Below are 288358 nucleotides of genomic sequence, written 5' to 3' on the forward strand. Positions count from 1 at the left end.
GCAATGGCAGATAATGTAACATTTTGACAAAATGAGTGATGCTTATTTCAACATAGAAACATCAGAGTTTTCCTTCTTACAATTTGGCGTATGGATGAGTAGAGGTTTTGTCTTGCATTTCCACATGGTGACCATATACTGTACACTCATAGAATAATGTTTTTTTGGGGGTTCTACAGTGCATTCGTAAAGTATTTAGACCCCTTGACCAAGAACCAAATGGTCACTCTGTCAGAGCTCCAGAGTTCCTCTGTGGAGATGGGAGAACCTTCCAGAAGGGCAACCATTTCTGCAGCACTCCACCAATCAGGCCTTTATGGTAGAGTGGACAGATGGAAGCCATACTCTCAGTAAAAGGCACATGACAGCCCGCTTGGAGTTTACCAAAAGGCACCGAAGGGACTCTCAGAGCATGAGAAACAAGATTCTCTGGTCTGATGAAACCAAGATTTAATTATTTGGCTTTAATTCCAAGCGTCACGTCTGTGGAAAACCTGGCACCATCCCTACAGTGAAGCATGGTGGTGGTAGCATCATGCTGTGGGGATGTTTTTCAGCGGCAGGGACTGGGAGACTAGTCAGGATTAAAGGAAAGATGAACAGCGCAGAGAGATCCTTGATGAACACCTGCTCCAGGGTGCTCAGGACCTCAGACTCGGGAAAAGGTTCACCTTCCAACAGGACAACAACCCTAAGCACACAGCCAAGACAACGCAGGAGTGGCTTCGGGACAAGTCTCTGAATGTCCTTGAGTTGCCCAACCTGAGCCCGGACTTGAATCCGATCGAACATCTCTGGGGAGACCTGAAAATAGCTGTGCAGTGACGCTCTCCATCCAACCTGACAGGGCTTGAGAGGATCTGCATAAAAGAATAGGAGAAACTCCCCAAATACGGGTGTGCCAAGCTTGTAGCGTCATACCCAAGAAAACTCAAATCTGTATTCGCTGCCAAAGGTGCTTCAAAAAAGTACAAAGTAAAGGGTCTTAATAAATGTGATATTTCCATTTTTTTATTTTATACATTCGCAAAAATGTCAAAACCTGTTTTTGCTTTGTCAATCCATTTTAGACTAAGGCTGTAAAGTAACAAAATTAAATTTTGACCCCAAGAACAATTTATTGGAAAAAGCAATAGCAAATATCAACTTATTTCCTATCATAGACATTAATTAATTTTATCCCATTTTTTTCTTTACCAAAACAGACTGTGTTAGCAAAAATACAGTTAATTAGCTAAATATATATTTGTTTATATATAAGGTGCAGCTTTTTTTTCCAAAATACGATCTACATTATTACTAAAAAGCTCATTTACCATCATTTGATTATACTATCATTTATTTTTCAGAATTTTGAAGTAAATAGTTGTGTGATAAAACAATTGTCATTTAAAGAGAGTAAACACATTTTTTATATAAGTATAGACAAAAGGGGACTCAATTCAGTTCAAAAAGTGATCATGAGCGACATTGACCAAAAATATTGTTTTGTTTTCTTTATTTCCCCCTTAGCCAGAATAGAGCTCACCAGCTTGTACTCCTAAAAACCTGAAAGTAGTTAGCCATGGCTCGTTGGTCAAAGACTATGGGGAAATGAATCAGGGTCCGTCCCCCTGATGTTATGATGGAGGTCTATCATCACATAATATCCACAGTTACATTCCCAAAACGAGAGATCTCGTTAAATTAAATTAAGAAGGACAAAATAACAGAACCAGTGGGTAAAAGAGGTGCGTGCTTGTCAAGCTTGCGCCAGTGTAGCCTACACGCAGATGTCCGTAGGCATCCTTAGTAGAACGTGGATGTGCCACGAGTGGCGCTCTGAGAAGCAGCAAGTGAGACAAATGCTAGTAACACTTCAAATGAATGCAGAAAATGAAAGAAAATGATTTCACTGGAGCTACAAAGATACCAGCATAACTTGCTAACAATGGATATCATTTTGCAATTGTAGCCTAGGCCTACATACGTTAAAACCAGTAGAAAGGTTGACATATTAGAGCCTACAATTTAGGCTCAAGTGCAGGGGAGAGCAATGATTGAACTTGAGCATTCCTGTCGCCATCACACATTTCCTTTTTAAATGTAAGCTAATAATGTGAATCAAATTACCACAAAAAAATACTTTTCTCCGTGACAACTAAAACAGCCTATACACTGAGCTGTTCTCTCCAAAAAGCATTGCTTTGTATCTGTTCCAAGAATTACATGCTTGGAATACACCAGGTGGGTTTCACTCCATTGCATCAAACCTTGGACTTGCTCTTTTTAATGCAGAGTATAGGATCTCCTCCTAGGCCTACACCGGAAGGACACTTCCCACATCCATCTTTATATTAGCAGCTGCCAACTAGATAAAAACCCATCCTTGTACTAAATGACACTGCAGGTATTTCAGGCTAGGTTAAAGGGATACTTCGGGATTTTGGCAATGATTTTGGCCCTTTATACATGTCAGATCAACTCTTTGATACCATTTGTATGTCTCTGTGTCCAATGTGAAGGAAGTTAGAGGTAGTTTTGTGAGTCAACGCTAACTGGCGTTAGCGCAATGACTGGAAGTCTATGGGTATCTGTTAGCATGCTAAAGGGCCTCATTGCCAAAATCCTAAAGTATCCCTTTAAATACATAGTCCTTGCTCATAACAAGAATGTGGATGTGTGTGATGGATTGTATTGTTTCGGGTGGTGACATTTGGTAGATGAATAAGCCATTAGTGGTAAAGGGAGAGCTTTATGTGAAAGAATTAGATCACTTATATAAAGTTCCCAACATTGTTACTTTACTTGTACTTTTTGTATGTGTTTGCCTTTTTAAAGTCCAGATAATATGGAGCTAATATCTTGCCTTGATCAATCAAACTTAATCTGAAATGCAGGCCAATGCTGGAACCTGGTCCCAGAGTAAAACATTTTATATTTTACTAAAATCGTGCCACTCCATTTAGTACATGTTACTTTGTTAGTTTGCATAAAATTGGCCTACCAATGAAATAGCGGTCATACACTGACAGTACAAAACATTAAGAACACCTGCTCTTTCAATGACCTTGACGGACCAGGTGAATCCAGGTGAAGGCTATGATGCCTTATTGATGTCACTTGTTAAATAGATCGCATTTCATTTGTTTAGTATGATATATTACATTTTATTGCTTTAGTATGATACGCTACGTTAGGTTAGGGATTATGGTTAAGGTTAGAAGTTAGGTTAAAGGGTTAGGGGAAGGGTTAGCTAGCATGCTAGGTAGTAAGTAGTTGCAAAGTTGCTAGTTAGATAAAATGCTAAACTTGTCCGTGTTGAGATTCGAACATAAAACCTGTGGGTTACTAGACGTTCGCGTTATATATAACCTACTGCCCATAACAAACATAACATATCATACTACACTGAGCAAAAAGTCATACACACAAAAGGTTTCTCTCAAATTTTGTGCACAAATTTGTTTACATCCCTTGTCAGTGAGCATTTTACCAAAATAATCCATCCACCTGACAGGTGTGGCATATCAAGAAGCTGATTAAACAGCAAGATCATTACACAGGTGAACCTTGTGCTGGGGACAATAAAAGGCCACACTAAAATGTGCAGTTTTGTCACACAACCCAATGCCACAGATGTCTCAAGAGATTCCTGACTGCAGGAATGTCCAAATGTCCACCAGAGCTGTTGCCAGAGAATTGAATGTTAATCTCTTTACCATAAGCTGCCTCCAAAGTCATTTTCGAGAATTTGGCAGTACATCTAACCGGCCTCAAAACCGCAGACCACGCGTAACCACACCAACCCAGGAAATCAACATCTGGCTTCTTCACCTGGGGGATCATCTGAGACCAGTCACCTGTACAGTTGATGAAACTGTGGGTTTGCACAACATAAGAATTTCTCATCTGCGTGCTCGTTGTCCTCACCAGGGTCTTGACCTGACTGCAGTTTGGCGTCATAACCGACTTCAGTGGGCAAATGCTTACCTTTGATGGCCAGTGGCATGCTGAAGAAGTGTGCTATTCATGGATGAATCCCGATTTCAACTGTACAGGGCAGATAGCTGATGTCAACATTGTGAACCCATGGTGGCGATGGGGTTATGGTATGGGCAGGCTTTTACTACAGACACTGAACACAGTTGCATTTTATTGATGGCAATTTGAATGCATAGAGCTACCATGATGAGATTCTGAGGCCCATTTGTCGTGCCATTCGTCCGCCACCATTTACTAATGTTTAAGCATGATAATGCACAGTCCCATATTGCAAGGATCTGTACACAATTCCTGGAAGGCCTGCATACTAACCAGACATGTAGCCAATTGAGCATGTTTGGGATGCTCTGGATCGACGTGTACGACAGCGTGTTCCAGTTTCAGCCAATATCCAGCAACTTCGCACAGCCATTGAAGAGGAGTGGAACAACATTCCACCGACCACAATCAACAGCCTGATCAACTCTATTCGCTGCATAAGGCAAATGGGTGTGGTCACACCAGATATTGACTGGTTTTCTTATCCACGCCCCTACTTTTTTAAGGTATCTGTAACCAACAGATGCATATCTCTATTCCCAGTCATGTGAAATCCATAGATTAGGGCCTAATGAATTTATTTCATTTGACTGTAACTCAGTAAAATCTTTGAAATTGTTGCATGTTGCGTTTTTATATTTTTGTTCAGTGTAATTTGAGTGTTCCGTATTTACTATGTTACATCTAATCAATGTAATGTAACCTAACATCAAGTAACATACACTATACTAAATAGACCAGGCAGATATTATGCAGACATGGTTAACCAACCCACTGAAATTGTAATTTATAAATCCTCAAAACAATCACAAAAAAAGTAGGTTTATGCTGTCATATGTCATCAAGTGAGTTACAGTGATGTGAGTGTTGTTGATCATTCACACAGGAGACAGCTGTACTGAAAACTGAAAGGGTGCTCCTTCCTTGTGGGTCTCTTCAAATCCTCTACATAAAGTCACACAGCTGCATTCCGGAGTTCACTTGGGGGACTTAAAGGACTAAGCAAGAGTGGAGCTCAAAATCAGACTGCTGCTACTGGAAACATAGTTACAAGACATTTAGACTAAACTGCAAACTAGACCAACCAGAAGTGGTGGATTCTGAATGCACATTTTGCACATGCATTTTCTTTTCAAATTTGGCATAATTTAGATAAAAATCGGAGGTGATATAGACAGGTATAGGCAAAACGGGCAGGAGGACTTGAACTTGTTCATTGTTGGTTACGAATTGAATTTACAAGAGTTATCCGGTTTTTTTGGAACATGATAAAGTTTGTGGTTTGCATTGTCTTCGCCTCTGTGGTTCATGCGCGGTTACTTCGCAAGAGACAAACTCCGTGTCCGGAAGTCTGTGATGGCTCCCGCTGTCCTGTCGCACCTGAATCACGGTGTTACTACGGTGTAGTGAAGGACAGCTGCGGATGCTGCACAGTATGCGCGTCTGGAGAAGGTGACATTTGCGGGGAGCGCGGTATTGGCCTTTGTGGCGAGGGGATGACATGCGAATATCCAGCGGGAAAGCGCAGAGTTCGCGGTTCATGCGTTTGCACCCTTGCCGAGCCGGTGTGCGGAAGTGATGGAAGGACTTACCCCAGTATGTGCCGTTTGAGAGCCGAGAACAAAAGAGCAGAACTCAGTATAAATCCCCCAGTCATCTTGATTCAGAAAGGCCACTGTGATTCGGGTGAGTATCCTAGTGGTGGTTGAGGGCCAAAGGAAGAAAAGTTTCATAGCCTACATTTATAAATCTCCAGTCAACCATGCAAAGTAGCCTATTGTTATCAAGACACTAGTTTGTGTTTATTTATTTTCTTTATGCATTTTCTTCGTTGAATAACTGGATTGTACAATCCTAATTGTTGAATAACTGGATTGTACAATCCTAATTGTTGAATAACTGGATTGTACAATCCTAATTGTTGAATAACTGGATTGTACAATCCTAATTGTTGAATAACTGGATTGTACAATCCTAATTGTTGAATAACTGGATTGTACAATCCTAATTGTTGAATAACTGGATTGTACAATCCTAATTGTTGAATAACTGGATTGTACAATCCTAATTGTTGAATAACTGGATTGTACAATCCTAATTGTTGAATAACTGGATTGTACAGTCCTAATTGTTGAATAACTGGATTGTACAGTCCTAATTGTTGAATAACTGGATTGTACAGTCCTAATTGTTGAATAACTGGATTGTACAGTCCTAATTGTTGAATAACTGGATTGTACAGTCCTAACTACTTGTCAAGTTGACCCAACATGGGTATTTGTGCTCTACTGCAATGTGTAAGCCAGGCTGCATGTAGGGATTGTAATGAACCTATTAAGTAGGAAGGCTAAACTGCTGCTTCTCTCTAAGGTCAAGCCATCATCTTATTTTACAGCCTACTGAAGAATGATTCACCTTTCATTCTCTCTCTGATCCTATTATGTAAGGGAAAACTTGATTAAATTGTTTTCTCCAATAGAGAAAAAAACACCCTGGCCAGAGCCTTGGCAGAAGTACAACATTACTTCCAACCAAGCCCACCAATAAAACATTATTTCATTGAATAAAGGATCCCCAGATCAACTTTATTTGATAAAGGTTGGTCCTGTTAGCATGCCATCCGACGCTAAAATGAAAAGTGTGTTAGGGTAGATGTTGTTTACAATACAATCAGACAAACCCTGTTTATTTCTTTCCTCATCTAGCATGGATCCTGAGCATATTCAATCGATTTTTGGTCATAATCATAGGCCTACATGTTATGTTGGTCCATCCCAAATGGCACCTTATTCCCTATATAGTGCACTACTTTTGACCAGAGCCCTATGGGAACTATATAGGGAATACGGAGGCATTCAGGATGTAGGCTATTACTTTCTAGCACGGTTTGAGATGGTGAATTGTACACAGTCATAGTAGTCAAAGAGAGCAGAAGTGAATGATCTGGTATTGGGCCTCCGTACTTGCTCCATGATCAAGCTGTTGATATCTTGATGGATCTGAGACGATAACAAATGCCAGTTTACAGTCTGCTGTTCCATGTTGTGCCAGCCAGAAAGTGTTAGACATGGTAATGGTTTCATTATTATTGACAAAACTGTTGTTATGCCTAAACGGAAATGTGTCCATTGCAACACAATCTAGGCCTATTACTTATAGCAAGTGGTTACTTATTGTTGCTATACCCACAGTAGAATGTGTATGGAGAAAATAAGAAATTCATCATGCATTAGATCCCCTCCTGGTTTCTAAGAAAAGCAGGTGTGCAAACCACATGGCTTCCAATTACTGTGTGCTTTGGAGGGTGTCACATAATGTTTAACGGACTGGCACAAGAATGAGGTGATTGGACTGAGTAATCACCTGAATGAGAAGCAGCCTATAAAAGGCTTGGAGCATGCGGAGGGGTTAAGAGAGCAATCGTAGAGAGAACAGTACTTCAGATTTCACTGCATGACAGGATTCCTCCACATGTGAGCCAAAGTTGTGTACAAAACAGAGCTGCGTCGACTACCTTTGCAGCAACATTCAACACTTTACTGAGTTACAGAGCCTGTATTAATAAAGTGTGTCGGAGTAGTGATGAGAGTGCAGATCTAGGATCAGTCTTGCCTTTTAGATCACAATTAATAAAAATTACATTGACGGGGGACCTGATCCTTGATCAACATTCCTACTCTAAGAAACTTGATACATACGGCCTCAGATGTTCACTACAGGCAAGAAAGGTGTTAACACATTGTTTCATCACCTCTCTTTAGCCTTTCTTAGTAATAACACCAGCCTGAATAAGTAGCCACGCTGAATGTGTTGACAGCTTTTTCTTTGCTCATTGTATAAAATCTGTAGGCGGTGTGTTATTTATGCTTTATGTCTCTGTGGGTTTGTTACAGAGATTCTAGTTGATTCGTAGCCTAACATACAGGAGTATAACAGTCTAATATGGCTAGAAATATAGGTCTGGGGCCTTGTGATACGGTTTTATCACGATACTTAAGTGCCGATACAGTATGTATTGCGATTCTCACGATTCTTTATGTATCGATAATGTGATATTATTGCGATTCGATGTTCCAAACATATTGCTCACCATGTCTGCTGCAGAGGGACAACAGTGAGCCTGGAGAAAACTAGTTTTGATCAGTCATAGAAATAAAAGTGTTGAAAACAAATTGTCTCCATGTTTAAAAAGATGGAGTTAAGCTATGAAAAAAAAATACTGGAGTTTTGGTGCAGGTACAGCCAATTAGTGCAAAAAAATAATATTGCGATAGTCAAATACGATTGATTTTTGATAATATCGATTTTATTTCTTCCCCATCACTACTGACACAACACAGTGATGGAAGGCACGTTCACCAAAGTTATTCTGGTACAGTTATTTAATTGAATCACAATTTTAAATATAATTATATCTCAAAATGAGAAAATAAACAAGCTGAATCTTTTCCAAGTAATATCCAGAGGAATCCATTCAAAGTGCATGTTATCTGAAATACTACATTTGTGATGTGTGCAGTGCACCCAGTATTTTATATTGTTCAAGGCATTCCAAGCTCTGACCATCCATCAGAGTTTGGCAGTGGAGCCTAGGGAGTATCCATGAACAGATGCAGTGCACCCCATGGCCTCCCTCAAGTCAATCGCTCAGGCTGCGTCCCAAATGGTCAAAAGTAATGCACTATACTCCACATGACATAGACTATACAGGTGAAAGCTATGATCCCTTATTGATGTCACTTGTTAAATCCACTTCAATCAGTGTAGATGAAAGGGAGGGGACAGGGTAAAGAAGGATTTTTAAGCCTTGAGACAATTGAGACATGGATTGTGTATGTGTGCCATTCAGAGGGTGAATCGGCAAGACAAAATATTTAAGTGCCTTTGAACGGGGTATGGTACTAGGTGCCAGGCACACCGGTTTGACAAACGCTCAACAGTTTCCAGCGTGTATCAAGAATTTACCACCACCCAAAAGACATCCAGCCAACTTGACATAACTATGGGAAGCATTGGAGTTAACATGGGCCAGCATCCTTGTGGAACGCTTTAAACACCATGCCCCAACGAATTGAGGCTGTTCTGGAGGATGCAACTCAATATTAGTAAGGTGTTCCTAATGTTTGGTATACTCACTGTATAGGGAATAGGGCACCATGTTGGACACAACCTCAGTCTCCCAAAGGGCCCAGGCTTCTGACAGCACCAGGAGAATGCACCCAGTTCTGATAATCATCCTATGTAGAAAGTGTTAAACATTTAGATATGTTTGTAAAATGGCATAGATTTTTAAAGAGTGCACTAGTAGCTTATAAGAAGTTGTTTTTGGGGGCGGGGGGGGGGGTGAAGGCAAAAAATATTCGGTGTCCTGCCAAGGATATGTCTTGGCAAAAGGAGTACCTTTGTTTGCCATGCTTAAATTTGCATTCAAAGAAGTTTCCGCAGAGATTAGTTCATTGTGCTGCTATGCAAATATCAATCTCAAAACCGTGTGTCTGAATGCATTAAGGATAAGGTGTGGTGCACAGGAGCTTTAGGGAAAGTACATGTGGTAAACGTGTGTGTGAGAGCAACGTGCCGTAGCCTACATGAGAAGAAATGCCCTATAAAATGGGAAGAGGAGATACTGCAGGGGAATAGTTTTTTTTGGGGGGGGGCAAAGATTTCAAGTTCGCCTGAAGTAAGAGAGTCATAAATCAACTTTAAGTAGAAGAGGAGAGCTAGGTGGCCTATAAAGGTGCTCCACCTCCTGCCAGCCAATCAGGTGGGCTTACAGGCTGGGTGTTCGCTGCATTCAGACCTTGATTTGCCTTGTGGGCAAACAAGGCCATGAGCTCAGCAGGCACAAGCTTGCTGATATCAATTTGGTCCCTGGAAACCAACCTGACAAGCTATCCAAGCAAACAGGTAGCAGAATAGGGGCCGAAGGCTCAAGGGGTCTCTAGCATAGCTGCGGAAAGTAAGGGTGCTGAGGGTGCTGCAGCAACCCATGATAAATCTTTAAAAAATGTATAATACAAATAGAAAAAATAGCCGTCAGCAGCACAGGGAGATCAAATTCTGTCAGCACGTTTTGCATATAAGATACAGTGGCTTGCGAAAGTATTCACCCCCCTTGGTATTTTTCCTATTTTGATGCCTTACAACCTGGAATTAAGATATATATTTTTTGGGGGGGGGTAGAATTATTTGATTTACACAACATGCCTACCACTATGAAGACGCAAAATATTTTTTCTTGTGAAACAAACAAGAAATAAGACAAATATACTGAAAACTTGAGCATGCATAACTATTCACCCAAAGTCAATACTTTGTAGAGCCTCCTTTTGCAGCAATTACAGCTGCAAGTCTCTTGGGGTATGTCTCTATAAGCTTGGCACATCTAGCCACTGGGATTTTTGCCCATTCTTCAAGGCAAAACTGCTCCAGCTCCTTCAAGTTGGATGGGTTCCGCTGGTGTACATCAATCTTTAAGTCATACCACAAATTCTCAATTGGATTGAGGTCTGGGCTTTGACTAGGCCATTACAAGACATTTAAATGTTTCCCAATAAACCATTTGAGTGTTGCTTTAGTAGTATGCTTAGGATCATTGTCCTGCTGGAAGGTGAACCTCCGTCCCAGTCTCAAATCTCTGGAAGACTGAAACAGGTTTCCCTCAAGAATTTCCCTGTATTTAGCTCCATCCATCATTCCTTCAATTCTGACCAGTTTCCAAGTCCTTGCCGATGAAAAACACCCCCACAGCACGATGCTGCCACCACCATGCTTCACTGCGGGGATAATGTTCTCGGGGTGATGAGAGGTGTTAAGTTTGCGCCAGACATAGCGTTTTCCTTGATGGCCAAAAAGCTCCATTTTAGTCTCATCTGACCAGAGTACCTTCTTCCCCATGTTTGCGGATTCTCCCACATGCCTTTTGGCGAACACCAAATGTGTTTGCTTATTTTTTTCTTTAAGCAACTGCTTTTTTCTGGCCACTCTTCCATAAAGCCCAGCTCTGTGGAATGTACGGCTTAAAGTGGTCCTATGGACAGATAATCCCATCTCCGCTGTGGAGCTTTGCAGCTCCTTCTGGGTTATCTTTCGTCTCTTTGTTGCCTCTCTGATTAATGCCCTCCTTACCTGGTCTGTGAGTTTTGTTGGGCGGCCCTTTCTTGGCAGGTTTGTTGTGGTGACATATTCTTTCCATTTTCTAATAATGGATTTAATGGTGCTCCATGGGATGTTCAAGGTTTCGGATATTTTTTTATAACCCAACCCTGATCTGTAATTCTCCACAACTTTGTCCCTGACCTGTTTGGAGAGCTCATTGGTCTTCATGGTGCCGCTTGCTTGGTGGTGCCCCTTGCTTAGTGGTGTTGCAGACTCTGGGGCCTTTCAGAACGGGTGTATACTGTATATACTGAGGTCATGTGAAGATATATTAACTTCTGACTTCAACTGTACTAGGCACAATTGATCTCACACACCCAATTAGGAGACTTGAACTTGAAGCAGCGAATTCACAGTGTGTGTGAATAATGCAACAAAGATGTGATTTTAATAAATGTCTCTGTTTCCAAATAATCTGCGGGACAACTTAAATATTTTTATCCCAAAGTTGTCTGTCGGACCGACCGCTCCCAACCACAGCATGAAAAATGCAGACTGTGCTGCAATGATCTCTGTCAGGACCCGCAGGTCCTGTGGGCAATTCCCTACTGATCTAAGTTCCTTCAACTGTAATGAAAACATTTAAAAATGCCGAGATATGCTACTACTTGCCTTAAGTGCTTCCCTGTATCATACATGTGTGACTGTTTGAGGTTGTGGACAGGTGTATTTTATACTGATAACAAGTTCAAACAGGTGCCATTAATACAGGTAACGGGTGGAGGACAGAGGAGCCTCTTAAAGAAGAAGTTACAGGTCTGTGAGAGCCAGAAATCTTGCTTGTTTGTAGGTGACCAAATACTTATTTCCCACCATAATTTGCTAATAAATTCATAAAAAATGTGATTTTCAGGATTTTTTTTCTTTCATTTTGTCTGTCATAGTTGAAGTGTACCTATGATGAAAATTGCAGGCCTCTCTCATCTTTTTAAGTGGGAGAACTTGCACAATTGGTGGCTGACTAAATACTTTTTTGCCCCACTGTATTTGTCATTGTGTTCATAAGGAGACCATGCACCAAACCCAAAGTTCAGAATTTGCATACCCATATCAGGCTCAGAGAGGGCTTAAATCCTACCACTTTGCCCTCCCACTATTCTTTAACTGCTGTAAAAAGTCTATCAGATGTTATGCTTTTTATATTTTAAAAAATTCATATACTAGTATCCCAATAAATATGAAAATGTTTACAGCTCATGAACAACATATGAAACCTACTTCCAATATATGCATGAACTTTGTTTCACATGAATAAACCTTCCTTTCTGTATTTCTGTCTTTTGTCCCCTCAGGTTCCCTGGACCCAGGAAGTATCCGCTTCAAATTCAACTTCATTGCTGATGTGGTGGATAAGATAGCCCCTGCTGTGGTGCACCTAGAGCTTTTCAAGAGGTAGAAGCCGCAAGTACAGTATTGGAGCCTTTTAATCTTTCTGTCAGTAATGTGCCTCTCTCCCAATGCGTTCTGCAGCAACATATTGAAATAGGCGTCTAACAGAGTTGTGACCAATACTTCATTTTCAAGCTCTGCATTTTGTTGACTAGGTGTTTTTGGCAAACCCTTCATTGGAACTGATTCCATTATATTTTGGTATGACGATGAAAGCAACCTGATTGGTTGTTGTGTCTTTTCACTCAGGTTGGCATTTTCAAACCAGGAAGTCCCCGTCTCTAGTGGTTCGGGGTTCATCGTGTCAGAGGACGGCTGGATTGTCACCAACGCCCACGTTCTCACCAACAAGCAGAGAATCAAAGTGGAGATGAAGAACGGTGTCAAATTCGATGCCTCCGTCAAGGACGTGGACACAAAGCTAGACATTGCACTCATCAAAATTGAGTCGGATGTGAGTGCTCTTCCTTTTCCTCCTCCCTAAAATGAGGCTGTTCCAAGGGCCTTCTCTCATTCAACAGGTCCTTAAACAAAATGTTGCTTGGTGTTTTCCCCTGGCCGACTGGGTTGTCATCAGTGACTAACATAAAAAAAGGCGACCGAGGGCCTTTCGCCTGACCAAAATTGATTGCACTCCTTGACATGGTCAATTTGTCGCCAAGTTTTCCTCTAGGGGCTATTGTTCTGGTCTTACAAATTCACAGCTTCAGCCCTTTTTTTCTTCCAGTATTCGCAAGTGGTGCTGTTACTAAAACATTTGTCACCGCAACGACAGGAGCTTGGGTAAACAGCTACTTTGTGTGGCATTATCAGATCCCTGGCCAAAGCACAGTCCACTAAAACCCAATCTAGGCCAGGGCCAAACCATACAGGCAATACAACTGATCATTTTGACTCAGCTCACCACTACACAATATACTTCAGAAGACTAGAAACTTCCGTGGAGACTACAAACACAGTAGAAAGGGATTAGGTAGAATGAGTTGTGATGGTAGACAGTAAGCGGTCATTGGCTGCAACAGACCCCAAAAGTTGCCTGCAAAGTGTGGCTGTGATGGAACAAGGCTTTAGGCCCTAGAGGGGCTGGCAATGGAAATAAACTGTAATCGTCAGATTCCAGCAATACAAATACTTCAACCCACGACAAGAAAAGGCATGCGGATACATGCTTAGGCTGGGCGTGAAGGTTAGAGTGAGAGTGCCTTGTTGGCTTTACTGATGATTCAGTGCCATAGGGTCTTCTGTTGATAGGGACAATGTATAACAGAGCAGTTGGAAAGCCTCTCTCCCTTTTGGGGGGGGGGGGGGGGGGGGGGGTGATTTGTCTTCCCTTACTGCATATACCGTATCAGGAAGCAGCTCTGATGACTCAATGAACAGGGCTAGCAATGTGTCAGTCAGTAAGCCCACAGTTGCCTTTACAACACAGTCCATCTCTACAATGGCAGACCTGGGATTCAAACCCACGCCTTATTGACACAACATATTCCAGAAGCACCATCAATACTACTGTCCCAGAAAAGCTAACTAGCGTCCTGTTCAGGGGGTGTACCCAGGTACTTTACGGACACAGCTCGGACACAGCTTAAAGAAAAGCCCAAACATTTCTGGGTTCCAGGACAGTACTACAGGTCTCAGGAAGGCAGTAGCGATGCTAACTCACTTTCTTCACATAATTAAATAGAACACTAGAATGAACATTGATATCCCAGCAACATGAAACAGTGGATTTGACATTTATATGATCTCTATGTTTGCCTTGTTCTGTAGAGTCCACTGCCGGTGCTTCTGCTGGGCCACTCGTCTGACCTTCGGCCGGGGGAGTTTGTGGTGGCAGTGGGCAGTCCCTTCTCCCTGCAGGTAAAGGGAGGGAACATGCTCAACTGTTATCATCTTGCGTAAACACATGAAACGATGATTGGAACCACAAATACATCACAACAAACATGAAAAAGGCCAGCGCTCACTTGGATATTAGTTTTGAAGCTTTGTTTGAATTGTCTTCCCCCTGCAGAACACAGTCACCACAGGCATCATCAGCACGGCCCATAGGAATGGCCTGGAGCTGGGACTCAAAGACTCTGACATGGAGTACATCCAGACGGACGCCATCATCAACGTGAGTCATAGACTGTGACTCAAATGGCACCCTATTCCCTGTTTAGTGCACTACTTTTGACCAGAGCCCTATAGGCCCTGCATGTTCAAAAGTAGTTCACCATATAGGGAATAGGGTGCCATTTAGGATGCAAATGTGAAGCAGCAGTATTTTGAGAATGTTTTTTACTGCATGTGCATCACTTTACATATCATTACATACTGTATGTGTCCATCTTCTCTTCTTGTCTCTGTTTTGGATGAAACATTGCACTGCAATACAATTGTCATTACCTTTTGTTTATTGCTCTGTTCTTTTATAGTATGGCAACTCAGGGGGACCACTTGTTAACTTGGTAAGGGGATTTACTACTTGATATTGTATTTGAGAGGATTGTAATATGTAAATCAGCACATTTGAAATGCAGGCAGGCTATGTATCTTTCTTTTATTTTTTTTTAGGAAAGATTTGCAAGGTCATAATTCTGTTTTCTATATGTGGCTTACTGCTCAAGGTCCCCATTCTGTTTTACTGTGACATCTGTTGTTTTAAAATCCGCCACGGGAAACATTCTTTATCTGCAGACTCCTGTAATAGTGATGACTTATGTCTGCCTATTGATCTCAAAGCAGAAGAATTCTCCTAGAGTCGCCCTTGACGAAGCCTTACCTTCACCCGCTATATCATTTTTTCCATCTCAGTCCTTGTGGTGTATAACAGAAGGCTTTTGCACAACATTGCATTGGTGCAGTGCAATTACATAAAACATAATTGTGCATGCGTACACAATTACATAGGATATATCAAAGCAGTGGCCTCAAGCTTTATGTTGTAAAAAGATTGCTTTACTTTCAAATACACCAAAAGGTAACACATCTCATTCTGTTCCTTCACTCAGTGAGAATTACCATGCTTAGCATCACACATGGAAACAGAACATTCTTGGAACCACAGGAAAGAACAGAACATTACACAATGCTGACTGACATGTTCAAAGGAACTTTCTTTAATGAAAGTACATATTCCATGGATGTACAGTACCAGTCGAAAGTTTGGACACACCTACTCATTTAAGGGTAGAATAATAGTGAAGACATCAAAACTATTAATAACACATATGGAATCTGAAATAAGTTTTAAACAAATCAAAATAGGTTTTAGATTTTAGATTCTTCAAAGTAGCCACCCTTTGCCTTGATGACAGCTTTGCACACTCTTGGCATTCTCTCAGCCAGCTTCATGAGGAATGCTTTTCCTACAGTCTTGAAGGAGTTCCCACATATGCTGAGCACTTGTTGGCTGATTTTCCTTCACTCTGTGGCTCAACTCATCCCAAACCATCTCAATTGGATTGAGGTCAGTAATGATTGTGGAGGCCAGGTCATCTGATGCAGCACTCCATCAGTCTCCTTGGTCAAATAGCCCTTACACAGCCTGGAGGTGTGTTGGGTCATTATCCTGTTGAAAAACAAACGATAGTCCCACTAAGTGCAAACCAGATGGGATGGCGTATTGCTGCAGAATGCTGTGGTAGCCATGCTGGTTAAGGATAAATGTGCCCTTATATTCTAAATAAACCATTGACAGTGTCACCAGCAAAGCACGCCCACACCATCACACCTCCTCCTCCATGCTTCACGGTGGGAACCACACATGGAGATGTAATATGGACTTGGTATTTTACAAAATAGGGCTATCTTCTGTATACCACTTCTACCTTGTCACAACACAACTGATTAGCACAAACACATTAAGGGAAAAAAGTCCACAAATTAACTTTTAACAAGGCATTGAAATGCATTCCAGGTGACTACCTCATGAAGCTGGTTGAGAGAATGCCAAGAGTGTGCAAAGCTGTCATCAAGGCAAAGGGTGGCTACCTTGAAGAATCTCAAATATAAAATATATTTTGATTTGTTTAAAGCTTTTGGTTACTACATGATTCCATATGTGTTATTTCATAGTTTTGATTCCTTTACTATTATTCTACAATGTAGAAAATAGTCCAAATAAAGAAAAACCCTTGAATGAGTAGGTGTGTCCAAACTTTTGACTGGTACTGTATATCAAATGCATATTTTCATATTTTAATGCTACAGTTCTGTTTATATTCATCATTTGTTATGTTCAATTTGACTTGTTTCCAGGATGGGGATGTCATTGGCATAAATACTCTGAAGGTCACAGCAGGAATATCCTTTGCAATTCCTGCTGACAGAATACGGCAATTCCTTGCGGATTCCTACGACAGACAAATCAAGGGTTTGTATGACTAATTCTTCACTACCGATTTCACTAATATACCCCATGATTTACATGACAGCTTTTCTTGTTCAGATTGCGGATCATTTTTATTTGACTAGTCAAGTCAGTTAAGATCAAATTCTTATTTGGCACATTTCTATACAATTATTTGGTATTCTATAACCGTTCTTATTTTACTGCATTGTTATCAGGAAAGACACTGCCAAAAAAGAAATACATGGGTGTCCGGATGCTTCAACTCTCAACTCAGTGAGTAAAGATCTGCTTTTGGTCAAAAGGGATCACTTTTCCATGGCCAGGTCAAAAGTAGTGTAACTATATAGGGAATAGGGTGCCATTGGGGATGCAGGCCTTGCCATTATTACTGGCAGGTTTACTATGCACCATAAATGCTGATCCCGATTAAGCCACAATCTATATTAAGTTTACGGTCAAATTGTTGCCTTTCTCAAAATTCTGCTGGCTGAAATCTTGTGTGTGACCCTTTCCAAGTCTTGCCATACTGTGTGTAATATCCTCTGTTTCCTCCTCCCAGTTTGATCCGAGATCTGAGGGAGCGGGAGAGCAGCTTCCCAGATGTGAGCTCAGGAGTGTACGTTTATGAAGTGATCCCAGGAACAGCTGCCTCTAGGTAAGACTGAGTGTGCATCCCAAATTGCACCCTATCCTTATAAAGTGCACTACTTTTTATCAGAGTCCTATGGGTCCTGGTCAAAAGTAGTGCACTACCGTAAAACTTAAATTAATATCCCAGACATTTGCTCACTTAACACAACCGGTGCTTATTAGAGACGGGGATCTATTTCCTTAACGCACACAGCTTTTGCTTATTGTGACCAGTATAAACATTAGAATAACAAATCCATCGCAGATCAGACTTGTAAAGACTTGGCTGCCAATCACATAACCCCGATTTTGTGCTTTAGCACCATTCTCTCACGCACACCTCGTATCCCCTGTAGTTAAGCTGACCATGTCAAACCCGACTGCTGTCTCATCCATTTTTTTAACTAGGCAAGTCAGTTAATGAACAAATTCTTATTTTCAATGACAGCCTAGGAACAGTGGGTTTTGTACCTTGTCAGCTCGGGGATTTGAACTTGTAGCCTTCCGGTTACTAGTCCAACGCTCTAACCACTAGGCTACCCTGCCGCCCCATGGCAATGATATAGCTCTCCTTAATCTTATTTTGAACAATCTTTACGGTACTCACTGAAGTTCACTCGTAAACAATTCATTTAGACCCTGCGTTTATTTGCTGAAATGTGTGCCGATGCCAGACAGGGGACAGGCGGCTATTTTAGGACACACGCCGAGTCAAGTTTAGACTTCTTCTCATTATTGGCATATGGTGGGAACACCCACAGAAAGCCTTTGTGTATTTGAGTGGTATAGAGACCTAAATCTGACAATTACCTGTTACATTGAGCTTTTTGAATAGGAACGTTATAAAATTCATAATACCAAAGCAGTTTTAATGGAATATAAGAAGGATACAGTAGCACTACTCAATATTAAAAGGTTTTGGACACAACCTGAAACAATTCTGTATGATTTGTGCTGCGCAGTAGGATACTTGTCTGTTTATCCATTAGGTCTTGGTCAAATGGTTTAGCAGACAGTGCTGTGCACAAAGGGGTTTGGAGGCATCAGGATATTTTCAAAGGAACGGAATGACAGGCCTGTGGTTATCAAGGCTATTAGACTAGACTCTGGTCCAGATCTCTACTACACTGCAGCCAGCAGTCACCCACAGGCAGGCTTCTGATTACGTCCTCTTCCTGGCCATGCACCAAATGGTACCCTATACCCTTCATAGTGCACTACTTTTGAACAGAGCCCTATTACTTTCAACCACATCCCCTCTTACCCCATGCAAAAAAAGCTAGAACAGTTAGGAGCTCAAATCTGTCTCAATAGCTCTGTGTGCTATGTTGTCGTTGCAGGTAATAGCAGGAAGTAGCCCCCACAGCTATGGAACACAAACATGCATGCAGCAGCCCTCTCAAACAAATGCTTCTGAATCTGAATGCCAACCAAAATGGCTAATAGATGTTAGGTCCAATAATAAACCAGCCTGGCAAACACTACAAAACTATAGTGAATGGTACTGATTGGCCTATTTTCTGTTGGATTTGAATCCACCGGCATCTCTCTCTCTCAGATCAAGACACAGCATCTGCAACTTAGTCTAAAGGTCAATGCTTGTTCCTTTAGGGTATAAGATGAGAAGTCAGAGAAAGGTTGAGTTTCGTATAACAGCGAGGGTGCGTGAGCCTGAGTGCCAGTATTTGTGCTATCATGCCAAGTCCGTGTCACGCCAAACATTGGCTTGACGGCAATCAACAGAGTGGTCAAGAGCACAAACAGATCTGGGAGCAGGCTAGGTGTGTGTAGTGTTAATTGTTTTCTAATGCATGTTCCCCATGCAGTGCTGGCATGATTAACCATGATGTTATAATCAGCATCAACGGTCAACCCATCCAGACCACAGACGAGGTGAGTGACGCTGTCCAGTCAGGCAGTCCGCTGTCCGTGGTAGTGCGGCGAGCTAACGAAGACATCATGATTAACGTTGTCCCTGAGGAAATCGACTGAGTGGATGCCTGCCTCGCTCCACTCATTGTGTCCCCCGTACACACACGGAGGTTTTGACACAACTGTGATCCAAGTTTGTCTGCACCAAAATGTTTACACAACCATTGTGCCATGTTTCCATGACGATTGTGTTATTTTTGTATATAGATTTTTATTTTTTTTAACTCTGTTGTATCACAACGGTTGTGCCAAATGCATTGTACGTCGGTTGTGTATGGTGCCTGTGTGTCACAAGTGAATGTGGTTCATGCCATACATGCACGTGTTAGCGCTGACGTACTCCCATAGCAATATACGTAGTTACAATATGCAACATTGTGGTGATGGGAGTCCCTTATGAACTGTGCCGCACCCATTTCTCTGCCAGAACTATAGAATCCAATGTACTTAGGAGACATTCAGCTCCAGTCTGTATAGGCAGTTCTAAGAGACATGGTTTGTGTTTTTTTAAGTCATGATATGTACAATGTGTTACCTCTGGAAGTGGCGAATATGACATTTGTGGACACTTAATAAAGTCTTTATAGTGCTTGGCTCTAAAACCTGGTTTTCCTTTCCTCTAAATACATGTAACTGCCATAATAATGGAAAAACTTGAGTAAATGAGGGATACAACGTATATTGAAAGCCTGTGCTTCCACACAGGTGTGGTTCCGTAGTTAACTAAGCATTTAACATCTCATGCTTAGGGTCATGTATAAAAATGATGGGCAGGCCATTATTTTGGCTACCATGGCTTTGACCCCAAATGATGGCAAAGGCCCCCATCTACAGGGCACGAGTGGTCACTGAAATGGCTTGATGAGCATGAAAACGATATAAACCATATGCCATGGCCGTCTCAGTCACCAGATCTCAACACAATTGAATGCTTATGGGAGATTCTGGAACAACATTTTCCATCAACAAAACACCAAATTATGTAAATTGTCATGTAAGAATGTCGTCGCATCCCTGCGATAGAGTTCCAGACGCTTGTAAAAATCTATGCCTAGGTGCATTGAAGCTGTTCTGGCTCAATGCCCTATTAAGACACTATATGTTGGTGTTTCCTTTATTTTGGCAGTTACAGTGCCTTGCGAAAGTATTCGGCCCCCTTGAACTTTGCGACATTTTGCCATATTTCAGGCTTCAAACATAAAGATATAAAACTGTATTTTTTTCTGAAGAATCAACAACAAGTGGGACACAATCATGAAGTGGAACGACATTTATTGGATATTTCAAACTTTTTTAACAAATCAAAAACTGAAAAATTGGGCGTGCAAAATTAATCAGCCCCCTTAAGTTAATACTTTGTAGCGCCACCTTTGGCTGCGATTACAGCTGTAAGTCGCTTGGGGTATGTCTCTATCAGTTTTGCACATCGAGAGACTGAAGTTTTTTCCCATTCCTCCTTGCAAAACAGCTCGAGCTCAGTGAGGTTGGATGGAGAGCATTTGTGAACAGCAGTTTTCAGTTCTTTCCACAGATTCTCGATTGGAATCAGGTCTGGACTTTGATATGTTTATTTTGGAACCATTCCATTGTAGATTTTGCTTTATGTTTTGGATCATTGTCTTGTTGGAAGACAAATCTCCGTCCCAGTCTCAGGTCTTTTGCAGACTCCATCAGGTTTTCTTCCAGAATGGTCCTGTATTTGGCTCCATCCATCTTCCCATCAATTTTAACCATCTTCCCTGTCCCTGCTGAAGAAAAGCAGGCCCAAACCATGATGCTGCCACCACCATGTTTGACAGTGGGGATGGTGTGTTCAGGGTGATGAGCTGTGTTGCTTTTACGCCAAACATAACGTTTTGCATTGTTGCCAAAAAGTTCAATTTTGGTTTCATCTGACCAGAGCACCATCTTCCACATGTTTGGTGTGTCTCCCAGGTGGCTTGTGGCAAACTTTAAACGACACTTTTCATGGATATCTTTAAGAAATGGCTTTCTTCTTGCCACTCTTCCATAAAGGCCAGATTTGTGCAATATACGACTGATTGTTGTCCTATGGACAGAGTCTCCCACCTCAGCTGTAGATCTCTGCAGTTCATCCAGAGTCATCATGGGCCTCTTGGCTGCATCTCTGATCAGTCTTCTCCTTGTATGAGCTGACAGTTTAGAGGGACGGCCAGGTCTTGGTAGATTTGCAGTGGTCTGATACTCCTTCCATTTCAATATTATCGCTTGCACAGTGCTCCTTGGGATGTTTAAAGCTTTAAAACTTCTTCACAACAGTATCTCGTACCTGCCTGGTGTGTTCCTTGTTCTTCATGATGCTCTCTGCGCTTTTACCGGACCTCTGAGACTATCACAGTGCAGGTGCATTTATACGGAGACTTGATTACACACAGGTGGATTATATTTATCATCATTAGTCATTTAGGTCAACATTGGATCATTCAGAGATCCTCACTGAACTTCTGGAGAGAGTTTGCTGCACTGAAAGTAAAGGGGCTGAATAATTTTGCACGCCCAATTTTTCAGTTTTTGATTTGTTAAAAAAGTTTGAAATATCCAATAAATGTCGTTCCACTTCATGAATGTGTCCTACTTGTTGTTGATTCTTCACAAAAAAAATACAGTTTTATATCTTTATGTTTGAAGCCTGAAATGTGGCAAAAGGTCGCAAAGTTCAAGGGGGCCGAATACTTTCGCAAGGCACTGTACCTGTATGTCACAGTAAAAATATCTCTGTGCTTTGAACAAGCCTAAGTCATCAGGTGTACAGACACACAATGAATCGTGAAGTGCATGGATGGATGCATGCACAGAACAAAAGGACCCATCTCATACATTGTTCATTTTGAACAAATCATAGATTCAGAACAGGATACAAATAGAAATACTTAATCAAACAAACATTTTATTGAACCACAAACACTTGATGTGCAGGGATGGCAAACACAGTCTGCATTCTCTCTCTATTTCTAGAAGGCAGTCATTTTACTCAAGTATCCTATCACTTAAAAGACAATAAGGTAGTGCAAAAATATAAACACAACATATAAAATTGTTGGTCCCATGTTTCATGAACTGAAATTTTAAAAAATCCCAGAAAACTTCCATTAGTACAAAAACAAATTTTTTTACATCCCTGTTGGTGAGCATTTCTCCTTTTCCAAGATAATCCATCCACCTGACAGGTGTAACATATCAAGAAGCTGATTAAACAGCATGATCATTGCACAGGTGCACCTAGTGTTGGGGACAAAAGGCCACTAAAATGTGCAGTTGTCACACAACACAATGCCACAGATGTCTCAAGTTGAAGGAGTGTGCAATTAGCATGCTGACTGCAGGAATGTCCACCAGAGCTGTTGCCAGATAATTATGTTAATTTCTCTACCATAAGCTGCCTCCAACGTCGTTTTAGAGAATTTGGCAGTACGTCCAACCGGCCTAACAACCACATGTAACCATGCCAGCCCAGGACTTCGACATCCGGCCTCTTCACCTGCGGGATCGCCTGGGGGGGGGGTGCTGAGGAGTATTTCTGTCTGTAATAAAGCCCTTTTGAGGCTGGGCCTGGCTGCCAAGTGAGCCTTGGAGGCCCACCCATGGCTCCACCCCTGCCCAGTCATATGTAATCCATAGACTAGGACCTAATTAATTTATTTGATTTCTTCATTAACTCAGTAAAAATCTTTGAAATTGTTGCAAGTTGTTATATTTCTGTGCATAACAAAGGAATAGAAAACAATCATTGAATTATTAAGGGTAGATATGAACAGCATTACACATAGGGTCCGAATGTGTCTTTAACCTCTGGTTCATGTAGTTGTTTTCAAATGAACACAACAGAACTACATTTGGAATTACATGTATGCAATGTGAACAGTATCTGTAGGTGTGACCCCTGAAGGCTAATGCAACCAGCACTATGGAAGGGTGCAAATGCCAACATCCAATATTATGTACTTTTAGTATACATCAGATGTAAAGAAAAAGAAAAAAGGACTTCACTTTAAAATGTCAAAACAAAAACCAATGATTGTGAAGTTAAACAAACCATACAACTAGATGCACAAGGACTACTTTTAACAACTTCCACTGACAATTTTACAAAAACATTTATTTGAAGATAAGTGGCGGTGCAAAGTTCGATAACAGAAGGACAGTGTGTGCCGTTTGTGCAGTCATCCTGTTAAACTTTGCATCTGCACTGTTCTTCAAGTAAATGTGTTGTGAAATTGCCCTCGGACATCGTAGATGTTGTGTAGCTTGTGCACGCATACAATCGCATAAATGAAACATATAGATTTAAGCTTTCATATAGACAACATAGCAAACCATTTCCTTTGCTGGTCTAACCTTTAGACCCAAAGTCTTTCAAAACAAAGCAGAGAAATCTATAGCAACCTACTGAAGGCAAAAGGTTTGGAACATGCCAGCCACTCAACCATGCCCCTGGTCCAGACATCATTTGCTCATACTTCTCGTTTTCCCATGGTGAGAGAAAAGACTGACGAAATTACGTTAACGGTTGGTTACTATGGTGTGATTAATGGTCATCTGTTGCATGCGCAAAACAAAGTGATAGCATGTCAGGTGTCAAGATTCTCTAGGAGAATCGGAAAGAAAGGCATCCGACACGTGGTCAAAACTGCTCTTAACTGTAATTCACAAATAAGCAAAGGTAAATATTCGGCCGGCATCTCTGCAATGTAAACCCACCTTAAAAGGTCTTCAACCCATGCTCGCTGGTCTCAGTAGAAGGTGCACCAGTTGCTGCTGTCACTAGGCATCAGGCCTCCGGTGATGAGGTCCACGAGCCACCAGATGCCCAGGCCTCCTAGGTTCAGCAGCATGCCCATAGCTGTGCCTGTGTGCCCCAGGCAGAACCGGTCCACTCCAAAGCACCCCAGGAAGAAGGAATACAGCAGAATGGTGATGAAAGTGGCCAGCGTATCTGAAATCACAAGGGAGAGGTGTCAATAACATGAAGGAATGGCCAGGTGAGCTCATTAAAAGTGATGTAAAAGTTCTCCTAAATGGGCGCATTATTATGAACTTCCAATGCCATTCATATATTGGTTTGTAAATAATTCTCTCTAGTGGCGAAGCTACACCACATGACCAAAAGTATGTGGGCACCTGCTCGTCAAACATCTCATTCCAAAATCATGTGAATTAATATGGAGTTGGTCCCCCCCTTTGCTGCTGTAACAGCCTTCACTGATCTGGGAAGGCTTTCCACTAGATGTTGGAACATTGCAGCGGGGACTTGCTTCCATTCAGCCACAAGAGCTTTAGTGATGTTGGGCAATTATGCCTGGCTCGCAGTCGATGTTCCAATTCATAACCAAGGTGGTCAATGGAGTTAAGGTCAGGGCTCTGTGCAGGCCAGTCAAGTTCTTCCACACCGATCAACAAACCATTTCTGTATGGACCTCGCTTTATGCACAGGGCTCATGCTGAAACAGCATGACCCCCAAACTGTTGCCACAAAGTTGGAAGCACAGAATCATCCAGAATGTCATTGTATGCTGTAGCATTAAGATTTCCCAGATTTGTCCGTCAGACTGCCAGATGGTGTAGTGTGATTCATCACTCCAGAGAACGCGTTTCAACTGCTCCAGAGTTCAATGGCAGCGAGCTTTACACCACTCCAGCTGACGTTTGACATTGTGCATGGCGTTCTTAGGCTTGTGTGCGGCTGCTCAGCCATGGAAACTCATTCCATGAAGCTCCCGACGAACAATTATTGTGCCGACGTTGCTTCCAGAGGCAGTTTGGAACTCGTTAGTGAGCGTTGCAACCGAGGACAGATGATTTTTACGCAATGCACACTTCAGTGGTCCCGTTCTGTGAGATTGTGTGGCCTACCACTTTGCGGCTGAGCCGTTGTTGCTCCTAGATGTTTCCACTTCACAATCACAGTTGACCGGGGCAGTTATAGCAGGGCAGAAATTTGGCACACTGACTTGTTGGAAAGGTGGCATCCTATGACGGTGCCACGTTGAAAGTCACTGAGTCCAATCTCCATGTTTGTCTATGGAGATTGCATAGTTGTATGCTCGATTTTAAACACCTGTCCGCAACGGGTGTGGTCGGAAATAGCCTAATCCACTAATTTGAAGGGGTGTCCACATACTTTTGTATATATAGTGTATGTTAGCTTCTGAAACAACTTCCATTTCCAGGCCAAGTAAATGTACATATAACTGCCAAAATAAAGGAAACACCAGCATAAAGTATCTTAGTGTGTTGAGCCACCACGAGCTGCCAGAACAGTGTCAATGCTCCAAGTGTCTTAAACTCAGAGGGATGTGACACCCTTCTCCACGAGAAATTCTATAATTTGATATTTTGTTGATGGAAAACGCTGTCTCAGACGCCGGTCCAGAATCTCCCATAACGGGTTAAATTGGGTTGAGATCTGGTGATTGAGACAACCTTGGCATATGGTTTAGATCAGTGGTCACAAACCGTTCGACCAGTCGATCACGCTCTATCTCCAAGGCATTCCTAGTCGATCACCAAACATTTCTGTAAAAAAAAAAGCTAACCATTGCGTTCCTTAGCACCGGGAAGGATAGTGTTCCCAGTGTTTTGAACCATTTCATGTGTCTGAAGGTAGAATTGCGCCCATCCGTAGAGCAGGCCCGGAGAGCAAATCAAGTGCGCCTATAGGCATACCGATATTCCAAATACCTGTCTCGCAAGGTTATTGTTTTTCGTTTTTATGAGTGTTTGTTCTCATGTTGTATTTTTTGCTCTCATCTCCTTCGCTCCTCTGTGCTGTGTGGAACTCTCATTTACCACAGAATAATGAAGAGATGCACGTCTCGGCCCGAACAATGGGAGCCGTTGTCCCAAAGGCGGGAAGGCAGGCGACAAGCTCAGGTCCAAAATAAGCCCATAGAAACGCATTGGATTTATTTTGGACAGATTTTAGCGAGAGTAAAACCTCTATGGCTTTCACACACCAACCCATCGACCTGTCTCTCACACCAACCAAGTTGAGAGATCACGTCTTCCTCTCTGACAAGCGGTTTCAACTCATTATTTGCATTTGAGGTTTGGTCCAACAAAATCGGTCATATGGACACTGAAACACATTGAGACATTATTTTACTGTGATAACTTTTCTAACAATACCCTTTTTATGTCTCAACTCCTCAAATTGCATGCAGAGCAGACACTACTAAAACAAGAGTATCAATGAACATTGATTCTGGGAAATGAATGCTCAGTTTGTCCTTGGGGTACCACATACCACTAGCAGCATTTCAGCCAAAGACTGTTATACTAGCTATCTAGTCTTTTATCAATGTGCAATAAGCATAAAACAATTATTTTAGGAATTGGCAACTCCTTCTCATTCTGAGAAATAAGGTAGACCACTTGATTTCAACATCTGAACAAAGTGGACATGCTAACATGCTTTTCAAACAGAAGTGATGTGTGTTCATAACATTTCAACTGTTCAACGTTGTTAGCTAGCAATTATACAACAGGTGGTTCTAATCCTGAATGCTGATTGGTTAAAACCACATTCCAGCCAGTATCTATTCCACAAGTTACCACTGGCTAAGTCTATGTCGTTAAAATGCCTATTTACTCTGTACCATCTGACTGCGCAATCCACTGTCATCAGCCCAGCCAGGCAATTTATGAACTTGAGCTCCACTATAAAAAGCATCTAGACATTATCTCACATTTCTTTTAGACTAACATTTAGTTTACAATAGCAGAGATTTGATTTGTATAAACCCTACTGTGTCTCTCCAACATTGTTTCATTATTAAAATTAAATCTCCAGCTGTCCCATAGTAATCAACGTGTCGGGAGTCAGACAGACAGGAAGCGTTTCTCAGCCAGTCTAAATCATGAATCACCTGGCATTTTTATGGATATATACAAAGAAATGTCAATTAAAAAAAGGTCAAACAAAACAAAGTGCAGCAAGTTTGCAGTCTTTCCAGCTTCCGTTTGAAGTGATCTTTTTAGCTGTGTTGTTGTCTAGCTCCTCTGAACAACAGTGTCCTGATGAGTGAGCACATTTTCTATGCCAGGGTGAAATTGTGCCTCATTAGCTCATGCTTATGGATGTATCCAATTAAAATGTCACTAGGAAACAGCTTAAACAAATGCAGCTACTGTTGTTATTCTGGCTGCACTGTTTGACGTGACTAAGTTAGCCATAGTTGGCTAGCTAGTAAGCAAGGGATAAGAACGTTTCCAGCCTGTATGGCAATGGAACATTTACAACAAACGACTGGGTGGAAGGATGAAATGGTATGAATAAATTCATAAAAACAACTTCAATGAAAATAGGTCAATCATTATTTGGGGCGGCAAGTAGCCTAGTGGTTAGAACATTGGGCCAGGAACCGAAAGGTTGCTAGATCGAATCCCCGAGCTGACAATGTAAAAATCTGTCGTTCTGCCCCTGAACAAGGCAGTTAACCCACTGTTCCCCAGTAGGTGGTTCTTAACTGACTTGCCTAGTTAAATAAAAGGTTCAATTTAAAAGAAAATTGGTAACACGTTGTATAAAAGTGATAATGTCCGGGAAGCCGGTGTTTGGAGGATATATATTGGCATGGTTTGCCGCCCCGTGCCAATATAAGCTACAACACCGACTTCTCAGGCATTATCACTTCAATAGATCCAAGTTGGCTAAAATGTAAATATAAAGATTAACCACCTAATCACTAACTAATACATGGGCTTGAGAGATTGTTGATGAGAACTTAATTTAACTGCCCGCTACAAGAATTTAGTCATCATTAGTGTATGTGCGTTACGCATGGTTCTATTTAAATTTGTAACAAAAAAAATATATTTTCCATACAGAATTGAAAGTCAGATCAATGATTGTTGCAAAAAAATAAAAAGCATGTTAAACTATTTTGATACAATTTAAATATTAGTGGGTCTTATGGTTGTGGAAGGCTTAGATTTAGCCTAAGTATAACTGCATTCATTAGATTATTGCTGACTTGTTCAAATGCAGTGTATTTGACATTTAAATTGTACAGCAAAACTTATTTAGAGAGAAGAAAAAGCGATATCGTGAATCGCCCATCCCTACACTGCTCCCTCCACCTCAGACTGACCATCAGACGCAGGCATCAGTCCAGTAAACAAAATATGCAGTACCAGTCAAAAGTTTGGACACACCTACTCATTCAAGGGTTTTTCCTTGTTTACTATTTTCTACATTGTAGAATAATAGTGAAGACTTCAAAACTATTAAATAACACATATGGAATCATGTAGTAACCTCAAAAGTGTTATCAAAATATATTTTATATTTGAGATTCTTCAAAGCAGCTACCCTTTGCCTTGATGGCAGCTTTGCACTCAACCAGCTTCATTTGGAATGCTTTTTCAACAGTCTTGAAGGCGTTCCCACATATACTGAGCACTTGTTGGTTGCTTTTCCTTCACTCTGCAGTCCAACTCATCCCAAACCATCTCAATTGGGTTGAGTTCGGTTGATTGTGGAAGCCAATTCATCTGATGCAGCACTCCATCACTCTCCTTGGTCAAATAGCTCTTACACAGCCTGGAGGTGTGTTGGGTCATTATCCTGTTGAAAAACAAATAATAGTATCCCTAAGCGCAAACCAGATGGGATGGCGTATTGCTGCAGAATGCTGTGGTAGCCAAGCTGGTTAAGTGTGCCTTGAATTCTAAATAAATCAGTGTTACCAGCAATGCTTCACGGTGAGAACCACACATGCAGAGATCATCCGTTCACCTTATCCACGTCTCACAAAGACACAGCGGTTGGAACCAAAAATCTCACATTTGAACTCATCAGAACAAAGGACAGATTTCCACCGGTCTAATGTCCATTGATTGTGTTTCTGGGCCCAAGCAAGTCTCTTATTGGTGTCCTTAAGTAGTGGTTTCTTCGCAGCAATTCGACCATGAAGGCCTGATTCACCCAGTCTCCTATGAACAGTTGATGTTGAGATGTTTCTGTTACTTGAACTCTGAAGCATTTAGCAGATGTGCAAACTGGTGAGGGCCCAAAAAGGTGACACCTTAGGGGGAAATGCAGGTTAACTAATTAAACAACAAAGAATATGATCTATATGATCAGTCTCAGTGTGTAAAATACAATTTTTAAAAAGTGGTTAATGTCAGGAAAGCAATCCAATGTTATTTGTTGCCTAGACATTACTGCAAATGACACTCAAGTCTTGAGCAAAAACCATACACACATAGAACGCTTGTGACCCCACACAATCTAAATATTGCACTTGGGGAAAAAACATCTTAAAGTGGAAATAGAATTAAACAAAACAAGCATTCTATTTTTGCTGTATTATAGTGGCCACTATAGTAGACATCGATCAAGTGCACAAGCCTACATGTGTGCAAAAATTATTCACTGAATACATTTTTTTTTAAATCCCCCCTCACTCACATACGTTACTGTCAAATTCAACACAACAAAAGCAATATCTTTGGGCTACATTGCACGTTATTACATTGTATACGTTTTGCCTGTGGACATCTGTTCTGCAATGTGCCAGCAGGCACGAGACCCTTTGTTGGCATATTTGATCTCATTCAGGCAGACTATACCTGGCATACCCCTTTTTATCCACTGTATTGAAAAAGTGAGAAATAGGGAAAGTGTGTGGTGATCATTTCACCTCTATAGTGCCATCCAGCTTAAGCTAGGCCCAGCTCCAGCTACACTTGATTCCTGAATCCACTTGTTTAACAAATCAAAATATATTTGAGATTCTTCAAAGTAGCCACCCTTTGCCTTGATGACAACTTTGCACACTCTTGGCATTCTCTCAACCAGCTTCATGAGGTAGTCACCTGGAATGCTTTCAAATTAACAGGTGTGCCTTAAGTTAATTTGTGGAATTTCTTTCCTCCTTAATGCGTTTCAGCCTATTAGTTGTGTTGTGACAAGTTAGGGGTGGTATACAGAAGAGAGCCCTATTTGGTAAAAGACCAAGTCCATATTATGGCAAGAACAGTTCAAATAAGCAAAGAGAAATGACAGTCAATTACTTTAAGACATGAAGGAAGGTCAGTCAATCTGGAAAATGCCAATCATTTTGAAAGATTCTTTAAGTGCAGTTGCAAAAACCATCAAGCGCTATGATGAAACTGGCTCTCATGAAGACCGCCACAGGGAAGGAAGACCCAGGGTTACCTCTGCTGCAGAGGATAAGTTCATTAGTTACCAGCCTCAGAAATTGCAGCCCAAATAAATCAGGGATGCAAACTAGTCACCATTCGGCGAAATTCGCCGTTTTGAATCCAAAATAGATAACCTACGTGATTCGTGTAAATCCAATAAGAAAGTGGATCGATCACTCCTGGCTGTCAGCGAACAAGTGATGCGCGTTTGTGGCAATATTGGCTATATCTGAAGAGACAACCAACGTGCTAGTTACAGCATCAGCATGCGCTCTAGAAAGGCAGCGGAGAGTGAGTGGGCAGGCAGGTTGCCAGTTACAGCAGCGCGTCCCCAGAACGATAACGAAGAGGTAGGTGAGAAGCCTGACCACGGAAACAGGGGTAAGAAGGTGATGAACCATACTTCATGAGCTGTAACCGAAAGACGGGCTGGCGTTTGGAAAGTTTGAGGTGATGGAGCAAGTGTGTTGGAACAAGAATTGTTAGCTTTGTAAAGTATCTTTATCAAGAGACTGTACGCAACATTAGCCAACTTAACTGATCAAATAATTGAGTTTATGGTGTGAAAATTAGCTGGCTAATAAAGTCAGACAGCTAGCTAACGTTACAACATCAGATGATCTAACGTTAGTAACCTAACCAATTCGCTATAGTATTAAACACTTTCTGGTTACTACATGATTGTTATGATGTTATTTCATAGTTGTGATGTCTTCTTCACTATTATTCTACAATGTAGAAAATAGTATAAAAATAAAGAAAAACCCTTGAATGAGGAGGCGTCTAAACTTTTGACTTGTACTGTATATTATGTTCACTCAGCTGGGCCTCACAAGTAATACAACAGACACTTCAGGCGCCGACAGAGATGGCCACCTCGCTTCGCGTTCTTAGGAAACTATGTAGTATTTTGTTTTTTTATGTATTATTTCTTACACGGTTACCCCAGGAAATCTTAAGTCTCATTACACACAGCCGGGAGGAACTATTGGATATAAGAGTAACGTCAACTTACCAACATTATGACCAGGAATACGACCTTCCTGAAACGGATCCTCTGTTTGATCCACCACCCAGGACAATGGATCGGATCCCAGCAGGAGACCAAAAACAACGGCGCCGCAGAAGGGGCAGACGGAGCGGTTTTCTGGTCAGGCTCCATAGACGGGCACATCGCCCACCGCTCCAGAGTATACTACTCGCCAACGTACAGTCTCTTGACAACAGGTAGACAAAATCCGAGCAAGGGTTGCCTTCCAGAGAGACATCAGAGATGGTAACATCCTCTGTTTCAAGGAAACATGGCTCACTCGGGATACGTTATCGGAGTCGGTACAGCCACCTGGTTTCTTCACCCATCGCACCGACAGAAACAAACATCTCTCTGGTAAGAAGAAGGTCGGGGGTGTATGCCTTATGATTAACGAGTCGAACAACATTGATGTATACGCTGATTCAGGGAGCGAGTTTATTAGCAACTGCATCGGTGATGTTGTACGAACAGCAACTATTAAAACAGTCCAACCAGAAACCGTGGATTGGTGGCAGCATTCGCGCAAAACTGAAAGAGCGAAACACTGCTTTTAAATCAGGGCAAGGCAACCGGAAACATGACCGAATACAAACAGTGTAGCTATTCCCTCCACAAGGCAATCAAACAAGCTAAGCGTCAGTGTAGAGTCACAATTAAACGGCTCAGACACGAGAGGAATGTGGCAGGGTCAAATCACAGACTACAAAAAGAAAACCAGCCCCATCGCAGACCCCTATGTCCTGCTCCCAGAGCAAACTAAACAACCTTTTCGCTCGCTTTGAGGACAATACAGTGCCACCGATACGGCCCTCTACCAAAACCTGCAGACTCTCCTTCACCGCAGCCAATGTGAGTAAAACATTTAAACGTGTTAACCCTCGCAAGGCTGCCGGCCCAGACAGCATCCCTAGCCGCGTCAGAGCATGTGCAGACCAGCTAGCTGGTGTGTTTACGGACATATTCAATCAATCCCTATCCCAGTCTGCTGTTCCCACATGCTTCAAGAGGGCCACCATTGTTCCTGTTCCCAAGAAAGCTAAGGTAACGGAGCTAAACGACTATTGCCCCGCAGCACTCACTTCCGTCATCATGAAGTGCTTTGAGAGACTAGTCAAGGATCATATCATCGCCACCCTACCTGACACCCTAGACCCACTCCAATTTGCTTACCGCCCCAATAGGTCCACAGACGACGCAATCGCAACCACACTGCCCTAACCCATCTGTACAAGAGGAATACCTATGTGAGAATGCTGTTCATTGACTACAGTTCAGGCATTAACACCATAGTACCCTCCAAACTCCTCATTAAGCTCGAGACCCTGGATCTAAACTCCACCCTGTGCAACTGGGTCCTGGACTTTGACAGGCCGCACCCAGGTGGTGAGGGTAGGAAACAACATCTCCACCCCACTGCCCCTCAACACTGGGACCCCACAAGGGTGCGTCCTCAGCCCTTTCCTGTACTCCCTGTTCACCCATGACTGCGTGGCCATGCACGCCTCCAACTCAATCATCAAGTTTGCAGACGACACTACAGTGGTAGGCTTGATTACCAACAATGACGAGACGGCCTACAGGGAGGAGGTGAGGGCCCTCGGAGTGTGGTGTCAGGAAAACAACCTAACACTCAACGTCAACAAAACAAGAAGATGAGGACTTCAGGAAACAGCAGAGGGAGCACCCCCCTATCCACATCGACGGGACAGAAATGGAGAAGGTGGAAAGTTCATTTCCTCGGCATACACATCACAGACAAACTGAAATGGTCCACCCACACAGACAGTGTGGTGAAGAAGGCACAACAGTGTCTCTTTAACCTCAGGAGGCTGAAGAAATGTGGCTTGTCACCAAAAACAAACTTTTACAGATGCACAATCGAGAGCATCCTGTCGGGCTGTATCACCGACTGGTACAGAAACTGCTCTGCCCACAACCGCAAGGCTCTCCAGAGGGTAGTTAGGTCTGCACAACGCATCACCGGGGGCAAACTACCTGCCCTCCAAGACACCTACACCACCCGATGTCACAGGAAGGCCAAAAAGATCATCAAGGACAACAACCACCCGAGCCACTGCCTGTTCACCCCGCTATCATCCGCAAGGCGAGATCAGTACAGGTGCATCAAAGCTGGGACCGAGGGACTGAAAAACAACTTCTATCTCAAGGCCATCAGACTGTTAAACAGCCATTACTAACATTGAGTGGCTGCTGCCAACATACTGACTCAAATAACTAAAAATTGGATGTAATAAATGTATTACTAGTCACTTTAAACAATGCCACTTTATATAATGTTTACATACCCTACATTACTCATCTCACATGTATATACTGAACTCTATAACATCAACTGCATCTTGCCTATGCCGTTTGGCCATCGCTCATGCATATATTTATATGTACATATTCCTATTCATTCCTTATACACACACACACGTGTAAGGTAGTTGTTGTGAAATTATTAGATTACTTGTTAGATATTACTGCATTGTCGGAACTAGAAGCACAAGCATTTCGCTACACTCGCATTAACATCTGCTAACTATGTGTATGTGACCAACATTTTATTTGAAATTATCTATGACCAGTGTGATTTTATAACAACAACAAAAAAATTCTATACAATTTCTAAATAGTCTAAGAACAAATTTGTCCGGACAATTCAAGCATAGACAGTATGCAGAGATAATTTATTGGGCTTATAGCCTACTGCACAACCCTCATTACTACAGAATTGGTTAATGTTGCATAGGCTTACAAAAATAATGTACAAATCTGAGCAGTAGATCGGTTTGCCTTTTGACTCAAAGTGATCTTGAGAAAAAAGTTTGGTGACCATTGGTTTGGATCATTTTCATGCTTATCAAACCATTCAGTGACCACATCCTCTCCTAATAAGGGACTAATTCAGAACTGGGACACCAGGTGAGTGCAATTAACTACCAGGTAGACACCAAAACATATACAGTTGAAGTTTACACACTTAGGTTGGAGTCATTAAAACTCGTTTTTCAACAACTCCACAAATTACTTGTTAACAAACTATAGTTTTGGCAAGTCGGTTAGGACATCTACTTTGTGCATGACAAGTAATTTTTCCAACAATTGTTTACAGATTATTTCCCTTATAATTCACTGTAACACAATACCAGTGGGTCAGAAGTGTACATACACTAAGTTGACTGTGCCTTTAAATAGCTTGTAAAATTCAAGAACATTATGTCATGGCTTTAGAAGCTTCTGATAGGATAATTGACATAATTTGAGTCAATTGGAGGTGTACCTGTGGATGTATTTCAAGGCCTACCTTCAAACTCAGTACCTCTTTGCTTGACATCATTGGAAAATCAACAACAAAAATCAGCCAAGACCTCAGAAAAAGTCTGGTTCATCTTTGGGAGCAATTTCCAAACGCCTGAAGGTACCACGTTCAGCTGTACAAACAATGGTACACAAGTATAAACACCATGGGACCACGCAGCCATCATACCGCTCAGGAAGGAGACGCATTCTGTCTCCTAGAGGTGAATGTACTTTGGTGCAAATAAATCCCAGAAAAACAGTAAAGGACCTTGTGAAGATGCTGGAGGAAACAGGTACAAAAGTATCTATATCCACAGTAAAACAAGTCCTATATTGACATAACCTGAAAGGCCGCACAGCAAGGAAGAAGCCACTGCTCCAAAACCGCCATAAAAAGCCAGACTACAGTTTGCAACTGTACATGGGGACAAAGATCGTACTTTTTGGAGAAATGTGGTCTGATGAAACAAAAATAGAACTGTTGGCCATAATGACCATAGTTATGTTTGGAGGAAAAATGGGTAGGCTTGCAAGCCGAAGAACACCATCCCAACCGTAAAGCACAGGGGTGGCAGCATCATGTTGTGGGGGTGCTTTGCTGCAAAAGGGACATGTGCACATGTGCACTTCACAAAATCATGAGGTAGGAAAATTGTATGGATATATTGAAGCAACATCAAGACATCAGTCAGGAAGTTAAAGCTTGGTTGCAAATGGGTCTTCCAAATGGACAATGATCCCAAGCATACTTCCAAAGTTGTGGCAAAATGGCTTAAGGACATCAAAGTCAAGGTATTGGAGTGGCCCTGACCTAAATCCTATGGAACATTTGTGGGCAGAACTGAAAAAGTGTGTGCGAGCAAGGAGGCCTACAAACCAGACTCAGTTACTCCAAGTGTGTCAGGAGGAATGGGCCAAAATTCAACCAACTTATTGTGGGAAGCTTGTGGAAGGCTACCTGTAACGTTAGACCCAAGTTAAACAATTTAAAGGCAATGCTACCAAACACTAATTTAGTGTATGTAAACTTCTGACCCACTGAGAATGTGATGAAAGAAATTCAAGCTGAAATAAATCATTCTCTCTATTATTTTGACATTTCACATTCTTAAAATAAAGTGGTGATCCTAACTGGCCTAAGACGAGGAATTTTTACTAGGATTAAATATCAGGAATTGTGAAAAACTGAGTTTAAATGTATTTGGCTAAGTTGTATGTAAACTTCCGACTTCAACTGTAAGTTTTTCGGCCCTCATGAACCAGAATTGAACAGCTCTGATATATAGCATTGACCTCCAAGCAGGTATTTCAAATCTGTTGAATGATGAAGTCAGGCAGGTGTCTCAGTAGCGTAAACTGGGAATGACTATCATCATGTAACAACAAACAATGACTGATGAGCTTGTCAGAAACTGCAGTCAAGTACAGCAGCTAGATTCTCCCTTACTTGATGCACTGCTCATTCCCTCTCAGGAACTCCCTGGTTCCAGCACACTCAATGTCGTGCAGATGACTGGTGTGTGATTCACATCTTTGTGTACCTGCACTCCAAACTAAACAAAGGTTTTGATTTAGTTGAATAACAGATGAAATCACACAATGTTCACACAGAAATTGACGGAATACCAAAAATCGAAACAATGTTCAACCGTGCCAGTTTGCCCATCTGTTTTTGACTGACTAGTCAATGTACTAGCAGAATAGAAAGCCACACACAGATTGAGTGAGAGCGAGAGGGCCTATCCACTAGGGTTTGACATACCTTCCAACAACCATGTCCCATCTCCAGAATGGCAGTGGAGTTCTGTGCATGGTCCACTGGATCTTGACAGGGTATGAACTCCTCAAGTCTTCACATGCCGACAGAAAAGGGAAAAATTAAAATGTGTATTCTGTCTATTTTTGTGTACCACATTAGAAAACGGGCTGGGCAAACAGGGAGCTAAGACACTCAAAAAAAAGCAAGAGGTGACAGACCAACTTAGAGAGCAGTCTCAAAGCAATTTGTTGTGGCACTGAACAAAAATATATATGCAACCATTTCAAAGATTTTACAGAGCTACAGTTCATATAATGAAATAAGTCAATTAAAATATATTCATTAGGGCCTAATCTAGGCATTTCACATGACTGGTAATACAGATATGCATTTGTTGGTCACAGATACCTTTAAAAAAAAAAATTCAAGGGCATGGATCAGAAAACGAGTCAGTATCTGGTGTGACCACCATTTGCCTCATGCAGAGGCAAATGAGTTGTTAGAGTTGTTCAAGCTGTTGATTGTGGAATATTGTCCCACTCCTCTTCAATGGCTGTGCAAAGTTCCTGGATATTGGCTGGAACTGGAACACGCTGTCGTATACGTAGATCCTGAGCATCCCAAATAAGCTCTGGGAGTATGCAGGCCATGGAAGAACTAGGACAAGGAATTGCATACAGAACCTTGTAACATGGGGCTGTGCATTACCCTGCTTAAACATGAGGTATAGTGGTGGATGAATGGCACGATCTTGTCAAGCTTTCTCTGTGCATTCAAATTGCCATTGATAAAATGCAATTTTGTTAGTAGCTTATGCCTACCCATAACCCCATCGCCACTATGGGGCACATCAGCAAGCTGCTAACCCACACAACTAGATACACGTGGCCATTTGGACATACTGCCAAATTCTGTAAAACTACTTTGGAGATGGCTTATGGTAGAGAAATTAATATTCAATTCTCTGGCAAGAGCTTTGGTGGACATTCCTGCAGTCAGCATGCCAATTGCATACTCCCTCTAGCATTATGTTATGTAACAAAATGGCACATTCTAGAGGGGTCTTTTATTGTCCCCAACACAAGGTGCATATGTGTAATGATCATACCATTCAATCAGCTTCTCGATATGCCACACCTGTCAGGAGGATGGATTATCTTGATAAAAGGAAAAATGCTCACTATCACAGTTGTAAACAAATATGTTCACAACATTTGAGAGAAACAACACTTTTGTGCATATGGAACATTTCTGGGATCTTCTATTTCAGCTCATGAAACATGGGACCAACACTTTACGTGTTACGTTTATTTGTTTAGTGTATAAATGTAATACTTACCGATGGCTGCAGAAGACAACTGGCGACGGGGGCCTATATTCATATAGTTCCGTATAACTCACGCATTCAACTGGTATGATACGACGTGACGTTATCCTGTGGCTGCTCACTGAATGCAGCTGTTGCTCTCTCCGGATGTGTCTGGTGTATTCCTTCCAAACATTGCAGAAGCAACACTGTTAGTAGCAAGATAACTTGACCGCAAAGAAGAATGTAGCTGACCGAAATCCTAGCCACCTTCTCAACTTTGGTTGAACTGCGGCTATTACTAGCTATAGCTTGCTTGTTGCGCCATTGGATTGGAGAAACGTCAGCAAGCAATGCCAATGGCTAACTAACCGTTAGCTAGCTGTAACGTTAGAACTAGCTAAGAACTGATCATAATTTATTGCTATCTACCAGTATCCTGCCAGATAGTTTGGTTAATATAGCTAGATTACATTGATTAATGTTGCATACAATCTTATTTCATATTTTATTCAAAGATGAGTTATGTTATTTTATCCAGCTGGGAAGAAACTGGATGTGACGTCAACGAAAGCGCTGATTTTTCAAACATTTCTGTGGATTTTATATCGCAGTTGGCAACCAACTTTAAGGTGTATTACCGCCACCAATTGGACTGGAGTGTGAACCAGAGACAGTGAAGGTCTAAATCCTACCCAATAATCTCGTCTCCCAAAGGAAACGACATACAAAATGAAATACTACATCCGCTGAAGATTTCCCCAGCAGGTTCACTTAATCCTGACTGTTCAACCCCATTACTCCTCAAATCTAATAACAATCGCTCCCTTTCTCTCACATATTTCTGGCACTGAAACAGAACAAGTTTCACTGTCTCCATCTCCTCCTGACAATGATCACACCTCCCAGTCAGATGTTTCCCCACCAATTTCAATGTTATATTTAGCCTTGTGTGTTCCAGTCTCAGCCTTGTGACTACACTATCCTCCCTTCTCTCTCAGCCAGAGGACCTCCCTGCCCCCACTTTTTCCTGGATCTTATACAGGTGTCATCCCTTTCTCTCCCTGTTCCACAACTCTTGCCACTTATTTTTAACCACTGTTATTATTAACCCCTCGGCTTCTGCTTTACTGATTGACAATTCCATCTCAACATTAGGATGTTTAAGAGCCTGTTTGACGATAATATCCACTTCCTCATTCCCCTCCACTCCCACGTGAGCTGGTACCCAGAGGAACATAACAAATACCACATCTGTTTCACTCTATACAAGCACTGAAAAACATACAATACATAATGTCTGCCCTGAGACACATGAATTTAAGCTCATCAGTGCTGCACAGGAGTCAGAGCGGATGACTACCCTTTCTGGCCTCACCTCCTCCACCCACCCTGCAGCTAAATGTATGGTCAGCAACTCAATTGTGTAAATTATCAGTTGCTATTTTTGTCACTGCCACCTTAAACTCAGGAACACTAAAATATGCTCCTGTCCTCCCTGTTTTAGGATCCTTAGATCCATAATTGAATATATTCAAGAAAGCATAGTATTGTATTGTGTTCTTAAATGTTCGCTTACAAATGAATCTACTCCTCTCAGGCAACCCTAGATCTATCACTGGCTGAGGGAGAATGTCATGGTTCCACCTGTCACCAGATGGGGGCAGAGACCGTCCTAGAGATATTAACGACACTCAGGTGTGTCCTATTTACTCATTTTGATTATTTCCCTGTTAAAAGAGGTGTGTTTTTTTTTTTTTTGCTGAAGCTTAAAGTATGTGCTGTATGCGTATGTCTCTGGAGTGATTTTGAGACTTTGTGTTTGTATGGTTTGTCAGTGTTACTGTGATCCTTCTGTTACGGTTTCTCAGTGAAGTATTATGTTTATCCTTAACTATTGATTCCTCATCTGGTCTCTTCTCTGCACCTGGGTCCAACCTCACCAAGTCACAGAGAAACCCAGGTTGGATAGCAGGAAGAACTACAGAAGGGCTAAACTCCCTCCCAAACAACCCCATCTCTCTCACCATGCAATTGCCTATCCACCCAAAGCTTGTTTTAAGATTTTGTTAATGTTCCCAGTACACTGTACGTGCACCTTTTTTTGTAGAATGTGTAGCCTTGTGTCCTTGTAGATTTACCCAATATGTCATAGCTAGCTGTTGTCTCAACTTTAACGGCATCTCTCCCAACTCTACCTGCATTGTTCCATGACAGGGCTATGACCTAGATTACATCTAGCTTCTTTTTTTTTTAAAAGATGTCAGAGCTGCTGATCCATATGCTATACTTCCATAATCCATTGATTACCTTAACAGCACTATATATCTATATAAACTAAGCAAAAAAAGAACTGTTCTCCCACTGTCAACTGTGTGGGGGGGGGTTCAGCAAATTTAACATGTGTCAAATATTTGTATGAACATAAGATTCAACAACAGACATAAACTGAACAAGTTCCACAGACATATGACCAACAGTAATTGAATAATGTGTCCCTGAACAAAGGGGGAGTCAAAATCAACAGTAACAGTCAGTATCTGGTGTGGCCACCAGCTGCATTAAGTACTGCAGTGCATGATTTGCCCGTTCTTGCAGAACTAAAGAAAATATGCGCTTTCTGAAAATGATATATATAAACTCAGCAAAAAATGAAACATACCTTTGTCATGACCTTGTCTTTCAAACATAATTTGTAAAAATCCAAATAACTTCAAAGATCTTCATTGTAAAGTGTTTATACACTGTTTCCCATGCTTTTTTCAATTAACCATAAACAATTAATGAACATGCACATGTGGAACGGTCATTAAGACACTAACCGCTTACACACGGTAGGCAATTAAAGCCATAGTTATGAAAACTTAGGACACTAAGTAGGCCATTCTACGGACTATGAAAAACACACAAAAAAAGATGCCCAGGGTCCCTGCTCATTTGCGTGAACGTGCCTTAGGCATGCTGCAAGGAGGCATGAAGACTGCAGATGTGGCCAGGGCAATAAATTGCAATGTCCGTACTGGGAGACACCTAAGACAGCGCTACAGGGAGACAAGATGAACAGCTGATCGTCCTTGCAGTGGCAGATCATGTGTAACAACACCTGCACAAGATCGGTACATCCAAACATCACACCTGCGGGACAGGTACAGGATGGCAACAACAACTGCCCGAGTTACACCAGGAACGCACAATCTCTCCATCAGTGCTCAGACTGTCTGCAATTGGCTGAGAGAGGCTGGACTGAGGGCTTGTAGGCCTGTTGTAAGGCAGGTCCTCACCAGCAACCACGTCGCCTATGGGGACAAACCCACCGTCACTGGACCAGACAGGACTGGCAAAAAGTGCTCTTCACTGACTAGTCACGGTTTCGTCTCACCAGGGGTGATGGTCAGAATCGCATTTATTGTCAAAAGAATGAGTGTTACAGCAAGGCTTGTACTCTGGAGCGAGATCAATTTGGAGGTAGAGGGTCCGTCATGGTCTGGGGCAGTGTGTCACAGCATCATTGGACTGAGCTTGTTGTCATTGCAGAGAATCTCAACACTGTGCAATGACATCCTCCTCCCTCATGTGGTACCCTTCCTGCAGGTTCATCCTGACATGACCCTTCAGCATGACAATGCCACCAGCCATACTGCTCGTTCTGTGCGTGATTTCCTGGCCTAGCGAAGAGCCCGGATCTCAATCCAATTGAGCACATCTGGGACCTGTTGGATCAGAGGGTGAGGGCTAGGGCAATTCTCCCCAGAAATGTCTGGGAACTTGCAGGTGCCTCGGTGGAAGAGTGGGGTAACATCTCACAGCAAGAACTGACAAATCTGGTGCAGCCCATTTAAGTTTGCTGAAAATGAACGCAGTTGACAGTGAGAGGACGTTTCTTTTTTTTGCTGAGTTTAGATACTTTTGTACCTGTTTCCTCCAGCATCCTCACAAGGTCCGTTGCTGTTGTTCTGGGATTGATTTGTACTTTTCGCACCAAAGTAAGTTCATCTCTAGGAGACAGAACGCGTCTCCTTCCTGAGCCGTATGATGGCTGCGTGGTCCCATGGTGTTTATACTTGCGTACTATTGTTTGTACAGATGAAACTGATACCTTCAGGTGTTTGGAAATTGCTCCCAAGGATGAACCAGGCTTGTGGAGGTCTACAAAAAAAATTCTGAGGTCTTGGCTGATTTCTTTTGATTTCCCCATGATGTCAAGCAAAGAGGCACTGCGTTTGAAGGTAGGCCTTGAAATAGATCCACAGATCCACCTCCAATTGACTCAAATTATGTCAATTGTCCTGTTAGAAGCTTCTAAGGCCAAGAGATCATTTTCTGGAATTTTCCAAGCTGTTTAAAGGCACAGTCAAATTAGTATACAGTATGTAAACTTCTGACCCACTGGAATTGTGACACAGTGAATTATAAGTGAAATAATCTGTAAATAATTGTTGGGAAAATTACTTGTGTCATGCACAAAGTAGATGTCCTAACTTATTTTAACAAGAAATTTGTGGAATGGTTGAAAAACGAGTTTTAATGACTCCTACCTAAGTGTACAGTATGTAAACTTCCGAGTTCAACTATATCTATTGCAGAACAGCAATGATCAAATACTGTACATTTTACAGAACTTCTGATCGTTGTTCTTTCGTTTGTAACTGAGTTGCAGATCTTAGACCCCTTTTTTATGAACTTTAAATATATATGTCAGACACATTTCAGTTGAAGGCATCCAGCTGTACAACTGACTAGGTATCCCCCTTTCCCTTTCATCAGTGAATACAAAATTCACTGTTCAGTGTTTTGTTCACAGAATATAACACTTGGTTTTCATCAAAAGATAAATGTGTGCAATTGCATACACTGTATTCAACAATCAGTAACTACAAGTGCACAAAAGTCCCATCAGTGTCGTACAACAATGTAGGGATAGAGAATGAGGAATAATTTATAGTATTTGTTACAATATTGCGGACATGCAGAGACGCAGGGAATGAAGTTGGGTTACCTCTAAGCAGGAGCATCACGCACCCATTATTTTATAGGAGGCCTGAAGTACAAGAGGATGGTTGGCCTGGAAGTTGGAGAATTTTTCAAACACCCGAACCAGCTTTCCTGCAATCTAGAGCCATAATCATTATGCCTAATGTAAAAAATTAAATACAAATTAAAGTATATTTTTCTGCATAGGTTATCTAAGCATACCTCTTTTCCTGTTCAATTGTCATTTTAATGAGGGTGTCATTCTGACTGTTGTAAATCACACATCTCAATATACTGCACTAACATGCCTAGGACATTTCATCCAAATTTCAACAGTACATGGGATCATAACACACAATCAACGCAGGCACATATCATGGCATCATAAATGACACATCTAATTTGCAATATGCATTCACTTTCAAAACTTTAAATGATGACACAAAATGAACTACCTCCCATCAAAAGCTACACATTGTTATATAATGAAAAGCTATTTTAAATCAAGCGTTACACAATGACCCAATAAATACTAACTACAACTATCAATATACCCTAACATAACCCGCTTGCATATGTCTATGCCATTTGTTGATACTATAATTATAGTACGCACCATAAAAGGCAAGCAAACATATCACAGCATGGGCTGTATTCCTGTTTTCATAAAATGATTTTACCAAAGATGACCAATGCAGAAAGAATGTCACTCAAGAGCATGAATATCCAAAAACAAAAGGATTTACAGTATTTTCCATTTTTCCATTTTAATTGAGAGCGATCTTCCTCTATTGACCCCTCTACCTCTCCTTTGTCCTTGCCCTCTGCATCTTGGTCCATTCGTGCAAACATTAACTCAGAGTCGAACTCTTTTATGCATGAATAAGGACTCGTTGCCAATTGAACAATTGTACAAAAATGGTTTTGCACACATGCAGAAGAGGTTCATATTAATGGGAGTAATTTGTATCAGCCGTGACCAAATGTTTTAATTTTGTTTGACATGATTTACTCAGCTGATTTTTGCATCTTTCGTAGAGAGTTGTGTTTACTGTTTTGCAAAAATGTGCTTATGCATTTGCATTATGTGTGAAAGCAATGAGAATTGACTGACAGTGTTGCAAAAAATAATAATGTAGTGTTCATTACATTATGAGGGAGATCAAGGGGACCCCAGTTTCATTAAACATGTTTTAGCAATCCCGCTCCCCCGTAGCCCCAAGATGAATGGCTTGGCCACGCTCCACTGCTTTGATTGATGCAACTAGAAGTGTCTATGCTATACTGAACAAAAATAGAAATGCAACATGCAACAATTTCAAAGATTTGGAGTTACAGTTCATAGAAGGAAATCAGTCAACTGAAATAAATTCATTAGGGCCTAATCTATGGATTTCAAATGACTGTGTAGGGGCGCAGCCATGACTGGGCTTGGGAGGGCATAGGCCAACCCACTAGGGAGCCAGGCCCAGCCTATCAGAATTAATTTTCCCCCACAAAATGGCTTTATTAAAGACATAAATACTTCTCAGCACCCCCAACTTTTTGCACAAATTGAACATTTCTGGGATCTTTTATTTCAGAAAAGTTTGTGGTCATATGCACATCCTTTGATTTCAGCTCATGAAACATGAGACCAACAATCTACATGTTGCATTTACATTTTTGTTCAGTATAATGTAATGACCCTGGGTTTATAAGCACGGAAATCGACCCTGCCGCACGAGCATTTGCGGAACAGTCGATAGCGCCCCGGACCTTGGGCTAGAAGGTCCGGCGCGCTATCGACTCCCTGCTGTTTCATTACACTGGTGTCAGAAGTGATCGGACCTTGCATCCACGACAGTGCGTGTGCTTGGCCGGCGAGCGCGTTCCTGTAAGACGTAGAGCCATAAGCTAGCGCGAGGACGCGTTCTTTGAAAGGAGGGCGTAGTGTAAATCGACCCTGCTTCACGAGCATGCTTTTGCGGCACAGTCGATAGCGCGCCGGACCTCGGGCTCGAAGGTCGAGGGTTCGAGACCTGCTTCCTGCTGTTTCATTACAATATAATGAAAAGGCACTTACGAAAGAAAATTCCACAATTGTATCTATTTTGGGCTGTTAATGTATATTGGTGTTTCGTTTTGTGTCCGATACACTCAGGGTGTTGTTACATATAATATGCAGCACGCATGAACAAAGAAAGTCATTGCAGTCTATCATTTCACTTCCCCTAGCTGTGAGAACCATGGCGTGAGCACAGGCTGACTCGGCATTGCTATAGCACAGTTGTAACGTTTATCGTCGGAAGGAGACCAAGGTGCAGCGTGGTAAGTGTTCATGATACTTTAATTATTCAGAACACCAAACAAAAACAACAAAAGAATAACGAGCGTCACGTTCTGCAGGCTTCACAGAGCTAACAAAAAAAACAAAATCTCACAAACACCAAAAGGAGAATGACAACTTATATGTGATCCCCAATCAGAGACCACGATAAACAGCTGCCTCTGATTGGGAACCACACTCGGCAAAAAAAACTAAGAAATAGAAAACATAGAAATAAAGAAACTAGAATGCCCACCCTAGTCACACCCTGGCCTAACCAAAATAGAGAATTAAACCCTCTCCATGGCCAGGGCTTGACAGCAGCCGAATAGCCTGCCAGCAGCCTACCAAAGGTTGCACTGTGTCCATTGCAATGTAAAAAAAAACACACAGCTGTAACTGTTCAATAGTTAGGCTATCCATATTACCAGAGCTAGGTAGGCTAGCAGTTAGGAGCATAGGGCCACTGGTTCAAATCCCAGAGTTGACTAGCCTTGAGCAAGGCATTTAACCCATAATGGCTCATCTCTGACCAAGTGGGATGTGCAAAAAATGCACGTGTACATGTATGAAATAGTACAAATGTAAGCACTTAACTTATTGTTCTTTATATTTCTATGTCAGATTCACAGCTGCAATTTATGAAACATGCCAAAACTTTGGAGATAACAATAGATGGCAAAGTCAAAGATACTGATTTCCCCTATCCATCTGTGGTGAAGGTTTCTCTAAATGCTTATGACATATTCAGCTCCAGAATCAGCCATATTCTCGCTAGCTGGCTTATCTTTTGAATACAGTGTAGCAACAAAAGATATCATTAGCTAGCTAGGTTAGCCAGCTGTCAGTGCTCTGCTTGTTATTCTTTCTCCATTCCACATGGAAATCAACACAAAGTTCAGTAATAGATTTTGCATCTGAAAATGTTTTAAATAGGACAAATCTGAGGGCGCACATGCCCCCTGTGGGCATGACTACTCTGCCTCTTAACAACTTCGGGTCCTGTGTGGCTCAGTTGGTAGAGCAAGGTGCTTGCAATGCCAGAATATTGGGTTCAATTCCCACTGGGGACAAGTACAAAGAATGTATCCACTCACTACTGTAAGTCGCTCTGGATAAGGGTGTCTGCTAAATGACTTAAATCCAAAGTCATCATCTCCAACATTGTGCAGTTCCATTATAGAGCTTTGGTGTGGATTAAGGCCTATATATTCATATCAGTTGTGTTCCTCCTCTGTATTCACCTTCTTTGTTTCTGTGTGGCAAGGGAAAGTCTACAAAACTAAGAGCAAACCAGCCAAATGTTGAATACATTGTAATGATACCGATAAATGAATCCTGCACACCTTGTAAATACCTCCAGTATTTATGCTGCAGTAGTTTATGTGTCGGGGGGCTGGGGTCAGTTTGTTATATCTGGAGTACTTCTCCTGTCCTATTCGGTGTCCTGTGTGAATCTAAGTGTGCGTTCTCTAATTCTCTCCTTCTCTCTTTCTTTCTCTCTCTCGGAGGACCTGAGCCCTAGGACCATGCCCCAGGACTACCTGACATGATGACTCCTTGCTGTCCCCAGTCCACCTGGCCATGCTGCTGCTCCAGTTTCAACTTCCACCTGACTGTGCTGCTGCTCTAGTTTCAACTGTTCTGCCTTATTATTATTCGACCATGCTGGTCATTTATGAACATTTGAACATCTTGGCCATGTTCTGTTATAATCTCCACCCGGCACAGCCAGAAGAGGACTGGCCACCCCACATAGCCTGGTTCCTCTCTAGGTTTCTTCCTAGGTATTGGCCTTTCTAGGGAGTTTTTCCTAGCCACCGTGCTTCTACACCTGCATTGCTTGCTGTTTGGGGTTTTAGGCTGGGTTTCTGTACAGCACTTTGAGATATCAGCTGATGTACGAAGGGCTATATAAATAAATTTGATTTGATTTGATTTGACCTTGTGCTTATTTTTATTAAATGTTTAATCAAGAATAATATTTGTTTTGATGTATATGAAATAGTTTGGTGAAATATGCATAAAAGTAGAGAAATTGCACATAATTCTGTAACTTTGGATAGTTGTACTTCCAATTTTGATCATCATGATTTATGAACATTAAAGAACATTTATTGATCTAGTGGTATTTTTAAAAGACAGTCTAACTTTTGTTTGTGTGTGCTTGGACTCAAGGGAAACTATGGTTGCATGAATCTTTTTGCAGGCATTCATTCGGGTTCCTTTTATGAATGTTTTTGCCATTTTTACAGTATAATATTGTTTTGATGATGTAACTATGTTTTGAGAAGATAACTTCATTTTGAAAAAGCATTTACTGTGGACACTGTTTTGAAAACATTGTTCAAAAAATGCTTTTATATGATTGAGAAATGGGATTTTATGAAACATCAAGGCTATTGATATATTGGTTTGTAAATACTGCTCTCTAGTGGTGAAGCTATGTTAGCTGCCAAAACAACTTTTTCTCACTGACAGTCACTCAATTAGTCATGTCAGCTAACAATGTTTCAATTGGTCGATTAGTCTAGCCATTTATCTAAACTGGTAGGAATCATGGCCGAATACTGACCGGGCACGCAGGGCAGGGGGCCCTGACCTCCAGGGGGCTCCCATTAATTTTGTTAAGGGTCAGACACACCGAGAAATCTGAATGCCTATAGGTACTTAGCACCTCTGCCCAGAGTGTCTGCAGTTAACTTTTGGATGTTCACATAGAACAGTTTTACCTCCGATTTGCTTTGTTTAAATACTCCAGGCCACAAGATGACAGTAGCTTGTTTGGCTTGTGCCTGTTGTAGCTAATGTAAGCTAACTAGCAAGCTGTGCTAATGTTGTTGCTAGCGAACTAGAATTTTGTCGTAAGCCTTTGTTGATACTAACCAGATGGCCTCAACTAGAAAACTAGCAACATTATAATTAAACCACAAAGCCTATTCCCACCCAGGAGACAGAAAAGATTTGCATGGGTCCTCAAATCCTCAAAAAGTTCTACAGCTGCAACATCGAGAGCATCCTGAATGGTTGCATCACTGCCTGGTATGGCAACTGCTCGACCTCCGACCGCAAGGCACTACAGAGGGTAATGCGTATGGGTAATGAGTATGGCCCAGTACATCACTGGGGCCAAGCTTCCTGCCATCCAGGACCTCTATACCAGGCAGTGTCAGAAGAAGGCCTTAAAAATTGCTCTGCTTCCGCACGGCAAGGGGTACTGGAGCGCCAAGTCTAGGTTCAAACGTCTTCTTAACAGTTTCTACCACAAGCCATAAGACTCCTGAACAGCTAATCAAATGGTTACCCAGACTATTTGCAGTGCCACCCCCCCCATCTGTGCATAATCACTTTAACTCTACCTACATGTACATATTACCTCAATTACCTCGACTAACCTGTGCCCCCGCACATTGACTCTGTATCGGTACCCCCTGTATATAGCCTCCCTACTGTTATTTTACTGCTGCTCTTTAACTTTTTTTTTCTTAAAATTGCATTGTTGGTTAAGGGCTTGTAAGTAAGCATTTCACTGTAAACTCTACACCTGTTGAATTCGATGTTTCAGAATTGTCTCAATGAAGAGTTCGGCGTCCGACAAGCCATATCCACCGTTATGGTATGGATGAGGCTGAAATGTGAGCTGAAATGTGAAGCCAACTGAAGATGGTTAGCTTTAGAAAACCCTGAGTAGATCTAGCTTGCTTTGTGGGATACCAAGCCGGTCTTCCAGGATGGTTAACAAAAATATGAAGTGCCTGCAGCACTACTGGGGCAGGGTTGCCTAGCCCTGCTATATAGTATTGACCTCCAACCAGGTATTTCAAATCTTTTGAATATTAGCGATATGACAAAAATCAATGACGCATGAGTTGGGGGTTAGGGTAGATCAAATGTACACAAATCATCTATTTGTTATGTTAATTTGACACAAGCTGTATCCTTTTTAGCCACGCCCTTGTGGAGATATGAAAGGGTTTGATTGGTTTAAGCAATGTATGGGGAAACTTTCACTTATCAGAGGGCAGGTGAAGCTCGCACCTGCCAAATGATTTGTTATTTAGTAATACTGCACGTGCTGGTAGGCTATATATTTCCATAAATCAAAACACTAAATGCTCGTAATAACTTTGCCATTCATATTTTCGAAGATTTTATGACATTTTAATAAAACGTTTTCGAAATAAAAACTATGATGCTGAATGTATTTGATAAACAATATTTGTATTCAAGCATGATCGTTGAATATGAATACTGTGTACTGTAGGCCCATACCAGAACAACATCTAAGGGGCTAAAAAGGGAAGTATATATTTGTATTTGTAAGTATATAGGCTTATGCAATAAAGAACAATAACGTATGTTTATAATATAAATGTTTTGTAATCATTTGTTCATATAGATCATCATATGAAACTTACGGGATCATTTACATTTATATATATATATATAATGTGCTCCTTATATATATATATATATATATATATATTTGCAAAGTAGTAGTTATAAGCGCTATGATAGTAAACGATTACCGTAATAGTAGGTTAGCCTAATAATGTATTTTATATACACACAGAGTAGGGAGGTAGGAAATTAATTTAGAACTTTTTTCGTTTTAAATCAACTGAAACTTTTCAAACATAAAATGCACAGACATGAGCATCCATTCAAGAACCTCCTCAATCATTAAAACAGTATACTTTTATTTCGTTTAACATTATTTTGTTGCGTTGATATCACGCATTCAAGAGCAGTTTTCAAATGAACAAACATGTTATAACAAAGAGCTTTGTAGGCATATAATGGGTTGTAATAAATGATAGGCAAAAAATATTGTGACAATTTATGTTGATCTACAACGCATGCACATAATTACAGCAAATAAAAATAGTGACATTTTTATTGTATTTGACCTTTATTTAACTAGGCAAGTCATTTAATAAGAACAAATTCGTATTTACAATGACGCCTACCAAAAGGCAAAAAAAGGCCTCCTGCGGGGACGGGCGCTGGGATTAAAGATTTAAAAAAACATTTTTTTAAAGAGGACAAAACACACACCACGACATGAAATGGTTATGTTGTTTAATGAAACTGCAAATGATATTGATTAACTGACCGAAGCAACGCCATTGACTTTTCAATGTTTAACAAACAAGTCAGCAAAAACATTCCTCCATAGAATGGTTATTTAAAACGAATTTTCAAAACGTCCTTATTAACTATTGTGTCAAGATCACGAAATAAATCATATTTGAACTACACACGTGCTTTGGTTGTAAAATACAGTGGTTTATAGCGGTTCGTTGCATGGCTAAGTGATATATAAAAACATTAGGGATTTATTGCAAATAAACTTCAGTGCCATTAGTGAACAAATTACAGTATCATCAACACACAAGCGCAACCATAATTCACAGACGCAAACAATGTTATCTATTATGCATACATTCCGCATTAGAAATGTTAAAATGACGTTTGGTATGATAGCAAACATCCCAATCTTCATTCATCAGGCTATGAAAAAAAAATCTAAATTGTAATCAGTTTGTTAGATTTATGACCTAGGAATATGAGTCTCTGTCTTGATAGGAGTCAATACCTCTGACCAACTGTTGTATACATTGAAGCTGATCCATGCAATCCTTGCTGGATACACGTTTTGCCGCTGACGCACCAGAACTCTGTAGCGAGGAAACGCTGTTTACCTCTGACATAGGCATACAGTGCAATGGAGCAGCAATCGGACTATTTGCAATAGTGTGACAATTCACGTCTCTATCCGTCATAAGGCGAATAGATGTCGGGGGCGTCGAACAGTTGTCTGGTAGGCCTACTCTATTGGAAATTAAGTATGGCCTGAACCGGGTAGGAGGGCGCACTGGGCGGCGATGCACTGGGGTTACTGAGCGGCGATGCACTGGGGTTGATGCTGTGGTGGAGAGAGCAGCCGTTGTGGCCAAATGGGAGTAGGGATAGGGGAAAATAGCACCAAAAGGAGAAACCGTGAGGCCCTATATGGGAAACAAAGAAAGAGCGGTTAGGGCTGCAAAGTTTGCTGTTATTTGCATTCCTTATTTTCATTACTTAAATTAGCCTAATTCATTTACGACGTCATAAGCGTAAAAGCCGCCTGTTGAGTAGTGTTGCTGAATTAATAGATGGTAGGCATACCTGCGATGCCATAGCATGCTGCTGAAAGTTCAAGGGTAATCCTGACGTTCCTGACACTCTTTGTACAGAAGATACTGGGATACCAGCCGTGCCCATGGAGCACACTCCGCCAGATGACACAGCCATCAGCATGTGCCCCATTGCTGTTGCTGCTACACTGGATAAAGTTTCTCCCTGCATGTTGACTTGGGCATTGTGTAGGAGACGGTGAGCGACACCCAAGGGGTTGAGAATATATCTTGTCCAATCCGGTGGATAAGAATAGCAGTGTGAAAAACTGCTGCGTCCTAGGCCTGTGATGTGAGCACTTTGGTCCGTTTCCACGGTTAAAGGCTGGAAGTGTTCTGTTGCCCTCGGATCCTCTGCTCCAAAGCAACGTGTCATACCACCAGTTGTGGAGTTTATATGGTCCTCTTTTGGATCCTCTGAGTCTGTTTCGGTCCTAAGTGAGTCCGTTGAAGCCCTGTCCGCTTTGTCGTGGAATGTGGTGACATTTGGCTCAGGTGTCAGTTCCTCTGTGGTGGTTGAGGTTTTTCGCAAGTCTTGTCCAACATTATTCCAATGTTTGCTTTCTTGGCCGCTTTCGTTGTCACTTTGGCAGCCCTCTAACATGATTGGTTAAATACAATGTTGTTTGTAAACTGAAAACAAGTTGAGGCTAAACATTTTACCATTACAATATATTATGGTACGAAAGGTACAAATGTATTCAATTCGTTATCATACAAACTCACCGATTGACGTTGCATTTCCTGCGCTTTTCAGTGGAGCCTCATCCAAAGAGTCACCAGAGGTTTCACTGAACTTTTGTATATTTATACCCAATAGTTTCCTAATAAAAAAAGGAACATTTTAGTAGGCCTATTGACAATTAAGAGTTTCTAGAAGTATTTAGATTTACATTTCTCGTTTTTTGTCTCACTTTTTTTCTCTTCTACCATTGCCAGTGTCACGGAATCCTTTGGCGAAAGGATTGTTATCAATTTTCAGTTGTGTGATCTGAAAATAGAAATGACTGTTAAGGAATGTAATGTTTCTAAACATTAGACCAGTAATTACATTTGAACACTATTAATCATAGTCTCATAGGCGATAGGCTAGTGATAAACCAGGAGTTGGTGTATACAATCCTTCAAACGATTCCAACAAAATCTTTGTCCACAAGAAATTTGTAAAGGGTTTATAAGCAGTTAATACACGTTGTGTAAATATATTGCATATTACAACAAAATATTTGAAAACACAAACATCAACATTTCATTACTTGCCGAATATTGAGCCTTGGGCATAATATGCTATAGTGTATAGCTCGGCCTATATGTCAGTAATGAATTTAGACCTGGATTGAAGTCTATATAACTGCAATAATTGTTCATCACCATCCATAAACTCTTTACAAACTCTTTATGCATAATATATACATGTGTGTGTGTGTATATATATATACAATTTATATTTTCCAGAGTGTTATCAATACGAAAAATACATTGATATTCTGAAATGTGCTTTATGAAATTAATGAGTGCCTACCTTATCGTTTTGATAAGCAGTTACAGCAAGGAATTCTGTCTCAGAAAAGACATAGGTCCTGAACGTGCTATAAGGTAGTTTGAGGATATCATTGGCCCTCACAACGTGAAACCTGGGCTGGTATTTGTGCATTGAGTTAAGAATCGTCTGTAATTGGAGACAACATACATTTTAAATAATAAACTAGGCCTAGTCATCAACTCGAACTTTAGTTTAAGAAAAACTAGTCTTTCAGTTATATTTCAATATAACAATACATTAGATTAGTTAAACTGCACTGTAAATAGACTACATTATTAACACAAAACGCTAGTATTTTTGGAACTTACAAACCCATGCTTGTCCGAGATGTTATTTGTCAATTTTAATTTGTGAAAATTGACCACTTTTGACATCCATTGCTCGCCAGAAGCGGGACTGTCTGGGTGTATGTACATCCTCTTTGGCATTTCAGGATCTGCCTTTCCTGACACCATCCAACGGGAGTTGTGAAACTTGTACCTGAAGTCGTCGGCCGCAACAATGTCCACGAGCAAAATATATTTTGCCCTTTGGTTCAAGCCAGTACATCTTGCTTTGAACGGTGGAAACATGCGCCTGGAGAAAAGGTTAAACACATCGATTCTAAATCACAGACGTATAGAATATAGGCTGGAAAAAACGAATAACTTTATAGGCTATGGTTATTGATGATATTTTAGAACATTTACCTTCCTGATTTTGTTATGACCATTTCAGTGCCGAATTTGTGGAATTGTGTCCAAAGGTGCCTTGCCTCCAAGTGAACTTTTGGATCATCCTCCGTGGCTTCCGTCTCCAGCGTTTTAGGAGGACTGAGCTTGGCAGACTGGGTTGCATTATGCTGTTCCAGCGAGGCTTTGCGGAGGATCGTTTCAGCAGTGACCGGATCCAGCATGCGATGCCTTTGCGCAACAGGCATGTGAAGAGACCCGTGGGAAGTTAACGCAATAGCAGGAAAAAACGGAGATTGTCGGGCCAGCATTGCGTCGAGGGTGAAATTCGAAGCAGTGTTTGGTAAAAACGGTTGGAATGCCATAGCTCCTGGTACAAGTGGATCTCTCATTCAAAAGTGAATCCTCTTCATGTCAAGGTAGGACAACCGATGTCTTCAATAATTTCTTAAATGCACACGTTTTGATATTTGGAATAAGCTATATTCAGTCAAACTGTCACATTTTCTCAAGTGTATTTCAAGCTGGTATTTCGTTGCCATTTCATCGTAATTATAATGTAGCTTACCCTTTTCAGAAGACAAAAGTAGGCCTACCCATATGCCACCTATTTCAAATTTCGATTAGGCTAGTTTGTGTTAAATCCGAACAAATGTTACCGGTTGCATTCGATAAGTGCATCTCCATCTCATTCCAAGGAATTGTCTTCTATTCTTAGCATTATATTAGGCTACTAGGAGAAAAACCAATCCAGAATAGGGGCAATAGCCTATCCCATCAAAGATGTAGCGTGCACTTAGCTCATGTTCTTCCTTCCGGAACTGTGCGAATACGTTACGAAGTCCGAGCCGGAGTTGATTGGCTCTTTGACACTTTGGACCTTGTATATTCCATTATGGGTGTGGTTTCACGGATCAGGTGGGTAGAGCGGTTCAGTAAGCAGTATTGTACCATGGGGTGCTGGGTTCATATGCAGTTCGGTCTCTGCCACTTCACGGGTGATCTAAATAAAACTTTGCAAGAAACGTCGAGCTATATAGTCAGAGTGTTCGTGAGCAATGAAGGATTTAGTGCGCACTATTGCAACTTGGAGCTGTCCACGTGCGTCTGATGCTGAATTCCACTTCTCATCAATAATTTGGCGGGGTAGACTTAATTTTGTCCTATTTATATTGCCTTGCTGATATTTAAAAATAACATAGGCTACACCCACGAAAGTCAGTGATTGAAGAGATTCAGTGTGGTATGCAAACATACTGTAGTAGACAGTAGCCCATGTTTCACTTCACAATGAATGAGCACAAAATAGTGGACTTACACATTTATCATAAATAAGTGTGGTTTATCCAAACTACCAGCTAAAAGGCTGGCGAATGTCTAGTTATTAAACGTGTAAAGGTCTTTAGGCTAATCCATTAACTATAAGCACAACTTACTTTTTCAATTATTAGAATCTTAAAGATATTTCAAGTTTATATTTGACAACTATTATCCACTATAGGCTCATTTTAAATAATTAGAATTGACAATTAATGTAAATGCCTCTGGCTATAATTCAAATACAGTCTTGTCATCAAGTAGGCTATGTTTATTAATCTCTCAAATCATACATTCAGACAGTGATCATTTCAACAAATATGTCTGACCCCCAGACAACAATTTCAAAGTCAATCACTCTGTCTACCTCCTCTCTTGTCACTCTATCTGAAGTGTTTCAATAGTCCATCTTCAGTCCATATTACATGCTCAAATGTTTTATTTTATAGGCCAATACCACCTTCAACTGCTGCATCATCAAGGAAATACCATTGGCCATCCTAAACACTGGTATGCCTATTAAAACACATTCACTTGCTTCAGTCTTCCCACACCATTCCTGTGCCCCATGGCTTCCTGGACCCACACTGTGACAGCCTTGTGACATGAGAACAGGGCTGCATGGGTACAGTCTACAGTCAGGGCCTTTGCTCTGCACAGCTACAATATATATATAGTATATATACACCTTATATACAAACGTATTTGGACACCCCTTCAAATGAGTGGATTCAACTATTTCAGCCACACCCATTGCTGACAGGTGTATACAATTGAGCACACAGCCATGCAATCTCCATAGACGGGGCGGCAGGGTAGCCTAGTGGTTAGAGCGTTGGACTAGTAACCGGAAGGTTGCAAGTTCAAACCCCCGAGCTGACAAGGTACAAATCTGTCGTTCTGCCCCTGAACAGGCAGTTAACCCACTGTTCCTAGGCCGTCATTGTAAATAAGAATTTGTTCTTAACTGACTTGCCTGGTTAAATAAAGGGGGGAAAAAAAATAAAAAATAGACAAACATTGGTAATAGAATGGCCTTACTGAAGAGCTCATGAATTTCAACCTGGCACAGTCATAAGATGTCCTGCTAGAGCTGCCCCGGTCAACTGTAAGTGCTATTATTGTGAAGTGGAAACGTCTAGGAGCAACAACGGCTCAGCCGTGAAGTGGTAGGCCACACAAGCTCACAGAATGGGACCGCCGAGTGCTGTAGCAGCAGAGTGCGTAAAAATCGCCTTCGTTGCAACATTCATTACCAAGCTCCAAACTGCCTCTGGAAGCAACGTCAGCACAATAACTGTTCGTCGAGAGCTTCATAAAATGGGTTTCCATGGCCGAGCAGCCACAAACAAGCCTAAGATCACCATGCGCAATGCCAAGCGTCGGCTGGAGTGGTGAAAAGCTTACCGCCTATGGACTATGGAGCAGTGGAAACACGTTCTTTGGAATGATGAATCACGCTTCACCATTTGGCAGTCTGACGGACGAATCTGGGTTTGGCAGATACCAGGAGAACGCTACCTGCCCGAATGCATAGTGCCAGCTGTAAAGTTTGCTGGACGAGCAATAAGGGTCTAGGGATGTTTTTCTTGGTTCGGACTAGGCCTTTTAGTTCCAATGAAGGGAAATCTTAATGCTACAGCATACAATGACATTCTAGACAATTCTGTGCTTTCAACTTTGTGGCAGCAATTTGGTGAAGGCCCTGTCCTGTTTCAGCATGACAATGCCTCCATGCACAAAGCGAGGTCCGTACAGAAATGGTTTGTTGAGATCGGTGTGGAAAAACTTGACTGGCCTGCACAGGGCCCTGACCTCAACCCCATCAAACACCTGAATTGGGATGAATTGGAACGCCTACTGCGAGCCAGGCCTAACCATCCAACATCAGTTCCCGACCTCACTAATCTTGAGGCTGAATGAAAGCAAGTCCCCGCAAAAATGTTCCAACGTCTAGTGGAAAGCCTTCTCAGAAGAGTGGAGGCTGTTATAGCAGGAAAGGAGGGACCAACTCCATATTAATGCCCATGATTTTGGAATGAGATGTTTGACGAGCAGGTGTCCACATACTTTTGGTCATGTAGTGTAGAAGGTCTGCCAGTGATTGTCCAGGATGGATTAGTCTCTGGATTTAGTTACAGAGCTTTTTATTGCTCAATGGTCCATGGCAGGCTAGGAACGTACTAGTGAAACCTCTTACTGAGTGAGAGCAGCAGGTTCGGGACAACAAAGTCTCAGACAGGCGTTCAACCTCCAGTGTCATTGGTTTGCTTTCACCAAAGCTGGCGATGTTAATTTCCTTTCTGCGATTGTTGAGAACTGGATCTGTGTGAATTGTTACAAGGCCTCAGTACTACTATGCTATAGGTTGCTTTCATCTTCTAATACAATTCAAGCAAGGCAGTCACTGTATACACTACAGTGTTGCAGAGTTGACCCAGTGACCAAAAACAAGGGTTCGCTATGACAACCCTCGGTGTGAAATTAGATAATACCTCAACATGGAACCTTTGTATAGGTTTCTCTATGTGTCTCTGATCAAATTCTGAACTAAATATGCGTCGTATTCTGGGGTTACACTAGATACACAGCAGCGAATGGGACTGACGATGACCCAATCTTTTTTTGTCAGGAGAGGAAAGGGAAAACCCTGCCTGTCCATCAGCCAACTTCAAAAAGGCCCACTGAGTAATCTGAAACAAGCCGGAGAATGAGAGCAAACAAGATGCCTGGCTGTTATTTGTGGGCTTGGCCACAAGCTGCGTGTGAAACCTGTCACAAGGGACTAACCGCAGATTTCTATTGGGTCACTGCCCAGTGACATCCTCTCCCTGCAAAACTTCTACATTATGCCCCTGTTAGGACATGAAGGACATAAGGGGTCCGGACTCTGGGACAACTCTTGTTGAGGGACCTTGGGGGAGCTTGCCAGCAACAGTTTTGTTGTGGTCACCTAACTCTAACTGTCATCAACAAAGACAGCACTGGTATCACCCTATAGTGGAAACAGTGTACACACTACACATGTTGTACACCCCTGGGTCATGCCATGCCAATCAAATTTTAGTCACCAGGGTTCAATGTACCACCCTCCACTGTAGGTTCCCTGACCACTTGGGCACTGAGAGCTTGAAGAGCATCCTTATCTCAGTCCAAATAACAGGAAGTAAAGGTGTTATGTTGACAGGCATTGTCCCTTTTCTTTTATGCACCAAAGTTACTTTAAATTCAGCTTATGTCTTAGACATAAGGTAGAGTGAGATGGCCAGAGGAGTGTGTTGGTTACTAGGTGACAAACCACAGCACGCTAAAAGTCTGAGAAAATAGTACCACAGTCTACGCTCACACTGAAGGTCTATAGATTCATAATTGCATTCTATACAATGTAAGTCAACCATCTTGCCATATTATTTGCCTAGGAATATATTTCCTAGGCAAATATAAACAACTCTGTTCCATGTCTCTCTGCAGCACTCATATAGCCATTTCTTCTAGCCTAGCCATGGAATCCCAGCTCACAGCTAGGGCCAGGGTCATTGGAAGCTCTCCAAACCGCCATGGCCATGCTGTCTCCCAAACACCTCTGATGTTTCGGTAGTTGAACACTGATGAATGGTCTAATGGTAGCAGGTCAGTGTGACTGAACACATTTGGACTTTGCAGGTACAAGGAATGTAGTTAAACAGAGGAGCAGAGGTGCTAAAGGAGAAATCCTGAGTTACGTCCAAAATAGCACACTATTCCCTCTATACCCCACTACTTTGACCAGAGTCCTATGGGCAGTGGTTAGAAGTAGTGCATTATGTAGTGAATAGGATGCCATTTGGGACGACAGCCTGGAGTAGATTGGGCATCAAACACACAGCAGCAGCCAAGTGGCAGGGTGATAGAGCAGACTATGAAAACTAATGTGAAGGTAGTTGTTATATAAGGGTCTGGGAATGGGGGAAAATAGGGGACAAGCCACATCATGGAGATATTTCAGTATGTTCTAATACTATCTCCATGATCCAGACAATGTCCTTTTACCTCACACAAGGGACTGTCTTTCCTCTTTATCATTCATAAGTCATCACCTCATCTTCCCTTCCGTCACGGAGAACAGTAGATACCAGTATTATCTGTCTTTGACAGAATCAACATCAAAAGCTATAACGCTGTTCTCAGTAAATTATACGGTAACTAAATAAAGTGAAACATGATGTTTCAACAAAGTGCTAGAAAGGGAACTTTTAGCATGGCTTCCTGTCACCATTCCCTGTGGTCCACTGGCACAGATAGACTGGGTATATTTCCCAAATGGCACCCTATCCCCTGTGTAGTGCACTAGGGCCCATAGGGTTCTGGTCAAAAGTAGTGCACTCTGTCATGGAATAGGGTGCCATTTGTGATGCCGCCTGGGACGTCAGACTACACTAGAGGCAGCTGGCGATCAGCATGATTAATGTGACATCTGAGTGGCGTGAAGGGAGAGTGGAGCATGGTGGCTCTACAGGAACACAGCTCTCACACTGCTGTGTGCACTATGCCCCCCAAAGACTACCAGGTCTGGTACACTCATGTGTCCCAAATGGCACCCTATTCTAACGGGTAATTTTTCACTGTTTCTCTTGGATCAATAGGTCCTATAAACATCAAGGCCAACCCCTATAAGGCTTGAGTCCCCCTTCTGGTTATTTGTTTATGTTTATTCATTTGAGTGTGTAGTTTGAAATTCTGAGCTGATTTAGGATCCTGTTGGTTCCCCTGATACACAGGTGGAAATGATTCCTATTAGACTCCTACTAGACTCCTACTAGACTCCTATTAGACTCCTATTAGACTCATACTAGACTCCTATTAGACTCCTACTAGACTCCTATTAGACTCCTATTAGACTCCTACCAGACTCCTACTAGACTCCTATTAGACTCCTATTAGACTCCTATTAGACTCCTACTAGACTCCTACTAGACTCCTATTAGACTCCTACCAGACTCCTACTAGACTCCTACTAGACTCCTATTAGACTCCTATTAGACTCCTACCAGACTCCTACTAGACTCCTATTAGACTGTCCTGAGCCATCTTGGGACATCTGAGTTTCTGTCTCGCTGTCCTGCCTGTTGAGATGGATAGCTGTCCTCCTAGGACTGGGTACATTGTAAAAGTAACACACTCAACAACACTTCAGATATACTGTATTGGCATTTCTGTGCAGCGAAAAGCTACTCTTCAAGATTAGCAAAGGACTGCCAGACTCTGTGAATAAAAGTCCCGCAGTTCCAGCACCCTTGCAGAATTGAACATGAATCCAGATAATGAAAGTAGTGAAAGGTCAATTAGGAAAAAGAAAAGAATGAATAGGCTACATTTGCTCTGATCCCTTTGAACATATTCCTCAGCCCTTTTGTAAAGGATAGCTCTGACACAGGTCTGTATATTTGAGATTTTATGGCGGTATGTATTGTGATAGATGATGCCACTGACAGAGAGGTGCTTGGACAGCACACAGAAGGGGAAATCATCTGAAGTAACCGGCTTCCATTTATTTAAGACTCAAGCTTCTTTTTTTCTCTCAACTTACAGCATTAGCTAAGTTATTAACACTTTGAAATACCTTCATCAAATCAGAGTTTGATGGTTTTCCCAAGTATGAATTAGCTACGTTTGATATGGTGTTGTGTATAGCTGGAGCTGTTTCCATGAAGAGTATGCTGACAGTGGTGTGGTCCTGTTCTGTCTGGGAGAGTATGGGAAGGGCTTCTCCAAACACCGGGTTACTCAACTTAGCCACCCCCTACACATGTGCGCAGGCACACACACACACACACACACACGCACACACGCACGCACGCACGCACGCACGCACGCACGCACACACACACACACACACACACACACACACACACACACACACACACACACACACACACACACACACACACACACACACACACACACACACACACACACACACACACACACACACACACACACACACTCATCAATACTTGGATGAAGAGACTATTTCACAGGTACAGCTCTTTTTAACTGCAAACCCTCAATCTGTCAGCCACCTCTCAATAAGCTAATAGTTCTAATGTGTGAAAATTGATTTCTCTGGACCTGCTACCTCCTCCTTGCTCAACCCTTTTTCATTCACTTCCCTCTTTCACTCAGCTTTAAAAGGATTTATAGCCTTGTTGTTATTGATAAGCGGAAATGAATTTTACTCAATAATAAAACCTTTGGTTTGTGTAAAGTTTGGGGTCCATGGAAAGTGTATTTGCTGAATAGTGATTTTCATTCAACAGGCCTTGGCACATACATTTGAGGTGGAAATAAAGATATACTGTACAGCCTTTGAGTTTAGTAGACAGTGCTACTCTCAGCACAAAGCCTCATCATTTTTGCTGAAGCTTTGAGCTTAATGGTGCTTTCGTGGTCAGCCCAAATGTCTTAACAGTACTGATCCCTGGCAGCCATATCCTGAGTAAACTTCTGTTGTGGTGTTTAGCAAAAAATAAGATGTAGTTGGATAGTAACCTCTTAGTATACTTGATTAATAACAAAAGAGCAGCAGCTGTGGCAAGATGTACGTGGTTGTTGTTGACAACCCCTGGGGATTTAACCCAAAACTCAGCTGGTAATTTGCTGCCTTACTCTTTAGGTCAACTATACAATGAGGCTTAGTCGGTTTATTGATGTCCCTCTTCCTTCCTGTGTGTGGGGGAAGTGGATTATTATTATTTTTTAAGCACTTAACAGAAATAGGTGAATTTGTTAGAGGGACTTTGTTAAAAAAAATATAGAATACACAATCCTCAAAGGCTGCCCTCAGCATTTGTCCTCCCAACCTCCTCTTAACGAGATTGGCCACTCAAAAATAAAATATGCCCAAATCCCTTAATTAGGCCAGATATTTTAATTAGGAGTAGGTAGATAGGCAGAATACATACTGTATGTTTTTTCTTTTTTCCTTGTTTGCATTACCTCTGAATGAAAGAGGCCTCCTCTCCCCCCTCCTTAATCCCCTTTCCCTAACATTCTCAGAGCTTGACATTCTCTTGTGATTTCTAGGGGGATCTTGCTTTTTGTATTTTAACTTTGCACTCCTACTAATCGGAGGATCATTGCCCATGCTTCACTTGAGAGCTGAATGTTCATAAGTGTTTACCGAGAAAATATGACCCCATTGGCCCCACGTGGGTATTTCGTGGGCAAGGTGGGCACACACCAAGCCCACACCAAGCCCACATCAGCCTCACACAGGCTAGCCCACAACAAGCCCAACACAGGTTAGCCCACACTAAGCCTAACACAGGCTAACCCACCCCAACCCCAGGCTAGCTCACACCAAGCCCAGGCTAGCTCACACCAAGCCTAGGCTAGCTCACACCAACCCCAGGCTAGCTCACACCAAGCCCAGGCTAGCTCACACCAAGCCCAGGCTAGCTCACACCAAGCCCAGGCTAGCTCACACCAACCCCAGGCTAGCTCACACCAACCCCAGGCTAGCTCACACCAAGCCCAGGCTAGCTCACACCAACCCCAGGCTAGCTCACACCAACCCCAGGCTAGCTCACACCAAGCCCAGACTAGCTCACACCAACCCCAGGCTAGCCCACAACAAGCCCAGCTAGAGAATTTTATCAACCAGGAAATGGCTGACTGATTTCTGCATATTGCACCATTAAGCTATACAAATAATAAAAGTCTTATTTTCAGACACACACTCTCAGACTCTTCTCATACTCACACTGCCCTACAGGGTAATGGAAACCCTATGAGGTCCAGGGGACTGACTCTCCACGCAAAAGCAGTCATTCAAAATGTCAACCAGCTTGTCAGATTCTTTACACCAAAGACACAACCGTTAGCAGCCTTGCACCCCTGCAATATGTGTGTGAGTCACAGCAGCTGAAATCAAATAAACAGATCACATTCCTCTTCCTCTTATCATGTGTCTTATACCCAGACATTATATAGGCTGACTTGTTACGCAAGACTAAAAGGGGCAATCTGTGGTTGTTACATCAATTTTTGTACTTTAAATAATGATACTCATTGACTCTTGAATATTATAACTTATAAATGCCACAAGCTTAGTTTAACTGTCTTAATTAACCCATCAAAACCTCAAATATAAGCTTGTTTTAATTCAATGTTTGTAAACAATAAAATGATAAACAACCACTGTATATGGAAAATATGGATCAATATCTGTCTGTATGACTTTGAAAGTGTTTACATTTCTCCAGCCCCATCCCTCAGTTGTTTACCAAATCAGTGGTGGTGACAGCTTTGCTATTGTTTTAACTGCAGGTTGCCCCTTTAACTAGTGGTTCTGTACTTATACACTGAGTATATGAGCATTAGGAACAACTTCAACAACTGGCACCTACTACCATACCCCGTTCAAAGGAACTGAAATATTTTGTCTTGCCCATTCGCCCTCTGAATGGCACACATACACAATCAATGTCTCAATTTTCTTAAAGCTTACAAATCCTTCTTTAACCTGTATCCCCCTTTTATCTACACTGATTTAAGTGGATTTAACAAGTGTCATCAATAAGGAATCCTAGCTTTTACCTGGATTCACCTGGTCAGACTGTGTCATGGAAAGAGCAGGTGTTTTTAATGTTTTGTATACTCAGTGTACATTGGAAGTACTAACATAGAATATAGGCTTCTCAATATAAGGCTATTAGCAAGCACACCAAGATAAGTGTTATACCTAAAGATGTTTTAGTCAACATCTCAAACCCAATGCATATTTAGTGGTACTTTCATATATTGCTAAATTAAATTGTGTTGCATTTGCAATAAGGCTGGATTCCTTCTTCGCCTTCACAAGGATATCTAAAGCTTTGGGAAAATGCAAGGAATGTCTAGCATCTCCATGTGAATGTACTGGACCATCCCACTGGCCTCCTTACACCCCATCCTAGAGCAGGTTATCTCCTGTCCATGCCCCTTAGATCAGAATGATCACTTTGTTATGTGCTGTTTAAATGACCCTACAGAAAAACAGTCCTGTGTGCCCTTCACACCAACACACACACATACAATTGCTGCTAAATGAAAGTGCTCCAATCTCATGCCCCACACACAATGAGTCAATACAATGCCCACACAAGATCCTGAGTGCCACACCATTTTAAAGCCAAGGATAACAGCTGTTTCTGTACCGGTATCCTTCAATGCAGAGTTTGGCGATTAAATGCTGAGATTCAAGTTACCTTGGTCTTGCTTTGATTCCGGAGAGTGCCTTACAAATTAAATGGCATAGATGTATAAGAAGAACATAACACCTTACTGTCTAAACCCAATGTATATTTTCCCATCCATCACCACTTTAGAATAATGTAGGCTTAAACAGTTATGGAATCTACTGAATGCTATTTTCATAGTTTAGCTTGGATGCTTTGTTTATATGTTGGGCATTTCATTTGAATTGATTTCTGGAAGAAAAAAAACTGGAAAAAATCTCCACACACTTTCAAAAAAATGGTCATTCTTTTTTTACCTCATTTTTTTTCTCACACTGTCTCAGGCACCACTCCAGAATATCCCATATGTGTTCAATTGTTTTGACATCTGGTGACTGAGACGGCCATGGCGTATGGTTAACATCGTTTTCAAGCTCATCAAATCATTCAGTGACCACTCGTGCCCTGTGGATGGGGGCATTGTCATCCTATGGGGCATAGCCATGGTAGGCAAAATAATGGCTTGCCCAGAATTGATATACATTACCCTAAGCACGATGGGATGTCAATTGCTTAATTAACGCAGGAACCACACCTGTGTGGAAGCACAGGCTTTCAATATACTTTGTATCCCTCATTTACTCAAGTGTTTCCGTTATTTTGGCAGTTACCTGTAAATTGTTAGCGGTAAACGCCATGAAGACCAATGAATACACTATGACTGATTTAGTGTTTACCAATAGTGTTTATGAGGTCACTGTGGCTGTGAAATATTGACTGAAGTGCTTGGATAAGACATCCCTAATAGAGGATAGTTAGGAAATGAGCTCTTCAATTAAAAAAAAAGTGCTTTCCTTATCGTCAGCACAAACAGCTATAAGAAGAAGCCCATGAAAGACCACCCGACACTATAAGCTCGTTCCAAATGGCAACCTATTCCCATATAGAGCACTACTTTTGACCAGAGCGGGCCCTGTTCAAAAGCAATGCATTATATAGGGAATAGGGTTCCATTTGAGATGCATTCTATCTGTCTTCCTGTTGATGGGCCTGACAATATTCTTTGATTTGAATAGTGTGAATATTTATGTCCAAAGGTGTTTGTCTGTTCTTAATGTGTGCTGTCTGCAGGAAGATACAGATGACAGTTATTGCCAGGATAAGTGGCTATGGATTATAGGAAGCTTGTCCTGACAGAGGAAGCATTAAGGGCTCTTCATTATCTCATCATTCTCAGGTACACAATCAATGTGAAGAAGAGGCCCAACGAATACTGTCCGAATTAACCCAGTCCTGGTTAACACCATGGCAAATATGTTCTATCTATCTGATTAAACAAACAGTTAACAGAGAACATATCTTTAAAAAATGTCACATATTTACATTGTGATTATTATAAATAATATCATATATCTGGTCGTTCAAATCGTTGTGTAAATAAATGCATGACTTTTACAAGAAAGAACGTTTCCCATGCCATGTCCATAGAATTCATCACATACAATGTAAAATAGACTACCATACAGTAAATGTAAATGCAATGATGAGATAAAAGCTAATCATGACAGTGATGGTAGAACGGCGAAGGGCAACTTTGATGGGGGTGGGGGGCCACAAAAAAACGGAACTCATCAGGGAACTCATGAGGGGCCGGAGTGGCTCGTGGGTCTGCGTACCCTCCCCCGCCGCCCCACTTAGTTTGTAAATTAATTTCCTGCAATTCTGCACATTTTGCCATGGGGCGGAGGAATTTTGCAATTTTACAGATAATCTCCTGCAATTCGATACATTTTGCCTTAGGGTGGAGGCAAATTTTGCAGTTTTTAATATTAGAACTAATGATCAACGGACCCCACGTGTCACGACTTCCGCCGAAGTCGGCTCCTCTCCTTGTTTGGGAGGCGTTTGGCGGTCGACATCACCGGCTTTTTAGCCATAGCAGCTCCATTTGTCTTTTTGTTGTTTTTGTGAATTTTACTTTTTCTCCCCAATTTCGTGGTATCCAATTGTTTAGTAGCTACTATCTTGTCTCATCGCTACAACTCCCGTCTCTCGGGAGAGACGAAGGTTGAAAGTCATGCGTCCTCCGATACACAACCCAACCAAGCCGCACTGCTTCTTAACACAGCGTGCATCCAACTCGGAAGAAAGCCGCACCAATGTGTTGGAGGAAACACCGTGCACCTGGCAACCTTGGTTAGCGTGCACTGCGCCCGGCCCGCCACAGGAGTCGCTGGTGCGCGATGAGTCAAGAATATCCCTACTGGCCAAGCCCTCCCTAACCCGGACGACGCTGGGCCAGTTGTGCGTCGCCCCACGGACCTCCCACTCGCGGCCGGTTGCGACAGAGCCTGGGCGCGAACCCAGAGTCTCTGGTGGCACAGCTGGCGCTGCAATACAGCGCCCTTCACCACTGCGCCACCCGGTAGGCCGCAGCGCCATTTTCATGTATCCATTTGTTTTGTCGTGTTCCCTGCACACCTGGTTTTCATTCCCCAATCAATCTACATGTATTTATTCCTCTGTTCCCCATCATGGCTTTGTGTAAGATTGTTTGTGTTACGTGTGTATTGTTGACGCGCCAGACTGGCTTGTTTTTTCCGTGTTATTTTTCACAAAGATGTTTATTGTTAAACATAATTCTTGTGACTGTTTTGCGCGTTTTGCACTTTTGCATAAAAAAAAAGTGTGCGCCTGTTCACAAAGCTCTGCTCTCCTGCACCTGACTTCGCTTCCAGTACCCACGGCAGTCGGTAATTCTAACTACAAGTTTAGATAGCTGGCCGCTAGGCTAATTTACCAATCTAAAAAATTATATATATTTTTTTTTTATGGGGCGGGCCACCAGTTGCCCGTTGGTAAAATATGTCAAATATATGGATGGGACAGACAGATAGGAACACATTTTTAAAAATGATTCTGCTTGCCAAAATAACACATTCAGTGCATTAATTTTATGCGGGTTGAAAGGAAAAGGCATAGAGCCATAGACCATATATCTATTGGAAAAGCAATGCTCCTAGAATGAGCATATAGATACAGTAACATGAGGGCGAGTGGTTTGCATGGACCTGTGCTGTTTCCCATGTCTCCACTCTGGTCCATCATCACTGTTGTAACGGGCCAATGACGTTTCAGGGGACCACCGTGAGACACTTACATTCATGGCCATAGCTACATATGAGGAGACTCTCCAGAACGACGCTGGGCCAATTGTGCACCGCCCTATGGGACTCCCGATCACGGCCTGTTGTGATACAGCCCGGGATCGAACCCGGGTCTGTAGTGACACCTCTAGCCGCTGTGTCACTCAGCAGGCCCTGCACGCTTATATTCTTGATCTGACTTACGCCTCGATCACACCGACAGTTTTTTTTGCACAAAATGGCACGGAGCATCATGTGGATATGTGTGCAACAGAAGTTCAAACCGTTTATGCATACAATTTAATGCACATGTTTGAAAAATCCAACGCATGCACCACACAGAATGTACAGCAATTGCTCTGCAACGCCAATGGGTCAAACGCAAAGTTCCATTGGAAATTAATGTACTTCTGATGTACCAAAACTCAATAAAACGGTCGGTGTGATTGAGGCTTGAGTTCTATTCGCGCCTGCCTCTTTGTGAATAAGTGGAATCATTAACAGTGGTTTGTTCGTTATGCGTGCCTGCATCCCACAGATTTGCCGAACAGATTATCCTTTTAGCGGCACATTCACCACTCAATCTAACGGCTAAAACTCCGGTCTCGTGGCACAGGCGGATGGCCTGAGACATGAAACGATCTACCCTAGCTCGAAATCGGCTCATTAGAACAGTAGGCAAAACTAGAGACGCTGCTGACAGTGTTTGCGAGATGCCGGGTCGTGACTCCGGCCATGTCTACAGACATCCACCAAACAAACAAAAACGACTCTCGGAGAATGAGTGCGCAACTGGTAAATAGTCGCCTATAAATATGTCAGTCAGCTGGCTAGCTGCCGGCAGACTTCTATTCTAGTAACGTTGAAGGGCTCTGGCTAGTATTACCTAGCTAGCTAACGTTAGAAGGATGAATTAAAAAGATAAAGTTAAACAGAGCCTACCTCAGCAGGAGCAAAAAATAGGCTACAAAGTTTTCATAATAACTTACATTTTCAGAGACTATGCTGAGACTGACAGTGATGTGGCGCACAGTGTTGAGGCTGAGGCAGACTGCAATGCATGCAGAGGAGACAGAGAAAGAGAGGAAGCAAGCAGAGAGAGAGGTAAGAACAGTGGTTCCCAAGTTTGGGGTCGGGCCCCATGTGGGGTCCACAGAGAAAATCTGTACTAATCTTATCAAACAAGTTAGGAACTTTAACAAATAATATATGTTTCAATATGAACATCTGGACATGGCATATCTTTCTTATAGGCCTACATTAAAACGCAATCAATAGGCAAAGAAAAATGTCATACGTTTTCATTTATATCGGTGGTTGTTCATCTTATCCATTACCCACCTTTTTTTACCACTGCATCACTGATATTAGTACAGAGTCAGTAACATTCTAATAATGAGTGTGTATGTGATAATACGATCATCTGTGTGCTCCATTGATGTCTGTTTGTGCGGGGCTTGATTAGTAATGCCTAGGAATACAAATGTGAACGCTATGTCATTTGAGAAAAGAGATATCTATGTATAGAGTTGATGACTTTTAGGCATTTCATCATCACAACTGACCGAACAGTCTCTGATGCTACATGTCAGTGGGAGTCATTACTCATATTTCCCCCCTTTCAGGAGTATAACATTACAATTGTATAGCTTACAGGCTATGTGTTTGTAGATGGACTGAGGTGAATTGGGGGAGGGGGGGGGGGGGGGGGCTATATATTGGTGATTTTTGAGGTATGCTGTAGCAGACACAGTGGTGACTGGGGAATCTGAAAAAAGGGAAAAGTCAAGAGCTTGATCTTATAAAAAGAATACCTTCCTCTCTCATAGACAGCAACACATGTTGATATCACCCCAACTCCTTCCATGGCCATGGGAACAGGTGCAAACTGGTTCACACAGATCAATATAAATGGAGTATGACTGGGACTCAGTGGGACTGGAGCCTCAAGACATTATAATATCTCCTAACATTGCCAATATGGATTAAGTGGTAGACCAACACAGCAGGAGCAGACAGTAAATAACATGGTCTGGAGCTCTGAAATCCCTCTACACTCACAAAGCTGAGTATAGGACACACCCAATACAGTATATCAGTGGTTTATAACACTAAGACCTATACATAATGTATTTCTCTGGAACGAGGATTATGGAAAACACAAATGGTGGTGTGTGGGTGTCAGACAGTGGATGTGACAGACTGACTGGCTGACTGGTGTTTCAGGTTTCAGCTGTAAGCTGACATTCTGCAGCTTTTCCAATGTAAGCAATATCTTCTCAAGGGACATAAGGGAAATACTGATGACTTAAAGTCAGATGCTGGATCCTAAACATATGATCTGTGGGTGTCTTAACACCTCGGTATCTGCTCTCTCATTTCCGGCTCTCCCGACTCCCGGCCTCTATTTGTTTCTCAACGACCGACTTCTCCCCGGGGAGCAATAACGTTTTGCACAGTAAACTGCATTAGTGTAATTCCTCCTAGGATAGTGCCAGAAAACGTCTGGCTTCAATCAGCTGTCAATAGTGGACTTCATTAATCGCACCCACTATCACCCTTTGTGAGACGAGATACAGTAGGGATGAGTAGACATAAACAGGATCAGGAAGTGCTGACTCACAGGGGTTGACCTGCTTTTGGGACACTTTACTTATACAGTACTTTCTCGACTATCGTTCCAAATAAATCCAGCACTTCTTTTTAACATGAATGGTCAACTGTAAGTACATTTGTAAACATGCATCTTTATCACTTTTATTTGACTTTGGTATACCTAATACTGTTGCTTTCCGTTAAACAAATCTGTTGAAACTGCATGTGAGGACGTGACAGCAAAGAAATCAGACATCAGAGCTCTGAGGAGCCTGTGATAAACTTCCATTTCACACTCACCAGTGCAGACTACCTGCTGTGCTGGGACATGGACATGAGCGACTGTCTTCAGGTTGTAATGTTAAAACCTGATGCCCTTGATTGACATCCCTAACAGTAGATGAGGGAGAAAAAGATAGTAAATTCTCAGAGATGGGCATCAGAGAATGGTAGGCTACTTTACATGCAACCAAACAATTCATATCAAGTATTGCAATGCTGACTGAGCTCTAGTCTTCATTATAAACTGGGTGGTTCGAGCCCTGAATGCTGATTGGCTGACAGCCATGGTATATCAGACTGCATACCATGGGTATGAAAAACATGTATTTTTACTGCTCTAATTACATTGGTAACCCATTTATAATAGCAATAAGGCACTTCTGGGGTTTGTGATATATGACCAATATAACACGGCTAAGTGCTGTGTCCAGGCACGAAGACCTCCTTGGGCCTTATTGCTTAAATATACACTGAGTGTACCAAATATTAATATTTTTCCATGACATTGACTGACCCGGTGAATCCAGGTGAAAGCTTTGATCTCTTATTGACGTCACTTGTTAAATCTACTTTAATCAGTGTAGATGAAGGGGAGAGACAGCTTAAAGAAGTAATTTTAAGCTTGAAACAACTGAGAGATGGATTGTGTATGTGTGCTATTCAGAAGGTGAATGGGCAAGACAAAAGATTTAAGTGCCTTTGAATGAGTTATGGTAATACGTGCCAGGCACACCGGTTTGTGCTCACCGGTTTGTGTCAAGAACCGCAGCGCTGCAGGGTTTTTCACGCTCAACAGTTTCCCATCTGTGTCAAGAATGGTCCACCACCCAAAGGACATCCAGCCAACTTGACACAGCTGTGGCAAGCATTGGAGTCAACATGGGCCAGCATCCCTGTGGAACGACACCTTGTAGAGTCCATGCCCAGACAAATTGAGGCTGTTCTGAGGGCAAAAAGGGTGGGTGTTATATTAGGAAGGTGTTCTTAACGCTTTGTACACTGAGTATTTGGTTCAATCACTTCACTTGATCGAATGTTCAAATTGCGCCCTCTACAGCAGGCTTTCGGGATTCACTGGTTTTACTGGTCAGTTGATTTAACCAATGTTTGAAGGGCTTAAACCCGAACCATCCAATGGGAAATGTGGGCAGGCTTATTTTGAAGTAGGGAGAGCAATATTAGCATCACTACAGCAACATTAAGACCTCCGGTTTTCCGATTTTGCCTTCAAAATAAAGTCTGCGTTAAAACGCTGTATGTATAATACAAAATTAATCATTTTTGCAGCTTTGCACACCGCATAATGTTAAAACTACATTACAAAATTAAAACTAAAGAGAATTACTACTTTATATAAGATAAATAATATTATAAAGTGGGGCACAATGAGAAATGTTTGGAGCTTAAGTAAATCAATGTAAAGAAGATATTCTACAGACCCTACTGGAGTCTATATATGGTGTTATTTCTTGGGGGGCACAGTCCTAAATACTCTGCAACACTTTCTATTCCATCCACTCCATTCACTGCAATGCAATAGACTGTAGGCCTGTAATTGACATAAAGGCAAATAGAGAAAAAACTATTCTATGTGCTGATGTAAAAGTGTTGGGAGTACTCAGTACAGACTGTAGGAACCACCTTCAAATAATCTGGTGTTATCCATGATCCTAAAGTCAATGCCTATATACAGTATATACAGTAAGTCTCTAAGAACTTTCCACAACTGGATTGTGCAACATTTGCCTATTATTCTTTTCAAAATTCTGCAAGCCCTGTCAAATTTGTTGTTGATCATTGCTAGACAATCATTTTCAGGTCTTGCCATAGATTTTCAAGCAGATTTAAGTCAAAACTGTAACTTGGCCACTCAGGAACATTCACTGTCTTCTTGGTAAGCAACTCCAGTGTAAATTTGACCTTGTGTTTTGGATTATTGTCCTGCTGAATGGTGAATTCAACTCTCAGTGTTTGGTGGAAAGCAGATTGAACCAGGTTTTCCTCTAGGATTTGGCCTGTGCTAAGCTCTATTCCATTAACTTTTTTCTCCTGAATAACTCCTCAGTCCTTAACAACTACAAGCATACACATGACATGATGCAGCCACCACTATGCTTGAAAATATGGAGAGTGGTACTCAGTATTGTGTTGTATTGGATTTGCCCCAAACATAACACATTGTATTCAGATTTTTTTAAATTGCTCTGTTACATTTTTGTAGTATTACTGTAGTGCCTTGTTGAAACAGGATGCATGTTTTAGAATATTTGTATTCTGTACAGGCTTCCTTCTTTTCACTCTGTTGATTAAGCTAGCATTGTGGAGTAACTACAATGTTGTTGATCCAGCCTCAGTTTTCTCCTATCAAAGCCATTAAACTCTGTAACGGTTTTAAAGTCACCATCGTCCTCATGGTGAAATCCCTGAGCGGTTTCCTTCCTCTCTGGCCAGTGAGTTAGGAAGGGTGCCTGTATCTTTGTAGTGACTGATTGCACTGATACACCATCCAAAGTGTAATTAATAACTTCACCATGCTCAAAGGGAAATGAAATGATTGCTTTTTTATGTTTACCCATCTACCAATAGGTGCCCTTCTTTGCGAGGCGTTGGAACACCTACTTGGTCTTTGTGGTTGAATCTGTGTTTGAAATTCAATGCTTGACTAAGGGACCTTAAAGATAATTGTATGAGTGGGGTACAGAGATGAGGTGGTCATTCAAAAATCATGTTAAACACTATTATTGCACACAGAGTAAGTCCATGCAACTTATTATGTGACTTGTTAAGAACATTTTTAGTCCTGAACCTATTTAGGCTTGCCAAAACAAAGGGGTTGAATACTTATTGACTTAAGGCATTTCAGCTTTTCATTTTTTATTAATTAGTAAAAATTTGATATTGATTTCATATCGGTTCGTCGGAAATACATTGCAACTGTGTGAATGCTGACTTTTCTGTGAAATCCAGACAACTGATTACCCATTGGGCCAGGTGTTTTCTGGTTGTATAAACCTTCCTAACCAGTTTGAAAACAATGGGAAGCCCATCCATAGTTGATGGCTTATCAGCAGGTAATTAATTATGCCGGGCAACCTGTTTTTTTCTTTTTAGAGTCAGTTTTTTTTAAAAGAATGCTTAGCGCAAGCAGCCTGTGAGAAGGTCTCTGAGGGCTTTTTGCTTAAAACCTTAACTTCTTTCAACAAAGTAATTTCCTCTCCGACAACTCATGTTAACACAGTCTCGCGTGACTTTTTAGAAAAAAAGCGTATTCACATTGCCTTCTCACAAGACTGCTATAGAGAACATTCACACATAAACACCAAAACTGTTTTCTGAAAGGCAGATGCTGCGGATCCAACTTTTCTGGACACTTCTCGGAGGTGCAGGTAAGCATACCCATGACAACCTTTTAAAATACCGACCACTTCTTTCGGAATGAATCCTCTCCAATTCGTCACGAGTCAACGTTAACACACCATTGTTTGGAGTGGCAAGCCTGAATCCTAATTGCCTCATCTGACAACACACACTTCAGTGTATCCTCGTTTATTTCGATGTCAACTTCTCCATTTGCATGTTGCTCATCTGATTACAATTTCCTCATCTGATACACCTCTACCACAGCTTTCTGTCTCTAAGTGGTAGTATTCATTCCCAATACCTTGGGTGTCTGAGATTTGATTTGGCTGCACCACTGACACTCCATCATATGAACTCTTGGCTACATCAAGATGAAGATCAGTAGCAGGTTCTTTATCCTCAAAGGTGTGTACATTTTGCATATTAAGATAGCAATCTGAGGGTCTTCTCTGAGCAGTTGACATTCCCTCATTTAAACTCTCCAAGGGCAATAGATTTTGTACCTGAGCCTCAGTTACATTCTGTTTGTACCATTTTGTTTAATTTCACCTTGTCACTAGCAATAGAATGTATAAATGTGTCACAGTCCACTTTAAGACTAAATCAAATCAAATGATATTTGTCAGTAAAATGATGGCTGTAATTTGCAATAGCTGTACTTGAACTCAACACTATTCTGAGTTGCATAGAAAAGTAACAGATTCTACATCCTTTTGACAATCTAGAGATACGCCAACACAATCAGTGATACCAATTTGTACAGATATCAAATGTATTTATATAGCCCTTCTTAGATCAGCTGATATCTCAAAGTGCTGTACAGAAACACAGCCTAAAACTCCAAACAGCAAGCAATGCAGGTGCAGAAGCACGGTGGCTAGGAAAAACTCCCTAGAAAGGCCAAAACCTAGGAATAAACCTAGAGAGGAACCAGGCTATGAGGGGTGGCCAGTCCTCTTCTGGCTGTGCCGGGTGGAGATTATAACAGAACATGGCCAAGATGAGTTGACAGTTGAAACTGGAGCAGCAGCACGGCCAGGTGTACTGGGGACAGCAAGGAGTCATCATGCCAGGTAGTCCTGAGGCATGGTCCTAGGGCTCAGGTCCTCTGAGAGAGAGAAAGAGATAATTAGAGAGAGCATACTTAAATTAAATTCACACAGGACACCTGATAAGACAGGAGAAATACTCCATATATATAACAGACTGACCCTAGTCCCCTGGCACATAAACTACTGCAACATAAATACTGGAGGCTGAGACAGGAGGGGTCAGGAGACACTGTGGCCCCATCCGATGATACCCCCGGACAGGGCCAAACAGGCAGGATATAACCCCACCCACTTTGCCAAAGCACAGCCCCCACACCATTAGAGGGATATCTTCAACCACCAACTTACCATCCTGAGACAAGGCCGAGTATAGCCCACAAAGATCTCTGCCATGGCACAACCCGAGGGGGGTGCCAACCCAGACAGGAAGACCATGTCAGTGACTAAACCCACTCAAGTGACGCACCCCTCCTAGAGATGGCATGGAAGAGCACCAGTAAGCCAGTGCTTTGATGCTTAAGTACATTTTAAACCCAATACTTTTAGACTTTTACTCAAGTAGAATATTACTGGGTGACTTTCACTTTTACTTGAGTCATTTTCTGTTAAGGTATCTTTACTTTTACTCAAGTATGACAATTGGTTACTTTTTTCCACCACTGCCATTAGTCTTTGACTGTGTGGCACTGACTTACGTTTGTGCTGTCATCCTCATCTCCTATCTCATTACATATGGGTGACGGGCTCAAAGGTTTGGTCAAAACAAGACTTTGAATGTTACCACTATTCTTGTCACACATATTCCTAAGATTTTTGGCACTACCTTTAGTGACAATGGGCTTTCCAATTGGCCATTGCAACGTTTTGCAACTTGCTGCTTAATAGAATGTATTGCCATTGAAATAGCATGAAAATCTAAAAATGTTATTTTTATATAACTTTCTGATCCTCCCCAACATCCCTGTCACCCCCATACAATTTCAGTTTCAGATTTGGTGGTTCAACAGCATGATTTTTAATTTATCATCTGTGTCAAATTGTTCAGGTCTATGTATTTATCAGTAGGTCACCACAGACAACAGCGTCACTATCAGTACAGTCAACTCCTACTATAGGTCCACTCTATACCAGTCCCTCCACCAACACCAGACATCTGCGACCAACTCCCTTATATAGGCTATAATGAAATGACAACATATATAGAGGTCTACAGTGTATTGCTTTGGGACCAATGGAGATTAGGGAGTAGAAAGTGTTGCTGAGCATATAGACCTCAGTCCACCATGAACTAACACCATACTATATATAGATTCTACAGACTACTGAGTACTTACCACCACACTTTTACATCGGCACATATGTAATGCATATACATTGATTTGCATTGTGGCCAGTGTAATTTGCAGAATAAATGGCTAGCAACACTCTGTATTACTCAGAGCCCCATAAATGACACCAGATTCTACGGACCCTACTGCAGGGATCATCAACTAGATTCAACCACTGGCCGATTTCTTTCTTGAGTCAAAATATATGTTTGACTAAAACATAATAATTTCAAACCTTGCTTACACACTGCCCTATCCCATCTGGACAAGAGGAATACCTATGTAAGAATGTTGTTCATTGTCTACAGCTCAGCATTCAACACCATAGTACCCTCCAAACTCATTAAGCTTGAGGCCCTGGGTCTCAACTCCGCCCTGTGCAACTGGGTCCTGGACTTCCTGACGGGCCGCCCCCACGGGGCAAAGAAAGGAAACAACATCTCCACTTCATTGAATCTCAACACTGGGGCCCCACAAGGGTGAGTGCTCAGCCCCCTCCTGTACTCCCTGTTCACCCATGACTGCGTGGTCATGCACACCTCCAACTCGATCATCAAGTTTGCAGACGACACAACAGTAGTAAGCTTGATCACCAACAACGACAAGACAGCCTGTAGGGAGGAGGTGAGGGCACTTGGAGTGTGGTGTCAGGAAAACAACCTCTCACTCAAGGTCAACAAAACAAAGGAGATGATCGTGGACTTCAGGAAACAGCAGAGGGAGCACCTCCCTCTCCACATCGACAGGACAGCAGTGGAGAAGGTGCAAAGTTAAGTTTCTCGGCATAAACATCACGGACAAACTGAAATGGTCCACCCACACAGACAGTGTTGTGAAGAAGGCGCAACAGCGCTTCTTCAACCACAGGAGGCTGAAGAAATGTGGCTTGTCACCTAAAACCCTCACCAACTTTTACATACCAACTTTTACATATGCACAATTGAGAGCATCCTGTCGGGCTGTATCACAGGGTGGTGCGGTCTGCACAAGGCATCACCGGGGGCAAACTACCTGCCCTCCAGGACACCTACAGCACCCGATATCACAGGAAGGCCAAAAAGATCATCAAGGATAATACCAAGGACAACAACCACCCGAGCCACTGCCTCTACAACCGCTACCATCCAGAAGGTGAGGTCAGTACAGGTTTATTTTTAAAATTTTTATTTCACCTTTATTTAACCAGGTAGGCTAGTTGAGAACAAGTTCTCATTTGCAACTGCGACCTGGCAAAGATAAAGCATAGCAGTGTGAGCAGACAACACAGAGTTACACATGGAGTAAACAATTAACAAGTCAATAACACAATAGGAAGAAAAAAAGGGGAGTCTATATACATTGTGTGCAAAAGGCATGAGGTAGGCGAAGAATTACAATTTTGCAGATTATCACTGGAGTGATAAATGATCAGATGGTTATGTACAGGTAGAGATATTGGTGTGCAAAAGAGCAGAAAAGTAAATAAATAAAAACATTATGGGGATGAGGTAGGTAAAAATGGGTGGGCTATTTGCCGATAGACTATGTACAGCTGCAGCGATCGGTTAGCTGCTCAGATAGCAGATGTTTGAAGTTGGTGAGGGAGATAAAAGTCTCCAACTTCAGCAATTTTTGCAATTCGTTCCAGTCAGCAGGTGCATCAAAGCTGGGACCAACAGCCATTACTAACACACAGAGACTGCTGCCTACATACAGACTTGAAATAATTGGCCACTCGTCACTAGTCACTTTATTCACTTTAGTCACTTTATTAATACCACTTTAATAATGATGTTTACATATCTTGCATTATTCATCCCATATGTATATACTGTAATTTATACCATCTATTGCATCTTGCCTATACCGCTCAGTCATTGCTCATCCATATATTTATATGTACATATTCTTATTCCATCCCTTTACTGAGATTTGTGTGTATTAGGTAGTTGTTGTGGAATTGTTAGGTTACTTGTTGATATTGCTGCACTGTCGGAACTAGAAGCACAAGCATTTCGCTACACTCGCAATAACATCTTCTAACCATGTGTATGTGACCAATAAAATTGGATTTGATCACGTATCTCTCTATTATGTGTGGGAATACTTGGGAACAGATTTCTTAAATTAAAATCACTTAGAGAAGATTTCCTGGTGTTTTTTTTTTACAGTATTTTATGTCCAACAATCAAAACAGTTTTTTGTTGTGGTTTTCTTTTCTCAGAAGACTTGAGGGCCAAATAAAACCAAAAGCGGCCGGTTGGGGAATCCTGCCCTACTGAGTACTCCCCACCCACTTTTACATGGGCACAAATACTAGTTTTTTTCTCTTGTTATTTGCATCGGGGGCATTTATTGACTTTGAAACTTTTTTAACCCCCACATTAAATGCAAATGCTACTTAAATATGAACAAATATGAATCATTGTTGATGTTTTGACAATTATTTATACATCATGAATAAATACAGGTTAATAACGCTTTTCTACTATTACGAAATTCCGTGACCCGGAAGCACTTTTTTTTGTGTTGCTGACGGGATGCTGTTCTCCACCATGAATAAGTCTAATCGGTTTCGGATGGGCAGTTTTAAAATATTTGATTTAATGTTGAATCAGCGAAACATTCATGAATTAACATGTCGGTTTGCGGCTGTTCTTCTTTTAACCTGCCAGTGTCTGGCAGACGATGGATACGAGATGGATGACTTTTTGAAAAGGGAGTACTCTCTTACCAAACCATACCAAGGTAGGCTATCCAAACGCTTTGCTTGCGTTGGTTTCGCAATCAGTAACTATTGTTTTGCTTTCCAGACAATGTTCACAAACATTTACGTTTGTAGTGTACAAAAACACTATTGAAGTATTCAGCAGATAAGTATAGTATTATTGTCTGTACGATATGGGTATTGGCAGGATAGTGTTAACTCAAGTAGCTAACAGTACAGGGTTGCCCAATCTCGGTCTTGGGGACGCCAAGGGGCGCACGTTTTGTTTATTGCCATCCTAATTAAAATAATCGGCTCATCAATATTTTATTATTTGAATCAGCTATGTAGTGTTAGGGCAAAAAACAAGTGACACCACGTCATGCAATTGCATTTGATTACACACAACGGAAGCGGGTAGATTATTGACAGTAAAATAATAGGGTGTAGTTAACCTTTTTGGAGCGTTGTGTAATCCAAAGTGGATCGCCACATTAAACAACCATTTAGTATTGACTTTATTGGTAGATAAGTATTTTACAAATTGGTCCCTTGTCTAAAAGGTCTTGACAAATCCATATTTGTTCTCAAAGGTGAGCAAAGGTAATTTTCACATTGTTGTGATCCAATGGTGAGAACATTGGACAAAGATGTCCCTTTTGTAAATGGCCTATATCAAGTTATACATATTGATTGATTGTGTTTGTGTAGGGTTGGGCTCCTCCAGTTCCTCTTATTGGGACCTGATGGGCAATGCCATGATCACCACTGAGCATGTGCGACTGACCCCTGACTTGCAGAGCAGACAAGGAGCAGTGTGGAGCCGCGTTGTGAGTTCAGCTCTTTCCATCCCGAAGTAAACACCAGCACACTGCTGCTTATCATTGAACAATCTGAAACCCCTACTGCACGTAATACATCGTAGTCTATCTATAGGCCTAGCAGACAAGCCACAACGTATGGCAAACGCATCACCTCATTTGTAGTGACTAATACCATCAATTAGGCTTATGCTTCCTGACTACACGTACAACTCTATAGCACATAGCATTTCAATATACTACGACAGCTAACATGCCATGCCACAACAGTCTTTTCCTCATTCCCCATACTGTCTGTATGCGCTCCTACTGCAGCCCTGTTTCCTGCGGGACTGGGAGCTGCAGGTGCACTTTAAGATCCACGGCCACGGGAAGAAGAACCTGAATGGAGATGGAATGGCTCTGTGGTATACCAAAGAACGCATGCAGACTGGTACTGAGCTTGCACTGTCTAACACACAAACCAGGGTTACTTCCCAAAGTGCACCCTATCCCCTATATAGTGCACAACGTTTGTCCACCGCCCATAGGGTACCATTTTGAGGGTACCATTTGGGACACACACCAAGGTTAAAAGATAGTCTCAAGTGTTGTGGTAATATTACAAGGATCTCAGCATGTTCTTCGTAAAGTGTTGACTGCCAGGGTTTATCACCTGCAGGTCCTGTGTTTGGAAACATGAACCTCTTCACTGGCCTTGGCGTGTTTGTGGACACCTACCCCAATGAAAATAAGAACCATGAGGTATTACATGCTCACTCATACACACATACTCAGGTGGACACCCCCAAAACGTATTAGTGATGGGGGTTTGTCTATTCCCAAACACTCAATCATGTATAATTGGTTTGGGTGTGCAATGTTGTGTGTTTACGCTGCATCCTGTGTTTTCTTGCATCGCTCTTGGGCACACAGAAGAAGTACAATCCTTCGACTCAGGTAGCTACAGTAACCTACAGTAACCTATCAGCCAATCCCAGTCATCCTCTGGCTGAATTGAACAGTGCATGCTTATTTATTTCTATCCTCAACACTCCACCTATCTCATCATTGTTGACTAACCCACATCATGCATGTCTCATCCCTATTGTGTCATGCAATATGTGATGTACGAATGCATTTAGTCACTGATTGTCTCTTAAATGGCAACATATTTTCTAAATAGGGGTCATTTCAAAAAGCCATGACACCCACCATCTCCGATTGTTCAGAAATCATTTCTGTAGTTAGAAATAGATACGATTATCATTCCTGCAACAATTTTAGGTTAAATATAATTAGATCTCTGTGAAATTAAGAATTGATTTCACCCAAATTTGAGATTAAAATGTTTAATTTAAAAGGATTCATATAATATTCAATAGATATGGTACCTAACATTTGATTTGGACAACTTTTTTTTCTAACAATGAGTAAGACATGAGGAATCCAAAGAAATTGTAAAAATCCACCCCCCCCCCCCCCCCCCACGACAATCCCACCCCAACAATGAGTATACAGTATCAGTTATTTTTGCGTAATACATAGTATGGAGCTGCAACTGAGCATTGTTTCTTCATACTATGTAAAGTATTCCCAGTGAATTTCGTTTTTTTTTTTCCATTCAAGGAAATTAGTCATTGAATCATCCTGAAATTAACAGGTTCTGGCCACTAGATGGTGCTGTTTATGCGTAATAATATTAGAATCCCTCAATGTTAAAGGGACAGTTTACCCAAATTACAGTCATCTTTTGGCTTCAACTTTTCATTTTTTATTAATTTACAAATTAATAATTCCACTGACATTATGGGGTATAGTGTGTGCATACACACAATAACCCATAATGTCAAATTGGAGTTATGTTTTTAGAAATGTTTACACACAATCTACTATATACATGTTGTTTGGGTCGGATTGGCGTGGGGGGGGTCCATGGATGGCTTTTGACCATTTTCTGGATTCCTCATGTGAGTGATTCCTCACTCATTGTGAGAAAAAAAGTTTGGTCCAAGTCAGATGTTAGGTACTATATTTATTGAATATTATATGAATCCTATTAATTAAATTGGCCACTTTGGGTTCAATCAATTATCTTAATTTCTCAAAGACCAACTTAATCAACTAAATGTTTCAGGAATGTTAATATTATTTGTTTCTAACTGGAACAATTTCGGAACAATCAGAGATGATGCTTGTCAATCCTCTTGCTTGTGCTTTTTGAGGTGGAATGACTCATAGTGAACTTCTTTTGACCAAAGTAGTGCACTCCATAGTAAATAGGGTGCCATTTCAGATGCAACCACTGTGTTTTAAAGGGATAGTTAGCATTGGCTCACGAAATAACCCCTTAACTTCCTTCATACATAAAAATGGTATCCATGAGTTCATCTGACTCTGGATAAGTAATCTCGCAGCATCCAGTCTCTCGCAGTATCCCCCTGGTCACTGATTGACATTATCAGCTGGCTTATCACAACTTCCTCTGTCTCTGTAGAGGGTCTTTCCATACGTTTCTGGGATGGTGGGGAACGGGACTCTTGCTTATGAGCACGATCGTGATGGCCAGTCCACAGAGCTTGGCGGGTGCACAGCCCTGGTGCGCAACATCCCCCATGACACCTTCCTCCTCATCAGATACACCAAAAACCGACTGACGGTGAGAGAAACACACAAAGCACCATGTTCAATAAACTGTTCACTAACATTACATATTTATTGACCTATGTTTGACCTCCTGACCTACAGATACAGATAGACGTTGACGGTAAACAGGAGTGGCAGGACTGTCTGGACCTTCCAGGGGTACGTCTACCTCGGGGCTACTTCTTTGGAGCCTCCTCTGTTACTGGAGACCTGTCAGGTACTTGGCCTCTATGAACATCTCAGAACAACACTGTTTTTGTGGTTCACCATTTGCATTCTTCTCACTGGTTTTTGAAATCTGTTCATGGCAATCGGATCTGTAATTTCTGAATGGAGAATGGTGGAGAGCCTGTGGTCGAACGGTAACGCTGGAGACCTGGGTTTGATCCCCAAGTCCACCCTTCCTACTGTGCTTCCACTTTCCTGTCTCCCTCTATGTTTCCAGCTGTCTGAATAAAGTGTGAAATGTTAAATGTTGGATTGTATTGATTTATGTGTGGCAGATAGCCTAGCGTTTAAGGGCGTTGGGCCAGTAACTGAAAGGTTGCTGGTTCTAATCCCTGAGCCAACTAGGTGAAAAATCTGCCGATGTGCCCTTTAGCAAGGCAATTAACACTAATTGCTCCTGTAAGTCACTCTGGCTAAGAGTGTCTGCTAAATGACTAAAATGTCAAATGTATTTCTTCCTTCCTCTCATTTCCCAGACAACCATGATCTCATCTCTATGAAGCTGTACCAGCTGACTGTGGAGCGTACTCCGGAGGAAGAGGAGGAGGAAGAGCTCATCCCCAGTGTTGATAACTTTGAGCACTTGAACAAAGGTAAGATGATACAAGCGAACAGTTTCACGTCATGGTTTGATTTTGTTTCAGAAAAGGTGTGATAATTGGTTTTGTCCGTCCAGTTTCAATTGAACTGTAGCATGAGGTCATTTTTCTTTCTTCATGGTTGTTTGTCTCTCGTTACAGTGGAGGTGCAAGAAGAGGGGATGAGTGGAGTCCAGCTCTTCTTCACCATAGTCTTCTCTGTCATTGGTATCTTTGTACTGGGGGTGGTGGCAGTGGTCATGTATGGGCGCTGGAAGGAGAACAGCCGCAAACGCTTCTACTGAGAGGGAGAGCTGGGTAGTCTACGGCTCCATCCCAAATGGCACCCTATTCTCTTTATAGTGCACTACTTTTGACTAGGGGTCTAGTCAAAAGGTGTGCTCTCTGTAGGGAATAGGATGCCATTTGGGATGTCGTCTGAGGGATGCTCTATGTGAAGGAGCACAAATGAGGATGTAGATTTTTAAACATACAACGAACATGCTGTCTGCCATACATAGCTTTACTACATAACAATTCCCTTACCTCAATAATACTTCAACTGCGACAAATGAACCGTTCTCGGACCATCTCGGCCCAAATAAATCAAACGTGACCCTTTTTTTTTTTAAACTTTTTTTTTTAATACTGTGAGATTAATCTTTTTTTTGTCTTTTGTTTCACCTTAGTGTTTAACGTAGGAGGCCATGACCTGTGAATTGCTGACACTGTCATCAGCAGACTGCACTCACTTATATGCAGTGTGCATGATGGCTTCCAGCCTTTCTGTCATGTTCTGCCGTTGAGACTTCCGAATTGTTTGCACTGACATGAAATGCCTGTGAGAAGACTTATATTGAGCTGCCATAATAACTAAGTAATGAGAGAGAATTGTTCTCAACAAAAGTACCTAGCTCGGGCCAGTTTAAGACCAGGGCCTTCAAGATCGTAATGAATCAAATTATATTGCTGGGGGAACTGATCTGAGTTCAGCAGTCCTACTCTGAGATGTTTTCTTGAATATGGGCCCAGGTATCGCAATGTACATGCTAATCCTCTAGTTCTATATTTTGGTTCATGAGCTAACATTTGGCTCTTGGTTCTGTATTTCTGTGCTGTAACTACCATTTACCTACAGTTGAAGTCGGAAGTTGACATACACTTAGGTTGAAGTTAATTTTTAACCACTATAGTTTTGGCAAGTCGGTTAGGTCATCTACTTTGTGCATGACACAAGTCATTTTTCCTACAATTGTTTACAGACAGATTATTTCACTTATAATTCACTGTATCACAATTCCAGTGGGTCAGAAGAACATACACTAAGTTGACTGTGCCTTTAATTTAAACAGCTTGGAAAATTCCAGAAAATTATGTCATGGCTTTAGAAGCTTCTGATAAGCTAATTGACATAATTTGGGTCAATTGGAGGTGTACCTGTGGATGTATTTCAAGGCCTACCTTCAAACTCAGTGCCTCTTTGCTTGACATGGGAAAATCAAAAGAAATCAGCCAAGACCTCAGAAAAACAATTGTAGACCTCCACAAGTCTGGTTCATCCTTGGGAGCAATTTCCAAATGCCTGAAGGTACCATGTTCATCTGTACAAACAATAGTACAAAGTATAAACACCATGGGACCACGCAGCCGTCATACCGCTCAGGAAGGAGACGCGTTCTGTCTCCTAGAGATAAACGTACTTTGGTGCAAAAAGTACAAATCAATCCCAGAACAACAGCAAAGATGCTGCAGGAAACGGGTACATAAGTATGTATATCCACAGTAAAACGAGTCCTTTATCGACATAACCTGAAAGGGTGCTCAGCAAGGAAGAAGCCACTGCTCAAAAACCGCCATAAAAAGCATAGACTATGATTTTTCAACTGTACATGGAGAAATGTCCTCTGGTCTGATAAAACAAAAAAAGAACTGTTTGGCCATAATGACCGTTTTGTTTGGAGGAAAAGGGAGGCATGCAAGCCGAAGCACACCATCCCAACCGTGAAGCACGGGGGTGGCAGCATCATGTTGTGGGGGTACTTGGCTGCAGGATGAACTGGTGCATGTCACAAAATAGATGGCATCACAAGGATGGAAAACAATGTGGCTATATTGAAGCAACATCTGAAGACATCAGTCAGGAAGTTAAAGCTTGGTCGCAAATGGGTCTTCCAAATTGACAATGACCCCAAGCATACTTCCAAAGTTATGGCTTAAGGACAACAAATTCAAGGAATTGGAGTGGCCATCACAAAGTCCTGACCTCAATTCCATAGACAATTTGTTGTCAGAAAAAGTGTGTGCGAGCAAGGAGGCCTACAAACCTGACTCAGTTACACCAGCTGTGTCAGGAGGAATGGGCCAAAATTCACCCAATATATTGCGGGAAGCTTGTGGAAGGCTACCTAAAACGTTTGACCTAAGTTAAGCTATTTTAAATGCAATGCTACCAAACACTAATTGAGTGTATGTAAACCCACTGGGAATGTGATGAAAGAAATAAAAGCTGAAATAAATAATTCTCTACTATTAATCTGACATTTCACATTCTTAAAATAAAGTGGTGATCCTAACTGACCTAAGACAGGGACTTTTTACAAGGATTATATGTATTTGGCTACGGCGTATGTAAACTTCCGACTTCAACTGTATCATACTGTACGGGTTATTGGATTGTTTTCTCTGAAACGGTCTACCCTCTTTTGTAGGTTGTAAGTTGTTAAACTGTTGTCCACCAGCTATCATCTCAAGCACAGATATCAAAACCGATCATCTCACCTGCGGCATATATAGATATATCTCAAAAATAGAAATGCAACTATTTTACTGAGGTACAGTTCATATAAGACATCAGTCAATTGAAATATAATCATTAGGCCCAAATCTACGGATTTCACATGACTGCGCAGGACCAGCCAATCAGAATGTGTTTTTTCCCCATAAAAGGGCTTTATTGCAGACAGAAATACTCCTTTGTTTCATCAACTGTCCGGGTGGCTGGTCTCAAAGGATCCTGCAGGTGAAGACGGTGGAGGTCCTGGGCTGGTGTGATTACACGTGGTCTGCGGTTATGAGTCCGATTGGACATACTGCCAAATTCTCTCAAATGACGTTGGAGGTGGCTTATGGTAGAGAATTGAACATTAAATTCTTTGGTAACAGCTCTGGTGGACATTCATGCGGTCAGCATGCCAAATTCATGTTCCCTCAACTTGAGACATCTGCCAAAACTGCATATTTTAGAGTGGCCTTTTTATTGTCCTCAGCACAAGGTGCTATGTAATGACGTGCCACACCTGTCAGGTGGATGAATTATTTTGGTAAATGAGAAATGCTCACTAACAGGGATGTAAACAAATTTGTGCACAAAATTTAAGAAGCTTTTTGTGCATATGGAACATTTCTGGGATCTTTTATTTCAGCTCATGAAACAACACTTTACATGTTGCGTTTTATATTTTTGTTCAGTATATTTATTCTAATGAATAATGTCAACCTATATTTACCTTTATGATTGATCAAATGTCTCTTGTTCACCTGTGAAAGTTTGTTGGTTGTTTTCCATGTTGACAATGTTTTTAAAACATATTATTGTTATGAAAAACTGTACATTGTCCATCCACGGTGTCATTGAGCCTCGTGGCTAAACTTTAATTCCAAAATCAGATAAAGTAGCCTAACGGTTGGTTTGTAATCAGTTACATTACCAATCCTCTCCAGGCACTTATTTTCTGGTGCCTTACCTGGGTCGTATTCATTAATGCAAACCGTAGTAAAACGGTTTGTTTTGCAATGGAAACAGCTTAGAGCATTTGGGTTAACATTGCAAAAGGTTTTGCTACAGTATGCACAAATGAATGTCATTCTCTAAAAGGTTAAAGGTCGTACGTGAGAGTCCAGGGCCGGCCCTGGGCATAAGCGACGTAGGTGGTCGCCGGCTGCTAGGGGGTACCCCGACCCAATCATTAAAATTTTGTATTTTTATTTTAAGGTCTCAACTTACTGTTGAACGCAATATTGAAATTTGGTTGTGCATCGGTAGTTTTACTCGTGTCATTCAATTAATTAGCCCATGGCAGCAAAACAAAAAAAATTGGTAAATTAATCTGTCCAGCTATCTATGTCTGAATTACTGACCGGGAACAAAGGGCAGGGGCCTCATTTAACAACTATACGTACATTTCTTACTAAATTCTGGCATTTGTGGAAGTCTAGGATTTGCATATGCAACAAATTTGTTGGGGTTTATCACACTGTCACAGGCAACATACTGTGCACGTTGTTTTTATAAATCAGAGCCATACTATGTTTGTTTGCGTGCTACAACCCCACCTGGAAAATGTCCTCCTGGAACAAGAGTTTCTAAAAGAAAGCACAATGGCAAATTTGATCACATTTCTGTAGAGGCGTGGGCAGAATGTTTTAATATTTTTCAGGAAAAAAATGCATGCCGCCTATAGCAAGTGCCAAACACTGGATATACCCTCCTTTTGCATAAAATAAACATATTAGACATCATGGTGATATGTGATCTGCTTATTAACTGCATGTGTTTTATCATTAGGCCTGCTTTTTCATGTTTTTATTAGCCTACCATTGTTATAATTCCCGTGCATCAAATACCTCCATTTTCCCCAAGATAGCAATATTTGCTCGCAATACAGTTGATCAACCACTAGTTGTGTGCGTGGTTTGAGATTTGTGTGAATATAGGCCCACTTTCCTGTCATGTTCAAAATGGATAAATACCAACCTTTGCGGGAAAACTGAAGTATGCAGGTTTGGAGGCTTTTTTGTTGTTGTTGTTGTGCACACACCTTGATAAATCAAGCCCCAGGGGCCCTGACCTCCAGGGAGCCCCTAGTCACTCAAATATCATATTTACATGCCATGTCATGGAAAAATGTGTGGTATTTCAGGAAATTCCTTTTAAAATGTCTAAAATGTATCTCCGCCTCATGGCAAAATGTATAGAATTGCAAAAAACTAGCTTTAAAACTGAAACGTTTTCTCTACACCCCATGGCAAATCTCCCCTAGGGCCCCCAAAAGGGTAGGGGCCCTGTGTGAAACTCCAGCGCTGTATTTCTGTCAGTTCATGATGAAGCTCGAATAGATAGGGCCCGATGTGCTGTTTTAACCTTAAAGGTTTTCTTTAATGTTGACATCTATAGTTAATTATGTTTGGGACTGTGTGGAATGAGAGTAATTTATCGTGTCATAAAACATCTTGAAGCGACGCAAACGTGACTATTTCAATCTTTATTTTGGTGTAATGAAAATGTGAATGCTGTTTGGCTTCTGTCAAAATGTAAAATTCTTGGAAATCTACAGTTGTAAAATATTATCTTGTTGGTCTATATGAGGAGAATGTGCACTGTAGTGCTCTTGTGTCAAATCTCTTTTGAATAAAAATGTCTATGACATTCTTTCTCATTTGGAAACGTCCTCCTTTGCCAAATGTCTATTTACCCCTCTTAGTGTTCTTAGACTGGTGTGACTAGGTAAAGAAGGAGGCATACTCCGGGTTATGTATGGATAAAAAATATATATTTTTAACGTTGGTAATTAATACTGTAAACTAAGTAATTACCTCTTTTAGCCAAGGACGGGAGGTGACGATGACTGGTGTTTCTGTTAACAGTAGATCATCTGGCATCCAGTAGATGATCAGGTGAAAGGGACTCCTGCCAGTCCACTCAAACTCTGTAAATGTATAGAAAAGACAGGTCCTTGCCATCTACAGTATTTGCATACAGTCTATTCATTATTCATTGTTCTGGCATTTACTTGTTGTAACTTAAAACATTTTGACGCTGTGTATAGTAGGGCGGGCTCTACTGTCTGTCAGGTAGTACACTTAGGTGTCAGTCTGCTAACCACATTGTTCCCTTTTTGACTCTTTTTTTGACTCTTATGCCACCAGGCTCCAGCCCTTACCTTTCAACACCCAGAAGGTTCAGTGTCACACCAATGGTACACAGGTATTATATCTGCTGTTTTAACTGAGGGAACATTGTGGATTACTTTTGATCACTTTGTTTGTAAGGTACTGTGTCCTCTTCGGTGATTTAATTTTTTTTTATATAGATAGATATTTACTGTAGAATTTACTGAGATGTTTAAAAGTTATGTTATTAAAATCAGCACAATTATTTAGATTTGAAGTAGATGAAAAATATCTTATTGTACAAAGTATATCTAGACTTTAAAAGAACTGCAACAAGCTCTGAAAATGTGTAATTGTTAGTCATTGCTCTGTAATGGTAAATCCTGCAATGAATAGGAAGTCTCGATGGCAATTTAAATGTTAAATGAAATAGAAAATGTGCTTGGAACAATACTTTGCATAGGAGTGGGGCTATAACATGTTTGGATAGGTCAGGCACCGTGCTCATTGTTGTCATACCAAACAGTGCTGTCTTGTCAACACTTCAACCATCAGACATGAGGAGTAGTCATGGTCACTTGAATCAACTGCTTTTCTACTCTAAAGCGAGATTAGACATTTTGTATCCTGTTTCGTTTATTTGCACCGAAGAAAATAAAGCGATAAACAACAATAATATAGATTTAAAAAAAATTTAAAGGCATGCAGGTGTGGTTGGAAGCCCACGGGATTATATAAAAACCACACTACAAAAAAAAAACTATATACAATACATAAGAACAAAAATGTTTAAATAAAAGCTTTAAAACAGATACCAAAACCCACTAAATAAATGTACAAATGAACCGATCAGCAATCACAAAAAAAGTATGTTTTGTTTAAATGTGTGTGAGAGAGTTGGGCTATATGGAGGAGATTACTGAGTAGTTTGGTTCATCAGGCTGACCCCCAGTGTTCGGTTGAAGTTATTGAGGGATGATGAGGTTTTGGCAATGTGAAGATAAGAATTCCAGAGTATGGTACCTATGTATCTGATAGAGAATTGACTATGTGAGGTGCGGCAGTGTAGAGGATGAAGGTTATCACAAGACTGTGTTATATAGATGGATTTCAAAATAAACTTGGAAGAATCCTTTGAGTGGTTTAGGTCAACTGTCTGGGAGGTATGAGTATTTGTCTTTTAAAATTCATAATTGGCGTACATTAACGTCATCAAGTTATTGAGGGAGTTAAGGACCCTGGGACTGAACATCTCCCTCTGCAACTGGATCCTGGACTTCCTGACGGGCTGCCCCCCAGGTGGTAAGGGTAGGCAACAACACATCTGCCACGCTAATCCTTAACACTGGGGCCCCTCAGGGGCGTGTGCTTAGTCCCCTCCTGTAGTCCCTATTCACCCATGACTGCGTGGCCAAACACGACTCCAACACCATCATTAGGTTTGCTGACGACACAACAGTAGGCCGGATCACCAACAACGATGAGACAGCCTATAGGGGGGAGGTCAGAGACCAGGCAATGTGGTCCCAGGACAACAACCTGCACCATCGAGAGCATCCTAACCAGATGCATCACCGCCTGGTATGGCAACTGCTCGGCATCTGACCGTAAAGGCACTACAGAGGCTAGTGCGCACGGCCCAGTACATCACTGGGGCCAAGCTTTCTGACATCTAGGACATATATACTAGGCGGTGTCCGAGGAAAGCCCACGGCAAGCGGTACCGCACGGCAAGCGGTACCAGAGCACCAAGTCTAGGACCAAAAGGCTTCTTAACAGCTTCTACCCCCAAGCCATAAGACTGCTGAACAACTAATCAAATGGCCACCTGGACTATTTACATTAACCCCCCTCCCCCCTTTGTTGTTACACTGCTTCTACTCTCTGTTTATTATCTATGCATAGTCACTTTACAAATTACTTCGACTAACCTGTACATTGACTCGGTACCCCCTGTATATAGCCTTGTTATTGTTATGTACATTTATTGTGTTACATTTTGATTGATTAGATATTTTACTTTAGTAAATATTTTATTAACTCTCTTTCTTGTACTGCATTGTTGGTTAAGGGCTTGTAAGTAAGCGTTTCACAGTACGCTTGTACATGTGACAAATATGATTTGATTTACATAGACAAGATATTGAGTATCTTAAACAAAGGCTGCAGATGGAGCTAAGTAATTAGAGGTGGCTAGTCTTGCAAATGTATTTTGTATGAGTACTTTGTAGGTAGGAGTTATATGTACTGGCCCAGACAATATTACAATAAATGAGATATGGGTCAATTAAGCTGTAGTATAGAGTTAGGAAGCGAGCCTTATGAACCAAAACACTAATCTTTCTGATGATACCAACAGATTATCACTTTGCGGCAGAATTTTTTAATATGATCTTTCCAGGATATTTTTTTATCAATTAGAACTCCAAAGAATCAAGTGTTCCATTTCATTCCCATCAGCTGAGATTCTGGCTCTTTTTTTACAATAGTTATTATTCTTACTATTGAATACAATAAAGTTGGATATTTTAAAGTTGAAAGGTAATTTTTTATCCTGAAACATTCAGAAAATGTGGCTATGCCAGAGTTGGCTTCATTAATTAGTGAATCAAAATCTGTGTGTGATAAAATCAAATTGGTTTCAGCAAAGCGAATGGGAAGTACGGTAGAAGGCACAGCAGCAAGGTAATTGATATAGATTTGGAATAACAAAGGTTAAATTATTGAACCCTGTGGGACGCCACAGGATATCTTGGCCCTGGTAGATGCACAGCCGTTTGCATAAACAAATTGTTCTCTATCATAAACATAACGATATAACCAATTATATGTATATTAATGAAAACGATAATAATGCAATTTAGAAAGTAATATTTCATGATCAATCCTGTCAAACGCTTTGGATACATTTAAAAAGATGCCAAGAATGTATCTGATTCAGAGGGGTTGGGTTAAATGTGGAAGACACATTTCAGTTGAATGCATTCAGTTGTACAACTGACTATCCCCCTTTCCTTTTCCTTTCATTGTTGTTAAGGGCTGTAAATATTTTATCCACAAGTTGCAAAAGAGCCATATTTGTGGAGTAGTTTTTGCAAAACTATATTGGTGCTCATATAGAATGCTGTTGATTTAAATGTTTCAACATTCTCTTATACACCATGTTTTTCTATGATTTTAGAAAAACATAGTAGTATAGATATTGGGCGATAATTTGTCAGAGATCTTGGATCCCCAGATTTATCAACCTTTGGCAATTTTTAAATCTGTCAGAACAGTACCAGTTTGCATAGATTTGGTGAAGGTATACGTTAGAGGCTCAGTGATCGAGGAAGACACTGATTTCACCAAAGAGGCACCAATCTCATCATGACTTGCAGCTGATATCTTTAAGTTACCAATTACCTTTACACCTCCATTACCTCAGGAGGATCAAATTGAAGCAGAGAAGGGAAATGTAATCCAAGGGATTTCCATCAATTTTCTATTTTCTTTGATGGAGGAACCCACATTCACAAAAAGGTTATTAAATTCACATGAAATAACATCAGGATCACTGTAGGTCTTATTTCCAACAATACATTGAGATGAGATAGTTGTAGATGCCTTTTTCTTATTCAACAGTTAATGAATGATTTTCCAAGTAGAATTTATATTATTTAAGGATTCTTGGAATTTGTTCGTAAAATATATTTTTGGGATATCTGAAGTAGGTGAGTAAATTTGTCATTATACTTTTAGTAATTTGCAGAAATCAAAGGAGAGGGATTTGTGAGAAACCTTTTCTACAATTTTTGTTTTTTTTAATGAGAATTCTTTGAGACCGGATGTAATCCAATGTTTCCAGAACCTTTCTGCTCCTCTCTTATGTGGTTTAACTAAGGAAAAGCCTGAACAAATAATATAACAAATATTGTGGTTAAACTCAAATATACAAATTGATTAATAAAAATGATTTTCTGATAAAAAAATGTAAAAAAAATGTATAATCTGTGTAAACAATATCATAAATAGGACTGGTGGAGTTATGTCACACATGCAGCTAACAAAAATATATGGAAATGTAAATTGAGGCAAGTGGAAGGGGGGAAAAGTAAGGAACTTGTATGTTGGCCGTGCATTAAAGACCAAAATTGGTTAAAGAAAATTGTGATAAATAAAAGTATATACCAGTTTCATATATCTGTAGAAACTATGAGAATAGAAAGGTTCGGAACTTTTGTGAAGCAACACAGCACAGTTGAAAAATATATGGCAAATAAAAGAAAAGAAGGGCAGAGGAAGGACTAAAAACAAACCAAATATAACTATTGTAAAATACATTGTGTCTGTCAAATGTATATAGTGTGTATAAGCCTTAGTGTTGTTGTTCATTAGTTTACTCCAATTAGGGAAAGGGTTGTTGGGTTAGCGGAAAATAATAAAGGAAAAAATATATATTTTTAAATATATGTGTGTGTGTATATGCAGTGGGGAGAACAAGTATTTGATACACTGCCGATTTTGCAGGTTTTCCTACTTACAAAGCATGTAGAGGTCTGTAATTTTTTTAATCATAGGTACACTTCAACTGTGAGAGACGGAATCTAAAACAAAAATCCAGAAAATCGCATTGTATGATTTTTAACTATTTTATACAAATAGTATCAATAAGGATGACAGATGTACGTACTGGTCTCTCTTGTGGGCTTATAGATGAGGGGATACAGATATCTGGAGTCTAAAGTATTCAAAAAGTCAGATGTCAGTGAGTGCTTCTCAATTTTAAATACATTTATGTTGTAATAACCAAATAGAAAACACATTTTTATCTTCATTATGAATCAAATCCAAGGTTGATGTAAGGATAACAATGAAACTACTAATGTCAGAATCGGGTTGCCGATAGAGGCATCCAATTACCACTTCTTTTTTTTTACCTATCTGACTCCTCTATGCCTCCTTGCCCGTTCAACATTTCCTCATCTCCCACCCATTCTAATGTGACTATCCCCGATGCTTCTCCCTCTTTTTCCCCTTTTTCCCCTGCCCCGCTACAGGTGCTAAAGCAGCTGCTTAAACTTGACCCCCAAAAAACATCTGGATCAGATGGTTTAGATTCTTTCTTCTTTAAGGTTGCTGCCCCTTAAATCGCCAAGCCTATCTCCAACCTTTTTAACCTGTCTTTCCTTTCTGGGGAGGTTCCCATTGCTTGGAAGGCAGCCAGCTCCTTTATTTAAAGGGGGAGATCGAGCTGATCCTAACTGTTATAGGCCTATTTCTATTTTGCTCTGTGGTTAGAGGATTGGGCTAGTAACCGAAAGGTTGCAAGTTCGAATCCCCCAGCTGACAAGGTACAAATCTGTCGTTCTGCCCCTGAACAAGGCAGTTAACCCACTGTTCCTAGGCCGTCATTGAAAATAAGAATTTGTTCTTAACTGACTTGCCTAGTTAAATAAAGGTTAAATAAAAAATCAAAAGTGTTGGAAAAACGTGTCAATAATCAACTGACTGGCTTTCTTGATGTCTATAATATTCTCTTGGGTATGCAATCTGGTTTCCGCTCAGGTTATGGATGTGTCACTGCAACCTTAAAGGTCCTCAATGATGTCACCATTGACCTTGATTCTAAGCAATATTGTGCTGCTAATTTCATTGACTTGGCCAAAGCTTTTGATAGGGTAGACCATTCCATTCTTGTGAGCCAGCTAAGGAGTATTGGTGTCTCTGAGGGGTCTTTGGCCTGGTTTGCTAACTACCTCTCTCAAAGAGTGCAGTGTATAAAGTCAGAAACTCTGCTGTCTCAGCCACTGCCTGTCACCAAGGGAGTACCCAAAGGCTCAATCCTAGGCCCCGTGCTTTTCTCAATTTACATCGACATAGCTCAGGCAGTAGGAAGCTCTCTCATCCATTTATATGCAGATGATACAGTCTTATACTCAGCTGGCCCCTCCCCGGATGTTGTGTTACATGCTCTACAACAAAGCTTTCTTAGTGTCCAACAAGCTTTCTCTGCCCTTAACCTTGTCCTGAACACCTCCAAAACAAAGGTCATGTGGTTTGGTAAGAAGAATGCCCCTCTTCCCACAGGTGTTATTACTACCTCTGATAGTTTAGAGCTTGACGTAGTCACGTCATACAAGAACTTGGGAGTATGGCTAGATGATGCACTGTCCTTCTCTCAGCACATATCATAGCTGCAAGCTAAAGTTAAATCTAGACTTGTTTTCCTCTATCGTAATCGCTCCTCTTTCACCCCAGCTGCCAAACGGAGACATAATTTATAGATCGACAGGTAAGGGTGCTCTCGAGCGGCTAGATGTTCTTTATCATTCGGCCATCAGATTTGCCACCAATGCTCCTTATAGGACACATCACTGCACTCTATAATCCTCTGTAAACTGATCGTCTTTGTATACCCGTCGCAAGACCAACTGGTTGATGCTTATTTATAAAACCCTCTTAGGCCTCACTCCCCCCTATCTGAGATATCTACTGCAGCCCTCATCCTCCACATACAACACCCGTTCACATTCTGTTAAAGGTCCCCAAAGCACACACATCCTTGGGTCGCTCCTCTTTTCAGTTCGCTGCAGCTAGCGACTGGAACGAGTTGCAACAAACACTGAAACTGGACAGTTTTATCTCAATCTCTTCCTTCATAGACTCAATCATGGACACACTTACTGACTGCTGTGGCTGCTTTGTGTGATGTAATGTTGTCTCTACCTTCTTAACCTTTGTGCTGTTGTCTGTGCCCAATAATGTTTGTACCATGTTTTGGGCTGCCACTATGTTGTGTTGCTACCATGTTGTTGTTATGTTTTGCTGCCATGCTGTGTTGTCATGTATTGCTTCCTGCCTTGCTATGTTGTTGTTTTAGGTCTCTCTTTATGTAGTGTTGTGTTGTTTCTCTTGTAGTGATGTGTGTTTTGTCTTATATTTATTTTATATTTTTAGTCCCAGGCCCCCGTCCCCGCAGGAGGTCTTTTGCATTTTGGTAGGCCGTCATTAGAAATAAGAATGTGTTCTTAACTGACTTGTCTAGTTAAATGAAGGTTAAATATAGTTCATGCCTTACATGTCCAATACAACCATACATTTGTGTTAGTTTTGTTAGTTCGGGTGCACTTCCTATGGAATGCATATTGACACAGTCCACATAACACCACTGAAGACCTCAGAGGGTTATGACATTTAGAGCAATGTGTTTTGTTTGGGTCATGTGGTTAGGTGAAACACATGAACAAAGTAGAGTAAATATGGGTGTGGTGTGTATGCGTGTGTGTCAAATCAGTGGACTATAGCTGAGTCACATGGGGGGGGGGGTTGGGCCGTTCATCGGGGAAGAAATTCCCATTCATATGTGCCCTCTCCATCTCGATGAGTTTAGGGCCCAGTTTGAGTTGATCTGCCAGGAGTTTATTGGCCTTGAATTCTGTGTCATGCCAAGCTTCAGTCTTTACGTTCTCAATTCCATCGATTAAAATGTTATTGAGCCTCGATTGATTTTCGAGGTAGTCTTCTTTGACTGGTGACATTTGCACCCTTTAGCTCCTCCCCCATACTGTTATCAATCAAATGAACGGTAAGCACTAACGGTTCAACATGATATTGAATTGTGTGTTTTTCTTCAGGTCGATGGGATCATCACCATAAGGAAATATGAATCGTCCCTGTGTGAACTGCTTGAAAGGTTTTGTCACCTTCCTCAACTTCATCTGCTGGGTAGGTTATCATGCTCTTTATGGTCTCTAAAACGTGGTGACATCTGTAATATCAAACTCAGCCTGTAGAGGGGATGAAAGCATAAACATCCCTTTATTCAAGATACTTTCTTTATTCCGATACTATACTGTCACCAAAACAAACGATTGTGTCAACAATTTGAGAGATCTACTAGATCATGTATTCCCCTTTTTGACCCCAAAGTAAGCCTTTTACACTTGTGTCTTCCAAGTTGTGTGGTGCCTTCATCGTGGGTTTTGGAGAGTTCCAGATGATGCACTCTAGATTTGGCTCCCTCATCACATCCTTCTGGCCCATATACCCTGCCAACACCCTGATAGTCACGGGTACCATTGTGACGTGTGTATGTTTCCTGGGAATCATGGGGGCCCTGATGGAAAACCGCTGTATGCTCATCACTGTGAGTCTGCACACATATTCTTTCTTTCTTTCTTTTATTAGGTCATTTGTCAGGGACCATGCACAGTAAGCCTGTGTCCCAAATGGCACTCTATAGGCCCCGGTCAAAAGTGGTGCACTCTAAAGGTGCCATTTGGGACGCGCCCATGGTCTATGAGTAATCCGGGATCCGTTGTAATTGCAGTTTTTCATCCTGCTGTTTATCTTGATGCTGGTGGAGCTGGCCATGGCCTGTGTGTTTCTGGTGTACGAGAGGGAGGTAAGAAACATCTAAAAGGGTTCTCTGCTGTCCGTATGACTTCTATTGACAAAATAAAGGTAATGGTGCTAGTAGAAGTCATGTAAACATGTGACCTGTTTGCAATACAGATTGACAATTTCTTTGAGAAAGACCTGATGCGTAGCTTGGAGACATACAAGAATTCTACGTCAGAGTGGAACTTAACCATTAAAGAGGACTTTGATGTGGTCCAGCATATTGTGAGTATTCAGTAGGTATAACGGTAAATTCATACATATCGCACTGTATACATAATACAAGCTGTACCTAGACCTCAATAACATTCCAATACATTTCTCCATTCTGCTTGCCTGGACAATGTTGTTACAGGGTGGTAACCCAGTGGGTTTGCTGTGTTTAGTTCAGGTGCTGTGGGGTCCACGGCGTGGCAGACTGGGAGGGCAACGTGCCCCTCTCCTGTTGTACCAAAAACCCCTGTAACATCATCCCCCAACCTAACTGGCAGGAGGTGTGCTTGTTTCTCTGTCAACATCCCAAAAGGTACCCTATTCACTATATAGTGCACTGCTTTTGACCAGAGCCCTATGGGCCCTGGACATGTGTAGTGCACTATAAAAGGGAATAGGGTGTCATTTTGGATGCAGATTTTCATCTTAAAAAAATAAAAATAAAAAAGAAGTATCAAAAACAGCCACAGCAATATGACCTCTGTCTCTTTCAGGGCTGCCATATGAAGCTCAGGAACTGGTTTGCGAGGAACTTTCTAAGCACTGGAGCAGGTGTCGTCTCCCTTTTCATTCTACAGGTACAGGAAACATCACCTTCTACGTCTTTTCTAAATTGGGTCAATGTGACTACCAGCATAGGAATATACAGTGGGGCAAAAAAGTATTTAGTCAGCCACCAATTGTGCAAGTTCTCCCACTTAAAAAGATGAGAGAGGCCTGAATTTATTTGCAAATTATGGTGGAAAATAAGTATTTGGTCAATAACAAAAGTTTATCTCAATACTTTGTTATATACCCTTTGTTGGCAATGACAGAGGTCAAACGTTTTCTGTAAGCCTTCACAAGGTTTTCACACACTGTCGCTGGTATTTTGGCCCATTCCTCCATGCAGATCTCCTCTAGAGCAGTGATGTTTTGGGGCTGTTGCTGGGCAACACGGACTTTCAACTCCCTCCAAAGATTTTCTCTGGGGTTGAGATCTGGAGACTGGCTAGGCCACTCCAGGACCTTGAAATGCTTCTTACGAAGCCACTCCTTCGTTGCCTGGGCGGTGTGTTTGGGATCATTGTCATGCTGAAAGACCCAACCACGTTTCATCTTCAATGCCCTTGCTGATGGAATGAGGTTTTCACTCAAAATCTCACGATACATGGCCCCATTCATTCTTTCCTTTACACGGATCAGTCGTCCTGGTCCCTTTGCAGAAAAACAGCCCCAAAGCATGATGTTTCCACCCCCATGCTTCACAGTGGGTATGGTGTTCTTTGGATGCAACTCAGCATTCTTTGTCCTCCAAACACGACGAGTTGAGTTTTTACCAAAAAGTTCTATTTTGGTTTCATCTGACCATATGACATTCTCCCAATCTTCTTCTGGATCATCCAAATGCTCTCTAGCAAACTTCAGACGGGTCTGGACACGCACTGGCTTAAGCAGGGGGACACGTCTGGCACTGCAGGATTTGAGTCCCTGGCGGCGTAGTGTGTTACTGATGGTAGGCTTTGTTACTTTGGTCCCAGTTCTCTGCAGGTCATTCACTAGGTCCCCCCGTGTGGTTCTGGGATTTTTGCTCACCGTTCTTGTGATCATTTTGACCCCACGGGGTAAGATCTTGCGTGGAGACCCAGATCGGGGGAGATTATCAGTGGTCTTGTATGTCTTCCATTTCCTAATAATTGCTCCCACAGTTGATTTCTTCAAACCAAGCTGCTTACCTATTGCAGATTCAGTCTTCCCAGCCTGGTGCAGGTCTACAATTTTGTTTCTGGTGTCCTTTGACAGCTCTTTGGTCTTGGCCATAGTGGAGTTTGGAGTGTGACTGTTTGAGGTTGTGGACAGGTGTCTTTTATACTGATAACAAGTTCAAACAGGTGCCATTAATACAGGCAACGAGTGGAGGACAGAGGAGCCTCTTAAAGAAGAAGTTACAGGTCTGTGAGAGCCAGAAATCTTGCTTGTTTGTAGGTGACCAAATAGTTATTTTCCACCATAATTTGCAAATAAATTTTGTTTCCTCATTTTGTCTGTCATAGTTGAAGTGTTCCTATGATGAAAATTACAGGCCTCTCTCATTTTTAAGTGGGAGAACTTGCACAATTGGTGGCTGACTAAACACTTTTTTGCCCCACTGTAATTACTATAGAAATACAAGCGGTCATTCTTTTTATGGTTACCACCAGCCTGTTTCCTCTTCCTTAGTCTGTATGTACTTTGGTCTGAGTTAGAATGTGCTGACTATGTATCCAAAACATGTTTTTGTTCTTGTTTGCAGTTCATTTGCATGTGTTTCACCATCCCCATCTTCTGCCAGTTCAGTCGTAATGGATATGGTTACAAGTGAAAGGAGAACCCATGACTTTCAACTGGCTTATTACGCAATACAGGATTTCAAAATAACAATAGATTTAATTTATGTAGAGCTTTTTAATACATGAAAAATCTCAAAGATGTATTAATGTCCTATGTGGCTCAGTTGGTAGAGCACAGCCCTCGCAAAGCCAGGATTGTGTGTTTGATTCCCACGGGAGAGCATTGCGATGCACTCACTGTGAGTCGCTCTGGATAAATGACTAAAATGTAGATGTAATAAGGATATCGTTTTCCTTCACATGTTTAGTTTTTGTTTGATTGTTTATTTAAGCAATAAGGCCCGAGGAGGTGTGATATATGGTGAAGGGCTTTCTATGCAGGACGCAACACGGAGTACCTTATTGCTTTCATTAACTGGTTACCAACGTTAATTAGAACAGTAAAAATAAATGCTTTGTCATACCCGTGGTATATGATCTGATATACAACGGCTGTCAGCCAATCAGCACTCAGGTCTCGAACCACCCAGTATATAATTCATCAAAAAGGCACAAGGGGGTGTGATATATGGCCAGTATACCACGGCTAAGGGCTGTTCTTATGCACGACTCAACGCAGAGTAATTATAAACTGGGTGGTTCGAGCCCAGAATGCTGATTGTCTGACAGCTGCGGTATATCAGACTGTATACCACGGGTACATGTATTTTTACTGCTCTAATTACGTTGGTAACCAGTTTATAATAGCAACAAGGCCCCTCGGGGGTTTATATTTGACCTTTCTGAGAGAAGTAATGTTATGAGTAGTAGTACTTAACATATGACCAAGTATCTAACAAAATAGATTGGCAAGAACAGTTGCTATTGACACTTTTGAGTAATTTGAGCACAGGAGGTTGCTGGCACCTTAATTGAGGACGACGGGCTCATGGTAATGGCTGGAGCGGAATTAGTGGAATGGTATCAAATACATCAAACGCACGGTTTACATGTGTTTGATGCCATTCCATTTGCTCCGTTTCGGCCATTATTATGAGCCATCCTTCCCTCAGCAGCCTCCTGTGAATTTGCTCTATCGTTCTGTATTTTTGTGTTTTAATTTCATTCTGGATGAATTGCACCTTAGAGACTAATATGAATGTATGTTATTGTGATTGTTTCAAAACCACAGGTAAATTAACATTAATCAACTGGATTCTTGACTGCTCATACCTGTCTATTAAACCATAGATTCACAATAAAAATGTGGATGTGCATAACGCCTTTTTACTCTTAGTGTCATTCTGGATGCATTTGGAAAGTCTTCAGACCCCTTGACCTTTCCCCCAAAAAAATGTACATTACAGCCTTATTCTAAAATATATTTTTTTTAAATAATCCCCTCATCAATCTACACACAATACCCCATAATGACACAGCAAAAACAGGTTTTTAGAAATATCACATTTACATAAGTATTCAGATGCTTTACTCAGTACTTTGACTGAGTAAATAACCTACTTTGACAGCGATTACAGTCTTGAGTCTTCTTGGGTATGACGCTATAAGCTCAGCACACCTGTATTTTTGGAATTTCTCCCATTCTTCTCTGCAGATCCTCTCAAGCTCTGTCAGCTTGGATGGGGAGCGTCACTGCACAGCTATTTTCAGGTCTCTCAAGAGATGTTCGATCGGGTTAAAGTCTGGGCTCTGGCTGGGCCACTCAAGGACATTCAGAGACTTGCTCCAAAGCCACTCATGCATTGTCTTGGCTGTGTGCTTAGGGTTGTTGTCCTGTTGGAAGGTGAACCTTTTCCCGAGTCTGAGGTCCTGAGCACTCTGGAGCAGGTCTTCATCAAGGATCTCTCTGTACTTTGCTCCGTTCATCTTTCTCTCGATCCTGACTATTCTCCCAATCCCTACTGCTAAAAAACATCCCCACAGCTTGATGCTGCCACAACCATGCTTCACCGTAGGGATGGTGCCAGGTTTCGTCCAGACGTGACGCTTGGCATTCAGGCCAAAGAGTTCAATCTTGGTTACATCAGACCAGAGAATATTGTTTCTCATAGTCTGAGAGTCTTTAGGTGCCTTTTGGCAAACTCAGAGCGGGTTGTCATGTGCCTTTTACTGAGGAGTGGCTTCCATCTTGCCACTCTACCATAAAGGCCTGATTGATGGGGTGATGCAGAGATGGCTGTCCTTCTGGAAGGTTCTCCCATCTCCACAGAGGAACTCTGGAGCTCTGTCAGAGAGACCATCGGGTTCTTTGTCACCTCCCTGATACAAAGCCTGTCTCCCCCGTTTGCTCAGTTTAGCCGAGTGGCCAGCTCTAGAAAGAGCCTGGGTGGTTCCAAACTGCTTAATTTAAGAATGATGGAGGCCTCTGGGCTCTTGTGGACCTTCAATGCTGCAGAAAATGTTTTGGTACGATTCCCCAAATCTGTGCCTCGACACAATCTGGTCTCAGAGCTCTACGGACAATTCCTTCGAACTCATAGCTTGGTTTTTGCTGACATGCACTGTCAACTGTGGGACCTTATGTAGACAGGTATGTGCCTTTCCAAATCATGTCCAATCAATTGAACTTACCATAGGTGGACCCCAATCAAGTTGTAGAAACATCTCAAGGATGATCAATGGAAACAGGATGCACCTGAGCTCAATTTCAAGTCTCAAAGCAGGGTCTGAATACTTATGTACGTTTCAGTTTTGTATTTGTTATAGCAAAAATTATAACCTGTTTTCGCTTTGTCATTATGGGGTATTGTGTGTAGATTAATGAGGAAAAAAATAATGTAATCAATTTTAGAATAAGGCTGTAAAGTAACAAAATGTGGAAAGTCAAGGGATCTGAATACTTTCCGAATGCACTGTACATATACTGTATGATTGAAACAACAATGAGTAATCTTTTTCTTCATTAAGTATTTCTGAACATTGTTTTTTTTATGGTAGGCCCAAATTTCCCTCAGCGTAAGGGAGAACAGGGTTCACATCTTTGCTAAATTTGGCAGAGGAGGCTGGTGAGCTCATTGTAATGGCTGAAATGGAATGGTACCAAACACATAAAGCACATGGAAACAACATTAATTTAATTCCAGCCTTTACAATGAGCACCTCCTCCCAAACCTGCTCGCACCAGCCTCCTCTGGATGTAGGTAATGCGTAACAGAAGTTGTCATTTTGTCTTTCCCCTCAGTGCTATTTTGAAATGCATGCCCTGCACAAGTTCTCAGTATAGATTTACCATAATATACCCTAGAATAAGGAAGTAGAATGAATTGAGAACAGGAAGTACCAGTACAGCCAAGTCAAAGGTGCAGTACATCCTCTACACAACGGATTGTAAAGGGTATCGGGCTTGATTTAAACTTGTTTTACTATTTCAACTGACAAGGTAAGTACAATGTCTCAATTGTATTCATTTAAATGAGAAGTTATCTTTCATTGTAAAGGGTATCGGGCTTGATTTAAACTTGTTTTACTATTTCAACTGACAAGGTAAGTACAATGTCTCAATTGTATTCATTTAAATGAGAAGTTATCTTTCATTTCCTGTAAAAGAGTGACAACATTTGATTGTCTTTAGATTGTTATGAGTGATGTGTCTAGTCTAATAGACATCAAGGGATAAGAGAAATTGGTCATGTGTATATGAAAAGCACAGGAGGTTGGTGTCACCTTAGTTGGGGAGGAAGGGCTCGTCATAATGGCTGAAGCGAAACAGTATCAATGATGCCATTTCTTTCTTTCCGTTCCAGCCATTATTATGAGCCGTCCTCCCCTCAGCCGCCTCCGCTAGATTATTCTCAAACCTATGAGAATAATCTAAAATTAAAAGTTGGGAGTGTTATATATTGAAAACATGTATATTTAATATAAAAACAACATTTCTCCAGTAAAATCATATAACAAGAAAGATGAAGAAGTTTGAGGATTCTTAGGCTGTGTTTATACAGGCAGCCAAATTCGGATATTTTTTTCACTAATTAGTCTTTTGACCAATCAGATCAGCTCTGAAAAAGATTTGATGTTAGAAGATCTCATGTGATTTGTCAAAAGACCAATTAGTGAAAAAAATATCATATTTGGGCTGCCTGTGCAAACTCAGCCTTAGAGGTTGTTTGGCTCAGTGAGGTACATTTAAATATGGCTAATAATCACAGACACAGCATGGTGTCAGAGGATAAGTGTCATTTGGGTTAGACACATTGCACAGGTTGGTGGCACCTTAATATGGGAGGACAGGCTTATGGTAATGGCTGGAGTGGAATTAGTGGAAAGGTATCAAATACAGTACCAGTCAAAAGTTTGGACACACCTACTCATTCAATGGTTTTTCTTTATTTTTACTATTTTTACATTGTAGAATAATAGTGAAGACATCACTGTGAAATAGCACATATGGAATCATGTATTAACCAAAAAAGTGTTAAACAAATCTAAATTTATCTTGTATTTGAGATTCTTCAAAGTAGCCGACCTTGGCCCTGAAGATAGCTTTGCACACTCTTGGCATTCTCTCAACCAGTTTCACCTGGAATGCTTTTCCAACAGTCTTGAAGGAGTTCCCACAAATGCTGAGCATTTTTGGCTGCTTTTCCTTCATGCTGCGGTCCAACTCATCCCAAACCATCTCAATGGGGTTGAGGTCGGGGGATTGTGGAGGCTAGGTCATCTGATGCAGCACTCCATCACTCTCCTTCTTGGTCAACTAGCCCTTACACAGTCTGGAGGTGTGTTGGGTCATTGTCCTGTTCAAAAGCAAATGACAGTCCCACTAAGTGCAAACCAGATAGAATGGCGTATTGTTGCAGAATGCTGTTGTAGCCATGCTGGTCAAGTGTGCCTTTAATTCTAAATAAATCACAGACAGTGTCACCAGCAAAGCACACCCACACCATCACACCTCCTCCTCCATGCTTCACGTTAGGAACCACACATGTAGAGATCATCCGTTCACCTACTCTGCGTCTCACAAAGACACAGCGGTTGGAACAAAAAATCTCAAATTTGGATTTCCACCAGTCTAATGTCCATTGCTTGTATTTCTTGGCCTAAGCAAGTCTCTTCTTATTATTGGTGTCCTTTAGTAGTGGTTTCTTTGCAGCAATTCGAAGGCCTGATTCACGCAGTCTCCTTTGAACAGTTGATGTTGAGATGCGTCTGTTACTTGAACTCCGAAGCATTTATTTGGGCTGCAATTTCTGAGGCTAGTATCTCTAATGAACTTATCCTCCTCAGCAGAGGGATCTCTGGGTCTTCCTTTCCCGTGGCGGTCCTCATGAGAGCGCTTGATGGTTTGTCCGACTGCACTTGAAGAAACTTTCAAAGTTCTTGACATTTTCTGAATTGACTGACCTTCATGTCTTTAAGTAATGATTGACTGTCGTTTCTCTTTGCTTATTTGAGCTTTTCTTGCCATAATATGGGCTTGGTGTTTTACCAAATAGGGCTATCTTCTGTTTACCACCCCCTACCTGGTCACAACACAACTGATTGGCTCAAACGCATTAAGAAGGAAAGAAATTCCACAAATGAACTTTTAACAAGGCACACCTGTTAGTTGACATGCATTCCACTACCTCATGAAGCTGGTTAAGAGAATACCAAGAGTATGCAAAGCTGTCATCAAGGCAAAGAGTGGTTACTTTAAAGAATCTAAAACATAAAATATATTTTTATTTGTTTTTGGGTACTGCATGATTCCATGTGTTATTTCATAGTTTTGATGTCTTCACTTTTATTGTACAATGTAGAAAATAGTAAAAATAAAGAAAAACCTTGCATGAGTAGGTGTGTCCAAACTTTTGACTGGTACTGTACATCAAGCACATGGTTTCCATGTGTTTGATTCCATTCCATTAGCTCTGTTCCGGCCACTATTATGAGTCGTCCTCCCCTCAGCAGCCTCCTGTGATTGAGTGGGTGTACAATTCCACCCACATTTCCACTCTGCAGTGGGACGAAACACTTATGTTTGTATACTTTCACTGATTTTTCCTCAAGGAATAAGGACTCTATTCAATCTGTAAAACTGAAGCGTTACAGAGTTTGCCATAGAAATCAAAACTGTATTGGTCTAAACATGTTCAAAACTATGATGAAACCATTTAAAAATGTTCAGCCGAGTCCCATGGGTAATTTAAAGGAAGTAAACCAGATACAGCAGGCTAATTTCCTCACACTGTGACACTTGATGGCCTTGCTACTCACTCACAAACAGTACCCAGTTCCTTCTAATATCTTCAGATGGAGAGAGAAAAATCTGACTCAGTGATGTTATTACTATTTTTAACCATTTTTGCTGTGTATTTGTGTGGTATATGTTGCTGTTTTCACTGATGGTCTCTGTGTTAAAGACAAGCTTATCATTAATGTATTGGCATAATATGTGTTTATTTGTCTCTTGTTTATTTTGCAGGTCTGGAAGCACTTCTGGGAAATGGCTCAAAATTGCCTCAAGTGTTTGAAATACACCATGTGTATGGTTAACTTCTTGTGCTTTGTACGTATCTCCAACATTCACCTATTAGCCTTCTACTCTTACTTCCTCAATGAGATTGAAACCCATGTTCAGGGTTGGGGAGTAACTGATTACATGCAATCAGTTACATGTAATCTGATTACAAAAAGCATTGCAGTAATTGGTCACGTGAAGCAAAAATATTGTAATCAGATAAACAGATACAGTACTTCGTAAAATCTACATGATTACTTCTTGGATTACTTTTAAATTCAGAAAAAAATACATTGACACCTTTCTGTTTTCTCAATGACATTCAAATCAGCATTGTCCCACCTGAGCGAGTCTGACCACTAGTCAGAGACCACTATGATGACACATAAAATGTGTTTCACGGATACATTTTGTCTTCTTCTAATGCCTCAAGGTTAAGGGGAAGTAATCAAAAACTGTTACAATTTTGGACAAGTAACGAATTACATTTAGAAAGTTACGTACCCAATGCAACCCTTCCCATGTTCAATATTTCAATTTCCATTTATCCTGTATAAGGTGCATTTTAGGACAGCCTACTCCTGATAAGCCTGACATGTCCTGATGAGACTGCCCTAATATGGACACAATTATGTCATAAGACACCATATTCTGTATGATGTATGTTGACGCCATGTTGTTGTGTTTGGGTCAGATGTGTGGAACGGCAGTGTTTGGTTTTGGAGTGTTCCTGATGTTGAACACCAAGGTTTCTGCTCTCATCCCCACCCTGTCCACCTTGAATCTGGCCAACACACTCTTCATCACCGGCATCATCATCACTTGCGTGTCCTTCCTGGGGTTCCTGGGGGCTCTTAAAGAGAACCGCTGCCTCCTCATCACTGTAGGTCTCACATATTTGGCAGTATTTTGTATTCATCAGAGACAGTCTCATTCACTGTCCTTGCTTTAAACTGACTTACAAAAACTTGTAAATAACCTATTTTTAGTGATCAAGGTACAATCATTCATTAAAGGTGCAACGTGATAACATAAGGATTTTCCAGAAGGATGTGTATATACTTCGTTTTTCTTGGTTTGCAGTTTTTCATCCTGCTGTTCATTCTGATGTTGGTGGAACTGACTGTAGCCTGTCTACTGCTTGTATATGAGAAAGAGGTAAGATAAAGCAGGTGCACCATCAGATGTTGGTCGGAGGTTAAGGGGTGAGAGAAAATGAAGTGAAGAGATCATTAATACATTACTAATGAGGACTTATAACAAGAAAATCAGGAGTTGAGAGAGGGCCAGGGTTGTGAGGAAAGGTCAAAGATGATAGATGGTGTTTTATGAGACGTTCATACTGCTAAGAAATGAATATGTGCGCTTAGATTGACAGATTCCTAGAGAAGGATCTCACAGAAAGTCTGATGAAATCCAGGGAGTCAACTAAAGGTGGGAATTCCACAAAAAACACGGATGACTGGGACATCATTCAGGTCACGGTGAGTGTGAATTGAGAAACACTTAAACTTTACAATGAAACTTGGATGACCCCTCTTTCACCCTGCCATAGTTCCGAACAAAATTGAGTGGAAATATGTAGCACATGAAATGACGCTGCTTTTCTCATGCTCAATTCTATTACATTTAGTTCCAGTGCTGTGGGATCCACAACACAAGTGACTGGAAGGACAAAGTGCCTCTGTCCTGCTGCCGAGAGAGCCCATGTGGTCTCAAGACGCCAGTATACTGGGAGGCCGTATGATATCACATATACAATATCCTCTCATGATTAACAAGCCTCAAATGAACTACAATACTGTAGAAAAACATAGCCGATGTCACTCAATAAGGATATTTTCTCTTCATCTCAGGGTTGTTACAATAAGCTGAAGGTGTGGTTTGAGGAGAACTTCCTAGTCACCGGTGTTGGTGTGATTGTGCTCTGCATTATCGAGGTATGATCAGCTTCCCTGCTAGTTAATACAGGGTGTCGGTGATAGGTTTATATTGGCATTCACGTTAAAAAAAAAACATTCCTGACCAGAAGCATCTTGTCACCTGGTCCATCTGGTGAAAAGCAGTGGATTATGTATAGGGACTAGTGTGCCATTTGGAACGCACACCATATTCCTTAGACGCTATTCAAGATGAGTAATGTATAGGCGCGAGGCCTATACACTACTCATCTTGAATAGCGTCTAAGGAATATGGTGTGCGTCCCAAAAGGCACACTAGTCCCTATATAGTGCACTACTTTTCACCAGATGAATAGGGTGCCATTTGGGATGGTGTTGCATAATTATACCATAACATCATGTAGGCTAACACATTCATTTTGTTTTTTCTGTTGGTAGGTCCTGGGCATGTGTTTCTCCATGACTTTGTTCTGTCACATAAGCCGGTCTGGACTCGGCTACAAGTTATGACATTTCTGCTTACATGGTTAGGACCTTTCTCTTCTAACTGAAAACATCTGTCTACAACTGTTTTACAGAGAATTTCCATATACAGAACTATAAACTTACATTTACAGGCACCTATGAGATTTTATACACTTAAATTAATGTTTGTTTTCTGTAATATAATGCCATCAGTTCATTTTATGCTGAAAGGCAGGCACTTTATAATGTAAACCCAAATAATGCAATAAACATTGAGCTTTTAAATTAATTTTAACCCCACAAAGATTGACTAAAAGCACTTTTCCCTCTCGATCCGTAACTGTATAAAAATGTTCTGCCATCAGAAGACTTTGAAATGGATTTCCTAAATTAAAATATCTTGGGAGTTTAAAAAAAAAAAAAAAACATTTCCATCACCATCTTTTTAACTACACAGTATGACAGTGGCTTGTCAACGTCACATGGTTTCCTGTTACTTTCAACCTGCATGGTGAAACTGAATTTAACCACTTCTTCTTATAGCGTAACTGATGGTTTCACTTCACTAATATAACAACGAAGCAGTCAGTAAAAGGACCCTCCTTTCTGTGAGAAAACTTTGTTAAAACTCTTGTGTGAAGGTGTGAAAACACCACCACCTTGTTTGGACTGGGTTGTTTGTTGTGGGAGTTTACAAGAAACTTTTCTGTTTTGCATTTTTCTATCTACATTCGGGTCCCTTTCTATGTAGGTTTGCAGTTTTTCACACCACCTTAATGTTTTCTCAAACCTGGAGCAAGATATATTTCACTTCAGATTGAGATATGAAGTGGAATCAAAAGCAACACCTTGTAGGTACATACTTAAGAATAAAAATACATTTAAGCATTCCACAGTTTTATTTAAAGAATAAAATCCTGCATCCTCAATATTTTAAGACAAAAACAAAAAATATACTAAGATGTCCTTTACATTTTAAAATAATTGTGTTCTTTTTTTGAAACCATCACAAAAAATAGAAACAAGTACAATTTTGTCATAAAAAAAAATGTAACTGTACACAGCAGAATATACCATTTATTGCAAACTGAACACCCCTGATACCTCAGAAACTATACACACAATTATTGCGATTCACCTAGATATGCAAAACTACTCCGACACAGATCATTTGTTCTCTTTACTGCTCTGAAATATGACAGCTGTTAAATGAGCCCGGTTTGTTTCCCCACGCTACCCCTGTAATTACCCGGTGTCTGAAGCACAGCAACTGCTATCTTCAATGTGATGTCATGCCTTTAGCGCAGTCGATTTCAGGGGAGGTCAATTTCTTTATATTTAACTTGTACAAAATGTCAGTAACTGTGGCACTTTTGTCCTCCTCTCTGAACACAACAGAAGAAACAATATCCTCTTTGGAAGAGAGAGGGAGATGCATTTGACTAAACTGAAATGTTAAGATATCTTCCCCAAGTGACATATTTTCCTTATTTAATAGGGAGGTCATTAAAGAAACCAGAATCCCTCTGAGTAACAAATGTACTCAATTCAGCAGAAACCGACTGCCATTATGGTAAAGCAATGCCACCAAACATAAGAAGCGAGACTATTCCTGCATCATGGACACCTGTAAATGCACTGGATACTTTAACAGAAACTCAGGTCTATAAAAGGGATTTCATTTGGAAAGATGTGTTTCATTCTAAAGCCTTTGGGCTATTCAATTATTTGTGTATGACCTACACCTGGGACAAATGAATGTTTGATGTGCAATATCTTCAAAAACTGATTTTCCATGTCTTTTTCTTTCTTTTGCTGCATATTGCATTAATAACAGTATAAATGCCACTTTAATGACATTCCATATTTCCTGGGTCTGACCAGAGGAGGGTAAACGACAATGTAGCCCAAGTCTCAGGAGGATACTAAATCTGCATTAGGGCGGGTATATACACCACATTCCACCCCAGTAAATAATGCAGTGCTCACTACGGCCACGGGTGAAAATGTAATGCAATCAAAAGCTAATTAAATGCACGTGCATGACACAGAGTATCAAAAATCTGAAGCTCAATTAGAGTAGTTTGAGACAGTACCATGTCTTGAAAGTACATTCCGTTAGGTTAGAGAACCCAAACCAGCCATGATTTAAATGCTGCAAAGAGTGATCTCTTATCACTCAGTAAACATTTAATCCACCAAAAGGTCCATGACAGCAGATTTATCACACCACCATCTGCAATGACAATAACATCAATAAATAAGATGAGAAATGTAGTCTTTCACAAACCCTTGTCTAACAAAATCTCCAAGTCAAACCTATTCACACAACCCAACATAATTGGAATGAGTAAATAACAATAGGGTACCCAGCCCCTCTTTAAAACATCTAGGTTAAAAACTCTGCTTTTTATAGTAAAAAAAAAAAAAAGAAACCTGTCAGTTATTGTTTGTTCAGTAACCATCACCCCACAATAGACTCTGCACTAGTTTAAATTGATCATGTCAAATAAGGTATTACAAAATCACGCCCTCTACTGTCCAAGCCATTTCCAGCATACATAAGACCAAAAACAACAGACCCTTATGGGTTAAAATCACAGTTACGATTAGTTCAAATTAAGCATGACACACAAAAAAAAGAACAAGTTACCATTGATGATTCAAATCTGCCCCTCGTTGTAACCAGTACGCAGCAAAATAACAGTCATCCCATCCCAGTTGCACCATGGAGCAATCTACTTAGTATCAATTGAACAAGCCTCACTCAAAATAACCATCAATGCACTTTCACTGACAGGAGGAGGAAACCAATAGGCCGGGGGTATTCAACTCTTACCCTACCACGTCTGGAGCCTGCTGGTTTTCTGTCCTACCTTAATTACACCCACCTGGTGTCCCAGGTCTAAATCAGTCCCTGATTAGAGGGGAACAATGAAAGAAAAACCCAGTGGAACTGGCTTCGAGGTCCAGAGTTGAGTCTGAGGGCAATAGGCTAATCAATGTTAATACCAAGCAAGCAACCAACCATCTTTCACTAGGTGCAACACTCAATTGAAGTAGCAACCCACAATCGAAAGCAATAGGAAGCAGGAAGAGGAGAAGTCATTCATTTAAGTTAAAGGCTACCATTTCCTAAAGGCCAGTCAAAGTGTAAAAGCTACTACAATCAGGAATTAAGAAAACAAACAATGTTCCAAACATTGACATTTTCAAGTTATTATACCCCCATAAAAGTTATATTGAAAGCAGGATTCAGATAAACTAGGTGTCACGTGATTCACAATGAGTAAGCTTCATGTGTCACAATGAGCAAAAAGCAACTACATATAAGGCAGCTTGTTTTAACCAGATTTGCTAGCACAAGTGCTTGTCCATGGTGCAATGTAGAGTCAAGCTGACTTTAAGCATGTAAAGCATTGAGAATACTCTTTACTTGTTAAGACTACAGGTTTCAGGCCATACAGAAGGCCTCTGGGCTAGACTAGCCTATGTATTCACTGGAAACAATGCAAAGGTTTATACGGGTCTGGGTCATATTAACTAGGCACCAAATGAAAGAAAATGGACTGAAACAGGGAGGGACTACCTAACCATGTCCAATAAGAAGCTTGTGTTCTCGTATTTCAGTTGCAAAAAGTTTTGCTTTGGTGTGCACTACTAAATACGACCCTGCTGTGTCTATTAAAATGGTGCCGTACACATTTGATGCCGCCGTTAACTTGAGTCCCAAACGGCTTGTCTTTGACAGTGGCATTTCAAATCCATGTTGTATAGCAGCTTATTCATGGTCATATCCTAAGACTGCACGACGACACAATGATTTACCAAAACCATTATGGGACCAAAAGGACCAATAACTTAAAATATGGTCACAACAACCAAGTGAAAGTCATCTTCTGTGCATGCCATTGTTGTTCTGTAAGCATTTCTCTTTCATCACTTGCACTCAAAAGCGCAAAACACTGACGTCATTATGATACGACTACAAAGTCTGGCGTCCCACACTTAAAAGCAGCATTGAGAAATCCATAGCCAGGCCAGTATAGGAATGTAGGGGTTCTGACATGGCCTGGCCAGTAGAGTGACAGTATAGGAATGTAGGGGTTCTGACCTGACCTGGCCAGGCCAGCATGTGTTCCAGTGTGTCTAGGCCTGTGAGGAGAGGGAGGGAAGCTGTGTGGTTCTGATGTGTAGTAGGGAGAGTCTGAGGGCTCAGGGGGTTGTGATGTGCTGTGGAGTGTCGGCGTGAGGAAGGGTTACATTTGGTGGTGGTGGTGTTGTCTGTAGGAGCCCCCAACCAGTGCCAGAGGAAGGGGAATGCTGGGTTGCGTCCGAAACAGCAGCCGATTCACCTTATACTACATTACCTTGACCGGGGCCCATAGAACTCGAGTCAAAAGTAGTGCACTATGGAGGGAAGAGTGCCATTTGGGACACAGCCCTGGGGGTGTTTGGATGGGCAGCTGTCTGTGGACTCGCTCTCATGGGAGTAATGCAGCCAGCGTTGACGTCAGTGGTGATGGTCTCTTTCCTCAGACAGAAGGACAGACAACTCCTGGGCCTGGCTTAGCAGAGCTCACAGTGGCATCAGCCGAGTGGTGTGGAACAGGAGTGGGTTCAGTTCCTCCGCATGGACAGCCCGGTGGAGGGAGGGCTCCGAGGCACTCCGCTCGATTTTTGGCAACAGGTCCTGGACCTGCTCAATGCCTAACATGACCTGGGGCGAAACAAAACAAACATTATATAAGTGGGAAATGTACTCCTGCTCATAAACAGTAAAAACCAAGGAGGCCGACATACATAAAATAAGACAATAAGAGAACAGTAAATAAAGAGAGGAATGAGTAAAATACCCTCTTGTTGCTGACTATGATAAACCAAGCACACAAATGCTTTGGCAGTGCTCTCTCTCACCTGCGGAAAGAGGGGCCTCTCATCACGTTTGAACTTCAAGCAGTCAATGATGAGCCTCTTCATGGACTTGGGTGAGCTACTGGACAGCAAACTGAGGTCTGGAGACAAGTAGCCACGCCCAACCATAAAGAGTATCTGAGAGAAAAGATAGGATGGTAAACATGATACAGTACAGAAGTATTGTGTTTTTTATGCACGAGAGGTTTTAATGTGAATTATCTTACATGGCATGCATGTGAGCTGCACCCTTCAGATACACTACCGTTCAAAAGTTTGGGGTCACAAAGAAATGACCTTATTTTTAAAGAAAAGTACATGTTTTGTCCATTAAAATAACATAAAATTGATCCGAAATACAGTGTAGACATTTTTTTTAATTTCACCTTTATTTAACCAGGTAGGCTAGTTGAGAACAAGTTCTCATTTGCAACTGCTTCCTGGCCCAGATAAGGCGTAGCAATTCGACACATACAACACAGAGTTACACATGGAATTAACAAAACATACAGTCAATAATACAGTAGAAAAAAAAATGTATATATACAGTGAGTGCAAATGAGGTAAGGAAATAAATAGGCCATGGTGGCGAAGTAATTACAATATAGCAATTAAACACGAATGGTAGATTGGCAGAAGATGAATGTGCAGGTAGAGATACTGGGGTGCAAAGGAGCAAAGTAAATAAATAAATACCAGTATGGGGATGAGGTAGGTAGATAGATGGGCTGTTTACAGATGGGCTATGTACAGGTGCAGTGATCTATAAGCTGCTCTGACAGCTGGTGCTTAAAGCTAGTGAGGGAAATGAGAGTCTCCAGCTTCAGAGATTTTTGCAATTCATTCCAGTCATGGGCAGCAGAGAACTGGAAGGAAAGTCGACCAAAGGAGGAATTGGCTTTGGGGGTGACCAGTGAGATACACCTGCTGGAGCGAGTGCTACGAGTGGGTGCTGCTATGGTGACCAGTGAGCTGAGATAAGGCGGGGCTTTACCTAGCAGAGACTTGTAGATAACCTGTAGCCAGTGGGTTTGGCGACGAGTATGAAGCGAGGGCCAACCAATGAGAGCGTACATGTCGCAATGGTTGGTAGTGTATGGGGCTTTGGTGACGAAAAGGATGGCACTGTGATAGACTGCATCCAGTTTTTTGAGTAGAGTGGTGGAGGCAATTTTATAGATGACATCACCGAAGTCGAGGATCGGTAGGATGGTCAGTTTTACGAGGGTATGTTTGGCAGCATGAATGAAGGATGCTTTATTGCGATATAGGAAGCGGATTCTAGATATAATTTTTGATTGGAGATGCTTAATGTGAGTCTGGAAGGAGAGTTTACAGTCTAACCAGACACCTAGGTATTTGTAGTTGTCCACGTATTCTAAGACAGAGCCGTCCAGAGTAGTGATGCTGGACGGGCGAGCAGGTAATCGATTGAAAAGCATGCATTTAGTTTTACTTGCGTTTAAGAGCAGGTGGAGGCCACAGAAGGACAGTTGTATGGCATTGAAGCTCGTCTGGAGGTTAGTTAACACAGTGTCCAAGGAGGGGCCAGAAGTATACAGAATGGTGTCGTCTGCGTAGAGGTAGATCAGAGAATCACCAGCAGCAAGAGCAACATCATTGAAGTATACAGAAAAGAGAGTCGGCCCGAGAAATGAACCCTGTGGCACACCCATAGAGACTGCCAGAGGTCCGGACAACAGGCCCTCCGATTTGACACACTGAACTCTGATAGAGAAGTAGTTGGTAAACCAGGCGAGGCAATCATTTGAGAAACCAAGGCTGTCGAGTCTGCCAATAAGAATGTTGTGATTGACAGAGTCGAAAGACTTGGCCAGGTCGATGAATACGGCTGCACAGTAATGTCTCTTATCGATGGCGGTTATGATGTCGTTTAGAACCTTGAGCGTGGCTGAGGTGCACCCATGACCAGCTCTGAAACCAGATTGCATAGCAGAGAAGGTATGGTCTGATTCGAAATGGTCAGTAATCTGTTTGTTAACTTAACTTTCGAAGACCTTAGAAAGGCATGGTAGGATAGATATAGGTCTGTAGCAGTTTGGGAGTAGAGTGTCACCCGCTTTGAAGAGGGGGATCACCGCAGCAGCTTTCCAAACTTTGGGAATCTCAGACGATACGAAAGAGGTTGAACAGGCTAGTAATAGGGGTTGCAACAATTTCTGCAGATCATTTAAGAAAGAGAGGGTCCAGATTGTCTAGCCCGGCTGATTTGTAGGGGTCCAGATTATGTTAGCACAGCTGAAAACTGTTGTTCTGATTAAAAAAGCAATAAAACTGGCCTTCTTTAGACTAGTTGAGTATCTTGAGTATCAGCATTTGTGGGTTCGATTACAGGCTCAAAATGGCCAGAAACAAAGACCCGATTAACCTGTAATCGAACCCACAAATGCTGATGCTCCAGACACTCAACTAGTCTAAAGGAGGACAGATTTATTGCTTCTTTAAATCGGCACAAGTTTTCAGCTGTGCTAACATAATTGCAAAAGCTTTTTCTAATGAAAACATTAGACTTAAAATGATAAAACTGTTTGCTGATAAAAGTAGATATTCCATTCAAAATCAGCCGTTTCCAGCTACAATAATCAGTTACAACATTAAGTGTCTACACTGTATTTATGATCAATTTGATGTTATTTTTAAAAAGTGACACATTTTTGCTTTTCTTTCAAAAACAAGGACATTTCTAAGTGACCCCAAACTTTTGAACGGTAGTGCATTTACTTAGAGTCAAACAGTTCCTATCCTCCTCTCAGCCATCAAGTGTTAGATTTATGGTGGTTTGTAAACTTGTAATACTTACATATTTAATCATTTCATTGTAAAGTATGTGTACTTGAAGCTGCAACTTGTAAAAAAACTAAACATTCTCACCTGGTCTCGGTTGTTAATCTGGGAATAAGGCAGAGTCCCCGACATCAGCTCAAACAGCACCACCCCGTAGCCGTACACGTCTGACTGGAACGTGTAAGGGTTGGCGTCCTGCATCCGGATCACCTCAGGAGCCTACAACGGAAACACACACACATCATTGAACAGCTGACGCAAGCAGATGGGACATTTTCTAAAAATGAAACTTTTTCTAGCTGATGTTACAACTGTTTCTTTTTCCAAAACAATATAAAATCACACAAGAGAAATGCTACCCGTTGAAAGTCTAGAACACTCACAAGACATTAAAAATCACATGGCTAAATGTAGATTGACAGTTGAGGTGAAATGACGCCACACGCAATACCAGAGAGTGATATCTAGGTCGTACTCCCTAGACACCAAATGGAAGACAACGGACCGAAACAGGTAGTGACTACCTGAATGTTGCAAAACGTTTTCCATTGCAAAATGGCTTGCTAGTGTGCCGTAATGAATACGACCCAGGAGTGCCAGTAACTTACCATCCACAGAATGGAGCCGCTGGGCTGTTCTACCTGCTCAGAGCCACTCCATCGAGACTTCACCGTTGCCAGCCCAAAGTCCCCGATCTTCACAGTCCAGCCCTCATGGAGGAAGATGTCTGACAACAGAGCTCAGGAACATGGCAGCAAGTAGGTTGGCAGGTGTGTACATTTGGAAAAGCCAATCAATCACACATCTAAATAGACGTGAAATTGATAACATTCTACAAAGGTGATCTAGACTTGGACACAAAATATCTCTCTCCGATGGGGCTGACAAACATTTGATCCATTTTATGTTGAAGCGTGACAAATACGAGAGTTAGATCAATTTGTTCTAATACATCTCCATGGATCTGCTAGAAAGCCTGATACAACACCTTCTACTTAGCCTTTAAAAAAGGGGAAGAAGAGATGCTGTGACAGTTTGTAGCCAAACAGGCTCACACCAAGCAACATAACACGCAATTCATGATGCATAGATTTCACAACTGCCACACAGTGACACACTATAAAAACATGAATATTAGTGGTTAGCACAGCTCTGAACTCAAAGAAACACAAAATAAAAGGGGTGTTTAAAAATACTTCTGTGGTTATTCTTCATTGGCTGCAAAGGCCTACACTAGGTAAAGGAAGCTCTGACAGAGCCTCACCACTGACAATATTCATAAAGCGTCTTAAGAGTATGACTGCTGATCTAGGATCAGGGCCTTCTTATCCATATTATGGTATTAATCTTCAGAGAGAAAAGCCCAGCTCAAGAAAGGATACTGTTTGATTTCAGGTCTCGATGAATTATATTCTTGGCATGAAGATAACTGAAAAAAAAGATTAAAAAAAAAAAAAGACTAATGTTATTTACAATTGAATATACCAAAGCAGTCAAACTTTTTTTTTTTTACTTTAAAAAACGACTACTTTTCAGGTGCGAATAAAAAGCACCACATGTGACGAAATAAGACAGTCGAACCCAGCTCATGAGGAATGCACAAGTTATATTCAAGAATCCATTGCTACGAATCAAGAATTTAAAAGTTCAAAAATAGATGTACAAATTCCAGATTTCCCCTTTAATAACAGTATGCAAAGAGCTGCAGCCTTACTCCATGCCCTGTGCCGTCTGCCTGGCCACGTCGATGCGACGCATGGTCTCAAACTTGGTCTCAGAGACGTGCAGATGGCGGTACAGGCTGCTGCCCTCACACCACTGTGTGATGATGGCAAAGTTAGGCTTAGTCATGAAGCCCATGAACAGCAGAATGTTGACGTGGCGTGTCTTTCTGCGGGGGAGGGAACCCACCAGGGAGCAATATTAGTCACAAAACACACTGCATAACTCTCCATATCACTCCTAAAACTGCATGTTTCCTCAATTCACCATGTTCTATCTATAACGTTTGAATAATGTACATTCTGGCACAGCACCGTCATTGAGTAATGTACATACCGGTATACCAGGACCTGATAAAAATAGCATTAATTAATTTGTCAATGTAACTAACAAGAAGAGAGCATCTTCTCACCGTAGCACTTGCATTTCATTTTTAAAGGCTTGCAACTGCTCAGGTGTTGGCTCTGTCACTTTGAGGATCTTGATGGCCACGTCGCCGTGCCACTTGCCCTTGAAGACAGTCCCAAAGGAGCCTGCACCTATCCTTTTCTGGATGGAGACTTCTCGCGAGTGGACCTCCCAGTAGTAACTTGAGTCTCTATAGCCGCCACGGTGCTAAAACACAAACCTATACTCAACACTATTTTCAACAACATCCCCATCACTAATTAACAGCAAACACAAAGGGTTCAGAGTCCCGGACATCACTTTCTAAAAAAAAGGTTAAAAAAAGACTGCAACAACCGTTGATGCCGTCACCTTAACATTAAAAAAATAATAATAATATAGAATTTTTACCCCCTTTTTCTCCCCAATTTCGTAGTTACCAATTATTAGAAGTTACTATCTTGTCTCATTGCTACAACTTCCGTACGGGCTCGGGAGAGACGAAGGTCGAAAGTCATGCGTCCTCCGAAACACAACCCAACCTTCTTAACACAGCGAGCATCCACCCCAGGACCCAGCCGCATCAATGTGTCGGAGGAAACACCGTGCACCTGGCGACCTTGGTTAGCACGCACTGCGCCCGGCCCGCCACAGGAGTCGCAGGTGGCACAGCTAGCGCTGCGATGCAGTGCCCTAGACCACTGCGCCACCTGGGAGGCCACCTTTACATTTTTGGGACTTTCCCCAGATGAAAATCTCATTCCATAGAAGCCTTTTAGTAACGCTGGCATATCTAATTTCTACTTACCACTTTCTTTTTGTCATCAGATGAGGAGGGCTTGCGCTCCTTGTGCTCGGAGGGGGATTTGGGGGGTCTCCTGCCAGGGGAGCCCAGGGAGGGCGGGCTGGTAGAGGTTTTGGGTGATGGTTCAGGAACTGTATATAATACAGTACCAAATGAGCAAGTTATTAAACACTTGCAAGGGGCGAATAATCTCAATAATAGTAATCTCAAATAAATAAATCTGATCATTTTAAAATCTCACCCATTGTATTGTTTTGTAATTTTAACGCATCCTAAAAAGAGAACAAAAACACTTAGCATAACCACTAAGGTCCAATATCATTTAAACATTGACTCAGATCGATGCCCGCTATAGGTGTGATGTATGCCATTGTAGGGGATGAGAAATTAGCTGTAATAAATGGACTGCTGAAATTGCATAGTATAGTAAATCCTGGCGTGTAATACCAGACCCTGCATTGTGGGTGTGACTGTCTCACCTCTATGATGCTGACACCGGCAGGGCCTACGGTGCTGACCATGTGGACATTGGGGGTGGAGGTGGACCGATGCCTCTGTAGAGACTGACCATCTCCACCTGGCAGAGGAAACCGGAAGGCCGAGGTTGGCGACAGTAGTCCGTGCCTATATGAAAACATAGGAGCACAACAGTACAGGTTAAGGTTAATTTTTGAAGAGTTACCATTCTCCATTGGAGGGGGGCACCAATACCATATGGTTTCTAGACTGGGACTTGCATCCCACATGGCACCCTATTCCCTTTATAGCACACTACTACTGACCAAGGAATAGGGTACAATTTGGGATGCATTTGACTATGGTTCAGATCCACTTACCCAGAAGGATCCGGGGTTAAGGCTATGTCGCTCTGGGATATGGAGTTGTCTGGCAACAGTATGGATATCTGAGGGTACTCATCTGGGCAAGGATTAGGTGTGCACCTGGAAACAAGGTACAGTACATACACAGAGGCTAAACCAGGGGTAAGGAGCACTGTTCCAGTCACACAATGCTAACAGTACAACAAATATGAAGTGACATGAGTGACCTTGTGAAAACAGGGTCTCCACAGGCTCCATGAGGTTGAATTCAAGACTTTAAAAAAATACCTTAATGCCACTTGGAATTCAATTTAATGCCAATTCTGAGGTCTGCATGCAACACACATGCTAATATTCCCCTCCAGAAATGAGCCCATGTTGGCAAAAAAGTCATTTTAGGGCTATAGCCTACATGGCTCATATTATCAGGCAGGTGTGCTTTCTTAGCAATGAGCCTGACAGATGAATTAGCATAGTGGCTACTGGCTAGGCTATACATGGCTGAAGCACGGGGTTGGCCATCTGCATTTGTTTAGGCTACCCTGGTGGGCTAATCATTAGCGAGATCACAAACTAGGTTAAGAATTTTGGCTTCGATGTCAATACTAGCTTAGTATAATGATACTCAATACCATAACTGTGGGAAAAAATGCTTTCAAGTCAAATATACAGCACTGTTACTGTATAAAACATGTGTGCTCTCCATCTTTAGAGCTTGGCCACAGGGTATGCAGGCTTTTGATCACACTTGGACCAGCTTAACAAGGTCCTGTTGAGCAGTGGATTTGTAGAATCGTGTGTGTTATAGTGGGCTGGAAGAAAAGTCCACACACACAGCAGCTCTCCCGGAGGTATTATTCTATAACATTAGAACATAAGCCTACATCCAAAAAGTCAAATAAAAAAAATAACCTTGTTCAGTGAATCATGTATCAAATGCCTATACTTTGAGGTAAGGTAGCTAAGCAGGATGGCTCTAGTCATACCTTTTCCAGTGCCAAGTAAGACCTAGAAGTTAGCTATTTCATCTAACATGCTTAGGGAATACATGATGGCTATTCAAAATAATCAGATATATTTTCGAGTCTTTAGAGATTCATTTGCCTGCATGTGTTTATGTATATTGTTCTAGGCTATATCCTATGCTACATAATTTACAACCTGAGGAAGTGGGAACTCAAAACACATGGTGTATTCGGTGCATGTGACAAATACAATTTGATTTGCTTTCATTGCAGGAAGCAGGCTAACGCACATTACTGTTCTCCAAAAATGGTTTTAGAACCCATAAATCACCAGGAACGTTGTGTAGCCTAATCTCCGACATAAGAAAAAATTGCATTGGTAAGAGGAGGGTTTATCATCCCAGCTTTAGTTAAAGTTGTCTATCAAACTGTACAGTCGTGGCCAAAGGTTTTGAGAATGACACAAATACTAATTTCCACAAAGTTTGCTACTTCAGTGTCTTTAGATAGTTTTGTAAGATGTTACTATGGAATACTGAAGTATAATTACAAGCATTTCATATTTGTCAAAGGCTTTTGACAATTATATGAAGTTGATGCAAAGAGTCAATATTTGCAGTGACCTCTGCAATCCGCCCTGGCATGCTGTCAATTAACTTCTGGGCCACATCCTGACTGATGGCAGCCCATTCTTGCATAACCAATGCTTGGAGTTTGTGGGTTTTTGTTTGTCCATCCACCTCTTGATGATTGACCACAAGTTCTCAATGGGATTAAAGTCAGGGGAGTTTCCTGGCCATGGACCCAAACTATCGATGTTTTGTTCCTTGAGCCACTTAGATATCACTTTTGCCTTATGGCAAGGTGCTCCATCATGCTAAAAAGGGATTGTTCGTCACCAAACTGTTCCTACATGGTTGGGAGAGGTTGCTCTCTGAGGATGTGTTGGTACCATTCTTTATTCATGGCTATGTTATTGGGCAAAATTGTGAGTCAGCCCACTCCCTTGGCTGAGAAGCAACCCCACACATCAATGGTCTCAGGATGCTTTACTGTTGGCATGACACAGGACTGACGGTAGCGCTCACCCGGTCTTCTCCGGACAAGCTTTTTTACGGATTCCCCAAACAATCGGAAAGGGGATTCATCAGAGAAAATTACTTTACCCCAGTCCTCAGCAGTCCAATCCCTGTACCTTTAGCAAAACATCAGTCTGTCCCTGATGTTTTTCCTGGAGAGAAGTGGCTTCTTTGCTGCCCTTCTTGACACCAAGGCCATCCTCCAAAAGTCTTTGCCTCACTGTACATGCAGATGCACTCACACCTGCCTGCTGCCATTGCTGAGCAAGCTCTGTACTGGCGGTGCCACAATCGTGCAACTGAATCAACTTTAGGAGATGGTCCTGGCGCTTACTGGACTTTGTTGGGCACCCTGAAGCATTCTTCACAACAATTGAACCGCTCTCCTTGAAGTTCTTGACGATCCGATAAATGGTTGATTTAGGTGCAATCTTACTGGCAGCAATATCCTTGCCTGTGAAGCCCTTTTTGTGCAAAGCAATTATGACAGCACGTGTTTCCTTGCAGGTAACCATGATTGACAGAGAAAGAACAATGATTCCAAACACCACCCTCCTTTTGAAGGTTCCAGTCTGTTATTCGAACTCAAATCAGCATGAGAGATCTCCAGCCTTGTCCTCGTCAACACTCACACCTGTGTTAACAAGGGAATCACTGACATGTCAGCTGGTCCTTTTGTGGCAGGGCTGAAATGGAGTGGACATGTTTATTTTGGATTCAGTTCATTTGCATGGCAAAGAGGGATTTGCAATTAATTGCAATTCATCTGATCACTCTTCATAACATTCTGGAGTATATGAAAATTACCATCATACAAACTGAGACAGCAGACTGAAAATGAATATTTGTGCCATTCTCAACTTTTGCCCATGACTGTATAGGCTACCTTGCTCTGCTCTGGCAACAGCCCGACTCACACGTGTCGTGCACACACACAGGCGCACATGTGGATAGCTCTTGAACATCTTGAAATTGCACTTACAGTATTTGATGATTTATTTTGTTTATTTTTCGTGGTGGCAACAATTAAGCAGCAGCACAATATAACGGAAACACTGTAATCGTCTCCTTCGCATTTTTTAAGACCATTGACAATGGGATTGAAGACATTTTAAGAATTAAGACCTCGAAATCAGATAAATGAATATTAGACTTCTTAAGAACCCATGGACACCCAAACAAAACGAATCAAGAACGTTGTAGGATTTTAAACCTTATCACAATGTACTGGAGACTGACCACATTATTGACTCATACAATCTAGGACAGTATCCCTGTTCCATCTCCTCGACAGACTCACCGTTTTGTTATAGTGTCCATGTCCACACACACAGTGGGGACCTTGCTGCTGCAGTGCTGGTGAAACTTGTAGCCGCATGTCTGACATCTGAAGCCGTTGAACAGAAACTTGTGACAAAAGTCACAATAGGCCAACTTAAAGAAGGTTTTTCGTACCTGGAATACAAATGACTTTAAATAGGTTGTGTATTTTTCAGACATTTCAATTGAAACGGTAGGAGAGTGTTTAAGAAGGAAAGTGAGGCGAGGGTTTGTGACAAAGTAGTGATAGGTCCAGTATTCTAACAAGCACATTCATTAAAATGTGGTGGTGGTAACCACTACTGGAAAAATAGGTGTTGCCATACAATACACGAATGCAGAGTGAAACAATTACAAGAGCTACTTACAAAGTTATGCATGGTGAGGGGGACATCATCCAACACCTCCACCAGAAGCTCTTCTCCTACCAGCGGGGTGATGTCAGTGTTCCAATCAGTTAGTCTCTTGCGACTGCAGGAGGGGGTGGTGGACAAAAAGACAAAGGAAATGGGAGAACAAAACTGAATCAGAAAACTGTATTGCCATGAAAGACAAAGCAGCTAAAAATGTATTCTGGGGTTGTACATAGAAAGTTAAGAAATATTGTTTGAGCAACAATATATATAAAAATGGTGTTATAAATCAGGTTAAAGGGGGAGTGACCCAAATGGAATCAAATCAGTCTGCCAGTTTAGTTAACTGTTCATAAAGTATGACACTGACAAGATGTCCAAGTCCCAAATAGCACCCTGTTCCTTATATAGCGCACTACTTTTGACCTGAGCCATATGGGCTACGACAGACACTTACCCTTCTAGGAGTCGAAACACAGCGCAACAGTCCTGGCTCAGGCCCCTTACTTTAAGGGCTTTATCCAAACTGTCATAAACGGTCTGCCCAGGGCGAACATTCACCTGCAGACACAAATAGATGTTTGAACAAAATAGGAGGTATATGAAAGCAGGTTTAGCAATGACAACTAGGGTGTGGATGTGGCTGCTTGTGTCAGAGAAATAACTACTTTCACGTGATAAAATACAACACTAAAAACCATTTAGAGTTAAGAAATCTTGTAAGTCACGTAGACAGTTGGTTGTTATGCAACAAAATCGACGCTTGCGCAACTATGGGTCTAAACAGACCGGGTTGGATTAGATTGTTGACATGGATATTTTGTCTCCAATGTTTATTGAAAACAAATACATTTGCACAATGAGCACATATAGATAAATATTGTCATGACGTTGGCCTGGGGGTAGGTTTATGACAATCATAAATACCTCTTCCCCCCCCTTTTCCTCTCTCTATCCTACTGAGGTTACATTTGCAAAACCCTTGGTTAATTAACAGAGATTCTGGGAACATCAGAAGGTGGGGGGGAAATGAACTATATTCTGGTAATCCGATCAATTGAACATAATGAATATGTCAGTTCGGTTGTCATCTGAGAAATTCTCATCAATGATAAGATGACAAACTCTACAGTGGAAAGTCTACACATCAGAGTTATCGGATTCACATGGATGGGATGAAATGTGATTTTAGCTTCTAAAATGTGAGATTTGGGTTTTCATAAGGTAGGGCTCTGCTCAATCAGTGGCCCGCCCCTGTGAAGGGACATGGGCTATAAAACCTTTCAAACACGCCCTCTCCCTTCCGATATAAGCCCTTGACGACAATATAACCTCCTGTTCCGAGGATGACGGTCCGATGTCAGAATGGTTCAGATAATAACTACAGAACGAAGCCAACATCAGCGTGAGCTTTGGTTAAGAATGGTAAAAACTTTGAACTCTTTTTCACTACAGAAGTGATAATTCCTAGCCGTTGAGTTAGCAACAGCCGCTGCAAACGAGGATTAGGAAGGAACAGACAGAATATCCCGTCTATCACACAACGGCGTTACTACAACGTTAATAATTGACAACCAGAGACATTCTTCAAAGGACTCGGTTGGACAACACGGCCTTCCATCTACCACCAACCTACCGAAGCGCAGCTCAGAGTAAATATTTATTGCATTTTGCATTCTGTTCCAAATGGGCGGTAATTTAGAATGCATAAGATACTGTATTTACCTATAGCACAGCTTCGCCCTTTGTTCCTCAGTCATCCTGCTCTTTCACTCAAACCCAGCCCCTTTTCTTTTGTGTAACAAGCTGTCATATCTGTTCCGCCTGCTAGGGACATTTTCCTTTGACATAATTTGTAATCAAGTTATGATTTAATAATGTGTATGTGTAATTAGTTAGGTATTTAGTAAATAATAATTAAACCCAATTTTGTATTGCAGATTCAACTTGTTAGCCAGGGTTTGTGCGGATAAACAAGAATTTAAAACTTTCAGATGAGACTGAATTAAGATGACGATTAATATTAACTGCTATTGATGTAAAATATTACTAGGTCTGTAAGAGTTTATTCGGAAGATAACAGCTCTATAAATATTATTTAGTGGTGCCCGACTCTAGTTAATTACATGTACATGATTAGCTGAATCAGGTAATATTTTATTTATTATTATTTTATAGAATAGCATGTCATATCACTTAATCTGGCATAGCCAAAGACATGACAATATATATATATATATATATATATATATATATATATACACATACATACATAGATACAAGGTCGACTGATTAATTAGGGCCGATTTCAAGTTTTAATAACAATCGGAAATCTGTATTTTTGGACACCATTTTTTTTACACCTTTATTTAAGTAGGCAAGTCAGTTAAGAACACATTCTTATTTTATTTTTTAGAATTTTACCCCCTTCTTTCTCCCCAATTTTGTGGTATCTTGTCTCATCGCTACAACTCCCATACGGGCTCGGGAGAGACGAAGGTTGAAAGCCATGCGTCCTCCGATACACAACCCAACCAAGACGCACTGCTTCTTAACACAACGCGCATCCAACCCGGAAGCCAGCCACACCAATTGGTTGGAGGAAACACCGTGCACCTGGCAACCTTGGTTAGCGTGCACTACGCCCGGCCCGCCACAGGAGTCGCTGGTGCGCGATGAGATAATCTAATCCGGACGACGCTAGGCCAATTGTGCGTCGCCCCACCGACCTCCCGGTCGCAGCCGGTTACGACAGAAACTGGGCGCGAACCCAGGGTCTCTGGTGGCACAGCTGGCGCTGCAGTACAGCGCCCTTAACCACTGCGCCACCCGGGAGGCCCTCACATTCTTATTTTCACTGACGGCCTAGGAACGGTGGGTTAACTGCCTTGTTCAGGGGCAGAACGACAGATTTTTACATTGTCAGCTCGGGGATTCAATCTCGCAACCTTACAGTTAACTAGTCCAACTTTCTAACCACCTGCCTCTCATTGCACTCCACGAGGAGCCTGACTGTTACGCGAATGCAGTAAGAAGCCAAGGTAAGTTGTTAGCTAGCATTAAACTTATCTTATAAAAAACAAACAATCATAAATCACTAGTTAACTACACATGGTTGATGATATTACTAGTTTATCTAGCGTGTCCTGCGTTGCATATAATCGATGCGGTGCGCATTCGAGAAAAAGGACTGTCGTTGCTTCGTGTACCTAAGCATAAATATCAATGCCTTTCTTAAAAGCAATACACAAGTATATATTTTTAAACCTGCATATTTAATTAATATTGCCTGCTAACATGAATTTATTTTAACTAGGTAAATTGTGTCACTTCTCTTGCAACAGAGTCAGGGTATATGCAGCAGTTTGGGCCACCTGGCTCGTTGCAAACTGTGTGAAGACTACTTCTTCCTAACAAAAACAGCCAACTTCGCCAAACTGGGGATGATTTAACAAAAGCGCATTCGCGACAAAAACACAATCGTTGCACGACTGTACCTAACCATTAACACCAATGCCTTTCTTAAAATCAATACACAGAAGTATATATTTTTAAACCTGCATATTTAGCTAAAAGAAATCCACGTTAGCAGGCAATATTAACCAGGTGGAATTGTGTTACTTCTCTTGCGTTCATTGCACGCAGAGTCAGAGTATATGCAACAGTTTGGGCTGCCTAATTTGCCAGAATTCTAATGACATAATATTGAAGGTTGTACAATGTAACAGCAATATTTAGACTTCTAGATGCCACCCGTTAGATAAAATACGGAACTTCTCCGTATTTCACTGAAATAATAAACGTTTTGTTTTCGAAATGATAGTTTACGGATTTTACCATATTAATGAACAAAGGCTCGTATTTCTGTGTGTTATTATGTTATAATTAAGTCAATGATTTGATATTTGATAGAGCAGTTTGACTGAGCAATGGTAGGCAGCAGCAGGCTCATAAGAATTCATTCAAAGAGCACTTTCGTGCATTTCACCGTACCATGCATCTCACCATACCTTCTCTGCTATGCAATCTGGTTTCAGAGCTGGTCATGGGTGCACCTCAGCCACGCTCAAGGTCCTAAATGATATCTTAACCGCCATCGATAAGAGACATTACTGTGCAGCCGTATTCATTGATCTGGCCAAGGCTTTCGACTCTGTCAATCACCACATCCTCATCGGCAGACTCGACAGCCTTGGTTTCTCAAATGATTGCCTCGCCTGGTTCACCAACTACTTCTCTGATAGAGTCCAGTGTGTCAAATCGGAGGGCCTGTTGTCCGGACCTCTGGCAGTCTCTATGGGGGTGCCACAGGGTTAAATTCTTGGACCGACTCTCTTCTCTGTATACATCAATGATGTCGCTCTTGCTGCTGGTGAGTCTCTGATCCACCTCTACGCAGACGACACCATTCTGTATACTTCCGGCCCTTCTTTGGACACTGTTAACAACCCTCCAGGCAGGCAAGCTTCAATGCCATACAACTCTCCTTCCGTGGCCTCCAATTGCTCTTAAATACAAGTAAAACTAAATGCACGCTCTTCAACCGATCGCTGCCTGCACCTGCCCGCCTGTCCAACATCACTACTCTGGACGGCTCTGACTTAGAATACGTGGACAACTACAAATACCTAGGTGTCTGGTTAGACTGTAAACTCTCCTTCCAGACCCACATCAAACATCTCCAATCCAAAATTAATATTTCGCAACAAAGCATCCTTCACTCATGCTGCCAAACATACCCTTGTAAAACTGACCATCCTACCAATCCTCGATTTCAGCGATGTCATTTACAAAATAGCCTCCAATACCCTACTCAACAAATTGGATGCAGTCTATCACAGTGCAATCCGTTTTGTCACCAAAGCCCCATATACTACCCACTATTGTGCCCTGTGCGCTCTTGTTGGCTGGCCCTCGCTTCATACTCGTCGCCAAACCCACTGGCTCCATGTCATCTACAAGACCCTGCTAGGTAAAGTCCCCCCTTATCTCAGCTCGCTGGTCACCATAGCATCACCCACCTGTAGCACACGCTCCAGCAGGTCTCTCTCTCTGGTCACCCCCAAAACCAATTCTTTCTTTGGCCGCCTCTCCTTCCAGTTCTCTGCTGCCAATGACTGGAACGAACTACAAAAATCTCTGAAACTGGAAACACTTATCTCCCTCACTAGCTTTAAGCACCAACTGTCAGAGCAGCTCACAGATTACTGCACCTGTACATAGCCCACCTATAATTTAGCCCTAACAACTACCTCTTTCCCAACTGTATTTAATTTATTTTGCTCCTTTCACCCCATTATTTATATTTCTACTTTGCACATTCTTCCACTGCAAATCTACCATTCCTGTGTTTTACTTGCTATATTGTATTTAATTTGCCACCATGGCCTTTTTTTTGCTTTTACCTCCCTTACCTCATTTGCTCACATCGTATAGACTTGTTTATAGACTTGATAATACTGTGTTTGTTTTACTCCATGTGTAACTCTGTCATTGTATGTGTCAAACTGCTTTGCTTTATCTTGGCCAGGTCGCAATTGTAAATGAGAACTTGTTCTCAACTTGCCTACCTGGTTAAATAAAGGTGAAATAAAAATAAATAAAAAGTCTATCAGCGCAGCCCCTTTGTAGCGCGATGAGCAAAGTACCTGCTCCACTTATTCATTGCTAGGGCTGTCTGGCCAGCATTATCTCCCCGTCCCCACTCATGCTGCACAGAAGTTAACACACTTGAATGACGCAACACAGTATCTAAACATCGAAACGGTTCATTACTGTCGCAAAAGGCTACCTTTCCTTGTTAGCTTACAACGGAATATCCCCCGCAAAGAAAAACACATTCACTTCATTTTCTTTTGCCTCCCTTCGGGTTTTCACTAGATTCCATAGACACATTATGCCTGCAAATTACAATTAACGTCTTAAAGAGATAGCGCACCGTTTTAGAAAAGATATTGCTTCTTCCATGCAAATGCTGTTAATCAGTACAATAAAAATAATGTACTCTTAGCCGTTGCCAATATAATAAGTCCTAAATAGAAGCGATTGTCATCTGTAGCATAAATTGTTCAAATGTCATGATTGTGAATGGCGGAGTCTGTGGCAGAGTCTGTCAGGATCAAGTGCCATTCTACGACTTTGGCTAATACGCATTTTTTGTGGTATTGAGCATCGTGATGCTAAACCTGGTAATGAAGTAAAAATTCTGGTATCGTGACACCATTTTATAGCCATTCAGCAAGCAAGAGGATTGATAGCTGTTTCTCTCCTTGAATATGCCTACTAGTTTTTTTTTTTATTGCTAGAAATAAGTTGAAATATATTGCTGTTCATTATATATATATATAGGCTACTCGTTCAAGAGCTAGAGAGAAGGGGAATGAGATAGGCCAGTGGAGTAGCCAGCAGAGGTGAGAATTGCGCAAGAAAGGAACAGTGAAGACAGAGATGTGGAAGTTGGAAGTTAAAATATTATAGGTCTGCTAAAGTGAATCTTTGCGACCACCTGTGCTACAGGCAACCCAAAGAGGAAAAAAATATATACACACGTTCATCAATAAGTGGTTGCACAGATTTAGATAAATCACGCACTCAAATTAAAATGTCAAAATAACCACCCATTACATCACAAAAATGTATCAATGGCTTATCATTAGGCTATGGACTGCTTGATAGCATGAGTTTCTATTGTCAATTTCATCTTCATAGCAGTCTCTCTATATCTCCACCTTAAACGTTTCTTCATCAATTTAAATGATAGGATAATGCTAAATCAATGTAGCCTATAATGTAGACTAGTTTTGGATATCATACAGAAATTTGACTTGCTATGAGAAAACAATTTGAATCTGTATTTTTCGTGATTAGGACGAAAACATCTCAACGCAGTTGGTGAGAAAAGGCCTTAAGACAGACAACACAGCTCATACGGTTATGCAAGTATATCAAAATGCAATTTGCAGAACGCACAAAACAAATATTAGACAGCAGGGACCTTAATCCAGGAGGGGATTGTCTCTGCTGCTGTTACAAAGAAGCTTGATCTTGCAAGCATGAGCCACTTACCTAATATTAGCAAAAACCCAGCTGGAGATATCTAAGAGTAGGTAAATAACTTAATAGTTCTAAGACAAATATCTGTCAAACAGTAGTGAATTTCATACAAGTGTAACCTGATCACCTCACTTAAGTTGTGCTGCAGGAGTGACTCACCTCACAAAGCTGCTGTTTTTGCTCGTTGTGTTTCTTTGTAAACAAACATGTGAATCGCTCAAACAGCTGTTTTGGGAAACTAGTTCCAGTAAGCTTCATAATGAAACAATCTAACAGGCAAAATTATGAACATGATCTGCTTTATCTACACTACATGACCAGAGGTATGTGGACACCTGCTCATTCCAAAACCATGAACATTATTATGTAGTTGGTCTCCCCTTGCAGCTATAACAGCCTCCAATCTTCTGGGAAGGTTTTCCACTAGATGTTGGAGGAGGCTGAATGGAAGCAAGTCCCCGCAGCAACAAGACCATTAGTGTGGACGGGCACTGATGTTGGGCGATTAGGCCTGGCTCGCAGTCAGAGTTTCAATTAATCCCAAAGATGTTCAATTGGGTTGAGGTCAGGTTTCTGTGCAGGCCAGTCAAGTTCTTCCACACCAATCTTGACAAACCATTTCTGTATGGACCTCACTTTGTGCACGGGGACAATGTCATTGTGCACGGGGGCATTGAAACAGGAAAGGGCCTTCCCCACACTATTGCCACAAAGTTGGAAGCACAGCATCATCTAGAAAGTCATTGTATGCTGTAGCGTTAAAATTTCCCTTCACTGGAACTAAGGGGCCTAGCCCAAACCATGAAAAACATCCCCAGACCATTATTCCTCCTCCACCAAACTTTACAGCTGGCACTATGCATTTGGGCAGGTAGCGTTCTCCCGGGATCCGCCAAACCCAGATTCGTCCTTCAGACTGCCAAATGGTGAAGCGTGATTCATCACTCCAGAGAACGCATTTCCACTGCTCCAGAGACCAATGGTGGCGAGCTTTACACCACTCCAGCCAACGCTTGGCATTGCACATGGTGATCTTAGGGCTTGTGTGCAGCTGCTCAGCCATGGAAATTAATTTCAAAAAGCTCTCGACTAACAGATTATTTTTACGCGCTACAGCACTCTGCGTCCCATTCTGTGAGCTTGTGTGGCCTACCACTTCCTGGCTGAGCTGTTGTTCCTAGACGTTTCCTCTTCACAATAACAGTCTTTCAGTTGACCGGGGCAGCTCTAGCAGGGCAGACATTTGACGAACTGACTTGTTGGAAAAGTGGCATCCTATGATGGCGCCACGTTGAAAGTCACTGAGCTCTTCAGTATGGCCATTCTACTGCCAATGTTCATCTTTGGAGATTGCACGGCTGTGTGCTCAATTTTATACACCCGTCAGCAATGGGTGTGGCTGAAATAGATGAATCCACTCATTTGAAGGGGTGTCCACATTCTTTTGCATATTTTGTGTATTACCAAGTTCACAAGTTGACTGCAGGTAATTATTTAAAACATACAAATGTATTTAAAAATGGTTTTGGAGTGAATTTCAAAATACCCCGGGATACTGTATATAAGGTACACCGCCAAACCCTAATGGGTTTTCATGTTTGAGAGACAAGATGAGAAATTGGAACTGGGCCTTAGGCACCAGCTGGTGCACAACATTAACTGTCTGCTGCGTAGGGGTTGGGCCTAGTCATTAAAACGTCGTGAAATATTACTGTTGAAAATATTTCAAATGTACTTGTATGTGAGGGCCCCCAAGAGATTATTCTGAATGTCTTACCACGGTCCTCTGTTGATTGGGGAGGAAGACACGGATGGTGCCCCCACCTCGGGGCACATCCTCTGGACTTGTCTCTCCCGAGGAGGAGCAGGAGGAAGAGTTTGAGGACATAATGACAGGCAGGAAGAGCAAGGGAAGCAGCACGGAGATCCTTCAACAACAGGAGAACTTCATGCACTGGGGATCCGGGGGAGTGAGCCCTTACCTGGAACCTGAGACAAACAGTGCTACTAATTAGCAACAATCCATCTGACGCCAATGACCGAGTGAAACAAATGTGCCCATAATCATGATCGACAGAGTAGCTAGGATGATACCACACTGGTGTGTGTACAGAACTGGTAAATAAACAGAAGAGGCCTCATTTTGACATTCCAAAATCCAGCTGCTCACAATAAAATCATTGACTGTTAGGGTTGTTTGCACCACACAAGTGAGCTGGTGTAAATTGTCAATGACTCGAGCAAACGTTATTCTCATATGAAAATGATTACTATTTTGACACGTCAACTAAATGTACTAGCTAACAAGCTATATAGTAGCTTTATAGGCAACTTTTCATAGCCTAGACATCTAGCTAACATTAGCTACACTATGTCTCGCTGCACTTTTACTGTGAGCTGGAAACATTTCATGTGTATGCGAAATGGCATTAACCAGTAACGTTATTGTAAGAGCCCCGTTGGCTCATCATAGCCCAAAGTAATTAGCTATCTACAAATGCTATAGCTAGCAGAAGTCTGGCAAATAAGATAACTAGTTACGTATCCTAGTTTAGCATAGTGGGATTTGACTGCTTAGCAATATGACATTTCGAACATTTGGAAGCCATGTTTGTCTCAGTTAACCACTTTAGATTACAATTCATTTACAATTATTTTTGATGAAATGACAATACCGCTTCGACGAGGCTAAATTATAAATAGTTTCTTAATTCCTGTCAGGTGTTTTTTCACGTTCGAGTGAGCGCTTTCATGAGGCGGAAAGGGATTAGTTAGCTAGATGGCAAGCTAGCTAGTAAAACCAGAGCTAACGTAGCGCGTTAGCTTGCTACTTTTGCTGTCTGACATTATCAAGTAATGAAAAGCTTGTTTACGCATTAGCATAAGCAACTGTTTTATTCATAATGGGCAATTAAAGACCACTGCAAAACGAGTCAATCATAAACAACTAATTGCATATTTGGTTTCGGAATAAAGTCTTACCTGAAGCAGCCATCTTGAATTCTCTCAATCTGAAGTAGAATCTGTCAAGTATTTCTGGGAAAGCGGAACACCTCCGTGATGCACGCTCTGTATTGGGCCATTCTCACATTTACACTCGCTCATTAGATGACAGAATCGATACATAAAGGGGGCGGGTGTTACAAGCAACAACAAAAAATTACATTGTATAAATTCATGTCACAGTATGCTACACAGACAAATTACGTGGATGATTCAGGGTAACCATTGGGTACATCAGAATGTATAAAATTAAACTACAAAAAGAAGAAGCAAAAAGCAAAACAGCTGCATACCATAAATGGAGTTAGGGCCTCAGTGTCAGTGGAGGCTCCTCAGAGGAGGAAGGGGAGGACCATCCTCTTCACTGAATTACATTTTTTTAAATAGTGAAACATTTAAAAAGTTATCATTTTTAGATAAAACTATGCAAAATATTTTCACGTTGCCAAATAATTGATTAAAACACACTGTTTTGCAATGACGGTCTACAGTAGCTTCAACAGCACTCTGTAGGGTAGCAGCATGGCGTAGCCGGAGAACAGCTAGCTTCTGTCCTCCTCTGGGTGCATTGACTTCAATACAAAACCTAGGAGGCTCATGGTTCTCACCCCCTTCCATCACCCCATACAGAACCAATCAGTCGATATAATTGAGAACAATCATCAGAAATCACGTGATATGAATCAGACAGTGGGTCGCCACCTGATCCACTAGTTGGTCAGAAGGTTAAAATCAACGTTTCATGTCGTAATTTCCGAGTAGGCGGCAAAGATAATTTTTATTGTGCTGTAACTGAAACTAGAAGATCTTCTGATGTCCTTTCCCTTCGTCAAAGGTACGTAATGGATTTTTAAAGTGTTTTTACCCCGGGATGACTCAAAGACAACGACAATAGTTGAACAGTTTTGAACAAATGAATAACTTCAAACATGAAGGAGCAAGAGAGATAGCTATATTTCAAAATGTTTTTCACTTTCACTTACTTAGCTGGATAATTTAGCCTACTCAAACACCTGGCTCAAACAGCGGGACGCTATGTTAGCTAGCTGGCTATGACTATCCAACATTGGAACTCTTCCATGGTAAGCTTTTGGTTTTACTAATGTATTGCCACCGGTGTTCCTGCTAAACTGCTTACTATCTGTACACTGTGCTGCATGATTGTAGCGGGTTTACTAACACGCTATATCTATTAACTATGTTAACCTTGACATTGCTTTAGCTAATATGGTGACAACGATGTAGGCTGTGTGTAGCGTTTATGATATGAAGGTTTATGCTTGGAAAGGTTTTTTCGCCTGTTCATGGACAGCTGATGTGTTGTGCACTTTAGTCCACAAGTGAAGGGAAAAGGTAAGAAGAGAGTGCGTAGATGCAAGAAGGTATACAATGAGGTGTTTATATGTGGCTATGAGAGTTAACCGTTTGTGTTTGATCAGGGGTGTATTCATTCCACCAATTCTGTTAAAATGTTTCTTTAACAGAAGCAAATGGAACGGGGATAATCATATCTGAATTTGTCCAATAAAAACTAATTTGCAACTGTTGGACTAATGATTACACCCTATATCGGTGTGTACCTACGTTGCAAACTTTCATTCATAGGCTAGGTTGAAGGAACCGCATAGGGAAAAATCTAGTATCATGTAGTAGCCTAAACCTGTTATATTGAAGTGGGTGAATGGAATATGAATGACAGTCATCCTACATGCTGTAATAGAAATAAGGTCATGCTCATAAAAAATAAACATCCTCAAACGGCACCGACCACCAACGCATCCTGTGATACGGCAAATGTTCAGATTGTATGTATGATTCAAATTAACAACAGTAATGTGGTATGTATCATAAGAGCAAGGAAAAACAAGGTTAAAACCAGGAACTGTTTTTATTTTGACATATTGTTCATCTCTGGGCAAGTCACTACCTCAGATACAGTGTAAATGTAGTACAAAATTCTACGTCTATAATATTGTGAGGTTGATAAAGGAAAAATGTCAATTTTAGCCATTTAAAAAAAAGTATTGAGTGTTTTTGTAGCCCCCTGGAAAATAGGTAAATAACTAAAACATCAGACATATAGCAAAGCCAACAATAGCCTTGTTATGAAGAATATTTTTTTCTTTAGTTCTGTTAATTTCATGGAAAATAGTCAAATTTGGAGTTAGTTAGGAAAATCGTAGTACACATAACTTCTCTGGTAGAGTCTGTTTCAATGAAATTATTCAATGTCTGATGCCATATTTCCATGAAATACAAATCTGAGGTATGGTGTGTAAAACTGAAAACACATTAGACTACTATGAGGTTAGGCTGCTTTGGCCATGGCCTGTCAATGAGAGGGGCACACTGAGACGTGGCTAATCTTACTCCATGCTGAGAAACTTCCTCTTTTTGGCAGTGTGTGTATGTGAGTGGTGGCGCCATTCAAGGTCCACTGTAGCCTCATTTTCTAGGGTACCAAGCTTGATCATGTACACTACAGACAGAAAAACAGTTATCACTAGATTATAATATAACAATTACAATTTTGGGTATGCATTCTCAATACACACAAGATATATATATATTTTTTAAAACAACACTAAATGTATAGGGGGAGCAGTGCAGGAAAAGGTAAAACTGCAATTAATCCAAAATTACACATTGTTCAAAAACATGGTGTTGCTTATGATGAGAAAGGTAAAACATTGTACTTACATTTGATTTCAAATCTGGGCCCAACTTCTGACAACTCAACGTTCCTGTGGTCCGTTTTCTTGTAAGTGTGATGTCTGCAATAAAAATAGGTCCTTAGTTAAGTAAATAAGAATGTGTAACTACATTCCGCTACCTGAAGGAGTCTACAGTCAACCTGTCTGCCCAAGATTAGGTACATGTTCACAAATAGCTCTTTCAAAGCATCCCTCTACTCACCTGAAAGATATAAAATCCTCCTGGTTGGCAAATGTGATAACCCGTCTGCTGTCCTCTTTAGGCACTGGGAACAAATACTTGAGGATATTGGAAACCTGATGAAGAGAGATTTACTTACAGTCGGTGTCAGAAACTTTTGGATGCACTAACAGTACCAGGGTAAACATTTATTGAGAATTGTGAAGTGCCAAGTTTCTCACCCTCTGGCCAAGTTGTGAGGAGAAGTTGTGAAAGATGAGGTTGGGGTAGGCTTCAGACATGGTTCCAATGTCCGGCACATCACGTCTCATTACCACATTGTAAAGAGTGAAGTACACAGTCGGTCCAAAAGGTAGGTGGCACACCACCAGCCCATCTATACAGTTCACACAATATAAAATTAGTTATTTTAAAGTTCCCTTGATACGGTTTTGGATATCTTTGGAACTTTTTCTATAAGCGAGAAATAATATTTCAAATACAAAAGATATTTTGCCTTGTGTTAAAACATAAATTTAAAAAATTCTAATGAAATAACAATTAAAAAGTTGAGAGAAACAGTGTGAAAGGCGTGTGTAGATGTATAAGCATTAATATGACTTTAGTGATGTAGATATGAAGCAGAGTAAAGCTTTAAGGATGTTAGGTACAGATACACACAGGATTAAACCTATCACAGTGCTGCTTGGATTGTTTTTACAGTGCTGCTTGTTTTTACTTAGATTGATGCATTCCAGCCTGCAAAAAAATATATACACTACAGGTCAAAAGTTTTAGAACACCTACTCATTCAAGGGTTTTTCTTTATTTTTACTATTTTCTACATTGCAGAATAATAATGAAGACATCACAACTATGAAATAACACATATGGAATCATGTAGTAACCAAAAAAAGTGTAACAAATCAAAATATATTTTATATTCTTCAAATAGCCACCCTTTGCCTTGATGACATCTTTGCACACTTTTGGCATATGTGTTATTTCATAGTTTATGTCTTCACTATTATTCTACAATGTAGAAAATAGTCAAAATAAAGAAAAAGCCTTGAATGAGTAGGTGTTTTAAAACTTCTGACCGGTAGTGTGTATGTGTATATGCATATATAATGTGCATGTGTAACAGTATAGCGCGAACCGACCTGGGCGCGAACCAGGGACGCTCTGCACACATCAACAGTCACCCTCGAAGCATCGTTACCCATCTCTCCACAAAAGCCGCGGCCCTTGCAGAGCAAGGGGAACCACTACTTCAAGGTCTCAGAGCAAGTGACGTCACTGATTGAAACGCCACTAGCGCGCACCACCGCTAACTAGCTAGCCATTTCACATCGGCTACACGTGGATATGATAACCTGGGTGCCAGTCTGTTTCAGCTCTCTTATCAAGTCCTTATAGAATTGTCATGCCAAACATGTTGACAATGACAGCAATGGAGTTAGAAAGAGCATAAACAGACTTGAACCAGGCTATGGCTATAATCCTTTCGTGTTGGTAATAGATGGTTTGAGATTATTATAGTTGGTTAATTAAACATTTGAAATCGGGAGGTGCTTTGCAAGCCCCTCAGTTAAAAAAAAGTATTATTGAATTTTAAAACATAAAATCCACCTGTTGTGAACATATACATTACATTTTAGTCATTTAGCAAAGAATCCCATCCAGAGTAACCCACGGGAACAATCATGGTCAAGCACCCAGCTCAAAGGCACATCGAAAGATCGCCCACCCAGTCGACGCAGGGACCCAAACCAGCGACCTCTCGGCCTCTGGCCCAACACTTCCAACCATCCAAGACCCTTCTGAAAACCTACGTTTTCTAAAACCACTTCTGCGCAGGCAAGTTTAACTTGCCTTTTAAACTCTGATCATATTGTTTTGTATGTGTGGAAATAAATAAATACAAATTTATTGAAAAAAAAAGAAGATTGTTATACGCCTAGATGGACTTACCTGGCTGTCCTCTAGTCTCATGAACGATGACCAGGTCTGTAACATTGTTGGCTTTACAGGCTTGTACTAGAGCTTTAATTTCATGACCTCCCCTGTTCATACGCTGAGCCCCAGGGAAGATCAGCTTCACCTCCTGTCAATAGCAAACATTGCACGTCAGCAAAAATTGAGGGTGAGTCATTATTACTTGTTTAAAACTGAATCTATTATACTATCTGTTAGCTCCTTCTTTGGGAATAATTTTTTCTGGTTACAATATGCTCTGTTATAGAGGTGGAGCAGAGGATAGAAATTGAATAAGAATTGAGACATAAAATGAACATACCTTGACAAACATCTTGAGTCGAGAGCTGGGGTCTCTTGATGTTGTGACCATGACCTTTGGATCCTCCACTCCAGCCCATTTATACTCATCATCCATGTGAGAGCTGACACCTGCACACACAGAGTATCTCTCAGTCACTGTTTGCACATTTTTTTAAATGGGAAACTGTGGTAAGGCTGCTTTTCCATGAGATGTGTTGTCAACATCATAAACAAGACAACACTGAGGATGCGTCCCAAGGGTACCCTATACAATATATAGTTCAATACTTTTGACCGGAGCCTAGTGTCTCGGTGGTCAACAGTTGTGCACTATATAGGGAATGGGGTATCATTTAAATGTTGATGTGCAGAAAAAAACCTTCTGCTCCATCATCATCATACTCCAGCAATTTCTGTAACTGTACAGCTTCTCTGCGAACCTCAGTAGGGATGAGACGATTGTCTGTAGGGAAAAACAAAAGTCAATTACTTTTACAGGTACCCAAATTGTAATTTGTTAGCGCTGCCATTTTAAAAAGTGTCAAGGTCTTTTAGATTGTTCATCCTCCCACCAATCTCCTCCATTACATACAGTCCTCACCATCAAGAGCAGATTTCAGCTTGTTTCTTCTCCTCAATCGTCCGCACCCTGTCCTCTTGGGACTTCCTATACAGGTACCCCCGTCTCAGTCTCGTCTCTCGACGAAGCTACAATCATCAGAGAGAAACACACCATGATGAACAGTAGAAAGCTGACTATCAGCATTGTACTGTTCATTATGGCTCAGAAATGATACAGAATAGTAATCGGACACACAAGAATTGCAGGGGGAAAAAAACACGAGAATAATCAAACACGAGAATTGCTCAGAAAGACCACTCTATAATCCAAGATCAGTACTAGTGAAATCGGAATTACAGCAGTCCAACATGCCCATCTGGCAGTATTTAGCTAGCAAACTAGCTAATAATCTAGCATGGTAACCTGGATCAGCAACCAGACAATATCTGTTTCTTTACAACACTCTGGAGCTAAATAATCAGATGCTTCAAGCTGATACGAAGTTTTGAAAAGCTAAACAAATACTCCATGGAGTTACCATTTTGTTGATTGGATTGCACGCACTCACAACCACACACACAGACAACTGCGAGGAAGTCACCAACACTCTTTTTCATTGGATAAGCCAACACCCAATGGGAGTGTGCGAAACTGGCAAGAAGATTGGACGATAGACGTTTCAAAAATAAAAGCCCCAAATACGAGCTATCAAAGTAAAAGTCTCAAGTACAAGCCATGAACATACACGGAAAATGCATTTCACATTTGCATGTTTGATTCATTAGCTCTTTTTATTTTCCCGGATCTCAGAAAAAGGTTTAAATAAGCCATATGTTTCTAATTGTGTGGCTGCGTACTGAACCAGTAACTTACCTGGGCTAAGGAGACGACGAATATGACGTCACCTCCTCTCTGCCAGAAAACGACAATTTAACCGACAATTCACCAGCTCTGCAAGCGTTATAATGTCAAAATACGTTCGTTGCTCACCAAATATGTCTACCTGCAAACTATCGACACCTGCAGGCAGGAAAACCACATTTTGAACTAAAACTAAATAAAAACTAGCAAATCGGGTCTGAAAACTAACTGAAGCTAAAGTGAATTTGTAATAGAAAAAGAGCCTCACATAAAAACACAAAACTACACTGAACAAAAATATGTTTCATGAGCTGAAATAAAAGATACCAGAAATGTTCCATATGCACACAAATCTTATTTCTCTCAAATTTGGTGCACAAATTTGTTTACATCCCACAGCCCCATGTGCAATTCCTGGAAGCTGAAAATATACCAGTTCTTTCATGGCCTGCATAATCACCAGACACCCATTGACCATGTTTGGGATGCTATGGATCGACGTGTACGAAAGTGTGTTCCAGTTTCTGCCAATATCCAACAACTTCACACAGCCATTGAAGAGGAGTGGGACAACATTCCACAAGCCACAATCAACAGCATGATCAACTCTATGTGAAGGAAATGTGTCACGCTGCATGAGACAACAGTTTTGGGACACTGTAAAGTCCATGGAGAATAAGAGCACCTCCTCCCAGCTGAGGCCAGGAAACACTGTCACCACCAATAAAACTACGACAATCAATAATTTCAACAAGCATTTTTCGACAGCTGGCCATGCTTTCCCACTGGCTACCCCCTACCAATCTGGTTTCTGAGCTGGTCACGGGTGCACCTCAGCCACGCTCAAGATCCTAAACGATATCATAACCACCACCGATAAAAGACAGTACTGTACAGCCGTCTTCATCGACCTGACAAAGGCTTTCGATTCTGTCACCTCATTCTTATCGGCAGACTCAATAGCCTTGGTTTCTCAAATGACTGCCTGGTTCACCAACTACTTCTCAGATAGAGTTCAGTGTGTCAAATCGGAAGGCCTGTTGTCCGGACCTCTGGCAGTCTCTATGGGGGAGCCACAGGGTTCAATTCTCGGGCCGACTCTTTTCTCTGTATCTATCAATGATGTTGCTCTTGCTGCTGGTGATGCTCTGATCCACCTCTATGCAGACGACACCATTCTGTATACATCTGGCCCTCCTTTGCACACTGTTAACAAACCTCCAAACAAGCTTCAATGCCATACAACATTCCTTCCCTGGCCTCCAACTGCTTTTAAATACTAGTAAAACGAAATGCATGCTCTTCAACCGATTGTTGCCCGCACCAAGCCTGCCCTACTAGCATCACTACTCTGGATGGTTCTGACTTAGAATATATGGACAACTACAAATACCTAGGTGTCTGGTTAGACGGCTTCCTATTTTGCAACAAAGCCTCCTTCACTCATGCTGCCAAACATATCCTCGTAAAACTGACTATCCTACCGATCCTTGACTTTGGCGATGTCATTTACAAAATACTCTACTCTACTCAGCAAACTGGATGTAGTCGATCACAGTGACATCCGTTTTGTCACCAAAGCCCCATAAACTACCCACCACTGTGACCTGTATGCTCTCGTTGGCTGGCCCTCACTACATATTCATTGCCAAACCCACTGGCTTATCTCAGCTCACTGGTCACCATAGCAACACCCCCCCATAGCACGCACTCCAGCAGGTATATTTCACTGGTCATCCCCAAAGCCAACACTTACTTTGGCCGCCTTTCCTTCCAGTTCTCTGCGGCCAATGACTGGAATTGCAAAAATCACTGAAGCTGGAGACTCATATCTCCATCACTAACTTTAAGCATCAGCTGTCAAATCAGCTTACCGATCACTGTACCTGTACACAGCCAATCTGTAAATAGCACACCCAACTACCTCATCCCCATATTGTTATTTATCCTCTTGCTCTTTTGCACCCCAGTATCTCTACTTGCACATCATCATCTTTACATCTATCACTCCAGTGTTAATGCTAAATTGTAATAATGTCGGCTCTGTAGCCTATTTATTGCCTTTACCTCCCTACTCTTCTGCATTTGCACACACTGTAGATATATTTTTCTATTGTGTTATTGACTGTACATTTGTTTATGTGTAACTCTGTGTTTTTGTTTTTATTGCACTGCTTTGCTTTATCTTGGCCAGGTCGCAGTTGTAAATGAGAACTTGTTCTCAACTGGCCTACCTGTTTAATAAAAGGTGAAATAATACAAATAAAACAAATCTGTGACCAACAGTCATGTGAAATCCATAGATTACGGATTGTTGCGTTTATATTTTTGTTCAGTGTATAATAACCTTGCTGCATACTGAGCCTATCTGTTTGCCTTTAAAAAAAAATCACAAGTCAACCTAACTATGCAAAAAAGAAAGAAAAAACAGTTCTCTCTATATTAGGCAAGACTACTGTGGTTGGCCATTTCCTGACATCTTCCATAGCAGAGCCTGACATACTTTCTTCTGTGTTTTACTTCATATTTTGACTCCAGCAACATTCAGCAACAAAAATGCTTCGACTGACTACATTGGTTTTCTGGCTTGCTGGTAAGGACCACATCTGTGTGCCATGTACATTTGTATGTTGCCTGCACTTCATAGTAAATAGCTTATGACTATGTATTTATTTTGCATATTGCCATCTTTAATCTGACCAATGATGGAGTTCAAATGGACATTTTCAGTAATGTAAACTAAATGAAGGCATAGCAACAAAAACATGGATTACAGAGGGATTATTGATTTGACTGAACTGCTTTTCAATAATGGAATGAGTCAAGTCAAAACATTTCATAATATATACATTTCATAGTATTCGCAATTCTTTGTAAGTGTTTGTTACAAAGTTACAACTCATCTGTCAAAATGGCGGTGATGTAAAGTACTTAAGTAAAAATACTTGAAAGTACTACTTAGGTCGTTTTTTGGGGTATCTGTACTTTACTATTTATATTTTTTTACAACTTTATACTTTTACTTCACTACATTCCTAAAGAAAATGACGTACTTTTTACTCCATACATTTTCCCTGACACCCAAAAGTTACATTTTGAATGCTTAGCAGGATAGGAAAATGGTCTAATTCACACAATTATCAAGAGAACATCGCTGGTTATCCCTACTGCCTCTGATCTGGCAGACTCACTAAATACATGCTTCATTTGTAAATTATGTCTGAGGGTTGCAGCATGCCCTTGGCTATCCGTAAATAAAAAAAAACAAGAAAATGGTGCGGTCTGGTTTGCTCAATATAAGGAATTTGAAATTATTTATACTTTTGATACTTAAGTATATTTAAAACCAAATACTTTTAGACTTACTCAAGTAGGGTTTTACTGGGTAAATATGATTTACTTGAGTCATTTTCTCTTAAGGTATCTTTACTTTTACTCAAGTATGACAATTGGGTACTTTTTCCACCACTGCAAAATGGAGATGAGAAAATCATAGATTAAATTGTCAGTGTAATTTACTCCAAATGATTCAAAGAACAATTCAACATTTTACTTCATGAAACAATTTGGGCTGAATAACAAGATACATTGTACAAAAAAATCCTCTGCGCTTGACACATGCTACATGGTTGGTTGTGATATTTGAGACAGGAAATTAAAAACTTTTCTGGAAACTTTTGTCTTGATAGATTCACTATATATACAAAAGTATGTGGACAACCCTTCAAATGAGTGGCTTTGGGTATTTCAGCCACACCCGTCGCTGACAGGTGTATAAAATTGAGCACTCAACCATGCAATCTCCATAGACAAACATTGGCAGAATAATGGCCTTACTGAAGAGCTCAGTGACTTTCAATGTTGCACTGTCATAGAATGCCACCTTTCCAACAAGTTTGCCCTACTAGAGCTGCCCTGGTCCACTGTAAGTGCTGTTATTGTGAAGTGGAAATGACTAGGAGCAACATCGGCTCAGCCACAAAGTGGTAGGCCACACAAGCTCACAGAACAGGACCACCATGTGCTGAAGTGCACTCACTCCCGAGTTCCAAACTGCCTCTGGCAGCAACATCAGCATAAAAACTGTTCGTCGGGAGCTTCATGAAATGGGTTTCCATGGCTGAGCAGCCGCACACAAGCCTAAGATCACCATGCGCAATGCCATGCGTCGGCTACAGTGGTGTAAAGCTCGCCACCATTGGACTCTGAAGCAGTGGAAACGCGTTCTCTGGAGTGATGAATCACGCTTCACCATCTGGCAGTCAGACAGACGAATCTGGGTTTGGCGGATGCCAGGAGAACGCTATCTGCCCGAATGCATAGTGATAACTGTAAAGTTTGGTGGATGTGGAATAATGGTCTGGGGCTGTTCTTCATGGTTTGGGCTAGGCCCTTTAGTTGCAGTGAAGGGAAATATTAACGCTACAGCATACAATGACATTCTAGACGATTCTGTGCTTACAACTTTGTGGCAACAGTTTGGTGAAGGCCATGTCCTGTTTCAGCATGACAATGCCCCATGCACAAGGCAAGGCCCATACAGAAATGATTTGTCGAGATCGGTGTGGAAGAACTTGACTAGCCTGCACAGAGCCCTGACCTCAACCCCATCTAACAACTTAGGATGAATTGGAGCGCCGACTGCGAGCCAGGCCTAATTGCCCAACCTCACTAATGCACTTGTGGCTGAATGGAAGCAAGTCCCCGCTACAATGTTCCAACATCTAGTGTAAAGCCTTCCCAGAAGAGTGGAGGCTGTTATTGCAGTAAAGGGGGGACCAACTCCATATGAATGTCCATGATTTTAGAATGAGATGTTCGACAAGCAGTTATCCACATACTCTTGGTCATGTATTGTATGTAACGTATAGGTTGGTCAGTGGAATTCTTTCATCAACATATCATATACACTCCCCTCTGTATGTATTTGGACAGTGAAGTAACATTTTAAAATGTTGCCCTACACTCCAGAATTTTGGATTTGAGATCAAATGTTTCATATGTCACAAGTATTTGGACAAATTCACTAATAGTGGTCAAGCTATTACCTTACCAGCTATTTCTATGATTGAAAGGACACCCACTCTGTATTCAAAAGCATGTTGTGTCTCAACCGATGGCAGACACAATACAAAAACCTACGATAATATAAAATTGGGTCTCAGCTACAACATATGCGAATATGTATATTTTGATGTGGAATTTATGCATTTTAAATAATTTTCTATTAAAAAACGTTAAAGAAATAATTAAATTAGTGTGACAACCGTGTTTGTAATCTTTTAAAGTATATAAATCTCAACCATTTGTCATTTCCAGTGATGAAAACATGGATGTCTCATTGTATGGTGAGGTATGGAAAATAAGTACATTTTGATCACCTTTATCTCGTGAATGTTTTGGCATTCAGGTAAAAGAATTCTGGTCCAAAAATGTTTTGGTATTCAAGTCCACTTTCCAAACACTTCTATAAATAGACAAATATGGCACCTTGCATTCGGGCTCCCGAGTGGCGCAGTGGTCTAAAGCACTGCATCTCAGTGCTAGAAGCGTCACTACAGACCCTGGTATGATTCTAGACTGTATCACAACTGGCCGTGATTGGGAGTCCCATAGGGCGGCGCACAATTGGCCCAGCCTTGTCCGGGTTAGGGTTTGGCTGGGGTAGGCCGTCATTGTAAATAAGAATTTGCTTTTAACTGACTTGCCTAGATAAATAACGGTTACACACATATACATACATGTATATATATGGAAGGTTTCATTCAAAACAAAAAGGGTTGCTGTCAAAAAGTGATTGAATTCAAATTGATTTACCCCTCTGTAACTTTATCAATAATCATGATTTATTCATGATTTTCCTCAATCGTGGCATTATCAGGATTTAACTTAAAACTATTTAGAAACACCTTATCTACTCCCAGAAATAAAATTACTCAAGTCATTATTTACCATTAATTTCCTATTGGAAAAGAAAAATATAAGAAACAACCAAAACACACTGCAAATGCATCCAATGAGTGTGTTGAGTCACAAGCTTGATGTAGTCATTGTGTGCTAGGATATTGGAACAAATACTACACTTTTAACTACTTTAATACACTATACATGAATTTTGTCTTCTCATGGGTGGACTAGATAGTGTTTTCATCTCTAAATGGTCAAAAATACACGTATAAAAATACCCTCAAATTAAAGATGACATTCTTTACTGTCACTTCATATGAAACATTTAATCAAAAATCCAAAATGATGGAGTATAGAGACAAATGTATTATTTTAGCTTCACTGTCCAAATACAGTACACATGGAGGGGAGTGTAGGTATTCGGATTTTTCTAATATGAGTCTAAGTTTTGTAATATTAATCTATAATTATATTTCACAGGCATATGTGATGGTGTGCAGAGACTGACCTGTCCTTATGATCTAAAGGATGAGGACCTCCCCAGGGTGTGGTGTAAGGAGACGTCCCCACAGTGCTGTTCAGGCTTCAGCTTCAGCAGGGAGAGCCAGTCTTTGGATGCAGGAAGGCTGAAGGTGACTCAGGGTGTTGACTCCTTCATTGTGGATGTCCTGGGCCTGGCCCAGGGAGAGGGAATGTATTGGTGCGGTGTGCTGAGCAGCAATAAAACCATCATCAAACTGGCTGAGGAGTACTTCTACAGCAGTAAGTGTGATACTGTCCTTGTCCTTGACTGTGCACAGACAGACATTGGCAGATGATGTCTTGATGTAAGTCAAAGTAACCATGAGTGAAGAAGCGAGAACCCTGAAATGTAGCCTCAGGTACCGACACTGATAGGCCTGCTAGCTTAATTGCTATCCAACCTCAGTCCATCACAAGGTCTTGGATTACATGTGCTCTGCTGTAAATAGTCCTCTCTGATTTTTCTGTGTAGACAGTGCCTTCGGAAAGTATTCAGATCCTTTGACTTTTTCCACATTTTTTCTTTCACCAATCAACACAATACCCCATAATGACAAAGCAAAACCAGGTTTCAAGATTTTTGAAAATTTCTTAAATAAAAAAAACGGAAATAACACATTTAAATAAGTATTCAGAGCCTTTACTCAGTACTTTGTTGAAGCATCTTTGGCAGCGATTACAGCCTTGAGTCTTCTTGGGTATGACGCCACAAGCTTGGTACACCTGAATTTTGAGAGTTTCTCACATTCTTATTTGAAGATCCTCTCCAGCTCTGTCAGGTTGTATGAGGAGCGTCGCTGCACAGCTATTTTCAGGTCTCTCCAGAGATGTTCGAGCGGGTTCAAGTCCGGGCTCTGGCTGGGCCACTCAAGGACATTCAGAGACCTGTTCCGTAGCCACTCCTGAGATGACTTGGCTGTGTGCTTAGGGTCATTGTCCTGTTGGAAGGTGAACCGTCGCCCAGTTTGAGGTCCTGAGTGCTCTGGAGCAGATGTTCATCGCTCCGTTCATTTTTCCCTTGATCCTGACTAGTCTCCCAGTCCCTACCGCTAAAGAACATCCCCACAGCATTATGCTGCCACCACCATGCTTCACCATAGGGATGGTGCCAGGTTTCCTCCAGACGTGGCGCTTGGCATTCAGGCCAAAGAGTTCCATCTTGGTTTCATCAGACCAGATAATCTTGTTTCTCTGGGTGTCTTGAGTCCTTTAGGTGTCTTTTGGCAAACACCAAGTGGGCTGTCATGTGCCTTTTTACTGAGGATTGGCTTCCGTCTGGCCACTCTACCATAAAGGCCCGATTGGTGGAGTGCTGCAGATATGGTTGTCCTTCTGGATGTTTCTCCCATCTCCACAGAGGAACTCTGGAGCTTGGTCAGAGTGACCATCGGGTTCTTGGTCACCTCCCTGAACAAGGCCCTTCTCCCCCGATTGGCTGGGCGGCCAGCTTTAGGAAGAGTCTGGGTGGTTCCTTCAATGCTGCAGACATTGTTTAGTACCCTTCCTCAGATCTGTGGCTCGACACAATCCTGTCTCGGAGCTGTACGGATAATTCCTTCGACCTCATGGCTTGGTTTTTGCTCGGACTTGCACTGTCAACTGTGGGACCTTATATAGACAGGTGTGTGCCTTTCCAAATCATGTCCAGTCAATGTAATTTACCACAGGTGGCCTCCAATGAAGTTGAAAACATCTCAAGGATGATCAATGGAAAACGGATGCATCTGAGCTCAATTTCGAGTCTTATAGCAAAGGGTCTGAATACTTTTGTAAATAAGGTATTTCCGTTTTTAATTTTTAATAAATTAGCAAACATGTCTAAAAACCTGTTTTCACTTTGATTGATGAGGAAAATGTTTTATTTAATACATTTTTGGAATAAGTCTAACGTAACAAAATGTGGAAAAATGGTCATGTGGTCTGAATACTTTCCGAATGCACTGTAGAGAACTTTTGACTTAATTTGTATCTCCTCTACTCGCTTCGGTCTCAGGTTCCTACGTTTGGGACATTCTTCGCTGGATTCTGATGCCTCTGCTCCCCATGGCGATCATCTTTTCTTACTGTTACTTAAAAAGTAAGTCCTTACAACCTCCAATCATGCAATGAGCCCAAATGCATCCATAAAGTACTGCTCTTCCATTGACAAATACTGGTCCATAACATTTTAAGTAACTAACTTCAACGCTTTCTCTCCAAACAACAGGAAAAGACCAAAACAAGGTAAAGTATGACATTAAAACATTTAATTCCTGAAACAGAATAGCAATTGCCATGTAGCTACTGTTATTCAACAGCTATAACATACACCTGGTATTTCTTAATTCAGAAGGAGATGGGAGTATACATGAACATCACTATGATCTCAGATCTGGCACAAAATAATCCACATACTGAAGAAGAGATAACTGAGCTGGAATGATGGACATTGCCAAAGGACACACCAAATGCTTAAGGGGTTTTCAATTCTATGCTACAAAACGAGACAGCCATTACAGCTTTTTACAGTTACACAAACTGAAGTACTGTACCTCAAGGAAAGGTATTAGTCCTCCTGGTGGTTACAAGAGCTAAGTGAAAAGAATCTAAACCAATAGTTTGTCGTAGCTTTCATGATTTTCATAATGGGAAAAAAAGTTAAATGCCATCTATGAAGAAATACGTTTGCATTTATTAGGACGAGCCAAACACAGGTTCACATCCAGTGAAAATATGGAAACATTTCATGGGATGAAAATAAATATCAATCGACCTTTCTATACATTATTTTCTTATTGTACAACATAAGCCTCATGCGCCAATTGGAAATTTGCTCTTAGCATTATTTTTGCCTCATGAACCACCCATTGAATGACAACAATAGACAATGCAGCAGTACTTTAGATTAATGCATAGTTTAAAATTTTGAAAGATACATTTTTACATTTTAAACCATCGAATGTAATCTAACGTGACAAGTATATAATACATCTAAAAGTCTGTTGTCTCGTCAGTTAATAAACATACCTTGTAATATTGTCGAAATAAAAGCTTCATGTACTGTATATCATTCCCGAATACCACCTGCATTTATTTTCTTGTCTGATATGAATTCATGCTGCTTTGAATGAAATTGATGGGTGTCTGTCATCATTACAGAATAGCATGGTATCGTTGCAATGTAAACAGATTGCAATGACTGCTTTTATCTGCAGTGATGCAATTACATACAAATTTTGGTGATGCAACTAGTCAACCTGCTTTAGCACACTAACACATGGGACATATGTATGTATACATTGGGAGCGGGCAATATAAACCTTATGTTTAAGTCAAACCAGATGACAATCAACCACATCGTACGCATTAATCAATCCCATTTGTATTTCCTCGTCAGGAAAATATGACCGTGATAAATAAATACCATTGATGAGAGTAGTATTAATGAAGCACTATAGTTGTCGACAAGTTTCAGTCCAAAAATAGCTGCATTCAATGTTAGTAGGCTGCCATTGAAATATCTCCAAGAACTACAGCTATTGCAAGTAATTGTATTTCAAATGGACATCTGAAACACAGGTAAAGTTCATGGAACCTCATGAGACAGACATGATAACGGTTATGTAAAGTTAACACAAGAACAGTAGGAGCCTTGGAATGCAGCAAAAGATTGAGAAAGACTATATATATACTAGCAGTTCAATATTTAAGTTACCTTATTGTGTAAGCAGTTTATGACTTTAGCAATCATTCATTTCTAAACTGGTATGAGTCCCATAACAACATAAATCAAGATTATTATCTAAAAGCAAATGTTGACATATATTGTCTGGTGTGCTGCCAAGATTTTGGTACTGGCTTCAGCAACAAACAAAAAAAGACAGTATATGAAACATTACAGTTCACCAACAGAAGGCACCAGACATATCACATCTGTCTGAAGCTACAACCTGTCAGTTCTGATGCATTACAGTCTTGACTTCCCGTAAGAACACTTGACACATGGTTGATAAGGATTGCAGACATGTATGTGTGTTGTATGTCACTTCCTTTTAAGGCATCTAATTAAAACACACTGAAATGTGTACTGAGGCGGTAGAAAAGGTGACAAAGGCTACATCCCAAATAGCACCCTATATAGTGCATAGGGAATAAGGTGCCAATTTGGGATGCAGACAAACTGAAAACTACAGTCACTGTAAAATGGTGCATTGGGGGACCTGTTCCATTGTGGGAGTGGAGGAGAGTAAATTATCAAATGGAGTGAGATAGTACATTGTCAAAATTAGAAAAAGTCAATTAAAGCAGCAAAACTTTCAACAACCATTACATCACTGAGTCGGAGAAACAAAACCAGTGGATCAAAGTAAGAGGACAATCTTCAATATGTGAAATATGACCATCAAGCATGTATATCCTCCACTATGTAATATCAACACTGTCAAGCAACCATCACTTTGCCATCACCATCACCAAATAGAGGACATCCAGACAAAAATGTTAGCCCTGCCAAGCCCATTTGGAGTGGTTCACTTCAGGAGAGCATCATTTAAAAAGTTCAAATAAAATAGTAAGCAAACACACATTTTATTAAGTTAAAAGTCAAATCTTTCCTTAGTGGCTCTACTAATTACCATACCCAGTAGTGATCATATAGTTTGTATCACACCACAGTGAGTGTCAGTCATCTCCTTCCTTTTTCTCCTCAAAGGTTGATGGTAACAAGATTGTATCTTCAACCTAGTTTCTCATCTCTTCACATTCAAAGACAATGTGTGATAGTGCTCATGGGAAATAATATTAACGCATCATACAGCCCCAGCAGAGTCTAGATTTTTGCCTGGGAATGGGTGACCATGAACCATGGGTATGGCTTGCGGATGCTGCTTGTGCACAAATTAATCTGGTTCTAGGAACCAAACAAGTTTCAAATGACAACTTGGGTTCCGCATCTCTATAGAGTCAAGGTCCAAAAATAAGGATGACCTGGGATCTAGAGTTCTTCATAGTCTCCGCCCTCTCTATTTGCTGACCCCTCCCCTCCAGCCAAGAAATCCTCCAAGTCATCCATTTTCTTGGTCCGAGATTTCTTCTTTTTCCTCTCTTTGTCATCTTCTGTTCCGGTCTCATCTTTCTCCTTTTTCTTGTCCTTTTTATGCTTCTTCTTGCTGCTCTTCTCATCCTCCTAAGAAAAGAGGTTTTTAAAACGTATGTCTACTACGCTGTATAAACACGACAGCCATATGAAAAGGCATCCACTCCCTTACCTCTTTGCTTTTCTTCTTCTTTTTCTTCTTTTCTTTTGCGGAGTGTTTGCTTTCCTTCTCTGAAAAGCAATTCATAGAATTTGAGAAATGAATGAATACAATGTCATTTTGTTTTATAATGTGATACACTTTGGTACAGTTCTCTGTCATGTGGATACTATTCTATGGCACTTGGTTGGATTCACTAGATGCCAAACCGAAGAAAACTGATTTAAACAGAGAAGGACCATCTAAACTCTTGTCCAAAAATAAACAATTGTTTTCATTTTACGTTGCTAAACTTTGAAATACAGTATGCACTAATGAATACGTCCCTGTTCTCTATAGATTTGTGGTAGTGGACTTGCCTTCTAGGTCCTCACTGCTGTCCTTGGCTTTGGTGGCTTCCTCCGTAAAGCCCAAGCCAAACAGGTCTGTCTCATTATTGCTCTGAAAGGAGGGCTTCAGGACCGGTGTGGGCTTCAGAGGCTCTGGGATCAGCGTGGCTGGAGGGATGTCATCATCTGACAGCTCCAGATCAGACAGTACTTCATCCCTGACTGGGAAAACCTCCTGTGGATGGATGCAGAGGGAAATAATGAAGTCCAAACTATTACAAATGCTAATATACATTGTAACCATGCATCCGAACCAAAAAGGCCCATCAAATAATTTATCGAAAATGTATTGGATATTTCACAAATTCAGCACTACATATTTTACGAGGAAAGTCATTTCAATAGGTTGACTACTCAATCTAACTATGATGACTTGTAACCTACAACTCTGAATAACATCCTTTTGACCTAGCCACCTTAGTTATCTTCTGGATGACTGCCTCCTCCTCAGACTCAAAGTCAAGATCATCCATCACGAAGGAGAGCATCTGCTCAGCAACAGGGGCCCCTGGGTCAGAGTCCGAGTCCACCCCAGGGGTTCCTCCCTTTTTCCCTCTGGGTAGGCCTGGCTGCTCCAGGGCTACTGCAGGTGCAGAGGTTAGGGTGAGGGTGATGGGCTCAGCCACCTGAGGGACAGTGTTCTCCAAGAGTTGGCCAGCAGGTGCCAAAGGCTCCGGAGCTTGGGGCTCCATGGCACGGGGCATTATGGACTCAGTGCACGGTCTAAAACAGAGTACAAAAACATCACTTAAAAACAGAAATGTTTTACTCTTGATGACAAGAGTCATCTTATAATGTATACAATAGAAATTAGTTTCTAAAACAGATGACAAGAAAAACAAAGAAATAGATAAGAACTTATATAATTCTAAATATAACAAAAGTTACTTAAATTGAAATGGTTTACTCTTGACAAGACTACAGTACATTAACGGATATGCTGGATATAAGAGGCTTACTTTTTCAGCTCTGAATCACTGTCAAGGTCGAGGTGTTCATCCTGAGTGACAGCAGGTACTGGTGGTGATATTGGTGGGGGCTGTGCTTCCACCTCCTCCTCATCACTAGACATAGTGAAGTCTTTACTGGTGAGAAGGCCCGGGGTGTTGGGCAGGGGCAGCGGGGGCTCCTTGTCATCTGGGTCCAGCTCATCGATATAACCTGCCACCATGGGGTTCCCTCTGTCCTCTCCATCACTGTAATATATGATAATAATATAATAATACATATAGTAAATATAATAACACTGTATATACATATATACACATATACACTGTGTACACACACACATATACATGGGAGTTGGAAATTTACATACACTTAGGTTGGAGTCATTAAAACTCATTTTTCAACCACTCCACTACATTGTGCATGGCACAAGTTATTTTTCCAACAAGTGTTTGCAGACAGATTATTTCACTTATAATTAACTATATCACAATTCCAATGGGTCAGAAGTTTACATACACTAAGTTGACTGTTGCACTTAAACAGCTTGGAAAATTCCAGAAAATTATGTCATGGCTTTAGAAGCTTCTGATAGGCTAATTGACATCATTTGAGTCAATTGGAGGTATACCTGAGGATGTATTTCAAGGCCTACCTTCAAACTCAGTGCCTCTTTGCTTTTCATGGGAAAATCAAAGGAAATCAGCCAAGACTTCAGAAAAACAATTGTAGACCTCCACAAGTCTGGTTCATCCTTGGGAGCAATTTCTAAACACCTGAAGGTACCACGTTCATCTGTACAAACAATAATCCGCAAGTATGAACACCATGGGACGTAGAGAGATGAACGTACTTTGGTGCGAAAAGTGCAAATCAATCCCAGAACAACAGCAAAGGACCTTGTGAAGATGCTGGAGGAAACAGGTACAAAAGTATCTATATCCACAGTAAAACAGTAAAACGTGTCCTTTCAGGACAAAACCTGAAAGCCGGCTCAGCAAGGAAGAAGCCACTGCTCCAAAACCGCCATAAAAAAGACAGACTACGGTTTGCAACTGCACATGGGGACAAAGATCATACTTTTTGGAGAAATGACCTCTGGTTTGATGAAACAAAAATAGAACTGTTTGGCCATAATGAACATCGATATGTTTGGAGGAAAAAGGGGGAGGCTTGCAAGCCGAAGAACACCATCCCAACAGTGAAGCACGGAGGTGGCAGCATTATGTTGTGGGGGTGCTTTGCTGCAGGAGGGACTGGTGCACTTCACAAAATAGATGGCATCATGAGGGGGAAAATTATGTGGATATATTGAAGTAACATCAAGACATCAGTCAGGAAGTTAGGAAGCTTGGTCGCAAATGGGTCTTCCAGATGGACAATGACCCCAAGCATACTTCCAAAGTTGTGGCAAAATGGCTTAAGGACAATAAAATCAAAGTATTGCAGTGGCCATCACAAAGCCCTGACCTCAATCCCATAGAAAAGTTGTGGGCAGAACTGAAAAAGCATGTGCGAGCAAGGAGGCCTACAAACCTGATGTAATTACACCAGCTCTGTCAGGAGGAATGGGCCAAAATTCACCCAACTTATTGTGGGAAGCTGTGGAAGGCTACCCGAAACGTTTGACCCAAGTTAAACAATTTAAAGGCAATGCTACCAAATACTAATTGAGTGTATGTAAACTTCTGACCCACTGGGAATGTGATGAAAGAAATACAAGCTGAAATAAATAATTCTCTCTACTAGTATTCTGACATTTCACATTCTTAAAATAAAGTGGTGATCCTGACTGACCTAAGACAGGGATTTTTTACTAGGATTAAATGTCAGGAATTGTGAAAAACCGAGTTTAAATGTATTTGGCTAAGGTGTATGTAAACTTCCGACTTCAACTGTGTGCATAACAGGTAGTCAGCCTGCCACGCAGTCTCCTTGTGGAGTCAAAACTTGACATCGATCCTAATTAATCGGCCACTCCGATTAATCGGTCGACCTCTAATATATATGTATGTCAAGTTTTAAGAACAATTATGGCCGATTACATTGCACTCCACAAGGAGACTGTGTGGCAGGCTGACTACCTGTTATGCGAGTGCCGCAAGGAGCCAAGGTAAGGTGCTAGCTAGCATTAAACTTATCTTATAATTTTTTTAAATTCTTAACACAATCACTAGTTAACTACACATGGTTGATGATATTACTAGTTTATCTAGCTTGTCCTATGTTGCATATAATCGATGCAGTGCCTGTTAATTTGTCATTGAACCACAGCCTACTTCGCCAAATGGGTGATTTAACAAGCACATTCACAAAAAAGCACTGTCGTTGCACCAATGTGTACCTAACCATGAACATCAATGCCTTTCTTAAAATCAATACACAAGTATATATTTTTAAACCTGCATATTTAGTTAATATTGCCTGCTAACATTAATTTCTTTTAAGTAGGGAAATTGTGTCACTTTTCTTGCATTCTGTGCCAAGCAGAGTCAGGGTATATGCAGCAGTTTGGGCCGCCTGGCTCGTTGCGAACTGTGTGAAGACCATTTCTTCCTAACAAAGATCGTAATTAATTTGCCTGAATTTTACATAACTATGACATAACATTGAAGGTTGTGCAATGTAACAGCAATATTTAGACTTATGGATGCCACCAGTTAGATAAAATCCAGAACCGTTCCATATTTCACTGAAAGAATAAACGTTTTGTTTTCAAAATGATAGTTTCCGGATTTGACCATATTAATGACCTAAGACTCGTATTTCTGTGTGTTATTATATTATAATTAAGTCTATGATTTGATAGAGCAGTCTGACTGAGCGGTGGTAGGCAGCAGCAGGCTCGTATGCATTCATTCAAACAGCACTTTCGTGCATTTGCCAGCAGGTCTTCGCTGTGCTTCCAGCATTGCGCTGTTTATGATTTCAAGCCTATCAACTCCCAAGATTAGGCTGGCAATACTAAAGTACCTATTAGAACATCCAATAGTCAAAGGTATATGAAATACAAATGGTATAGAGAGAAATTGTCCTATAATAACTACAACCTAAACCTTATTGAAGACTCATGTTAAAAGGAACCACCAGTTGTCATATGTTCTCATGTTCTGAGCAAGGAACTTAAACGTTAGCTTTCTTACATGGCACATATTGCACTTTTACTTTCTTCTCCAACACTTTGTTCTTGCATTATTTAAACCAAATTGAACATGTTTCATTATTTATTTGAGACTAAATTGAATTTATTGATGTATTATATTAACTTAAAATAAGTGTTCATTCAGTATTGTTGTAATTGTCATTATTACAAACATATATAAAAAAATTGGCCGATTTATCGGCTTTTATATATATGTATATGTATATATATATATATATATGTGTATATGTATGTATGTATGTATATTGGCCATCAAGGAAAACGGTAATATATATATACATATATTCATATATTCAACGCCGATACCGTTGAATATACGGTATATATATATATATATACACACACACAGTGGCTTGCGAAAGTATTCACCCCCCTTGGCATTTTTCCAATTTTGTTGCATTACAACCTGGAATTAAAATAATTTTTTTGTAGGTTTGTATCATTTGATTTACACAACATGCCTACCACTTTGAAGATGCAAAGTATTTTTTATTGTGAAACAAACAAGAAGTAAGACAAAAGAAAACATTAAACTTGAGCTTGCATAACTATTCACCCTCCCAATATTTTGTTACAGCCACCTTTTGCAGCAATTACAGCTGCAAGTCTCTTGGGGTATCTCTCTCTCTATAAGCTTGGCACATCTAGCCACTGGGATTTTTGCCCATTCTTCAAGGCAAAACTTCTCCAGCTCCTTCAAGTTGGATGGGTTCTGCTGGTGTACATTAACCTTTAAATCATACCACAGATTCTCAATTAGATTGAGGTCTGGGCTTTGACTAGGCCATTCCAAGACATTTAAATGTTTCTCCTTAAACCACTCACGTGTTGCTTTAGCAGTATGTTTAGGGCTATTGTCCTGCTGGAAGGTGAACCTCCGTCCCAGTCTCAAATCTCTGGAAGACTGAAACAGGTTTCCCTCAAGAATTTCCCTGTATTTAGCACCATCCATCATTCCTTCAATTCTGACCAGTTTCCCAGTCCCTGCCGATGAAAAACATCGATGATGTTCTCGGGGTATTGAGAGGTGTTGGGTTTGTGCCAGACATAGCGTTTTCCTTGATGGCCAAAAAGCTAAATTTTAGTCTTATCTGACCAGAGTACCTTCTTCCATATGTTTGGGGAGTCTTCCACATGCCTTTTGGCGAACACCAAAAGTGTCTGCTTATTTTTTTCATTAAGCAATGGCTTTTTTTCTGGCCACTCTTCCGTAAAGTCCAGTTCTGTGAAGTGTACGGCTTAAACTGGTCCAATGGACAGATACTCCAATCTTCGCTGTGGAGCTTTGTCGCTCATTCAGGGTTATCTTTGGTCTCTTTGTTGCCTCTCTGATTAATGCCCTCCTTGCCTGGTCCATAAGTTTTGGTGGGCGGCCCTATCTTGGCAGGTTTGTTGTTGTGCCATATTCTTTCCATTTTTTATTAATGAATTTAATGGTGGGATGTTCAAAGTTTCTCTTGTTTTTTTATAACCCAACCCTGATCTGTACTTCTCCACAACTTTGTCCCTGACCTGTTTGGAGAGCTCCTTGGTCTTCATGGTGCTGCTTGCTTGGTGGTGTTGCAGACTCTGGGGCCTTTCAGAACAGTATACATACTGCGATCATGTGACAGATCATGTAACACTGAGATTGCAAACAGGTGGACTTTATTTAACAAATGATGTGACTTCTGAAGGTAATTGATTGCACCAGATCTTATTTAGGGGCTTCATAGCAAAGGGGGTGAATACATATGCACGCACCACTTTTCCGTAAAACATTTTTTTGTAATTCTTTGAAACAAGTAATTTTCTTCATTTCACTTCACCAGTTTGCACTATTTTGTGTATGTTCATGACTTGAAATACAAATAAAAATCCATTTAAATTACAGGTTGTAATGCAACAAAATAGGAAAAACACCTAGGGGGATGAATACTTTTGCAAGGCACTTTATATGGTACTTTAATACAAGATGACACAAAAGAAGGAATTTCAGTAGAAACTTCAGATTAAATTCTACGAAAATTAGAGAATGCTGGAATACTCTTTGGTTCTACCCCCTAGAATGTATAAAATAACAACTATCTATTAAATGAAACATTGTTTGCAATTCTTAAATCCTCTCTTTCCACAATGAGAGGATTCCACAATGCTTCCACAAATTTTTCAATGGAAGCATTGAATAAATAGAGCCATCTGAGAACTCTCACCACAGATGGCCTGCTCCAGATGGTACTGTGTGCTGTAAACATAGAGCATGTTTTCCAGCAGGGAAGGAAATAAACCGTGGCAACACAGACCACGTTCTAAATGTCACCCTATTATATAGTGCACAAATCATTTTTACCAGAGCCCTATGTGAATAGGGTGCCATTTGAGACCCTTTCAGGGATAAGAACCCCTACTCTACCACTACTTACCTGTCACTGTCCAGTGCAGGTTGGGGAACCTTAACTTTAGAGGGCAGGCTGTCCTCCAGGAAGCTTTTATCCAGACCCTCGTCTGGCACAAAGTCATCCACACTCTGAACATTAGCAGGACACACGGGGGCAGGCTCCGGCTCTGAATACAGACAGCAGTGATCAGAAGAGCCTTTGATGTGTTCCAAATGAAAACCTATTTTCTCAGTGCACTACTGTGTTTTGACCCTGTTCAAAAGTATTGCACTATATAGGGAATAGGGTGCCAATTGGGACTCCTCATTTGTTATTATTCAACAGCATAGACTTACTTACACTGACATTGTACAGTATCAGGCCTTACTCATCTCATGATGATGGTTTACATGAAAACAACACAACATGAAAACAACACAACAAAACAACGCAGCATCATGTAAGTGTGACTGTCTGGATGTAGAGAGCAAATAGGCTAACTAAACCCCCCCTTCTTAACTCTATTGAGATAAAAGATCAATTATTTACTTCCCTCAATATAAAGTGTTGTTCCAATGGCAGGCAGGGCAGTGATCCTTACAAGCACTTCACAGAAATCCAATCATTCATGAAGATATCCTGTGACTAATACACATGTGTATAACATGTGTATAACATGCATAGTCTAGTCCTTATCCGGGCATTTAGGATAAAATATGGGACAAAACAAGCAGACAACAGATTAAAATCAGTGGGTGGCCGTCCTGACTGGAACATCGCCTCTGACTGGAACATTGGTCATCATTTTTTGTTAATTTCCCGACGATTCTACATGTTGAATTTACACACATACAGGTACAGGTGATCGCCAGCACTCCGCGGCCACCCGCTGCTTTTAGCCGTTCGTCTTTGCAGTGTTTATTTGCTAAAACGGAGTAGCGGAACACTGAAGCACCAACCAGACTCACCTGGCATGGTGGCAGTCACCTCTGGGGCCAGGGCGGAGCCAAAGAGGCGTGAGATCAAGCCACGTTTCTGAGGAGGCGGGGCCTGGGCAGGGCCTGATGCTGGGGGGAGCGGTGACGGTCCAGGATGCTCAGGACTCTGAGCCTGCCTCAGAGTGGGGGATTGAAGCTCAGCTGTGGGGGAAACCATCCCAGCTGCCAGGACAGGAGGCGGAGGAGAAGGCGAGGGCGAGGGGGCCTGGAGGCCGGGGACCTGGGCAGGGATGGTTGGTTGATGAGGGGTGCCAGGACTAGAGCTGCCAGTGGAGGCCCCGCTTGGAAGAACGGTAGGGGACTGGGAGCCCGAGGAGGGGCTCCGGCCGTTGGCTGGACCAGGAGAACCATAGCCTTTACTGCGGGTCTCTATGTTCTCCAAGAAACTGCAAAACAATGGGTGCTGTGCTGTTAGTACTGGCAAAACGGTGCTGCATGAAGAAAGCAAGAAACATCTAAAAACGTGGCTACAAGTGTTAAGGATCAAAACAAACTGATACACAGAGGGAAAATATCGCTGAACATGCCAAACAAACTGATACACAGAGGGAAAATATCGCTGAACATGCCAAACAAACTGATACACAGAGGGAAAATATCGCTGAACATGCCAAACAAACTGATACACAGAGGGAAAATATCACATTACATTTCATAGTTTTGATCCTCAGTCTCCTGCTGCACGGTGAGCTCCTCCAGAGTGGCGTCCATGTCTAACTGGTTGGTCTCGAGCTGCCGTAACAGAGTCTCCCTCTGTAGAGATCAACAGGGGGTGGCTGGGAATGACTGACCATGAACCAGAGCACTAACACTCCTTTCAAAAGAAAAAAGAAACCCTTTCACAGGGTGTGCCCGTGGTATTTCTGGTCAGACTTTCCCGACCTTCACGAAATTCATTGGGGAGGCAGGTAGCCTAGTGGTTAGAGTGTCGAGCTGACAAGGTAAAAATCTGTCGTTCTGCCCCTGAACTAGGCAGTTAACCCACGGTTCCTAGGCCGTCATTGTAAATAAGAATTTGTTCTTAACTGACTTTCCTAGTTAAATAAAGGTTAAATAAAAAAATATATTTAAAAATAAGACAGTTATGACAGTAGCAAAGCTATACATTTCACAATACAATGTAGTCTAAGCTAGAACTAACCTGAAGTTGCAGGAAAGGAATGTTGAAAAATCGGTGTAAATATTTCAAACCAAATCCATTCTTCATAGAGGCTTCAGCGTAGTGAATATAGGAGGAACCCATGGGTCTGCAAGAACCATAGAAACCATCAGTCAAGTATATGGACACATTAACCATTGCAAAATTCTGGTAGCTTTACCCCAATTCCGAAGTGTGCTTATTCCCTGCTGATTCCAGGAATAATCCAACAGGGATTTCTTCAGGACTCAGGACATTTTGGTAATGTTATCACAACTTTTTAACCCTAATAAGACTAAAACAGAGAAAGTTAAATTCACTACCTATTCAGATTAGCGATAACCTGGCGGATGTCATCAGGTAGAATGACACGGTGGTCACCCATGTCCCTGTGGTTGCCTAGGACACACACTGGAACATGAGTGGGTACTTTGGGCAGCTCTCTCAGGATGTAGTTGAATGTCCTGCAATGACATAAAAAAAAGAATTCAACAATTTATAGCTACTATTGTTTATCCATAAGTGAGGAATTAAAAATATGGGTGTCTCCCCATACTTGGCCCAGTATAATTGTAACCTTTTTCACATTGTTCTGCTTTTGAAGCTAAGCAGTTAGAAGCCAGCCAACCACTGTGGGCTTAGTGGTTAATAGCCACACACAGGTTTACAGAAATCTAATCCCACCCATGCACATTGTTTAATCAAAGCTCATTGATTTGTTAATTGAACCATGGCTATGTTCCAAATGTCACCTTATTGCCTATGTAGCGCACCACTTTTGACCAGAACCTTATGGGCCCTGGTCATAAGTAGTTCACTTTGTTGGGATTAAGGTGCCATTTGGGATGTACTCCATGTTTATATGGACAATACTTTTGCTGTTGTTGCTATAAAGTATATTGTCTTTCAACGTAAAAACAAAGAATAACAGTACAAACAAAACATCAAAATTGGGGAAGGGGAGGTCTCCAAAACTGTTCTTGAATGTCCGCCATTTTCAAGATGATATGTAGTGGAAACCTTTCAGAACAGAGCAGTATATACTACGAAACAAGCTAGATCTACTTGGGGGTTTTCTAAAGCTAACCAGCTTCAGTTAGCTTCCCATTCCAGCTCAGGCGTCGTCCTACTACGACAGTGGATATTGCTCGTCTGCCTGCGGTTAACTGCAGCAGGCCTGTAACAGCGTGTGCATGTCGCACATGGCTAGTCGAACACCGAACTCTTCACTGAGACCATGCTGAAACGTCAATCCAAAACCAAGTCAGTGACAGATTTGAATTTGTGCCGAAATCAAAATGAAAGAAAAATATTCTTGCAAATTCAGCGGGCTATGATGTGGAATAGGCTTTAAACAGTACTGTCTTCATTTTATAATGTATCGTTAATACAGTCTTTGATGTGCTTATCAATGCACGAGCACCTTTCCCCCACTTCTATCACTCCTTCTGTGGAACAGCTTGCTGCGTTGTGGCCATAGACATAAATCCATTGAAGGGCTTTGGATCTTCCATAGACAAATATTCCATTGAAGGGTTTTGGAACCTCTAAACCTGGCAATTTTACTGTTAAAAGCATGGGTACGCTATCGCCGCTAGTCTCGATTTGAATCAGAACCGTCATTTTCTATGGGTTATACGTCTATGGTTGGTTGCGGCTGTCATTTGCCTTTCGCAAAAGTCTAAATACAATCGCGCAAAAAACGCAAAGGTTGGAAAGCAAATGCTATCATTACTAAAAGTGTCATGTGATGGGTATTTTAACATTACTTTTTTTTTTACACACAAAAAAACATTTTATTAATAAAACCTTTTAAATCAGTTGTCTTCCTTAAATGAGGGGTATGATAACACAATCTTTGAGAGAGCTATCTGAGCAGCTAACCAATCGCTGCAGCTGTACACAGCCCATCTGTAAATAGCCCATACCTCATCCCCATATTGTTTTTTTTGCACACCAGTATTTCTACTTGCACATCATCATCATTCGCTACTATGGCTTATTTATTGCCTTACCTCCTCACGCCATTTGCACACACTGTATATATTAGAGGTCGACCGATTAATCGGAATGGCCGATTAATTAGGGCCGATTTCAAGTTTTCATAACAATCGGAAATCTCTATTTTTGGGTGCCGATTTGCCGATTATTCTTAAAATATTTTGTGTATATTTTTTAATACCTTTATTTAACTAGGCATGTCAGTTAAGAACACATTCTTATTTTCAATGATGGCCTAGGAACGTTGGGTTAACTGCCTCGTTCAGGGGCAGAACGACAGATTTTCACCTTGTCAGCTCAACCTTACAGTTAACTTGTCCAACGCAATAACGACCTGCCTCTCTCTCATTGCACTCCACAAGGAGACTGCCTCTTACGCAAATGCAAGTTGTAAGTTGCTAGCTAGCATTAAACTTATCTTATAAAAAACAATCAATCATAATCACTAGTTAACTACACATGGTTGATGATATTACTAGATATTATCTAGCGTGTCCTACGTTGCATATAATTTGACTGAGCATACAAGCATACAAGTATCTAAGTATCTGACTGAGCTGTGGTAGGCAGAAGCAGGCGCGTAAATATTCATTCAAACAGCACTTTCATGCGTTTTGCCAGCAGCTCTTTGTTGTGCGTCAAGCATTGCGCTGTTTATGACTTCAAGCCTATCAACTCCCGAGATGAGGCTGGTGTAACCGAAGTGAAGTGGCTAGCTAGTTAGCGCGCGCTAATAGAGTTTCAAACGTCACTCGCTCTGAGCCTTCTAGTAGTTGTTCCCCTTGCTCTGCATGGGTAACGCTGCTTTGATGGTGGCTGTTGTCGTTGTGTTGCTGGTTCGAGCCTTTGGAGGAGCTTGGAGAGGGACGGAAGCTATACTGTTACACTGGCAATACTAAAGTGCCTATAAGAACATCCAATAGTCAAAGGTTAATGAAATACAAATGGTATAGAGGGAAATAGTCCTATAATTCCTATAATAACTACAACCTAAAACTTCTTACCTGGGAATATTGAAGACTCATGTTAAAAAGGAACCACCAGCTTTCATATGTTCTCATGTTCTGAGCAAGGAACTGAAACATTAGCTTTCTTACATAGCACATATTGCACTTTTACTTTCTTCTCCAACACTTTGTTTTTGCATTATTTAACCAAATTGAACATGTTTCATTATTTACTTGAGGCTAAACTGATTTTATTGATGTATTTTATGAAGTTAAAATAAGTGTTCATTCAGTATTGTTGTAATCGTCATAAAATAAAAAATAAAAATAAAAATAGTCCGATTAATCGGTATCGCCTTTTTTTGGTCCTCCAATAATCGGTATTGAAAAATCATAATCGGTCGACCTCTAGTATATATACTTTTTTTCTATTGTGTTATTGACTGTACGTTTGTTTATTCCATGTGTTACTCCGTGTTTTTGTTTGTGTCGCACTGCTTTGCTTTATCTTGGCCAGGTCACAGTTGTAAATGAGAACTTGTTCTCAACTGGCATACCTGGTTAAATAAAGGTGAAATTAAAAAGATTAAAAAAGAGGGAGGGTATTTGATTTCACTGGTCCTCAACTCATGGCTCGGACACTTCATTCAAGATAAATGGAGTTAGTGCTGAGTTAGCCTGCCCCAGAAGAATTCTTTGCCATAGAAATGTACCTGGCTAAAAGGTGAGCCACTTTCGTAAAACCGGTTATACCGAGTTGAAAGTTATCTCGGTAACTACTCAGACCCGATACCCCTCAGCGATAAGTATAGTTATAGTTAAATATGCTTTGGGTGAATAAATATTTACTTTGGAGATGACTGCAACTATTTGAGTACAGATCCCCAAAAAGTATTACTTTTTAAAACTATTTGAATACAGATCTGAGAAAACAACTACTTAAAACGAATATTTGAATACAGATCTCAGGATGTGAATACTTTTCTGAAACTATTAGATTGGTTGCCTTAACTAATGGCAGGGCTGAATCTGGAACTGCAGGTTGAAGATAGATTGCAATAGTATAGGAGGTTGTGTGTGCTTGTCATTCTGACAGTCATATTTGATCTACACAATACATTTCTATCTGAACATTTTGTAAATGTTTCTGAATGTTCATTGCCCCAGATATACAAATCAAGTCAAATCAATTAACCAATGATATTTTGTAAAGATAAGTATAAATATGTACTACTGTATGGGGCTCTATTTTAACAAACCTAATGACAGTGGTGTAAAATACTAAAGTAAAAATACTTTAAAATACTACTTTAGTTATTTTGGGTATTTGTACTTTTCTAGTTATATTTTTTTACAACTTTAACTTCACTACATTCTTAAAGAAAATAATGTACTTTTTACAACATACATTTTCTCTGACACCCTAAAGTACTCGTTACATGTTGAATGCTTAGCAGGACAGAACAATGGTCCAATTCACACACATAGAAAGAATATCCACGGTCATCCCTACTGCCTCTAATCTGTCCGACTCACTAAACATACATGCTTCGTTTGTAAATTATGACTGAGTGTTAGAGTGTGCCTCTGGCTATCCGTAAATGGAAAAAAAAGAAAATGGTGCTGTCTGGTTTGCTTAATATAAGGAATTTGACATGATTTATACTTTTACATTTGATACTTAAGTATATTTGAGCAATTACATTTACTTTTGATACTTAAGTATATTTAAAACCAAATACTTTGAGACTTTTACTCAAGTAATATTTTACTGGGTGACTTTCCCTTTTACTTGAGTCATTTTCTTTTAAAAGGTATCTTTACTTTTACTCAAGTATGATGATTGGGTACTTTTTCCACCACTGCCTAATGCAATGGTAGATCTTAGTTCTGGTGGTAGTGCTATAGGTCCGGAGATGTCCGATTTTTTGTTTGCTTATTTGCTAAATACACTATATATGCAAAAGTATGTGGGCACCCTTTCAAATTAGGGGATTCGGCTATTTCAGCCATACCTGTTGCTGACAGGTGTATAAAATCGAACACACAGCGATGCAGTCTCCATAGACAAACATTGGTAGTAGAATGGCCTTACTGAAGAGAACAGTGACTTTCAACGTGGCACCGTCATAGGATGCCACCTCCCCAACAAGTCAAATTTCAGCCCTGCTAGAGCTTCTCCGGTCAACTGTAAGTGCTGTTATTGTGAAGTGGAAACGTCTAGGAGCAACAACGGCCTACAAGTGGTAGGCCACACAAGCTCACAGAACGGGGCCGCCGAGTGCTGAAGCGTGTAAAAATCGTCTGGTTGCAACACTCACTACCGAGTTCCAAACCTCCCCCGGAAACAACATCAGCACAAGAACTGTTCGCTGGGAGCTTCAGGAAATGGGTTTCCATGGCCAAGCAGTGGGGCACAAGCCTAAGATCACCATGCGCAATGCCAAGAGTCGCCTGGAGTGGTGTAAAGCTCGATGTCATTGGACTCTGGAGCAGTGGAAGTGCGTTCTCTGGAGTGATGAATCACGCTTCACTATCTGGCAGTCCGACGGACAAATCTGGCTTTGGCGGATGCCAGGAGCACGCTACCTGCCCCAATGCATAGTGCCAACTGTACATTTTGGTGGAGGAGGAATAATGGTCTGGGGCTGTTTTTCATGGTTCGGGCTAGGCCCCTTAATTCCAGTGAAGGGAAATCTTAATGCTACAGCATACAATGACATTCTAGATGATTCTGTGCTTCCAACTTTGTGGCAACAGTTTGGGGAAGGCCCTTTCCTGTTTCAGCATGACAATGCCCCGTGCACACAGCGAGGTCCATACAGAATTGGTTTGTCCACATCAGTGTGGAAGAACTTGATTGGCCTGCACAGAGCCCTGATGACCTTCATTAGGCTATTGATAACGCCTAAAAAGACAGCGTATAATTCTAATCAAATTTGAATAAAAATGCCTAAATACAGTTACGGGCACCATAATTGCTCCCTGTGGGCGTATAATACAGACAATCCAATTTAGACTCTGGAGGGTTTTTACGCACATTCAAACTTTTCATAGGACTTGGACAAAGATCCAATATAAAGAGAAAGGGGGGAATGTCCACTCACCATTATACTGCTCCCAAATGTAATGTTTTATAAACATCATAGAACCATCTTACAGATCATATTTGCACTTCTCCAGAAATAGGAGCTAAATTGCATAGCATTTGAGCCATATACATTCTCACCATACACCCGCGGATGGTGAATCTTTCTAAGTTAGTTTTTTGTTTAATTTGAATAAAAAACAATCACTGTTTGAAAACAACAACATTTTCTAAACAGGATCAGGTCAGAAGCATGATGTCATAAATCGCATCTCTAGTTCCGTGACTGTAAGGCAATGTGTGCACACTTAGTCCTAAGGGCTATTCGGAAAGAGGCATGGATGTTTGTCCTATCCATTGAAGTCTATTAACCAGTATACAATAACCATACAACAGACCTAGTTATAACAAACATGTAGCCAATCTAGTTTTTTAAATGTTTTACATTGAATAAGTAATTGGCTTCGTCTACACACATTGAATTCGCATTTCGAAAATGCACTGCATGTTCGAGCCATGGACAATTGGACATTGCCTAAATGTTCTACCACGATTACCCTACCATCGCTGTTGATATGGCCTGTTAGTGACTTTGCCATGTGAAAGGTAAACAAACAAACAGGCAAATAGCCAAGGCTACAAGTGGATTCAACGCCAAGGACATTGATTGTAATTCCCGCGATTTGACAGTTAGGTCCAACTGATGAAAATGGAAGATGCAATTTTTTAAACAAAATGATAAAGGAAAAACAAAACTATAAACAGTATTTTGTCATAACTTCATGTTCCAAAACAGACTTCCAACAGTCACTGACACCTTTCATTCGGCATTGCGCATAGGCCTAATGAGTCCAAACTTTTCACAGAAGCTGGACAAAAACAATGTCCAGTATAAAGAAAAAAAAATGGAATGCATGCTTTATATGATTACATAAAACATAAATGTATAGTTACAGTAAACTCAAAATGTAGCCATGGATGTGTTGCTCATTTTAAGTTGGATGTTACATTAGTTTGTAAGATATCCTTAAGTTAAGGCTATTTACTGTATTACAAAAGTAATATTGCAAACAAATATCAACATTTAAAGGAGTGGTATCCACTGCTTGATAGTTCCATCTGAGCCACTGGCTTAATCACATTCTTAAACTTTAATTTTTTTAACTAGATTTATTTTTTTACTTTAAACTTAAATTTTTATATGAACATTTGAAGATGTATCTTTTATTTGGATAGATCCATCTGTGCCACTGACTTAGTCTGTCTTTATCCCCAGTTTGTCTAATTAATATGTTCGATTCAAGTCTTCATCTCAACCAAAAATCAAAGTTAAAGAATGGGATTAAGCCAGTGGTTCAGATGGAACTATTCAAGCAGTATATACAGTGCCTTCAGAAACGATTAATTCCCCGTTGTTACAGCCAGAATTCAAAATGGATTAAGGACACACCTCAAATATTTCCACCCCTCCCACCTCAGTGCCAGCGAGCTGATATAAGACAAGTAAATTACCAACACTGGCACCAGGATTGGAAAATTGCAGAGCGCTGGCTTTTACGAGTCGAAATTGCTAAAGAGCGTGTTTTTGACTCAAGTGCCGCCTTAACGCCAGCCAAAAACAGAGCCCTATGACTCTTTCAACATGCCACTGAAAAGGTTGAAAGCTGCAATTAATTTTAAGATACCTGAAAATAATTCAAAGCCATTTGCAAACGGCAAGTTGGAGGCTTAGCAAAAACAACTTCGAACCTCTTTGTCCATCTGAGGGGAAGTGTTCTTGTTTAAAATACACACTATACAGTTGTTAGAGGAATGGTTTACACAGAATACAAACTAACATGATTTTCCACCTACCTTGGCTGCAGTTGATTCAACAAGGCAGTTTTGGGATATTTTGTTTCCTTTTGACAATACTTTGTTACTGTTATCATTCTCAGTAACACTTAACATTAAACTGTTCTTGTGCCTGTGTAATAAAACTGTAATTACTTTTGGAGCAACATTTTACTAGTATGTTAACATAATACTATTTTAATTCCATAGCAATGAGATGAGAGATTTTGTAACTACTGTACACAAGAGAAATAGTGACTGTTCCTTATTCCACTTGTAATAACTATTATGTAATTATAAAGCAATTTCCAGTACTATGTAATAACAATGTTGCTATTGTAACATTTTCCTGAGATCTGTATTTGAATATCAAAGAAAATAGTTGCCTTTTAGTTGAAACTATATATAAACTATATTCGATTACCTTGACTATTTGAAAAGTCTGTATTTTCAAATAAACTACAAAATACAAGTATTTTCTGCCCAGGTCTGAAACCTTGTAACTAATGTATTGAACAATTGTATAATGCATGACACCGACTCTTACCATTGCTTGGTAATGTCAAACATCATGATCACACCGTTGCAGTTCTTGTAAACGTCGAGGAATTCTGCATCCAAGGCCACTTCGTCAGACTGCAACAAATCAAGTGTTATTATTTAGATTATTGAACATGAATGAGTCTTATGAGAATGTGACCTTTGTTTACATCTTACTAGCTACTGTACAAAAAAACGCCCCAGTGAGACTCCTTAGATGACCCAAATAAAGAAAAAGACATCTATTGTACTCTCAAACATTATCAGCATGTGATAATCACCTCTTGGGGTTCATTCTCTACTTTCAAAGTGTCCCCTCGCTTTTTACCTCTGCCTGTGGGAAAGCAGAATGTCAAAAAGCTGCAATTCAGAACATAAAACTGGACAAAACATTGAACTATTGCTTTCAAGTGTAACAATGTGAGAAAGCCATACCATAGAAATAGAATGACTAGAATGGGTAACCCCATTCAAATAAATGGGCCTAATGTGGTCTGAGGGGCTATTCTCGTTCTAGTGATTATATTTATATGAGCCATACATACAGTATGATTACACATGGCATTTATTTTAAAACATAAAAACTTGAATCCCTTTATTTTATAGCTTTGATGTTAGCAAAGCGCAGCAAATACAGCAGTAACAGAAGCAGGAAAGCTGTTGTTATATTTTAACTGGCAAACATACTCAATTCTGTCCTTTCAAAAAGTGAGAGTCAAACCTTTCTTGACTGTAGCGCCAGGTTATTGTACACAGAGTAGTCAAACAGAACAATTTCTAGCAAGCAATCAGACATATTTCTATTTCAGCCACGCTGCAAACTAAGCAATGACCAACCTTCACTGTGTTTGCATTCAGATAACACAGAAGCACAAGAGGGACAAACCCACCGCACACAAACAAAATAACTTCTAGGAACTACACACAGTGACTCTCACCTACACCCTCAGGGAGAGGGTATTTTTGGCCTGAGGCAAGTGCAAGAGAGGAGCAAGAAAAACAACATTAATATAGTGAGGAGAAAAAAAATCCACAGACAGAAGACTCTTGAACATTTCTGAAAATAATTTGCAACGGGCACAGATGGACAATGGGATAATACATTTCTAATACAGCAGGAGGTAGATGTCAATTGAATGACTCATGTGAGTCTCACGCATGCACCCAAAGTAAAGAATCACACTGACCTTTATCCACCACATCCCACACTTCCACCTTGACCACGTCATCAGTGGCTGAGGGATAGAGAAAGTCATCACAACAAGCATCACAACAGACAAGGCCTGTCCCATACTCAAGCCCATACTCTAATCACAAGTATGTGTCCCAAGGCTCCATACACAAGCTCTAACCACTATAATGTGTCCCAAGGCTCAGTGCTAAAGCTCCAACCACTAGAATGTGTCCCAAGGTCCATCCTCAAGCTCAAACCACTAGTATGTAAAAGTGCACTTTCACCACACTGTGAAGTTCATCATACCTTATTTGATCTGTAGCTTAATAAACTGCATGCTTTCCTGAGTTGTAGTTGAAGGACAACACAATATATCGTTGCATGACTCCAAGTTTATTTAGATATGATGGTTATTACAGTTGAAGTCGGAAGTTTACATACACTTAGGTTGGAGTCATTAAAACTCGTTTTTCAACTGCTCCACAAATTTCTTGTTAACAAACTAGAGTTTTGGCAAGTCGGTTAGGACATCTACTTTGTGCATGACACAAGTCATTTTTCCAACAATTGTTTACAGACATATTATTTCACTTATAATGCATTGTATCACAATTCCAGTGGGTCAGAAGTTAACCTACACTAAGTTGACTGTGCCTGTAAACAGCTTGGAAAATTCCAGAAAATTATGTCATAGCTTTAGAAGCTTCTGATAGGCTAATTGACATCCTTTGAGTCAATTGGAGGTGTACCTGTGGATGTATTTCAAGCCCTACCTTCAAACTCAGGGCCTATTTGCTTGACATCATGGGAAAATCAAAAGACATCAGCCAAGACCTCAGAGAAACTATTGTAGACCTCCACAAGTCTGGTTCATCCTTCATCCGTGCTTTGCTGCATTAGGGACTGGCGCACTTCACAAAATAGATGGCATCATGAGGCTGGAAAATTATGTGGATATATTGAAGTAACATCTCAAGACATCAGTTAAAGCTTGGTTGCAAATGGGTCTTCCAAATGGACATTGACCCCATGCATACTTCCAATGTTGTGGCAAAATGGCTGAAGGACAACAAGGTCAAGGTATTGGAGTGGACATCACAAAGCCCTGACCTCAATCCTATAGAGAATGTGTGGGCAGAACTGAAAAATCATGTGCGAGCAAGGAGTCCTATGAGCCTGACTGTTACACCAGCTCTGTCAGGCCAAAATTCCCACAACTTGTGGGAAGCTTGTGGAAGGCTACCCGAAACGTTTGACCCAAGTTAAACAATTTAAAGGCAATGCTACCAAATACTAATTGAGTGTATGTAAACTTCTGACCCACTGAGAATGTGATGAAATAAATAAAAGCTGAAATAAATCATTATCTCTACTATTATTCTGACATTTCACATTCTTAAAATAAAGTAGTGATCCTAACTGACCTAAGACAGGGAATTTTTACTAGGATTAAATGTCAGGAATTGTGAAAAACTAAGTTGAAATGTATTTGGCTAAGGTGTATGTAAACTTCCGACTTCAACTGTATATCAATATTTGCAAATAAAGGTGTTTCCACCTCCGTTTCTCTCACAATACATTTTACACACAAATAGATCTCACCTTGTCTTGTGTAATTTGTTTTGTCGACATTTGGAAAATTTACAAAAAAATGATCTGTTTGCTGTCTCCATTTGCTGTTTCCATCAGCCTTTAGCGATTTTTTTTTATCAGACATCTACTTTACTCGCATAAAAAGGTTGGATGGAAACCTTGTTTATGAACACGTAGGATACACTTGGAAAGTATTCAGACCTCTTCCATTTTTCCCACATTTTGTTACGTTACATCTTTATTCTAAAATAGATTAAATGACAAAATGAAAACAGGATTTTTAGAAATGTTAGCAAATGTATTACAAATAAAAAACAGAAATAACGTATTTACAAATGTATTCAGACCCTTTGCTTTGAGACTCGAAATTGAGCTCAGATGGATCCTGTTTCCATTGATCATCCTTGAGATGTTTCTACAACTTGATTGGAGTCCACCTGTGGTCAATTCAATTGATTGTACATGATTTGGAAAGGCACACACCTGTCTATAATAGGTCCAACAGTTGACAGTGCATGTCAGAGCAAAAACCAAGCCATGAGGTTGAAGGAATTGTCCGTTGAGCTAAGAGACAGGATTGTGTCGAGGCACAGATCTGGGGAAGAGTACCAAAAAATGTCTGCAGCATGGAAAGTTCCCAAGAACACAGTGGCCTCCATCCTTCTTCAATAGAAGATGTTTGGAAACACCAAGACTCTTCCTAGAGCTGGCCGCACGGACAAGTGAGCAATCAGGGGAGAAGGGCCTTGGTCAGGGAGAGGAAGGTGAACACGATGGTTACTCTGACAGAGCTGCAGAGTTCCTCTGTGATGGGAAAACCTTCCAGAAGGACAACCAGCTCTACAGCACTCCACCAATCAGGCCTTTATGGTAGAGTGGCCAGACGGAAGCCACTCCTCAGTAAAAGGAACATGACAACCCGCTTGGAGTTTGCCAAAAGGCACCTAAAGGCCTCTCAGAACATGAGAAACAAGATTCTCTGGTCTGATGAAACAAATATTGAACTCTTTGGCCTGAATTCCAAGTGTCATATCTGGAAGAAACCTGGCACCATCCCTACGGTGAAGCATGGTGGTGGCAGCATCATGCTGTGGGGATGTTCTACAGCGGCAGGGACTGGGAGATTAGTCAGGATCGAGGGAAAGATGAACGGAACAAAGTACAGAGAGATCCTTGATGAAAATCTGCTCCAGAGCACTCAAGACCTCAGACTGGGTAGAAGGTTCACCTTCCAACAGGACAACAACCCTAAGCACATAGCCAAGACAACGCAGGAGTGGCTTCGGGACAAGTCTCTGAATGTCCTTGAGTGGCCCAGCCAGAGCCTGGACTTGAACCCGATCTAACATCTCTGGAGAGACCTGCAAATAGCTGTGCATCAACGCTCCCCATCCAACCTGACAGAGCTTGAGAGGATCTGCAGAGAAAAATGGGAGAAAGTCCCCAAATATAGGTGTGCAAAACTTGTAGCGTGATACTCAAAAAGACTTGAGACTGCCAAAGGTGCTTCAACAAAGTACTGAGTAAAGGGTCTGAATAGTTATACATTTGCTACAATTTCTTACCTGTTTTTGCTTTGTCATTATGGGGTATTGTGTTTAGATTGAAATGGGGGGAAAAAAACAATTTAATCAATTTTAGAATAAGTAATAAGAATACGTAACAAAATGTGGAAAAAGGAAATGGGTCTGAATACTTTCCGAATGCACTGAAAATGTTCATAAACCAGGTGTCCATACAACTTTTTTATGCCAGTAAAGTACAAGTCGGATAAAAAATGTCACGACAGGCCTGATGAAAACAGAAAATGGAAACAGAAAACAACCGTGCTTTTTCGCAAGTGCCCAGTTTTTAAAAAATGTATCTGGATATTGCCTATCGTATAGGATTAAATGCATAGACATAGAAACTGTGAGAATAGGTATATTGTGATCTGGATGTACACAAGAGATGTGTTTTCACCATCCCACTATTGACACAAAACACTTGTAGGCAAAGCTATTGATCTAGCTAACTACACAAGACTATTTCTGAAACCTAGTGGGCTTACCTAGATATTATTTACCTTTATATGTGCCATGTTCAACTGAAGTGAATTACAGTTGCAGAAGCAGGAAAAGTACACGTCAGAAATATACAATGACAACATGCTGGCCTAATTTGATACTGTAGGTTAAGGGGTGAATAAAAAAAATCATAGGACTAAAACATAGATAAATGTGTGTAAGTAAAGAGCCCAATTCTCTTACTTTTGTAGTTCCAATGGATGCTGGTTGCCTGGATCTCTTGAGTAGGTATGTAGTCATCTGTGAATTTCTTTCCTTGCAGTCGATGCCATAGAGTGCTCTTGCCAGTATTTCGGTCTCCGCGGATAACTATTTTCACTTGGAAGAAATAACGAAACAAAGTAAGACTGGCCTGCCTCTAAATATATGTGCAGTAGCCTATATTCTATAATACATATTTCTATGAGCATAACAAGATATGCATCACTTACTGTTGTACTGTACTCCTTTGGCAAAGCGTCTCTGTAAACTCTGGTTCATGGACTGCATGCCAGCAGGGATGCTCTTGTCCCTCGGCTGGCCTGGTTCAGAACCAACTAACTTCTTCAAAGCTGAAAACATCTTGACAGGAAGCTGACTAACCCCGTCAGAGATGTGCGAAATATAGTATATTTGACTGAACCAAAATGGTGGAAGAGTTTCTAGACTACTGATGTAGATTTAAATGTTATATTGAGCGATGATCTGATCAACAGGTAGGTCTAAGCTATGAATCCAGAATTTGAAAGTGGTACTGTATTTTCGTACACAGAAGTAGCATTACCCCCCATCAGGAAGATGCATGGGTAGGTAGGTAAGCTTGCATACTTCAGTATACAACTAGATTGTTCTACTAAGAGGATTCCTCAAGGGCAGACAATAGCTTTATCAGTTATCCGTTTCTTCTCTCATGTGGTTTTGGGTTACGATCATCTGCAAGAAAGAAACGTCATGTGAAATTGACAGTGTTTCCCCTATATGCATTTAGCAGTAGTGCAGCATTTAACAGTTTTAGTGGGGGTTCCCCCAATTCTCCCATATTGGGGAATAAGTGATTTGAAAGTCTAGGTTTGAAATAAAATATGTCACAAATTACTATTGAAAAAGGCTTGCTCCAAATTCCCATTGGAACACAGACATTTTAAAAGTGCAGGGCTTGTGCAACGAGCCATACCTTTTTCGTCTTACAGGAATGATATACATGTGAGGAGAAATCTGAAGTCTACCTATCCATTGATTGTAAATATATCCCCTGTCTGATTCCCAGTTTGTCCACTAGATTGCAGTAGGAGATCAAAGTCTCTTGGCCACTTGAAACCAGTTGTGTCTGGTTTGGGTAGTGAGTCACTCTGCCAAAATGGCTGAATGGATTTTCACACCTGACATCTTAAAACAACCTTAGTAATCAGGGCTTTCACGTTATGGAGTTTGTCTTTTTGAAAAAAGTTTGTCTTTTTGAAAAATTCAAACGTATTTTCCTATTCCTATGAAAACTGAGCTAGCTAAACCTAGCATGTATACAAGGTAATGTAAATGGAGAAGAAAATGCATTGCTTTATTATAACTTTCCATGCATACTAAATGGTTGTACTTTCAGTTACTTGACCTACATTGCATGAATATGACCATAGTGATTTTTATTTTTTTTATTTTAAAGCTAATTACCTGCAATTGTACATATTTTGACATGGCTTAAGCCTATGACCGGGATGGAAAATAAAACAATTCAAACCACAGGTCAGGTGTATTCCGGATGCTTTGAACATTAAATGAACACTCAAAATTCAACAACTTTGTTACTTAGACATTTTTGGGGGCTGAAATTTAAAGTATGTAAACATTGTTTGGGTGGTTTGACACTATTCAGACAGTAATGAAATTAGATAGGCAAATGCAAGAAACAGCAGGAAGGGTTGAACCAGTGATTGATCCCTGTTCTCTGGTGGAAAGTTCTATGTGGAACTTGCCAGGGAGTTACCACTACACACCAAGGCTCTGTACAGGAAATACTAATATTAATCAAAATCACCCAACCTTCAAGGAAATGATAATGATAGTACTAAATCTAAAGAATATCAGTACTCAGGTGGTTTATGCCTACTAGTTGAAGATCATTGCCATCGTCTTACTCTACATAGACAAAATATGTGTTTATGAGTTGTGCGTCCCCCTACCATCCCTGCCTAGCATGTGCACAATACTACACTTTCTATTTTCTGATCGTCTTTTTTTGGGACTCAGCGGGCCCTGTACAGGGCCAATAACAACCTCAGACATACAGACGACACCTTCGTCCATTAACTCTTAAATGTAATATAATGGAACAGAGTCATGATCAAGGGCTAGTGAAAACCAATTCTTGACTATTCAGATTTTAACTGAGCAATAGGGTAACTTACATAACAGTATATTTTCTCAAATATTGTCAGTGTTAACCAAAGGTAACAGTGTAACACTTTTCCTTGGGCATCAGCTGATACATGGTATACTGAACAAAAATATAAACGCAACAATTTAAACTATTTTACTGAGTTAGAGTTCATATAAGGAAATCAGTCAATTAAAATGAATTCATTAGGACCTAATCTATGGATTTCTAATGACTGGGCAGAAGCGCAGCCATGGTTGGGTCTGGGAGGGTTTTATTTTTTTTATTGAACCTTTATTTAACTAGGCAAGTCAGTTAAGTATAGGCCCACCCACTGCGGAGCCAGGCCCAGCCAATCTGATTTCGTTTTCCCCCACAAAAGAGCTTTATTTCAAATACTCCTCCGTTTCATCAGCTGTCCGGGTGACTGGTCTCAGACAATCCCACAGGTGAAGAAACCAGATGTGGAGGTCCTGGGCTGGCGTGGTTACACGTGGTCTGCGGTTGTGAGTCCGGTTGGATGTACTGACATTCTCTAAAACAACGCTGGTGGAGGCGTATGGTAGAAAAATGAACATGAAATTCTCTGGAAACAGCTCTAGTGGCAATTCCTGCAGTCAGCATGCCAATTGCACACTCCCTCAAAGCTTGAGACATCTGTGGCATTGTGTTGTGTGACAAAACTGCACATTTTAGTGGCCTTTTATTGTTCCCAGCACAAGGTACACTTGTGTAACGATCATGCTGTTTAATCATCTTCTTGAAATGCCACACCTGTGAGGTGGATGGATTATCTTGGCAAAGGAGAAATTATGACTAACTGGGACGTAAACACATTTGTGCACAACAATTCAGAGAAATAAGCTTTTGTGCATATGGAACATTTCTTGGATCTTTTACTACAGCTCATGAAACATGGGACCAACACTTTCCATATTGCGTTTATAATTTTTGTTAAGTATAGTAACAGTTAGCTAGCTAGCCGGCAGTCTGGTGTAACTAGGGAACACGTTAGCTACCTAGCTAGTGTGATGTTGATCTAGCTAGCTGATATGCCCTCTGATTATATTACTTTATTAACTAACTAACGTTTGATAGCTACCTGCCTACTTGTTTTGAGATTGCATCTAATAAAGTCAAACTCACCGTTACATACGCTGCCATGACTAATGTATATACTACCTAGCGTATGACGATGTGGCTTGTTATTTAGCATCACGATAAAGTAGCTTGCTAGCGATAACGTTGACAGTGCTGAGTGGTGTCCTAAAAATACCCACCCGTAATCAAATGATTCTTCAATGTAGCAAAGGTGACATGGTTATTTCCAAATCCAACTCTTCCTGATGCACGTGAAAGACGCTAACTTTACACACTCTTAGCTAAACAGCTTGCTTCCTGGTGGCACCATAGATACTTTTGAGGAGATGGGGAAACTCCATTGGAATCGTATTAACGCCCATTGTGTGATAAGCCCCTGTGCAGTTCCGGGCCGGGATCAATGTGGGCGGAGTCAAACGCGTTTAAACCGAACTCTTCCCGTCTCCTTCAAGTTTTTCCCAAATTGAGGTAAACGTCAACGAATCTTAATCGAACTTAACCTACATGGATAAAAATATAAACCATGGAGGTAAAGGAGACTGTCATTATGCATAATGTACGTTGTAATATTCATGTTATACCAGTGTAGTGGTATGTCTTTATATGACCAACTACCGCACAGATGTTATCATCCTCACACCACTTTGAACATCTTGACAGATTACCTGACAGTTTTAGAGTGGGGATCGTGACTCTTTTATATAAGAAAAACGACAGGACTGACTTGAAGAACTGGAGACCGATAACCCTTTTAAACTTTGATTGTAAACTTTTTACCAAGGTTTTAACACTCAGAATGTCTTCTGTTTTAGGGGAGGTGATCCACCCGGACCAAACCTGTGCCGTGCCCGGAAGGAAGATCACGGACAGCCTGATACTGATCCGAGATGCCATCTGTTATGCGAGAGACAGAAACATGCGGCTTGTAGTCCTAAATTTAGATTTTGAAAAAGCCTTTGATCGGGTCTCGCACCAGTACCTCTTTAAGGTACTGCAAAAAATGGGTTTCCCGGACAGGTTCTTAGCTTGGGTGGGACTGCTGTATGGGGACATCACCAGCAAAATCCTTGTAAATGGGCATCTGTCAAAAGCAGTGGGAGTACACTGCGGCGTCCGTCAGGGCTGTCCGTTATCTCCTCTTCTGTTCGTAGCCTGTATTGAACCACTGGCACAGGTCTTGAGAAGGGACCAAGGGATCAGTGGGGTGGGTATCCCGGGGAGTGGGGGGATGACCGCCAAGTGCGTCTTTTATATGGACGACGTCAACATTTTATGTACCGACCTTTTATCTGTCGACAGGACTCTGGACAGGACTGACTGGTACGGTCGAGCCTCTGGGGCGAGACTGAACAGAGACAAGACAGAGGCCCAATTCTTCGGACCGTGGGCAGACCCAGACTTGACCAGACTACCTCTGACAGTTAAACTAACGGACATAAGGGTACTGGGGGTAAAGTTTGACCGGGGGGGAGGAGGGAGTGGTAACTGGAGTGGAATCCTGGGGACCGTAAGACAGAGACTGGGTTTTTGGGGACTACGACAGCTGACTCTTGAGGGCAAGGTTTTAATCATTAAAGCTGTGATTTTACCTGTGCTTTTATTAATCAGTTCTGTTTTTATCCCCCCTCGAAGGAGTATTTTAGACCTGGAGCGAATGCTTTTCTACTTCCTGTGGGGAGGCAAGTGGGAGAGGCTGAGGAGGGAGGTGGTCAAGAGGCCCAGGTCCAAGGGGGGGAAAGGCTTGCCTGACCTCTACTTGTTCCTGGGCAGCCGCTACACATCGTTACATCTGACTCTTGCCACCTCCCCGGTCAACAACAAGACTCAGGCCCTCGCACGGTTCTGGCTGGGATCATACCTCAGGACTCTGAGGCTGATCCCAGTCGACCTGCGAGCCCCAGTCTCTTTCCTGCTACCCCCGCCCTACGTCCAGCTCCAGAAGTTTTTAAGACATTTTAAACTGGAAAAAGAAACAGTCACGGTCTTAACAAAACACCGCTCTCTTCTCTCTCTTGTGCAGGAGCGGGAACCAGTATGTCCAGTGCGCGGGCTCGCTATAGGTGAGCCCACAACGGTTTGGCGCAACGTGGCCCATCCTGCTCTACTGAATCGGCATCGGGACCTGTCCTGGATGGTCGCCCACGAGATCCTCCCGGTCAGGGCCGTTATGCACTCACGGGGCATGGCGAGGACATCCGCGTGCCCCCGAACAGGCTGCGGCCAAGAAGAATCGGTGAGGCACATGCTCTGGGAGTGCAGAGCCGCCAGGGACCTGTGGAAGGAAGCAGGCCCCCTGATTACCTCGTGTCTGCCAGCAGGGGAGGACCTAACACCTCAGCTCGTGCTATATGGGGTGGGCCGAAGGCCCATTTCATCGAAGACCTTCACCAAGCTCTGGCCCACCCTCACGTGCCTGAAGGAAGCACTGTGGTCCTCCCGCAACCTGCTGGTAGCGAAAAACGTAGAGACCACCCCCCAGGCAGTGGCCATGGTAGCCACGGAAGCCCTGGGGTGGTACGAAAGGAAGGGGGCCTCGACCCCAGGCGAAGGGTCCCCCACAACACCCTAGGTCCCGGCGGCCACGGCCTGACAGCGCTGCGGCGCCTAGGGCGATGCGCCTAGGGGAGGGATCTCCTCTGGGCCCCAAAGGATGGGACGATGGTCTATTCAGAGGAGCAGGATGAGGTGAGCTTGATAAAGACTCACCCCGCTCCTGTACAAAGGACTGAAGACAGCTTTTTAACAAAGTGGCTTTTTAACATGTTTTTCATGTCTTAAAAATGTTTTACCTTTTTAGATCATTAGTACACATTTTAAATGGCTCCTACAGATTTGATATTTTTACAAGGAAAGTACTTTTACTCATGGTTGTTTTAACTAATTGATTTTAACAACATGTACTTTTTAACAAATTCAAATGTAACTCTCAAATGCTGTGTTTTATGCCTTGTTGCCGTTTTTATGTGTGTAAATGATGTAAAAAATGTATGAGCTGTTTTTAAAGGAATTGTGCCAATAAAACTTTTCCAAAAGAAAAAACAGATGTTATCATAGCGTTAATTAGCACCCATTTGCACGTGAGCTAGCTAATTGTTCACAATGAGGGAATCTTATTTGAATAAATGTGCCTACTTGAGCAATACGCCTAGGTTTACATGTACAGTTATGTAATCGATTTGATCGTTGATTTTTCGGTTTCTTCAATGTATGCGTTGTGTTTGGCTGGCTCTAAATGTGTATCGTTGATGTCATTCCCTTAGTTACACAACGTTAGTGAGTCTACAGTCTACACATAGTGTATATACAATAATGAAATCACCTGGTCCCAATATACATGGCAAGTCAAGAAAAGTCATTTTATCTCGTCCACACTGCAAACTAAGTCATTTTGTCTTGTCCACACTGCAAACAGAAGTTTAAAAAATAAACTTCAAAACACATTTACGAAGAAAGCATACACATTGCTTTGAAACTGTGTCCAAGGAAAGATTTTTAGCATGTGAGAAATGGTGTGTTCGCAGTCAAATACATTTTCTGGTCCAGCAACACCAACACATGTTGTGAAAAATACTTGGGCTAATTCAGTTCCAACTGTTCAAACCTGCATGCTGGAGTATTAAAAAGCTGCTGAATTGTACTTTTTCTTTACTTTCACACGCACTGTGTTGTTCACAGAAACATTGCTTGGATCTTGTTCCCTGGACCTTGGAGGACTTTTGGTGTGGATGATCAGGTTAGATATTCCTTTAAATTGTTCCACTGAACTGTACCATTTGATTGTCTTTCCTTTATTGAAAATTGTACGTTGTTCACACCGTAGGGCCTACCAAAGCAAGGTTTCTCAAACGACTGTGGGGTGTTTGTTTTGATGGTATGATGCTGGCTATTCAGTTTTATGTTAGTCCTATTTTCTGTTATAACAATATATGCAAATGTGTTATTTCTGTGCTTGCAGCATGCAAAACACACTTGTTATTGCTCATACTTTTTCTTGCTTATTATTCTTGACACTTTGGGACCTATTTCCTACAGTTTTTACACAATTCATACATCAAACTCCTGCAGAGCTGGATGCTGGTGTGACATGCAGTGACTTCTTGGGGAGGGGGGGGGGGTGTTATTTATTATAACTATCAAACTTAACAACCTACTCTTAACTTACAGTATGCTCTGTACATTGCAATGGAAGCACAGTGTGATTTCACTGAGGTATGTATAAATTATGAAATTCTCATCACTAATGGATATGTTTTTTGGGATCCCCATCTGATTATTTTTTTAAAGCCTAATTTGCTGCATGTTTTCCTATGGTGGTGCTTGGTTCTCCTGCAGAACTTTCCTATGCTGTAACATTATAAAAACGTTTCATTTGCATCCTTAAAATCAAACGCTTTGCTGTAGCCAGACTGACCTGAATATATGTTCATAAGAATGTATGTCATTCACTCACTGAGGCCTGAAGAAGAGGTTGAAAGATCGAAAAAGGCGTTGAAAATACAATACAGGTAGTTGTCATATGATGAGTGGTATAGTCTTAAACTAATGTTTAAAAAAGGGTGATGTAGATTCCCCCCCACCCCCCACCCCCACAGCACTGGGGGCTGTGAACTGGGTACGTAGTCTGTGTGTAATGCTCATAGGCTTGATGCATGGCAAGATATTATAGTTGTGATGACTTGAGTAGTTATATCACTGAAAACCCCTTCAGTAATAGTGGCTTTTGTTTGCATGGTGGTATTGTGAAAGTGGGGTGTAATTTGACTTGCTCACCCAATGAGGCACTACTCTTAATATTTAGTCTTCCTTTTTCTTCAAGGAAGCAGCTGTTCTTCTAAGGAACACCCTAGAGGCAGCAAGGTGGCGCGAACTCCGAACATTTAAAGGCACTGTTTCCCTCCCCCTAGTGTAATTGGGATGGATGGGGAAGACTGCATTACAACCCTTAAATAACTATGGTTGTATGATGGCCAGGATGAAGAGGAAACTATTATCCTCAAGGAACCATTCATGTTACAGAGAGATTATGAGATATGGAGGCAGTCGTCAAGAAAATTACTGTCTTTGCCTCTTGAGGAGCAGGAGTGAAGCCATTCTTGAGGAGTGGTCAAACCTTGTCTTTGTCTGCTTTGTTAATTGTGTTATGTTGTTTAGTAAAGATTACGTAGAAGTCACCCAAGTCTCTGATCTCTTTTACTGGAGCTGGTGAAACGTAATGTACAAAGCACATTCAGTATGTCTATATGGTATAGTCTGTCTCTATTCGAGGAAAGCAATTAGCATTATAAATCAGGATAGATAGTAACTGGGTGTGTATATGCTCAAAATAATTTGTGATTAAAAAAAATATGTTGATAAATGTTACTAGTACATGACATGCATAACAAGTCTGTTCACTGCAATAATATCAGTAGCTTGTCTCAAATATAGCATGAGGCAAAAAAGTGTTACAACGCAGCTGCTGGTACCACTTCATATATTTCTTACGATCTTCCAAAATGAAATACGTTGGTATTCAACGTGTCTTGCGCAAACGTGTCTTTGCATTCAGTGTGTGACTGTCAATTCTCAGATGGACAAAAGGTTGGCGGGGCCAAACGTTTGTAGACCCGAATTGCACACTGCGGCCAGAAGTACTTGCATTGTGTACGTTGCCCATGTGTCGTCAATGGACCGCGCGGTGCATTCTAGGCCATTTTGGGACAAGGAGCTCCTTCAAGGAATGAATGGCAATCAATTGGGTGCTAACTCAAAAACATTTAGCATGAATTACATTAACAACAAGTACAACATTACGAATATTTTCCTGGATGTGAGATGAACTTGTTTTCTGGAATATCGTATAGCTTTAAAATCGTGAAATCCCGTACTTTTGAGAACAATGGGCAGGTTTCTCGACTCACCATGATTTAAACGGGATTGCATGACGACGTGAACGCGATTGGTCGACAGTGCCTGGCGGAGCTTCATACGTTGCACCAGCCATTTATGCTGGGATTCCTATCTGCTCCTATTCTAATAACTCTAATGGTACTTGTTCAATCAAGCTACACGTAGTTAGATTATTTTCTGGCAGTTGCTATGGGTGAATATTGTACAAGGGGAAAATAGCTAGCTACTTTACTACACTTCATATGCTTTTGATGGATTTCTTGTGACCACTGAACTTGAGCTATATTAAAGGGATAGTTCACCCAAAATACACTTACATATTGGTGTCCTTACCGTGTATGCAATCTATGTACAATATATTACACAAAGCTATGCTTTGGTTTAGTTTCCCTGGCACTGTTTCCAAATGCTAATGTTTTAGCATGTGGGGCACAAATCTCATTGAAATTATGGTACCGATATTAGCAATTTTCGCGCATCATGTTCATATCAATAAGTGACTTTGTTGAGCTTCACATTTAATTCTAGATATTTTCGGATGATGTGTACATGGTGCGCGAAAATGGCAAATATTGGTACCATGACTTGAATGGGATTTGTGCCATAAATGCTAAAATATTAGCATGGAAATAGTGCCATGAAAATAAAACCAAAGCATGGATTGCTGTCAACTTGTCTATAGACAGGTTGCCTGACAATGTCACGAAAATGATGCACAAGCATCGCAGGGGTAGAAGGGCATGGGTTATGAACAGTTAGTTAGATAGCTAGCAACAATGACTGACAGGGGGAAATGGTAAGTGGCTTGTTTCAGCTAGTTGTACCTTGTTCTTGATACCTTGTCTTGAGGTGTTTCGACTTATACCAGGTCTATAGGCAGGTTCCCACATTTGTTAGACAAAAGCAACGTCGCAAAAACAAACATTGCAACACGTGTAATGGAAATGGCAGCTAGAAGAGAAATGCCTAAAGATCAACATTTTTATCTAAAGAAAATTTGTTCGACAGGGGTGTCTTTTTCCTAATCAATGATTGCTGAATAATGATTAACATCAAATGTGTTAATTGCTGCATATTGCCTTTTATTTTTGTTCAGTGTCGGTAAATTAAATATTCTATAAGAATCCATGGCTACATATAAGTTAAAAAAAAATTGTAGCATCTGCAGTAAAAACATGTTTCACACATTTGATCTAACTATGACAAGCCATTCATGTCCATAGCAGTGATTATATCTAAATGTAGAGCACATGAATGTAGCAAAAACGTTGTCAGTTCGGCTTGAGTTCAGTCAATCAGCTGTTCCAGCCAAATATTGCTCTCCTGAAAGCGCCCCCAGCGGCAGCGTCATTCTCTTGCATGTTCGGGGAGAAATGGCTGCACAAGAGCCATCACCACCATCTTCACTGGAAGGCAACAAACCAGGATTCCCTAAGAAAATTTTGGCGAACAACCTCGAAGAAAAACACATGTGCAATTCTTGTTTGAAAATATTGAGAAGGCCTCTACAAGCCCAATGTGGCCATCGTTTTTGTTCATTCTGTTTCAACAAAATTGTTAGGTGAGTGTCGTGCTCAGACTGGGTGATGTTGCTCTATAAACGCTAACATTAGCTAGCTCGTTAGACTTGTCCATAGCATTCATCAACACACAGTCAGTGTATGTCAACACGTTACGAGGCTTGCCAGGTGTTTATAAACTCAGTTAATATGATCAAGTATTGATCTAGGTACTGTCACCCTGTTGTATCCCCACAATGACCTTGTTCAAACACATCAATGGTTCTGCAAGTGCAAGCTAACTACCCAGTGGACGAGGATGGATAGCATTGGTTATGAATTGTTTATGTTAACAACATTCTGTAGGCAATCAGTGATTGGTTAGTTATAACGTTAGCTCTTGCAACTGGGTGTTAATTGAGATTATCGAACAGTTAGCTAGCTAAATTAACCGTATATGTATGTAATAGACTAGAGAAATGGCTGTGCTACATATTTTATGTCTTTCAAGTTCTGGACCACATAAATGCAGTGCTTGCATCAAAGAGGACTTGTTTGAGGACCCCACATCTATTCTTAAAGAAGGCGGTGTAAGTACTTGTGTAGTTGATTCAGATATTTGCACAGACTACTGTACATAGCTAATAGAATTTCAAAGATAACCAGAGACTAAGTGGATTGTTTGTAACAGAGGCTATAGTCGTGCATTCATTTTGCAGTCTGTTAAACAGTATTTTTCCTACAGACTAGACACTTAATTACATACTGTAACCAAGTGGTACTAGACAGATTGGATCTCCGTCTAGCAGTATAACATACACCTACCTCAGTGGAGGCCATTATTATGAGACATCCTCCCCTCAGGAGCCTCCACTGACCTAAATTGCGAGTTATTTACTGACCCGTGCTATGCTTGTTTGGCAAAACTTTTCCCACAGCCGAGTTTATATCCGTAATCGGTAGACGGTTCAGATTAGGAACTCGTTGTTTACATCGCTGAGCATTGCCCAAAAATAATTAAATCCAACTCCAAATCCAATTAATTCCATCAAAACTGAACATGAATGTCAATGTTTGCACGTACACGCTCCATTATACTTCTTGTCTGCTTCCTGCCTTGCGAGGCTGATTAGATAGGACAAACAGGTGTGAAACGACAGGTGTCTGCTCAAAACTGGGGCACAACATTTGACAAGTTCGTTCTGTATGGCCTGGTGCCCCTGTTGAGTGGAGATTTCACGTAAGGACCAATGGAATCGTCTAAAATGTGCAAACTCCGCCTACCCGGACAGAGTATGTGAGTGGAGCGTGAAGGCAGCAGCACTCCCTTCACGAGCTCAGGGCATGCCCGGCCCAGCATGCATTTGTAGTCTACTTGTTTGCTGTTATAGCCCCTTGCTTTATCTACTGTCATCGAGTTCGCAAAATATTTTCATAAAGAAACTGATAAAACACACAGGTGCTATATCAAGGTGATATCAAGGCTATAAAATGAGGACCAAGAGCAAGAGAGGGCGTGCAGTGATGTTGTGTCCACAACTAAATTATTTTGGAATGTGAAAAGACACGTATCCCAAAAGCATGAAGGTGTACCTACTATGTGCACATGCTAAAAGAAAGGAACGAATCAAATCAAAGTTTATTTGTCACATGCGCCGAATACAACAGGTGTAGACCTTACAGTGAAATGTTTACTTACAGGCGCTAACCAATGGTGCAAAAAGGTATTAGGGGAACAATAGGTAGGTAAAGAAATAAAACAACAGCAAAAAGACAGGCTATATACAGTAGCGAGGCTACATACAGACACCGGTTAGTCAGGCTGATTGAGGTAGTATTCCATATAGATAAGGTTAAAGTGACCATATATGATGAACAGAGAGTAGCAGTAGCGTAACAGAGGGGTTGGCGGGTGGTGTGTGGGACACAATGCAGGTGGGTAAATAACGTGTGTCATTGTAGAAAAGTATTTATAGATAGAAAAGAAAGAAGAAAAAAAAATATATATATATAATCTTCATCTCTGACCAGCCTGGCAAGAGTGGCCAAACTGATGTTTAGCATCCCCAGTGGCTTTGCAAGTGTGGAGAGGAAGCCACAGACTTGCCAAACTCGTGTTTCTAAAAATGAAGTCAAAGGCACTAATAAGTCATTTTTCGTTAAATTTGTATTTAATTCTAAGTAAGTCATAACCTAAATGCGCAAGACGATAATGATTTAATACGACAATGTTTAAATGCTGAGGGCTTTATGTACATACCAGCCAATTGTGTCGCACTCGAAAATGCTTAACAATGTATTTATTTTTAGGCTATAGCTTTGAAGTAATTTAAATAATATAGCCTAAATAATTAATTTTCGTTCCTTCTTTGCTCCCTGTCTGGCTCCTGGCCTATTTAGTGTTTTTATATGCTGTTTAAAATTACATGTAGCCTATTTGAAATTATGTGCGCTTCTTACATTAATCTTTTCTTGTTTATTCAAATACTTTTCATTCAGGTCCATATGGTTTGGTTTCAATATTTCAAAACCATTTGGTAGGGAGTCACAAAAATAGATGGGTGTTGGTTAAATTGTAATTTTAATGAATGGAGCGAATTTGGAGCTGCAGTTTTTTTTCCTGCGAGAGCAGAACGGTTTTTAGCGGCGCTATTGGAAAGGACATGCTCCATGAATGATGAGTAGGAATGCTCAACTCAACAAAAATAGGCTATTCACCCGGGGCACCGAGACATGTTAAACGAACTCGTTCATGGAATCCATGTTTGGTTGTTATTTGGAAGGGTGGGTGATAGCATCTAACAATTGGGTTTAATTCTTTCTTGGGCACTACTCAGCGACCCAAAGAACAACTTCCGAATCAGAACCCACTACGGATATATCAAATCAAATTGATTTATATAGCCCTTCTTACATCAGCTGATATCTTAATGTGCTGTACAGAAACCCAGCCTAAAACCCCAAACAGCAAGCAATGCAGGTGTAGAAGCACAGTGGCTAGGAAAAATTCCCTAGAAAGGCCAAAACCTAGGAAGAAACTTAGAGAGGAACCAGGCTATGAGGGGTGTCTAGTCCTCTTCTGGCTGTGCCGGGTGGAGATTATAACAGAACATGGCCAAGATGTTCAAATGTTCATAAATGACCAGCAGGGTCAAATAATAATAATCACAGTAGTTGTCGAGGGTGCAGCAAGTCAGCACCTCAGGAGGAAATATCAGTTGGCTTTTCATAGCCGGATATAGGCTCGGACATGAGGGAATTGTTGCCAAACACCAATAAGCTCAGGTTGGCAAATATCTCAGAAGTTTATAAGACTAAATTGGGCTATGCATACTGGTTTGGTGTTCTCATTTACTCAGAAAACATGTATGTGTTGAATCTTTGTGCTTTAATAATACAATAGTCTAACCTTCCCTTTCCCTCAAGGCTTTTCCTGACAATGCAGCGCGGAGAGAAGTGGAAGCATTGGCAGCTGTTTGTCCAAATGAAGGATGCACTTGGACGGGCAATATCAAAGAATATGAGGCATGGGATTGTTTTGTATTTCTTTATACCAAATAATGTACATGTTTAAAAACTTGTTCAACGTTGTAGGTTATAAATATGCTGCCCCACTTTCAATTTAATGTCAAATTTGATGCAATCAATAAACACTTTTCCATCCATTGTTGTGAGTGATGTCATACCCAAAAAATAATGACAACTGTGATGGAAACAGGAAGTTTTGGTACAATTTTATAAATGCCGACAGATAATTTGTTCTTTCGACATGGTGGGATCTTTTTGTATCGGTAAAGCAAATTATGTAAGAAGTGGTGGTGGAAATGCCTTTATGTGAAAATATTGATATAATAACCATCAAATCGAAGTAAACTTGGAGTCACGCGATGACATGGTGTGTGGTTCTCCCTTGGGCTGTGGCGGTCATGACATTTTGTCAGCCGGTGATTGTCATGCAAATAACTGCCGGTCTCACGGTAATTGACCGTTAATAAACATAAACACATTTAGTATCTCCTGCCTTCCACACACAGCCTACAAGCCACATATGCAGACCTTTGGAACATCTATGTTTGATGGAATCACACTATGGGTGGGAAAAGTAGTGTATTTTCTTTGTGCGGATTTTAGAATATTTACATAAATCTGTCGCCGATTGGATGGAACCTAGCTATTGTCATTTGTATTTTTTGCAACTCTTAAATAGCACTGATCATTAAAAAAAATCCTGTTTCAATTACAGATGAACAAGTATAGAAAAAATTGCTAAGTCTACTACATGAATGTTCTTAACAGATTACTAAACCTACAGTGGATTCATTTGTTTTGAAGTGTTGTTGTCGTGTGTTTTCCAGGTGAACCATGAGGGAAAGTGTGACTTCATGATTATTCTCTGTCCCTCCTGTAAAGAACTCATGAGAACCAATGAGCTGGAGCGCCACAACGAACGAGAATGTCCTGAGAGGACTTTAAACTGCAAATACTGCAAAGAACCTTTCCATTTCAAGAACATCAAGGTAAATCACCATGCTTGTCTGCATTTTGTTTCATAATCGAAATCAGATGTAGAACATGTACTGTTTTGTTATTGGGTGTAGCCTATATGAAAATATATGATCAGTTTTGTTTTCTAGGCTCATGATGAGATCTGTCCAAAGTACCCTATGATTTGTGAAGGCTGCGCAAAGAAAAAGATTCCCAGAGAAAAGGCAAGGATGGACACATTGTTTACTGATTGATTAACCAATTTAAAATGTTACAGTGCAATCGGAAAGTTTTCAGACCCCTTGACCTTTTCCACATTTTGTTACGTAACAGCCATATACTAAAAAGGATTAAATAAACTATTTTCTTCATCAATCTACACACAATACACCATAATGACAAAGAAAAAACAGGTTTTTAGAAATTTTTGCAAATTTATAAAAATTATATATTGGGGCAAAAAAGTCTTTAGTCAGCCACCGATTGTGCAAGTTCTCCCACTGAAAAAAATGAGAGGCCTGTAATTTTCATCATAGGTACACTTCAACTATGACAGACAAAATGAGAAAGAAAATCCAGAAAATCACATTGTAGTATTTTTAATGAATTTATTTGCAAATTATGGTGGAAAATAAGTATTTGGTCAATAACAAAAGTTTATCTCAATACTTTGTTATATACCCTTTGTTGGCATTGACAGAGGTCAAACGTTTTCTGTAAGTCTTCACCATGTTTTCACACACTGTTGCTGGTATTTTGGCCCATGCAGATCTCCTCTAGAGCAGTGATGTTTTGGGGCTGTTGCTGGGCAATACAGACTTTCAACACCCTCCAAAGATTTTCTATGGGGTTGAGATCTGGAGACTGGCTAGGGCACTCCAGGACCTTGAAATTCTTCTTACAAAGCCACTCCTTCATTGCCTGGGCGGTGTGTTTGGGATCATTGTCATGCTGAAAGACCCAGCCACGTTTCATCTTCAATGCCCTTGCTGATGGAAGGAGGTTTTCACTCAAAATCTCACGATACATGGCCCCATTCATTCTTTCCTTTACACGGATCAGTCGTCCTGGTCCCTTTGCAGAAAAACAGCCCCAAAGCATAATGTTTCCACCCCCATGCTTCACAGTAGGTATGGTGTTCTTTGGATGCAGCTCAGCATTCTTTGTCCTCCAAACACGACAAGTTGAGTTTTTACCAAAAAGTTTCATCTGACCATATGACATTCTCCCAATCTTCTTCTGGATCATCCAAATGCTCTCTAGCAAACTTCAGACGGGCCAGGACATGTCCTGGCTTAAGCAGGGGACACGTCTGGCACTGCAGGATTTGAATCCCTGGCGGCGTAGTGTGTTACTGAAGATAGGCTTTTTTACTTTGGTCCCAGCTCTCTGCAGGTCATTCACTAGGTGTGGTTCTGGGATTTTTGCTCACCATTCTTGTGATCATTTTGACCCCACGGGGTGAGATGTTGCGTGGAGCTCCAGATCGAGGGAGATTATCAGTGGTCTTGTATGTCTTCCATTTCCTAATAATTGCCCCCACAATTGATTTCTTCAAACCAAGCTGCTTACCTATTGCAGATTCAGTCTTCCCAGCCTGCTGCAGGTCTACAATTTTGTTTCTGGTGTCCTTTGACAGCTCTTTGGTCTTGGCCATAGTGGAGTTTGGAGTGTGACTGTTTGAGGTTGTGGACAGGTGTCTTTTATACTGATAACAAGTTCAAACAGGTGCCATTAATACAGGTAACGAGTGGAGGACAGAGGAGCCTCTTAAAGAAGAAGTTACAGGTCTGTGAGAGCCAGAAATCTTGCTTGTTTGTAGGTGACCAAATACTTATTTTCCACCATAATTTGCAGATAAATTCATTAAAAATCCTACAATGTGATTTTCTGGATTTTTTTTCTCATTTTGTCTGTCATAGTTGAAGTGTACCTATGATGAACATTACAGGCCTCTCTCATCTTTTTAAGTGGGAGAACTTGCACAATTGGTGGCTGACTAAATACTTTTTTGCCCCACTATTCAGACCCTTTGCAGTGAGACCTGAAATTGAGCTCCAGTGCATCCTGTTTTCATTGATCATCCTTGAGATGTTTCTACAAATTGATTGGAGTCCACCTGTGATAAATTCAATTAATTGGACATGATTTGGAAAGTCACACATCTGTCTATATAAGGTCCCACAGTTGACAGTGCATGTCAGGGCAAAAGCCAAGCCATGAAATCGAAGGAATTGTCCGTAGAGTGCCGAGACAGGAATGTGCCGAGGCACAGATCTGGGGAAGGGTACCAAAAAATGTCTGCAGCATTGAAGGTCCCCAAGAACACAGTGGCCTCCATCATTCTTAAATGGAAGAAGTTTGGAACCACCAAGAACCCGATGGTCACTCTGACATAGGGGCAACCATCTCTGCAGCACTCCACCAATCAGGCTTTTATGGTAGAGTTGCCAGACGGACGCTTCGCAGTAAAAGGCACATGACAGCCCGCTTGGAGTTTGCCAGGAGGCACCTAAAGACTCTCAGACCATGAGAATCAAGATTCTCTTGTCTGAATCCAAGATTGAACCTAACAGCTTGAGAGGATCTGCAGAGAAGAATGAGAGAAACCCCCCAAATACAGGTGTACCAGGCTTGTAGAGTCATACCCAAAAATATTCCAGGCTGTAATCGCGACCAAAGGTGCTTCAACAAAGTACTGAGTAAAGGGTATAAATACTTATGTAAATGTTATATTTCATTTATTTTTTCAAAATGTGCTAACATTTCCAAAAACCTGTTTTTGCATTGTCATTATGGGATATTATGTGTAGATTGATGAGGAAATAAAATAAATGAAGCCATTTTAGGCTAAGGCTGTAACGTATCAAAATGTGGAAAAAGTCCAGGGGTCTGAATACTTATGAAAGGTAATGAATATTTTTGCTGTAAAAGTGCTTGGATGTTGCTTGATATAAGTTTGTTCTCTCCCTGCAGTATGTGGACCACATCAAGTTCTGCAGTAAATTCAGAGCACCTTGCAGATTTCACGTCGTTGGGTGTGATATGTCTGTAAGTGGACTTTATTTTATCATTACTATATGGATGCCACCTTTAAGTTTACTGGGTGAAATTGGAGTGGATTTCTTAAGATTACCAGTTTTTGTGAATGTGTTGGCCTTAACCCTACTGTGTATGTGTGTGTGTGTTTGTATGCAACAACTTTGCCCAAGGTGGAGAAGGAGAAGACCCATGACCATGAGCGTGCATGTTCCTACGAACACTTAAATCTACTCTTGCATTTCATCATGGGCATCAAGGTGAGCCTGGAGAGCTTGCAGCCCCAGAGCCTGGAGCTCGCAGGTCACAAGATCCACGAGCTGCACCAGGCCTTGAGAGAGCTGGAGCTGAAGCTGGGACAGCTGACTCTGGGTGGGGGAGCCCCCGTGCAGGGAGCCTGTGCCCCTACCCTCCCTACCCTGGCCCTCCCTGCCCTGGCCACCTCCTTTACCCCCCTGCCCAGTGCGGTGGGCGCCGCCCTGGAGCTGCAGCTCCACAGTGAGAAGACCAAGGTGGCAGAGCTGAGCCGGCGGTGCCAGGAACTGGAGCTGAAAGTGGGCACCTTCGAGAACATTGTTTGTGTCCTCAACCGAGAGATGGAGCGCTCCTCCACCACCATTGAGGCCTACAACCGCCAGCATCGCCTGGACCAGGACAAGGTTGAGATCCTCAATAACAAGGTAAGGAGGAAGACATCCCCAGTCCCCACTCTGCTTCTATTGACACCAGTCAACTTGCCTCTCTTGTGGCCTGGCTGGTCTAGTGCTAATGCTGCAGCCATTGGCACACATGTCTAAGGCTGGTTCAGAACCCGGGTCTGTAGTGACGCCTTAGACTGCTGCACCACTCGGGAGGCCCCAGAATATATTTTTTAAGACCATAGCTAGGTTTCCATCCAATTGCCAACATATTTATATGCAAATATTCTAAAAACTGCCCCAGAGATGTGTTTCTATCAAATTGACTTGTTGCTGATGAAAGGCTGTGCGTGATGACGTAGTTCACATATTTAACCACATTGGGGTTAAATTGCCATGTACCGAAGAAAAAAAATACCAGTTTCCAGCGCATTTTTCACATATACAGTGTGGGTATAGCCTACATAATGAGATTATTATGGGCAAAAGAGCAATATTATTTTTAATTGACAAGCGGCAGCCAAGCATCGATAATCATGTCACCAGAAGAAGACCCTTGATATTTATTGAAAGGAGCGTCAAGCTCATCACCTTGCACTTTGACACCCTGGGAAGTTCATCATAACTTATTTTATCTGTAGCCTTCGTAGTGGGAAGACCACGCAACACGTCATCGCGTGACTCCAAGTTGACTTCAAAATGGTTTTATATAAATATTTGTGCATTAAAAAACATTCCCACTGTCATTTTGCCTGATTTTACCGACACACAAAAAATCTGACTTAGCCTTGGAATTCTAAATTCCTATATGTTTTGTAGCCAAAACCAAATTCACACTCTATCTATTTCATAATAAGTTGTAAATTTATTATTTTGCATGAAATAGAAAGGGACCCGTCTTAAAAACAAGTTCAGCATTTATTCTTGATGAGTACTGACCCAAAATACAAAGAACATAACATTTTAAAGAGAGAACATAAAATGACGTCATCAGTTTCTCACACTCTCTCCGATCCACACAAAAGTGTCTTCAGGTCTGGAGATTGTCTTCTACTCCCCTCATAAAACAAACATTCCAATCTGTCTAAAAGATATACTCTTCTCCACTAATGGAACTGCAAACAAACATTTTTATCTGTCTAAAGAGATATGCCATCCCTCTCCCTTAAACCCGCAAGGTACAGATAATTCATTCGTTTTACTTACATTTTCAGTCCTAGTTTAACCAAGAACCCATACATTTCATACCATAACATAATAGTATTGAAAATAAATGTATACATAATTAATCATTTCAACTATAATTTCCTCCAACAAAAGTTCACTGACAAATTAGCTGTTTCCATCAGGCCTGTCATGAAATGTTTAATCCGCCATGTACTTTACTCGCATAAAAAGGTCGGATGGAAACCTGGTTAATTCCTGTCTTTTGTTGCTGCAGGTGCGTCAGCTGGAGAGAACTGTGGGCCTGAGAGACCTGTCCATTGTGGAGATGGAGGGGAATATTCGGGAAATGTCTGCAGCTACGTTTGATGGTATCTTTGTCTGGAAAATCTCCGATTTCACAAAGAAAAGACAGGATGCTGTTGCTGGCAGAGCCCCAGCTATGTTCTCCCCAGGTAATGTGTTTTTTTATTTTATCTACCACTTTTATCATTCAAACATCAAAGTCAACCACTCTATGGTACAATGTGCCTAATGTCCAATCATGCATTCTGTATTACTGTATTTTACAATTGTTCATTCATGTTTGAAAAATGGTCTGGTTCTGACAAGGCTTACTTCCTAATCATGTTTATTCATTTTGTAGCATTTTTCACCAGCAAATATGGCTACAAGATGTGCCTACGGATTTATCTGAATGGGGACGGGACGGGACGGGCCAGTCACTTGTCTCTGTTCTTCGTGGTGATGAGGGGACACAGTGACGCCCTCCTCAAGTGGCCCTTCAACCAGAAGGTAAAACTCACTCCTATAACATGTGTTATATATCCTACCTGCAATAAATACTGTACGTTAAACACTCATTACCCTTTTGAACAATGTTTCACTCATGATATCTTGAATGCGTTGCTGCTTGTACCTTTTTTTTGTTTGGTGTGTGTGATACTGTGAGAAAGCAGCATGTTAATGTCAGTGTTCTATCTACTGTACCTGTATCATAATGACTGGAATGACAAAGGTCATTATGTATTTCAAGGGCAGTAACATCACTAGTAGCTGTCTGCCCTTCTGCTAAGTCTATTCTTGGTATTTGTCTTGCATGGTAAATGTAGGTAGATCAATGTTTATTTTGTACATTTTAGTCAGTTCCTTGCTACTTGTGTATATTTGTAAAAACAAAATGAACAGTTGTTCATCACAAAGCATGAATGTTGTCATTGAGGCTCGATGTACAGGTGGCCTAGCCTAGATGTTGCGATCTGCCAATCCTCTTGTGTTCAGGTGACCCTGATGCTGCTGGATCAGAATAACCGAGAGCACATCATCGATGCCTTCCGTCCCGACATCTCCTCCTCCTCCTTCCAGAGGCCCGTCAGTGACATGAACATCGCCAGCGGCTGCCCACTCTTCTGCCCTCTTCCCAAACTGGACACCAAAAACTCGTACATACGAGATGATACTATATTCATCAAGGCTATTGTTGACCTCACTGGCCTCTAGGTAAAAAGTGTGCCCACTACCCAGGCTCTCTCCCTTGGTTACTTATGTAATCCACTTGTAGGGGTTTGCCATGCCATCCAGGGACCTTGCTGTGCTGTTTTATGTCTCAAATGGCACCCTATTCCCTATGTCGTGCACTACTTTTGACCAGAGCATTATGGGCCCTTGTCCAACGTAGTACACTACATGGGGAATCGGGTGCCATTTGGAACACGTCCGAGATCTTCGGTTAGTATGTGGTTTCTTGGCTGGTTGAAGAGTACACCATTCACAGCACAGTGTTGTGCTAGCCATCATTTAGCTTGACGCCATTGTTACCAAGCAACCAATATCACAATCACATTTGGCAATGTAGTTCTTGTTAAATTGAAAATAGAAAGTGTTGTTCGAGATTTCCCTTCAGTTAGTGGGATAGCCGTTTGCTGTTATTGTATTGATACTACTATGCTACTGCTAACGCTTGTACCATGGACCTCTGGCACTTTAGCTTTGTAGGATGAAAACAGAAACAGAGCAATGGTCGTGTCATTCTGCTAGCGCTAGGCGCTTGTGTAACTGCATTTGATGCTAGATATTTGGTAACCCACTCATTTCGAGCAACTTTTGCATAGACAGACGTGGAGTTCCAACAACTACAATTGATGCCCATTATCTTACCTTTTTAAATGGTCAGCTTGGCACATACTTTGCAGTGCATTTAAGAGTAGGAATTTGAAGTCATCTGACATTTGTGTCAAGCGTCGTGTGCCTCTAATCTCAAGTCCTGTGTTTGTAGTGGTGGCAATTTCTTGAATTCCATGAATTCCAGGTGCAGTATTTGGATTTTGAATCAATGTTGTCTGCGCACATTTTCTTTTCTCTTTTTGAGCTGAGTTGCTATATTAGTTTGCATGTTGGATCTGTGGAAGATACACTGTAGTTTGCAACAGGGTAGTTCACTAAACCTGAATCGCAGCGACCGAGAAGTTGTCAACAGCCTGGTGTTATAGCTTGACGTGGGAAGGACTTTTATTGTGAAGAGATCAAGGATTGTTTACAAATCACTAAACAGGGTCTTACAAATCTAATGATATTCAAGGGTAAATGTTTATTTGTATTAGTGTTTTCTTCACAGCTTTGAGCTGTTCATTGATTCCAGATCAAATCTGTGACCTAGCTTTTACTATAAGAAGTGCCTGCATCCGTCATAAGTTCATTCTGATCAATGAGCCATTGAACTGTTGATGTGCTCTCCTGTGAAATTGATGGATCCAAAAACGTTTCATTTGTGTGAAAAAGAGCACTTCTCTATCCTTATAAAAACCCTTTTACTGTGGTGTATTTTGGTATGTTCATATGTCCGGTGAAATAATTGTTTGATTTTACTACACCACACAGGCCTAAATATTGCACACTGATGAATTAATGTCATTATACCTGGGAGATGGTCTATTTGGGATCCTTCAGTTGAATAGGGGAGTCTTAGATAACTAACAATTGGCTTTACATCTAAACGCAAATGAACCCAGGATGTTTTCAAGCCAGTCTCGACACATTGAAACCTCTCTGTGCATGAGGTGTTTCAATAAAGATACACATAATATTAAGTATTGGTTTACTTTAAAGACCAACATTTTATTTGTAATTGTTCTTAATATATGATGAGTGTTCTATTGCTAATTTACATCACATACGCAAATCGGCAAATGCTGTTATATCACAGGTTTTGCTATTGATGTATGCAGAGAGTGAAATATAGTTACATATACTCTCCTCCGTATTTTTCTGCACATTGAAGAAAAAAATGGTAAATGTCACCCTATACGCCAGCATTTTGGATTTGAGATCAAATGTTTCCTATGAGACGACAGTACAGAATGTCACCTTTTTATTTGAGGGTATATTCATCCCTATCTGTTTTACCATTTAGAAATGAAAGAACTTGATGTATCTAGTCTCCATTCAGTTCCTATTTTTATTTTACCTTTGTTTTACTAGGCAAGTCAGTTAAGAACAAATTCTTATTTTCAATGACGGCATAGGAACAGTGGGTTAACTGCCTGTTCAGGGGCAGAACGACAGATTTGTACCTTGTCAGCTCGGGGATTTGCAACCTTTCGGTTACTAGTCCAACGCTCTAACCACTAGGCTACCCTGCCGCCCCCTATTGGGCAAAACATCATTTGAAACACAACAAAAAACTAACTGTAAATGCATCCAACAAGATTGTAGAGTCACAAGCTTGATGTCGTCATTTCGTGCTAGGAATATGGGACCAAATGTAAAACTTTTGACTACTTTAATACACTATATGTGGATTTGTCCAAATACTTAGGAATGAATAGGGGGACTAAATACATAAAGTGCTTTCATTTCTAAACAGTAAAACAGATATGTATAAATAATACCCCCCCCAAAAAGTGACATTCTATGGTGTCCCCTCGTGAAAAATTTGATCTCAAATCTAAAATGATGGGGTATAGGGCAACATTTGCACATTTTTGCTTCACTGTCCAAATAAATACAGAGGGGAGTTTATCTATAGAATATATATATATATATATATGAGAGATTTTATTTATTGATAACATATTATACTGTATGTTGAGATGGTTTAAAAGCATGTCTGGGCTCATTTGAATTGATGTAGGCAAATCAGGAATATAAATATCATTTGGAACCTTTCTTGATTTCCTCAACATTATGAGGGTGAAGACATGTTCAATTGCAGTTTACACGCCTTAAGTAATCAGTCTGAGAAATTGTCTGTGGTATTGTTTGTACATGCATAAATAATATACTATTTATTTTATCTAGCCAGTAGACATGGTTGTCATCTCCCATTATTCAGACTGCATTTAGCATGTACAGTTGTGTTAATTATAACATATACATGCTGCTAGAATATATACAATTATACTCATACTAGTCTACGCTGAAGCATATTACATCCATATCTTTGCATTTATGTGCCAACTATTGCTAATTGATATGGTACCTATTTTTGTATGTCTTGCAAAAGTAACTTTGTGTTGTAACATTAATTTGATCGTCTTAAGGCTGTGGTTAATAACGTTTTCAGTTCTCTCCCCCTCCATAGACTTTCAGCAGTGCCATCTGATGATCATACTTGATCTGCACATGATCTGAGGTAATTACCTTAGAAATAGAATCACTAGAACAGGCCTGCAGGAACCTCAGACCATGGCATGTTCGCTGGTAAATTCATGGGTACACTCCAATTGGCAAACCTTGTATTCTATTTCTACGGGGACAATACTCACCACTCCTTTTTTTCTGTCCATCCAAATGTGTTGAATGCTCTGTTGCTCCTTTCATCTTGATCAATTTGTTGCTTTAGCAAGGTTTTGCATGAGTCCTTGCCTGTTAAGGGAAAACATCAAACGTACTGTATCGTCATAGGAAATACCCTCTATGGTTACATTGCAAAACGTTGTTCGTTAGATGCTGTTATTCTTTAGTCAAATATAAAAACGTGTTTCTCTACCTGGACTACTTTTTGTTATTGTCTTTTTTCCTTGTTTTTCTTTTCTTGATATTTCCCAATATTTCCAAACTACTGACTGAGGGTCGAATCAAAGGTAGTATACACATGTTTTAAAATGTGATAGTCAGTTGGTTTCCAGAACTCATTTCACCACATGGGGGCACACTATACTAGCGGTTGAAAAAGTAATGTATGGTAAGGAAAATAACAATTGTGTTACATCAGAGACCTGATAAGTTTTATTGAGAAGAAAACGGAAAGAAATAGGATTGGAAATTGATAAATCAATCTGATTCTATTCATATAAAATGGCATTGCCAAATGAAAGAACATGGATCTTATAATAAACTTTCTGGCTAATTTAACGGATAAAAATACAGGGGTACTAGAAAGTTTTCCTTTTATATGATCTGTTTGCCCCTTACATGACACTCTCTGCTCTACCCTCCTGACCCCCTCTTCTCTCATGTCACACTCACACAGTCCTTAAGGACATGTAGAATGGTGCTGTAGAGCGGTCACCCTCTGTGCTGATGTTTTTTCCCAGAGCTCAGTCTTACCTCAGAGATCCTGTGGTTTAGGTCTATGTGGCATGTCTCCCCATCTTCCTGACAAAACTATGTCTGTGAGAGTCTCTGATCTCTGTTGGATAGTAGAGGTTCTGTCAAAGCCTCTTTCTTTTCATGTTCCACAAACAAAGACCCCCTTGTATAGAGAGCCCATCCAAGATGGCACCAGATTATTCTACATCTGCTGCTGTATGTACATCATTGGCTCCTTATTGCTCAGAACAGCTAACAGTGGTTCTCATTGAATGTCTCCCAACATCTGATAAAGATTTACCTTAGTAGTCCTGATAGAGGTATAGTCTACAATTCAAGATATGCAGCTGTAACCTGACATTTGCACTAGCAAGAAGATATAAATGTCATTCATGTATTAAGGGGGTTTTGAAGGTTTTATACTACTGTAGCCTTTGAATGGATTGGCTAATATGTTAGCGAACAAATCAAAGAACTTGGCAGTAAATAGTTAGAGCTAGTAAGCAAAGTAAGCATCCAGGTGTGTTCCGCCAGTTGTCTTGACACGAGTACAGCAGTATGGGTTTGATACCCATGGGAGACCAGTATGAAAAATGTGTGCACTCACTACTGCTCTGGATAAGAGTGTCTGCTAAATGACGCTTAAAATGTAAAAGTAGTATTAATGTTTTAGTTAAACAATTATTTGTTGTAAAACAACTTTTGAGTCCCTTGAACATGTGCATATGTAAAGCTAAGCAAATACTATACCACTATTTTAAAAAAGGCATACATACATTTGCATCCCAAGTGACGCCCTATCCCCTACATAGTGCACTACTTTTGATCAGAGCTCTATGGGCCTAGTCGAAAGTTGTGCCCTATATAGGGGATAGGGTGCCATTTCACACACAGACACCAACATATTTATTCAATTCTCTAGAGAGAGTCAAAAGGTTCAAGGTGATTTTTTTCTTTTTTTGAATGCGGAGGTTCAAAAATGGTGTCCACTTTGAGTAAACTATGCACCGCAGGGATTAGAGGAAATGACCAATGACAAGTCCTCTGGAGGAAGGGTGAGGGTAGGTTAAGGATGCTCAAACATTACCTAACATCTTTATGAATGAGCCCATGGTTGTCCACACAACCACATCATTGTAAAGGTATCCTGTGTACCTAGCTTCTGGTTTAAATATTGAACATCAAAAGAGTTCAAAAGTTGGGAAGTGCATGAAGAGGTTTTCTCCTGTTTGGAACCATTAACATAATCCATTTAAAGTTATGCATTAGTGGTTAGTTATGTATTCTTTATATAAATAATTTTCTATTTTGCTGTTGGTCCTAAACAGAGTAGCCTGTTGCCGCATTCAGTTCATGTCAGAACACACGGGATGTTAGAGAACATTCTGCTGCAAATATATGCAATTTGTGGTGGGGCGGAGAGTAGATTTAGCAATTTTGTAACTCATTTCATGCAATTCTACTCATGTTGCCATGGGCGAACTTTTATATCAGTTTTACAGCAAGTTCCTGCGATTCTCCACATTTTGCCATAAATTGGGCATATTGTTTTAGTTTTTTTATATGATATCTGACAGAGTGCTTAACAAAATCAATGTGGACACCGGTCAGAAATTGACCATGATTACTACAAGTTTAGATAGCTGGCCTCGACTAATATTCAATCTACATTTTTTTGAACTGACATGGGTTAATTGAGTGACTGACCTTAACAAGAGAGAAACTGCTAATGCAGTTATATATTTCGAAATGACATCTTGTATATTCTTTAACTCTCAACAGTAAATTGAGACCCCAACCCCAGTTTCCGGCATGACGTGAATATATATGAGGACATTGTAATCTACTTAATATAATTATGTGCATTCTGAGTCTTTTCGTAGAGATATTTTTTTTTAGCTCGATTCACCAAAAAGAGACGTTCATTTGGCTTCCAAACGGCTCTTTTTTGTTCAGTGGTGCTTAAAATGTATGAGAAATCGAATATTTATAATGTTGTTATCTGGAGCTCAAAAACTAGCAGTAACAGTCTGCAAATCAGAGGCAGCCAAATGAACGTATCTTTTCACAGACGCAATTTGGTTCCCGACGTTCACCAAAAAGAGCCGTTCGTTCGTGTACGACCACTATTATATAATGTTATCGGCAAGCAGCGAGCACTATAAATGGTAGTTAAGGTATACTTGAGGGATTAACTGAAGAAATACACTAAGGGAATTCATCTACGTGCCTAGTGTAGCTAAGCGAAAGAGAGTGGGGGTGGATTTGGACACACGCTTAACTAAACCCTGAGAGTCATCTGAGGGAGAAAAGATACTACGGTAGCCATACTGTACTGTAGGCTTCAATATCCTTATTTTAATTTTACATTTAAGGTCAATTGGGAATGCTATTACCTAAAGCTATAACATGAGATAGCAAGTGTATGACCATAAACAATATGGTGAATTAAGAATAAGTGGGACAATTCTGCCTCTTTCGACATCTAACATATTAGCCCAACACATGATACATTTCTGAAATCCTCAAGATGTTTTCTAATGCAGGTTAGATAAACTGTGACACCCTTATTATAGTCCTAATTGTACCTCAATGACAATTCAATGTGTGATTAGGAAACATCTGAGGATTTCGGAAATGTATGGGTTTATAACGAAGAGGCGGCTCCGGGATGCTGGCCTTCTAGGCAAAGAAAAAGACACATCTCAGACTGGCCAATAAAAATGAAAGATTTAGATGGGAAAAAGAACACAGACACTGGACAGAGGAACTCTGCCTAGAAGGCCAGCATCCCGGAGTCCCCTCTTCTCTGTTGACCCTGAGACTTGTGTTTTGCGGGTACTATTTCATGAAGCTGCCAGTTAAGGACTTGTGAGGGGTCTGTTTTTCAAACTAGACACTCTAATGTGCTTCAAATCAAAGTTTATTTGTCACGTGCGCCGAATACAACAGGTGTAGTAGACCTTACAGTGGAATGCTTACTTACAGGCTCTAACCAATAGTGCAAAAAATGTATTAGGTGAACAGTAAAGAAATAAAACAACAGTATAATGACAGGCTATATACAGTAGCGAGGATATAAACAGTAGCGAGGCTACATACAGACACCGGTTAGTCAGGCTGATTGAGGTAGTATGTACATGTAGCTCTGGTTAAAGTGACTGCATATATGATGAACAGAGAGCAACAGAAGTGCAAAAATAGGGGTTGGCGGGTGGCAGGACACAATGCAGATAGCCCGGTTAGCCAATGTGCGGGAGCACTGGTTGGTCGGCCCAATTGAGGTAGTATGTACAGTTTAAAAAAAAAAATTTACCCCCTTTTTCTCCCCAATTTCGTGGTATCCAATTGTTAGTTGTTACTGTCTTGTCTCATCGCTGCAACTCCCGTACGGACTCGGGAGAGGCAAAGATCGAGAGCCATGCGTCCTCCGAAACACAAGCCACACTGCTTCTTAACACAGTGCGCATCCAACCCGGAAGCCAGCCGCACCAATGTGTCGGAGGACGTGCACTGCGCCCGGCCCGCCACAGGAGTCGCCAGTGCGCAATGAGACAAGGATATCCCTGCCGGCAAAACCCTCCCTAACCCAGATGACGCAAGGCCAATTGTGCGCCTCCCTATGGGCCTCCCGGTCGCGGCCGGGTGCGACAGAGCCTGGGCTCAAACCCAGAGTCTCTGGTGGCACAGCTAGCACTGCGATGCAGTGCCTTAGACCACTGCGCCACCCAGGAGGCCATGAATGTATTGTTAAAGTGACTATGCATATATGATAAACAGAGAGTAGCAGCAGCATAAAAAGAGGGGTTGGGGGGGAACAAAATGCAAATAGTCCGGGTAGCCATTTGATTACCTGTTCAGGAGTCTTATGGCTTGGTGGTAAAAACTGTTGAGAAACATTTTTGTCCTAGACTTGGCACTCCGGTATCGCTTGCCATGCGGTAGTAGAGAGAACAGTCTATGACTGGGGTGGCTGGGGTCTTTGACAATTTGTAGGGCCTTCCTCTGACACCACATGGTGTAGAGGTCCTGGATGGCAGGCAGCTTAGCCCCAGTGATGTACTGGGCGTACGCACTACCCTCTAGTGCCTTGCGGTCAGAGGTCGAGTAATTGCCATACCAGGCAGTGATGCAACCAGTAAGGATGCTCTCGATGTTGCAGCTGTAGAACCTTTTGAGGATCTCAGGACCCATGCCAAATCCATTCCTGAGGGGGAATAGGCTTTGTCGTGCCCTCTTCACGACTGTCTTGCTGTGTTTGGACCATTCTAGTTTGTTGTTGATGTGGACACCAAGGAACTTGAAGCTCTCAACCTGCTCCACTACAGCCCCGTCGATGAGAATGGTGGCGTTCTCGGTCCTCCTTTTCCCGTAGTCCACAATAATCTCCTTAGTCTTGGTTACGTTGAGGGATAGGTTGTTATTCTGGCACAACCCGGGCCAGGTCTCTGACTTCCTCCCTATAGGCTCTCTTGTCATAGTCGGTGATCAGGCCTACCACTGTTGTGTCATCTGCAAACTTAATGATGGTGTTGGAGTCATGCCTGGCCATGCAGTCGTGGGTGAACAGGGAGTACAGGAGGAGACTGAGCACACACCCCTGGGGAGCTCCAGTTTTGAGGATCAGCGTGGCAGATGTGCTACTACCTACCCTCACCACCTGGGGGCGGCCCGTCAGGAAGTCCAGGATCCAGTTGCAGAGGGAGGTGTTCAGTCCCAGGATCCTTAGCTTAGTGATGAGCTTTGAGGGTACTCTGGTGTTGAACGCTGAGCTGTAGTCAATGAATAGCATTCTCACATAAGTGTTCCTTTTGTCCAGGTGGGAAAGGGCAGTTTGGAGTGTAATAGAGATTGCATCATCTGTGGATCTGTTTGGGTGGTATGCAAATTGGAGTGGGTCGAGGGTTTCTGGGATAATGGTGTTGATGTGAGCCATTACCAACCTTTCAAAGCACTTCATGGCTACGGACGTGAGTGCTACGGGTCTGTAGTCATTTAGGCAGGTTGCCTTTGTGTTCTTGGGTACAGGGACTATGGTGGTCTGCTTGAAACATGTTGGTATTACAGACTTAATCAGGGACATGTTGAAAATGTCAGTGAAGACACCTGCCAGTTGGTCAGCACATGCCTCTTGCTCAGTTGTGCACCAGGGCCTCCCACTCCTCTTTCTATTCTGGTTAGAGACAGTTTGCGCTGTTCTGTGAAGGGAGTAGTACACAGCGTTGTACGAGATCTTCAGTTTCATGGCAATTTCTCACATAGAATAGCCTTCATTTCTCAGAACAAGAATAGACTGACGAGTTTCAGAAGAAAGTTATTTGTTTCTGGCCATGTTGAGCCTGTAATCGAACCCACAAATGCTGATGCTACAGACACTCAACTAGCCTAAAGAAGGCCAGTTGTATTGCTTCGTTAATCAGGACAACAGTTTTTAGCTGTGCTAACATAATTGCAAAATGGTTTTCTAATGATCAATTAGCCTTTTAAAATGATAATCTTGGATTAGCTAACACAACGTGCCATTGGAACACAGGAGTGATGGTTGCTGATAATGGACTTCTGTACGCCTATGTATATATTCCATAAAAAATCTGCCGTTTCCAGCTGCAATAGTCATTTACAACATTAATATTTCTACACTGTATTTCTGATCAATTTGATGTTATTTTAATGGGCAAAAAAATTGCTTTTCTTTCGAAAACAAGGACATTTCTAAGTGACCCCAAACCTTTGAAAGGTAGTGTAAGTACAGGGGGTCTCTAATATAAACTGGATCTATTTTCTCTGTTGGAAAAGCCTATAAGACTGTCCCACTTTAGCTACTCCATGCTGTCCTACTTTAGCTAGCTATGGTTGGTAAAGCGGGACAAAAAAAAAAAAAAAGACAAATGACAAAATTGAAACATAATATTGGCAACTTTTTAATGTGTTTTGATCCACCAGTATGCACATTTACATCACAATTTGGCACAGTGGATTATTTATGACGGTTTTATAACCTTAACATCAAAACAGAAAAAAAGCTATGTCACTGATCTTACCATGTGTTTCGCAGGGTGAGCTTCCTGTTTGAAGTTTGCTCTGCCCATCTCTGATGTCACACCAGTGAAGTGATGTGATTTGGATCATGTGGTTTCTCTGCAAGGGCTTAGTAACAATATTTTAGATTTTCTCTTGTCATACTAATAAATAAATGCATCAGGATTATGATGTTCCACTCTTTCCAAATTCACGCTGCAGTGCCTTCGGAAAGTATTCAGACCCCTTGACTTTTCCCACATTGTTACATTACAGCATTATTCACACACAAACAATACCACATAATGACAAAGCTAAAATAGATGTTGATTTTTTTTTTAGCAAGTGTATAACATTTAAAAAAACTGAAATATCACATTTACATACAGTGGGGAGAACAAGTATTTGATACACTGCCGATTTTGCAGGTTTTGCTACTTACAAAGCATGTAGAGGTATGCAATTTAAATCATAGGTACACTTCAACTGTGAGAGACGGAATCTAAAACAAAAATCCAGAAAATCACACTGTATGATTGAAGTAAATAGCATTTTATTGCATGACATAAGTATTTAATACATCAGAAAAGCAGAACTTAATATTTGGTACAGAAACCTTTGTTTACAATTACAGATATCATACGTTTCCTGTAGTTCTTGACCAGGTTTGCACACACTGCAGAAGGGATTTTGGCCCACTCCTCCATACAGACCTTCTCCAGATCCTTCAGGTTTCGGGGCTGTCGCTGGACAATACGGACTTTCAGCTCCCTCCAAAGATTTTCTATTTGGTTCAGGTCTGGAGACTGGCTAGGCCACTCCAGGACCTTGAGATGCTTGCCCTGGCTGTGTGTTTTGGGTCATTGTCATGCTGGAAGACCCAGCCACAACCCAACTTCAATGCTCTTTCTGAGGGAAGTAGGTTGTTGGCCAAGTTCTCGCAATACATGGCCCCATCCATCCTCCCTTCAATACGGTGCAGTCGTCCTGTCCCCTTTGCAGAAAAGCATCCCCAAAGAATTATGTTTCCACCTCCATGCTTCACGGTTGGGATGGTGTTCTTGGGGTTGTACTCATCCTTCTTCTTCCTCCAAACACGGCGAGTGGAGTTTAGACCAAAAAGCTCTATTTTTGTCTCATCAGACCACATGACCTTCTCCCATTCCTCCTCTGGATCATCCAGATGGTCATTGGCAAACTTCAGACGGGCCTGGACATGCACTGGCTTGAGCAGGGGGACCTTGCGTGCGCTGCAGGATTTTAATCCATGATGGCGTAGTGTGTTACTAATGGTTTTCTTTGAGACTGTGGTCCCAGCTCTCTTCAGGTCATTGACCAGGTCCTGCCGTGTAGTTTTGGGCTGATCCCTCACTTTCCTCATGATCATTGATCATTAAATACTTATGTCATGCAATAAAATGCAAATTAATTACTTAAAAAACATACAATGTGATTTTCTGGATTTTTGTCTTAGATTCCATCTCTCACAGTTGAAGTGCACCTATGATAAAAATTACAGACCTCTACATGCTTTGTAAGTAAGAAAACCTGCAAAATCGGCAGTGTATCAAATATTTGTTCTCCCCACTGTAAGTATTCAGACCCTTTTCTCAGTACTTTGTTGAATCACCTTTGGCATCGATTACAGCCTCAAGTCTTCTTGGGTATGACGCTACAAGCTTGGCACACCCATTCTTCTCTGCAGATCCTCTCGAGCTCTGTCAAGTTGGATGGGGAGTGTTGCTGCACAGCTATTTTCAGGTCTCTCCAGAGATGTTCGATCGGGTTCAAGTCCAGGGTCTGGCTGGACCACTCAAAGACATACAGAGACTTGTCATGAAGCCACTCCTGCGTTGTCTTGGCTGTGTGCTTAGGGTCGTTGTCCTGTTGGAAGGTGAACATTCACACCAGTCTGCAGTCCCGAGCGCTCTTGAGAAGGTTTTCATCAACAATCTCTCTGTACTTTGCTCCGAAAAACATCCCCACAGCATGATGCTGCCACCACCATGCTTCACCGTAGGGATGGTGCCAGGTTTCCTCCAGCTGTGACACTTGGCAATTCAGGCCAAAGAGTTCAATCTTGGTTTCATCAGACCAGAGAATCTTGTTTCTCAGGGTCTGAGAGTCCTTTAGGTGTCTTTTGGCAAACTCCAAGCGAGCTGTCATGTGCCTTTTAATGAGTAGTGGCTTCCGTCTGGCCACTCTACCATACACGCCTGATTTGTGGAACGCCGCAGAAATGGTTGTCTTTCTGGAAGGTTCTCCCATCTCTGCCCGAGTGACCATTGGGTTCTTGGTCACCGCCCTGACCAAGGCCCTTCTCCCCATTATTGCTCAGTTTGGCCGGGTGGCCTGCTCTATGAAGAGTCTTGGTGGTTTCAAACATCTTCCATTTAAGAATAATGGAGGTCATTGTGTTTTTGGGGACCTTCAATGCTGCAGGAATGTTTTGGTACCCTTCCCCAGGTCTGAAAAAAATATATTTACTCAATTTTTGAATAAGGCATAACAAAATGTTGAAAAAGGGAAGGGGTCTGAATACTTTCCGAATGCACTGTATGTTAATTCAACCCAAAATATATATTTTGTGTATGTTGAAGAACATGAGGTAAATGTCCTTTACATACATCAGATATGAAATCTTCGGTGGCATTTCATTTCTAGTGAATGGTTATTTTACCAAGAGAGAACTAAATATCCCTCGTCATACAGTAGTAAACTGTAGAAAAACTTTCAGAATCACCAATGAGGTTTCAGAAAATAAAATACATATTTTTGAAAGGCCAAACCCTTTAATGCTTTCAAGTCAAATCCCAGGGTATTGGCTTAGAGTAAAGTAAAGGTGAGGAAGATATCATATCTAGCTATATCAATAGAAGGAACAGGGAAATAAGGAATGCAATACAGAATGGAAATACATTTGATAAATGTTACTCTAGGGAAAGGGCAGTCATACGTATCTTGCAACCCTGCTTCAAACTAATACCATAAGAAACCAGCTGCCTCGAATGGTAAGTGCTATCAGGTGTATGTCCCAAATGGCACCCTATTCCCTATATAGGTCACTGAATAGGGTGCCATTTGTGATGCAGCAAAGGGGTGTTCATCATAGCAAAGAATAGGGACTGACACCTTAGTGTTTGCTCGGGTGCATGTACTGTGAATATTGCGTTTTGTATACTCTGTGCTTCATCGAGTAGAAGATAACTGCTTCATGTGTTTCAATAGAGGGCAGACTAATACTAATTTCACTTCCACAGTATGTACCTTGTTACCTACTAGAGGATCCTTGGCTGTAAATAAGGTATTTTCATTGACAAATAATTTGTTCATTTTTTTTCGAATCCAAATGTCTCCGACTTTAGCTTTCGGTCCATAGGCCTACAGGCCGGATGAGACTTTGTCTGCATCCCAAAATGGCATCTTATTCACTTTATAGTGCTCTTCTCTTTATGGTGCCAATTATCCTCCATCTTTGGCTGAGTACCCATCAGCGTCCCATGCATCTCCCAAAAGGATATCACTCTGACCACTTCCTCTGTGCCTATAGTTTCCATACTGCCACACTCCATTCTGGTTTCCTCCCAGCCCAAGAACGGGAGAGCTCTCAGGTCTATACTGAAAGGTACACAAACAACCTTCTCTCTGGCAAAGGTAAACAGTGCTTGGCCCCTCAGGAGCACTACTGACTTGAGTTATATTATGGACCAGAGATGTGACTTGCGCTTTTCAAGTTCTCCCAGTGCAGGCCGTGCACCCAGACCAAGCCTCCAGTTCAGATGTTTATTTTGGATCACTCCGCACCTATCTATCAATCGCTGGCATTCCTTCAGCTGACGCTCAAGAAAAGGACACCGCATGATGTTTTTCCCAACTTCCCTCCCTGCATCCCTGGCTTACGGTAAATGCCTGTGTTTTATTGCTTTGGGGAAACTGTGAGTGGCACGTTGGAATTGGCTGAGAGGGTCTCGCGGTGTGTACCTGCTGTGAGCTCACTAATATACCAGAGGGCCTGCAGAGAGAGGCTGGGCTACCCTCGTCACCCAACACCTGACACTTTATATGTCTGTTCTTACCAGCAGCTTGCCTCACTTTTTTATTTATTTTTTATCTGCTGAGGTGGAAAATGTCTGACTGTTCTAAAATGAGCACGGCTAGCCCCTCAGTTCTAACTTCACAGAGGGTGGTGGTCAGTTGATATCTGTAACAGACGGCAGAGCAAAGAACACCCTGGCCTCCATGTAGCAAAGGTTTTTTTGCGATCCCACAGAGAGGTGCACATTTCATTATAATAGCATGTAACTGACATAATGCCCGCTGATGTTCACGTGTTGACCTTCATTTGTGAATTATGTTATCGATTGGTCTGCTATGAGGGTCTACAGATGCATTAACATACTGGAAAGATGAACATATTGGCTCTTGCGTTGCTGTGTACTGTCCGGTTTCACTGTAAAGCTTAACGACATTCGTTAGAATAGTTTACTATTCTCTCTCACCAACCTCCTTAAAATGGGATTAAGACAGACTGGGGCATGGCTGGAAAACTCCTGGAGAGGAAAGCATGGAAGGATTCCACACAAAACCCTGAGAGTGACCCTTTCATGTGGTGGTAAACAGTATCAGACGCATTCTGCTGGCCTGAGCTCATTTCCAGACCTCCTCACGTGGCGTGTACACACTCCTGATGTCCTTCATTAGTCTGACACGCATTCACATGAAAGACTTCTTCCACGCCCGTCCTGGTTACCCCAGTTAGCTACTGTGGTGGAACAAACATCACAGTGTTCGTGGGAGGTCTGATATCTTGCTCACCTCAACAGCTGCTTATATTCTGTTGCAGGCAAAACATTACCATGACCACATGCACCACAACATCAACACCGCCATTGTTGCCTAACTATAGCTGACTAAGCATCCCGTTTTCCCTTTTACGACCTTTTGGTTGTTATAATGGAGTTGTAGCTACCTCTTCCGCTCACCATATGGGGAGGCTTTCCTCCGACATAGCCTCGATGAGACAATGTGAACACGTAATGAATGAAAACGTAATGTTTCTCATAATCCCGGCCCCGCCATAACATAGTGAAAATGGGGAGAGGAGTGTCTCCCTCACGCTCCGCTTCCTCTGACTGGGCGTCATGCCCGTCCCAGGACTGTCTGCGGCTGCATCCCAAACGACACCCTATTCCCTATATAATGCATGACTTTTGACCAGAGCCCTGTATGGGCACCTCATCCTTATGAGCCCTGGTTAAAAGGAATGCACTATATAGGGAATAGGATGCATCTATGCCCTGTCAGCTCAGCTCACTGCTCCCTCAATGTGGTCATGGCCCACCCCCAAAAAAGCAGATGGTGGAAGGTTAGCCTTAGGTCAAAGTTGAGGCGAGAGAGCCAAACGTCTCTGAATGTGTCCTGGTTTCCTGGAGAACCTGGGTATCAAATGACAATCGACCCCAGCCGAGCAGGTCTAGTTGTGACTGGGAGGGGGCTGTAACACGGAGGGGAGGCCAGTGGGTTGGGGTGGTCTGGGGATTTTCTTTTTTCCCCTTTGTGCGCTCCTCTGATAAGACAGGTTGTGGAGGGCTGTGTCATGCAGGGATGGCTGAGGACTGACATCTGGTTGTTGATCATGATTAGTTGGAAATTATAAACTGGGTGGTTCAAGCCCTGAGTGCTGATTGGCTGACAGCAGTGGTATATCAGACTGTATACCACGGGCATGACAACATTTATTTTTACTGCTCTAATTACGTTGGTAGCCAGTTTATAATAGCAATAAGGCACCTCGGGTTTGTGGTAAATTCCACGGCTACGGGCTGTGTCCAGGGACTCCGTGTTGCGTCGTGCAAAAGAACAGCCCATACCCGTGGTATTTTGGTCATATATCACACCCCCTCTGGCCTTATTGATTAAATAAAACAATGAGGCCGCATACTGTGCCTTTGATGCAAGACATCTCTATTGATTAACATTTTGCAGCAACTACAGCTGCCTTCATCAGGGTTGTCCAACACTGTATCTCTGGGGTTAGGGATGAGAAAGCAGCTGTCTATCCAGAGCCATTGGAGAGACGCAATGGCTCGATCTCCTAAACAATGTTTAACTTGATAACAAGCCAGGCAACATCCCTTTTCTCCTGAGTCGGTTTCCCAAATGGGTCCCGCTTTTACTAGTAGCTATGTAAATGTCATGATATATTCCTCCAAGTAAATTTCAATCATGTGAAACTAATGATCGTGAATTTTGAGGGTGTTTGAAGTGAAACTGGAGAATTCTTTGAAAGCGGTATGGGCCTTGGTGGAATACTGCCGTGCTCCACATGAGTGTTATTTTTTGTACAGAATTAGGAAAGTCACTGACAGCCACATCGGATTTCTGATTCTTACACTTTAGATCCTGCTGTGCTGAGATGTGCATTCACTTTCTATTGTTGAACCCTAACTAGGTCTTGTTGAAGGTGGCAAAGAATATCAAAGGCTTTGAGAAGAAGTGCCGACAACACAACATGGTTGAACTTGGCATGTGTCATGGACATTAAAACTGGCATGCTAACACTAAATATTAAGTGATCCGTCCAATATCGCGGCCCTTTGCGAACAGCCGTGTTCCACGGGATTTAACACCATTTTATAAATAGGTGTCGCCTCTTCTGGATGTCCTGATCAAAATCAAGATGTCTTTGCAGGGCAGGTCATATGTTTACTACATGCAGCTGATTGTCTAGTTATGCCAATACACTTGTGGATTTGAGGAAATATTATAATCACTACTTAAACCCCAGGGATTCCAAAGTCTTCAACATTCTAATACAAGCTATTCTAGAATACCTAAATAGATCAGTGGCCTGGGAAGCCACAACATGGGCATACAGAGACCAACTTTGTCCTGTTCGAGTGTAGATTTTCACAAAGATGTATTGAAGTTAATCTGAAATGTGTGGAAGCGGAAGTGCTTGGAACTGTATATGAATGGGGTGTTTGCAAATACGTTTTCCAAGCAAGAGCCCCATAATTTATAGCCATTCCAGAGTCATGCAATTAGACCAGTCACACTAGGGAGAGGGTCTCTAGAATTTACAGTGGACTACAGCTCCATAGATCCAAAGTGAAACAGTGGGCAAGGCCTCTTACATAACAGGTTTCCAATCCATCATTATTCAGTGTTTTTGATTGACATGGCTTAATAATGATGGAATGTGAAAACTATAACCACCAGAATGAAAGTCTGTGTCACCTCAAGAGATAGAAGGCTTCACAGAGCCTCCATTCACCTTCAATTAGGTTGATTTCATTGAATGTATAACAAAGAGCTGGTTGTAGTCAGTTAAAGGTAGCCTGTAGTCCCTAGTTTTTCACAGCAGTGGTGCTTCTTTTTAGTGATTAAAACTGTGTTTGCAAATACATTTCAGCTTTCAGTCTGAATGTAGTAGTTACATTTGGCAATGCTTGGGCGAAGGGAGAAAAAAAACCTGAATGTACATTCTCTGCTTTGTGGTAATGATGCTCTTACTGTACAATGGTTCTATTCTTCAGTTGCTTTTATAACCCGAAGAACATTACTCTGTTCTGAAGGTTTCTGTGTTTGGATGTGGAGAGGGCTGCGTCGCTCTCTCTCGGTCCCTCTCGCTCTCTCTTCTCTCTCCATAGCGCTCTTTCTCTCTCTCTCTCGCCTCCCTTTCTCTCTCTATACGTCTGTCTCTCTACTCTCTCCGTCTCACTCTCAGCCACTTGGGATTGCAGGCTTTATTTTCATTCCGGGAGTAGTGTTCCTGTGAAACACAAGGGTCTCTCGCCAGGGCCATGTTTTCCTTGTCAGCGGCTACTGTTTTCTTTTGAGGTCTTATGTTCTCGCTGATGACCGTGCTGACGTGGAGCGGCATGGCGCTAAATGAAGAATTCTCCCCCAAACATCTGCAGAACCGAGGCTAGAAGGGGAAAACCCTTAATTGAAAAATCCACACAGACGAACCCCTGTATGGTTCTCATTATTACTAAACATCCATTTATGGTGTCTGGTGCATGGGCTGTGCTCTGGCCTGAGCTGATGGCTACTCAACAGATGCTGGTGATACATTCAGGGGATTCTGGCCTGTTGACTCTGATGTAGTGGTATGTTAATCATGTTATATGGGTTTAGTCATCTGATGTAGCCTTTGCCTTCTGAATGGCTGTCTTCCAGCAGGCGATCTGTATGTTTTACAGTCTACAGATGTGTGCCTGTGTTTCGAAATGAACACGTCCTTAAAGGGGGGTGTCATTGGGGGATTTGTAATATTATTACATACAGTACATATTGGAAGACACTGGGGGCTACGGATATGTTTTTCACAGTTTGGCTGAATTTCTTTGGTATGACGACATGGAAAAGGTGGGCAGATTCATGTGCTGCTCACGTGTTGGTATGTTACCCAGACAGACGCTTGGAGACAGCTAACCTAGGCTGGGATCAGTGGGGTGGGAAAACCCGGCCAGTACAAAGTTAATGATACAGTTGAGAACCACAAATCTGCGGAGGCCGGTACAGTTTAAACACCTTGACTCTAAATCACTGTCACTATGTTAATAGCCTTGTTGAAGACACCTAGAGGACCAGGGCTTTGTTGATCATGTGTTAATAGTGAATGGTCAGTCATTAAGGTTGTAATTTACAGTACACGGGTAACTGTGTACTTTTACGGGGGGTCATACGTTACATTGTGTATTAATACAGTTGTTCAAATAATGGATCATGTTTGACCCTGTGTGACAAATTGACGCGTTTGTTGAGTTCCACTCCAGGCTTTGATCATGCACGTACAGCCAAATAGTTTCAGAAGTCTTTAGAGCGTGGAGCACCTGGATTTGCTTTGCATCTGTTTACAAGGTAAGACTTTGGCAGGTTAGAAATGTTTGTCATGAATCTTGTTCTAGGGGCAGCATTGCAGAGTAGGTCACAATCTGGCACAGCCACAAAGTCATACAATCTCCTTAGCCACACTGCCAACCCTATTGCTTAACTTTAAATTACGACCAAAAAGCACATTTTATTTTCACGACTTTTTACAATATAGCCAATTTTGACTTTGCAGCTGCACTATCTAAGGGGAAATCGTTTAGTTCTACCTCCAGGACACAACTCGTGACAAACCTATTAGACCTTTTTACGTCCACTGCTGTTTGAAGGTAGGTGTTACAATGGAATGGGCACATCTCAACATTGACATTAGGTTACATATTGCATGGATGCAGAACAGAGCACTAGCAGTGTCGTGTCAGACTCTGGAGACCAGTTAAGGCTCAAGGAGAGGCGGGAAAAGGATGCAGAACGTGATAAATGAACGAGAGGCCCGTCCACAGAATGTTGCTGCTCCCGAATGATTTATTCTTGTACACAAATGTACAATGTTTTTACTTCATAGATTCCTTCGTCAGGTTGAATTTGATAGAAGTGGCAGAAAGTGGACCCTTTCTCTCATATCTTTTCAGGGTATCCTGACAGTGTTGTGCAATGTTTGGACAAAGATTTAAGAGACCAATGGCTATGGAAACACAGAAACAACACAACACAACAAAAAAATTCACTTCACTATCAGCAGTTTAGCTTCAAGCCCTGAGGAATATGCTTCGATGGCTTTGCCAAAACTCTTTAGCTAGTGATTAAATGGTAAAACCGTACTATCCTTGACTTTTGCAGGTTGCTCTTCCTCATTTTTTTGTTGTTGTTGTTATCCTATCTTCCTTATTTTCAGAAGGTTTGATACATTTGAAGTGCTGTTAGATGACTTACTGGCAGGGGTTCCGGGAGAGGATGTGATTTGTTCAGTATGTATTATATAACTACTTAAAGGTGAACTACAAACATATTATTTTCCCTATTCTCTGATATAAATGCCTTTTTTTTAATGAATGTAACATATAAATGTCTTTTTAGGATGCATTTGGCCCTGTAAAGCTAAAAGGGTCTTGCAGTTATGAACATATTATGTCTAGACATCAGAGACTCACGGGTTGTGTCTCAAATGGCACCCGATTCCCAATAAAATACACTACTTTTGAGTCCTATGGGCCCTAGTAAAAACAGTGCACTATATAGGGTATAGGGTGCCATTTGAGATGTTGGCCAGCACATAGTTAATACTAGTGATTTCCGCCAGCCCTGTGGCAGACCACAGGGGTCAGAGGGTCACGACTGTGGCGAGCACACAAAGAATGGCCTGTTCCAGAGGATCCTTAGGATTCACTCTGGTTACAGCCAATGAATGACCTGTTTATAGGCTCTACTCTGACAGCTGAGGGACCCTCCAGCTACTTTTGGAGAGCATGATGGGCCGTCTCAAATGGCATCCTATTCAATGCACAGTGCACTACTTTTGACAAGAGCCCCATTAAACGCAGTGGACTGTGTAGGGAATAGGGTGCCATTTGGGACGTTCGAGGGTGTCTCACATGCACACAAGCCCATCAGCTGGGAACGGGGGAACTTTTGTGAGGTCAGTAAAGTCATGCTCCTCCTGCCCATAACCATATAACTGTCACTGACCCCTGGTAATGTATCAGCACCCTGAAACAATGGCTCCATTGAGCTCTGAGGGGCAAAGTCCAAGGCCAATGTCCACAAAATAAGTCCAGAGAAGTAGATGGGGTTTAATTGGGCAACTGATCACATGGTCCCACAGCTCATTGGGGGAGCATGAAAGGTCAGGTCATAAAGAAAAGGTGGTTAAAGATGTTGTTCAATGCTGTTATTTTGTGAGTGTAGTCTTGATTTTGGCTTTTGCTATTGCAACTAAAGAAGAGACTCTTGTTCTTTTGAGGCCAGTGGTCAAGACAAGAGAGAGGGAAGTCAGACGTATTTTGTTTATTGTTTTGTGGACAGTAATTACATCTTACAGTCTACACTTCAGTCATGGGCAGAGTCCAAGAACATCTTCAGGATGCATTTCATCATGTGAACACACAGCAGTTATCCACTTGTGTTATCACTTAACCTAATTGGGGCTGCACACCATCCCTTATCCAACTGGGCCTATACTTACTCGCCCATAATGTTTTTAGGAGGGGAGTCCATGTCTGCATCCCAAATGGCACCAGACACCCTACTACCTAAATAGTGCACTGCTATCGACTAGGGCCCAATGCACTAAATAGGAAACAGGGTGTTATTTGGCACCTGTCCATTACAACCGACCACGCCTTCTCTCCGTCGTCCTCCTTCTGAATTCTCTATTGGTGCCAGGTGAAGTGACCCCTAGCAACAGCAGCGTCTGTTTAGGTTGGAGATGAGATGACATGGAGCAGAAGGATAAACACAGTTCGCCGTGATTGATTCATCCCGCTGTCAACATTTTTTGTCATTGCCTTGAGAGCCCAAGAGATTTAGAGAGAGTAACATAATAGTTTCTCAGAGAAGATGAATATATGTCCGCTCCGTCCTCCTGATATTTTCTCTGGTTTGTAAATCAGAAACCAAGTGAGCTATTGACTGTGGTGTCTGATGGAATTAACATGGGGTAGTATGAAATACCGTTACAGCTTATTCCAGCTTGTCTCCATTCCAAACGTACAGATAATCAAGTTGAACTAATGACTGTATGACGTGTGATGGTAATTTTGAAGGCATCCAAGTGTGACATATTATGACAGAGGTTTCTATAAAAGCTGTGCCAAGTTTCTTCTTCATATGTAAGCACTAGGGCCTTTTTCATCAGTGGTAGACCTGCTTAATTCTTTTACCATCACATTACATTTTCAATAAAAAAAAAATCCGCAACCGTAACAGCTAGTGCTCAGGAAGTTTTGAATGATGAATAATTGAATAGAATCGGTGTATATTTGTTCATGTACATTCTAGAGTTGACTACTGCTAATGAAGTCCCTTGCAGGCTAGTCTGTGTTAACATCAAGGTGCCATATTAATAATTTACCCCTTGGCTATGCTCATTGTGCTATTTTGATGGTGTTGTGTCAACCGTTAGAGCCAAACAGTGGAGTAATAGTACTAAAGCTCTTATTTGAATGTCTGGCCCTTAAAGTCATTTATACTCTATGAATTACCAACTGTCAGACACTGGGGCCGCTTCCGCTATGCTCTGAATTTGAACCCTTGGCCGATGTATTCATTACATCTTCAGTGTTCTTAGTCTGTTTAATTGCAGCCATTTATCAAACGTCTATGGGTGACTGACCAGTGGCTGGCTGGGGGAGTTCCCTGAAAGCGTACCAAATTTGCACCCTATTCCCCTTTAGAGTGCACTTCTTTTGACCAGAGCCTATAGGGATTAGGGTACCATTTGGGACTTCCCCTGTCATTCAGAACTGTTCAGTTCCACTGTAACATCCCCTAGTCTGTTGATACAGTGGGTGCCAGGTCGTGGCTCTCCGTCTAAGGTAATGTACCTGTCTGTATTGTTCCCTTTGGACAACATTATTTGAACCTGCTAATGACCAGATCAGGGTTTTAATGAGGTTCTTCTGGAACCCCAATTAAGGATGATGTCATGGGTTTTCCCTGACTCCAGAGGTCAACCCTGTTGGGGTGTGGTGGTCTGAATGTCTTGTCTGCGTCTCTGGATGGAACCTGATCTGCATTCTCATTCAAGTGCAATTGTATTTTGGGCTCTTGTAAATTGGAGATATGACTTTACAGTCTGCTAAGTCTAGGATAGCAAGGGTGGGGGTTTTGTGTTCAAATCTACTGGGATATTAGAAAACTCTTGAAAACAAATAATACAGACAGGGAATTGAATTGAATTGAAATCCAGGGTTATTTTCCCGACGTGCATGCTCTGTTGAAGCTAAACTTTTAAAGCAGTACGGCAGAATCCGGAGGTGTTTCTGAGATTTTGTTTCTAACGTTATGGTGATGTTGTTATAACAGGCAGATCTTTGTTAAAGTTAATCCTAAGAAAGCATAATGTTCAATCAACACTCCACCAGAAACAGAGATACGGTATGCTAAACCAGTGATTGAATTGCTGTCTACAGTATGTCTGGCAACCCATCTCTCTTTCTCTTGTAATATGATTTTCCTGGAGTACAATGACCTTTTCCTGTGGATCAAAATTGCACAATCGATTGGATCTCAATTCAGAGATGATGCTATTGGTTCTCTAATCTCCCATATCTGCATTGCACACCTGATCCCAATTAGTCAGGGAGGTCTTGTGAAAATGTTGTCCAGTTTTCCCAGAACGATTGATATTTAAACAGAATCATTACCAGATGCGTGCCGTGCTGCTCTTTAAATATTTAGCCTACATCCCCTGAGCTACCCCGTGCAGCAGAGGAGTCCAATATTAAGATGCACATTTCACAAATCCAACAGGAACGCAATGGTTGTGTCTCAAATGGCACTCTATTCTCTATATAGTACACTACTTTTGACCAGGGGCACATAGGGACGAGGGTGTCATTTGGAACGTACATAATGGCTTTACATTCAAGGACTCTCCTGCACGGTTTTCCCAAGAACTTGTCATATGGGATTCGTTATAAGTCAGTCAATGGAGACAGTCAGTAAAGTAATTTAAATGCAGAGAGCTACAGTGTAGCCTACTACTGTATATAAAATATGATTTCTGGTCAATATAAGAATAAGGGAAAAGAGAACTATTGACTGAATCAACTTTAGGTGATGTGGGTTAGAAGGTCCCAGGGGACATCATTGGACCAGCTGCTGGCTGTACTACATCTCCTTGTGAGGAGAAACTTCAGCTTAATTGATTAACATGCACCTTACTCTCGCTCTCTCTTCTCTCTCTCTCTCTCTCTCCTCACCACCGCAACCTAATTGGGGCTGTGCACCATCCCTTTTCCAACTGGTCCTGTATGTACAGTCTAAGTCGGAAGTTTACATACACCTTAGCCAAATACACTAAAATACGTTTTTCACAATTCCTGACATTTAATCCTAGTAAATATTCCCTGCCTTTGGTCAGTTAGGATCACCACTTTATTTTAAGAATGTTAAGAATCTCTAATAGTAGAGGGAATGATTTGTTTAAGCTTTTATTTCTTTCATCACATTCCCAGTGGGTCAGAAGTTTACATACACTCAATTAGTATTTGGTAGCATTGCCTTTAAATTGTTTAACTTGGGTCAAATGTTTCGGGTAGCCTTCCACAAGCTTCCCACAATATGTTGGGTGAATTTTGGCCCATTCCTCTTGACAGAGCTGGTGTAACTGAGTCGGTTGTGTAGGCCTCCTTGCTCGCACACGCTTTTTCAGTTCTGCCCACAAATGTTCTATAGGATTGAGGTCAGGGCTTTGTGATGGCCACTCCAATACCTTGACTTTGTTGTCCTTAATCCATTTTGCCACAACTTTGGAAGTATGCTTGGGTCATTGTCCATTTGGAAGACCTATTTGCGACCAAGCTTTAACTTCCTGACTGATGTCTTGATATGTTGCTTCAATATATCCACATAATTTTCCATCCTCATGAAGCCATCTATTTTGTGAAGTGCCCCAGTCCCTCCTGCAGCAAAGCACTCCCACAAAATGATGCTGCCACCCCTGTGCTTCACAGTTGGGATGGTGTTCTTTGGCTTGCAAGCCTCCCCCTTTTTCCTCCAAACATAATGATGGTCATTATGGCCAAACAGTTCTATTTTTGTTTCATCAGACCAGAGGACATTTCTCCAAAAAGTATGATCTTTGTCCCCATGTGCAGTTGCAAACCGTAGTCTGGCTATTTTATGGCGGTTTTGGAGCAGTGGCTTCTTCCTTGCTGAGCGGCCTTTCAGGTTATGTTGATATAGGACTCGTTTTACTGTGGTTATAGATACTTTTGTATCTGTTTCCTCCAGCGTCTTCACAAGGTCCTTTGCTGTTGTTCTAGGATTGATTTGCACTTTTCGCACCAAAGTACGTTCATCTCTAGGAGACAGAACGCGTCTCCTTCCTGAGCGGTATGATGGCTGCGTGGTCCCATGGTGTTTATACTTGCATACTATTGTTTGTACAGATGAACGTGGTACCTTCAGGCGTTTGGAAATTGCTCCCAAGGATGAACCAGGTCTACAATTTGTTTTTCTGAGGTCTTGGCTGATTTCTTTTGGTATTCCCATGATGTCAAGCAAAGAGGTAGGCCTTGAAATACATCCACAGGTACACCTCCAATTGACTCAAATGATGTCAATTAGCCTGTCAGAAGCTTCTAAAGCCATGACATAATTTTCTGGAAGTTTCCAAGCTGTTTAAAGACACAGTTAACTTAGTGTATGTAAACTTCTGACCCACTGGAATTGTGATACAGTGAATTATAAGTGAAATAATCTGTCTGTAAACAATTGTTGGAAAAATGACTTGTGTCATGCACAAAGTAGATTCTAACCGACTTGCCAAAACTATAGTTGTTAAAAATACATTTGTTTAGTGGTTGAAAAACGACTTTTAATGACTCCAGCCTAAGTATATGTAAACTTCCGATTTCAACTGTACTTATTCTCCCATAATGCATTTAGGAAGGGAGTACATTACTGCGTCCCAAATGGCACCCTATTCCCTATATAGTGGACTACTTTTGACCAGAGCCCTATGGGTCCTGGTCAAAAGTAGTGAACTATATAGGTAATTGGGTTCCATTTGAGATATAACCTGTATTTTGGAAGGGAGTCCATAACTCCAGGAAGTATTTTTTTTTACAAGCTCTCAAATCTGGAGCAAGGAACCCTCCAGCTGGGTCACTAATTGTAGTGGTTAAAACTAGCAGAAATCCCACTCTAGCACTTTGATATGACCGTGGAGTATATTATGTTCAACAATATATTGAAACCGTGGCCAAATCAAAAATGATATATATTCAATATTCAAGTATATACATTTCAATATTCTTAAATGTATGTAAAAAAAAATGTGTTACAGAGCAAACGGTAAAGCTTCATATGACACCAACTTTTGCTTTGTAGCACCTACAGATGAAACAATCTGGAGTCTTAAAGGAGGCCGGGATAAGGCCAAAATGTCACAAATATTCCAACTTCAATTCATTATTTCTCAATTATGCTTTAAGATACAATTGCCAAATATATGTCAACAATCCTTCCTCCAAAGGACCCTTCTATGGATGAAATATAGTGAAACCCCCCCCAAATCTTTGTTCTAGTTTCGTGACTAATCATCCAGAAGCTGTTCACTGACTCAGCCTTCACTGACTTTTTGTATGAGGAAAATATGTTTTACTGGCTGAAAGCCATTCTGGATAAGCTAAATAACCTATATGTATTTTTCATTCCAATTTGCAGTTATGCAAAAGGACGTACTGTACTCTGTATGGAGTGATTACAGAAGTAGGTATATAGTATGTTGAGTTGTCAAAATGTTACTGCAACTGACTTTTGGTTATATCAGCATATGAACAGGATAATGATTTTGCATGCTTATTGTAGCTATGTCCTGTATGACTCAAATGTTTTTAAAAGCAACATGTTCGTGTAAGGGGTGTTAGTGGTACAATGCAGGAGGCTTGCTAGGCTATATTATGGTCAAATCTTCATTACTTTGATCTTCACTACTTTGGCAAACGGTATACTGTTCCAAGATGGACCTAGACTACCGTCCAACACAAATTACACAGAGGTAGTAAAAATATGACAACGCATCTACTTACTACTGTAAATTGCTCTGGATTAGTGTCTGCTAAAATGTAAATGTGGTAAAATCACATGCATGCAGCACTCTACTCCAGTCGACTCCAATCCACTCCAGTGAAGTCCAGTCCAGGTTTATAAATATATTCTGCTTCCCAAATAATAATAAAAACACTTTTTGATATAGTGCCTTTCATGCAAAATCTCTAAGTTGTTTTTAAAATATTTAAAGAAAATAATTCAGGGAGCTGGCAGTTCATGGGAGATGGTCTTCACAGATAAATGATGCATTTCAGTAAAGGAGTCGCTTGAGTGGACGTGGCGTCGATGGTACAGCCAGGGAGGGAGAAACAACAGCCAGACAGGCAGGCCTAAAGCTATTCATCAGGCTGTCTCTGAAGTTCACAGCTACTCCTCTGTAGGTAGGCTGGAACATCCACCCCTGAATGTGTAGCACCCACCTGGGTGACACTTTGGCAGCTATAAGCACCTGAATGTGTAGCACCCACCTGGGTGACACGTTGGCAGCTATAAGCACCTGAGACACCACACCTCAGCAGTATTCAGTAACAGCCTCCTACGAGGCGAGCCTCTGTCATCCCCCTCACCCCACAGTCCATATCTTTCCAGAAACCGGAGCAGGTGGAATAAAAAGATGGTGCTGTGTTGATCAGGTGTTGACGCATCATTCAAATTAGATAAGCCAGCCAACTAGCTATGACTAGCCAAGCCAAGGAAACAGACTTGCCGTCGTCAGTCCTTCAACTCCATGAGTCACCACCAGATATTTGAGCTCAACCCTCAAAAGGTTATCAACCAAAAATATTTTTACAAATGCAACTAAAATACACTTAAAAATAACACACGTATAATATTTACAGAGCTCTTTGCCTAGGCTTCCTCGCGGCACCTTGGCAACCATGAAATAATGGCACCCTATTCCCTATATAGTGCACTACTTTGGCACAAATATTACAAATGGCACCCTATTCCCTATATAGTGCACTACTTTTCACTAGAGCCGTAGGGCCCATAGGGCTCTGGTCGAAAGTAGTGCACTAGGGAATAGCTGGGTGCCGTTTGGGATGCAGGCGCCTCCATGGTTTTGAAGGCCCTTTGTGTTCTCAATCAGCTGTATGATGATGTCACTGGGCTAGGGAAGCCCTGGCCTGGCTAGCAGGGTATAAGCCTGTGGAACAAAGCGTGTTCTGGGGAGCCCAGCTGTCTGGAACAGCGAGTCCTATTGTCCCAGTTCCTCTATTTCGAGACCTCATTTAACTCCTATAGGCTGAGTCTCAAAGGGCACCCTATTCCCTACGCAGCCACATAGGGCTTTGGTCAAACGTAGTGCACTAAATAGGGAATTGGGTGCCCTTTGTGACGCATCCATAACCCAGCATGACAGGATTACTGCACTCTGTTTTAATCTAGCCTCTCATTGCAACGCTTCTGGCCACAATCTCAATAACCTCAGCCGCTCAAAGTCGTGACCCGACCTCGTCAGGCCTGGTCAGACAAACATCCATCCTCTCATCCTTCTGGAGTGACAGGAGCAGTGGAAGGGGTAAGAGGAAGAGGGAGGGTTGGTCAGTTTCCTTTTGCATGGACGATGAAATGTTTTATATGCATGTGTGTTGTCAGGGACCAATAGGCATGGGATTAGAGGCACATTCAGTAGCAGTTTACATTCTAGCATGGGACCTTGGGATTATATGAGAAGTCAAATCCACTCATAGATCGTCTTGATACTACGTTAAGTATCCTGTAAAATGGCGAGGAAAGACGCATTGCAAGCTTGAAGGGCTGGTCAATGGGAAGTACCTAAAGGATGTCCCACGGATGTCCCTACACGCATGAGTACTTGTGTGCACAAGTACATACACAAGCACATTCACACAAACGTACACACTCAGACCCAATGTTTGTCCTTGGTAACTATACTGTCCAAGCCTGTGGGAGGTGCTTGGCTCGTGGCCCGCCGGAGGTCTGCTCCAGCGATTAGAACCAGCACCGAGACCAGAGCTGTGTAAATCATCTCCCACACAAGGCCTCAGTCTCAACCCTCACCTCTCTCTCGCTTCAGCTACGGTATACTGTAGGTACTGTACAACATGTATGGAGCATTTCAAGCCGGGGTATTCATCTAGGGTGCCCACTTTATGAGAGAGGAACTCAAACCCACTCAATTAAGTTAAGCCTGTTTATGTAGAGCAATATTGTGAAATTCTCTCCCTTGTCCATGTGGAATATCTATCAACCTGATACATATAGCTTGGCTGCTGCTGTTTGTGAAGTGTACAGTACAGTCAAGGACAAGTGTGTGCTTAGGCAATCAAACAAGGTCGTTTGAGAGGTCAACAATTTTAACTGTGGTCTTTGCTTTCCTCTAAAGAACAATAACTCGTAAAGGTACAAAGGGACATTAGATGATATGGATTTAATTGGATATAATATAATGACATTTGAATGTAGGCCTACTGTGTATTGTATTTCCTCTACCCACCACATCCATTGTCAGCTTGTCACTGTGTTATTGTATAGTACTGTGTCTCTAATGGAAGTGTAATAGAAGTCGTTTAATATTCCCGAGCGTTATTCAATAGCAGATTTTTGATGGGGGCTTGTCAATGCCATAGCAGAGCATGTCTCAATAGCAGTTTTCGATGGGGACTTGTCACGATGTCACTTGTCTTTTTAGCAGCACATTCATTCACCACTCTGTCCAACGGCAAACTTAGACAGTGGGCTTGCGAGATGCCGGACATTGTCTTTTTTTTTTAAACGTCCCTCGACAGACATCCCCGAAACATAAAAAACATAGTCTCTGAGAATGAGTGCACAACTGGTAAATATGATTCACTACGTGACCAAAAGTATGTGGATACCTCCTCGTCTAACAATCATGGGCATTAATATAGAGTTTGTACCCCCCAGTGCTTCAATTGATTCGGATCCCTCTCAGTTTTGGACTGTTTCGTTCTGTAACCTATTTGCCAGGATCCGGTACCTCTCGAGGCATGAAACTTAATTTTCACTGTATGCAATGTAAAAAAAAAATGGAATAAAAGCGATCAGAGATCATTCGAATTGCCTCCTCTGTAATTCTCCTGCCCGCCTAAAAAAAAACGTAGCCTAATGTCAAAATGTGCATATTCTGCCAGCGCCTGATATTCTAAGAATTGATTCGGCTTGGGCCAGCCCGGGTTTATGATTTACATTGTAGCCTAGAAACCAACTCGTTGCAATTTCTGTGATATGAGAGAGAAGCATGCCTGTATCTCTCACAGAACCAGAATGAGATTCACTTCTATAATCTCTTTCCCTCTCTGCTCTGATAGACAGGAGCCTGCAACTACCATCTCTCCAGTGTTGTAATTCATAATTTATTTCCTTATAGTATCATAGCCATGGGAAGGGTGCTGGTGGTGCTGCAGCACCCCTGATGAATTGAAATAAATTCTCAAAATTTATAGAAGTACTGCCATCGGTTCAGAAATAAATGAAATAATTCAGAATACTGCACCAGGAGTAGGCCAATAATTTAGCCACAGAGGATCAAAGCTTTAATTTTTTAAATTTTTTATAGCGTATCTGTCTATTGTGTGTAGACTAATCACAAGGCATGCCTACAGTTGGGAACACCTGGCAAATCTGTCAGTGGACAACATGTAGCCAAAACAGGGCTTTCCCAATATATCAAATACAATCGTGGAATAGCACAGGTTGGAAAGCAAATGGCTCCTACAGAAACAAAAATACTTATCTGTCTGTAGGCTACGAAAATATTTGATCAACTTCCAAATAGACCTTTTGAGCGAACAGCATTGTTTTTACAAACTAAAACGAGAGAGATAGGCTTTTGTCACGAGCGCATTGGCCATCACGGTGATTGAGCTGCGCATCATTGGGTGAGTCATTGAAACTGAAAGTTTTTTTGGACTATCATTTCCTCCTCATATTGTACAATATGCGTGTCTCCTCCATACACCTAGGCCTAGGTGTCAATGTCAAAGTAGCCTGACATTTCAATCACTGTGCGGTATTAAAAAAGATTCTGCTAAAGTCTCCAGTCCTGTAAAATGAAACAGAATTGCATGAAATGCGTTTATAAATGGCCCAATCTTTCCCGGACCCTAGGCTACTCTACTGCTCTAGTCTAGACCACTATGCAAATGCAGTGATATGCATGCAATGCTTTATTATAAAAGGGATTTTCCGGTACCTCAGAGCTCCCCAGGTCACCCTCTTATCGCACTCACTTTTTGTTCCGGCACCTCCCGATTTACAAATTAGGCACTGGTCCCCCCTTTGCCGCTATAACGGTCTCCACTCTTCTGGGAAGGATTTCCACTAGATGTTTGAACATTACTGCTGGGACTTAATACCATTCAGCCACGAGCATTAGTCAGGTCAGGTAGTGATGTTGGGTGGTGTTCCAATTCATCCCAAAGGTGTTCAGTGGGGTTGAGGTTAGTTCTCTGTGCAGGCCAGTCAAGTTCTTCCACACCGATCTCTACATACCATTTCTGTATGGACCTTGCTTGTGCACAGGGGCATTGTCATGCTGAAATAGGAAAGGGCCTTCCCCGAACTGTTACCATGAAGTTGGAAGCACAGAATTGTATAGAATGTCATTGTATGCTGTAGCGTTAAGATTTCCCTTCACTGGAACTAAGGGGCCTAGCCCGAACCTTGAAAAACAGCCACGGACCATTATTCCTCCTCCACCAAACTTCTCCTGGCATTCGCCAAACCCAGGGGTTATAAGGAAAACACCAGAGCCATACCAGAGGGATTGGCCTCACTAACCAATATCCTGAACCTAATACCTGTGAGCAGTGGCGAATGTAAACGAGGATTCAGTTGAATGAATATTATCATCAACGCTCTGCGGAGTAACCTTTTGCTACAGAATGTTTCTTAACTAATGTTTGTCATCCTCCATTGAAAATCTGGAAGCCAAAGGAGTATGTCAGGTCTTGGTTGGTAAAACATGGAGGAGCGTCTGACGTACGGTCACGCCTCTGTAAGCCATCACTTCAGCAAGTGGACAAAAAAGGTGAACTGGTCACTGCTGTGTTAACAGTTTGACATACACCTTGACATCTAACTAGACATTATCTTGGACGGGTCTGCACTACAGGCTCCTCAAAGTCCGCCCAGTTGTAATGGTCGTCGTATGAAGAAGGTGTGGACCAAAGCGCAGCGTTGTAAGTGTTCATGTTATTTTTATTTCAACTGAACACAAAACAAAATAACAAGAGAATGAACGAAAATGAAACAGTCCTGTCAGGTGCAGAAACACAAAACAGAAAACAACTACCCACAACCCATAGTGGGAAAACAGGCTGCCTAAGAATGGTTCTCAATCAGAGACAACGATTGACAGCTGCCTCTGATTGGGAACCATACCAGGCCAAACACCTAGAAATATAACACACACAGAAAAAATAACATAGAACGCCCACCCTAGTCACACCCTGGCCTAACCAGAACAGAGAATAAAAAGCCTCTGTACGGCTAGGGCATGACAGTACCCCCCCCCCCCCCCCCCCCCCCCCCAAAGGTGCGGACTCATAACAAATAAACCTGACTCTAAAGGGAAGGGTCCGGGTGGGCCTTCTTACGGCGGCGGCTCGGGTGCGGGACGTGGGCCCCGCTCCACCTCAGTCTTGGTCCACTTAGGTGGCGCCTCTGGAACAGGAACCCTCGCAGTGGGCCCCGGGCTGATGACCCTTGTAGAGGGCGCCACTGGACTTATTGGCCCCTCTGGACTGAGGGGCGCCTCTGGACTGAGGGCTGCGATTCTGGCAGCTCCGGAGTGAAGGGCGACTCTGGCAGCTCCGGAGTGAAGGGCGACTCTGGAGGCTCCGGAGTGACGGGCGGCTCTGGCAGCTACGGAGTGACGGGCGACTCTGGCAGCTCCGGAGTGAAGGGCGACTCTGGCAGCTCCGGAGTGAAGGGCGACTCTGGCAGCTCCGGAGTGAAGGGCGATTCTGGCAGCTCCGGAGTGAAGGGCGACTCTGGCAGCTCCGGAGTGACGGGCGGCTCTGGCAGCTACGGAGTGACGGGCGGCTCTGACAGCTCCAGACTGACGGGCGGCTCTGGCAGCTCCTGACTGACGGGCGGCTCTGGCAGCTCCTGACTGACAGGCGGCTCTGGCGGCTCCTGACAAGAGGGAGACTCTGGAAGCGCCGGACAGGCGGGAGAACCTGGAGGGAGGAGACGGAGAGACAGCCTGGTGTGTGGGGCTGCCACAGGACCCACCAGGCTGGGGAGACCTACAGGAGGCCTGGTGTATGGAAGAGGCACCGGATGGACCGGGCTGTGGGGGAGCACTGGAGCTTTGGTGCGCAGCCTTGGCATCACTCCTCCAGACTGGATGATCACTTTAGCCCGGACCCTCCAGAGTGCAGGCATAGGTTGAACCGGGCTGTGGAGGAGCACTGGAGATCTGGTGCATACCACCCGCACCTCTCCCTTAGGCTCAATGCCCACATTCCCCCGGCACGGACGGAGCGCAGGCACAGGGCAAACTGCACCCTCCCAGCTCTCCGGAGACACAGCACACAGAGCCGGCGCAGGATACCCTGGGCCGAAACGGCGTACTGGAGACCAAACACGCTGAGCTGGCACAACACGCCCTGGCTGGATGCCCACTCTCGCATGGCACTTGCGGGGGGCTGGCCTATAGCGCTCCGGGCTATGAGCGCGCACTGGCGACACAATGCACTTTATCGCATATCACGTTGGCTCAGGTCTATCACCTGACTCCGCCAATCTCCCCGTGTGTGTCCCCCATTTTTGGGGGGAGGTGCCTCTCGTGCCTGTTGCGCTGCCTTGTTTGTGTCGCCAACTCCAATCAGAGACAACAATTGACAGCTGCCTCTGAATGGGAACCATACCAGGCCAAACACCTAGAAATATTACATACACAGAAAAAAGAACATAGAACGCCCACCCTAGTCACACCCTGGCCAAACCAAAACAGAGAATAAAAATTCTCTCTATGGCCAGGGCGTGACACCAGTATTAGAAGAAAACACCTAAGAACGAGTTTCATTGAGCACAGACAGCCTACTGGCTTCATATACTTTTAAATTCTTTGTATTTTAAAATGAATTCAACAAACAAATGTGATACTGTTGTAATATGATGAAAATAAAATGCAATTATTTATTATTGATGGTTTCATGTGTGAATATTACTTACGCTTATGAATGGTTTATTATCACATACAAATACATGTGCCATACTGGTGCACTTTAGCAGTTACAATACAGAAAACTAAATTGCAGTGCAGATAATAAGAACACGAACGTGATAAAAAAATATTGCCTAACACGTTTCAATATAAACATTTCCACATTCTATATTTCTGGACTTTCTTGTGTCCAGTTCAAATGAACTATTTTGAAAGGGATGACCTGATGTGCCTTTTGTGTCATTTAAGTACAGACAATTACATTAGGCCTTTCCTATAGACCTGCATGAAAATGCAATCAAACGATGCAGTTAAAAAAATGTAATGTTTTTTGGTTTATACCGATCTTATCTCAATTGCACCCTGGAGTTTATAGTTTAGCCACTTCTTTTTACACCACTACATCACTGATCTCCATCACACATCATAGCAATAACCTGACCCTTCTGACTGTGATTCACAGACCCGTAGTTAATGGGATTTGAACTATCACAGGATTATGATTATCTGGCCTTCTTTTCTAATAAGCCTTTCCATCCAACACACATTCTCTTTTATCAATTGATGCACACCTTGTCAGAGTATAATCACCCCCCCCCCCCCCCCCCCCCCCCATGTGGCATAAATGATTAAGCATTTCAACATAAACATTTCATCTGATTGAAAAAGCACGACGTAGCTATTTGAACAAAGACACTCTTTGGCTTCAAATATGGGAATTGGGCTCACTTTTGAGACACGACAGTTCTGCAAGCTACTCCACATTGCCAGTCGTGGGTTGTCTCCCAAATGGCACCCTTTTCCCTACATAGTGCTCTACGGGCTTCACTGCAGTGCACTATATAGGTAATATGGTTCCATTTAGGATGCAGACATGGACTTCACTGCAGGCCGATTTTATGACCCCTCTCTGAGAAGCATTTATTGAAATCAGTGCTCACTCAACCACGCAACGTCCTTTTCTTCGACTGTAACCAGGTCATGCCTCTCTTGCCCCGTTGGACACTAACACCTCCCTGACACCCAAGCTGGCCACTATGCTGATGAAGCCAAGCGTGAGGCTGGAGTGTTACTCTCACGTGATGCTCCCTCTCCTCACGCTGGCTTTATATGTCCATGGCCCTCTGTGACAGCCACACGCCTGTCCACTTCAGTCCATACATACATCTGATCTTAAGCAGGGCTTTTGTGGGCTGTTGAATGCAGTGGTGAGAAAAAGCAGCAGTAGTGGCCAGCAGTGGATGAAGACACAGCTAGCGCCTCACTGGGAACTACAATTAAATTAGGTCATTCCCTGGGGCCAGTTCAATAAATGATTATAAAAGAAACGCCACAATCTGGCCCCTGTTCCCCTGCATGCTCATGAGTAAGGCGGTATCCCAAATGGTACCCTATTCCTTATATATATTGTACTTTTGACCAAAAGTAGTGCACTATAAAGGGAATAGGATGCCATTCAGCATGCAAAGTCAGTCCCGCCTCTAATGAAAATTCTCCAGAGGTGCCCAGCTGAGAGCGCTCAGAGACAATGGCTCCCCTGCATACCTTTCCCAATTACTCTCCATTTCACTCTGTTAAAAATGATCTCTTCGCATGCTACTGAACAATTCTTTGCCACTTATCTTGCCCCTGGCTGAGCCCAGAAGGAAATTACACTTTTTTTGATTATATATCAAAATTTGCTACATTTTTTTGATTTCCTTTTTATTTCATTCATTTAGATTTAGACAGAACTTCTATTCCTCAAAAAATGAAAACAGACATTATACTGACAGTTGTTGTCATAGTAACAGTGGCTCTCAGTCTCATTCAGTATAGTAGTGGTTCTATGAAGTGTACTGTGTCCTTCTCACGATAAGCCGCCTGAGAGAACGGTTGGAAGAATATCGACCATCCCTCTCTCAGTAGACAAACCGTCTGGCTTAATGAGCAGCTCCTTGTTCGTGCTCTGGTGCTAGATGAGAAGGTGTCTCCATTCATATTGCACTGGCCCCACTAATTGAACATGGAGAGAGATTGCCAATTGATTCCCCTCCTGTATCCATGTTGAACAGCATCTGGTTTGTATATCTTTTGAACCTGGTCTTGAGTGTGTTAGAAACTGGCAGGACTAAGTAGGAAAGCAGACCCAGCACATCCTCCTGTACTGCTGGATCATCAGAAGGATTCAATGCAAAACCATTTTAACACATATGGACCCTGTCCCTCCACAATGTTGTCCTTGGAAACGACATGAAATAAAAGACACGTTAGGCACACTTCGGCTGATATTGACAACCACATGTACTTGCTAACTTGTGGTATAGCAATAATATTACTGGTTATTTCTAGGCCTATATGTAAAATATGGCTGCCTGAAGTAATACTGTGGATAGAACATAGCATTGTTTCCCATACTGCTCTTGAGGTACAGAACTAATGAAAACAGAACATTTAATGGCCATTGAAAGTCGACAAGTATTAAAAACTTATTTCGGGGAACCTTTTTTAATTTTTTTTTTACAGATGTAGGACAATTCAGTAATCGGGTTAAGTTAATCCATCCCTTCAACAGTATATTTGAATGCTAAATGAAGGCTTAGTTCAGCGCTGAGGCTTTGAAATTCTCAAATCTACCGGATTAGAAGACTTTCAAGAAACGATGACAAAAAGACAATTTGAGAGCAGCACAAACGTATCCTTAATGTGGAGTTGATTGTTGAAATTAAAAACTGATTAAAAAAAAACCACTGAAACCCTGAGAAAAATGACGGAAAACCCCTAGAGGCAAAAGCACACTGTCATTGGCAGGCTGATTTCTCCGGCAGCACATAAATACCCTCTACTTGGGGTAGCAATGTGTGGATTGTCTTTCATGTCTTGCAGTCAGTTCGAAGGTGGCCAGAGCTTTAGAATGTTGGAGATAGGATCTATGGAGAGAGAAGTGTGTGAAGTTTACCATGCTCCCTGGAGAGCTAGAGAGTGGAAACTAGAATTACTGCTATCCCATGGGATCTCCTATGCTTTGCCCATATGTATCTAAGAATGCAGCTTGGAGAACAGGCTGTCCATTGAACTCAGCTATTATGACTCACTCGGTACAGCAGTAAGTACCACTGTGGCTAGTCCTCACTCATAGGGACAGACCGCATGAATTCAGAGGCTTGAATGGATGCGAACCTGCAATGCTAAAAATATTCTTAAGAGCAATGACTTTCTAAAGTCTTTCTGAACCACCCAGTAACCAGACTCTTACAGCATCTACATAAGCTAGCATTTATAATGCCACAGAACTGTATGGCTGTGTAAGCATCTCTTACATCCAGATGCACACGAAGGATGGCATTTTTAAGGCGGTTTGAGCTCCATTTGATGAGGTTTAATCAGACATCTGAACATCGTTGTTTTAGCTCTCTTGGGGGGTGGGGGTTCAGTGAAGAACAGGCGAGGAGAAGTTTCCAGAGATCTGGTTTGTTATCCCAAAGACAGATGTTTTACACAGATCCTGTCATTTATCGCAGCCCAGAGTATCACCACCAAAGACCTCCCTCACAAGTGTCCCCTCATCATACCTATTGAACACTATTGGAGCTGAAAACGGTCCGAATTGGTTACACTGCCATATGTTAGATGAATAAGAGGGCATTTGAGGCACAAGCCCTTTAAATCTCTGTCTCCTGGGAGACAGGGGATCAGGATTACCGGGCTTTGAATGTTCACTGAATGAATGGAAGCCCTTTTTTACATTTTCTCCAGACAACCGCCGAGTAACATGCGGTTGTCTACTCTACTCTGAGAGAGAGAGAGAGAGAGAGAGAGAGAGAGAGAGAGAGAGAGAGAGAGAGAGAGAGAGAGAGGGGGGGGGCTGTATTGGATAAATGATAGTCAGATTAGGATACAAAAACGACAGACCAACATTTTGACTGCATACGTAGTGTATCCTGAGCGAGCATGGACTTGAATGTATGCCTGGTAGTTAGGTCCCAAATGGCGCCCTATTCCCTATATAGTGCACCTCTTTTTACCAGGGCTCTGGTCAAAACTAGTGCAAGATATAAGGCATGGGGTGCCATTTGGGACGCCAGCCCAGGCTATTCTGAGCATGTGGGATCCTCCTCTAAGAGCCACTCCTTCTGTCTTTAATCAGGCTCCTGGTCCAGAGTTATGTTCATGTCGGGTCCCTGAGAGGAAATGTGAGGATGAGGGCCTCCCCTGAGCCACTCTTGCACTTCCTCCAGGACCTTTCCTTGGAGTTTGACGGGTGAAGTCTTTTTTGTTTTCCCGCTCTAGCAGGTAGGAAGTTAATGAGAAAACCATCTGAGGAACCAACAGAGACAAAGAAAGAGGGGACAGAGAGAGAGGAAGGGAGAGAGACAGGGGGGGAGGCAAAGGTGAAAGAGAAAGACTATGTGGTCTTGAAATATTGTCAAGAGGCAGTGACAGAAGAAAGGTTTTGGTCATAGGGCATCTCCAATAACTCAAAAGAGATTGACTTTAGTCAAAAAAATAGGAAACAATCACATCTTACCACTTCGTGCCTTCGTTTATGTGTTGGGCAGTTGGAACCAGGTCAGAGAGCCATGAAAATCAAGATCGAAAGTGCAGCTCCCAAACAGTTATACCAGATTTTATGGAGGTACATCAGAAGCAGATGTACCCCGTTGTTGAGCGAGAAGGCACACATTCATGGAGCTATTTGGGCCATATGCAGGTGCCATTTTTGACAGGTAATCTAGACACCGATATGTTTGTTGCACAGAATTGGGTGCTCTTGTCTAAAATGTTACGTTTCATGTATCTGCTTCCAGAGATCCATTTCAGAGTTAATTTGCTGTAGCTTCCATTGACTTTACTATTCTCCCTAATTATCCAGCTACTAAACTCAACTCATCAGTTCTGTAACCAATTAACATACTGTAGCGTAAATGATCTTTTTGACATATTTAGGTCACTAATGATATCATCTATGCTGGTCTTTGTTCTCTGTCATAATGCATTATTTGTGTTATGTTAATTAATTCAAACAATGAACTCTCAACAATGAACGCTCATTCAATGTATGTTTATTTCTCTCCCAGGGCCAGCACTGGGCATAAGCGACATAGGTGGTCACCTAGGGGTGTCTCAACTTATTGTTGAGCATTGGTAGTGACGTACAGTCAGGGTAGGCAGGGTTGGCCAGTGCTTACGTTGTGAAAATCGCATTTTAAAAAGCTGCTATAAAACATAAAAATATAAAAAAATCTTTCATTCTTTATGGCCTCCCGAGTGGACCGCTGGTCCCGGGGCTTTACTTGGCTCATCACGCTTTAGTGACTCCTTGTGGTGGGCCGGGCACCTGCAAGCTGACCTTGGTCATCAGGTAAATGTTTTTTCCTCTGACACATTGGTGCAGCTGGCTTCCGGGTTAAGCGGGCGGGCGGGTGTTAAGAATTCCATTTTGGCTGGTCATGTTTCAGAGGACGCATGACTTGACCTTCACCTCCCGAGCCCATTGGGGAGTTTACTGTTAATGGACAGGGTCAGCATCGTCCTTGCTGCTTTTCCTAGCTGACATTTGTTTAGCAGATTTCCTATTTTGCGCATGAATATTGCCAAACATGTTGTGTGGGTGAGCTCTGCACATTTGGCGCGTGCATCTTATAAACTGAATGAAGCCAGCTAGCAAAAACAACATGGGCACTTCAAAAATGGGCACTTCAAGTACTTGATATAATTCAGGGAGGGAGACCAACACCTGTGCTTCCTGACCTTCTTCAGAGGAAGGGACAGAAAATAATGTGATAGTTTAAACAGAAGTGGTATGAATGAAAAATAATAGCTGACTGCCTGGCTACCAGTAGTTGCCTGTACTGTTTTCTCCTGCCTGCTCTTCTCAACCGGGGACAACATTTGTGTAGAAGGCGGCTACTGCAACCTCAACAACCTGACCAATGCCATCAACAAACACAAAAAAATTGGCATTGCACATCCAACACCAGATCACCCTAACAACTTTTGGTAACACACGGATGGATCTGGCATTAAATGAGCAGCAAAAATAAGTGACCAACCACTGGGCACACACGGTGTATCAACGTTCAACGTAATTTGTCAGCATATTGTGACCTGGAATCAAAGTGGAAAATACATTTGACTTGAAAAAAGTAATCAACCAGTATAATTTCGACCAGCATTGTAAACATTGAAGTTAGGGTAAAAGTTGTTACAGCCATCTAATTTCAAAACAATCAGAACTATGTAGACATTGAAATTTGAAAATTGAAAATTGAAAATTCCACATATAAAAGTAACAACTATTTTTGATCCTAAACGTGTCATGTAACAATTTCAAAGATTTGACTGAGTGACAGTTCAAATAAGGAAATCAGTCAATTGAAATGTATTCATTAGGCACTAATCTATAGATTTCGCATGACTGGGAACATAGATGCCTTAAAAAAAAAGGTAGGGGCGGTGATTAGAAAGCCAGTCAGTATCTGGTGCCTCATGTAGCACTTCTTCGCATAGAGTTGATCAGGCTGTTGATTGTGGCCTGTGGAATGGTGTTCTACTCCTCTTCAATGGCTGTGTGAAGTTGCTAGATATTGGTGGAAACTAGAACACGCTGTCGTACACGTAGATCCAGAGCATCCCAAACGTGCTCAACGGGTGACACGTCCGGGTGAGTATGCAGGCCATGGAAGAACTGCGTCCGTGCGTTATCATGCTGAAACATGAGATGATGGAGGGGGATGAATGGCATGATCTCGTCATGGTATCTGTGCATTCAAATGGCCATTGATTAAATGCAAAATGATTAAATTATTGTTATCCGTAGCTCATGCCTGCTCATACCATATCACCATAACATACCACCGCCAACATGGGGCACTCTGTTCACAAGGCTGACATCGGCAAACCGCTCGCCCACACAACACCATACACGCTGCCATCTGCTAGGTACAGTTGAAACCGGGATTCTTCGGTGAAGAGCACACGTCTCCAGCTTGCCAGTGGCCATCTAAGTTGAGTATTTGCCTACTGAAGTTGGTTACGATGTCAAACTGCAATCAGGTCAAGATCCTGGTGAGGATGACGAGCACGCAGATGAGCTTCTTCTGTGACGGTTTCTGTAGACAGTTTGTGTAGAAATTCTTCAATTGTGCAATCCCACAAGCTGGATGTGTGAGGTTGGTTGGACGTACTGCCAAATTCTCTAAAACAACGTTTGGAGGCAGCTTATTGTAGAGAAATGAACATGACATTTTTTGGCAACAGCTCTGGTGGACATTCCTGCAGGCAGCATGCCAATTATACAATCCCTCAACACTTGAGACATTTGTGGCATTGTATTGTGTGACAAAACTGCACATTTTAGAGTGGCCTTTCGTTGTCCACAGCACAAGGTGCACCTGTATAATGATAATTCTGTTTAATCAGCTTCTTGATATGCCGCATCAGTCAGGTGGATGGTTTATCTTGGCAAATGAGAAATGCTCACTAACACTAACAAGCCGTGTGACCTCCAAAACACGACCCCGCACTGCTTCTTTGACACAATGCTCACTTAAACCAGAAGCACCAATGTGTCGGAGGAGACGCTCATCACAAGAAACCACCAACAGGGATGTAAACAAATTTGTGCACAAAATTTGAGTGCGTACGGAACATTTCTGGGATTTTTTATTTCAGCTCAACAAACATGAGACCAACACTTTTCATGTTGTGTTTATATTTGTGTTCAGTGTATGTGGTGGTGGTTGAAGTATTGTTGAAATTTTAATTTGATTAGATACGTTGTATTTGACCTTTTTTCAATTTTGATAGTAAAATGGTATGTTTGAATAAATGTAATTGTTTCAATGTCAAATAAAGAGGTATATTGAAATAGAATGTGAAGCCACTGTCCAACTGGTATATAAGGGGTAAGGCATTTCAGTGAGATGGGTCTACCATCCACATACCTACCTCTAAGTTTCCTGCTTAGCTATGGAAATAAGCTGTGTTCGATTCAGCTGAGCTATCACGTCAACGCGTTTAGACATTGATCAACTTCCATACTCATTTGCGTAGACTACCTAAATAACATTGAATAGTTGAAAGTAACTAACTTTTCTTACACAAGCTGTATGTGAAAGTACATTCGGGGGGGGGGGGGGGGTTGGATTTATGTGGGCTACATTGACATCTGATTTGCACAAAGGACACCATCATTTAAACATGGAGCTAGGTATACTATCCGTCATCCATGGTTGATTGGATCTTTGGAAGATTAGAAGTAATTACCATTAGTCCTATAAATATGATGCCAAAATCAGTATATTAATAATAAACGTTGAACGTTGAACTTTGGATATTGTATTTTATTAGTTGTATGTACAGGATACACATGGTATACATCATCAAACTAAATGCTTATTTGAAGGTTCTTTCTCGACAATGCAACAACAATAAGAAATAGGAAAATATATGAATACGAACATGAAGTAAATTGATCAGTAGAATAGAATAAACATTTTAGCATAAGTATAATACAGGAAGTCCAATAGTCCAATAATTACATGTGTTTTGGGGAAGTGGGGATTGGTGGGCAAGTTTTTTTTAAATTGTGCAGTACTTAGCAATAATAATAAGAGTTTGGTAGCAACAGTTGTGATGTGTGTGTGTGTAGCATTGATGTATATACAGTATGTGTGGATGTGTACCTGAGTGACTGGTGACGTGTGCTAAGGTATGGAGAGTCAGTTCAGGTGTCCAGGTGTTTCTAGATAGAAACGGTCTCTGAGACTGTTGGTATCAGACCACATGCTCCGATATAGTGGCTGGGGTGGGTGGGGTCCTTGAAGATACTGCAGGCCTTCGACAGGCATCTTCGTCAGGCATCGTTTGGAGTAGATGTACTGGATGGGTGGGAGCACGATCCCAGTGATGTACTGGGCCATCTTCACCACCCGCCGGAGGAGCAATTCCCGTACCAAGCTGTGATGCAACCAGTTCTCTTGATGGTGCAGTGATAGTATTTTGAGAGGACCCGGGGTGGAAGGCCAAATTTCTTCAGCCGCCTTAGGAAGTAGAGATGCTGTTGCACCCTCTTGACAAGAGTGGTGGTGTTGTTGGTCCGTGTTAAGTCCTCGGTGATGTAGACGCTGAGGAACTTAAACTGCTGACACTCAAACTGCAGGTCCGTTGACATGGATAGGGGCATGTTTACTCCTCTGCTTCCTGAAGTCAACAATCAACTCCTTTGTTTTGGTGATGTTGAGGGAGAGATTGTTGTCCTTGCACCACAATGCCAGTTCACTTACCTACTCCCTATAGGCCTACAACCGTAGTGTCGTCAGCAAACTTGATGATGGCATTGGTAACGTGCAAAGCCATGCAGTCGTGGGTGAACAGGGAGTATAGCATAGGGCTGAAGACAGACCCCTGGGGGACTCCTGTGTTAAGAGTCGGTGTGGAGGAGGTGTTGTTGCCAATCCTCACATCCTGTGGTCCGCCAGTCAGAAAGTCCAGGTGCGTATTCATTTTGCTGATTCTGTTGCAAAATGTTTCTTAAAAGAAAGCAAACAGAACGAAACAGTGAGGGACCTACCTGAATTTGTCCAATAGAAAGTTTTAGTTGGAAAATGTTCCATTTTGTTACTGTTTGGACTAATGATTACACCACTGGATCTAGTTGCAGAGGGTGCTGTCCAGTCCCAGGGCTCTGAGCTTGGAGGGAACAATAGTGTTGAATGCTGAACTGAATGCTGATCTCTGTGATGTTGCATCAAGGAAGTGTTTTTGGGATTTGAGGATGTGAGCGATGACAAACGAGCTGTGCATTTGGCGGATCATGTAATAGGAATGTTGGGGAAGTACAACTGCGTCATCCTTGGCCCTCATTTCAATTGAGACGGAGAGACTTTTTAAACTCAAAAGGAATAAAGAAGACTTCCACAACACGGTCACTGAGAGGTTCCCCCTGATGGATTTCCTTTACAAGTAGGAAAAGTAGGCCTAAATGCATTTATTTTGCTGCATTACTGCCAAAATTAGGTTATTTTTTTATCCCCCCTATGCAGTGGTGGAATAATACCCAATTGTCATACTTGAGTGAAAGTCACCCAGTAAAATACTACTTGAGTAAAAGTCTAATAGTATTTGGTTTAAAATATACTTAAGTATGAAAGTAAATGTAATTGCTAAAAAATACTTCAAAAGTGCAAGTATAAATCCTTTCAAATTCCTTATATTAAGCAAACCAGACGGCACTATTTTCTAGTTTATTTATTTACGGATTGCCAGGGGCACACAAATTAAGCATGTGTGTTTAGTGAGTCTGACATATCAGAGGCAGTAAGGATGACCAGGGATGTTATCTTGATGTTATCGTTTTCCTGTCCTGCTAAGCATTCAAAATGTAACAAGTACTTTTTGGTGACAGGGAAAATAAATGGACTAAAATGTACATGAATTAATTCCTTTAGGAATGTAGTGAAGTAAAAGTAAAAGTTGTCAAAAACACAAATAGTAAAGTACAGATACCCCCCAAAAACTCCTTAAGTAGACATTTAAAGTATTTTTACTTAAGTACTTTACACCACTGCCGCTATGTAATCAAAGCTGATCTCCGCGACATCTTCACTGCAAAAAAAGATGAGTGCATTACTTCAGTCTACTTTTGACTACCTTGTCAATATTTCGACAACATTAAAATACATGTCTTCAATGTTTCTACGATTCGAAATAGCAAAGAAAATGTGTAAACTGCACATTCACTTACCTTCCCGATCACAAAGTGAGCTCCTATGTAGCTATTATCACTTCATCCATGTGTAAATCAATTCATACCCTGGCTTGTCTGGCTTTTGAGCTTCCCACCCATTGTCTTACGCTACAGTATGCTTTTTGTTATATTATGTCACTTTTTTCCTATCTCCCTTCCCTCCATGACATGGCATAGGCATAGCTCAGTACTACAGCAGTACACTTGTGGTGAAATATAATGCAGGACTTTACAACCAACTCACAAATCCCCAAAGGGATTTACTTTCCCTCAACAGGCAGCCAGTCTCGAAAGGGGGGACTTGAAGAGTGAGAAGGCAAAGTCCAGGCACAGCTGCTCTCTTCGCTCTTGAAGTGTTTGCAGTACTTATGTATGTAGTGCATCTGTCTCACTGCACCATGGATGATATGGCAAGCACAGTTTCTCAGCAGATTCGATTGAACTATGACAATAACAGTAGCTGTAGATAAGGTCATGTAAAGTGGGATCTTGGAGGGTGGGTGGCCACTGAGGACATCAGGCGGATCAAGGGAAAGGATACGGTGGGCATTTCAGAGCATGGCAGAACCCCTACATCCTGGTGAACAGGAGCAGAGTGGAAGAGGAGGAGACAGAGGCATAGAAGTATGCAGAAAGAAAACACACAGGTTACAGGTAGATTATGGGCGCATTCAGCAGGACCCAACGTTTTGGAACGTTCAGATAGAAATATGTTATGTAGAACAAACATTTTTTTATTTTTTTTATTTAACTAGGCAAGTCAGTTAAGAACAAATTCTTATTTTCAATGAAGGCCTAGGAACAGTGGGTTTAACTGCCTGTTCAGGGGCAGAATGACAGATTTGTACCGTGTCAGCTCTGGGGTTTGAACTTCCAACCTTCCAGTTACTAGTCCAACTCGTCTAACCACTAGGCTACCCTGCTGCCCCAAACATACCTCTCTGACATGTAGAAAATCCTAGTCCTTAGGCATTAGCACACTCACATACTCTGGGCTACAGTAGCTCTCTCTTACCCTCTGATAGGCCAGGTAAAATTGTCACCATATTGCTTACACCTATCCAACCCGCTCAAGTCTACAAGTGCATTGGGTGTAAGGTCTAGGGGTTTGATTCGGGAGTCAGGGATAGGCTCTTTCTCAATTTGTCTTTCTTTGATTCCTCACCTCATCTCTCTTCACTTCCTTCTCAAAACGGATTGGAGGAGAATATCTGGAGGAGAGGATGCAAAGGAAGAAAAAGAGCCACATAATCACATAATTACTAACGTCTGTCACACAACTATCATGCTGCAGGAGAATGAGGAAAGACTCCTGTGCACATATGCAGATGCTTACCAGTATCTGTATGGCTGCTGACAAGTGCAGCCATTTGCTTTGCTTTCACTTTGCAACATCTCACACCACTGCTTGAGGTCACGCCATATCACTGAGTCTCCGTTTAAGTATATGCTTTCCTGATATGCCACACCTGTCGGATGGATGGATTATCTTGACTAAGGAGAAATGCTCACTAACAGCGATGTAAACAACATTTGAGAGAAATAAGCTTTTTGTGCATCTGGAACATTTCTGGGATCTTTTTTTTAAGGTTAGTGTATTTTTAAATGCCTTTATTGTTATGGCATATTCAATAGAACAAAAAACGTGTTCTACTGAACATGCCATAACATTAAAGGCATTTTAAACTAAATATACAGTATGAAGACTGCCTTGGTCTTCTTTGCTTTTTGATGAGCAAATCTGTGTTGAGTTTTAAATGGTTATTCGCTCGCCTCTTCCTTACAAACTTTGCTCAGGCTGGTCACCGTTGCCTTGTCTGTACTTGACATTTCATCTTGATATACACTCACTGACCAGTTTATTTAGGTTTACCCATCAACTACTAGGTCAGACCCCCCTTTGCCTTCAGAACAGCCTGAACTCTTCAGGGCATTTTTACAAGGTATTGGAAACGTTCCACAGGGATGTTGGTCCATACTGCTGCGATGGCATCACGCAGTTCTTGCAGATTGGATGGCGGTGCATTCATGCTGCGAACAGCACGTTCCATCTCGTCCCAAAGATGCTCTATTGGGTTGAGGTTGGGGGACTGCGCAGGACGGTCAAGTAGACTGAACTCACTGTCATGTTCCAGGCGATGTTTTTCCACTCCTCAATTGTGCAGTGTTGGTGATTGCGTGCCGACTGGAGACACTTCTTCTTGCTTTTAGCTGTTAGGAGTAGAACCCGGTGTGATCTTCTGCTACAATAGCCCATCCGTGACAAGAATAGAGGAATTGTGCATTCTGAGATGCCCTTATGCACACCACTGTTGGAAGCCAATCCAGGCTGAATCACATCGTGATTTGGAGTCTCATAGGGCGGTGCACAATTGGCCCAGCGTTGTCCGGGTTTGGCCGAGGTAGGCCGTCATTGTAAATAAGAATTTGTTCTTAACTGACTTGCCTGGTTAAATAAGGGTTAAATAAAAAAAACTTTTAAAAAACGGTTGTACTCTACAGGGTATTAGTCTCTTTGTAGCCCGCCTGTTAGCTTGCACGATTATTGCCATTCTCCTTCGACCTCTCTCATCAACCAACAAGCTGTTGTTTTTGCCTGCAGGGCTGCCGCTGACTGGATATTTTTTTGTTTGTCGCACCATTCTCTGTAAACCCTAGACACTGTCATGTGTAAAAAGCCCAAGAGAGAGAGAGAATTACTGAATCTATATATCTGATCATACCACGCTCGAAGTCGCTTAGGTCACTCATTTTGCCCATTCTAATGTTCAATCGAACAGCAACTGAAAGCCTCGATGCCCGTCTGCCTGCTTTATATAGCAAGCCACGGCCACCTGAGTCACTGTCTGTAGGAGCGATCCATGTTGATTGTCAAGTCTGAAAAATAAGCTCAGTAGTATTCTAACCCTGCTCTAGACCGAGATTTTGTATTTAACTTTATAACACTAACCCTTATGATGGAAAATGTTATGTTTGTGCTTTTCTAATAACCAATTTCTGTGTTCATGAAAGTGACTGATTGAACGTGCATGGGAGGAATCAACACTATCAGTAGAGCAATTTGGCAGTATGGCCAAAACTTTGTTTTGAGAACAAAAGGGATATTTCAGTTTCAAGATCTCAGCTTGGAGAGAAGAAGCCTCGTGAGGTATTGGTAGGTCACATGCATGAACCAAACATTAATGATGAATAAATTATGAATGATGAATAAGCTAAATAATGCAAATATAACTTGTCTGTGTAAGCAGTATATAAGAGAAGTAACGGGACTGCCCCGGTTTAGCTCACTTTAGACCGGTTCTTTATGCATCTAGATTGCATTCGGAAAGTATTCAGTCCCCTTGACTTTTCTACATTTTGTTGCGTTACAGCCCTATTCTAAAATGTATTAAATAAAATAAAAAAATCTATCTACACACAATACCCCATAAAAAACAGAAACACCTTATTTACATAAGTATTCAGACCCTTTGCTATGAGACTCGAAATTGAGTTCAGGTGCATCCTATTTCAATTGATCATCCTTGAGATGTTTCTGCAACTTGATTGGAGTCCACCTTTGGTAAATTCAATTTATTGGACAATATTTGGAAAGGCACACTCATGTCTATATAAGGTCCCACAGTTGACAGTGCATGTCAGAGCAAAAACCAAGCCATGAGGTCGAAGGAATTGTCTGTAGAGCTCCGACACAGAACTGTGTCAAGGCACAGATCTGGGGAAGGGTACCAAAAATGTCTGCAACATTGAAGGTCCCCAAGAACACAGTGGCCTCCATCATTCTTAAATGGAATAAGTTTGGAACCACCAAGACTCTTCCTAGATCTGGCCACCTGGCCAAACTGAGAAAATGGGGGAGAAGGGCCTTTTTTCAGGGAGGTGACCAAGAACCCAATGGTCATTCTGACAGAGCTCCAGAGCTCCTCTGTGGAGATGGGAGAACTTTCCAGAAGGACAACCATCTCTGCAGCACCCCACCAATCAGGCCTTTATGGTAGAATGGCCAGATGGAAGCCACTCCTCAGTAAAAGGCACATGACAGCCCACTTGGAGTGAATGCCAAGCGTCATGTCTGGAGGTAACCTGGCACAATCCCTACGGTATAGCATGGTGGTGGCAGCATCATGCTGTGGGGATGTTTTTCAGCGGCAGGGACTGGGAGACTCGTCAGGATTGAGAAAAAGGACTGGAACCTGATCAAACATCTCTAGAGAGATCTGAAAATAGCTGTGCAGAATGGCTCCTCTTCCAACCTGACAGAGCTTGAGAGGATCTGCAGAGAAGAATGAATAAAGGTGTGCCAAGCTTGTAGAGTCACAGAAGGTAGTGAGTAAAGTAGTGAGTAAAGGGTTTGAATGCTTATGTAGGTTTTTATTTTTAATACATTTGCAAATAAAAAAATAAAAACATGTTTTTGCTTTGTCATTATTGGGTATTGTGTGTGGATTGAAAAAAAACAACAACGATTTAATCCATTTTAGAATAAGGCTGTAACTGTCACACCCTGATCAGTTTCATCACCTGTCCTCGTTATTGTCTCCCTTCAGGTGTCGCTTGTTTTCCCCAGTGTATTTATCCCTGTGTTTCCTGTATATCTGTGCCTGTTCGTCTTGTATGTTCCAAGTCAACCAGTAGTGTTCCCTGTACTCCTGCCTTTGCAATTCTCGTTTTTCTAGTCCTCCCGGTTTTGACTGTTGCCTGTTCTGGACTCTGTACCCGCCTGTCTGACCGTTCTGCCTGCCTTGACCACGAGCCTTTCTGTCACTTGACCTGTACCTCCTTGACCTTTTGCCTGTCCACGACCATTCTCTTGCCTACTCCTTTTGGATTATTAAACATTGTAAGACTCCAACCATCTGCCTCCTGTCTGCATCTGGGTCTTGCCTTGTGTCATGATAGTAACGTAACAAAATGTGGGAAAAAGGGGTCTGAAAACTTTCCGAATGCACTGTACGTTTGACTGTGACCTCTCCAGCTTGCTGTTAATAAACAATGATTCATTTAAGATTGACGTCGAGTGTCTCATGTGTAGAATTTCCACGACACCCTGTGGTGGAGGGCTAAAGGACTAAGTTATTCTAAGTTTGCCGGGGTTTGTTTGGGTGTGTTCGCCTCCGGGCACGAGTCAGAATACAATGGTGGCAAGACACAGCGACCGGTTGACTTGTAGTTTACTTGGAGGAATAACAGTATATAACAGGGATAGTATGTACAGGTTAAGGGCTTGATCACTAGGAAGGCTACTGCTTGTACTGTAACTATGGATAGAAAAGAAAGGAAGGATACCTGTCTGAAAAGTGTTTGTTTTGTAGCTTCGTACTCAAGAAGACTCGAAGCTGTAATCGCTTCCGAAGGTGCTTCAACAAAGTACTTAGTAAAGGGTCTGAATACTTATGTAAATTAAATATTTTCTTTTTTTAAATGTATAATTCAGCAAAAATGTATAGAAACCTGTTTTTGCTTCTTCATTATGGGGTATTGTGTGTAGATTGATGAGGGGGAAAAAACGTTTTATTACATTTTAGAATAAGGCTGTAACGTAACAAAATGTGAAAAAAGTCAAGGGGTCTGAATACTTTCCAAATGCACTGTACCTTGGTTTGTAGAGACGCCATGAAGACCTGAGTGGTTGAAAGCTGTCACCACTAAATCACATGATGGGAGCATACAGTAGATCGCAATGTGCTGAGTCTCTTTTCACCATTTATGTGGGTTGTGTCCTAAATGGTCATCTTTTCCCTGGGTCATTCCTTTTGCGTCCCCTTGTTGTTTTAAGTAGGAATTGTGCACGATTATTGAATTTTAAAAGCCTATTATATTACATGATGTGCCCTTTAATATAGACCAGATCACCTTTGACAGTGATCACAGCTGTGAATCTTTCTGCGTAAGTCTCTAACAGCTTTGCAATCCCGGGGCCAGATTCCCAAACCTTCTTAAGAAGAAATTTCTTCTTAACTGCCATTTTTTCCTTAACTATAGACTTAAGAAGAAAGTTAAGCAAAGTTGCTATTCCTCATAAAGGTTATTGGAAATTCTCTTGTGCTATTTCTTAGGTTTTTCCTGAAGCAAATAGTTAAGAAGAAATTTGATTCTTGAAAATTAAGTTCCTGGAAATGTTTGTAAATTCCGAGATAGCTAAGCCCTTGTCTTAAACTTAGGGCAGTGGAGAGAAAAAGCTCATGAAAGTAAATGAACATGTTTAATTCACTCACAAACTTCATCTGAAAGTTTCAGTATTTATTATTTTAAACCCAAGATCATGTTTTAGAACAGCAATCTCAGTTGGAAATGTGCTAACATGATTGCCATTGCTAGCTAGATAGCAACAAATATCTTAAAACATCTTAAGGATCCAAATCTAACTGCCTGTAGCTCAGGACCTGAAGCAAGGATATGCATATTCTTGATACCATTTGAAAGGAAACACTTTTAAGTTTGTAGAAATGAATGTAGGTGAATAACACATTTAGATCTGGTAAAAGATAACACAAAGAAAAAAAATATGTTTTTGTACCATCATCCTTGAAATGCAAGAGAAAGGTCATAATGTATTATTCCAGCCCAGGTGCAATTTAGATTTTGGCCACTAGATGACAGCAGTGTAGGCAACCTTTTAGACTGATCCAATGAGCCATTGCCTTTATGTTCAAGATTTTGTATCAAGACTTCCCAAATGTGCCTAATTGGTTTATTAAGAAGATATGTAAAAAGTTATTTGAGGAGTTCATAACAAAATCATTCAATCTTAATTAATTGTTGAAGAATTTCACTTACGAATTATCTTATGAACTTCTTTTTTTCTTAAGCTGCTTCTTACGTTTTTGCATAAGAAGTGTTTCATAAATCAGGGTCCTGGATTGTACAATATTTGTCCATTATTATTTTAAATGATTTAAGCTCTGTCAAATTGATTGTTGATCGTTGCTAGACAACCATTTTCAAGTCTTGACATAGACTGTCAAGTAGATTTAAGTCAAAACTAGAACTCGTCTTCTTGATAAGCAACTCCAGTGTAGATTTGGCCTTGTGTTTTAGGTTGTTGTCCTGCTGAAAGTTTAATTAATCTCCCAGTGTCTGGTGGAAAGCAGACTGAACCAGGTTTTCCTCTAGGATTTTGCCTGTGCTTAGCTACATTGCATTTCTTTTTCATCCTGAAAAACTCCCCAGTCCTTAACGATTAGAAACATACCCATAACATGATGCAGCCACTACTATGCTTGAAAATATGGAGACTGGTACTCAGTAATGTGTTGTCTTGGATTTGCACCAAACGTAATACTTTGTATTTAGGACAATAAGTGAATTGCTTTGCCACAGTCTTTGCAGTATTACTTTAGTGCCTTGTTGCAAACAGGATGTATGTTTTGAAATATTTTTATTCTGTACAGACTTCTTCTTTTTCACTCTGTCAATTAGGTTAGTTTTGTGGAGTAACTACAATGTTGTGCATCCATCTATCCATTAAACGTTGTAACTTTTTTAAGGCCACCATTACCTCATGGTGAATTTAGGTCAATTTAGGTTTTTGTAGTGACTGGGTGTTTTGATACACCATCAAAAGTGTAATTAATAACTTCACCATGCTTTTTTTTATCCATCTACCAATAGGTGCCCTTCTTTGCAAAGCATTGGAAAACCTCCCTGGTCTTTGTGGTTGAATCTGTGTTTGAAATTCACTGCTCGACTGAGGGACCTTACAGATAATTGTATGTGTGGGGTACAGAGATGAGATGCTAAAATAATGTTAAACACTATTATTGAACAGAGTCCATGCAACTTATGTGATTTGTTAAACACAGTTTTACTCCTGAACTTATTTAGGGGTTGAATACTTATTGACTCAAGACATTTGTGATAACATTTTTTGTATTAATTTCTAAAACCTTTGAAAAACACAATTCCACTTTGACATTATGTGGTTTTGTGTGTAGGCCAGTGACAACTAATGACAATGTAACCCCATTTTAAAATCAGGCTGTAACACAGCAAAATGTGGAAAAAGTCAAGGGGTGTGAATACTTTCTGAAGGCACTGTATATATTAGGTACCAGGGCCTAAATTTGTGCACTATATAACGAATAGTATGAGGGTTGAAATACAACATAGCCCCTCAACTGTTGAAGGGCTTTTATTTTGTTACCGTCCCACACAGACAAGCCTGGAAACCTATGTATTACTGTGTTACCTATTGAGAGAGGTGCGTAACTTAGGAAGTGTTGTCCAGATGGATTAGTCATTACATTTTTCTTTTTCCTGCACCAGTGACTTCATTGATTTAGTTGTATTTAGCCAAACTTTCATTTGAGTTTGACTTATGTTTCCCGTTAGAAACCATAATATATCCAACGTTTATTACTTTATTTTACTTCATTGAAATACAAAAGCACATAAATGGGTCCAGTTGTTTGGTGTTGTTTCCTTCATTGGAGTTCAATATGTTGTTATTACGGCATAGTACACCATTGATACTGATTTATTCCATGTTCTGGCATTCATAAATCTACTGGAAGGGCTTAGACATAAAACACAAAATAACATACACCCCTGTAGATCGAAGATATATGGGCGAATCAACACAAGACTAAGTGAAATATCACGATGGAGTACGCGATTAAAAAGTAAATGACAGAGACTATAAATTCCTTATAAAACCATAAACATGGTCTATTGGAGGAGGGAATAATTAGGTTGTATGTTAGGGTCTGCGAGATTTAGTCATAATTGGAATGATTGAGAGCAGACATAAATAATAGAAAACCACCATCAGAGGACATGTCACGTTCGTCATAAGGATCGGACCAAGGCACAGCGTGGTATTCGTACATTCTCTTTTTTAATGAATGAACAAAAACAACAAACAACCAAATGAAACGTGAAGCTATACAAACTAGTGCTGACAGGCAACTAAACATAAACAAGATCCCACAACTAACAATGGTGAAATGGCTACCTAAATATGATCCCCAATCAGAGACAACGATAAACAGCTGTCTCTGATTGGGAACCATATCAGGCCAACATAGACATACAAAAACCCTAGATGACAAAAACCCTAGACATACAACAACTAGAGTACCCACCCTAGTCACACCCTGACCTAACCAAAATATATAGAAAAACAGAGATATCTAAGGGCAGGGCGTGACAGGACATCTGTTGTAAAACTGGTATTGAGATCTAAAAGAGGAAGTAGACAATGAGGAAAATGTGTGTTCACCGTTCACACTCAATATAAATCTCAATCTATATTGTCATAGACTTGACTGCCCTCTGAAACACTCAGAGTAAAGGAAGACATATCAATGTCTCGCTGTGAAACGTGATTGAATCACCCTCCTTTCATTTAATTCTAGAACAGCAAAGGGGGTTAATATCTGTGAATGAAAATGAAATTCCTGGTGGCAATAAAGTTAGCATTGCAGTGTCTATCGTGGGCCACAAATGCCAATATTTCATTTCAACTCCCCATTCTTCTCACACATTCAATAAATGTTGTTCTCCCATTGGCTACAGGTAAACACGTTTGACCCAATCTAGTGGTCCTCATTCATTTGAATGAGTTTGAGAATCATGTCACTGCTGATTTCTCCTTTCTAAATTGTTACCTCGTCCAACAATCAACAACGTTTGTCAATGCTTTCTTTTCAAGACAATTCTACCCCATCTGAAATGCAGTTAGTCTCTGTCACATGCATTGCAAGTGCACTTATTGCCACTGTATTGCTATTAATACTTTTGATTGTTCTATCACATCTGACACTATATTCTGTGTTCGTTCTGAGTCACTGGGATGCTTCCAATGCATATCCTGCAACCTCACAACCTCAAGAGCATGCAGTGGCTGTGTGTTCCCCTAGCAACCAAATATTGAATCTGGTGATGGATATGAAAGCATAAACTTCCCATTTGAGGAATGCTTTATGAGTTTTGGCTGGACACATTTGAACAAAGACAGAGACCTTGCTCTGAGCCGCTGGGAAAAATGGAACCCTTGGCGGCAATACAAGCTGGGCCTCTTCAGATAACAACCTCCCCATGGGGCTCACCGATAGTGCTTTATTACAATACAGTGGGGCTCTTTTGAAGAAAATGCTGATGATATTCATTAAATAAAAAGATATAAACAGATGGGATTGCGGGACAGATTGCGGCAATTTGAAAACAAATATAAACATGGTGTAATTGTTGTTAATTCATAAAGAGGGGAAGGTGCATCAGATATTGCATTGAAAAAGTGAACAGTTCCTTAGCATGCAAACAAACAATTTCTTTGTAGGATTGTGTATAGTTTTGTTTCTTAATATCGACTTTGGAAATCAGGGTCTGAAAGATGAAATGGTTTCTGTGATTTTGCAATAGATATTAATGATGGTGTACCCTATAGGCCCTGGTTAAAAGTAGTGCACTACATATGGAATAGGGTGCAATTTTGGACATATTGATTGACTGATTTAGTTATGGTGGGATTAGAGCTGTGCACAACATAAGCTAGCTGTGTTCTTTACCCACTAGTTCAATCATTCAACTTCTTTCTTCTCTGAGTGGGTTGGCAAACTGCTCAAACGTTCTTTTGCTAGAATTTAATGACTTGTAAAGGGCATGTAAGCGAACCAAGAAGTCACTGCATAACATATACAAGTATTTGTAACATAAACCTTGTAAGCTACTCTAGTCTACAGGGTGTTTTGAGCTAGTTTAGAGGAGATAAGCAGTGTCTGCATCCCACCTGGCAACCTATTTCCTATATAGAGCACTAATGTTACCCAGAGCTCTATGGGCACTGGTCAAAAGTAGTGTACTGGAAATATGGTGTCATTTGAGACACAGCCAATGAGTGGGTGTATCTGAAGGAGGAGGCGGGGCGGGTCAATCTTCACGCTCTGCAAACTCTGATGAACATTTCAGGAACCATAAAAGAGAGGCCTTATAATTAAATCATTATTTACCTGCCACGTAAATTACATAACACTTTGACTGGGGCACTTTCTCATGCTTATACCACTCCAGAAACCACGAGGTAGCCTAAAGCCTGGTGGTTTACACTGTATATTTCAACAAATGACCCTCGGCTGTGGTAGATAATACGATTATACTAATATGACATCCAGTATACTGTACCTGAGATAACTAGCATGCAGCGCTATTGTGCCAAGACAACTCCTGTAGAGACAAAGACATTTCCAATATAGATTACCCTCCCTGATATTCAGAACTATACAATACTACAGTGCATTCGGAAAGTATTCAGAGCCCTTGATTTTTTCCACATTTTGTTACGTTACAGCCTTATTCTAAAATTGACCAAAAAATGTATACATTCTTATCAATCTACACACAATACCCCGTAATGACGAAGCAAGAACAGGTTTATATAAATGTTTGCAAATGTATTACAAATAAAAAACTGAAATACCTTATTTATTTGTATTCAGACCCTTTGCTGTGAGATTCAAAATTCAGGTCAGGTGCATCCTGTTTCCATTGATCATCCTTGAGATGATTCTGCAACTTGATTGGGATCCACCTGTGGTAAATTTAATTGATTGGACATGATTTGGAAAGGCACACACCTGTCTATATAAGGTCCCACAGTTGACAGTTCACGTCAGAGCAAAAACCAAGCCATGAGGTCGAAGGAATTGTCTGTAGAGCTCCGACACAGGATTGTGTCGAGGCACAGATCTGGGGAAGGGTAACAAATAATGTCTGCAGCATTGAAGGTCCCCAAGAACACAATGGCCATTCTTAAATAGAAGAAGTTTGGACCCATCAAGACTCTTCTTAGAGTTGGCCGCCCGGCCAAACTGAGCAATCGGGGGAGAAGGGCCTTGGTCAGGGAGGTGACCAAGAACACAATGGACACTCTGGTAGAGCTCCAGAGTTCCTCTGTGGAGATGGGAGAACCTTCCAGAAGGACAGCCAGCTTTGCAGCACTCCACCAATCAGGCCTTTGTGGTAGAGTGGCCAGACGGAAGCCACTCCTCAGTAAAAGGCACATGACAGCCCGCTTGGAGTTTGCCAAAAGACTCTCAGACCATGAGAGACAAGATTCTCTGGTCTGATGAAACCAAAATTGAACTCTTCGGCATGAATTCCATGCTTGGTGGTGGCCATATCATGCTGTGGGTATGTTTTTCAGCTGCAGGGACTGCGAGACATGAACGGAGGATCGAGGGAAACATGAACGGAGCAAAGTACAGAGAGATCCTTGATGAAAACCTGCTCCAGAGCTCTCAGGACCTCAGACTGGGGTGAAGGTTCACCTTCCAACAGGACAATGACCCTAAGTAAACAGGCAAGACAACGCATGAGTGGCTTCGGGACAAGTGTCTGAATGTCCTTCACTAGCCCAGCCAGAGCCCGGACTTGAACCCGATTGAACATCTCTGTAGAGACCTGAAAATAGCTGTGCAGCGACTCTCCCCATCCAACCTGACAGAGTTTGAAGAATGGGAGTAGTTCCCCAAATCCAGGTCTGCCATGCTTGTAGCATCATACCTAAGAAGACTCGAGGCTGTAATCGCTGCCAAAGGTGCTTCAACAAAGTTCTGAGTAAGGTTCTGAATACTTATGTAAATATTATATTTCAGTTCTTTTTTTAAATAAATGTGCAAAAATGTATAAAAACGAGTTTTTGCTTTGTTATTATGATGTATCAATGCCCTCAATCTCACACAAATGATCAAGGAACCTATCAGGTACAACCCTAAATCCGTGAACACGGGCACCCTCATAGATATCATCCTGACCAACCTGCCCTCTAAATACACATCTGCTGTCTTCATACAGGATCTCAGCGATCACTGCCTCATTGCCTGCGTCTGTAATGGGTCCGCGGTCAAACAACCACCTCTCATCAATGTCAAACGCTCCCTAAAACACTTCAGCGAGCAGGCCTTTCTAATCAACCTGGCTCACGTATCCTGGAAGGATATTGACCTCATTCCGTCAGTAGAGGATGCTTGGTTATTCTTTAAAAGTGCTTTCCTCACCATCTTAAATAAGCATGCCCCATTCATAAAGAAAAAAAACTAAGAACAGATATAGCCCTTGGTTCACTCCAGACTTGACTGCCCTTGACCAGTATAAAAACATCCCGTGGCGTACTGCATTAGCATCAAATAGCCCCAGCGATATGCAACTTTTCAGGGAAGTTAGGAACCAATATACACAGGCAGTGAGGAAAGCAAAGGCTAGCTTTTTCAAACATAAATTTGCATCCTGTAGTACAAACTCCAAAAAGTTCTGGGACACTGTAAAGTCCATGGAGAATAAGCACTGGGGCTGGGAAACACTGTCACCACTGATAAATCCAGATAGCTGATGTTCTGAAAGAGCTACGAAATCTGGACCCCTACAAATCACATGGGCTAGACAATCTGTACCCTCTCTTTCTAAAATTACCCGCCGCAATTGTTGCAACCCCTATTACTAGCCTGTTCAACCTCTATTTCGTATTGTCTGAGATCCCCAAAGATTGGAAAGCTGCCGTGGTCATACCCCTCTTCAAAGGGGGAGACACTCTAGACCCGAACTGTTACAGATCTATATCTATCCTAACCTGCCTTTCTAAAGTCTTTGAAAGCCAAGTTAACAAACCGATCACCAACCATTTCGAATCCCACCATACCTTCTCCGCTATGCAATCTGGTTTCCGAGCTGGTCATGGGTGCACATCAGCCACGCTCAAAGGCGTTGGTTTTTCAAATGACTGCCTCGCCTGGTTCACCAACTACTTCTCAGATAGAGTTCAGTGTGTCAAATCGGAGGGTCTGTTGTCCGGACCTCTGGCAGTCTGTATGGGGGTACCACAAGGTTCAATTCTCGGGCTGACTCTTTTCTCTGTATACATGAATGATATCGCTCTTGCTGCTGGTTATTCTCTGATCCACCTCTACGCAGATGACACCATTCTGTATACTTCTGGTCCTCCTTTGGACACTGTGTTAACAAACCTCCAGACGAGCTTCAATGCCATACAACAATGACTGGAATGAATTGTAAAAATCACTGAAGCTGGAGACTCATATCTCCCTCACTAACTTTAAGCATCAGCTGTCAGAGCAGCTTACCGACCATTGCACCTGTACACAGCCCATCTGTAAATAGCCCACCCAACTACCTCATCCCCATATTGTTATTTATTTTTTTGCTCCTTTGCACCCCAGTATCTCTACTTGCACATTAATCTTCTGCACATCTATCACTCCAGTGTTTAGTTGCTAAATTGTAATTATTTTGCCACTATGGCCTATTTATTGCCTTACCTCCCTAATCTTACTACATTTGTACACACAGTATATAGATTTTTCTATTGTGTTATTGACTGTACGTTTGTTTATCCCATGTGTAACTCTGTGTTGTTTGTGTCGCACTGCTTTGCTTTATCTTGGCCAGGTTGCAGTTGTAAATGAGAACTTGTTTTCTACTGGCCTACCTGGTTAAACAAAGGTGAATTTTTTTTTTTTAAATGAAGTATCGTGTGTAGATTTATGAGGGGGAAAAATCTATTTAATCCATTTTAGAATCAGGTTGTAACGTAACAACAACAAAAAAAATCATATGGTCTGAATACTTTCCGAATGCACTGTATGTATGTAGATCTATGGTGGTCCTGCTGTGCCACCAGAGACTCTGGGTTCGAGCCCAGGCTCTGTCGCAGTCGGCCGCGACCGGGAGGTCCATGGGGCGACGTATAATTGGCCTAGCGTCGTCCGGGTTAAGGAGGGTTTGGCCGGTAGGGATATCCTTGTCTTATCACACACTACCGACTCCTGTGGTGGACCGGGTGCAGTGCGCGCTAACCAGGTCGCCAGGTGCACAGTGTTTCTTCCGACACATTGGTGCGGCTGGCTTCCGGGTTGGATGCGTGCTGTGTTAAGAAGCAGTGCGGCTTGGTTGGGTTGTGTTTCGGAGGACGCATGGCTTTCGACCTTCGTCTCTCCCGAGCCCGTACGGGAGTTGTAGCGATGAGACAAGATAGTAACTACTAACAATTGGATACCACGAAAAAGGGGGTAAAAATTCTAAATTAAACAATAAAAAAATGGCAAAGAGGCTTAATGTGTAGCAAGTGGAGTGTGAGTTCACTAATGAAATGAAAGATGGAATAAAATTCCGGAATTAAAAGTTAGCGAAATGAGAAGGAGTAGGCTACAACGAGCAACCAACAGGTAGGCTGTTGTTTTATCTGAATGGGGCTGGGGAGAAAGAGTAGCATGTAGCCTCAGTTAGCCAAGCTAGGTTCTCTAGGCTACTCCAGTCAAGACAGGTACTGTTATATAGGATGATAAATCATTTTGTGTCTGCTACAACTTATCTAGTCTTGGTTGTAGCTGAGTTACCTTGGCTACTGTGTGACTGCTTCTCTCTCTCTCCCATCTGCTCGACTCCTCCACAGCTGCAGCAATAGAGCACTAGGCCTCTCTCCCTTGCGCAGCAGTCCTCAAGTTAAAAACATAACTTTAAAAAACGTATATTTTGAATATCCAGATATCCGAGAAAAAATATAGGATACTATTAGATTATTATTATAATAAAATTATTTCAAACCCCAGTCCCTACTTCAGACAATCACAGATTATGAAGGGAAAACCAGCCACATCGTGGACACCAAAGCCTTACTTCCAGACAAACTTACACGTTCTTCACCCACTTGTATGAAAACAACACAGAACTACCATCGGGACCCTGCTGCTCATGAGGACTGCGGGCTCCAGATCTCTGTAGCCGACGTGATTATAATTTTCAAGAGTGTTAACCCTCGTAAGGCTGCCGGCCTGGACGGCATACCAAGCAGCGTCCTCAGTGCATGCGCCCACCAGCAGGCTGAAGTATTTACGAACATATTCAACCTCTCCTTATCCCAGTTGGTTGTTCCCACTATCTTCAAGATGTCTGCCATTGTTTCTGTACCCAAGCAAGTTAACGTTATTGAACTAAATGACAATCACCCCGTAGCACTCACCTCTGCCATCATGAAGTTCTTTAAGAGGCTAGACCAGGACCATATAACCTCCACCTTGCCCCGACACCTAGACCCACTACAATTTGCATACCACTCCAACAGTTCCACGGACGACACAATCGCCATTGTACTGCACACTGCCCTATTCCACCTGGGCAAAAATAATAACTACATGAGAATGCTGTTCATCGACTACAGCTCTGCTTTCAACACAATAGTGCCCTCCAAGATTGTCACTAAGCTCAGGGCCCTGGGTGAACTACTAATGAACTACTCCCTGTGCAACTGGGTCCTGCACTTCCTGATGGGCCGACTCCAGGTGGTGAGGGTAGACAACAACCCCTCCGCCACGCTGATCCCCAACGCGGGGGCCCCACAGAGGTGTGTGCTCAGCCCCCTCCTGTACTCTCTGTTCACCCATGACTGTGTGGATACGCACGACTCCAACTCAATCGTCAAGTTTGCTGATGACACGACAGTGGTAGGCCTGATTACCAACAACGACAAGACAGCCTACAAGGAGAAGGTGAAAGCCCTGGCAGAGTGTTGCCAGGAAAATAAGGTGAGCGCCTGATCAACAACTTCTCTCCCATGGCCATCAGACTGTTGAACAGCCATCACTAGCCGGCTACCTGCTAGGTACTCAGCCCTTCACCTTGAGACTAATGCCTCATGAATATAGAGTCATTGAACACATATTCTGTTTAGATACGGTTGTTTACTTAGTGTGTATGCATATACTGTATTCTTGACATAGCTTATCCTAATATACTTTGTAATGTACGTTAAAAATATATATATATCCAAATAATATACTGTCTATAGATACCACGTATTTATATTCTGAATTGTCACACCATGTATTTATATTCTGAATTCTCACACATGCTCACTCTAATATAGCTACTTTAGATAGTTATTTCTTGTTTTTTGTATTTGCGAGACATTCTGATGCACTGTTGCAGCTAGTAATACAAGCATTTCACTGCACATGCCATATAACACCTGTGTACGCAACCAATAAACTTAGATTAGATTCTTTTATTTTTTTATTTTTTATTTTTTATTTTTACCTTTATTTAACCAGGCAAGTCAGTTAAGAACACATTCTTATTTTCAATGACGGCCTGGGAACAGTGGGTTAACTGCCTGTTCAGGGGCAGAACGACAGATTTGTACATTGTCAGCTCGGGGGTTTGAACTCACAACCTTCCGGTTACTAGTCCAACGCTCTAACCACTAGGCTACCCTGAACATGAGGTATGGTATCCCCTTACTAATACCGCCATTGAGTTACATATTTTGATGTCAAAGGCTACAGACTGAATGAAAGAGTTCAATCATTTGTCAATTACACTGAGTGTGCAAAACATTAAGAATGCCTTCCCTTCCTAAGAATGCCCCACCCCCTTGCCCTCAGAACAGCCTCAATCCATCGGGGCATGGACTCAAAAGCGATCCACAGAGATGCTGGCCCATGTTGACTCCAATTCTTCCCACAGTTGTGTCAAGTTGGCTGGATGTCCTTTAGATGGTGGACCGGTCTTGATACAGACGGAAACTGTTGAACATGAAAAACCCAGCAGTGTTCCAGTTCTTGACACAAACCGGTGCGCCTGGCACCTACTACCATACCCCGTTCAAATGCAGTTAAATATTTTGTCTTGCCCATTCACCCTCTGAATGGCACACATACACAGTCCATGTCTCAATTGTCTCAAGGATGAAAAATTATTTTTTAATCTGTCTCCTCCCCTTCATCTACAGTGATTGACGTGGATTCAACAAGTGACATCAATAACGGATCGTAGCTTTCACATGGGTTCACCTGGTCAGTTTATGTCATGGATAGAGCAGGTGTTCTTAATGTTGTGTACACTCAGTGTATAGCTACTGCACTTCAGAGAACCCTAACGGCCTCTTAAAGGGTATGATTCACCAAAAAGTGAGTCAGATTTTTTTCAGAAAAAGGTCAATGGAACACGTCTTTGAGCACATTTTACTTACAGTATATCGCAAAAAAAAAAAATACTGGTCAGGTTCAGTTTCAGATTAAGATTTCCCGCTGTATAACTGGATAGATTGATATACTACAGTGCAACTGAGGACAGCACATCTGGTTGTAAATCTGGAGAACCAAAACATTTTAATCATCTACTACACAGTAGTAAAGACACCAGCATGACATCTGTCATTCAGCTGAAGAGTAATGTAGGTCAGGCAGCTTGTTTATTCTTCCTCTCACAAACGCACAGGCATTATTAAATACTGCAGCTTCCTGCAGTATAAGTCCAGTCATACTTACTAAGGACACCTCACCATGCCATACCCTGGGTAGGTGCGACACTGCTCCAAAGGTGGTGATAATGATGATGAATTTTGGCACACCAGGAAGTCTGTCCCGTGCCATACAGTAGGAACAGCGGAGATTGGATTAGCCGACTGTCAGTCAATCATGTGGGTGTTGATGTGAGCCCACCATGAAACATCCAAACAGATGGCTTGCCATTAAGGCTTTCAGAATGCACCCCCACCCAGACCAGCCTGGCTGTGGACATGCACACTGGTTAAGATACAGTAAGCTCCTTAGTTTATGTCCATGCCTTTCAATAATGTGGTTCTCTATATCAACACTTCACTATTATTATTTTGTATTGATTCACCAAAAACATTGTGAAGGCCCCCTCTAATGGGCCATGTCAATGCTATGATCTATACAATAGGTAAAACAGCTGATTTTGTTTGTAGATAATGTTGAAAATTATTTAATGTGACTTAATGAGTTTCCTACCCATAAATCCCAGCTAGCCGAGCGATGGGTCTATTTTGGGGCAGGGCAAGCAACGACCCCCCTACACCAAAACAAGCAGCAGAGTAGAGGAGGAGACTAGAGTCCAAGCAGAGCAGGTGTCTCTTGTGACATCTGCCTCAGTTCACTAGGGAACCACAAGCACCCTGCAGCAACGTTCAGCCCTGACAATGCCACTGAAGTGCCCTGCTCTATCTTCATATAAATAAGGTATTTGTTTCTATGTTTCTATGTGCTGGGATCCATTCAGATGTGTCACAATATATTTTTCATATTTTTGTGTAGCGGTTCATGATTTTCAGAGTGGAATGATTTATTTTGTTTTATACATTTTTAGGAAATGGTGGATTTGCATCATGACCATGTGTTGCAAAAATGCTTAGTTTTATGAATCACTGTGTTCTCTCAGTATATCATTTCATTGTATGAACTGAAGCATCTACAATTCAGAATGCAGAGACAAAGTATTTTTTCTAAACTAAAACCCCCTCAAAGGATAGATTCAATCTCATGTAATATTGATGCGTTCATATTTGTTAATCAACCCAATTTCCTTTTGTATTTAATCAGGCTGACAAGACAAACCCACAAGACTGTTTACCCAGACAAACTATTGATCCGTCCAGGTCCGTGTTAAATTGACCCAGGAGCATCTTATAAAGAGACAGTCATCGTTGAGCATTTGCCTTGAATCTGTGTACCTCTCCTTTACCAAGACCTGGCTTATCAGATTATCAGAAAGCCTGTTGTTAGTTACAGTTTGTAGGGTTTTACAGGGATATATATATATATTATATTTTGTGTATTTGTTGTAATCGCTCATTGATCTGATGAGGATAGAGTGGCGATATGCTTATGGACATGGATTAAAATAATGGCAGTGACAGAGAGGGCAGGGATAGAGAGTGGTGGAATGGCAATTTGAGTGAGATTTAAGAGGAATTTAGGGTGAATACGGGCCTTAGGAAGGAGCCCCTCACAGAAGTTCAGGGCATGCTCACGACGAGTGATATTGAATCCCAGTCCAAGCGTGTCCTCCTGTAAATAAATATCTAGGTTTGTGTCACAGATGGCACCCTCTGTCCTGTATTTGTGCACTATATAGGAAATGGGTGCCAATTGACTCAAAAGCTATGCCAACAAAGAGACCAGTTGCTTTATCAATTTAATCTGGGCCATTATTTCAGAGGTAGAGCAGCTCAAGGTAAAATCACTTTAGTATTCCATGCAAACACTCACTGTGACTAAGAAGGGCGGCCATATTTTTTGTTGTTGTTGAAAATTGTTTTCTAAAAGGTCACTGAGATGAGTTCTTCCAATCGTATTTTATGTTCTGGTATATTTTAATGAGTACAATGCACACTGTAGACATAATAATGACTCAGAGCCAGGTCTTATTTGTCCTCTCCCTCATGCATATGTTGCTCTTTTCTGACAGGTTTCCAACCAATTTCATTCAGCTCCCAATCTTGGTATTTTTAAAATGACAAAGCGTAATTGTTTATCTTTCAGCTGGGCAAATGAGATACTCTAAAACCCAAGTGTCGGAATATGAAATTGATCTTTGGCCATGGCCGGGAAACAGGCCTTGTGTATTAAGCAGCTTTAGGTGTCTCCCAGGTCTTGAGTTATCTCTGTGTCTGGTAGCATGTGGTAGCCTGGAGAACAGGGAGAGCATGTGACCTCTGTGCTGGGTGGAGGAGGGTCCCAGCTTATTTTAGGGCAGGGGACTTGAGACTGAAGCCCGTTGCTGATCTGGCATCAGTCTGTCTGGGGAACGGATTAAGGGTGAGTGTAGAGGTGAAGGTCTTTAGACAGATCAGCAGCCCGTGGACTGCCCTAGTATGATCTTCACATGCAAACATGGATTATCCAGTCCTCAAATCCAAACAAGGGTGGTTTCTTGACACAGTTCATTTTCATGTCTCCGACATGGTTATTTGTGTCGTTGAGTTTATACAACAATCTTTTAGAATGTAGAGGTGTTACATTTTGGGATATAGGCCAGTAAATGACCTTGTGTGGGTAACTGACATTGAGCCGTGAATGGATTAGAGCCATCCATGGCATGTGCAGCAAACCATGTCATCTTCTTATCCATTTTTTATTTCAAAAGGTTCACACATGCCTAAGCCATTTATAGCAGTGATTTAGACAAAATGCTCCACAAAACAGGGTTTTCTTTAAGCTTGTCCCCAGGGAGCGCAACCTCGGAAGTCAGTAGGTTTTAGTTAAAGCAGTCTTTGGCTTGTTCCGTCTCAAGTTAAATATTGTTTTAATAATGAGCACTTGGACGTGAGAGTTCTCTACACACTTCACCATGTTAACTTGTGTGTATATTTTATTGTGTCGAGCACTACCTGCATGTTTATAGAATCATTTAAAATGATGTAAATATGATCAAATATGATATGATAAAATCCTTTGAACAGTCAAGTAAGGCGAGCTATGAAAAGTATTGGCTAAATGGGGGATGAGTACAGCTGTAATGGAAGCGTGTTCAAGTATGGGGGATGGGGCACACTCACACCAAACACACACAACCCTCGAGCAACCAGATATGTTGGAGATTTTGTTCTCTTTTGAATAGTTAATGAGCTTAGCATGAATGTGCGGGATGAGACGAACGGTACAGTGGTTAGGATAGAGGGAGGAAGTCCTGAGAATGCCGTACAGCTTATGGGCTGCCAAAGATAACAGGCAGAACAATGCCTGGGGGGGGGGGGGAGGAGGAGGAGGAGAGAGAGAGAGAGAGAGAGAGAGAGAGAGAGAGAGAGAGAGAGAGAGAGAGAGAGAGAGAGAGAGAGAGAGAGAGAGAGAGAGAGAGAGAGAGAGAGAGAGAGAGAGAGAGAGAGAGAGAGAGAGAGAGAGAGAGAGAGAGAGAGAGAGAGAGAGAGAGAGAGAGAGAGAGAGAGAGAGAGAGAGAGAGAGAGAGAGAGAGAGAGAGAGAATCCTTAGTGGGAGAAGCTCTTAGAGGTATTTGATTGCAGAATTACCCCCACTTTACCTTGGCATGCTTGTAGGTCACACTCCACACATGGGGGAAGTTGGGCTGCGTGCTTGAAGACGAGAAGGCATTATTATGGCATCCCGTTTAGAGAGCTTTGAGAGCGAACAAGCACAGGAGGATAGCACTTTACTTGATCAATGCTGCTTTCCTGTAGCCTTTCATATGTCTTCCGTTAATATTACCACGGTCAAGAAAGTGAGATATTTGAGATTTGGCCACCTTGTTCTATGTTCAGTAACTCACACGGTATCAATGAGAGTGCAACAGACGATTACGTAATGCTCACTCACTTTGACATAACATAATGCAGAGAAAGAAAGTTCGGAAAGATTTCTGCTACGGTACATGTTTGCACATCACCCCCCAAAACAAAAGGATAAGGCCTCCACTTTTCTGTTCACCAACATACATCATTCATTGTAACAATTGACATTCTGTGTTCAGGCACAGGATAAAAATAGATGCCTTTCTCATACATGAAATGTAATCATGCATCAGTGAGACATTTCCAAAGTTCCCATGGAAATCAGTGAATGGAGCATGTATTAGTGGGCTACAGAGCAGAGAGATGTCGACTGAACAAAGCCTATAGGCCATTAATGAACATCCATTAAGTTGTTGAAGCTGTGGAGGGATCACGTTAATGTACGCCGCCGCATGGTCCTTTCATTGCCATCAGATTTGAACGTTTAATGGCTCAGATTTTCACTCTCTATTCTTATCCCCCAGTAATCATCACACGGTACACTACTTTTGACCAGGACGCTCACCAAATCATCATCATACAGTACAGTGTAGGACGCAGTATAGAACTCATTCTTCATCTCTCTATTCACTTTTAAAGCACAATTATCTAAGCAAGCAAGTGAATGCCTTTATGTTCTTAATAATCACAGTCTTAACAAGTAGCGGATTTGGTTCATGAGTGTCAAGATTCTGTTCTTAGTTACAGTGTTGCAAAAACGTTTAAATATTGTGTTACTCCATAGCAAGGTTAGTGTGGGTTGTCTTATTCAAGTATATTTAAACGTGAATACTTCAACAGTCTAATGTGGTCTCTTGATTGACAGTGGGACTGGTGCGTTGGCTCCAGTCTCCAAAGTCAAGGTTCTGCTTCCCAAATGATACCATATTCCCTACAAAGTGCACTTTTGACCAGAGCCCTATGGGCCCTAGTCAAAAGTAGTGTAATGTATAGGGAATAGGGTGAGATGTGGGACATATCCAAGCTCTCCGCCTCACCTACTACCAGCTATTTTCTGTTAGATGATCCAAATGGAATGGCTTTAAACCTGGCTGTATCGAGAGAATATTCACTCTGAAATGCAGAAACGTGGTGTGCGTCTACTAGGGCTGGGAATTGCCAGGGACATCATAATACGATATTATCATGATTACTTAGGGGCCGGTTGAGTTGGTTGAGTTTTCAACTAACGTGAATTCAACGTGAAATCAACAAAAAATTCACTATGTCGTTGGATTTAGGATAAACGTTTGGTCAACATAAGACGCAATTCCTTTAGTTTTATGACTTTTTGCATATCCAATCAGTTTTCCACGTTGATTCAACGTCATCACATTACATTTTTTGTTGTTGAAATGACATGGAAACCACGTTGATTCAACCACTTTTTGCCCAGTGGGTTGCGATTCGAAACTGCGATTTTATTGCGATTTAATGTTCCAAACGTATTGCTCACTATAATATAATATGTCACCATATTATGTCGGCTGCAGAGGGACAAGAGATAGCATGAGGAAATTAGTTTTGATCAGTCAAGGGAATAAAAGTGATGAAAACATGTTGGCTCACTATTTAAAAAGAAGATGGAGATCAAGTTGTAGGATGAAAAATATCTGAGTTTTGGTGCAGTTACATCTAGCGCTAGCTAATACTACAGTTCCATGTAGCGCTAGTAAATACTACAGTTACATCTAGCGCTAGCTAATACTACAGTTACATCTAGCGCTAGCTAATACTACAGTTACATCTAGCGCTAGCTAATACTACAGTTACATCTAGCGCTAGCTAATACTACAGTTACATCTAGCGCTAGCTAATACTACAGTACCTTCAGACAGTACTCACACCTCTTGACTTTTTCCACATTTTGTTGTGTCACAGCCTGAATTTAAAATGGATTCAATTGACATTTGGTGTCACTGGCCTACACATAATGCCCCATAATGTCAAAGTGGAATGATGTTTTTAGACATTTTTACAAATGAATTAAAAATGAATAAGTCAATAAGTATTAATTCCTTTTGTTATGGCAAGCCTAAATAAGTTCAGGAGTAAATTTGTGCTTAACAAGTCACACAATAAGTTGCATGGACTCACTCTTTATGCATGCATTAATAGTGTTTAACAGGATTTTGAATGACTACCTCATGTCTGTACCACACACATATAACTATCTGTAAGGTCACCCAGTTGAGCAGGGAATTTCAAACACAGATTCAACCACAAAGACCAGGGAGGTTTTCCAATGCCTCGCAAAGAAGGGCACATATTGGTTGATGGGTAACGTTTAAAAAAGCAGACATTGAACATCCCTTTGAGCATGGTGAAGTTATTAAGTACATTTTGGATGTTGTAACAATACACCCAGTCACTACAAAGATACAGGCGTCCTTCCCAACTCAGCTGACGGAGAGGAAGGAAACCACTCAGAGATTTCACCATGAGGCCAATGGTAAATTTAAAACAGTTACAGAGTTTAATGGCTGTGAAAGGAGAAAACTTGGGATGGATCAACAACATTGTTGTTATTCCAGAATACTAATCTAAATGACAAAGTGAAAAGAAGGAAGCCTGTAAAGAATGAAAATGTTCCAAAACATGCATCCTGTTTGCAAAAAGGCACTGAAGTAAAACTGCAAAAAATATATATATTTGTGGCATAGAATCATCACAGCTCTGCAGATTTTGTTTGGTGGGTAGCTACAGAATCAATAGACCACTTGTTCTGGTATTGCCCTCAGGTAGCCTGTTTCTGGTCTCAGGTTCAGGAATGGCTGAAAAAGCACAACATTAAATCTAAAACTGACCCTAGAAATAGCATTGTTAGGAGATCTGGAGAGACCTGGTCAGTCAGTTACTAATATACTAATACTCTTAGTAAAATGATTTATCTTCAACTCGCAATCTGTGGATTCTCTTCGATTAGATAGATTCAAATTGTATGTTGAACATCACAGCATAGTTGGATGATATATGGCGTGTAGAAATCCAATGAGGGAGGTCAGCAGAAATAGGTGGGATGGGCTGGGGGAAACTGAGGTTTGGGATGTGGAACTAGAGACAAGTGGGAGTGAAGAGTGTGGGTGGGGGATAGAATGACAGTCTAAGATAAAAGTCAAAAATGAAGTCAAAATAAACCCAAAATAAAGTACTTTGAATGACACGGAGGGGGAACGCTGTTACATCCAATGCTTGTTTGCTGCAGGCTGATGTCGCACTTGCACATGCATACACACACTCGCATTCAAAAGCACACATGTGCACACACAGACACACTTGTAAATGGTGGTACGCATGCACTCAGACGCATACAGTCGGCCTTGCTTTTTAGATTTTTTTTCTTCTCTTTTTTCCTCTTTTTTTCATTTTGTTGGTTGTTGGCGCATTGGGGGGGGGGGGGGGGGGGGGAGTAGAATAAGTCAAGGGATATGACAACTTTCTGAAGGCACTGTACCTAGCAAAAAAATGAAATATATGTTTCTGACAAAAGAGTGACTGTCAGCAGGTATTGTTCCACTGACTTACATTTAAGTCATTTTGCAGACTCTCTTATCCAGAGCACTTAGGTTTAAGTGCCTTGCTCAAGGGCACATCGACATAATTTATACCTAGTCGGCTCAGGGATTTAAACCAGCAATCTTTCAGTTACTAGGCAGCTGTGAAGACTGAGAGGTTAGGTGAAAATGTTGAATACCCTATTATTAAGCAACACATGAATTAACAGAGTAGATCATTAATTCCCCAAATATTCCCAAATCAAATCGGTTCCTCTTTCAGAATATGAAAAATATTTGTGAATTTTATGTCTGGCAACTCTTTGCGAGGTCAATGCAATTAAATTCAAATAACTTTATTTGTCCCCTTAATGGCAACTCTAAGTGGACAAGTGGACTCTTAGTGGCTATAGTGGTGCTTCAAAAATGACAAACAGGCACATAAATAAGCCTGCGTCAGTTTGAGTCTAGACATAAAGTAGATGTTGCTGTTGTCTTTTCTCAATGCTATGCTGTTGCCTTGAATAACATACACACACTACAGTCGTTTAGAGGAAATAGATTAGCAATGTTCTCATCAGTGACATGAGACTAACAGCAGCAATTATGTCCTTTTTAAGTCCGTTACCTTTGTCAATCAATTGAAAAAGAGAGAGAGAACCAGACTGAGACAGTGAAAGCGAGAGAGAGAGAGAAAGAGAGCGATATATAAAGAAAGGGAGAGAAACAGACAGACAGAGGTAGAGAAAGAGAGAAAGTAGTTAGCTCGGCCTTGTCTGACACATAACTATCTAATCACGCCAAATCCAAATGGCCCAGCTCCATGGCTGCTTGGCACCGTGAGCTGGCACAGCCAGAACTCATCTGGCCCCTAGTTCCTCTGGATTGAGCTAAATACACACTGAGAGGGGGCTTCAACTCACTACAGTCAAGTGCTTTTGGCAATCAAGGAAAGAAGGAGAGAAAAAACACCTTGAAAAAACACGCTTTTCTGTCTCTGGTTTCCATGGGCACAAGCAGTGGGTTGTGTTGTGTGTGTCACGGTGGACCAGGTATTGCTGTAGCTGTAAGCACAATTTCCTCAAGTTCAATTAAATCTTTGTATTATACATCAGCTGGTAACTTTGTATGACCTGTTGTCGACCACCTCCATCAAGAAGTGTGTTTTCTCCTCTCCTACTCCTGGCCAGTTTGATTATATGATATGAAACCGGTGCCTATTCCAATCCAGGGCCCGTATTCATAAAGCATGTCAGAGTAGGATTGCTGATCTAGGATCAGGTCCTCCCTGTTCACATAACCTTATTAATGATGATCGAAAAGGAAAATGGATCCTGGAACAGTACTCCTACTCGGAGACGCTTCATGAATACAGGCCTAGACCTCTTTTTTTTCCTGAGAGAGTGTGGCACGGATCATCTGCCAGTTGAAGTGCCAAGAGTGCCAGCTTCATTAGTGTGTGTGTCTGTGCGCCAGCTCCTTTTCATCCTGCAGAACAAACGGCTGCATTATTCAACCTGCCATCTCATCTTTCACTACAGTGGGCTACAGAGCCCAGATATCACCGTGCCAGCAGGCTTGCCCCGGCCACCGTCTCACAGTTTATCTGAGTCCCAAATGCCACCCTGTTCTGTATGTAGTGCACCACTTCTGACCAGAGCCCTATTGGACATGGTCAAAAGTAATGCACTACATAGAGAATAGGGTACCATTTGGGATACACCCATTCTGTTCACTACAAGGCAATGGGATATGTGTGAATCACCAATGTCCAGTATTGATGCCACTGCTTCACACCCAACAACATTAGTTCAAGCCAGGCCAAAAATAATAATACACATTTCAGAACTGTCAAATCTAGTCAACACAGCAGTTTTACTGTTGTGTGTTTTGCAGATGTATGTGTTGGTAACCTCATCCCCAGGCTCTGCTAACGCATATAGGGTTCGACAGAGAGAGACGGCTGGTGGACCAGATTAATGTTATGGTAATAACCATAACACTGTTCAGTAAGGACTGTTGACTTGTGGTGTGTTGAAGTAGTGCTATGTATGCTGATAAGCCAGGCACTGAGGAACCAGCCCAGACTGTCAGGCCAGTTGATCCCTCCCAGCAGCAGCAGCCCATCCCATTCCTCACCAGAGGATGAATGAATGTGTTTACATGGCATACTTGGCCACATAGACACAGTGCACTTTGCTTTAAGTAGCTTTTAAATCCTTAGCTCCATTCTGTCCTGCTTGTGTTAATGGCCAAGTGATGATGTTAGGAGGTCAGGCGAGGTGGCAAGGCGGTAGGGCTGCAGTGCCAGTATCTCAGCATGGTAATGGAGTCTGCATAGCTAGTGTGTAGTGTTATTACATCCACAGTTGAATCCCATCATGCCGTAATGTTGTGTAGTGGGGGTAATGGCTGGGAAGGGTTCAGACCTGGGGTCAAAGACTGTTTGACATTTTTTTAATTCTTTGAGCATTTTTCAAACTCTAGCCTTCCAGGTGGACGGGGCTTGCAGTTTTGGGACTAGTCCATTAAGCCAGGCAAGCTCAATGAAGCACAGATAAAAAATGACAAATTATTTCAAATAGTAGTTTAACCCAGGTCTGGTAAGTGCACCCATTTGTCTGTCTGCTGCGGACTGGAGGCAAGATAGGATTTGGTCTCACCCTATTGCTGTAGAAAAAAATTATCTCAACCTCTTTGCTTCTGTCCTGGCAGAACTCAGTTGATGAGGTTATTATCCGTATTCATAAAGCATCTCATAGTATGAATGCGGATCTAGGATCAAGTACACTCTGTCCATATAAAATACTGTTCATTATGAAGTAAAATGCAATGCTGGTCCTAGATCAGTACTTCTACTCTGATACACACGGCTCCAGATTTCCTGTTTTTAGTGAAGTGGCCCTTAGCCACTTGGCTCAGCATGACTGTTTGTAACTTGTGGGGAGATTCAGTCACAGTTTCACTGTCACACACAGAATCATTAGAATTAGAGCAAGTACCCCACACAGAATAACATTTGTGAAAAAGTGTGATCGTTGTACAAACATTTAGACCGATTTTGTTATACAGTACAGTGAGGGGGGAAAAGTATTTGATCCCCTGTTGATTTCGTACGTTTGCCCACTGACAAAGAAATGATCAGTCTATAATTTTAATGGTAGGTTTATTTGAACAGTGAGAGACAGAATAACAACAACCAAAATCCAGAAAAACGCATGTAAAAAATGTTATAAATTGATTTGCATTTGAATTGATTTGCATTTTAATCCCTCACTGTATATGGCAGTGTTCCTCAACTGGCAGCCCGGCCCACTGGTGGTTTTGTTTGGCCCCCAAACTTTTCTGAAAAAAAATGCTATTTTATTTTTTTGAATTTATAGAATTTTCATTGTTGGACATAAAAGACTGTACTGTAATCAGCTCTAAAGTTATTTTAATTTAGAAAATCTGTTCCCAAGTTTTCACACGCATAAAAGACATGATCGTATACAAATGTAAGCAAGGTTTGAAATGATTATCTTCGTCACATATTATATCCGTTTGGGCTTCTTGCGGTCAATTTGACATCTTATTGGAAAACGCTGTCTCAGACACTGCTCCAGAATCTCCCATAAGTGTTCAATAGGGATGAGAGCGGCAGGTCGCCTAGTGGTTAGAGCGTTGGACTAGTAACCGAAAGGTTGTGAGATCGAATCCCCGAGCAGGCAAGGTAAAAATCAGTTTTTCTGCCCCTGAACAAAGCAATTAACCCACTGTTCCTAGGCCATCATTGAAAATAAGAATTTGTTCTTAACTGACTTGGCTAGTTAAATAAAGGTAAAATAAAAAAAAATCATGGCCATAGGGTTCTGGTCAAAGGTAGTGCTCCTTATTAGGAAATAGGGTGCCATTTAGGATCTCAGTTCCTCTCAGATGGATCTTTCACACTTAATGCAGGGGACAGTGATGAATCTAAATGTGTCTGACTGTCTGTGATCCATATAGTAGTCTGTATGTCAGGTCATTGTGGTAATTGGAATTGACTCTACAGGCCACTGGAGAGCTTAAACAGTCCTCTAGGCCAGTGTGTTTGTGGAAGCGATTGGCAGCAAGTGTCCTATTTAATGATTTGCCTAAAGGAACGTAACTAACTGGTAGTATGTCTCCATTGGGTGTTAGCTAGGTATCAATGTCAAAGACAGTTATGAGGCACTGCTAATTTGAAATAGGCTATCATGTTACTTTTATTTTCATTATTAATGTTTAAGATTATGAGCAATTATAAGGGAAGACAAGAGAACAAATTAATGTGGCCCTATTTGAATGTGTCTAAGACTGAGACAGAGGTTGTATCTTCCAGACCTGGGTTAAAATACTATTTTAAATATCTCAATTGCTTTCACATGCATTTCAAAGTAAGTAGTCAGATATAAAAAATACAAAAAGGCAAGTGGAAAGTGTTGGCATGCGTTATTATATTCAGATACACTCCCATGCACTTAACCCAGGTATTTGAAAAAAAACGTATTTGAAATAAGAATGAGAAAATACTTTTAAAAAGTATGCTATTTATAGGAAAGTATTTGATAAAACGTTCAAATACTTCCAGTAGAAGTAATTGATTAAGATCGCATTATTTGAAAATGCTCAAATACACAGAAAATAAGTATTTAAATAACATAATCAAACACACATAACTGCCAAAATAAAGGAAACACCAACATAAAGTGTCTTAATAGGGCGTAGAGTGACCACGAACCAGACAGCTTCAATGCACCTTGGCATAGATGTCTGGAACACTATTGGAGGGATGTAAATAGCATTCTTCCGCAAGAAATTCCATAATTTTGTGTTTTGTTGATGGTGTTGGAAAACGCTGTCTCAGACACTGCTCCAGAATCTCCCATAAGTGTTCAATTGGGATGAGATCTGGTGACTGAGACGGCTATGGCATATGGTTTACATAGTTTCCATGTTCGTCAAACCATTCAGTGACCACTTGTGCTCTTTGGATGGGAGAATTATCATCCTATGGCGGCGTAGCCATGGTAGCCAAAATATTGGCCCAGCATTTTGAAAATAATAACCCTAAGCATGATGGGATGTTAATTGCTGAATAAACTCAAGAACCACACTTGTGTGGAAGCACCTGCTTTCAATATAAACTGAGTGTACAAAACATTAGGAACACCTTCCTAATATTGAGAGGCACCCCCTTTTGCTCTCAGAACAGCCTCCATTGTCAGGGCATGGACTCTAGGTGTCAAAAGCGTTCCACAGGGATGCTGTCCTATGTTGACTCCGAAGCTTCCCACAATTGTTTCAAGTTGGCTGGATGACCTTGAGTGTGAAAAATCCCAGCGTTGCAGCTCTTGACACACTCAAACCGGTGCACCTGGGATCTACTACCATACACTGTTCAAAGGCAATTCAATATTTTGTCTTGCCCATTCACCCTCTGAATGGCACCCAAACACAATCCATGTCTCAAGAAAAAATCCTTAAAAATCCTTCTTTAACCTATCTCCTCCCCTTAATCTACACTGGGTGATGGAAGACTGATTGATGGAACACTGGTCACTCTAATAATGTTTACATACTGTTTTACCCATTTCATATGCATATACTGTCTAGTCAAGGCCATCCTATTCAACTATTGCTGTACATATACTATTCTATCCATGTATTCTTCAGCTGTACTATATACTCTATCCACATACTGTGCTTAATATGTATACATCCCATTACACACATATAAATATATAAATATACACAAAAATATGGGAATGTGATGAAATAAATATATATATATATATATATATAAATATACAGTACTGTGTAAAAGTTTTAGGCAGGTTTGAAAAAACGCTGTAAAGTAAGAATGCTTTCAGAAATAGACATGTTAGACACGTTAGAAATAGATTATGTTTATCAATTAACTAAATGCAAAGTGAGTAAACAGAAGAAAAATCTAAATCAAATCCATATTTGTTGTGACCACCCTTTGCCTTCAAAACAGCATCAATTCTTGCAGGTACACTTGCACAAAGTCAGGGATTTTGTAGTCTTATTGTCAGGTGTATGATTTAACAACTATACCAAACAGGTGCTAATGATCATCAATTCAATATGTAGGTTGAAACACAATCATTAACTGAAACAGAAACTGTGTAGGAGGAATAAAACTAGGTGAGGAACAACCAAACTCAGCTAACAAGGTGAGGTTGTTGAAGACAGTTTACGGTCAAAAGTCATACACCATGGCAAGACTGAGCACAGCAACAAGACACAAGTTATACTGCATCAGCAAGGTCTCTCCCAGGCAGACATTTCAAGACAGGCAGGTGTTTCCAAATGTGCTGACCAAGCTCTTTTGAAGAAGCACAAAGAAATGGGCAACGTTGAGGACCATAAGACCCCGTGGTTGGCCAAGAAAACTTACTGAAAGACACATCATGCTTACTTCCCTTCGCAATCGGAAGATGTCCAGCAGTGCCATCAGTTCAGAATTGGCAGAAAACAGCGGGACCCTGGTACACCCATCTATTGTCCGGAGTCTGGTCAGACTTGCAGCCAAAAAGCCATACCTCCGACTTGAAAACAAGGCCAAGTGACTCAACTATGCACGGAAACACAGGAACTGGGGTGCAGAAAAATGGCAGCAGGTGCTCTGGACTGATGAGTCAAAATGTGAAATATTTGGCTGTAGTAGAAAGCAGTTTGTTCTGAAGAGCTGTACACAAATGAGTGTCTGCCAGCAACGGTGAAGCATGGTGGAGGTTCCTTGCAAGTTTGGGTCTGCAATTCTGCAAATGGAGTTCGGCATTTGGTGAGAACGAATGGTATCCTCAATGCTGAGAAGTAAAGGCAGGTATATCCATCATGCAATACCATCAGGGAGGCATCTAATTGGCCCAAATGTATTCTGCAGCATGACAACGACCCCAAACATACAGCGAAAGTCATTAAGATCTATCTTCAGTGTAAAAAAGAAGTCCTGGAAGTGATGGTATGGCCCCTATAGAGCCCTGATCTCAACATCATCAAGCCTGTCGGGGATTACACGAAGAGAGAGAATCACCTGAGGCTACCTACATCCACAGAAGAACTGTGGTTAGTTCTCCAAGATGTTTGGGCCAACCTACATGCCAAGACCCTTCAGAAACTGTGTGCAAGTGAACCTAGAAGAATTGATGCTGTTTTGAAGGGTGGTCACACCAAATATTTATTTAATGAAGATTTTTCTTCTGTTCACTCACTTTGCATTTTGTTAATTGATAAATATAATCTATTAACATGTCTATTTTTGAAATAATTCTTACTTTCCAGCATTTTTTCACACCTGCCTAAAACTTTTGCACAGTAACGTACATATATGCAGTTGAAGTCAGAAGTTGAAGTTGAAGTTTACATGCACCTTAGCCAAATACATTTCAACTCAGTTTTTTACAATTCCTGACATTTAATTCTAGTAAATATTCCCTGTTTTAGGTCAGTTAGGATCACCACTTTATTTTAAGAATGTTAAGAATCTCTAATAGTAGAGAGAGTTGTTTCAACTTTAATTTATTTCATCACATTCCCAGTGGGTCAGAAGTTTACATACACTCAATTAGTATTTGGTAGCATTGCCTTTTAATTGTTTAACTTGGGTCAAACGTTTCGGGTAGCCTTACACAAGCTTCCCACAATATGTTGGGTGAATTTTGGCCCATTCCTATTGACAGAGCTGGTGTAACTGAGTCAGGTTTTTAGGCCGCCTTGCCAGCACACACTTTTTCAGATTTGCCCACAAATGTTCTATAGGATTGAGGTCAGGGCTTTGTGATGGCCACTCCAATACCTTGACTTTGTTGTCCTTAAGCCATTTTGACACAACTTTGGAAGTATGCTTGGGGTCATTGTCCATTTGGAAGACCCATTTGCGACCAAACTTTAACTTCCTGACTGATCTTGAGATGTTTGCTTCAATATTTCCACCCAATTTTCCTCCCTCATGATGACATCCATTTTGTGAAGTGCACCAGTCCCTAATGCAGCAAAGCACCCCCACAACATGATGCTGCCACCCCCGTGCTTCACGGTTGGGATGGTGTTCTTCGGCTTGCAAGCTTCCCCTTTCCCTCCAAACATAACAATGGTCAATATGGCCAAACAGTTCCATTTTTGTTTCATCAAACCAGAGAACATTTCTCCAAAAAGTACGATCTTTCTCCCCATGTGCAGTTGCAAACCGTAGTCTGCCTTTTTTATGGAGGTTTTGGAGCAGTGGCTTCTTCCATGCTGAGCGGCCTTTCAGGTTATGTCGATATAGGACTCGTTTTACTGTGGATATAGATATAGATAGTTTCCTCCAGCATCTTCACAGGGTCCGTTGCTGTTGTTCTGGGATTGATTTGCACTTTTCGCACCAAAGTACGTTCATCTCTAGGAGACAGAACGCGTCTCCTTCCTGAGCGGTATGGCGGCGTCGTTGAGATTCTTCAAAGTAGCCACCCTTTGCCTTGATGACAGCTTTGCACAATCTTGGCATTCTCTCAAACAGCTTCACCTGGAATGCTTTTCCAACAGTCTCGAAGGAGTTCCCACATATGCTGAGCACTCGTTGGCTGCTTTTCCTTCACTCTGCGGTCCAACTCATCCAAAACCATCTCTATTGGGTTGAGGTCGGGTGATTTCACACATACACACACACACACACACACACACACACACACACACACACACACACACAGCCAGCCAGCCAGCCAGCCAGCCACCTGTACACTGTTTATTCGATTTTTGTTGGATGAATGGTTACTGCAGTGCTGATACAATAATGGCTTTAGGGAGCCAATAAATTTGTGTCCACAGACGCACACATCACGGACAGGCAGTATATTACAGCCATATGTGGGTCTAGCGGGGATCTTTCAGTATAAATGTGTCTACGATCTGCTGGGGTAGAGGTGGATAGAGGTGGGTAGAAGTGGATAGTGGTGGGTAGAGGTGGATAGCGGTGGGTAGAGGTGGGTAGAGGTGAATAGCGGTGGATAGAGGTGGGTAGAGGTGGATAGTGGTGGGTAGAGGTGGGTAGAGGTGGATAGAGGTGGATAGAGGTGGATAGAGGTGGGTAGAGGTGGGTAGAGGTGGATAGAGGTGGGTAGAGGTGGATAGAGGTGGATAGAGGTGGGTAGCGGTGGGGAGAGGTGGATAGCGGTGGGTAGAGGTGGGTAGAGGTGGATAGAGGTGGATAGAGGTGGGTAGAGGTGGGTAGAGGTGGATAGAGGTGGGTAGAGGTGGGTAGAGGTGGATAGAGGTGGGTAGAGGTTGATAGAGGTGGGTAGAGGTGGATAGAGGTGGATAGAGGTGGGTAGCGGTGGGGAGAGGTGGATAGCGGTGGGTAGAGGTGGGTAGAGGTGGATAGAGGTGGATAGAGGTGGGTAGAGGTGGGTAGAGGTGGATAGAGGTGGGTAGAGGTGGGTAGAGGTGGATAGAGGTGGGTAGAGGTTGATAGAGGTGGGTAGAGGTGGATAGAGGTGGGTAGAGGTGGGTAGAGGTGGATAGAGGTGGGTAGAGGTGGATAGAGGTGGGTAGATGTGGCTATAAGTGAGTAGAGGTAATAGATGGAGGTGGAAAGCCGTGCTCCATCAATTCTCACTTTGAATAGCCTCGACAGTGAATCAGTGTTTCTGAATTTGGCCTGCCCTAGGAAATCAACTCCAAGTGATTTTAATTGAAGAAATCTTTTCCCAATTATTCCCAGCAATAATAGAGAGATGTGATTGTATGAAAATGTAAGCAAGGCCTGAAATGATCATGTTTTAGTCAAACATTATATCTGTTTGGGCATTATATCTTGCGGTCAATTTGCAGTCTACCATCCACTCAACAAAAAAATCAGCCTGCGACTGAATCTAGGTGATGATCCCTGCACTATATGATGAGGGAAAAGATGAGTGGGCTGGGGAAGGATGGGGGCGTGGAGGGATAAAGGGAAGGAGTGAGTCTGTCGGCGACAGAACAAAGGGTAATAATTCAGGATTTGTGCTCAAGTGCAGATTACTAACTCTTATAAATGCTTTCACGATGGTGATTGTTTGGGGTGGGGAGGGGGGTCCGTGAATAAACCACCCTGTCACCCAGGTTATTTGACACAGGATGCGGAGGAGACAGTGGGTGATCCATCTGGTATGTACGACGTGTCATCTTGGAGGATAAGACCCAGCAGAGGACCCTCTCTCTCCTCTCTCCCCAGTCCAAGAGCTCCTCAATCAGACCATGCCTCAGTACTCACAAGGCAGCATTCTGATTGGAGCCCCCAGTACCAGGCTCTGTAGATTGAAACCTGTGGTTTGGGGCCCTACATGTGACTGATTGTAGGCATGGCAGCTAGCAACCTTCCCTTCTTTCTTTACCTTTCCTTATTAATAATAGCACAGTGTGACCAGGAAAGTGTGTGTCTATATAATGATAATACAAATTTGGTAGGTGCTTATATTTGTCCAATATCACATGCACAAGTGTGTATTAATACATGTGCATGTGTGAATTATAAAGGTGTTTTTTTGTTGTTGCATATGCCACCCCCTGAGAGTGGGGTCACTGTCATGGCTCTGGGATTCACACTCGGATGGTGACCTTTCCTTTACTGGCCCAATGCTCTAATCACCAGGCTATGGGTGTGCGTGTGTGTGTGTGCATTTCCGTGCACACACACACACGCACGTTAGTTCCTCTCTTTCACACCTATAGAGTTAGACACTGATCTCTTTGTGTGGATCCTGCCGGATGGCACACAGAGGAAGTGACGGACAGAAATCGAAACAAGTAGACCACCATCCTCATTCACTCAGATACTTTCCCAGCATGTCAATGTGTAGCCTTTTTTAATGGACTTTGCAGGCGTCCCCAGTGGGATTAAGGAGCTGCAATGCTTGTCTGTCACACACCAGTGACTGCTATGATACTAAAAACCTGTTGGTTTGTTTAATGCTTAAGGGTGGAATACCATGAATTTGGAATTTGGAAATATTATTCCCATTCTTCAGAATGAAATGAATATGTGCAGACATATACATGAGTCTACAGGGTACGCACGTACTGTAAAAAGGGATGGATAATAAGCAAATGTTTTCTTTGGACACAAAGATTTGATGCAGAGTTGATCCTGTTCGGGGTCAGCGGAGCACAGAGATTGACGGCAAAATATATATGTTATAATGATGGTTTATTGTGTCGATGCAGGAAAGTTCACCGAAGTTTATTCTTCCAAGCGTTAATGTAGCAGCTCCGCAGGGTGAGATCATGCTGCAAAGCCCATTCAGGTACAGTTTGCCAAACAAAACCACCTGAGATGTTGTTGATAATGTGTCCCGAATGGTGCCCTATTCCCTTTATAGTGCACAACATGCTCTGGTCAAAAGTACTGCACTATGTAGGGAATAGGGTACCATTTGAGACCCCCCCCCCCCCTGTGTGTTACAAAATATATTGTGTTCTTCAGTATCCTGGCTTTCAAGCCTTGTCCAGCATCTCACCTCAGGACTTGTTGATTGACAGGCCAGGTGCTCAGACAGACTGACCTGCTGGACAGAGGATAGAGAATAATAGTGCTGGTGCTGCAGCCAAATGGTCAGGTCTGTGTCCCAAATGACACCCTATTCCCCTTATAGTGCACTACCTTTGACCAGGGCCTTAGGGACTAGTAGTGCACTATAAAAGGGAATAGGGTGCTATTTGGGGGACAAATCAGGGCTTCACCCCCAGCAGACAGGAAGGTTGCTGAAAAGCTGAGATGAGTCGTGGGCTGCCGTGTTGTGCATTCACAATAGTCTGATTGTCTATCTGCCTCCTCTCTCTTTCTCTCTCTCTGTCAATCTCTCTCCTAAATCCCTCATACTAGAGCTGAGGCGGCCCCCCTTCATCCCACAAGGCTTTGGTCAAAACCCTGGGACTGTGTTTTAGTTCTGGCCAGCATATTTGGGGCGGCAGGGTAGCCGAGTGGTTAAAGCGGTGGACTAGTAACCGCTAGTAAACACTATAAAGGTTGCAAGTTCAAATCCCCGAGCTGACAAGGTACAAATCTGTCGTTCTGCATCCAACAACAGTAAATTGTTCTTTAATAAAAACATGTATTTAACCTTTATTTAACTAGGCAAGTCAGTTAAGAACAAATTATTATTTACAATGACGGCCTAGGAACAGTGGGTTAACTGGCCTAGGAACAGTGGGTTAACTGGCCTAGGAACAGTGGGTTAACTGGCCTAGGAACAGTGGGTTAACTGGCCTAGGAACAGTAGGTTAACTGGCCTAGGAACAGTGGGTTAACTGGCCTAGGAACAGTAGGTTAACTGGCCTAGGAACAGTGGGTTAACTGGCCTAGGAACAGTAGGTTAACTGGCCTAGGAACAGTGGGTTAACTGGCCTAGGAACAGTAGGTTAACTGGCCTAGGAACAGTGGGTTAACTGGCCTAGGAACAGTGGGTTAACTGGCCTAGGAACAGTAGGTTAACTGGCCTAGGAACAGTGGGTTAACTGGCCTAGGAACAGTGGGTTAACTGGCCTAGGAACAGTGGGCTAACTGGCCTAGGAACAGTGGGTTAACTGGCCTAGGAACAGTAGGTTAACTGGCCTAGGAACAGTAGGTTAACTGGCCTAGGAACAGTGGGTTAACTGCCTGTTCAGGGGCACCAGCAATAGATCTCAATGTATATACAGCTTTGTGCTTTGCTTGTAAAATATGAATGGGTCAGAATGTAAGTATCAAGGTCTCTGTCCCCGGCAGCTCAAAATGGTGCTTCATCTCACACTGATCCCAAATACAAGCCTTGAAACTGAAGAAGAAAAATAGATCTACCAAAGTTTGCTTTATTCTTCAAACATACCCAACCTACAATCTGAAGGACACATTTTTTCTCAATTGTGTGTGTTTTATAACACACACAATTTAATACAGGTTATGTATATACATAATTATGTTTTGTGACACATAATTATGTTTTGTGACACAAAGGTGGCAGATGTACTGAAATCCTGTCTGTTTGAATTGGTGCTTCGTGTTGGTGGTTCATGAAAACTGCATTCTATATGGGGATGTTTGAATTGCACAGCTTTGTGGGATGTTGTATGTACTCTTCCAACATGTCAACCCTCTCATGCTGGGTTTAGACTTATAGCTGTACCGTATTTTATGTCTCAAAGCAAAACTGTGAGTGAGCAGCAATGTGGTATGGTTGTGGAGGCGCATGATACAGTATGTCTGTATGTAAATCATCATAGCATTTCAACTGTAAATAATTCAACCAAATTGATTTGAGGATCAAGCTGCAGAATACTGGCAAAAGACCAACAGTTTCTAATCTTTTCTTATTGACTTGATATCAAATGATCTAGGGATTGATTTTAGGATATTGATAACAAATTAACCTTGGGGCAAAAAAAAGGTTACATTTAATCTGGAGAGTTCTTGGTGAAATTGAAATGGAGAACATATTCAGTGAAGCAATTGCATGCATATTCTGGGAAATATCAGTGTGTCAGTAGTCTGGGTAGCAGTCTGTTTAGCTATCATTCCACTCCTTGCCAATCCTTGTCATGCTAAACTTTGGCATATGACACAGAGTACAAGGAGTGGAATGTTAGTTAAACAGACTGTTACCCAGCCTGGTGTGTCAGTGCTTGAACCATTAGCCTTAGCACTTGATTGATATGAAATAGCTACTGTAAAACAAACAACTAGCAGGGGGATGGAGTTGGAGATAGCTCCACTATCTTCTAAAAGCAAGCTAGCCTTCGTTGATTCACCTTTGATCATAGAAGAATCCACACGAAGCCATCCCCATCCACCAAATGAGATGGTGTAAAGATTGTGTAAAGGCAAACTCGTTTAACAGCTGGAGTGTGCAATGTTCCTTTGTTGAGTCCCACAAGAACATATCAGATCATACAGTGTCCAATGCAATGGGGACACTCTATATCATTTGATAAGATGACATCATAGTCTATCAAATCTTCAGATCGGAAACATATTGCAGATTGCTCTCTTGTTGCTCTCTTGTTATGCCCAGTCTTTGTTTCTTCACATTTGGCAGAATGTTCTCCGGGTGACTCGAGGTGACAATATATTTTCTGTGTGTGTGTGTGTGTGTGTGTGTGTGTGCAGCAGGCTTGTGTTGCAGTAAATTGTTGGGTCCCTCAGACAAGGCTGTGACGTGCTGCCAGCTGCCCTGGTCCACTGTGTGTGCGTGTGCATGCCTGCCTGTGCGTGTGGCGTGCAACATCTTCCTCTGTGATACACCTTCCAGGGGGCTTTGAAGACCAGAGATCACTGCTGGGTTTTTATTTGTGTTCTTGGACAGCACGTCACCGATGCTCCATAACTCTCTCTGAGTTTTTTCGCCCTTTTAAATCCATTAAGTCAGCCATATATTCTAAAGCCAGCCATGTATTCTCTCATTGGGTGCTAGCAACATCTCACTCACTCTTCCAGATGCAGAGATTGAAGAAACCGGATTCAGCCAGTTCTTACTGCATGTATTGTAGATACTGTATACCGACTTGGATTTGTATGCTATCTTCAGAATACCTTTTTTGATATAGGCTTGGGGATCATTTCTTTACTCCTTTGTTTCCTCTTGTGTACTGTAATCATCAGAGGGTGTTTCCTCTTATGTACTGTAATCATCAGAGGGTGTTTCCTATTATGTACTGTAATCATCAGAGGGAGGGAGTTTCCTCTTATGTACTGTAATCATCAGAGGGAGGGAGTTTCCTCTTATGTACTGTAATCATCAGAGGGAGGGAGTTTCCTCTTATGTACTGTAATCATCAGAGGGAGGGAGTTTCCTCTTATGTACTGTAATCATCAGAGAGAGGGAGTTTCCTCTTATGTACTGTATGTACTGTAATCATCAGAGGGAGGGAGTTTCCTCTTATGTACTGTAATCATCAGAGAGAGGGAGTTTCCTTTTATGTACTGTAATCATCAGAGAGAGGGAGTTTCCTCTTATGTACTGTAATCATCAGAGGGAGGGAGTTTCCTCTTATGTACTGCAATCATCAGAGAGAGGAAGTTTCCTCTTATGTACTGTAATCATCAGAGGGAGGGAGTTTCCTCTTATGTACTGTAATCATCAGAGAGAGGGAGTTTCCTCTTATGTACTGTAATCATCAGAGGGAGGGAGTTCTTGGAATTCATTTTTTGGCCAGCTCATTTTGTGGAATGGCTTGAGTTGATATATTTAAATAAGTGCTGGAAAGTAAAGGAGCCATACTTCCTCTAGTGCTCTTAGACGAAATTACCCAGTAGGCTCTCTGCTCTGCTCTGCTCTGCTCTCACACAGAAGCTGCCTCCATTAATTACAGGCTGCTGCTCTGCGCCAGTGCTTTCTCTCACCATCAGAGCAGGCTTGTGTAAACACACACACACACACGCACACACACACCAGATTGTAAGAGGAAATGTATATGTGTTGTCTACAGAAGTGGTGTGAATTGGGGGTTGGAAAAATATCTCATTTGTATCCTATTTCCCCAAAGCTTTCAGCAAACATTTTCCCAATATACTATATGTCAGGTAAACATACAGTACCAGTCAAAAGTTTGGACACACCTACTGATTCAAGGGTTTTTCTTTATTTTTACTATTCTCTACATTGTATAATAATAGTGAAGACATCAAAACTATGAAATAACACATATGGAATCGTGTAGAAACCAAAAAGTGTTAAACAAATCAAAATATGTTTTACATTTGAGATTCTTCAAAATAGGCCCCCTTTTATGACCGCTTTGCACACTCTTGGCATTCTCTCAACCAGCTTCACGAGGTAGTCACCTGGAATGCATTTCATTTCACCGGTGTGCCTTTTTAAAAGTACATTTGTGGAATTTCTTTCCTTCTTAATGCGTTTGAGCCCATCAGTTATGTCGTGACAAGGTAGGGGTGGCATTAAGAACAGTCAGCCCTATTTGGTAAAAGACCATGTCCATATTATGGCAAAAACAGCTCAAATAAGTAAAGAGAAATGATAGTCCATCATTACCTTAAGACATGAAGGTCAGTCAATGCGGAACATTTCAATAACTTTTAAAGTTTCTTCAAGAGCAGTAGAAAAAACCATCAAGCACTATGACGAAACTGGCTCTCATGAAGACCACCACAGGAAAAGAAGACCCAGAGTTACCTCTGCTGTAGAGGATAAGTTCAGTGGAGTTAACTGCACCTCAGGTTGCAGCCCAAATAAATGCTTCACAGAGTTCAAGTAACAGACACATCTCAACATAAACTGTTCTGAGGAGACTGTGTGAATCGGGCCTTCATGGTCGAATTGCTGCAAAGAAACCACTACTAAAGGACACCAATAAGAAGAAGAGACTTGCATGGGCCAAGAAACACGAGCCATGGACATTAGACCGGTGTTAATATGTCCTTTGGTCTGATGATTGAGATTTTTGGTTTCAACCGCTGTGTCTTTGTGAGACGCAGAGTAGATGAACGGATGATCTCCGCATGTGTGGTTCCCACCATGAAGCATGGAGGAGGAGGTGTGATGGTGTGGGGGTGTTTTGCCGGTGACACTGTCAGTAATTTATTTTGAATTCAAGGCACACTTAACCAGCATGGCTACCACAACCTTCTGCAACGATACGCCATCCCATCTGGTTTGCGCTTAGTGGAACTATCATTTGTTTTTCAACAGGACAATGACCCAAAAACACATCTCCAGGCTGTGTAAGGGAATTTGACCAAGGAGAGTGTTGGAGTGCTGCATCAGATGACCTGGCCTCCACAATCACCCGACCTCAACCCAACTGAGATGGTTAGGGATTAGTTGGACCGCATAGTGAAGGAAAAGCAGCCAACAAGTGCTCAGCATATGTGGGAACTCCTTCAAGACTGTTGGAAAAGCATCCCTCATGAAGCTGGTTGAGAGAATGCCAAGAGTGTGCAAAGCTGTCATCAAGGCAAAGGGTGGCTACTTTGAAGAATCTAATTTGTATAACACTTTTTTGGTTACTACAGTATATGATTCCATGTGTATTATTTCATAGTTTTGATGTCTTCACTATTATTCTACAATATAGAACATAGTAAAAATAAAGAAAGACCCTTGAATGAGTAGGTGTGTCCAAACTTTTGACTTGTACTGTATATTCTACTCACATACTTTGTTTGTATTGCATATTTGAAATATTTGCCTGAATTCCTTACCATCCAACTAAATCTGTCCCTACTGAAATGTAGTGAAAAGGTCACAATAAAGGGAGAACCATGCATAGTAGTGACCATTTGATTAACCTTCTACTACAGATGAATTTCTACAATTACAGATTCATTTTAGAAATGTTATTTGCATACCGAATTAACAAAATAGTTCAGACATATTTTCAAAACCTTTAAATTGAATTTAGAGTAATATAGTCTCTGTTGATCTCTTTAAAATGTTCAATGTTGATTGAATGAATCTGAAACTTGTTGATTGAAGTACTTTGGTATCTAATTAATTATGTTGTTAGATGTTTAAATGTTCACTTATATTTTGATAAAATAACAAGCATTTCAGTGTCAAGTGTCAATCATAGAGATAAATAGAGTGCTCTAGATGGAAATAACATGTTTTCTTATAGACATTGCCATTGAGGGCTTTCACCATTTAAAAGTAGTCAACTACAGTATGTGGGGATTTCTATGGGTTGGGAGCAATGTTCCTTCAAATGTTTTGAGGCACTTAGCAAATTTTAGGTCTTGTGAGCGGAAACTTGAACGTTGTGAGAATTTTTTGCAACTTCAGTGTTCACACGCGTTTATACTGTACCCTTACCGTTTTAGACAGTAGCCAATCGGCTATTGTAGTGTCACGCCTTGGTCTTAGTATTTTGTGTTTTCTTTAATTATTTGTTCAGGCCAGGGTGTGACATGGGTTATTGTGTTGTCGTATAGTTTTTTTTTGTAGGCATTGGGATTGTGGTTGATTAGGGGTGTGTCGAGTGTAGGCTTGGCTGCCTGAGGCGGTTCTCGATCAGAGTCAGGTGCTTCTCGTTGCCTCTGATTGGGAACCGTATTTAGGTAGCCTGAGTTTCGCTGTGTATTTCGTGGGTGATTGTTCCTGTCTCTGTGTAGTATCACCAGATAGGCTGTAATAAGTTTCACGTTCCGTTTGTTGTTTTTTTGTATTTATTCAGTTATTTCATGTATCGTCATTTCATTCATTAAAGACATGAGTAACCACCACGCTGCATTTCGGTCCGACTCTCTTTCAACAAACGAAGAACGCCGTTACATGTAGCTACAGAATGTGAGCATAACGTGAGACTACCAACAAACCAATGGAGCAAATCGCAAAACATTTTCACATGGAAATAGCTTTTGATATAGCCTCCAGTAGCCTATGTGATGTTCAATGCAGGCCGACATTGCATGAGACTTTTATAAACGTTTTTACATTATGAAGGGGTTGAAATGAATTATTGAAGTGAATTAACACCATGGGCCAAATAGCTGACTGTAAATTGCAATGCATTGTATGATGCAAGAAACCACTTTACAAAATAAAATGTATTATTATTACCATACAGAGAATTAGATAATGTAGGCTACCCCTCTGCCTATTGACTTATTTGCTTATTCAAGCCTGTCTCAAAATAAAACACTGCCCCTTTAATTAAGATGTATGCTTTTTACTTGACTGGCTTTTCAAAGACAGCTTGAAATGTGGCCTACATGTGTTGTGCTCTTGTAGGAAGCACTAATTCCATTGCTGACATATACTTATCTATAACTGGGCTAATAACTCGCTAACTAGCTAAGAATAACAACAAATGTGCACACACGTGGTTCTGCGCTCTGAATGATTGAAAGACACCTACCCATTGCACTCTGGGGTCTGCCTCGAACATAATCTCAGAATACATTTTTGCAAAGTTAGATTTGTTTTGGTTTGTTGCAATGAAAAGGGGATGATATAATGTTGATTCGATCACAGAAAAAACATTAGTCTACGTAGTGCAAACTAATGGGGCGAACGCATTAAAATTCTCTTGCAGTCTCTCTGCACAGCATGGCATTTCATCTGCGTGGCAGTCCTGGGGGAAGCGGCGCGGCTGCTCACCCGAGCAGTTTAGAGGGAACATTGGTTAGGAGTGATAAACCAATGATCAGAGAGTATTGTCTTCTTCAATTTCGGTTGCCTATTGTTTGTAAACCAAATAATAATGCAATATCCAGGACCCAAGACCATGATTTATACCAGTACATTGGTCACAAGATCCAGACCCAGACCCAGTGAGTAGAGACCATGACAAGTTAAAGACTCGAAATGTATCTCAAGACCAAGACCACTAGATCAAGAGTCCATGGGCCCTTTCTTCAATTATAAGAAACTCGAGTAGAGTAATCTCGAGTACAGTGCAGTACAGTACAGTACAGTAGAGCACAGTATAGTATGGTACAGTAGAGCACAGTACAGTAGATCACAGTACATTAAAGTAGAGTACAGTAGAGTATTTTTATTTATTTTTATTTCACCTTTATTTAACCAGGTAGGCTAGTTGAGAACAAGTTCTCATTTACAATTGTGACCTGGCCAAGATAAAGCGAAGCAGTGTGACACAAACAACACAGAGTTACACATGGAACAAACAAACGTACAGTCCATAATACAATAGAAAGGTATATATACAGTGTGTGCAAATGATGTAAGATTTGTAGGGCAATAAATAGGCCGTAGTAGCGAAGTAATTACAATTTAGCAATTAAAACACTGGAGTGATAGATGTGCAGAAGATGAATGTGCACTTAGAGATACTGGGGTGCAAAGGAGAAGGAAAAAAATGACAATATGGGGATGAGGTAGTTGGATGGGCTATTTACAGGTGGGCAATGTACAGGTGCAACGATATGTAAGCTGCTCTGACAGCTGATGCTTAAAGTTAGTGAGGGAGATATGAGTCTCCAGCTTCAGGGAATTCTGAAATTCGTTCCAGTCATTGGCAGCAGAGAACTGGAAGGAATGGCGGCCGAAGGAGGAATTGGCTTTGGAGGTGACCAGTGAAATATACCTACTGGAGCGCGTGCTAAGGGTGGGTGTTGCTATGGTGACCAGTGAGCTGAGATAAGGCGGGGTTTTACCTAGAAAAGACTTATAGATGACCTGGAGCCAGTGGGATTGGCGACAAATATGAAGCGAGGGCCAGTCAACGAGAGCATACAGGTCGCAGTGGTGGGTAGTATATGGGGTTTTGTTGACAAAACGGATGGCACTGTAATAGACTGCATCCTATTTGCTGAGTAGAGTGTTGGAGGCTATTTTGTAAATGACATCGCCGAAGTCAAGGATCAGTAGGATAGTCCGTTTTACGAGGGTATGTTTGGCAGCATGAGAGAAGGATGCTTTGTTGCGAAATAAGAAGCCAATTCTAGATTTAATTTTGGATTGGAGATGCTTAATGTGAGTCTGGAAGGAGAGTTTACAGTCTAACCAAACACCTAGGTATTTGTAGTTGTCCACATATTCTAAGTCAGAACCGTCCAGAGTAGTGATGCTCAACGGGCGGGCAGGTGCAGGGAGTGGTCGGTTGAAGAGCATGCAATTAGCTTTACTTGCATTTAAGAGTTGGAGGCCACGGAAGGAGAGTTGTATGGCATTGAAGCTCATCTGGACGTTAGTTAACACAGTGTCCAAAGAAGGTCTAGAAGTATACAGTAGAGAACAGTAGAGTAGGATACAATACAACTTAGCACAGTACAGTACAGTAGAGCACAATACAGTACAATACAGTACAGTTTGGGCTCTTGGAGGGTTGGAGCCCCCCTTCTGGTTATGCATCTCAATAGTCTACATTTGTGTGCACTTGTCCACTATCCACATGGTGGTCCTCTGTAGCTCAGTAGGTAGAGCATGGCTCATACAACTTTAAATTGGAGATAGCCTTGATGGCACTGTCCGTGCTGTCAAAGACTTCATCATGGCACAGATACAACGATGAGATCTCTATATATCTCAAAGGTGTCAATTGTTTTGGTAAACTGTGACTGTTTTGGTTTGGACAATTTAGACTTATTTTGGACTTTGAAGAATCTCCATAGCTAACATATGTCTGGCTATCTTTCATTTGGATAGATGTACATCCCAGCAAACATAGATTTTAGTCCCAAAACCATACTTACATTTCTTGAGATTTTGATACTTGATAAACTTGATAACACTTGATAAAAATACATTGAGATTTACCAACTTCATCACTCATTTTCTCCAAAATGTTTGCAGACAGACTACTCACCATGTGACCATAGTAGAGCGGTGTAAAATCCCATCACCCGGTGAAAGTTGTAGGGTTGTGGCTTAAGGCACAATCATTCTACAGGCTTATAAAGTATATGTTTCCAAAGTGACATCAAAATTAGGGACAGCATTTTCTGAGAAAGATTCTTAAAAATAAAAACAACTAATAATTGGACCAGAATCTTTCAATTTAATAATAGAACAACTGAAGATGTCATATTGAAACAATAGTGTTACATGATGATACTTTTTTTGTATCCTTAATTGCTTTATTTCCAAACATAAAGTTTGGGGTTTGGGACAGCCAGCTCTCAATAGAAATATGGGTATAAGAAATGACTTTGTACATTCATTTATCAATATGTTTGTTATTACCTTGGATTTATTTTGAACATATGATGGAAATAAATATCCTAAGTTTGGAGACTTAACTGTTTTTTATAAATAGTTTTTTTTTTTGGACAGCAATTTATCTCACTTCTGTAGAGTCACCCATAAAGAGAACATGCATTTGAACAAGCCATAGGTGTGCAGTACGTTAGTGTCTCTAGGGGTTTTAGTCTAGTTTATTATTTCTATGTGGGGTTCTATGTTTAATTTTCTATGTTGGGGTTTGTGTACAATTCCCAATTAGATGCAGCAGGTAATCGTTGTCTCTAAATGGGGATCATACTTAAGTTGCATTTTTCCACCTGTGGGTTGTGGGATATTGTTTGAATGTATGTGTTTTGAGTTAGTGCACATAACATCTCTGTAGTCACGGTTCGTTGTTAGTTTATTGTTTAGTTGTTTTTGTCATTGCTAAGTTTCACTTTATTCATAAAAATTTTGTGGAAATCAATATACGCTGCGCCTTGGTCCGATAATCATTATAACGACCGTGACAGTTAGGGCAGCACACATGTAAAACATGCACATGGAGGAAATCAAATGTTTGTGGCAGAGCCAAATTGACTTCTGTGTGGGAAAGTAAAGGGATCTCAGACCAATATGCACATTATCCGACACAGAATCATCTGCAATCATGTAATATCATATCTATGTTTTAAAACTCATATATAATGGACCACAGTGAAGAAAGGGGTAATAACGTGCTGTATGTGCTTGAGTCAAAGAGGAGATGGATGCTGTGTTC

General features: G+C 41.4%; 11 protein-coding genes across 20 annotated transcripts; 5 read left to right on the forward strand and 6 right to left on the reverse strand.

Annotated features, from left to right (window-relative positions):
• Positions 1 to 4957: 4957 nt before the first annotated feature.
• On the forward strand, positions 4958 to 20087 carry htra4 (HtrA serine peptidase 4). Its single transcript, XM_020474549.2, has 10 exons — positions 4958 to 5709; positions 12474 to 12573; positions 12820 to 13024; positions 14341 to 14430; positions 14585 to 14689; positions 14991 to 15023; positions 16816 to 16930; positions 17125 to 17182; positions 17469 to 17564; positions 19366 to 20087. The coding sequence occupies exons 1-10, from the start codon at positions 5289 to 5291 to the stop codon at positions 19529 to 19531; spliced, it is 1389 nt and encodes a 462-aa protein (XP_020330138.1). The 5' UTR covers positions 4958 to 5288; the 3' UTR covers positions 19532 to 20087.
• LOC109873940 (TM2 domain-containing protein 2) lies at positions 13018 to 43855 on the reverse strand. The gene is given in 9 exon segments (XM_074933809.1): positions 13018 to 14424; positions 24191 to 24412; positions 24414 to 24425; positions 36427 to 36484; positions 36487 to 36532; positions 36742 to 36829; positions 38078 to 38152; positions 38154 to 38407; positions 43820 to 43855. Coding segments are annotated over 8 exon segments (759 nt in total). The 3' UTR covers positions 13018 to 14424; positions 24191 to 24222.
• Positions 43856 to 50333: 6478 nt separating this feature from the next.
• On the reverse strand, positions 50334 to 52320 carry LOC116352849 (T-box transcription factor TBX3). Its single transcript, XM_031805651.1, has 3 exons — positions 52229 to 52320; positions 51495 to 52099; positions 50334 to 51334 (listed from the first exon to the last, which is right to left on the reverse strand). Exons 2-3 carry the CDS (start codon positions 51876 to 51878, stop codon positions 50885 to 50887), a joined length of 834 nt encoding a protein of 277 aa, XP_031661511.1. The 5' UTR covers positions 51879 to 52099; positions 52229 to 52320; the 3' UTR covers positions 50334 to 50884.
• An 899-nt stretch (positions 52321 to 53219) lies between these two features.
• Positions 53220 to 54510, reverse strand: tbx3b (T-box transcription factor 3b). The gene is made up of 2 exons (XM_031805656.1): positions 53735 to 54510; positions 53220 to 53621 (listed from the first exon to the last, which is right to left on the reverse strand). The coding sequence occupies exons 1-2, from the start codon at positions 54106 to 54108 to the stop codon at positions 53321 to 53323; spliced, it is 675 nt and encodes a 224-aa protein (XP_031661516.1). The 5' UTR covers positions 54109 to 54510; the 3' UTR covers positions 53220 to 53320.
• A 23976-nt stretch (positions 54511 to 78486) lies between these two features.
• lman2lb (lectin, mannose-binding 2-like b) lies at positions 78487 to 88366 on the forward strand. Of its 2 annotated transcripts, XM_020474563.2 has the most exons (9): positions 78489 to 78720; positions 79391 to 79509; positions 79816 to 79933; positions 80162 to 80244; positions 80416 to 80439; positions 81977 to 82138; positions 82228 to 82342; positions 82830 to 82946; positions 83094 to 88366. In XM_020474563.2, exons 1-9 carry the CDS (start codon positions 78513 to 78515, stop codon positions 83234 to 83236), a joined length of 1089 nt encoding a protein of 362 aa, XP_020330152.1. In that variant the 5' UTR covers positions 78489 to 78512; the 3' UTR covers positions 83237 to 88366. The 2 variants fall into 2 exon arrangements, with proteins under 2 accessions (XP_020330161.1, XP_020330152.1); XM_020474572.2 differs by lacking the exon at positions 80416 to 80439 and having other exon boundaries at positions 78487 to 78720.
• A 391-nt stretch (positions 88367 to 88757) lies between these two features.
• Positions 88758 to 100980, forward strand: LOC109872313 (leukocyte surface antigen CD53). 3 transcript variants are annotated; one of them, XM_020463522.2, is made up of 8 exons: positions 88758 to 88906; positions 96437 to 96527; positions 96760 to 96948; positions 97132 to 97206; positions 97317 to 97427; positions 97589 to 97696; positions 97910 to 97993; positions 99688 to 100980. In XM_020463522.2, exons 2-8 carry the CDS (start codon positions 96465 to 96467, stop codon positions 99754 to 99756), a joined length of 699 nt encoding a protein of 232 aa, XP_020319111.1. In that variant the 5' UTR covers positions 88758 to 88906; positions 96437 to 96464; the 3' UTR covers positions 99757 to 100980. The 3 variants fall into 3 exon arrangements, with proteins under 3 accessions (XP_020319111.1, XP_020319098.1, XP_020319105.1); XM_020463509.2 differs by having other exon boundaries at positions 88782 to 88914; XM_020463516.2 differs by having other exon boundaries at positions 88784 to 88979.
• Positions 100981 to 102903: 1923 nt separating this feature from the next.
• On the forward strand, positions 102904 to 108896 carry LOC109882467 (leukocyte surface antigen CD53). Of its 2 annotated transcripts, none has more exons than XM_020474586.2 (8): positions 102904 to 103103; positions 106131 to 106214; positions 106861 to 107049; positions 107250 to 107324; positions 107537 to 107650; positions 107800 to 107907; positions 108023 to 108106; positions 108506 to 108896. In XM_020474586.2, the coding sequence occupies exons 2-8, from the start codon at positions 106152 to 106154 to the stop codon at positions 108575 to 108577; spliced, it is 705 nt and encodes a 234-aa protein (XP_020330175.1). In that variant the 5' UTR covers positions 102904 to 103103; positions 106131 to 106151; the 3' UTR covers positions 108578 to 108896. The 2 variants fall into 2 exon arrangements, with proteins under 2 accessions (XP_020330175.1, XP_020330170.1); XM_020474581.2 differs by lacking the exon at positions 102904 to 103103 and adding an exon at positions 103110 to 103207.
• Positions 108897 to 109587: 691 nt separating this feature from the next.
• On the reverse strand, positions 109588 to 133844 carry araf (A-Raf proto-oncogene, serine/threonine kinase). Its single transcript, XM_031805659.1, has 16 exons — positions 133739 to 133844; positions 132534 to 132745; positions 124161 to 124264; positions 123719 to 123821; positions 123331 to 123485; positions 120002 to 120106; positions 119645 to 119789; positions 119407 to 119437; positions 119169 to 119296; positions 118386 to 118588; positions 117966 to 118142; positions 117634 to 117680; positions 116860 to 116978; positions 116339 to 116470; positions 113450 to 113584; positions 109588 to 113252 (listed from the first exon to the last, which is right to left on the reverse strand). Exons 2-16 carry the CDS (start codon positions 132642 to 132644, stop codon positions 113112 to 113114), a joined length of 1836 nt encoding a protein of 611 aa, XP_031661519.1. The 5' UTR covers positions 132645 to 132745; positions 133739 to 133844; the 3' UTR covers positions 109588 to 113111.
• A 1784-nt stretch (positions 133845 to 135628) lies between these two features.
• LOC109882508 (U3 small nucleolar ribonucleoprotein protein IMP4-like) lies at positions 135629 to 140139 on the reverse strand. 3 transcript variants are annotated; one of them, XM_031805731.1, is made up of 9 exons: positions 140014 to 140139; positions 139515 to 139621; positions 139354 to 139376; positions 138933 to 139042; positions 138608 to 138740; positions 136876 to 137030; positions 136676 to 136770; positions 136460 to 136533; positions 135629 to 136238 (listed from the first exon to the last, which is right to left on the reverse strand). In XM_031805731.1, the coding sequence occupies exons 4-9, from the start codon at positions 139026 to 139028 to the stop codon at positions 136126 to 136128; spliced, it is 666 nt and encodes a 221-aa protein (XP_031661591.1). In that variant the 5' UTR covers positions 139029 to 139042; positions 139354 to 139376; positions 139515 to 139621; positions 140014 to 140139; the 3' UTR covers positions 135629 to 136125. The 3 variants fall into 3 exon arrangements, with proteins under 3 accessions (XP_031661591.1, XP_020330211.1, XP_031661600.1); XM_020474622.2 differs by having other exon boundaries at positions 139293 to 139376; XM_031805740.1 differs by having other exon boundaries at positions 138933 to 139621.
• An 8852-nt stretch (positions 140140 to 148991) lies between these two features.
• On the reverse strand, positions 148992 to 178082 carry LOC109882492 (rab-like protein 6). Of its 4 annotated transcripts, XM_031805704.1 has the most exons (18): positions 177862 to 177972; positions 174666 to 175146; positions 174418 to 174552; positions 174234 to 174254; positions 170589 to 170636; positions 170340 to 170369; positions 169683 to 169735; positions 169409 to 169497; positions 161316 to 161456; positions 160996 to 161101; positions 160504 to 160607; positions 159825 to 160240; positions 158902 to 159043; positions 153348 to 153584; positions 152805 to 153111; positions 152359 to 152563; positions 152012 to 152070; positions 148992 to 151929 (listed from the first exon to the last, which is right to left on the reverse strand). In XM_031805704.1, the coding sequence occupies exons 2-18, from the start codon at positions 174793 to 174795 to the stop codon at positions 151738 to 151740; spliced, it is 2415 nt and encodes an 804-aa protein (XP_031661564.1). In that variant the 5' UTR covers positions 174796 to 175146; positions 177862 to 177972; the 3' UTR covers positions 148992 to 151737. The 4 variants fall into 4 exon arrangements, with proteins under 4 accessions (XP_031661564.1, XP_020330195.1, XP_031661570.1 ...); XM_020474606.2 differs by lacking the exon at positions 174234 to 174254 and having other exon boundaries at positions 149154 to 151929; positions 177862 to 178082; XM_031805710.1 differs by lacking the exon at positions 170340 to 170369 and having other exon boundaries at positions 149168 to 151929; positions 177862 to 178008.
• A 6672-nt stretch (positions 178083 to 184754) lies between these two features.
• traf2a (Tnf receptor-associated factor 2a) lies at positions 184755 to 199388 on the forward strand. The gene is made up of 10 exons (XM_020474644.2): positions 184755 to 185132; positions 185582 to 185660; positions 188497 to 188595; positions 189426 to 189587; positions 189705 to 189779; positions 192532 to 192606; positions 192768 to 193274; positions 194674 to 194851; positions 195043 to 195191; positions 195678 to 199388. Exons 1-10 carry the CDS (start codon positions 184822 to 184824, stop codon positions 195894 to 195896), a joined length of 1854 nt encoding a protein of 617 aa, XP_020330233.1. The 5' UTR covers positions 184755 to 184821; the 3' UTR covers positions 195897 to 199388.
• The last annotated feature ends 88970 nt before the right edge of the window (positions 199389 to 288358 follow it).

The sequence above is a fragment of the Oncorhynchus kisutch genome, linkage group LG3, assembly GCF_002021735.2.
Source record: "Oncorhynchus kisutch isolate 150728-3 linkage group LG3, Okis_V2, whole genome shotgun sequence".
Lineage (NCBI taxonomy): Eukaryota > Metazoa > Chordata > Actinopteri > Salmoniformes > Salmonidae > Oncorhynchus > Oncorhynchus kisutch.

Coding starts and splice junctions, on each gene's coding strand:
- LOC109882492 (XM_031805704.1), bottom strand. CDS start 174,795: ATGTTTTCAGCTTTGAAGAAGTTAGTTGGTTCTGAACCAGGCCAGCCG. Junction 153,585..158,901: donor CCTGCACTGGACAGTGACAG/GTAAGTAGTGGT, acceptor CATATATTACAG/TGATGGAGAGGACAGAGGGA. Junction 151,930..152,011: donor AGAAGAAGAAAAGCAAAGAG/GTAAGGGAGTGG, acceptor CTCTTTTCTTAG/GAGGATGAGAAGAGCAGCAA.
- htra4 (XM_020474549.2), top strand. CDS start 5,289: ATGATAAAGTTTGTGGTTTGCATTGTCTTCGCCTCTGTGGTTCATGCG. Junction 12,574..12,819: donor CACCTAGAGCTTTTCAAGAG/GTAGAAGCCGCA, acceptor CTTTTCACTCAG/GTTGGCATTTTCAAACCAGG. Junction 17,565..19,365: donor CCAGGAACAGCTGCCTCTAG/GTAAGACTGAGT, acceptor TTCCCCATGCAG/TGCTGGCATGATTAACCATG.
- lman2lb (XM_020474563.2), top strand. CDS start 78,513: ATGCTGTTCTCCACCATGAATAAGTCTAATCGGTTTCGGATGGGCAGT. Junction 79,510..79,815: donor GAGCAGTGTGGAGCCGCGTT/GTGAGTTCAGCT, acceptor CTCCTACTGCAG/CCCTGTTTCCTGCGGGACTG. Junction 82,343..82,829: donor TGTTACTGGAGACCTGTCAG/GTACTTGGCCTC, acceptor CTCATTTCCCAG/ACAACCATGATCTCATCTCT.
- traf2a (XM_020474644.2), top strand. CDS start 184,822: ATGAATGTAGCAAAAACGTTGTCAGTTCGGCTTGAGTTCAGTCAATCA. Junction 192,607..192,767: donor TCGTTGGGTGTGATATGTCT/GTAAGTGGACTT, acceptor ACTTTGCCCAAG/GTGGAGAAGGAGAAGACCCA. Junction 193,275..194,673: donor TTGAGATCCTCAATAACAAG/GTAAGGAGGAAG, acceptor TTGTTGCTGCAG/GTGCGTCAGCTGGAGAGAAC.
- LOC109872313 (XM_020463522.2), top strand. CDS start 96,465: ATGAATCGTCCCTGTGTGAACTGCTTGAAAGGTTTTGTCACCTTCCTC. Junction 96,949..97,131: donor ACCGCTGTATGCTCATCACT/GTGAGTCTGCAC, acceptor TTGTAATTGCAG/TTTTTCATCCTGCTGTTTAT. Junction 97,428..97,588: donor TTGATGTGGTCCAGCATATT/GTGAGTATTCAG, acceptor TGCTGTGTTTAG/TTCAGGTGCTGTGGGGTCCA.
- LOC109882508 (XM_031805731.1), bottom strand. CDS start 139,028: ATGGATGATGAGTATAAATGGGCTGGAGTGGAGGATCCAAAGGTCATG. Junction 136,771..136,875: donor CCTCACAACTTGGCCAGAGG/GTGAGAAACTTG, acceptor TCTCTTCATCAG/GTTTCCAATATCCTCAAGTA. Junction 136,534..136,675: donor GAGGATTTTATATCTTTCAG/GTGAGTAGAGGG, acceptor TTTTTATTGCAG/ACATCACACTTACAAGAAAA.
- tbx3b (XM_031805656.1), bottom strand. CDS start 54,108: ATGAGAGATCCACTTGTACCAGGAGCTATGGCATTCCAACCGTTTTTA. Junction 53,622..53,734: donor GTCATAACAAAATCAGGAAG/GTAAATGTTCTA, acceptor CCTTTTCTCCAG/GCGCATGTTTCCACCGTTCA.
- araf (XM_031805659.1), bottom strand. CDS start 132,644: ATGTCCTCAAACTCTTCCTCCTGCTCCTCCTCGGGAGAGACAAGTCCA. Junction 119,297..119,406: donor ATTACAAAACAATACAATGG/GTGAGATTTTAA, acceptor TATTATATACAG/TTCCTGAACCATCACCCAAA. Junction 116,471..116,859: donor GCGGCTCCATTCTGTGGATG/GTAAGTTACTGG, acceptor TTTCCGTTGTAG/GCTCCTGAGGTGATCCGGAT.
- LOC116352849 (XM_031805651.1), bottom strand. CDS start 51,878: ATGACACGTTGCTTTGGAGCAGAGGATCCGAGGGCAACAGAACACTTC. Junction 51,335..51,494: donor AGCATGCTATGGCATCGCAG/GTATGCCTACCA, acceptor TTTCCCATATAG/GGCCTCACGGTTTCTCCTTT.
- LOC109882467 (XM_020474586.2), top strand. CDS start 106,152: ATGGCTCAAAATTGCCTCAAGTGTTTGAAATACACCATGTGTATGGTT. Junction 107,651..107,799: donor GGGACATCATTCAGGTCACG/GTGAGTGTGAAT, acceptor TATTACATTTAG/TTCCAGTGCTGTGGGATCCA. Junction 107,908..108,022: donor CGCCAGTATACTGGGAGGCC/GTATGATATCAC, acceptor TCTTCATCTCAG/GGTTGTTACAATAAGCTGAA.